Consider the following 288,358-nt stretch of genomic DNA (forward strand, 5'->3'; position numbering starts at 1 on the left):
TTGAATAATTTATCTGTTTAATGGAGGCTTGCTCTCATCACAGTTGTTCCTATGGAATTAATTATGACAGATTAAGCATGATCAATGAATTAATCCCTATCATTTGCTGTGTGTGTGTGTGCACATTTGTAATTCATTATTGCGATCAAAATATATCAATATATACAGCCTGCATCCATCATCATCTGCCCTTGACCTTTTTAATGGCCATTGATCTGTTTGCCAGGCATACATATTTATACTGAAATCCCCATCTCTCACAAGTTTTGACACGCACACACATTCACACGGACAGCATGAAATCTTACTGCTCGTTATCTGGTTGATTAAGCAGTGCTGCAAATGTTGTTGCACGACAGTACGCCGCTGTGTGCTGCCCAATCTTTTCATAATGTAGGTCAATCTTGACCAGCAGATGGCAGCATAAGCACAAGACACGACTGAGGAATCCAACACCTATTTGAGAAGCTATGCACATATTAAACTGAAAGAAAAGGAATCCTTTTTTTGGTAGATTAAATTACCTACAAAATCACATTTTTACTTTTACATGTTCTGTCTTGTTGCCTGCCAGACAAAGGATTTTTCAGTTCATCAAAATAATTAATGGGGAATTTTAAAAGGGAATTAATAAGGAGTCCCACAGGGATTATTAATGTGCCATCTTTAATTACTCAAATGAATTTGATGAATAAATTCAGTCTCAATGCTCGAGCCTATGCAGTCTAAACGTTGGAGAACCAGGACCATTAGGATGTAAATAGTTTTCTAGGGAAGGGTGCTACTAGTCAACATGGTTGAAGTCATGGAAACTTACCTTTTTAGCATTCTGAAAATAGCTGAAATCAGATAATTAATATCACAATATCAATTAATACACTCAAACATATGGTTTTAATTTCCCTTCAGACTTGAATCTACTTTGCTATTATAATAGACTGAATTTGTTCAATAATAAATACATTAAAACCTTGATTTATGTGCTTTGCAGGACTCAGCATCTTGCTCTGGTGATGAATATTACATTTCTTTTGTTTTAAGAGACAAAGAGAGCGGATCAGATTACCCTTCTCCTTCCTTTATACTGAAAGTGCTTGAGATGCCGTCCGTCCATTAGCGATACTCTTACACTGACCCACTTGCAGAAAACTGCTGTGCTAGTACGAGCTAATTAGCAGCCAACCTGCCTTCAACCAGTCAGTTTTTTTCTGGCCTTCGAACTTGATTGGTGGAGGCTTGGTTACTTGATAATTAACCAGGCCTAGTTAGTGCTCATTTAGCTCTCCCTGACCCATGTGAGCCAAGGTGTTTGTAGGAAGCTGGTCCCATCCCAGTCACGCCACTCCTCAACACTGCAGGCATCATTACAACTGTGTGTGTGTGTATATATATATATATATATTATATATTATATATATATATATATATGTGTGTGTGTGTGTGTGTTTTGTACATGTACACATGCATATTCCTGTCAGTGTGGAGCTGGTCTCTCTCCCCTGCTGCACCCCTCTCTCTCTGTGCCTCTCTGCCATGTTCACCATCATATAGCACACTATGAAATTAGACACAGCATACAATCAATATCTGAATGTGTTGAATGCAATCCTGGCAATGTATCAGGTTTGTTTGTCCCAAACCAAAGCAGGGGACTTTAACATTATATTTGGGCTATTCTCTCAACTGCACTCAGAAGCAAAATGATCAATTTTATTAACATTTGCCATTTTCATATAATTAAGGTAGTAAACAATAAATTATTGACCTCAAATGATTGCCTCCTAGACATGCATTTGTATTAGTGCTGGAGAAGGCCGCCTGGTCTGCCACAGTTTAAATCTAATGTTATTACTCTGTCATCACGTACCGGCCTTTTATGGTTTTCTATTACCATTGCTGGGTTATAGCAGCAATGGAGGACACCAAAGACCAGGTGGCAGAGTGTGTTTCAAATGACTGTGATTCAGAACTACAGTGAGCAGACTAAAAGAGAAAACTCTATATTTTAAGACAATAGAAATGAAAAGTCAGTAAAGAATAGAATGCTTGTAATATTATTTTGTGACAGAATGTGTGGTAAGAGTTAACAGAAGAAATGAAACACTGTCTAATAGTGATTTATAAATGGTATCAGTAGGCATGTGTGCATATTTTATTCATGGCAATTTACATATACGTGTACATCTTGTAATTTTATTTCAAAACATTTTAACAGAATAACTGTAAAGAGGCTAAATCCATACATCTTAGAATCAAGTTTTAAAAAGTGTATTATAAAAGAACACTGTGTAGCATTAAGGATATATTGGCAGAAATGCAGTAAGTATGTTTTCTTTAGTGTGTAATTACCTGTGGTTGTGTTTTCGTGTTTTAGAATAAGCCGTTTATATCAACATTTGGAGTGGGTGCTCTTCAAGGAGCTGGCCGCCACGTGTTTCTGACATGTGGCGGCCAGCTCCTTGAAGAGCACAGACAAACCAAATAAGGGCCTTTCACATTTTTGCATCGCCCACCGCTGTTCTACAAGCTCGGCACACAAAATAAGTTTCAGTTGGTTGCAATCTACAACCTCACCACTAGATGCCACCAAATCCAACACACTGCACCTCTAAGTCCAGTTGAACTAACTCTCCCATGATGAAACTTATCAGCCGAAAGGGCAATTCATGGCAAAGGACTATTTAAGTATTCTGAAGCTCTGCCTAAGTTCACAGTGAAGCACCAGCAGCACAAGTCTGCCTACAAATAGCACTGGCAGTGTACTTTTTGTCCTAATAGAAAAAACCTCTGCATGTAGCTTCAGTCAACCGACCCAGAAGTGGGGCCCTAGTCTTCCGAAATAAAAGCACATGAGAAGTGTAAAAGGAATCGGAGCATGACCATATCCTTTTAGATGCAACTAGGACAAATACGCAAGTGGTACTTCCTGAATATTTTAGCGTGTGTGTATGTGTGTGTGTGTACTGAACATGAGCTAATAGATGAAAGGAAGAGTGACTGTTAGGCTTTACACTTTTGCCAATCGCTCACAGAGTTCACTCTTTAGTGTCATTGTCATTAAAAGTAGAGATCTACTGTGACCTACCGAGAGTTCACATACAGACCTCAATCACATCCCATTCCCTAAAGTTATATCCACAGGCATGCCCATATATTGTACAAATGCTCTATATATTGTGATAGAGTCTAAGAAAATGGACTTCTATTCCCTGTGGCAAAATGTGATTTACTGTTCTATTTAAATGGCCACACTCTTTCAGAGAGGTTGGTGTTCCCATAGCCAAGCCTGGGGGTGTTTAGATACATCATGCTGCAAAGCATCCATTTAACATACAATGCAGAAGGCACACCGAGGAAAGCTTTGCAATTAGCAAAATCATACTCTGCATTTCAATCCAACATTTGGGTCCTGTTTTGATTTTTCTTTCTTTCATGAGAGCGTTTCACGTTTTCTTCTTACAGACAGAAACGTGAGCGCTTGTTGTTTAGCCAAACTGCAAACTTTTCACAGCTGTATTTTTTTGCCAGGCGGTCAGTGTGATCTATGAAGTCGGCCGGTTGATCTGTTTACCATTTTGGTCCAGACTGAAATGTTAATAAGCAAAAGATTTTTTAACATTGTCATTGTGAGCATGTTAGAATGCTGACAGTAGCATTTTGTTTATAGCACCGCAGCCTCACAGAGTTGCTTGCATGGCTGTAGAATACAGGTGGGAAGTATGCAGATATTTTACTCAAGCAATACTACAGTGTAAACAAGTACAAGTCCAGCATTCAAACACATACTTAAGTAAACGTACAAAAGTATTTGAATCAAAATATACTTAAATCCTCAAAAGTAAAAGTACTCAATATGCAAAATGCCCCATTTCAGAATCATATAACTGGATACAAATTATTGATGCATCAATGTATAAATCACAAAATCACAACTATGTTGCAGCTGATAAAGGGGCTGGGCGGTATTCTTTATTCCTTTATTTTCTGATGGGTTGCTTCATGTAAAGCAAGAAATGTAATTGAAATAATGTATTGGTTGATTTATGTATTGTATTGATAATCTAAATCTGCAAAGTGACTTGTAATTAATGCTGTCAGATAATGTGACAGAGCAATAAATGCATTAGAAGTTTAAAGTAGCTTAAAATGGAAATATTCAGGTAAAGTACAAGTACCCCCATTATTGTACTCAAGTACAATGCTTGAGTAAATGTACCACTGCTGTAGACTCTTGGTCTTTTTATCTCAAAAGATTTTTCAGTATCAGTCAAATAAAAAATCGTGAGGCTCAAACAAAAATCATTAATTTTCTCACCTCGACATCAATGTGGCCTTGTTATCTTTGCAGACATCATTCAGAGAGACACTTTGTTTAGTTACTGGACTACCTGTCCCTCTCTGCTTCAGCTGTAGTATTTACTGCAGTGAGTATATCAAGAGCTGATACAGGCGGGTTCTGCTTGTCCGCATCAATCATCAGAAGGGCTCGTCTGATAAACAAGTGATATGGCCCGGTGCAGTGCCACACAATGAGTGACAAAGCATCAGATCCTTGAAGCTTTTACACAATTAGGTAAATCCTAATTGCCAATTACTTTGATTTGTAATCCTAAAGGTATTTAATGAGCTCATTTAATGGTGCCATGGAGCATGGTAGAGAATGGTAATTGGTTTTCATAAGAAGTGTAAAAATCAAGGTGTGCTGGTGAGGTGGGTGGAGCCATTTTGAGCTATTACGAGAACATTTTCTATAAAAGAAGTTCAAGAAAGAATCTCAAAATCCCAGCTGAGGCTGTTTATAAAAAGGGGGAAGTGAGATGTTTTGGTGCTGGCAGCTCTCTTAATGATCATCCCCTGATGATGATGTTTTATCTACATCCATCTTCAAGGGTAAAACTAAAAAGGCGTTTCACTGCCCATGCAGCTTTTTACAGCTGTAAAAGTGGACATCTCACTCTGCAGTTCTAACAAGGTCAACGCTGTCAGGAAAGAGTGAGGCCAGGGAACTAATATACTCCAGGAGAAAGAGTTATCCCTCATACACACAGCAGACAGAGGACTAGAGGAGAGAGAGGAGAGAAAGGAGAGAAAGGAGGGAGGATCAGTCTGAGGCCGAGGAAAGAATGGAGATGAGTGAGCAGAAGGGGAAAAGGGAAAGATTAGGACCAATCGGATGGGGAAGATGGAGAGAGGAGGCAACTAGATAATGTAGAACTGGAACAGGGAGTGGGGGAGGAAGGGTGGAGAGGAAAAGATAGAAGCTGACTGCCCTACCCTAAAGCAGTGTTGATATGACAGTTGTCTGAGGCCAAATCGGAGGCCAACTCATTCCCCTGATGAATGCCTCTGGCTTTACCAACCTTCACAACTACTTTCTCGCTCTCTCTGTATCTAAGAGAACCACTTTTTTTTGTCACTCTTTCGTTTTAGATAAATCATATCTAAGCAATCATTATAAATTCCCAACAAAAGGACACTATTATTGGCTGATCTGAAACAAATGAATTGCCTATCAGCCTTCATCTCGGTAGCATTAGCGTGACTCGGCCATGCTGGCACCAGTCAGCTGCACTCATGTGCACTCACATGCCCTGATTATCATTTTTTGCATGTATTCGGCTAATGGCCAATAAATAAAACAAATTAAGCTTATGATAATGGTAGATAATTCAACATCAATTACCCCCCTGCTCAACTAGGACACTTTAGTATTTCACTGAGCCGGGAGCAGAGGGAGGGGAGGAGAGATACCTGAAACCAATGCTGCCAGTGGGCTAATACTCACATTATGTCTACATTATCTCACTGTGCAATGGAGCCATATCAAGGCAAGTAAAAATAACAAGGTAATCAATTAAGTTAACCATGCAATTAAGTTATTTAATTGCTTGTATGCCCAGGAGTTTCCTGGGGCTTGTGCTGTGGACGCCATTACTATACTGGCCAGTGATTAGATTACAAAGTTAGTAATGCCAATTCAGGCTCAAGTGTAAGAGTTGCAAAGTGGAGTCCCACTGGTTGCTGTAAGCCTCTATCCCAAAATGAACAGCACAATGCATACGACTGCATCAGCAACATACATAAAGAAGTTATTTGTAGTGACAAAGGCTCCAAAGGGTTGAGGCCAATGTTATGTAGCCTTACATCTCTTTTTGATAGAATCTTACGGAAAGATCATATTACGGCAGTGGAGGGTACTCTCGTCTTCTGAGGAGGATGTAAAGCAACGTCGCTTTGGGGTCTAACAGACGAATGCATTGGGTACTTTGCTTGCTGTGCACAAATAAACACAGAAAACAAAGTAGCACATTTTAATGGTAGAGAATATTGTTACATTTATACTTGTTATTGTTTGTTCTGTGTTTGCACTTTTGTTAAATCGTGAGGACACAAGCCAGCTCGGTAAGTTACTGAATATGCTAATCAGAACTTCATTGGTGTTTCATGATTACTAAAACCGAAGTAAACAATCACCTCAATTCCCTCATCTGTTTCTCAAGTCATCGCACTGCCATTTTATTTGACTACAAAGTCAAGGTGCGCAGTTCTTTAATCAGAAACCAACAACGAAAGACGCACGCAGTCCTAACTCTAAAACACGCTGATGAACGTTTCAACCATGACACACACTTTTACACAAAAATAGGTTGTGTCCTATTAGTGTCCTGTTATCACTCTGTTTGGTTGCACTTGCTCAAGAGAACAGAAAATGGCACCCTTTATGAAACATATTTTTTTGAGTGGATATTTTCCCTTCGGGCACCTAAAGTGTTTTAACTTCGGACGCGCACACACACACACACACACACACACACACACACACACACACACACACACACACATTTGTCTTCTGTCTGTCTGCCAGGAATCTTGTGTTGTTTCTCCATGCATTATTGTAGATAAGAGACCCTTTCATTACTGTAATGTGCTGTGTTGGAGCACCGTGCCTCCACACGAGACATCTTGGTTTGATTTTACCAGAACAAAAATAGTCCATGTCCTTCTGTCCCATTTTCGCTTGTATTATAATGAACATGCTGACAGTCAAATTAGCACGGTGTTACTGTCATAGCATGCTTCAGCGACATGGCTGCACAGCTGTCCCACTGTGATAGCACACCACACTGTTAGAGGATCACAGGACAGCCAATAAAACACATATGATTGTGTGTTGGGAATAAGCTAAATGAACCTTTATTTGGATTCCATTATTGATCTTTTCTAGTAATTTTATTCCATTTTAAGGTTGTTTTTTTGAGAGCCTCTTTTTAAAAAGAGTGTTTCATTGCCTTATTTTAGCCACTTAAAAAAAATAAAAAAAAGTACAGAACAATTACAGTTACATTTGTTTTAACAAAGATCTAAATGGTTGTTTTGATGTCAGGTGCCATGGTTGGTGGTGTTCAATTAACACACATCCAGGAATGTAAGTTGCGCTGACCAAGTTTAATCCTTTTGTGGATATATACATGCACCCACACACACACACACACACACACACACCATATTTGAGTCCTTGTATTGTAAGTGAGGGAAGTGGGAACAAAGCTATTTGAATAGAGACTCCCTGAGTAAGCTGGGGGAGTTCACCCATCACTCTAACACATGGCTCCTATTGTTTACACACATACACACATCACACAGGACATACCATACTCTTTAATAGGCTCCCATGGGTTTTAATGTTATGTTTGATTTCCATGCCGAAGACACAAAGATGTATACATACATACATACATAGACACACTCTGCATGAATGAATGAACACAACCACAATCAGATATTCCTTGCTCAGTTACTGCTTTTGTATCACACACTGTACAGTATCTAGCTTCAAAACAACATTCTGGCAAATAATGCCCATATACCTGGATATAATCCTAAAGTCTGTGATATGATGTGAATTTTATTGCAGTAGAGTCTATTCAGAGAGATCTTATAGTACGAGTATTTAAAGTGAGACTATATAACTATTTTCCTTTTGTTTAGTCTGAGATAAATCAGTTAATAGAGAGCTTGAATGCAAATGGTCCCAAATTGTCTCCTTTTTAAACACTTTATCTTGTCAAGTCAGCATGCACTTAGTGAGGCAATAAAAAGCAAGTTTGTTGTTAGCGTCTCCTTCATCCCCATCTGATTTATTACGAGAGATATTTTTATGGAGGAAAAATGCGCCGGTGTTGGTAAGTTAAACAAGGACACCCTTAAAGCATTGTTTTATGAGGTTGGAATGACGCAATTATATTGTTGGTATCTTAACCTTCAACTTTATTTTGTAACTATATTTTGGGGACATTGTACGCATTATGCTGTATACAACATATAAGCTACTTTTGTTTCCAATATCATTTTAGCCAAGTGCCACTGTGACCTTGTGTGTGACGTCATGTCAAATACATTAAGTCCAAAAGAAGGACTGAGACCATTTCTGACATGAACTCTAGCACAATGTGCACGTTTTGACTACATATGTATTTCATAATAAGTCATTAATGCTGATAATGTAAAAACAGTATAATGAAACACATATCTCTCTATCAGTTAATTATCACACCGTACAAAGTATTTTTCAACATGGCAAATGGTCGAGAGGGGACTGAGAGGAAAGTCTGAGAGGGGACTAACCGCTGGAAATAATTGAGGAGTGTTTTATGTTGAAGAACTTTCCTTTATTGGTGCATTTCACAAAGGTCACTTGTGGATGTTAAAGGTCAGTGCACAGAAAGATAATGAGTGTTAATTATAGTTTAATTCGTTTCATTATGATGTTTGAGTGTTAATATTTTCAGTTTTCCATTGAGGACATATATCACACACTTGTCCTCTTGCAAAAGGAAAGGTACTCCACTGGCGCTGTGCTGTTTATTACCAGGTATGTGTACCCACCATTAGGAAGTGTACCCATTTATATGCTCTTTCTTCAGTGCCCATGATGGTTTACTGTTTACATACAGTACATGTATATGTGCCACTAGGACTAAGTTTTAGTAACAGTTTAGAGAGTAAAACAGGTATCTGATATGACACGTGTTTAAAGAAAAAATAAATGAATAGCACAAGTACAGATATCAGTGATGAGAAATATCAAATATAAAACCCTCCAGTCTTCAATGTTGTCTCTTTCCAAGGTGCTGAAACATTCAAACCCATTTGGTCCCTCTTTATATAATATAAAATAATATATAAATACATTTAAAATCCTGTGACTACTATTATCAGTGCAACATAATTCCCTCACAGATATTTCCTGTGGATTGTAACATACATTGTAGAGCTCAGAGTTGTGTCTTTATGTACAGGCTTAAAGATGACATCATCTCTGTGTTGGCTGTGATCTTGTACCAGACTTCAAGCTTTACTCAAACAATTAGCTTCAGGTGTTTTTATAGAGTAGAAGAGGTCACAATTTCCTTCACCTCATTTTTGTACAATATTTTTGACCCTCCCTTGACCCACTCTAATTTACATGTTGCTCAGACAGATGGATAGATGAGGTAATCATGTTTCTGTTCAACTTCTTTTATAGGCATCAGGAGGGCTATAAAACACATCTAAGACTTGCCTGCAGTCTTGTCATTAGTATTCATCTGACTGAAAGAAGTTTGGACTGCACAATTAAATGACTTCTCAGACTTTTTTATTATTTTTTTTAACAGAAAGTGCCCTGGAGCCAGAGGTTAGCAACACCTGCTCTGGAGCATGATCCACCGGGGTGCCATGAACAGGGGAGCTCCTCCAAGAGCACTTCAGCATGTTTTCAGATCCCTTTTTACAAGAAAGGAAGCAGCACATTTTAACGTCTACATGGAGATTATTACAGAAAAAAGTTAATTTACAGCTAGATGCTGTAAGAGTGTAGAAAATTGAGATAGCATTTCACATAAACAACTAATTAATTTGATCTCTTAATTACTACTTAATTACTATAATTACTCACATGAGACCATGTTCAAGATTGTTGTGGTATTGTTATTGCCAGTGTTTCTTAATATCAAGATGGCATTTGCCGTAAACTTGTTCCTTTTTTAGTTTTTCCTTTGTTCCACCATCTGTGACTGTCGAGAACTGCTTGTTAATTTTTTCTTAAAAATAATTACCTTTGGTGTAGTTAGCCACTTCCTTAACAGTGTTGTGACTATTAAATATGAGTTGGTTATATCATCCTCTCTATAGTGTGGACAACTAGAAGTTCCAAATGTAATAAAGGGTCAGTGTTTTTCCAGAGGGGGAGCTTGTAACACAGAGATAAGAGACCTTTGACATCCTCACATTTTGTATTCAGCTGCCTTATGTCCTCTAGAGTTGATTCTATCTGTAATGTAGTATGAAGGCAACCTCATTGTTGCATTGTTTACTTAATTCCTTACTTAATTGTAACATATTTGTTGTAAAGAAACAAAGACTTATATATTGGTGTTGATTTACCACAACATGATGTATAAAGAAATACAACCTTCCTTTATATGTGTACAAATTGTGTTTACTACACAAATAAGATTAATTTACAATAAATGTAATGATGTCAATCCCCAAAACTGACAGAATGGAAGTAGCCAATGCGTTGACTGAGTAAATACTAAATTGGCCAGCTCACTTTAAATCATTTCACTTATTTGTTGATACAATGACAGCTTTCAAGAAGAAGAACATGGAGCCAAACTCTAATGCTAATTTGACTACAAGGCAGTTCAAAACTCGTTTCGCTCACACAGTTAAACAAGCACGAAGAAAATAGTGCATGTTGCAGGTCTACATATGCAGATTTCTATTTGCTTACTACAACTGAAATGTGTGATCTCTATTGATTTTAAGTAATGCTATATGCTTTTTGATTTACAAATGTGGTTGTACTGACACATTTGCATTTTGATACCTCCCCTGCTCTGTGCATTATGTGAGTTGATGTATGGACTACACGGAAATCATAAGCCTGCTACTTTGACATCCCATTTGCACTTTTGAACTTGACTTAAGAAATTGTCAAACTTGATGTCAGGGTCACTGCAGCTGCTGTAAATGTATCTTTTTGTACTTCACCTCACGTTCCCTCAGTATGGACATGAAAGTATAATTTACTAAAATAAATATAATTTATAACAGTCTCCATGAGCTAATTACAGCAAAGCTGAACATTGTAGCTGATAAGCACATACCGTGAGCACACACACACACACACACACACACACACACACACACTTAAGTCGCTGATCTAAACTGGGCCAGACGGGGCCTTGGAGGGAGAATGAAGCAGGACAGAAAGTACAGCAGCCAAATGGAGAGGTGGAGGGGCCAGAGGGATGGTGTGACTGGGGAAGAGGGAAGAAATAGGAATAAGGTGAAGAGTTATGGGAATGAGAGACGTGATAAGGAACAAATAGAGGACGTTTTTTAAGCCCTTCTTGCTTAAAAACACAAGATTCTTTCTCATCTCACTCTTTTCAAATGAATACATTTACAGTATCCTCCCATTAAATGTCTAGATACTCTGTCTTTGTCAATGACAATGCTGTTCCAAAGTCAAGGTAATTCTTCTCACGTAGTCAAATATTTCCCCTCAGCATGAAGTCATGAGGGTCGAATCCCTGTTAGGACGTTTCTTGTGTGCCCTGCTGAAAGTGTCCAAACACTGTTTGGCCTGTACGGGAACTAAAACGTATTCTAAAAATTTAAGAACAAGAAAATATTCTCGACATTATGTATCCTGTTCCCATTTCCAAACTCAGTATCTGGTATTCAAACGTCTGCACCAACTATTTGGATTTTTCTTACCTCTAAATCTTACATTACGTTGTCTTCTCACATGTGTCTCTGGGCTTTGAATTGCTAAATCAAAGTCATGACTAGGCTTATGGTCGTATAGGGCACAAAAGTCTGTCTGCCTTATGATGCTGGAACATGTCGGCTCTCTTATAACGTTTGCAGTTTGGCCTCTCAATTAGAAGTGAATTACAGAAGTCAAACAAAAGGTGTTTGCTTGCAGTCTAGCGCTGGGCCCTTTTTGGCCCATCTTAATGGCACATCTTTAATAAATATTTACAGGTGGCACAATGGGATATTAAAAAACATGACATGCTAAGATGGCTTTATGCCCATGGAGATATAGATCTATGGAGAGTTAGAAAATGGAGAGAGGCGAGACAGTGAAGGCGGGGCAGTCATTAGTTTGGTGATGGCAGGCCAACAGATGACTTTGGCAAGGACATAGATGTTCGTTACACAGTCTATGTAAGCAACAACCTTAAGGACAATACATGGCTGTATCGTATGGAAGAACATTGTTGATGAACATATCTAAGGATGCTTACTTGCAATAAAGACTTCTATATATGTATTAATGTGTATGATTATATAAGATTCAGTTGAAGGTTAGGGTTAGCTACAATACTTTATAAATAATCCACTTTATTTGTTTTGCTTTCCTCAAGTGGACTAGTAGTTGAGGCCCAAGGATGCAGATATGTTTGCTTTTGCATCCCATCCACTTCTTTTGGCATGCCATGTATGGAATAACTATAATGGTCTAGAGCCAGTTAGCAGGGAGGAGTTTATGGCAACAAATATTTTGGAAACCTCTCAAAAACAATCATTACAGATATAAGAGTCGACAATTCAGTCATGCATGCTAATGATATTGTAATATAAATAAGACATTATTCTCGGCTGAAAATACAATTAAAACAGAACGATATGGCAAGCATCACCTCTCCTGCAATGTATCTCAAAGGAATTGAAAAAGCTGACAAAGAGAAATACCTAATTTGCATATGGGATGGAGGTCTGAGGTCAATACCTAAATATATGTAAGAGCAGCTCTTCTCTTTTACTGTTGCCTACAAATATCTTTTAAATACAACTAGTGAAAGTCGTAAGATGAATAGTTCCAGTTTCTAAATACAAAGTGAGAATGAAAAAAATAGCAAATTCGATTGTTTTGTTGTATTTTAAATAAACCCAGACAGCAACAAAGATATTTAACCACCTTAGCATCATTGTAGATTACATTATATATTAACTTGTACTTGTTATTCTCTGATCTGATACAAAACTGAGAACAACAAATATTAATAAACACTACTTTCAATTACTTTTCAATGATGGTTTTGGTTGATAGGGTATCAATAAATACCCTTATTATAACATCATCGTAAGGGATACAGTTACAGCTCAGGAAGATGCTTTGAATTTGTGTACCATATCTCTATATAAAGTTGGGCCCTTTTCTTTTATTCTCTCAAACACAACATCAATAATTACTGCATTTACATGTACAACATTGATTGAAAAGGAACATAATTACAATTCTATCTGTTATCATGAGTGTCTGTGGTGTCTTTTCTCTATGCTGTTGTGGGGACAAAAGTCAGTTCACACAGTCACACGATGGGGAGTTAACTCCCATTAGGTCCCCGAGAGGTTAAACCTAATAGTTGTAGCATGATATGGTCATGATAATTAACTTAATGCAATGTCGTCTTAACTAACTAAACTGCTCCCTGTGTATGTGTGTGGGTGTGACTATACAGCTGAAGGGAAGTAAAATAGAACCAGTTTTCAGGAAATGATTTTGTCTTTTTATTCGACAGTAGCCGCAGTGTCTGCTGACTGTGGTATGGACTTCAGTGTCAGGCTCCAACAAACAAACACAGTTTGTTGATGCAGCAGCTTTTCCATATACACGATCACTACTGCAATAACACACCAAACCCGATGTCAAACCAGACCTTTAATGAGACACTAAATGTGCAGCGCTTGGCAGAGTGTAACGTTAATGGTATGCATGATTCAGAGTTTTCCCTGTATGCCTGTCTTCCATCAGCAGCCTTGAATCAGGACACTGCAGTTTTTAGGGGGAAAAAAGATACTGTACTCTTTACGTTGTACTCTTTGCACAAGTGTCGCCTCTGCACTGAATAGATTGGCATGCAGCTGTTATTAGTCGTTTTTTAAAGAATTGAAGTTCTCGTAAATTGTCAGAAGATATATATATTTTTTCTCCATCAAAGAAACAGAAAGTGATTGTAATGTTTGAGACAAGCTGCACAGACCTCATATTGGATATACTACTCTATATTTGTGGTAGATTTCTTTCCATCCTCTCGCCCGGAGATGGGGACTGGGACTCAGGATTTTAAACTATGGATTACTGAGCAGACTATAGGGTCGGTAAAGGTGGGACTTTGGTTGGCTGACTTATAAAGTAAATAAGGTATCTCTATACCACCCCTTAAAATACCCCCCTCACAGTGCTTAATAGCTTCTTGCGCTCGATATTGTCGCATAATCGGAACCAGCTATTGCCATGGTTTTTTAGGCCTTGTGGTGCCATGTGGTATTTAATGGCACGTATTATAACCCTGCAGGATTCATTAAAATTAAGATGCAGCTCTGATTATGTTTAACATCTGCTTCATATTATGTGATGTGCTCACAGGTCATAAAGCCCTGGGGATATTCTCTCCCTAGATGCTATGAAGACAGTTGACCATTAGAGATTGATTAATTAAGTCTTTGCTTCACAACATCCTGGAAAAAGAAAAGTAATTTTCATAATTGAGGATTTTAATATCCCATCTCTAGTTTTGTGCTGGAAGGTGATGCATGCTTGTTCAGGTTCAAAGTCCCTAGGTTCTCCCCTTAGAGTTGTCTGTAATCTCCTCTATCATGTCCCTTTCCTCTGGAGCCCTTAACCCAAGCAGTTTGAGTCTTTGGGCCACCAGCCATTCAGCATTTATGGTACTTATTTGGTCCCTATTTCTGCTAATGGCATCTTGATTTTCATCCTCAAAAACATACAGTGTAATTTCAATAAGACATATACTATATATAGTGTCAGCTTTCGGAAAATTGCACATAAATCTACTCAGTATTCTTTGAATTGGGTATGAAAGGGCTGCATGACAGAACCAGCAATTTAGTGTTTTATCTGGGATCCTCTAAGGAGAATTTCCCTCCCCAATAGGCTTCCTCTTGCAGTGGATGTCTCAGCTTGGCCATTAATCAAGTCATATCAGTGAATTGTCTCAAAAGTTTGCTGAAGCTAAATGCAACTCATCCATCACATTACTGAAAGGCTTCGTATGTAAGCAATGGAGACATTTTTCTTCTCTTTCCCTTGTCAGCTGTGGATATGATCTATATGCAAAGTCAGGTTCTCCCCTTCACTTGATTAGTTTGTGAGGTCCTCCAGAAAGGAAGCAGTGGATGAAAGACAGCGGGTAGAAAACAGTGAAAGATACAAGAGGAATGAAGGTGAGGGACTAGGCTGAAACAGAGAGAGAGAAGAGTGGAGAGGAGGGGAGAGAGACACAGAAGGAAAGACGGATGGAGGGGTAAGAGGGATATTGGGTTACTTGCAGATAACATCGCTGTGTGATAGATTCATGTGGAGACTAAATTGGGCTCGTGGGCTGAGAGGGAATCAGTCTAAGTCCTGAGTGACAGGCAAGGAGAGTGCTTATCAATGACTAGTGAAGGGAAATTGGACACCTCCTGAATGGCCTCATGATAAAGCTGCTCATTTGTGTGGGTTTCTCGAACGTACACAGGGCGGTAATCGATAATTCTTTGACATCAATTCAAAACACACCATTTCATTCTTTGTCTGATCTGTGGTTATGCTGACAGATATTAGTCTGACCATTATAGCTGCACCTAAAATGAACAGCAGCCTCGTACATGTCCATGGAGCCTCCGGGTAGAATGCTTTTACCTTGAGATTGAACTCATGATGTTTAGTCCAACATCTGTTCCAAAGACCTTCCAAAGCTTGGCAATCGTCAAAGGTAAAGATAGGTCAAGTTAAAGGAATATTTCAACATTTTAGCTTCTCCTTGAGACTCATGAGTAGATTGAAACCATTCTTGTGTTTCCAGTAGATATAAATATAGCACTATAGCAGCTGGTTGGATTGGCTTAGCGCCACATACAAAAAAGAGAGTAAAACTTTGCATTGTTTAATAGGGGAGTATATACTTGACTATATCTTGGCCGACCACAGTAACATCTTATCATCCCTGTGATGTTGCCAAGCAACCGGGCAGGGACTTCAGGAAGTTATTGTGCCCACAAAGAAAAATCGTCTGCCACATGTTGTTGTTTTACATTGCGCTTATTTGTGTGTGGATTAAACAAATGAGATATGTGTTAAATTGTGAGCTTTAGAGGTGCTCATAAGCAGAATACCTTTCATGCTAGTTGCTTCCCCTGTCTCCAGTATTTGTGCTAAGCTAAGCTAACAAACAGTTGGCTCTGGCTCTAACTGTATATTTATGAGAGGGTTCTTGATTTTCTCATCTCACTCTCAGCAGGGAAGTGAAAAGGTGTATTTCCTAAATGTTGAACTATCCCTTTAATAAGGTGGGCGGATATTTATGACAAGGTGACCCAACATTCACTATGGTTCTTCTTTGTCTCTCTTGAGTTAGAGCTCTTGTCCCCAATTTCACCTTGCTCCCCCTCTCTGTCTGTGCTCACTGGCCCACTAAACTGACTTTAAAAGCTCCGACCAGATGGCTAGAAAAAAACGAATGGCTGTGCCTGTGAAAGTGTGTGTGTGTGTGTGTGTGTGTGCGTGTGTGTGTGCACGCACAGTGACACATTCAGGGTTAAGAGGGACATTAGTGAAAAGTGATTTTGACACCCCATCAGGGAAAGAAATTCCTTAGTCCTTCACCTCGTTCATTCATCTCCATCTCTTTATCTCTCCTTCACTTATTCAATCTTGCCATTGCACTCTATATTTTGCATGAGCATCTATTTAGTTCTCCAACAGGGTTATTTTAAAGTGCCATGTCTTGGCGCTGTGAAGTAAAATCAGCACTGGGAAGAACATAAAGGACATGAGCACCTTCCTGTACAGACTGAAACGAAGAAAATGTGCCCCTTTCATTTTGAGTGAATGGATTTGTTATTTATTTTTACATCAAAAATGTTTTTACTGAAAAATAATAAATTAGCAAATGATTTACTTAGATCAAATGTGTGCTAATGCTGTGCATAATATATGCAAGAAGGTAAGTTTTAAAGAGTAAATTATGCTTTGACTCTTTCTGATGAGAAACACATTTAAAAAAGACAGCAATTGCGATATTGTGACAAGTCAAAGCCTTTCCTCAGCAAACTCTCCAAAGAAAGTTTTTGTTTTGACTGGAGGGGGAAATGCACATTTGTAAATAGAGTTGCAAATAGAGTTTCTTCCACAAATGTTGCTGAGCAGCAGAAACTCCCTTTACGTCTCACTTGTAAACCTCTTTGGTCGAGGAAGCGTGTATTGAAACCTTAATGGTTATATCTGTGTTGGTATGCCTGTTTGTGTTAATGTTGAAAGCCATGCATAGTATACAAAGTAGAGCTTGGTGTGACTAGCAGTATAATGGAAATTGATTCATCATACTAGACAAACATACAACATATAAATGATAGATAGATGAGAAGATTCATAGTGCATACTTTTCCCCAAGGGAATTCACTTCTCTTCTATGTCACAGACATATTAATCACTTCCCGGAAGGAGAGTGACAGCATGATAGTTTCATGAATTAATAAAGCTATTGCTATACAACAAAGCCTTCCGGTTAATCCAAATAAGGCCATAATTCATCTGCATTTATTTTAAAAAAGACACACATGTACTACACGACACACGCGCACCAGAAGCAGCTACCACTGCTCTATTGGAGCATTTTTCATTGAGGATATAGCACACTGTTAATACTTATTATTCAGAAACAGTGGGGAGGTGCCGAGCTCAGCAGTCTGCCCATTTTTTAATAAACAGCACACTGCTGGGCTAAATAATACCATTGTGAATGTGTGTGTGTTTATCAGTGCATGAAAGAAAGACAGAAAACACAGAAAAAGCCAAGTGAGAACAAAAGAATTTGGGTTTTTACTATTTAAAGGGAAACAATTGAATTGCATAATTGGATTCATGCTGAAAAATATTAACACATCTTTAATTTTGCAAGTACTACTGGGAAGAAAAAGCTAGAATGAAATGATGAAACACTTAATTTTCAATCGCTCCCGCAGACAGAACATTGCACACTGCAATGTAAGGAGGAGAAAGGGAAATACTGAGTTAAAAAAATATTGGGATTGACTCATACCATCATCATACATAATTTAATTCCAATTTCCAATTTCTTTTCATGTTTTAAAGATTATGAATGAAATAAAAGGCTCCCCAGTTTTTCTGGAAACAATCAGCACTATGGAAATAGTTGCTATTGGCACAATTTAACAAAGATTACAGGGATTCTATATTTTTAACATCCTGTGTAGAAATGCAATTAATTCCTTACTAATTTTTAATCATATAGATTTCTAAAGAGCACAAATAAGTTAATCAATCCCTCAATAATGTTTGTTTTTACACATAGAGCAAACATTTCTGCTTTTTTATACTTAATTTATTTGAGTTTATTTTAGTATTCTTTTCAGTAATCTCCCTTTCTTGCAATTCAATTTGGAAATCTAAGATTGGTAGAGAAGAATATTAACTAACCAGAGTTAATTTGACGGTGACTGAATGACACGACAGCAGAGAGTCAAGACGGTTCTTTTCAGGGTTCGACAGTGATTTCTCACAATATGTTAACATTAGCAATGTTTTTTACATCACATGTCATTTTTCAGCTGACGCTTTTATCCAAAGCGACTTACAATAAGCAACTTACAAATGTTTTCTTAGCAACGCCATGGCAACAGCATAAAAGCTGGACTTCCACTTTCTCACTCCCAAGCAGGGGGTCTCATGACAGAGAGGGCAACATTTAGTCAACTCAAAGAGGATGTGACATGATAATCCCTTCTTGTCTGCAGCATCTGCTTAATACTGACCCATGTCCTGATGCACTGGCATCAGTGCCTGCCATAACATCTGTTCAAAGGTGACCCTGACCCCCATGTAGTACCTTGGTGTAAAGTCATACTTTTCTCTCGACATAGATCATTACCTCTTGCCAAACCACAGGGGGCAGCGTGTGTGGATTGAGAAGCATGTGGATTCAAAGCTCAGTGAAAAACATCTGGTTCATCATGACCCATTCGCCCCCGACCTCTGATAGAACTACAACTTTTTCAACCCTTTTTTCATTATTACAGTTGGGTGGTGTGTGCCTGCTGGTTTCAAAGCATTATAGTATTTTGAGACCAGAACAGGGACTATAAAAGAGCTATATTTAACATTCTGAACATGTTTATAGCAGTTTTAGCGTTGTTTGTACTGTTAGCTTTGTTTGAACTGTTAGCGTTGTTTGAGTTGTTAGTGCTGTGTGACCTATTAGCTGTTAGCACTGTTTGAACTGCGTTAGCTGTGAGCCACCGGGGTGCTTTCGCAATACGTTGAGAAGCAATCAAATTTTTTATTTTATTTTGAACCTCCCAAAATGTTTTTGAAGGTTAGGTCAGAATTTTTTTTATCCTATCACATGAGTTCACAAATCTGTATTTACATGATACACAAAATGGTTTATCTATAGCTCCTGTGTTGATATTAGTTTTTCTTCATTTCTTTCTGGTTCAAGTCAGAATTTAAAGAAAGAACTAACACAGCCAGTGTTATATATGATAGCAAGGTAGGCACAGTTCATATCATATGTTTGATTTCATAGGAAAAGATAATGATGATATATGATGATATAATGATATGATGGCGTTCCGGCGCCCTTACTCGTGACACACACAGAGACTCACAAAGTTCAAAAACAATACATCGACACCACACCACACTGTCGAGGCTTGTAATAAAATAACACAGCTATTTAATGAGGTACCACCATTCAGCCACAAAACTCTCATTTAACACTGTGCTTTCTCCTCATTTGGAGCTGTGCCCTTTAAATGTACAGTCTGGAATGGACAAACCTGAGGCCTTTTATATCCTCCATTAGTTGTGCAAGCGAAATAAATTAGCAGTATCACTGCAACCACGGCAGCATCCAGCCAAAGGCCGACTAATGATTTGCAATCCTCAATAAAGCTCACATTCCACCATGATATAGTCCTACTACGGGTGTCTCACATAGAATGAGGTTCATAGGCATGGGGACAGACAGTGATTGAACAAAACACACAGTTTTGGCTCTGTGCTGTCATCAATTTAGATGTGAAGCAGAACAGCTGCTTTTAGTTTCATGTCCACACTGTCAGCTTTGATGAATATGTCCTCCCACATGAAATGAGCAGTTGGAAAACTTCTGCCACATTTGGCCAACTTTACAAATTGCCAGTGCTCCGAAAGCTGTGCAGATTATAATGATAACATGATCAGATGATAGAATAAAAACAAATTTATGATAAGCCTATTTCCAGATTTAAAAGCAATTTCTATGCTTTGATTTTTTACAATCCTGCTCAAATGTTTTTTAAAACTTTAATGGATGCTATGAACATATATATTGAGACAGGAAACAATTCATGTTGATGTGTCCTTGAGCCATCCTGGTGTGTGAATGTGTGTGAATGTTAGTTAGAGAGCTGGCACCTCGCATCAGGACACCAGTGTATGAATGGGTGTGAATGGGTGAAGCGCTGGTTAAAGTGCTTTGAGTGATCAGAAGACTAGAAAAGAGCTATATAAAAGTACAGTCCATTTACCAAAAAGCATCATTAAAAAGTCATAGTGTAGTTTGGCATGACAATAATCTAAAACATCATGTTATAGTGTACCAGAATAGTATAGTAAAACATGAAAAAAGTAATCATAAAGTATGCCAAAAATAGCCATTCAGGCAAAGCATTGTATGCCAAAATAAAGTCATTGTTTGTCATAAATAGGCTATATCATTGATGGTTGGCATGGTGACATTACACCTGCTTGCAGAGATGAGACACTTCACCTTTCAACAACTGCATCTTATTTTTCCTTTCACAGCATGTCACCCTGACATGGGGTGATTGTGCCTGTAACAAGTCTTAACTCGAGGTCACTCGCCTGATCACCTCTGGTCTTTGGCCTGAACTTCAGAAAAGTCAAAGAGCTGTTGTTTGAGGAACTCAGTGTGTTCATGGGCTCATGTGGGGAAGATTCCTTCAAAGTAAAGCTCGTAGATATCAAAGCTATTTGTGCTACAATTCTATCTGATGCCATCTTGCAGCACAGCAAACCGGCCATAGCATGTTTTGTGTGTGTGTGTGTGTGTGTGCGTGTGTGTGTGTAGTTGTGGTTGTGGTTGTGGCTCCACATGGTCAGCACAATTACAGAACGTCAAAGACTACTAACATTTCTGCTGTCCTTCCTGTTCGATCCCTGTAAAGTGAATCGCCCTGCAGAGTAAACGGAGATCTGGCAACACGGGATATTGCAGAGAAGGGATGAAGAGGGAAATGAAGATGAGTTATGTGGCCTGTGTGGAGGGCAGGTGATATAATGGAGGAAAGCGATTAAGGGAAAGATTGGGATTGATGGAGGGATGGAACGAAATGGCTCTGACTGGAGGCATGAAAGGAGGCAACCAGAGATGTGGGCAAGTGAATCCACATCATAAAGAAGAGGAAGGTATTTGCATATGGAGTGGCTGATATCTTCAAGACAGCTGCAGCTCTCACAGCTGGCAGACCGACAGCGCTGGGCAGGTGTGAAGCTCGGCACATTCAGAAAGTGACACTTAACGAGAGATGTGTGTGTGTGTGTGTGTATGTGTGTGGAGGGGGCACCATTCATCTTAAACAGCCCTTTGTGAAGCACTCTTTAAATATGGAGACACACTGTATCAGTTCTTTCTCTTTTCTCCAGCACATACATCTGCATCCTTCTTTCAATTGCTGTTCCATTTTTAAAAACGTTCTCTTCTTTCTCTCCCAAAGATAAACCAAAGAGCTTTATCGCCTGAACATATAACAGTGAAGTTATTTAAAAACCTGAGCTACGGAGCTTATTTTAGTTTCTTTTGCTTTATATCAAAATTGTGTACATGATCATGTGTAACTTGTCACTGTGTTGCTTGGCCAAGAGTTGGACTACTCCTCATTATAAAACCTAAATTAATGCATCAATCAATATTGCTCTGAAAACAGCACGATTAAGGGGTATATATTTTGTCATCTTCCTCTGGGACATTTTAATCGCTTATCAGCAAATCCATTTGTGACCACACAAATTTGATCGCACTGATTATATTTTTGAATGTTGACAAATCCAATATTTATACCAGAAAATAAATTAACCTAGAGCAAGAAAAGAAAAAAGGGCTGAAAGCTTGTGTTTAGAGAAAGTCTAATCTTTAGGTGGAGGTTTTCTCAGCAATTAGTTTGAAATATCTAGTTTATGCCGTTCTGAAGAGATACATCTGCTTTGGTTTTTTAAATGCTTGGGTAATATGATTATTTGATATTACTGTACCATTCACTTTAACATTACACTTGTACAGTGAGATTCTAACAGTAACCTACTCTCTTATGCTTACATACTATATATTGCTGTGAAAGCAATTCATTCTGGGAGTTGTAACGCTTGCTCCTATGATCCGGGTCAAGTGTTTTTTTCACAGTACATTTCTGCTTGTACTGCTGACAAATTACTTGACAACTTGATTGCAAAAGGTTGCTGTATTTCTCTGATAAAGTCGAGAAACTGTAACTTGTCCAGTATATTTTGATACAGTAGGGATGCTGTGAAATGTACAGTAGCTTATGAGCAAAGTTTCGTCTGGTAGTTTACTTTAATTTGACAGAAAAACATTTAAGGTGTGATTGGCCGAGAGGCATCATGTTGACCGTGTTGAATATAGCAAACACAAATACAGTGGTGGGTTTGTGGGAGCTCAGTGGACTGTGTTACATCCTATTCATTCACTGCATTGCTTAAAATCTAGTGTTGCCTGCCATCCCACCTGCCCCCTCCATCTGTCCTGTTAGTTTTAAAAAGCACTATATGGATTATTATTAACTCACTTTTCATCAGCTGAAGAATCACACCTCAGCTGCAGAAATGCAACCCTCTCCTGGCTGCAGTTATTCCTGACAGGTGGGCTGATTGCAGCTGCTTTCTTCAGTCTAACAAGACATCTTATTGCCATTATTTACCCCCCCCCCTTTCCCTTCTGTCTTTCAAGCCCCACACATTTCAGACTCTTTTTTTTTCTCCAGCAACACAGACTTTAATGTCATAAATCATAAGTTTTCCTTATTCTTTTTTCTTGCCCTGATTTACAAGGGCAGTTTTTTTTTTTTTTTACAGTACATCACAGGTTAAGTGTTACAGCCTTATAGACTAGTCGATGAACATAGGAAAGTACTGCTTAGACAACTGAAAGACTCCATTTGATAAACTGAATAATAACACCACCACTGACAGGGGACCTAAACATAACACAAATTATTCTCCATAAACATGTGTCTGTGCATGTGTTTGCTTGTTTGTGTTTGATTGTTTGAGAGTGCGCACTTCCAAAGCAGCAGTTTAGTGTATTATCGCCACTTATCTCTCAATTCAGAGATACCAATGTAAGAGGCTTCCAGAAGGAAAACAGTGATAAAAACAACAACAACAACAACAACAACAACAACAACAACAACAACATAGAATCAGGCTCATACAGACACGTTTTGGCAACTATTTATTCAACAATTTGTATTTCATACATGAGAACGAACCTCTAAATTAAATGTAATAAATCCCACAGAAAATGGGAGAAAAACACCTTCATTACTGTGCTATATATCAAATCAAGCCCTCCCAGTACAGCTTGATATGAAACCCCTTATTTCACCAAGGTACATCAGAAGCTAAATTAAAGTGTCTAGCAATAATCCTGATCTTCACTGTGGATATTTAGTATTTTGTGAGTGATAATGCGTTACAACTCCTTACATCTGAGGACTGATATACATAAGGTTGTGTGTTGCTACATGGAAAATATTTTGATAGAGGGCAAAAGCATTGAACTGCTTACCTACAATGAGCTAATATAAGATAATATTGTGTACAAACACAACTTCTATCATTCTTGAAACTTGTGAATATTTGCAGTATATTTATAAATGTCAGGATTTCAAGTCAGCGATCATATCAAAAATCTGTTTCCTAAGTCTAAAATCCCAATGACAGCAAGATGACAGAATTACTGAAGAATCACTGAATAACTTTATTAACATTGCGATAATTTTAAACTCAACAAACACATGGTGTCAGCATCCAGAGACTACAGTAGCAGAGTAAGAAGTGCTTACAAGTCCCCATTTTTAGACAGGAAAAAACAAAAAAAAATGATCTAAATGAAATAGATTCCTGAGATGCAAAACAAAAGAAAGATATAATCATAAAAAATAAAAATAACACATCTCTACATGGTATTGTGTCACTTGTTGTGATCGCTGTGACAATTTGGAGACTAGGCTGATTGATTCTAGTTTCAATATTGCAGAGAAACAATGAAATGCGCTGAAACTGTACAGACATATGACGGGTGAGAGGAGGAGAGATACGACTGGACCGGGCCATGTCATGCTATTATCACTGCTGTTGTGAACAAAACCTTTAGGTTAAAACTAAATTCAAACCGATACAGATTATGACTCAAAGTGGCCATTACTTTCATATTCGTCCCTTAAAAAAAAAAGGGATTTAGAGTTGTTATTTTTAGTTGATATGGGCATCTAATTTCCTGAAACAGAAGACAATTGCTGGCGCAAACTTGAGCAAAAATGCATGTGTGTGTCCCCGACTGACTGCAATATGTTGTGACCAGGGGTGTGCTCCTGGGGGAGTGCATTGTGGAGAAAAGCTGTAGCAGGATGAATACATAATGCAGAATCATCAGGTGGAGTTTGGACAAGCTTCAATGATCACCAATCACATGAGCTCGTCTCATCCCTCTTTAAAGAAAAGCAGACAGGCTGATGTCTCTTTTTAAAGCCGAATTTAAATTTCAGGATCCACTGAAATCTTGTGATATGATGTTATCATATAGAATAGTTATACGAGTGCACTTGATCAACATCGACGGTAACTTGTAGTAAATGTAACTACAGGCTTGTAGTAAATGTAACTTGTAATAAAATGTGTTTATATTATTACTTCCTGTTGCCTAAAACAGTGGAACACACACATAGGATTAAGTCACGCATACATGATTTTGTACGAGTCCATTTTGTGCAACCGCCAACATGAAAAATGCAATTTCAAGCCAAAGTTACTGCCTGATCTGCATCAATAAGTAATCTCAGCTGCAACACCGAAACAAAACAGAGGCAAGTCAATTAAATGGACTAGTGCCCAATGGAAATGGCCCTGCAGCTACGTGAGCGCTGGTACTGTCTTGCCACCAGGATGAAATTAGAGGCCCATGATGGAGGGGATATTTACCAAACTGGTATGTGGGAAGCAAGGAGGCAACAAGTTTAAAGCTTAGTTTCAACCGACAAAGAAAAAGAAATATGACTAATAACCGATCCAATGATGTTACTGACTATAATAGTTGAGTCCATCATTGTATAATAGTTTATGATGGTATGTGCCAGGCTGTTAGATTAACAAATTATGAAAAAATGAATCAGGTTTGGTCTAACCATCATAAAAAGCCATTTCCAACAAATTAACTCATTACTGCCATGTCAAAACACATTTTTACATATGGGTTTCAGAAAGAAAAACAACAACAAAAGTAAAACACATTTCACCTATTACTAAGAAATACCCATGAAATTGGTCAGAGTGCATAATTCAGTAAATGGCACCTGTTTAATTTCCAAACACCAACTTATCACTGCGGACCTGATTATTCATGAGTGTTCATTTAATACAAAACAATCTGCTTCTCTGACTTCAGAATCAACAGATCCATTCGTCCACTCTCTTATTTCTAAGATTGATACGCAGGCGCAAAAGCAACAAAATAATTGACTGACACCATCATTAATTAAGACACATTGAAAATAACTAGATAGAAAAAAAAAGAAGACTTTACATCACTGTGATAAAAGTACAGCATGTGATACAGAAGCTTCCCAAAGACCAGAGCCAGTCTCGAGTACTTTAGCCCGGAACGTGGTGAGGCTGAAGACAAACCTGGAGTGGTCTATTGATTGAAGTGCTCTAAAATGACAAAATATGAAAACTGTGGCAAAGCTTTTGCATTTTTAAAACATATTTAAATGTAATAGGCAGCCTAAATTCTACATCAGTGGTGATAGGTTTAATGATTCCCAACTTGTGATTCACGCCAGCAGTGCTGGAGACACATAGAGAAAGACCTTACTTGCTGACCTTATTTGCATAATGTTGTAAATTGGCCACTCAATTGGAGACAGCTGGGCCCACTATTTTATTGCCCTTGGTAATAATTTGCTCCCTCTTAGTAGATTAGTGCCTTGCCTTTTAAATTTTTAGTTTCAGAAGCCACATTGTTTATCGCTCTTTCACAGAGAGAGTAAATCAGCCAAATTCCTGCAATGAAAGACAAATGGCCAGAATATATGAAAAGAAACAGAAGTTGTTCACAAGGTTATGTTTGCCTAAGCGTGTGTGAAACTTTAAATGCCTCCAACATGAAGGCAATGTATCCTTGAATGCTTTTTAAAATTCCAATTTGTATTTCAAGGATTTGGAGAAGACAGAGACACATTATATTATATTCCTGTTTAGTTATTATTTCTTTTTTTGTTAATCACATCTATTACAACACCGAAACCTTCCGATCTGTAGCACCCAAGAGCACGACACGAACGCAAGAAGCCACTGCTCTCCGAAATTAAGTTACACACATACTTTCATTGTAGTTCTCTCTTAAATAACTTCAGTTCAAATAAATTAAAATATGAACCAAACAAAAACATGCTAATGTGGAATTACCAAAGTTTAGTTTTCACCCATTATATACAAGCCTTGTGCCAAAACAGAATACATTTGTTTAAAAGTTTTCCAATAAGGATTATGCAATGAAAAAGTAAAGCAAATAGATAACGTGGCTAATATACAAATTTGTAGGAATCCAGAATTTAACAGCAATTTTCACAATCAACCACATTTTAGCAGACACAATACACAGCAGGGAGATTTGAACCATTTAAACCAAAACTATTACAATATTTTTAAGAAAAACATGTTTAGCTTACATTTTTAAAAAGATGCACTGTATTTTTCCCCCTAGAATGTATTTAAAGACCACCGTGTAATCCTTCCACTACCCATTTGAATAGACAACCCATTCCCAAGGCAATCTTATTGTTGGCAAAGGAACACAGTTACTCATTCAGACATTTTTGTGCTTCTCTATTTATCTTCAGTTTTTAGTTTTGGAAAGGAGGCCCCTGCAGATCTATGACCTGGCACACTATTTTACATTTTTTCTTTTTTTGCTTGAAGACCCCATGAAATGGAAATTTAAAGTTCAGTTCATGGCAAGCAACTCTGACAAAATGAAAATAAGTCGAGTTTTTGACATTTTAACTAAATAGTTTAAAGCTTGGAAACACAGATTTGGAGGTGGAATTTTTAGTCAAATTGTTGTTTACTGTTGTTTATTGTTGTTGTATACTATTTGTATACAATATGAATAAGATTGGATGTTTATCTATGAGCCAGGGAAAGTCCATAATCCACTGTGAAAAGCTGCCAGAACCTCAAGCTTACAAGAGGTAACCAACATAAGACAATGCAAATGTAATTAGTGTAAGATTGAGAAAGAAATTAATTCAACAGTACATTTCTATATTCATACTGTAACTGTGTACTTATTTAAATAACTCTTAATGGTTAATTTTACATTTCACAGGGTCCTTTTTAAGCCTTAAAGAAATGTCAATCTAACAAACGTAAAACAAAAAAGTATTCTAAACTCATTTCAATACAATTTATACAGCTTTTAGAGCGAGGAGATTCATTCCTCCTGTACACCTGAACCCGTTGTGTGAATCACAAACTACTGTAAGCTGTCAAGAGGACACTGAAGGTGTTGGCGTTTCACTAAACTGCAGCCTCGGCAGTGCAATAATATACAGACAAAAGTACAGCAGATTTAGCAAATGGTTTTTATACACTTGATTGAGTTTATTTTACGTAATGCTTCATCTAGCATCTGTGTGTATTATCTGCTCTAAACAATACCACACTACCCTTTATTACCCCTACCCTAATAATGAAAATCATATTACACACTTATCTGACAAACCTTGCTACAGTGTTACACAAAACCTTCTTCTTATCTTACAAGGGTGAACTGCTTAATTACACGACTATTTAGAGGGGATAGGGTTGGGGGAGGTGGATCTAAAAGTACCATATTCAGTGTGATAGACATGTATAAGGCGTAAACAGCAAAGATCGTCATTAAAATAAAAAAGACGCAATGTATAATCAAAAGCTGTGAGCTAATCAATGAAATGATGGTCCAGTGAACCCATCTACAAAGCATTTACATTGCTACTGACAGACGATACATGAAGGCATTGACAGAAGTTCAATGGCGTCTGTATTTTTAGGCACCGTGTTGATGTGATATATGATATGTGTGAAAGTGTGTGAACAAAGGGGATTTAGTGTGTGTTTGGATGCCTGCTAGGAGGGAAACAGGAGAGAAGATGCAGAAGAGCTCATGTAAGAAGCAGTCATGGTAGTTATACAGACTTCTGGGCATTCATGTCAAAGACGAGGAAATATATGAGAAAGGGGACAACTTCGGCAGCAACAGCAAGCTGCCTGTGAAAACCGGCTGCCAAAAAAAAAGAAAGAAAGAAAGGACAATATGTAAAAGATAGAAAAAGGCAATAATAGGAAAACACTTAAGGAACTTCTCTGTCTGTGGACCGCCTGCGGGTTCTTTGTTGACACAGCGGGGGCAGTGGTCAGAAGTGGAGAAGAAAAGGGGGAGACAGAGAGAGAGAGAGAGAGAAAGAGATACAGAGATCGAAAGAGGGGAAAGGGGAAGGAGAGAGCTGCACAGCTCCCTCTGCAGTCTAAATGAAGTACTCTTTCTTTTCTTCTGCGTGTGCATGGTTGCCCTCAGCGTTGATAATAGCTGTATCGGCGTCAGGCGCGTCGTCCGCCCCTTTAGCCTCGTTTGTCAAGTACGTTCCTGAGGAAACAAAAACAAACCTATATTAAGACAAACTAATATGGAGCGGCCCCGCATGGTATTTACTGCCTCGGGTGAAAAACACATCTGATGACAACATCAGTAATGCTATATAATTCATATACATAATACATGATGAGAGGCTAGGAGAGTACAATATATGCAAATTCATCGGAGAGTAAGTTTGTTACAAACCTGCATCAACAAACAACTTTATTGTTCTCAATAATGGCAAATGAATGTAAAAATCCACAAGCATCAATGAGATCCACGCAAACTGAAAGCGCTTTCACATCCCTTTAAGAACACTTCAGAACTATTGTTCTTAGAAAATAGAACAGATGACAACCCAATGCGTCCCATCAAGGAAACATGTCCATCAATGCTACCAATGTTTGCAGGACTTAAAGGGGTCAGTAAAAGGTGATTACATGGTGGTTTTTAACCTCAACCCTTTATTCTCATGTTTTTGTATTCAAGTGAATAATGGGGACAAACCTCTTTAATTCTATTAAGAGAGAACACTTTAACTGGCAGCTGCGGAACAAGCTGCGAGGGAAATGGCGCAATGTACTGTTACGTTTCTTATTTGACACTGACAGAATAATATTGTTTTCATAAGTGTCTGACAACGTTATAAGGAAAACTATAGATAACTAAACCATTAATGTTCCTTTGTGGGCTAAACTTCACAGCACGCACAGGAACACCACCAGTCGCTTTAGCTTCACGGCACTTTATTCTTGTACTCTGGCTCAAATAAATACGGGAATCCACACAATCTAAATCATTTAAATATTCAGCAAGAACATTGAACATCTTTTAGATAACACTAAGCTACTCTTTCTGCACTCTCACGTTTCGCCTGGCAAGATTTCAGAATGAGACAATCTTTTTATAACGTCAGATACTTATGATAACAATCGGAGCCTGTCAGTGGCAGAAACAAGCCCTTTTAGTGGATGTAAATGACACCGTTAGCTTGCCCCAACCAGATTACATTGCAGTCTATGAGCGGCTGCCATCTACAGTGCTCTCGCTCAAGACTCGACCAATTTCAGAAATGGTTGTCCCTATCAGTCAGTTAAACACAAACACATGGGAAAATAGTGTCAAGGTTGAAAAATACCGAAGTTACCCTTCAAGCCTTTAGTCACTGCAGGTATGTCACAGACTTGTAACTTGGGAAAAGGGGAGGGTCTTTGATGTCTAATGGGAGAAGTAAGACATGCTCAACTAGTTCCATGAGCCTCGAGAGACTCAGGTCTGGTCCACTGCGGTTTTACCTTTATGCCTGGCCAGGTATCTTCCCAGAGCAATGATTAAACACAAGGTGACAAAGACCACCACAGCCACCACTCCTCCGATCAGGGCATGGTCAGTGCCGTGCTGCCCCAGAGCATTGGGATCTGAGGACAGACAGAGAGAGAAACAAAGAGAGCAGATGAAGGTACCGGTTGGTGAGGTGATGGAGCGAGGGCAGAGGAGCAGCGAGACAGACGATACAAAACAGAGCAAGGAGGAAAAAGAAGATTATTTCCACCCCGTTCCTGCTCTAATGAGCTGCTGTCATTCCTCTCTCCTTTCACATCATGCAGTCGGAACAGAGCTGTCTCGCTCTCTGAGAATAATAAAATGGAGCGAGAGAGCGCATGAGAGACGGACACCACATTGACACAAAGAGCTGCTACAGGCAGACACGCATTCGCCCTGAAAAATGAAGGAAAAAGAGAATGAAAGAGAAACTTAGAAAAAGAAGAAGTGAATAATTCAGGATCACCCCCACGGTGCTGCAGGAGTCCCCAACATGCAAACCAGGGCGGCAGTGGAAGAGTAGCACACACTAAATAAATCATCATACAGAAAATAAAAAGGATGGATCAACCTTTTTCTGTGTCTTGGCGAGGAAGGATTGTTGTTAGGAAAATGAATTGGGTGTCAGAGAGTTGCTACAGGTCCCTAGCCGTCGGAAAAACTGTGGAAATGAACGAATGAAGATGTGCCTATTCACGCCTCATGCAAAAACCCATCAAAGGTTTCCCTTGATTTAGAAAAATAGCTTATTTTCTTTATTCACTTGAACTCCCTTTTTCCACAAAGTCTGGCTTGTAGGTTATTTAAGTTTAGAGTGAGGACATGGCACTGATGGTGTCCACTGTAGGCAAATGAAAAAAGTTGACAGTGACAGCGGTGGGAGATATGGGTAATGGGTTCGCCTGTATTATTCATATCAGTCCATGACACCTGAGAAATTAGCACTCATCTCATTATCCTCCTCCGAGTGCCAGGGCACGCCATACACCACCCTGTCACTCTGTGTATGTATGTGGGCTCACGATAGCTCAAATATGGCTATGTCAGAGTAGGGTAAGCAGTGATAGAAAGGTGGTTTAGACATACAGCACACGTCTCATATTGACACGGTTTCTCTTCAGTATTCTCCTTTTCTTTCAGTGTCCGCCCATGTGACCAAATTGAACAACTGGCTTGCTCTCGCTCCATAACTCTCCGTGGTCTGAGTGACCAGGCCGTCACACTTCACCGCCTCCCAGTGGACAAACACACACACTCATACCAACACACACGCTGATACACACAGACGTGCAAGGCGTGGTTTCACTGTGCTGCGGTTCTGCTTGGCCAGTGGAGCAGAGAGTAGAGGAATGCTCCCCTGGCACTGCCCAGCAGGGCGAGGACTCTGCGTTTAGTTACACACACACATGGTTGTGTCTCTTCACCTCTATCTGTCACGACGGTGAGTGTTTTACCATCACACACACACACTCGCTGTCCTGCTGCTGCGCTTCAGTCCGGCTGTTACAACCCAGTGCAAGCACAAACAAGCTATGGCAGTCGTATGTCTGCCTATAGAGCATTATACAGTTTGGCCACACAATATGCTGGTGTCATGTCCAAGAGGTGGGGCTGTAAGTCAAACGCCTTGACACTTCCCGAGCATGTTGTCTGGTCCTGCTGCTACAGGATAGCCACTGAAGTCAGTTTCTATACACTCACAGATTGTCCACCACATTGCTGAATTTGAATACACTACTTATGACTCATGCTTTTGCTCCCCGTAGCTCCAAAACTCAGAAGTAGAACATTTAGTAATTTATTGGCAAAGTGGCCATTGTTTGCCACATACCGAGCATAAGAATCAATGGCTGGAAAGCTGATAAGGCTGCAGTAGTGGTTTGGGAAGTTTCTATGGATGTTTTAATGCTTTGTTATGCCATCCGAGTCCATTTACAGGTCTCAAGGAGGACTATTTGTGGAAAACATTGTAAAAAGCCTTTTGTAGCTCCAGATAGAGATGCACACAGTGATGTCACTTGCGTCAGCGTCGGTTGGGGCTGAAGACTTCAAGTTTGAAAATTAAATTTACAGAGGTGTCAAGTTAGAAATAAATGAGCGTACTCGACCTCTGCACTGTAGTTCTTCCTCATTTCTCCTAGAGACTAGCAGCTCAAGGCTACATCAGCTGTTGCTAGCATAGCACACCAGAATTTCCGACTGAACCGTCTGTGGTTAAGTTGAATTGTGGGTAATGTAGATGGGTAACATCAGGTATTAACAAGGAGGAAGAAGGTTGAATAAAATGTATAAGAATGACGGTATCTCTGTTTTTGCCGCAGTCATAGGAGTCCAATACTAAATCGATTAAGGCATCTTTCAAGCCAAGTGGAGGAGAGCATTTGATACTGAAGGTTACATTTCCCGAGTAGTATTCCATCAACTGGATACTCATGAAGCAACAGAAGCCGGTGGCATGAATTCATCACAACGTACACCGTGTAAATACAAAACATGGTGCATCGATTGCGATCTTTTGTATTCTGGTCTCATCCACATGGGAGAAAAATACAGCAAGGGCGTATGAAGACACATAAAAAATAGAAATGAAAGAAATGATGGACAGGAAAAGGAAAACATTTCAGTTCGAGCAAGAAGGACAAGGAAAGAAGACAAGGAGGAGAAAGATGGGGGGGGGGGGGTTCATACATTTAATGGGTCCAGAACACATTATCTTTTAATAAGGGCACATACATTCTTCCCTCTGTGATTTAATATGAGAGCGTGGAAGAGCAAACTCCTCTTTTAATATTTATAACACTCTCCTTGTCGCCTGGCCTTGCGAGTTGGGCTTGTTTAATAAATTAAAGAGGTTCATGGCTTCGGTGAGCCACTGCTCGGCCAGACCGAACCAAAAATGTTGCTCTTAAACTGCCCCACGAACTTCTCATCTGATCTGTTTCACTGATGCTGGCTCCATACAGGGTTACGGTGAAAGGATATGTGATTGTGATAGTGTGTGGGTGTTCAAGAGGAATGTGAAGGCTGGAAATGGAAATATGGTGACACATTATTGAGAAAAATATGTGTTTTAAGTCAAACTTAGAGAACAGTTTACTGTTCATGACAAAACTATATAAACTGTTTTCATCCTAGATTGATATGAAAAAGGTATGGTATATGGATTTGTAAATTATGTGCAAAGGCGTAGGCTTCCATATGGGCATCATGGACCAATATTTGAGAACATGTCAGCTCACTAGCAGAAGCATACATAGCACAGCTGGTTTGAATGCTTATGATCAAGTGGATTTAGCCCAAGCTGGTGGTGAAGCAAAAAGACACAGTAGTGGGATTTAAGTAGATGTGTTTTTGTGGTTATTTGTGGTTTTATAGGATTTTTTCTTGAAATATTATGACGTTAGTCTCGTATTTTTTACAATTTTCTTTCCTCAAAATATTAGACTATTCTCAACTTCCGAGAGAACACAGATATAATACATAGTATTAATGTATTACTACTATATTATTAATGTAGTATGTTTTAAATGTGAAGACAGTTTTAAACATGAGCAGAACTCTTTCATATGAGGTAATAAAGTCCAGAAGTCCAGAAATGAATTCAACTTAATTGAATTTATCATTGAGTTGAAAAGATGCCACATGCACATTTAAAGAGCAGAAAGAGTAAATCCGGTCTACAGGTGTTTTGACTTAGCACAGAAAACATTAAACGTGAAAAGTTGATCTCCATGAGAATACATATTTGAAAGCAATACAGAATGCTAGTGAGCCTTACTGCATTATGTCTCATTATATTTTGAATTTTCACCTGGTGCCTGAATTTAGTGGTTTCCTTTAAATAAAGACATTCGGGCCATAAATTGATGCAGAAGAAATTCACCAAAATGCAGACAAGTAAGTGTTGGGCGCTCAACATGTTGCCCAGACCCCCCCACACACACACTTAATATGTGTCCCACCACCACTACCATCCTCTGCTATGCCTTTCATCTAATATCATCTTTTAAATTAACAATCTCAATATATCAGATTCAGCATCCTGGAAACATATCCTTATGCAACTCAAACGGCCTTCGCTGCAGCTTAACATCTCTCTCTTGGTATTAAATATTTTTAATATTCAAATGCTTTTTTATGCCCTACAGGCATCTTTTTTCTTCTTCTTTTGGAAGACTTTTCCTCTCTATCTTAGATAGATATAGCTCTGTGAAAAAATGGTTTCAGTTGCTCGGATCAATAAAGCAGCAGCTAGTGTAAGCACAGGCTTTTAGAGCTGCGTGTGCGGTTGGGTTAGGGACTCTCTGTTTGTGTGTGTGTGAGCACATCTTTATTGTTTTGTAGCTTTGTGCAGTAGATTCATTCTTAATTTATTCATCAAATCATTATAATTACGTTAAAATACATAGCAATCTAAATGTTATTATATGATATTCATGCTATTTTATGTTATCGTGTCATGGTGTTTAATTTGTGTTCTTATCTTGCTCTTGACCAATTGTCAGATGTTTCTGTTACTTGAGAGAAGAGCAAAAATAAGAAAACATTGGTGAATCACAGAAATCAATTAGGTAGCCTACTAAGAAAATAAAAGGAAGTCGTGGCTTCAAAAAAAAATAAGAGGAAATTAAGTTTTTGTATTGCCTCCTGAATGAGGCCCAGTAACTGTTACATATGATACAGTCCGATTACCTGAAATACGTTGTGACCAAAAAATTAAAATAAAGAAAACCGCAACGCCTCGAATGGCTTTACACTGCATATTACATAATTTAGCGTGAAACATAAAGAGACACATATTACTCTGTATCAATTCTGCTGTAAATGTGGTAAGTTAAAGTTAGAGACAAAAGAAAGAGGTGCCTGCAATCAGAATGAAAGTTAAGGAGTGACTTGTGGGAAGTGCCTGCAGACTTCACTTGTTCGATGAGTCAATTATACCCAACGTTTTGACTGAGTTTGGAATTTCACCAATCTGCATCTAATGCTGGCTCTACTGCCAAGATGAAAGAGTCCCTGGAGGCTGTGGAGGGCTGAAAGACACATGTGCATCCACTTCTGAATGCACGCACCCATGCACGAGAGAGAGAGTCAGAAAGACAGAAAAGAGGAGACGTAACCGAGACAAGTGTGTCTGTGTGTGTGTGTGTGTCTGTGTGTGTGTGTGTCCTCCACGTTATTGCTTGCTGGGTCAGAGTGGATTAATTAGATTCTGAAAACAAATTACTTCTGCTAATCATTCAATAAAGCCCACACATGGACTTGGCCACTATCTTGAATATTCAACAACCCCCTTCTCTCTTCTCAGAATGAAAATAAATTGTGGTCAGCAGGGTAACAGCATGACGTTATAAGCAAAGCAAGATAATTAATCATACAAATTCATTAAGTTGCTTGCAATAATCAATTTATCAACGCAGCTCTATGTTCGATACAATCCATAACCTCTTCAAAACAGCAAGGCATGGAGATGACCAATGACACCAATGTTGCTAATTTGTGGTAACTTAATCGTAAATATATTGCTGCTTCTTTTTTCAGATACATAAACTGCATTATGCTGCATTACCCCCTGAGGGAGACAAGCAGAGAAAAATGAATAAAAGACTAAATACAACTTCATGTCAACAAATGAAAAGTAGACTACCTTAACTGTGCATGTATGTGTGTGTGTGTGTGTGTGTGTCTGTGCATGCATGTGTGTGCATGTGAGTGCCGTTTGAAGATTGCTGAATGTGTCCCCTGCCATTGAGATTTAATGAATAGAAGGGCTATTACAAGTAATTCATAACACCAGCCCCAGGATCTAATGATTGCTCTTTTTCCGTTCTACACTTTGTTCCAAATTGTTGCTATAATTCTTCCCCAAAGCGAGTTGAAGTGACAGGCCATCAATAATAATTGCCCAGCAATAAGTGGAAAGACCTTTGCATTATGTTTTAATTTCTCCTGCGCTCCTCAGCTTTATGGTGGAAAGGGTGGAGAGCGGAAGAGAAAATGAAGAGAAGATGGTCGGTAGTGCTCGATATTTAACCATTTCACCCCCTCAGGGATGCTGAAACCCGAACCCAGCGTTTCTGGTTTAAGCACATAAACCAACGAGCTGCCCTGGACACTTGCCCTCAAGAATATATGTATTTAGCTCATCAAATGGCCTAACCTGGTCCCCCTGTTAAAACAAAATCAATAGCAATAGAATAAAGCAGCTACGACTCCCTGCGTGCAATGAAAACTGTCCCCTCCCTAATTTAATTTTCACAAAAGGTTTGTCCTCCATCAGCAGCAGGGAATAGGTGAAAGTGGGGTTAAAGACATAACACATTACCTGTGGAGTTCAACCTTTCCCTTTAATACCGCAATAATTTTAAATTTCAACAGTCTGCCTAACATCTATGTTATTAAGCATGTTATTAAAGGAGTTATCTGTCTCATCATCTTCATGTTTTCTTTTGAACTTGTTTTAAATGTGAAAGATGTGCAATTTGGTAGCGGAAGATTTCAAATGGCCTAGCTTGTGTTAGATATGTAATGTTAGCATCAGAGTTTGGATTGTTGTTTTATTCTGTATACTTGTACTGTAAGGACGTACATTTGTACTGTAGCTTTTGTTTTGCAGCCTCTTCTGTTGAAAATGATTCAGAACAAATAAAAAGCTGAGCGAAGGCACACTTCTAATATTCATGATAATCTTCACAAAGTTTTTATGAAAATGTATTTAATGTGATTTTCATTCATAATGTTGATTCTTAAAAATAAGAGGGTGTATCAGGCATTTGGCAATAAACTATTTTTAATCAACATTATGAGAAAATAATGCATAACAATTTCCTCCTCTTATAGCTCATTTAGACAGCACCTCTGACTGAGACAAATGAACTGCTTCAAGCTATATTTTACTTTTCTAATTGATTTAGCTACGGTACTCTACGACATCACATGACACAAAGGATGTGTGCCTGTCACTACTTTCAACCCTCAAATATATGAAAATATCTTTAGTGGTAAATTAAAACATATTTTACATGTTGGAGCTTATGACACAAGTGTGATCTTCCGACCATTAGAAGGAAATCCTGAGCTGAAGTTTGAGCCGTCTCACCATAGATCCGCTGGCTCAAGTCCCAGTACGGCAAACAGGAAACGAGTGGTTCTGTTTTAATGTCTTACTATATTCATATGCGGCTTTATGGCCAGCGCTTACTTGAAGAGGGTGACATCTCAGACAAATCGTGACTTTTGAACCCTAACCAATCCCTTGCTCCACTTTTGAATTCTGCTATCAACATAAAAAGAGGAAAATCATTTTTATTTTAAAACATAAAAACCATGATAGTTATGGATTGCTGTGGTAACCTCCATTGGACCCCACTGTCAGTTAACGCCTCAGATAGCAACCATCCCTCTGGAATCACTTTAAGACAATTTAGCAATATATTCCATGTTATAGTGTGTGCTTTGATTAAGGTTGTTGGTACAATTGTTTACTTCTATCTTCTGTTCCTCTCAAGGAACAACAAATGGACCAAAGAAAAGAGAACTCTTACTCTGTAGGACGTGAATGGGTAATATTTTAGTTGTTCTGTCCTCTCCACAGGCAGAGACACTAGGCATTAATAATTGCTGACTTCTCTGCAGTGGGCCCTATTTCTGCACCAATATCAGGCTACGGGGGCTGGGGTTGGCCACACGAATGCTGATTATGAGAAGTGAATAGTAAATATTTGAAACACCAAAGAAACCCTTGTGCATGATTCAACCTTTCAGCTACACAAGGTCAAAGCTAATTTGCAAGCCATGAAAGAGCATTTGGCACATTTTAGAGAACTCAGTGGTGGTGGTGGTGGGGGGACGGATGCGTATGTATGTGTGTGTGTGTGTGCGTGTGTTTCTGGGGTGGGGGGGTCTGATGACATTGCATAGACCTCTGATACTTAGCGAAAGAGTTATTATAGCCATTAAGGCTGGCTGGGCCATTGAAGCAGTGTGTGTGTTGGGCATACCTGCCAGCACTTCATTAATAAAGTGAATCACAGACTGCAGTTATGCATCAGTCCTGGCATTATACAGTCTGGCTGAAAAAACAGAGGAATCTCTTGCTTACCTTTACACCACCACAAAGGTCAACAACAGTTAGTATTAAAGGTTTGGATTATTCAAATTTAAATTACCATTAGAACCACTGAGTATGTATGCCAGTATGCAATATGTATTCACTAATAGTCCTGCAGGCATGAATAATGCTTTCATTGGTGCATTATTGTATTGTTCACTAATACTACACTAATACTACACTAAGTCAGGAAGTAGATGGAACAAAATCATTGTAAAGTCATTTTTATGTAACAAATGCTGTTTCTTTCTCACTCTGAGATTGTTCAGACTCATATCTTGATGGTAAATCAACAGCTAATTTTGGCATACCTGAAAACATGTGTGAAGCACAAAAACAATGCTTATTGCATCTGGGCTTCAATCAGTCATTTCTTTCCTGACCCCAAATCCCCAAAACAGTTATAGAATAGTAATGAGGTAGAATCACATGTTACTAATTAATTACAATTATTATTCAAGTTATTTTAATCTGGATAAATATAAACATCCAGTTTGTTGAAAGCCAACTTTGCCCCATGGCCTAATGATAGTTCCTCATGATCAGGCCTAACATGTATATTGTAGTCCAGCATCCTCACCTTGCTTTCCGGTTGGCCTGTGGTTGCGGTTCTATCTAACAGAGCTTATTAATAATAATAATAATAATAATGCATTTAATTTATATAGCGCTTTTCATAATACTCAAAGACACTTTACATAATTAAAACATCCTAAAAGCTAAAAATAAATAAATAAGAATAGCTAAAATACAGGTAAAACAAATAAAACAAATAAATAGGGACTTTGAGTCGCTCGGACCCTGATAAGAAAACAAAAACAAAAAAACAAACAATCACACATTAAAAGCAGTTCTGAACAGGTGGGTTTTGATTTGCGATTTGAATGAGGAAAGATCAGTGCAGTCTCGGATGAGTTTGGGGAGAGAGTTCCAGACGGAGGGGGCAGATATGGAGAAGGCTCTGTCACCTCACGTCCGGTGCTTGGTCCTATGTGGGATGGACAGGAGATTGGCATCAGAGCAGCGGAGCTGACGGGATGGAGTGTGGTGGTGGAGCAGGTCGGTGAGGTAGGAGGGGGCCTGATTATGGAGGGCTTTGTGAGTGAGGAGAAGGATTTTGTATTGGATCCGTTGTGGGACGGGGAGCCAGTGAAGGCTCTGGAGAACAGGGATGATGTGATCACGGGAACGGGAGTGGGTGAGCAGGCGAGCAGCAGAGTTCTGGCTGTATTGGAGTTTGTTTAGGATTTTGGAAAATGTGCCATAAAGAATACTATTGCAATAGTCAATTCTGGAGGTGATGAAGGCGTGGATTAAAGTTTCAGCAGCAGATGAGGAAAGTGATGGGCGGAGATGGGCAATGTTTTTTAGGTGGAAGAAGGAGGTTCTGGTGATTTGTTTGATGTGATGTTCAAATGAGAGGTTGCTGTCAAACATGACTCCGAGGTTGCGGATGTGAGGGGAGGGAGACAGAGTGGAGTTGTCAATGGTGAGGCAGAAGTTGTGACTGGTTTTGGTGAGAGATTTGGGGATCATTAAGATCAAAGTAAAGATACTAATATAGATCCTGAACTTGGGAATATTTGCCCCATTCATAGAAAATGTCGTAGTAGTTAAAAAAAACATGATGTATTAACTGTGTACTACCATCATCTTTCCTAAAAATAAAATACCCCCCCCCCCCCCCCCCCCCAGAAACTGATTAGTTTCAAAAGAAAAATCTGCGCAGCCATAATTTCTTTTTGAAGCTACTTTGCAGCTAATATAAAATTAATATCTTCATAGCCTGACCATTTTAATGGGTACAATAATGATGTGGTCACCCTCTAATACAACTGAGGTCCTGACAGAAAGTCTGGGAGACGAAAGCTATTCAAAAGTTATATGTTCAGCGTTTGCAAATACACATGGGTCCGCCAGATACATTTTGTCATCAGAGGGTGTACAAGTAGGCTCTGTGCAAACATCCATGTACTGCCAATTTTTGTTGTGACTGTGCGGTATGTGTGGATGGCGTCTATGTTGTCTGCAGCTGTCAGTTTACAAGTAAGTTTTGGGAGTATAATCAAGGCCTTAGCACACACTGATTATTCATAGTCAAATATTTTTATTTTTTATCTTACCACTCTGGCAAATAATTGACTCCCGAAGCCACAATTGCACACATGCTTTATTATATTCCCAACTGATTGAGTGTAATGATGGCTTAGAAATATTGGCATTCATTGTCATTTCTTCCCCATTTAAATATCTCAAGTGAATTCAGCTGGAGATTTGAGTAACAGCATGCTTATTAAGCTGTAGATTTAAGGTGATGGAGAAAATAAATCAGGTGGCTGCATCCACACAGAAATGGACTGGCCTAATGTAAATTAATTCCGCCATTAAAATCATTAATTTGACTCTGTTTCTACATTGACATAAGGTCCTACCATAATCTAAAATTGCCAATTCCAATGGCCGGTGTAGTTACAGGGATATTTTAGGCCTCACACTACAATAGGATTACTATGAACACACAAAGCAACATGTTATGACTTTTGCTGAATGTTACAGATCCTGTATGTACAAGCCTATCAGATTTTTCAAAAACCATGATTACTTAACAACGTTGCCGAAAAGGTGGTCAACCATTCAATGAAAAATAAATAAACTGTACATCTACAGTCTCTCCATTGACAAAAATCCTGATTCTCTATATTTGTTCATTTTCAACGCCAACTATCTGCTCTTCACTCAAACTGTGCTGATGAAGATCAAGAGAGGAAAGATGCAAGACTAGTATAAGAAAGACGGCAGAACAGAGAGAGGTGCACCTAAAAGAGCTCATCAGATATATAATATGCTAATATTCTGCATACAATGTTGTGGTGCTGAACATACACTGTGTATTACATCTGCACAGGAAGACAACTTTATTAAAAAGACAAAACGTCATAGGGCTGGTACAGCTCCACAGTTGTTTGCTTTCATCCAGAGCCTGTGGAAAAACCTCGTAATAAATCAAGTGGGCACATGAAAGCAGATAGTGTAGTATCCTGTGACTGGGGACACACTGAAGCAGTCTGATATTTAGATTCCCTGAAGATACACTAAGAGGCTCCGCTTCTCTTGTGTCTCTGCACTACACAAACAGACATCAGAGAAGAATAGAGATATGCTGATGAGGAATATCCAACAAGATGTGGGGAGATGCGAGTGAAGAAGAGAAGAAGTGGTTGAGAGACAAGTGAACCAGAAGCTTCGATAGAAAGCAAAGCAGCCAAGGGAAAGGTAGAAAGGGATCCGAGACTCTTGAAGGACTTTAAAGATGGCAATTTAAAGAAAGCAGCAGTGAAAAGAGGAACGTATTCTGAGTGAATATGACTGTGAAGCACTAGAGGGAGCAAACAAATATCCAGAGAAGGTGAACTACATCTATCGAAAACAGACTGAAAATGAATGAAGCTGCTTGAGAGAACTGCAGAAGACAGAGAAGAAATCAGTTTCTTGAGTCTTATGTATTAATACTATTTAGTTTGAATTCTATTTGGGGTGGAATTCTTATGTTTCGCAAGAACAAATAAAGTGTTAATTATGTGTTAAATATGTACTATCATCTCGTAACAACTTAAAGAATCCAAGACACTACTTTACTGTCGCAGACATGGCGCTATGTCAGCATTATTTTTGTAATGTCGTAGTACGAAACAAGATAGAACCACTACACACACTGCAATTCAACGAATTGTAATTTTAACTTTTTATGTTTGTCCAATGGTAAATGTGTTGCCTTTGGATTATCAAGGTATATCATAAAATAAATAATGTAAAATCACATAATCTGTATCAAGAATTACATGTCTGTATCATACATATATCATTTGGAGAAATAGATTCATAGTTCAGAGCAAATATATCTTCCCAGAGGTTTGTGACATCCATTCCATCTGTCGATCTGTGATGTCAAAACCTCCCTTTCCCCAGCGACATTCTCCAGCTCCTCCTAAAGGATTCTGGGGCTCTCAATATATGTATATTATGTAAATTCCCAAAGTCTCCTCCCTGTTGGTTGTACTAAAGCCCAAACCAACCAACTGGCTCCTTCAAATGCAGAGCTAGTTCAGTTGGACATGCTGGGATTCAAACATTGACCTTGAACTCTGACCACCAAAATCTAACCAGGTCATCCTTGAGTACGAATGGACATTTCTGCCAAATTTGAAGAAATTCCCTCCAGGCTTTCCGGAGATTTTGCGTTCACGAGAATGGACCCGGCAAACGGACAACCCATATGCCAGCATGGAGGCATAACAAATGAGAACACCACCATCCATCTGTTATTCCATAGATGCTGTCCCCAACCTCCAAGCAGGCATGTCGACCATGACAGCAGAATATTCAGAAATGTCACCACCTCAGAGTAAATTCCATCAATCTGTCACTTTATCACTGCAGGGCTTTTTGACCACCTCAGTGATCTACACCATAAGGAAGGGCAAGGCTTCCCCGAAGCCTTTCCACGGTGCCCCCACTGTATTGGCAGCATTCTCAAGTGCCTCAATTTGTTCCTTTTATCACCAACGTCCGCATTATTGCTATCTCTGTTGAGAAAATCTTTCTGGAGACCACCAGCGGGTTCATGGGTTGCTGCCATAGCAGGCACAAGTGGCCTTCTGGCGAAGACTTGGAGGGATCTTATACACGATGGGCCACTCAAATACCAGGTCTCTAGCCTTTTCCACGATGCAGCAAATATTCCTCTAGAGGTAAAGTGTATGTAGCTGGTATCCCTCATTATTCTACAATAGTTGTAGCTTTTTGTAGCACAGGGTCAACACATCAGACCAACACACCAAACCTTGTGGGTCCAATTGACAGAAATGTAACAGATAAATTGATACATTCTTTATGATAATGCTTTAAGGTTTGTATCACACAAATATAGATTCTCTAAGAACACCAACAAGCAGTAAGATACCCACGTACTGGCTACGATGTTATCTCTCTGAAAAAGAGCTTTTCAACTCAGAATTCTCAAAGTTTGAACACAGCATTAGGAGTCATGATGAGACATCTCCAGTGGCCAGACATTTTCAATTGGACATGACATTTGCTTTTTTGAGGTTTCAGGGCACAGCAGTACTGAAGTCTTTGAAAGGCCAAGGGGAGAGTAGATTGCGTATTTAAACAGCGAGACTCTTTGTGAATACAATGATTTAGAGCGTCTAATGTCCGTGATGTAAAACACAAAACAGCTACATTTCAATGGACATGCATGTCATTGTCTATCAAAAAGACCCACAGTTTATGTTTACTATGCTAAAGGGAGAAGAACAATTCAAAAAGGGAGACAGGAAAGAAATGAGTCCCAGGAAGCACGTTTAGCAGCAGATATTTTCCAGCTTTCAGTGTCTCCATGTCTCAGTGTGTCCATATGAGCCATGAACACTGACGCTTGAGGCAGAGAAATAGCTGAGAGAGAAGTAATAGGACAGAGGAGACATGAAAGTAAGAGGGAAGCAGGAATATACAGTGGCATGCTGAGGGGGCTGTGGATATGCGTGGGGTGGTACTGTACCTCTGTTGCCAGTGACTGTGGGGTCTGAGGCGTGGGTGCCTAATAGAGCGGTAGGATCTGGAGGGATGGAATGTAGGGGGGGAGAGGTGGATTGAGGCGGGGTTGTGGGGACGTCTGGTGGGGGGGATAGACAGACACATATACACAAAACAATACAACAACAAAATGAATTCACATGGGGGCAGATATATACATAAAAAAAGCAACACAAACTGGTCAAAACATTTGATGATAATGGGAAGCAAAAAATGCATGATTATGAAACAATTCAAAGCATACAACAAATAGTTGAAAACACTTTTCGAAATGCAATAATGCGATACTGTTGATGCTAAGTGATGTACTACACGACATACATTAATTCAATTGCTTATCCTTTTTGTATGGCTTCTCATCCAATTGACTTTTAATTACTTCCTTTGCGTTCATTTCCCCATGAGTCATATTTAAGACATGGAGCTGAACGTCTCATATGTATCTTTTGCGTTAAGCATTAACTGTATTTATTCAATTGCCCCCCCTAAGATATTGCTTTTACAAGAATGGGATGGATGTAAGGTCATAGTGACCTTGGCCTTTGACAACATCAAATCAGTTTAACTTTGAGTCCAAGTGGATTTGTGCCAATTTGTAGAAATTCCCTGCAGGGTTTTCTGAGATATTGCATTCACAAGAATGGACCGAACGCATGGAAGGACATCCCAGAAACATACTGCCTCAAGCCACGGTGGTCGCTGGCGCAGAGGCATAATTGCCATACGAGTGATGGAAGAAACATTAAGCAAGTTGCCATTTTCTAGTTTTGTTCAGTTTAACTCAACTCTATATTTTCACCATCATTGTAGTTTCATATGTCCTGTCTTTGAATATGAGGGTAATTTCGGTAGCATGAGAACAGGATTAACTTTAAGTCTGCCAATGTTGGCACAAGTCTGTGAGGAAAGATCCGACAGTGGGAACCTTTCTACATCAAATGAAAGAAGTCATTTAGCAAATGATCAATGCTAATGATCCAGGTATGCAAGGTTGATTTTAGGAGAAGGTGGCCAGCATAATGGTAACAGTGCTTCACCCAAGGCAGTGTTTCTCACTGTCACACATTAAAGCAACAGGAAAAATGGGACTGAAACATTTTGTGACAAAGTTAATGAGGTTACACTACCACGCTGGCTTTTATGTTTGTGTCACTCTGCTTTTTATGATGAGCTTGAGGCTTTTAATTGGCGACGGTACTCTTTCTCAGGGCCAACTGTCCTGCGTGTCTCGGTGACATTTCAGCCTCAGCGTGAATCACTAAGCAGCTAAGTGCATGTCTCTGGGAAAGAGGGTAGAGAGAAAACGTCTCCTTGTTGAAGCGGAACCATTAAAAAGGTATTTTCAAAGAATTATGGCAGCAATTGTGAAAGGCTAAAAGGTGTGGTAATCACTAATGAAGGGTAGGAACAGACTGTGTGCCATTTTAAAAGAACAGGTAATGAATAGGCCTCTTTGACCATCTCACTGCCTTTTTTGCAGCATAGCATTTGTCAGTTTAATAACATCACTGCCATTAAGTTCATTGGTTATTCTTGTTGTTACATTTGGCTGACATATGAAGGAATTGTACACAGACAGTGTGTTTAAGTAATAAAGGCTCTGATATATCTATTTGAGTAGACCAATAAAGTATCAACAGAGATAATAACATTATTTTTGTATTTTACCTTGGCTGATCCAAAATAGTCCTCTTATCTGTATGTACATTCTGTTTGTGAACTTCACAACTCTCTTTGTTTTAATATAGCCTTCACAAAAGATTTGAATGTGAAGGAAAAAATATCATATATATCAGATGGTATTAATCGGTCCTGCAGTGCTGACCTGTTTTGTGGCTTTGAATACAAATGTGGCACATGAAGTATTTAACTACATATCTCAGTAGCAAACATTGTTATTACTGCATGTCGGATGGTTTAAAAAGAAGTCTTTACACAGTAAATACAAAAGTTGAATTTCTATCATTACATTTGTCTTGTCACGGTAACATCTGAATGAGTATGAAAACCAACAAATAATGTGAGTCAAGTTTGAGTTGTATTACATTTGGATGTACCTTTTCCTTACCTTGAATTTACCCATTTTAATTTAACTCTGCAGAGACCAGAGTGTTGCTATCTGAAGATCAAGTTGTAAGCTATTACAAAACCCTTCATCTAGAAGATGTCATTATATTTCTCTGACATTTACATCCCTACTTTCATAAATGGATCTAATAAAGCACTTGACTGTCCATGTATTTAATTTGTGTAATGACATGGCTAAAGTCAAGTTCTCAGTTCTAAGAGTTTCTTGTTGGAGAAATAATGAGCACACATGTGTTATTTCTGTTTCGGACGGCCAGCAGGGGGCAACTTTACTGGTTACAGAAAGAAGTCAGTTTGTTTAGAAGATTTTAGACTATAATTTTAGATTAGAAGACTACCCTACTTCTCACTTGATATATCATCTCAGTAAACATTTTCCCAACGAGTTTATGACCTCAATCGCTGGTTTCAAGTCTTCTTCAATATAGCATGATGCTAATTTTGTAAATTACGTTCCCATTTAGTAGACGATCAAGCAGCTTATGCTTTAGGGCATGGCTACCTTGTGATAGACAAAACGCAACCATGGCGACCTATCAATCAGGCATAGCAATATGTATCCATCCCTGGCTCAACCCTCTTGTCCAAATATGATCTGGCAAAAAAAAACATAGATGGCAATGGTCAAAATGCTAGACTTGCAGCTTCAAAATGGTCGTCCACAAACAAATCGGCAAAGTCACGGTGGCTACGTCCAGTTCCTAAATACAGAGATGCAAGAACATGCCATAGAAGGGAATTATTTCTTCCTAAAATGGATGTCCGCAGGATGCCAGCAATTCAAATTGAAAAACCAAGAAAAGGAAAAGAATATGTAGGAGAGAGTGGTTGGGGAGATGCGGGAAGCAAGGATTGTCTGTTCTGCAGAGTTGGCGGTAATACATGTTTCCCTTGCCTCGTATCTTGCAGTCCAACTGGCCAGATAAACATTTTTTTACACTACAGGATATTTTAAACATAGTGATCATTGCTCAAAGCAATAAGCACCGATTTGCCTTTGATCTAAAAAATGTGTCAGCGAGTGCTGAATCAGGGCTAACATCTTGTAGTGTAAACTCGGCATTAGTCACATCCTCAATCAGCTCCACATGTGGTTAGTTACAACTGTACAAGGACAGTCATAAACTTAGAAAGCTTTCCCTCATGTTCATCAGATTAGATCTGCTTTTAAATAAGAGAGCAAATTAAACACCCATATAAGTGCATGTACTGATAAAAAATACAATACTTTGTTGAACCACTTCAGGAAAATATATTTTGCTTTCAATTGTATGATCTTTCTGGCCCAAAACTATCAGTCTTTTTGTGCCTCGTCACACACAGCCGAAGTTGTTAAAACCGAGGGTAAAAGAGACTGTGTCACTGCTCTGCCCATTTTTAAGCATTATTCCTTAATGCCGGGAGACAAATGGCAGTGGAGAAACGGAAGTGAGGAAGAGCTACCTGTTTTCCCTCACACTGAGTACCTTTATCCCCCACCTCCTCTGGCGTTACTCGGAATTACTTATCCTTCCTGGTGATATTCCTGACAACACAGCACTAAATTCTGCCACCCTCACACATTGCCCTCCTGTGTGTGTGTGTGTGTAGGATGTGGGACAGAAGTTTATTTAAGGAAAGGCGTTGGTGGCATTTGTGTCACCTGAGGCCCTCATTCTCCCTGTGAGAGACGGCACTACTAATCACTCCTAGCACTGATACAGTAAGCAAATTAAGATGTATTATAATCCTGGATTTGGAGCGAATGCCTGTGAGGTTCATACGTTCCCCTATTTTATGGAGCATTATTGGAGTCCAAGGCATCCTGCATTGCAGCTTTCTTCCTCATCTGTTTCATGTTTCAAATGAGTAACGGATGAAGATTTCTCTCTGTTACTATCCCTTTGGAGTTGATCACATCAAACACAATTACCCACATCAGCCTTTCCTTTAAACTCACCATAGACGTAGAGCACATATTCAGCACTGCTGGTCCCTAGGTGGTTGCCGGCTTCGCAGCGGTAGGTGCCATTGTCTGTCTTGTTGAGTGAAGTAAAGGTGAGCTCCCTCCCCTCTACAATCATCCTGTCCAGGTCAGGAAGTTCACCCCCGTCCTTTGTCCACATCACAGGATCAGGCCTGGGAGGTTAGAGGATGTGAAAGAGAAACAAGGTATGATTCTTTTTCCTGTCTGAAGTGTTATATACAAGGCTAACATAAACTAATACAGAATTTGAGTGACTTACGAAGGGTTTCCTTTGGACACACACTCCAGCTTTAAGTACTGACCCTCCTGGGGGACTGCAAGGGAATGGATAATATGCACACGAGGAGGATCTAGAACAGACAGAGAGGCTTGAAGTGAGGGCTGGTGATCAGGATTACATACTGTATATATTAAGCTTAACATCCCATGATTAAATGATTAAACAAAATGTTCAAAATCAAATGGTTAAAATCATTAGCCAAAAAAGGGTTCATTCCCTATGTAATACAATCCTATAATATTTCAATCATATTTGGAATATTATAGGATTTATATTAGACGTACTGTAAAACATAACTCTTATCATATGTCATTATAAGAACATTGTTGAGATGTTGAACAGTTTTTCATAAACAGTTTTCCATAAATGATGAAGTATTAAATCCTCTTTGCCAGCCAACAGGATTCTACAGCCGTAAAAGCATTCTTCGTAACTTCCTCTTTAATGTATTTTCTTATTCATACAGTCCATTTTTATGTTTGAGTAGCATTTTTCAGTATGTACACTCACAGTGGACCTCCAGTACTTCAGTGGCTTGCTGTGGTGTCTGTGTGAGTGCCACATGGTCCACTTTGCAGGTGTAGGCCACTCCATCATCATTTCTGTCCACTTGTAGCTGCAGAGAGCTCCGTACTGTAAATGTCTTCCCACTTGCATTCACCTCTTTGGCACCTTTGGAGAAAGTAGCATACTGTCACACATGCAGCACAATTATCTTGCAAGGTGTGAGGGCATCAATGTGATGCCCCTGTGTACAACAGGCCCCACTTTACCATCACAGCCAGACTCTGCCATGGTCTTCTTGCCACATAGTTAGGGGCCTATCATGCGATACAACAAGCACCTAAATGGCATTTTCACAGAATCTTCATATTGATATCTTCATCATAGTTCTAGGGCATTTTGGAGGAATTATGCATACCACTATTCCTGTAAGAATTATTCACTAGAAAAGGCTTTACACAAAAGACAGAATGAAAAACAAACACATGATCAGATAAGAAAATAAACTCCAGCTCACATCACACATTTACCTGGATATGCTTTGGCATCTCTACAGCACATGACCCCTTCTAGACTATACCAAAACCCACTCACTTCTAGGTCAGAGGCTCTTTGAATGTAATGTGTATATTTACACCGTAGGCCTTTTTAAACACCTCTGGCCCCAAAGTACTATCTTTGCCTGGGGCTTTATGAGCTTTACTGCTCACACACAATGACGCAATCTCACTAAACACTTTCCCTTTCCTCTCCCTCCAACCCATCTACCTGACAACCATTTCCAGCCTCATTGGGACAAAAATATTACCAGGGCGAATCAGATATTTGACAATAACTTCCATCAGCCTTGTTACAAAGTCTTTTCAATCCGTTCAACCTGATTCCAAAGCAGCTGAGTTACCTCTCTAAGTCCATTAACACCCCAATCATTGCCAAGGCATTGGAGAACTCCTCCAACCCAGCTTCCTAAAATGATCTACATAATGTCCGGAAATGTGGCCGGATCCTTGAGCACATTATTCCACTTATTGCTTCATTTGCCTTCCCCAATGATATGGGCCTTAGATAAGCCAAATTTGTTTGATTAAAGTATCACGACCAACCCTCATGAAAGCAATCTTTGACCAACACATTCATTTTCTTGTAATTGTATTGGCTCACAATAATTCATCATCCCTGAAAGCAGTGATGTCTAGTAAGTAGAGAGGTCCTTTTAACAAGAAGATCAGAGTTGACTCCCACACTGCTGACTTCTTCCGTGTCCATGAAACTGTCCTTGAGCTCAACACTCTGCACCTGGACCTGGGCGCCCTGTGACCAGCGTTTCAACGCCAACCAGAATGACAGTCCAGTACTAGACTGATAATCTCTCTACGTACCCCAGAACACCTCATTAATTCTTGCTGTTTAACACCTTCCTAGTTGTTAAAAAAATAATAACCCTCTAGATTTGGGAAATGTCAAAGTCCAACAGTGATCCTGCACAAATGATAGCAAATAACTTTAAGAACTGTAGCTGCGTTCAGGTACCAGACGACATTTGAGGATGCCAATTTTTTGACGAAGCCTCAGCCTACGCATATGACATGAATGTTCTCCTAAATTCGGAAACTGTTAAGTACGTGTTATGTAATACAAATGACCATCCTCATCCAGACTACACACATGCCAACATTCAAAACTCACCACGGCTAGATCTGCTTTTACCGACTCGCTGTAACTGACTTGGTAATACATAACCACCCCAAGCAGGTGTGTGTAACACATTCTTCTCAATCACATCTGCTCAACCAGTCTTTTGGGTCTGGTTGGTCTGCTCACATCATGCCAGAAGCCAGTATTTTAAACCATTTCAAGCCCGTTCATTCACACTCCTACATGGTTTTTTTTATAAGAGAAAAAAGAAAATACTGTAATACTGAATCCAGCTGTCCAGGCTTATCTCTTCATTCAGGTGTTGCCCTGCTTTGTAAACATGCCCCTTTTTCTTGACTCATAACAAATTCCAGAATGCTTCAGTGTATGCTCTCTCTCTCATATATATGCTGGCCACCTTTGTTTGTATGTCCTGAAGACTGTTTATGCTCCATATGCTTCTCTCCTCTGCGCTCATCTGCTCCACTTTCTAAGCATTCCAGCCCATTGTCTCCTCTCCCTCTTGATTCTGCCAATCAGCCATTCTCCTCAGTCACTTCCCCCCAACTGAGGCGCTGAGCCCACCTCCCCTAGAGATGAATGACTGACAGGTCTGCAGTGTTAGCAACATCCGCCCAGACAACAGGAGAGAGGGGGAATGGCGGAAATTCTTTCACACAAAGAAGAAATAGAATGAGGCAAGAGAGTGAGGAAAGAGTGGAGGCCTAGAGAGATAGGACATCACATTTCTAATCTCTTGGCATGCTTTAGCAGTTGCAAACATTCTCTTACCATTTGTATTAGTTATTCCACGTCCTAGACTGCTTCTCCCTGTCTCTTTGTCTCTCCAACAGTTCAACTTGTCTTTCTCCCTCTGTCTGCAGAAGGTTCCTCTCACAGATCTGTTTTGAAAGTAAGCTTATTCTTCTTTTTGTTTGTTTCCTGTATTCTTCTGTTAATATGTGTATGCTATTGTTGAGGTTAACAAGCTGGTTAGGGTTTAACTGACTTAAACATTAGGTATACTTTTTTGTGACCTAATAGCTGACTCAAAATTCCTCTATATTGTTGTTTGTTTGAAGTTTGAAAAGTGTATAAGTACTTTTTTTAAAGAATGTCAATTCATAATACTCTGAATTGTGCAACTAAGTGAATGGTCTGTCTGTACTTAAACTCCCCAATTTATTATTGTTAAAAAAAAGTTAGCTTATAATATTTATATTGAATAGAGAAGCTCCCTTTCTGTATACTTTTACTGTGTGATTGTAGTGTCTAGACCCATTTACACTCTGAAGAGCCTTACGGCGTTTTGAATAGATTCTGATTGCACTTGTGAGATTCAGGATAAGAGTACTACAAAACGTGCTTGCACGAAGTTCATTAATATCATCAATTGAGAACTTAATAACAGTTGTCTAACAGCAAGTACTACTTCAATGTTAAAATGTGTCAATCTGCACGCACTCATGGCTTCTGCACTGTTGTGTGTTTACAGGAGTATAACGTGTGTGTGTTGATGAGAGAAGGTACTGTATAATTGGTCTATAAATATCTTAGTGCAGCTGAAGGGAGCAGCTGACATTGAGCTGCCATTACAGGTCATGGTTGTCAATCAAAAAAGTAATCTGGCCAGTCTCATACCACTGTAAAAATAAAATATATATTTGGGGGGGGGGGGGGGGGGGGGCAGGGTGTTATTGGTGTAATTTATATAGTAGAGCTACTGAGTTACTTTAAGCTGCTCATGGCAACATTTACAACTCTTCTCTTATCTGTAGAATTATTTGATACATGCTGCATTGTTTCTTTCACTAAAAATATCAAATATCATGGCAGTATTTCATTATTTAGAACAATTCATACATTAGTTTCATGAAATCTATTTTGAGTATTCACTTACTTTAGGATAGAGGACACATCATATGTCGTCATTTGATTAGAGTTTCTACAGGATATAAAAGATACACAATTCAGCTTGAATTATATTTATATATTAATTTGAACTTGTAAGCAAATATATCTCATTATATATATGATCCTATCATTATAATTATGTATATGCATGTATGCAACCAGCAGCCACCCCATGTGTATTGTCTAACACTGCCTCCTACACATTATACTGTATTTACATCTCTTGGTTATGTTGCAGCTTTCTCTGTCTCTTTAAACTGTTTATATATGTTGTCAAATATGAAAAATGCCCACCCTCCTACGATATTCACCTGTGGAACCTCGCGTCAATAAAAAAGCCTGGCAGTATTTGGCTGTGAGGTGGGAGCTGCTCAGAGCTCTGCATCGTTGGCTCGAGCCAAGACGTAGCCTTGGAGGATTAGAAATGGAAATGACAGGCGTAAAAGTGTGAGAATCTGACCCTTTTATGCCATTTCACAGGAGAGAGGCACGACCCAAGAAAATAGGATTGGGGGGGGGGGGGGGGGGGGGGGCAGAAAAGAGAGACAGAAGAGGACTGTTGGGTTCACGGAAGAATCATCAACAACAGCATCAGAGCTGAGTAATCCTGGCAGCAGGGGTCCGAGGGCTGACTCAACATTCCCTGAACTGCATCCCATCAGAGATTTAAAACAATTTGCCTGTGAAATTGCCTGTGGGTGAGGATAAGCAAAATATCTAACAGTACAAAACGCTCATTTAGAGACAATATAATTCACAATGCAAACAGAAAATAAAATGTTGCCAGATAACTACCTAGTCTTTCATTTGTCTTGTCAGATGAGCTGTGCAGCAATAGCTATGGCTTAACTTTGATACACAGCTCCAGTGAGGTGTGGAGATGATATATTGTACCAGTCACCGTCTTTTCACATATTCTGGCGACCATTCAGCGTTAGGGAGCCGGGTCTGCTGGCGGAGCTGTCTTACCAGTTCAACTCTGCACTTAACTGACGGGTGACTATGACCAGGGAGCACTTTTGAGTTTCTATGGTATCAGTGCCTGGCAGACCCGTCATAATGTCTTTTCTGACATGAAACTCTCTGAGCATTTACAGCTAAGAAATGTCGACGGTGGAGACTGAAGACAGGTTTTCTACAGCCCTCAAAAGGAGAGGTCCGATAGGTCTTGGTGCCTTGGCATTTAAAACTGGACAGGTGCTCCACCTCCATGATGTTGCTCTTAATGGACATAGACAGCGGGGGTAGCAAGTTGATCTTATCTTCTTTCTCCACAGTGCTCCAGTCTAACGCTGTTAACCCGATCACACATTCTTATGATGCCAGAGAAAGAAGATAAGTTAGGGACACCTCAACCTCGGCATAATACATCAAGGTGAAACAAGTTTAAAGGGAAAGAAAGACAGTAGAGGTGGTGCATGATATTAATGCTCAAGATAGTTCTGCTCTCCATTTTACCTATCTTGTGGTTAAAAAGTTTGACAAAAACTATATAAATTAAGCTTTACTATATCTGAACCGAGGGCTTTAATGTTAATCAACATAATAATAGCTTTCAACAGAACTCATGGCAGGATGTAGAGGGTGAATATGCATTTTTGTGTGTGTGACTTAAACATATTTTATTCATGCCACTGTGACTTGCAGGAGCCATCTTGAAATTACATCTTTAATGGTCATTGATCCACAGCACCCCAGGGAGCTGGATAGTATAAATGCAGTCCCAACACAGACTTTTTAAGTAGTGTGCATCGTTGTCGAACACTTGAAATGAAAACTTTAAATCCCTTTACTTAATTCTTATTTTAGTGTCCACAATGTTACTAGCAGTGTCATCAACTTCAACATCATCCACTTTGAAATAAGCTCCAGGAGCTATTACCTATTCACTCTCCTCGATAGTTCTTTCCGCAGCAAACCTTAGAATAATAATGGCCACCTTATTCTGTTCTCACTCAAAGTAGTCAAGGACAATTACCCATAAATGAAGAAAGAGCCAGCACAATTTGAAAAGGTTCTTCAGTCACTATTCAACTCTTCAGTGTTTCGGTCAGACTTGAGTGATAGCGTACTGAAAAGTCAGCAGACAACGACCTAAAATAGTGCAAGTTATGTCTGCAGGGATAGTTCCTTGTCCTTGACCAACAACTTTGACAACAGAATTGGGACGTGACCGCAAGCGAATTTGAATCAGATCTTTGTGTTGTCTTCCTTAAGCCCCGTTGGAATAGAGTTATCGCGTAACATGATGAAGCAATAACCTCTACAGTTTAGGTCAGGGAGTATGATAATACTAGTCCGATAGCGAACAACCCCACCCTTATTTGAAATAAATATTCATTTCATCTCGGCCTTGCTTGGTCTCCACACAGCTCCCTCTGGTTTAGTGGTGTGTAAACAAGTGCTACATGTGGTGATATTGGCAGAGGTCTCTCTGGGTTACGGTGTGTAACTGAGATAGAAATATATCATTACTGGGTGGGGACTGAGGGGATCTGAGGGACAAAGAGACTGAGAAATAAGAATATTGGATTCCGTTCCTCACACACAAGCTTATGTCCTTACATGCAGGCTGTCTGCTCCATCTGTCTGTTTTGCTCACACAAATACATATATACACACACACACACTTAGCATAGGGTGTCCGTTAACTTGCATGCGAATGGGTGATGGACCGCTCCAGTGGCCCTGCCGGTAATATAATCTTCTCTATTCCCCCAGATCCCACACCAATATGTCACAATTGTCATTTATTCCCAGCATGGTTGCCCGCAATCAGATGGCTTTTCACATTGAACACACCCTGATCCTGTCAGGATAATGAACACTTCAGTTGCACTCGTATACACCTACACGTGCATACATGCATTTTGTATTAACCTGCGTTTCTCTTTGTGTTTGCTTTCTTTCATATTTATTTATATTGTTCGTTTTAAGTGTAAAAAACAACAAAAAACGCTGGAGATATGATTTCTATTGGTGAGATATATAACAAGACAAAAAACTTGAACGAGAAATGGCGGAAAAGCATTTACGGTATGACAAAAAAGAACAACGTGTGTAAATGTGTCAATCACAATCTCAAGAACTTGATTTGTTATTGAAACTAAATACATCCTGAATATGTGGGGTGACTATGGGTCAGTGGTTAGCATGCCCGTCTGTCAATCAAGGGGTTGGCAGTTCAATTCCCGCCCTAGTCGATGTGTCCTTGAGCAAGACAATTAACCCTGCATTGCTCCCCGTAGATGTGTCTACGGTGTATAATGTAAAGTGTCTTTGAGTATCTAGAAAAGCACTATATAAATTAAATGGATTATTATTATTATTATTATTATGTCTGACGAAGACATCACACTGATTGACAAACTGCTAATTAAAAACAGACACCTACTTGTCAGGTGAGGCAGGGTATTAATCAAGAGATCAATGTGTCCTTCACCTTTGAAACCAATAATGTTTATGATGTAATAAAAAAAGATAATGGTGACATGGTTAGCCACCAAGGTTTGATGAGAGATTTGATCAGAGGTGATCAATTGTGGAGTTAAAAACTAGATTGGGATTATGTCTTTACTCTGTCAAGAGTCAAAGTGTGAGATTTATTCTCTTTTAAGCTCAGAGGATGTTCCGAGGAAGTCTGAATAGACGTGATGAGAGAAATTCAATATTATCTCTCAACTACAGTTAATCAAATGGAAAGACACCATGATATCCGCTTGAAACTGTGTGCAAAACCAGCATTGATTTCGGCTTATCTGCTTGCTTATCTTGAACCTGGTAAACCCTAATGTGAGATAGCAGGCTGAGCTGTCTGGGCTTATGCCGGAGTAGAAAGGGTGTCGTGGCACACACCCACAGAGCTTTTCAGTGAATTCAGCGAGGACCGAAAAATCACTTTCGATTGAAATTCGTGACTAGTCTAATAGCAGATCTGACAAGCATCTTCTAATGTGACATTTAAATGAAGTATCAAGGTTCTGCTTTGGGACAATGTTACAACAAATTATTTTACAAAAAGGAAAAATTACTACACAATGTAGATGTTCTTTTCGTAACATATATAAAAACTGCCACCTTTAAAACTAGTTTCAACTATGTTAACTGTTATAAAGTATATATGAATTATATATCAAATATGCAGAACATAATACATTTACACAGAAGGGAAACACCTGAACACATTATTCATGTCCTTTCTGGGCAAAGAACTACAACCTTGTCCCAGTGAATAATATACTGATATGAAATTGTACAAGACCCATATTAAAGGGAGTAGTGTGCCAATTTGAGGAGAATATTATAGCATCTGACCTTAATGAGAAGGCATATCCTCTTGAGACTACCTTCATTCTAAACCACTAAGGATATCTCTGACTACCTGTTAACTTTCTGTGGCAAATTGAAAGAACATTATGTCCTGGCTAGTTTTCCATTTGCCTTACAGGGAGCTCTTCTTTCCGTAGTTGGCCAATGGGAAACAACCACCCACAGAGACACAATAAGCCCATAAGGAAAAATACACTTTGCTAATTAGTGTATATATTCTTCTATAAGCTTCATGTTCATCAGAAGAGCAACAAGACACAAGAATAACTGTACAGTGGAGTGACAAAGTACTATAATACATTACAAAAACACGGTGATTAGTTGAATTTAAAAAAATGTAAAATAACCAATATGCAACTTGAGGAACTACTCGTAAACTATTCAATGAGCGAAATAATAATATGAGTATTGTTTATAGAATATACAAGTGAGAGGATTGTTATATAGATTCAACAATTCCATTTCATAATAATAATACATAATAATACTTTTTTAAATGATTAAATGCAATTTTACTCTATATTGCTCTTCATCTAATTGGGCATTTAGAATGTGCACCTGGCTGCTTGTTATTCTCACTACTGAGTTTCAGTGATCTATTGGGTTACTCAAAGACTTTGACTGCCTTTCCAAACCAGTATTGTTTATGGCAGTTCTAATACAAAAAAAATTAAATCTGTGATTGTCAATCCTATCTCTTGCAGTCATTTAAATTAGAAAAGGCTGATTTGCATTTTATCATCTGACTTCAATCTACTTTGTGAAACAGCATAAAGACGTTGGTAAAAAAGAGTTCTGCAACTGTGCTGATGATCTGTGACAGTCTCCCCCCCCTGGGTTTACATTTTATTTGATAAGGAACCACATCTGTTGCTCTGTTCCTCAAAGAGCTCATCTTGTCATTTCATGTCCCTATCTCTCATTTCTACAATATTTTTTTTTCTCCTTCTCCCATTCAAACGATTACAAAGCCGATGGTTTATCAAGTAGAACAGAGCAGGGACGGGTAGAAATGAGGTGTGTATTCCAGTCAGTGTGATTTAGAACTGCCCTCTGATAACAAGGGAGGTTAATGTATCGGTCTCAGGCCAAAGGACTCTTGCTGAATCCGCTCTATTAGAAACAACTTGTTCGGAACAATAACACCATTTTGAGAATTCGCTGCAGCAGTTTCATGGTACCAGTTTTATGAAAAAGACTTTCGATGGGTTTTCAAACACAAATTCATATTTTCTGGTACATTTGCTCCCTGTCGGTCTGAGCAATGCTGAAATGTGATAATCAATAGTTTTTAGTCTCTGACAACACAGTGGAGATTGTGGGCCTAATGGAATGTTTTAACCCAAAAAGGGAATCTATAGCATTGTAGTGGAAATATCATTGAGTCCATAAATGATCTCTATCACATAATTATATATATATATATATATATATATATATATATAAAAAAAAAAAATTAAATACAGTAAGAAACTTAACTGCTTCATCGATAAAATGCTCACAATTACAAATATGTAGTCCAATTATTAAGGAACATCTTTGATTTTATTTCTAAATATAAAAGTCCTGTTTTAGAATAATTATGGTAAAAACATTTAGGGCTGTCCTCAACCAAAGACATTCTTAGCCAGATACGAATTTGACGACTAAATGATCCGATAATTTAATTGCGTTAAGTTTCTTGGAAATAAATCATTCGGCATGAAAACAGCAAAAAAAAGAATCGACTTATCAACTAAAGTAATCGACTAAGAGGGGGCAGCCCTAATGACATTACACATGTGCTCGTGTACCCAAAGCAGGGATGCAGATGTAAACGCAGGGGCAGATGTTACATACCTTTGACCTCCTTTTCATTCCTGAACCAGCGCAGGTCGGCAGCGGGCTTGCTGCCCTGAGTCATGCAGGTAAGAGTGATGTGGTCCCCCTCCAATGCAGGCTTCGTCAGGCCATCGATCTCTGGCTTCTCTGGCACACCTGAATGATGGAACGGGAACTTACAGTGATGGAACTAATTCACACACAGCGGTATGTCATTATGCAACAATATTATTGTTATGCCTTATTGGAAATGATCCTTTAGCTCGCGCTCCTGCAGGCAGATTAGAGAGTGGACTACACAGCAGCATCCTTGAGCAGTGTCTTGCCCGATAACGCTTCAGGTAGGATTCTTTCAGTTACAGAGGAGGATGGCCTTTCTAAGCACTAGACCTGCTTCAACAATTGCATTCATGTATAATTCAGGACATTATTTACAAGAGCGCAAAGTTCTTCTTAGATTTAGCCTCAAAGTTTACCAGATTGCATTCAACTTTAAAATGTACAACATTTTGAGCAAAACTCAATTTCTCACCGCTGGTATCAAGTTGTGTAGATTTTCTTTGGCCAGGTTGTGAAATATCTGTTTCTGTTTGGGGAGAACACTTTTCACTGCTATCTTCTACCATATAAATGGTACCTATTAAATAGTTAAACATCCAGCTCAATAGCACAAGGTGTAAGTTGACAAATATGTTTTTGTTTGTGTGTATGTGTGTGTGTGTGTGTGTGTGTGTGTGTGTGTTTGTGTTTGTGTTTGTTTGAATGTGAGTAAGCAAAGGCTTGTTGTCACAAAGGAGGCCACGAGGTTGTAAAGAAAATGTTAATTACTGGCCTTTCCTATAATGAGTGTTTTAAGTGTGTAGAGGCTGCCCTTCTAATGTTAATGAGCAATAAGTCTGCCTCAGGCGGAGAGTCTGAAAGGTCTGTCAGTCAATGCTATTGACTGACTTTGTCCTTGTCTGTCTCACCACCTCCAGTAAGGTTTATTACCAGACTCCTGTTTTCTGTCCATCCCTTTGAAGGAACTGACTGCATCCACCATCCTAACAATTGGTAAATACAGTATACAGTGACATATTTCCCTCCTCAACTAACTAAATCATTGAAGTTTCTCTATGTACGTTTGTTGAATGCATAGGTTTCAAGTGTGTGAAGTGTCTCTATATCTAAGTACTGCATTTATAAGTATGTCAATGATTAAGTGTAGCTTGACTCAGAAAAGTGTTTGATGGTTTTTCCCCAAGACCGAACGAGAACAGATCAAATACAACCTTAATGTTATACAGTCACGTTCCACTTGGGTGGTTCGAGGCTGCTAATCCTTCTTTCTGTTTGTATGTGTGGGCATGCGTGTGTCTAAATGTAAAGGATTGTGGCTGTGTTTGTCTCTATGCTCATTTGCTCATTTAATACAAAGTACAGAGAGGTTAATTTCTTTAAGAAAAGAAAAAAGTCAGACTAAGAAAAATAACTGAGGGCTATCGGCATGGCAATCCACGACTTTGGTCCAGAAATACCAATTGGATGGATTGCCATGACATTTTGTGGAGAAATTCATGACTCCCCAATGGATGAATTCTAATGACTTTGCCGATTCCCTGACTTTTACTAGCGCCACCATAAGATGTGAAATGTCTCTGTCACAGCACATATTTATATGCCCCACAGGAGGAAAAAGTAATAATTGTGGTGATCCCTTAAAGGGGCAATATATGACATTCTGAACATTAATATAGCGGCGAACAACTATTTGCTGTGTAACAATATCGAGAAGCAAATTCTATTTGGACAGAGATGGACGTTTCTCTCCCTCTGTGTGTGTTGTAATCAGAGCTTCTCCTTGCTTTGTTTACATATCCAGGCTGTCTGCGCATGCTTTTAGTGCATGTTCGTGCATGTGAGTGTACCCCACTGATTAGCTCATGGCCGCCGCTCTGCACTGCTCTCATATTGCGATTACAACTGATAAAGCACGAGAGGAAGGTTGCCCCTCAGGTCTTAGCTCTGAATGCACTTTTACTGTTGTATGCGCTGTTGGCACGTCTAGCGCTGTTAGCACCGCTCTTAGCACCGCTGTTAGCACCGCTGTTAGCACCGCTGTTAGCACTGCTGTTAGGATGTTGAGATCCGTTAAGAGGCAATAGAAATGCACCCAATCTTGTATTATGCATTTATTTCCTTTACATCTTTCTCCAAAATCAGGTCAAAGTGTTTCAGTATTATAATAATATTTATTACAGTAATTTGTTTTATAACCAAATACCTGCACAACTAATGTCATTCCTATTAGCCTCAGCTGTTCTTCATGTTTAGTTAAATTATGAAATGCTGGAATGCAAAGATGATTAACTAAAATGGTAAACATGATGAACTCCAATTATACCTGCAGAACTGCCTCATCAGTCGTGTTATACTAATATTATTTTTTTTTATACACAAGAGTATTTCATACTTAAATTCTATGTAATTTATTTCTAATCTTATTCATATTGTTTTAAACATTGTGTGTCCGTGCTAATAACAGAACACATTTATATTTATTCATAAATGTATGTTGAGAAGATCTGAATTTGAGGCTCATTTCAGTCAAAATCATTAAAAATGTTTTCTTGTTTTCATTCCCAGCACACTGTCCTGAAGCAGTGCCAGATAATTCAGGCCATTCACAGACCATTTTGTATGTTTAATACATCTCCCTGTTTCTGGCTTGCACCATTAACTATTGTTCAGTATTGCAAAAATAATTTTCTCCATATCCTTATTGAGCAGTAGCCTTAATGTCTCTAATTCGCTGAATGCTTGTTAACACAGAGAGCCTGGTAATGGTCCTGGAGTGCACTAGGACATCTATTAACATTAGCAAAAACTAATTGGCAAGATAATAATGAAATGAGATAATGTTTCTGAGGGGCGATGATCACAACAGAAACATTACTAGAGGGCCCACCAGTATGTTTTTATTTGTCTGCAGATGCTGGCATAAGCAACAGACTATTTGTAACCATTATCAATTTATTAATTTGTATTTGTCTTAAAGGGAAAAAACAAAAGACAGAACCATTGAAATATTTACCAAAAAACACAACCAGAAAGTATTCAAAGCTTAACCTCTAACAAGGTTGCAGAATTGTCTTGAGGTGTTATTTTAGTAATAATACAGTTATTGCCTGTGTAGTTAACACAGGCACAAAATGTAATGCGGATACTAAAATAACCCTGTGCCAGAGTTGCCTTTTTGTTTAAAAATCACTCACCTTGCTATGTTATTACAGACTGATAACAGTGAATTTACAAATGAACATTTCCATGAAGCAGGATTTAAATACTATACCTAATATGACATTGGTACTTACCGAGAACCGTCAAGTAGGCTTTGGCTGTTCTGACAGGCATGGTGAAGAGAGAACAGGTGTACATGCCTTCATCCGTCAGCGTGACATCACTGATGCTAATGGTTAACTCTGACCATGACGCATGCACCAGCTCAATCCGGTTGTCCCTTAAAGCTGACAGACAGAGAGACAGACAGAGACAGAGAGGGAGTTAGTAAATACTCACAAATAGAAACTGTGAGGAACTCAGAGGTATGCTATTTTGCTTTTCTATTGTATAATAATGTGCATAGTGTAAAAAAAAAGAAGAAAAACGTGCCATGTTAACCACACACATTAAACGTATTCAAACGTAATACTACAAACATGCATCTGACAATTCAGATTTTGGCATTTTTACACACTCGGATATGACATTTTGCACAATAATTTTGTAATAGTAAACCTGGTGGTATAGTATGGTTATTGCTAGTGCCAACATTAGTAAGGCTCATTCACATTTTATACTTTGACATACAGAATAGCACTTAAGGTAGCCAAACCAAGCTGCGGTGTGTAAGTGATATATGTATGAATAGATTTAAATGCTTAAACAATCTGAATGAAATGTGACCTCAGACCTGTACTTCCTGTTGAATCAAAAAATGTACAGCTCGATACACCTCTATATTCAAACATACTCATACCATTTTGTGTGGTAAAAATCCTTGTAGATATTTTACTTATATGAAAATGTAATCTTCCAAAAGACATAACAGAAATGGAAATCAATATTGCAATAACGGGCTGGGAAAAAGGCCAAATGAGAATTTGGCAAGATGTGAGAGTTGAAATGGATTTGCTGAAATTGGATGGCTTGTGGAAAGACACTCCATGGTCTTCAAAGTAGACTTTGTACTTCATGTCTGAGATACAGATGCACGAAGTTTTCAGAAATTGGTAATACCTTGAACATGACATGATTCATGCACATTGTATCCAAAGGGGTGTATTGTGATATACAAAACAAAACCACCCAAAAGGCTGATTTCTACTTTAAAAAGACAATATATGGATCGTTGAGGGCGATAAAAAGTGAATCTATTTTGTGTGTGTGACTGTTTGGTTTCAGCAGAAAAGATTATTGATGATAATTTTTGCACATTTGTTTATATTTTCTTCAATATGAGGCTACATGAAAGAATATTCTTATCTTATGGTAATTTGGGCAAAATCACATAAAAATTAGCACCCTGGTTTTGTTACTACAAAGATTTGAAGAGCAACGTCCATTAGACAGTCTGTTTGTAGAGTACTTTAAAGAGTGGCTGGCTGAATGGTGAGGAATGATACAAGAAGTATCTAAAGAACTGAAACTGTGTTTCAAAACCCTAAGGCTTTCAGTCAGTATTACAAAAACCCTTTCCCAAAAAGTTTCTAAAACTACAACACAAACCTTAGTTAGTTGACTCTATATCAAACACTTGATCAAATATAAATCTATAACGATTCTATAAAACTACCTACAAAGTCAACTACATTAACAGTCAATTAACTTTGAAAAGAGCTTTAAGTAACTTGCAAAAATTAAATGTATTACCACAGGTCTCAGTTTTGCCTTTGATTAATTCGATCAATGCGACTGCTACAGTAGATGTGTTTTTACACACGACGGCTGTAATTTGTCCGTCACTGGTAAGTGTCTATAACCCTTGAGGTGACTGAAGGAGGTGTTTGGCACGTTCGCTGCGTAAGCATTGCTGCGTATGCGTATGCATTGCTGCGTATGCGTATGCATTGCTGCGTATGCATTGCTGCGTATGCATGGCTGCGTATGCGTATGCATTGCTGCAATGATCATGGAACTGACAAATGTAGAAAAATGTCAGCGAGCATACTATCTCGTGTCATTTGGTCTGCCAAAGGATGGATAGCTTTGCTCTGCCGGTTCCACGCTAAACACCTACAGTAAATGGCAGTGAAGTCGTAATCAGTTTGGCTAAACAACAGCTGTTCTCTCTCATTTATTATTGCCTTTGTTCTGTTCCTTCCTGTCCCTCACAACACCGGTTATCTCGACAGGCTGTGTGCTGAGCCTGAGCAGGCATGACACGTTGATATGAGCACATGACGTATCTTTAGGTTTGGCACCGGTGACAGCACATTCCTGTTTCTGTGTTTGTACAAGTACACATGGGCATCCATGCAAGGCGGACGAATTAGATGTAGTTTAACGCACTGCCAGTTGAGTTAATGGTGAGACCCATACTAAGAAGGTAGTTCTTTAATTCAGTATGTATGCACGCAAATAAAAATAAGACAAAGAAGATATTTTTTATCTTCTAGACAAAGAATAGATTCTCTTTTCCTTTGAATTTCTTTATGTCATTTTATCTCCTTCCTCCTATCCCCCACAGATCTCATTATGTCGACTAAGGCAGCTCAACTAACCTGTGAATGTGCACAAGTTAAACAGTGCTTCTTTTCAACTGTTGTCTTATTTGCTTTGGGCAAGGAAGCATGAGCATAAAATACATCTACTGTGGCCGGCTGTCGCCATAAAGCTCTACTTCACCAGCCCATTCTGGGAAGTTGTTTGTGTGAGACTGAGGGTAATGGATGGATAGACAGTTCTCTGACTTGTTGGTTAAACTTGTTTGTCATTAAGTAGGGTAATGAGAACTCAATGACCTCAAAAACTGTGATGACATTGCATCCGCATTCATAATGAGAGCGCAAAATTGAAACATGACTCGGCTGAAGCAACTGGATGGACAAACTGGTAAGATCAAAACTTCTTTTTATCACCTGCATGTTGATGAACACAGATTATAAAAAGATACAAGTCTGAATATTCTGATCATTCAAGTTAGAATCTGGATTTAGTATGTCTGGATTTACTGGATTTATTTCTGGATTTACTTCAAATTTCAGGGGTTACAGGCGGAGATCAGGATAATTTAGATGCCAAAAAAGCAGGATCATACTGATCCCCCTGGAAGGATGGATTTAAAAAACAACCCAAAAAAACATGAAAGGTGTTTTGCATAACCGTGAAATAGTAATATAACTGGTAACAATGTTATAATACGGAGATATGCAAATTTAAATGTAATCAAATGTATAAAACAAAGTCTCACATCAATGGCTTTGTCTTTAAATTGTTAAAGTTCTGATAGTTTTATAGCCTATTTGTACTTGGACATATACATTTGATTTATTTAAAACATCAAAACCAATATTTGGTCATTTGTATAGAGCACTATTTGTCTCCCGAGCACTGTAACCTCCCTCTTCTCATTCTACGCCAGTGAAAGGTGGGATATCGACGGAGCGAGCAGAGGAATGTGTCCTTTGCTATTTGTCTGCGAAGGCACTGCACCTGCCATCCATTAGACACCATTATGTCCGTCAGTCCTGAATGTCTTCATGGAGGATGTCATTGTCGACAACAACAAAGGGTGGCGGATTTGTATTACACATTTTCTACTAACTCAATGTTCGACCATATTTTTTGCTCATTTAGCCTTTATCTGCATTTCTCCCTGTTCTAAAAAGAGACTGAAAGCACAGCAGCATTTGTCAGCATCACCGTTTGATTTGTTTCTGTCTGCAACAACTGGTCAATACACCTCCATCTATTTTTCTGCTGAAGTACACAGAGCATACAGTGTGTGTGTGTGTGTGTGTGTGAGAGAGAGAGAAAGACAGCGAGAGAGAGTTGTCTTTCATACATTTGATTTCCTTAATCTTGGCAGAACAAATACACAGTACCTTGAGACGCTGGCAATTTTATGAGTTTGCCGATGCTGATGCAGTTTCATATTCAGAAAGCCAGTGTAGGCAGAACGATTGCTCATCTTATTATGAGGGCTGATCACCCTCGGCTCAGAGGCCGTGTTGAGGTTCCCCTGAATGAAGCCATGACCGATCAGATAACAGAGAGTAAACGGCTAGAGCACCCAAAGTCACAAGGCTCTCTATTCCCAAACAGCATATTCAGAAAGGCACGGAACAGAGAGGGGAAAAGTAGTCTTTAAAACACCCTGTAAAGGATGAGAAGAAAGACGTATCTTTAAAAAGAAGAAGTGAGAGAGAGAAGCCGCATGAAGAGAAGGTCAAACTTCAAAACAAAATGTTCCTTTTAAATTAAAAGGTATGTTTTTATTCCGGGGAAAGATGTTACTTCAGCCGGTAAAACAGTCTTATTGAAAGTATGGTGTTACATTCAATCAGAATCTTTGAACCATTAATGAGTAAGATGTTAATTAAATGACAAATAATTGTCAGGATATTTCCGCCAAACCATTTCTTCTCATCTTAGGCTGAGCATGTCAGCAAGATGTTTCCTACTTCACATTATATTTCTCAAAACATCCTGCTTTGCTTTTTGGTTTCCAACTTTGCACAGCAAAACTGGACTGTAACTTGTAGCTATTTGACATCCAACGAATGCACCACGAGCACAGTCACAAAACACAAGAACACAAGAACAGACATAGTGGTGCATTCAGGGAGTGCCTGGGATTAATTTTTTATCACTATTACTCTATGGTGCAAGATGGCTTTGGGGCCCCAAACATTTTGAGTCCCACAACACTTTAAAGAGCAAGCAAATCAAACTACAGATGTGGAAGTGCCTTTAGAGTCATGTTCCAGCTCAACATGGGGAAACATATTACTATTATTATCAAAATACCTGATGGTTTTGTGACTCATCAGTCTGTTGCCAGAGCCTCACTGAAATTGCAACACGTCACTGTGTCGATATACGGAGCGGTAGTATGGCGTTGGCACACAGCACATACCCAAATTGGCTGCATACCTTGCAGTTTTCCACGGCTACTCTCCATCATTAAAAGCAGCGGGTGAGTAAACAAAGCGCTTGAGGGCATGTGTATGTGTGGCAGGTAATTACATTTGAACATTAAGCATGCGATTATAATATAGGCAAACAGAGTGCATGCATAAGCAAATAGTCATGACTCTAAACTCACTCACTTTAGACCTATCATGTTTGCACATTTCACTTCGTCCTTTTATTTCCTTTACCTTTTCTCCCTCCTGCCCTTTCCTCTCCCAGGCTATCCACTGGCCTCCCCTCCCCCCTCCCTTTCCCTTTGGATCCAGGGACAGTATGTATCAGTAGAGAACCTCGGCAGGTGTTTGCTCATTCAAGTGACACACATTTATAATGAGAAAAGGGCACATTTCAGAATATACTCAGCTGCCTGTGTCTGGATGTGACTGTTCTCTTTTCCTTGTCAACACCCCATCTGGAGACTTGAGCTTGTCTGCTTATATGTGTGCGTGTGTCAGAGAAAGAGATATAATCAAGAGAGAGAGAGAGAGAGTGAAAGAGAGAGAGATAGAGGAGCAAAGGAATGTAATGTTTATTGAATAGCTTAATGTATATTCTGTATCTCTGCCGCTCTTCATCCTCCATTACCTGTTATGCTTTTCCAAAGCCACACCAGCTTTTTAAAATGTAAAATGTGATATACTCCATACACAGTAATTGGCTTGTGGATATGTGGAAATTCCTGTGACAGAAATGTTTTCCTTTCATCAGTTTCTACCTGCCATGCCAAGTTCAGCGGGACACCTCCACCAGCCCGGCTTCATTAAGTCCTTGTGAGAAGCGGGTCAGTGAGGAGACAGCTCTTGCCTATGAACCCTCTTGTGTTTTGCATAGGTATACATGTCCCCCTCTAGCTAGTACATTGGTCTTTTCTAGGATACTCAATACAGCTATCCTTCAAAAATGACTTTGAAATATGGTTGAAAGAAAGTCAACATTGTTTGCAAAGCCACAGTTTTGTTTCTAAAACAAATAATCCTGAATTCAATTATAAAACATGTGTTTTTTTTCTTGGTGCTCCAGAATTTTCCCGCGGAAGAGAAAACCACTGAGCCTACGTGTACCACTAAGTGTGAGCTAATTATTCCCATTTGCCTCGGGTATTTTTCTCCACCTCACAGATAAGTTGCTCTAATAATAAAAGCAGTAATAACTGGATGTATCGCTTCATTTGACAATGTAGTTCCTTTCTCACCCCAACCTGCTTTATACAGTTGTACAGCATAAGAAACAAAGCTGACGTTTATCTGACACCAGTTTCTTTGTTCCACAGGCGGCACACACAGACAATGACGACGATATAGATGACTGCTTTTTAATTAGCATACCTGACTGCAACCTCTAAATATAATGCAAAGTAAGTAGAAAAAGGTTGCTTTTTTTTATCGAAAGCTGAATGTTATACTCAAAACAGACATATGCAAAGAGGGGGGGCGCAAAGATAGACGGTGCAGTAGACTCAAGGTCAAAGAAAAGTTTCCCTGTGTCTTTCAGAGGTGATAACTGCGTCTGAAAGCTGTTGTAAAATGCCTCCTTAATTCCTCCCCTTTATCCCACCAAGGCCTATATTCCGTCTCTTTTTCCTTCTCTTCTTCCTCTCATGTTTTGTGGTGCTTGTCTTGGGGAGAGGGGACTTGTTAGGGATCTTTGGAGATTTACAGTCAAGTTTTTTTCTATCAGAGAGAACACCGTATCAATCTTCCGGCCGATATGAAAAGATGTTTCATAGAGGCACTCTTCCAGGAAATAAATAATAAAAAAGACAGCTGTCTCAAAAGTTTAAATGTCCTGCCAAGATTAAGTTTTGAGAGAAAGTTCTGCTCTCTGTTTAATAAAAAGTCTGTCAAGCATTTCTTATTTTGTTATTTACTTTGGAAAACTTTTAAAAGCCTATCCCCTAAATTGCTCAGGCACAGATATTCTGAATGCATCAAAGCTTTCATGGGTGCATATTGGAGAGGTGGAATGCTTGACATTTCCCATGCACACACTATATGTGCACCTACATACACACTTAAACTCGCACTCCCACAACCACAAACAGCCAGCAAATTGATTTAGACAGCTGAATATTTGACATCAGAGGACGCAAATAGCTTTATATTTAGCAGTTTGGGGGCCTAACATCGAGCAGTTGGCCGTTAACTGTTCACCCAGAACGCTAATCTTAATGTTTAAACAAATTCAATAAATCTGCAGATGACACCGTGTAGAGATATCCACCACAGGTACACCAGGCACTTTGGAAACATCTACATAGCACGACTCGTACACCCTAAAGCTGCAGATACTGTATTGTACTATGAACAACAATGCACGTGAGTGGTGACTCTGATTTCCTGATGTTAGTTAGTCAACACGGAATCAAAATGCAATCAAACTAAAAATACATCCATGACTCACTGTCTTGCGTATCACTCCTTTATCCTGCGGAGCACCAGATTCTCTTTGCTATGACAAAATGACCAGCACGTAATAAAGTAACCCTTGACAGCCCACTTGAGAAATACCTACAGCATCTTTTGTTTCAGTAGCTTCCAATAGATACTTCTGCCACATTTTGGACATTTCGGATCTACCAAATGTGTGCTGAATAGGCAAATACTTTATGACACTTTTAAGGACAGGTAAACCACGACAATCCAAGGGAATAAAAAGGGATCAAGAGCCACCCATTGTCACCCCCGAGGCGCAAAGTATCGCGGCTTGTTCAGTGCTCCACATTTAGTGTGTCTGCGGCGCGCCCACCTGAAGCATTACGTACTGCGGACAGTACTGTGGGTTGAAAATGAAAATACTGATATGGGGGTTGGAAAAGAATTGGGATAAAAAAGGGGTTAGTAAATTACAGTAACCATGCTGAATACATTATTTAAATGTCATACCTTAGCCACTGCTCACACATTATGAGTCCACTAATTAGGACAGCAAATTTAGCCTGGAAAGTAATTACACAATGTTTTTTTTTTTCCTATGGGAATAACGAATACATTGTAATTATGCCTCATTGCAAAAATGTGTCCATCCAGGAAATAAAGCTATCATCAGTTCTTGAATTACAATGAAACCAAAAGAGCAATTTGTAAAGCGATATTAGCCTCTTTTGAATCTTATAAGGGAGCGAATCCCTCTTGCCCAGTGCTCATCTCTCTCTCACTGTTGAAGCTTAAGTCCCTCAGTGGTACGTGATGGAAAGGACTAAATTGGATACTTTCGGGACAATTACTTATTTGAAATTCAAACAACTCTTCACAGCCATCGAAGCACCTTCGAGAGGACGGAAGACAAGAAGAGTCTCTTTCATCTGACTAAACGTCTTAGAGGTGAGCCTCAGCTCTGACATTAAACAACAACAGCAGCAACACCGGCACCACTCAAAGGACTGTAATGGAGTCAGTTGCTGCATTTGTCTTTGAAAAAACAAAATGTTTATGCTAATGCTCTGTGGCTGACTTTAATAGAGGATGTAACTGACACTCTTTGATATGCAACACATGCACATGCAGGCGTACGTGCGCAGACAACACTCTGTTGAATTAGATAACAAACATTATAGATTCAGCAATTTTTTTTATATGAATCTATTCTGTATGATATAAGTTAGCTATGTATATTTTTGTCAATAGACTGCAATAAATAAGTTATAGACCTATCACTTTGTACTAACATATTTCAGCATGGACTTCCAAAGAAAACGTATACAGGAAAAAAAAACGTTTACATTTTAATCTCTTGAATTTGTATTGTGTTTATGTATGTGGAGTCAACCATTGACTTTAAAGAAGATAGATGTTGAACTGTGTAAAACGTGTTAATAATCACGAACAAAAAGAGATATATTTCAATGGATTGTAACAGAGCAAATTATTCAAAAAGTTGGTGAGTTGAGGTTCTATTTGTGTCTGTATTTGTTTCTTTAATCTTCTTCTTCTTCTTCCTCCTCCTCGTAACAGGCAGCAAGGACAATTAATCTGAAACCTACTGTGCTCAAAGGCGCTTGCAGCTGAGACGTGTTTCCTTTCTCACACTGCCATTGGCACTTTGGAAACGCTCACCATTTCAATGCTCCCATCAGCATGTGCATCTGAATGTGCCACATTCAGCGAGACAACTCCCAAAGCACGCACACACATTCACAACGATCCAAACACAATTCTGGGGCCTCAGTAGTATCCTTTTGCTTTTCTCATAATAACAGAGTTTTTGGCTTCTTTTTCATTTCCAATCTCAGAGCTCTGCACTGGAAATGCCATGAAATAGACCCCCCCCAAGACCGAACACTGGTGTGATATGGAATGACGTGCAGGGAACATCAACTGTTGAATTTGATGTTCAATGCAGCTTTTTACTGTTGCTCTTTCCGGTAAGGAAAAATGTGAATGGCTGGAAATTGAAATGCTTTGCATGCGTGCACTGTATGCAAAATACATAGAAATATAGACACACACGAACACGAACAAACGCACATGCACACACACACACACACGCACACACACACACACACACAAACACACACACACACACACATACTTACAGTGTGTGGACAAACACACAAGACAGCCCAGTGGGCAGACAGATAATGGAAGAAGACTGTGTAAATCCCATATGTGCTTAATCCAGACACTTACAAGAGAGTGTGATTCATACTCTATTACACTCAACTAATAAGGCTGAGAGACGCACAGGGCACAATCATTTCAGCAGGCATGAACAAAATAACACCCATGAATCCTCTTTATGGGGACTTTACAGAAGAGGGTGTGGAAGGTCAGGAATAAAGCCTTTGTACTTATTAGACATTCAAACAGTGGTGGCTTTGCCCCACAATGTGTGCGCATGCATTTTTTTGTGTCTGAGTGTGTAATGTGTGGAAAGATAACAAGGGTTTGCATCCATTTAATGGAAGACATTTCCAGTATATAAAGTGCTTTTCTGTAGATAATGGCAGGCCATTTTCTCTCAGTGGGGTAGTGTGAGGTTAATGAGGCGGTTACACGTCTACACTACAAAACTTTCTTTAGTATATATAATATACTTTATATCAGTAAAAACAATATTAAGTCACAGTAATTTTTGCTTAATTTATGCTGTATTGTAAAATATTGCATCTAAATTCTCACGTTTGGACTACTTGTTTGTGTACACACATTTTAACAAGTGAGTCAGTAATGCAGGGTCCACTAAAATGGCTAAATCTAACCTTTATCGTTGATATCTATGCGCTACCGAGTTCAACTTTTTGGTAATCTGGAAATGTTTGCAAGTGTGCTACTATATTATGATGTCTTCATTTTGGTCCATAACCCATCACAATACCTTCATTTAATACACAACGAAATAGCTGAATTGGTATAAAGACTGTGTGACTGTTTGCACGTTCTCCTCGTGGCAGCGTGGGTTCCCTCCGGGTTCTCCGGCTTCCTCCCACAGTTCAAAGACATGCAGCTTTGGGTTAATTGGAGGCTCTAAATTGCCCGTAGGTGTGAATGTGATGAGTGACTGGTTGTCTGTCTATAAGGGCCCTGTGATAAACTGGCAACCTGTCCAGGGTGAACCCCGCCTTCGCCCAATGTCCGCTGGGATCGGCTCCATAAATAGAATAAGAGGTTTGGATAATGGAACGGAATGGAAGTCTGCTGCCTGTCACTGTCACAAAAAGTGAGATTATATGCAATCAATTTAACGGACTCACACCATCAATTACACACAAGGCCACAATGCTCAGGTGATTTGGTTTGTTGTATTTCATGCAGGCTTTGCCCTCTGAGAGGTGTTGCTATTGGGTTTATTCCTGCGCACATGCAAAGTTCTAAAGCCTTTTGGGGCCGTCACGGGCCTCCCACACTTTTGCATTACGACTGGTGAGCTTTTCCCTCGATTTATTGGCAATACTCCGCTGACGAATTATATTGCAAATGTGATTTTTAAAAAGCATATTGTAGTGCTTTCAGTCTACTTCCCTCTAATATTGGAAAGCTATTATTCCAATAATCTGCTCTTATCTCCTTTCAAATATCTCTCACTGATATTGTTGAAAACGCCACATTGACATGCCAGTTGTGAAAGCTTAACAGGCCTAGCAACAGTAACCAAGGGGGGAGGGGCTTAGTGAAGGTCAATTGACGACCCCACTCTTCTGCAACGGCAGTGCTGCGTGAAGACTGCGATACATTTGTCTGTTAACCGTGTCGCAGTCAGTGCCTTCCTTGCCCTTTTTATGCGAGGCATCGTCAGTTTGTGAAGTGGTGCGTGTTGTCTTCTCGTGGACCTCGACGTCACAGGCTACATCAGCTTTGAATAACCTGATAGCGACACCTCTCAAAATAGAATGTTAGATGCGTAACGTAACTCCAGATCCTTGGTGAGTATAGGTGTAGCCCTCTAAGCCGTGGGCCTATACTCCTGAATAAATGCTGGTTTAAATTGGGAACAGAACTATGGTCACACATCGCAATTGTGGACGTGCGAGAGGCCACAAAAAAAATTCTCGACTACGCAGGGATAAACCCAGAATCTGGCATTATGATAGTTAACTCACAAATGTTCGCTGAATATTTATTCATACTGCATTGTGTGTGCTAGAGGCAGTATGAGTTGAGTACTCCAGGGTTGCAGTGAAGGGCACTTGCACAGCGGGGTGAATGATTGACTTTGAGAGTGTGTGGGCTGTTTCTGATGTTATAATTTGATTTGAACAACAACCTATTGAGTATGCAACTTTGGATTCAGATTCCAAACAAATTACACCAGGTTTATCCATTTTGACTTTCTCAAATTACACAATAAAAAACACTAAACAGTAAAATTGACTGCACAAAAGAAATCAGAAACATTCAAGACCCAAATTGTTCATGGCAGGTGTTGTCAAATAGAGAGCTGGCCACATTTGCTTTCCTTAACAGAGGGGTGTCTGTAAGGTTGACGGATGAAGTGAAAAAGAATTATAGTCACACCCCAAGAGGAAATGTGTGTATCTTTTTCTATGTACTGTGAATGCACTTTCTGTGACAATAGAGCATCAACAGAAAACACAGACATGAAATGTGGGACAGATGGTGTGACAGAACCAAAACAGCAGCTTATTCAACTGACAAACACAAAGGAACACAAGGGGTTGTTCAGGTTGCTCTCCAACCCAAAAGAAACCCCCACCGTTTTGTGTGTTTTGTGCAATTCTCAACTTCCATAAACCTAACACAGGGAATACTCTGTAAGACTGCATCTGTTATGCAGCAGCTGCTGTCTGTCAATATTCAAAACTCACCTTTCTTGTCCCCAAAAAAGAGGGTCTGTTGTGCTGGGTTTGACCACTGGAGGGAGGTGTTGTCATTATACTCCACACGGCAGGTCATGTTCGTGGTCCCACCCTCTGTCACCGTCATATTCTGAACCAGTGGGTACTGACCGCTGCTGCCTGTAACATAAACCACAAGAGAAATGTGTAAAAAGAGATGAGGCTGCATCAGCAAAGGGGGGAGATAGAACAATACAAAGATAGACAGAGTTAAACAGATGGTACGTGTTTGATTGCTTGATTTGTAAGGTTGCTTTGTTAATTAAAATATTCCATTTCAAATGATCATATCAAATTAAAGCCAGAAAGTAATGTGATTTTAATCCAGTTGGTTCATAAGTAGATAAAATAAAGAAAAGACTTGTCTGTCTCTGGAAGTCAACTCCTCACACTACAAGACAAAGAGAGAAAATCTGGTTTATGTCTTTGAAAAAGGCTTAACACCCTAATTAAAAAGCAAATGTTCAGCCAGGATGGCCAGTCACGACTGTGTGCTAAATTGGACCCTAACATAAAACACAAAGGGGGCATTTAGCCTGTGGTACCAACCCTAAAAACCTCAGCTACACAGGGAAGACCAATTAAAAAATTTTTTTAGTAGACTTGTGTGTGCATGTGTGGATGTTGGTGTATAAGCAATGCCTGCATCCAATGAGCGAAACAGAGTTATAACATTGCATGTGAGTTGTCCAAGTACGGATAGATTTCAGCACCATGGACAGTGGTTTGTCAATAGCTGCCAGTTTTCAGGACTCTGGACAGCTCACTGTTGTGCGCGTGTGCGTATGCTTTAGTGTGTGTGTGTGTGTGTGTGTGTGTACGTGTGTGTGTGTGTGTGTGTGTGTGTGTGTGTGTGTGTGCGTGTGTGAGGGATGGAGGCCATGAGCAAGTACATAATAATAACCATATATCTATCCTTGTTCCTATTCCCAGAGGACAGGTTTTAAAGACTGTGTGACTAAAGGCTTAGGTAAGAAAGATTATTCATCCCCAGCTAACTCTCCCATCTTAAACCACCATTCCCCCTGGGAAAGGATCATGAAGCTGAAAAAAAACAAATATAAGGAAATAGAAAAGTAAGAAATATTTTGAGTTTTTAAAATTCTATTGCTGTGTGATTCTGTTTGATACCGTCCCATTCAAAAGGCTGGTAATGCATTAGAATTATCATTAATCATTAAGATGGCAATTCTGTGTTTTCTTACAGTTAATGACTACAGGTAAGATAAACAAACCATCAAACAGTGCTTGTCTGCAGGGTTAGCAGGTGAGGCAAACCCCATCACTGATAGACCTGTGGTGAAGCACATGTTGAGAGGAAAGAGGGTGAGGTGAAGGAGGGGAGGAGAGGTAGAGAGAGGTAAGTCAAGGAGCACGGGTCATTTCCATTGTTGATTAAGGCCTCCCGAGGTTAATCATGCGTGTGAAAGATAGAGAGGGAAGAGCGGGGAAACGGGGGACAAATGGATCTGAGCTATGGGAGGCTAGGAATATGTTTTATTCATGAAAGTTTTGCATGACGCATGATCTGCCAACGATTTACTGTTCTCCTGTGCCAGCCCTCGCCCTCTTTATTACTTCCTCTATTTAAATCACTTCATTTGTTCTCATTTTTTCTCACTCATGCAGTTAGGCAACATACAGCCCAGTGTGAAACAATTTATTTATGTTGTGGCTGCAAAGGGAAATTAATGGTTAACTGCGATGTATGACGTAGTGTAACATTGAACTGAATATACAATCTGCTAATTTGTAATTAATTTCTCCAAATGATCTGCTTTTGACAAACAAGAAAACGTGAGATTTGGGTGATTTAATGTTACAGCAAAGTGCTTTGAACGTGCCCCTTGGGAATATATGACAGAAGCTACATTTTATAGCATATATTAAAGTTTCCTTTTCCATTTCTTTCCCTTTTCTCCTCTCCACTTATACTAGTGCCGTTACAAAGTTACAATAGTCCGGGGATCCCTCTGCCTAAACCCTTCGTCGGTGTCTGGTGAAACACATCCAGCGGGACTGAAAGGGCCAAAGGGGCCACAATGATGGTTATATTAGAACAGTGCAGTGTTCTGTGTGCCTAATTGGCCAAAGGAGTAGGTTCTTCCATTCTCCCCCCTGGCCACCCAGACCTGATTTAAATATATCTCCTGAGGGAAAGAGGCAGCTGTTCTCTCCTGATTTCCATGTCTAAATTTAGGTCCTTCTCTCACTTCACCTCCAAGCTTTCTCCTACTTTCAGTTTCTTGCTCTCTTTTCCAGTTCACATCCATTCCACTCAATTCCCTTCTCTCAATTCCTCTCTGTGAGTCACGTTTCCTCCTCTGGTTGATCCCTGAAGGGTGGCATTTCCACTTTCTTTGTCTCTCATTTTCTTATTTCTTGTTTCCCGGTGCTCCCCAGTCTTTTAAATTCATCTTGATGCTACCTCCTTTCTTGTGCTCAATTGGGCTATATCTCTCATGGAGAGTAGGGTCAGTTTAATTGCCCTCCACTTTGACTGACATACCAAGGCTAAGCCAGGTCAACAACATCTTCAAGTGCATGACATTATGAAGTAATGACATCATGAAATTAGCTTTGCTTTATTTAGCTTGAGTTGGATATCATATGTGTGTCACCCTAACTGTCTTATACTATAGAGCAAGATAAGCCTTGATATATTCATGGTGAAGATTGCAACGCGGGTTGCAGCTGCCTCTAAACAAGTAGAACATCATTATTTCCTCTAGATTCTCACACTTTACCCTTCACACAGCTGTCTCCCTAGATGAGCTGAATCTTAAGATGTAATGGGACCATTCAGTACCCTCCAGTACCCACTGTATGCTATGGCTAATAATCAAGGCTGGCAGGAAAAAAGCTTCCTTTGGACGTGTGCCTCCCACCACACAAAGTAGTGTCTCCAATATTTCTCAAAAGACTAAACTAATCCTAATATGCCAAAAGTAAATGCCTCTGCAGCCAGTAGATATCCCCATGACACGAAGACACATTCAGACAGACATACCTGTTGCCAAAGCAAACTACTGGACAAATAATACTGATAAGAGTATCCCGGATGCTTCCTGTCGGCTTTCCGACATGACCTTTTAAGCAAGAGCAGCTGAGTCTACTAACCTTTCTTATTTAGGCATTCAAGAAGCAGAGAAAATGCAGGGAGACAGACGGACAGCCTGGAGCTACTGACCTTTATACCAGGACTGGAGCTCAACTGAGCTGTAGAGCTATGATGTATGGGCTGGGAATACAGGATTCCAAAACGGACAGAGGCAGTCCACAGTTTTGATTAGCCAATTCACCTTTTAAGCCAGTCGAACATAAATACCCCATGAATGCAGACTCTGGATTTCATCACTGTATATTTTAATTCAAAAGATCAGTCTTGTTTTCACAGTGCCATCATTTCTATCGGATATGAAAATACCAAAGAAATCTCTGAGATCTGGAAACACTGTGATGTTGCGACAATGAAGCAAGAAACAATGTGGTAAAACAATAAGGCAGGTGGAAAACAAGTCGAAAATAGGTCATCCTGAAAATTAGCGTACTTGTAGTGTTGGTAATAAAACTTCATTGCCACACAGGAACTGTGTGCATGCACTACTGTAAGCAGAAGGTAAAGTAAATACCAACAAGCTGGTTTAGTATGTGCAAACAGGGACAGATATTCACAAAGGAAAGTTTGAGTCATAATCATAAGTCATAGTTTTTCCTTCGGGACAACTTTGGCTAACCACAGGCTTGGTTTAAAAACCAACTTAAAATGCTCAAGCTTGGTTAAAATTATATTTGACCTGTAACTACATGGCCTCATATGATATCTAATTATGAATGTTGTTTTGTGAATTCTTTACTTGCAGGTAAAAAAAAGTGACAATCAAGTGATAAAAATGAACTCCAGTTGTTCACTGTTCAAAGTGCATCCCACTCAGAAGATCATGAATGAGATGCAGAGGATTACAAAGGATACGGCAGCGTTGCCATGAGCAGAGTGAGTCTTTAAGGTTATGCAGGTGGCTACACAGCTGGAGATACAAGCTTCTCAGGCTGAGTGAGTCTCAGAGTGTCAGGCAGCCGGGTGGCCCAGTGATTGGAGAGTTTGATCAGCTAAAGAGCTGGTGTGAGTGAATCAACCAGCCGTGTATCCTCACAATGTCCTTGAGCAAGAACACGTAACTACCAACCTCCTCACTGGTTTACAGCATCATCAACATTTTGAAAATGCAGATGAACCGGAAATTTCAGGCAGGTTTTTTTATTTTCTCTTGGCGAAAACCAATTTTAGCCGATAATATGGAACACAAAATGCTACTGGTAACTTCCTGGAAGAGAAGCTGACATATCAGACGAGTGCATCATCAGTCCCCGCTCTCGCTCTGGGGCTCTCCCTCCCACTGTGACCATTTTCACACAAACTCCTTCCTTTTTCTCAGGAACATGTCATGCAAACAGACAGTTATGTTGCTTTCTCTGTCACTATGACCTTTTTCACGCCTTCTATCAACATTCATTCCAAATCCACGTTGCATCTCAAATGTAATTTATCAACATTTTATAACACTATTACACCTTAAAAATAAGCCTCCAGTATTCAAATTAAAATTAAACTGTTCATATAAAAAGAAAAAAAATAAGAAAGGTGGAGGGTGCATGTCATTTATCTTTTAAATCTCTGGAAAAAAGAGATGGTGAAGACACATGGTGTACAAGGCAGAATATTTTGTACTGAAGGAATACAAACTAAATTAGAAGGATTAAGAGGTTTTGTTTGACAATAAAGTTACATTTACTTCATTTCTAAGTTAAAATACTCTCAATTTATTCTCTGTATATCTACGGAAAAATGCATTTTCCATGACAAAATTAAACACATTTTATGGAAATATTATCTGAATAACCATTAATGTAAAGGTCATGCTACAACTAACCGGTTCTTATAACTGAAGTGAAGGAACGATCTATTTCTCTGCCTTGTTTTGTTTGTGTTTCTGAGGGAACATGATCATTTCTGTGTATGTTTGTGTATGTGTGCGACACACACACACACACACACACACACACACACACACACACACACACACACACACACACACACAGAATCTCAACTTGCTCTTTTGACAGTGATAAGACTCCTGCTGTGAGCAAATTGAATGCAACCCCTGCAGAGGGTGGAGCTACCTTTGTATTCAACACTGGGGTACAACCACCTCAGGACAGTCATTTCTGATCTGCAGATATGAAATTAATTATCCTGCACCAGGGAGGCTGGCTATGGCAGTGCTGGTGCTATTTACATACAGTAATTAGACTGGGCAGCTGTTGGGCTGCCATCACAAAGTTGACGTCCAGCTCAACAACTGAAGTCAGATCAAAAAAATATCACATACTTCTCCACGGAGATAATAGGTACTGTTTAAGCGTGGCATGGGGTGAACGAGAGAAGACGGCTTGGCAGGAATCGAGAGCTGTCAGAGAGGAGAGTGACATCTTTTTGGTTTGTTTATTAGATTGGGGGAGGATGTTTCCAGTCACATCTATGGTGTGAAAGGTGTTAATTAACAGACAGTGATATCTTGATAACAAAACATGCAGGAATAAATTCTCCCATGTTATCACTTTATTGTATGTACAACGCACTACAGGAAACAAACATGCCAAAGCACAGAGCAGTTTCTCTCTTTTCGCTGCCGAGGAAAAACTGTGAATTTTATTTCTTAGGGTCTAATGTTACAAAAAAAATCATGCTTTGATTTATAACTGATTTAGGAGTCACATATATATATAAGGGTGGGCATGTATATATATATATATATATATATATATATATATATATATATATATATGTATACGTATATATAATTATTTTAAAAAGCCCACACACTCATTTCAAATTGGTGACCAGACATGCTTCCAGACACTGATATTATTTGCAAAGTAGCCTCCTCTTGCCCTTGATTCAGCCACATCAATGTAAAGGTAAGAAATATAAACCTCTGCCCATTCTCTGCATGCAAGCTGCCTGAGTTCAAGCATGCTCTGTCCGGTATGGTTACGGATCTCACTATCCTTTCTGAGCCAAGGGCAGACATGGTTTAATGAAAGAGGTAAACCTGGCCTTCATAAATACTTCATACGCTGCTTTCTTCCAGATGGCAAAAGAGAGCAGAAGAAGCTGAGAGCTAAGCCGAGCAAGGGTAAGGACCAAAGTAGTTTTTTTGACAGATAAGTGAAAAATGGAAGGAAGGACAACAGTAAACAACTAAGGCAAGAACAAATACATATTATCCTGAATGCCTCTTTCAAGCCAGAGGGACCTGTTTCTCACACTCTCTGTGATGTTAAGCAGACATGTGGGAAACGTGCTGCTGCCCCGATTCAAGCATTTCTTTGTGCCCATGTATTTGTCTTTTTGTACATAACCATAATTGTGAATGTTTGTGTAGATAGTGTGTGGGTGTTGTGTCTTACTAATGTCACCAGTGCTGGTTGAAAGTGTGCAGTGCAATATACACTAATATTTTATTTTCAGTTCATCCTAAAAAAATCCCAATCTCAGCTGGTCTATTTTCTACACAGGACACAGTAGGCAAAGCTTTGGCTACGTAGAGTATAGGTGCAGCTATTTCACTCTATTCCCTCTTTAAATAGGGCAAAGCAATATTAGCATACATATGCTTGCTGGCTTATTTCAATTTCATAAAAGCACAAGGTCAGGCAAAGCGACGTCACGAGAAGGCACATGAATAGCGTGGCACTTTTAACAAGATTGCGTGTCATGTATATTTTTTTTAGGCTTTCATTTAACACCTTGTAATCATTCCCAACTCCTCACATACGTATGCACCGTCACACAAACACATGGGTAACATTGTGAATTAAAACAAAACTACTTGGTTTAGAAAGCTCACGGTTTGGGTTAAAACAAGATAAGCATAAGATATGTATGTAAATGAAATAATGCACGTAAATAAGTCAACGGTTGACAGTGGTCTCCTGGGTTAAAGTCATGTGTTTGTTTGACCCCATCAATCCGCCCCAACCTCCTCCATACTTGCTTCGAGCGTATAATATTGCTTCCTCCAAGTGTGTGTGAAATGTGAAATGACATGCGAAAAAAACAAAACAATACATAGTGATAATATAAAGCAGATTGTGGCTACAGACATTTTCAAATGTCCTCAAACTGATGTGCTTAACTTCATTTTATTCTTTATTCTGTTTTGATGCTTTCGTACGGGACGAGGGCAGAATGATCGCAGACTAGTGGCATTCATGAGGGAAATCAGACTAATCATTGCTGCCACCAAAAACTCCCCAATTCCCCAAATCAACATGCCACAGTGTGATTTTCTAATGTCTGGTGATGTGTCGACAGATACTGTTCAACTAAGAGGGATCTTGGGAAATGCTTCTAGCCCCATGGGAGATCTGCAAGATTCAGTGAACAGAATGTGCTGGTTTAAAAAACAGCTCTTATCATTTAGTTTGTGTGTCAAGCTGTAATGCTCTTTTAGCACAACTTTCAGTCAGGGTGGGGTTGACACTGAAGATCTGGTCTCAAAGTGAAGCTCAGACTGGTCTCACCCAGCATGAGGACGGTTAATTGTATCATTTGAGTTTGTTTTTTTCCATGACTATCTATATATCTTCGATGTCTATAACTAGACTAGAACTAGCCTGAGAATCATCCCCCAAAGCATTGTGTCAGTGTTCCAAAACGTAATGCAAAAACATACATCTTAAAAAAAACTTAAAAGCAATGTATTTTTCCAGAAATCCAAGACATTGTCTAAATGTTGTCTGAGGGGGGACTCATCCCTGATTTGAAGTATTATTTTCACTATACAACCTTCAGTTTGTATCAGGGACTGTACATATGACACACTTTGAACAACACAACACAAGTTACAATGAGTAACAATGAGTATTATATATAAATGAATATATATATGTGTATATACACACACACACACACACACACACACACAGACACACACACACATATATACACATTATATATACACACATGCACACACACACACACCCTTTACCAGTCCCTCAGTCTTTCAGTCACACACAGATCTCTCTCTCATGGCCACATGCTGATGAACAGTTGCTTTGAGGGGAACTGAACCTTTATCTGCCACTTATCAGCATAATTCTTACCTAGCTTGTTTTCCTACCAAAAGCCATATGTGCTCGACTCTGAACTACACATTCTCTGTTCCCCTATTAAGAGAGCAATGGATTTCCTATACTGTCACAGATAGAAAAGAATGGTACCCAGGTAGGGAAGACAAAGATATTTCAGCCAAACACCGCACATGCAGCTGAATGCTGGCCTGGAGGGATGCTTTAAATTAATTACGCATTCAGACGCAGCAGAAAAACAAGGAAACCCAGCATAGTGAACCGTGACTGGAAACATGTGATGTGGATGCTTTTGCTGGCATTACCACGAGTGAGGATGATGACAAGGAGGGGGGAGGAGGAAAAAGGGAGACAGGCAAAAGGCTTTTTCAAGCGAGCAATATACCAGATCTATCACTCCACAATGGGCAATCTTTTGAAAATGACAAAACTTACTTCAAGCACTTGAAATGCAGTATGATGGATTTACTGTTTATTTGCACAGAAGCACCAGTTTTATCAAAGAAGACCACTGCGGTTTTTAAACAGCAGGCCACCTCTCGACTATGATTTAGAATCTCCGTAGTAAACGCCACTTTGATAACAAACAACCGAAGAGTGTGGTGCGTCTTGCCAGGGAAACACGTTTAACTCGGCTGGATGAGCATGTGCAGAAAGAGTATAGATTTGTCTGAAAACAGAAAGTAACTTGAAAGAGCATTTACACAACACAATTGGTTTTCTCTTGATTCAGATTAAGGTGTTTCAAAAGCGTTTCTTTCTTTTAATCTTAATTGCCTATTATTTTACCGACAAACACTTTTACATTTGGGCACATATTTTTTCATATTTGTCAAACTTTATTCTCACGTTTGGCTCAGATTCTATAACATAAAACGTATCTATATTAAAAATGCTGCATTCCACCAATCTTTTGATAACACAAGTTGATGTGCACATCTCGCCAAGTTTGGAATCACTCTTTGAGGAGATGTCAATCCTTGAATCTAACTCGACATCATATCTCTGCTCAGGAATGTGTGTTCAAGACCTGTGCTTCAGTAATCATTAGCCAAAGATGGTATCAAAGCAGAATGAGATCATAGTCATGTTTGACTACACTCTTAGTTTTGAGAGGCATATTTACTGAAGCATACGGCTGAATGAATCAGATTATCTCCTCTCACATAAACACTCTGCCTCTCCTCTCTCTGATCTATAATCCTCTCTCATTGCCATCTTTCAGACACAGGGAATGATGGAGAATATTTTGATAATGATAATTTACTGCCACCTCTACAGTGCCTGGAAATGGTTAAGGGCAATAATACACAATGAAATACCTGATAATTAATCTTATGACCTCGGACAGTACTCTTCATCTTGTATACATAGAACATATCTATGTATACATGATGAGCTTGTATGCTGTAGTAGTGCGACCATTTCTAAAGACATTCTGACCCAAAGCAAAATATTTGTCATGATTTCCACTGTTTGAAAGTGACAAGCAAACAATGCGAATTGTTGATTAGTGTGTTTACTAAACACAGTAAAAAAAGATATGGAAACCCAACAGCATTTTCGAAAGCTGAAATGGAAGTTGAAATGACTCATTTAAAAATGGATCCACGGCCCATTAAAAACTGCCATCATCAAAAAATATGACTGTTGTGAAAATAAACACACAGCACGATAACAAGGGCGTAAAAGCAAAGGAACAGACATTTCTTTTCAAAAATGAAAAGAAAGTCAATTCTGTTTAACTTGATGGTAAGGCTGAGTATGAGGCAAAGCAGGGAAATGCAGCCACAACTCACCTCGGGCTTTGCCTTTGGAAGCCATCACTGAAGTACCCAAGTAGACAAGAGGAATTGGGTGGACAGCAAGAGAGGCAGACGCCAGAAAACAGCGAGGAAAAAGAACAGACAGAAGACAAAGCAACTGATTAGATAACTGGTGGGGCGAACAGCATGCCTGTATCTGTCGCGTATGCAGAAACAGAATTGTCTTTATCTTCAATGTCAATCACGAGTGCTGAAACCTGCCGATTTCTCAACCCTGAAAGAGAGCGACCCGATTTAGCTCTTCAGCAAATTGAGATCTTACAGCGCGTCACCTTTTAATTAGTCGCATCACATCATCTGGATCATACAAGGAAGCTTGTTGCTTTCTAATGAGCGTGCAAGGCCCATAAGGACATGGGCATACTGTAGATATCATGTTGTTGATTAGAGAATGATGTGCTTCATTTGATTTTCTTTTTTTCTTTGGGGTGGAAATTACAGACTTCATGAACATTTTACAGTTGATTATCTCGTTCTCAGCTGATGCCTGTATGGCTCCAATCTTATGTGGACAAACAGAGAGTAATGATTTGTGTGTGTGTGTGTGTGTGTGTGCGCTCATGCACACCCTGGTGCACAGTCATAATAGGTTGTGATTGACAGCACTGTAATCAGAGAGGGATAGACAGACAGGGCCGTTGTCTAGAAGAGAATATGATGGTATGGGAAGGTTCAACGAACAGCTTGTTGAAAACCATATGGGCCGACATATAGCCATGTACCAAAACAAAGGGAACCGCAACGCAGACAACACAACCAACAACTAGAGTGTCACCTCAGAGACTTCCTGTCAGTAAAAACACAGAAGAGAGACAAATACACAACACGGGTTGTCTATTAGCATGTGTGTGTATTTGCGTGTGTATCCCAAGGGAATAACTCTTATGCTTCACACACACTGCTTTGCCAAATTGATGGATCTATTGGAATGCCTCCAGTGAGCCTGATAAACCTGTACAGCTCTAGGAGACTGTGCCTGAAAGAGAATGAGAGGGGAAGAACAAAGAGAATAGAACCGCAGGTGCAGAGTCTGCAGGTTATCAAAATATTGTGCTTTCTTTTTCGATTACAGATGAATAAATCACTCTCCCTGTACATAATATATATATAATGTTCTATTTTGGCTGAAAAACATACTGTAGATAGGTTGAAATTAATTGTCAGAGAAGGAGCTAAAAGCTGGACAGTCGTTTGACTCTCACATACATATTGTTTTGTTTATATCTGAGAGCCATCAAATCTTGGTAGCCAATTTTCAGTGGCTGATGGAGATGATTATGCTTCTATTTCACAGATCGCTAAGGAGCAAGAGAGATAGAGTGAGGAAGTGAAAGAGAGAGACCGAATACACTTGTGAGATTTAAAAGGAAAGTATTCAAAACCGCTCTTAAGCATGACACACATGCACAAGGCGATCAACGCTTTGTACAAACTTGAGAGAATGAGAGACAAGCTGTGTTTAAAAATTAAAAAATAGTACTACAAAGTAGTTGCATCTATCTTTCTATCTTTCCTCGCTTACGAAACAAATGCATGCAGTAGTGTGATCAAGGTCTACGTCACCTCATGGGGCAAATTGGAGAGGAACACAATCAGAAAAATATATATAAAAAGCTCCACTAATCCTGTTAGAAAGTCATGCATACACACACACAAACACACACACACACACACACACACACACACACACACACACACACACACAAACACACAATGTCCCACTTTGCTGCTGTTTCACTGGTCAAGAGGGAGAGGGTCCGACACTCTACCAACACTGCCTTCTACATGAGACTGATATACAGTATATATATATATATATATATATATATATATATATATATATATACACACAAAGCAAGAACACAAGCAGCAAAGAGGGTGGGAGTCTTTTTCTGTGCACTTCCCGAGTATTACAGTTACCAGGCAACCAACACAACAGTTTGGTAAGTCCTGGCAAGCTGAAATTGAACAAAACACTTTTCATTCCACTCTCTCATTCCCCCATTTTACCGTGCCACGAGCAGAGTATTCCAAATTGATTACACAATGGCCACCTCTCACATGCTCTCCATTCTCCTGTGTGGACAGAATGCACTGAGGAAACCTAAGAAGCTGCACCTGAATGGATCAAATTCAGCTATTTTTCCAGAATGCGTTAGTTCAACCTAATTCTCTTTAGATTCCCCCTTTTCGATTGTCTCATGTTCAGTAAAGTGCTATTTCAAGATACCTAACAGACAGTCCAAGAGGAAAAAAAGTACTTAGTATTAAAACGAGTATTACAGAATTATGTCCACCATTTTTCTATGATGAGCAAGCAATGTTTTTTTTAATTTTTTTTCATCAACATTCAAAACAATTAAATAATTTATGTTTTTTTTAAATTGATTTAAAGCTCTATCAAGCAATATTTTCGATGAAAAAAACTACTTTCTATTATGTCAAAGTGAAGCAGCTGACCATACAAAGAATCAACACACCAGTGTATTTTTTTAATCTATTGGTTCAATGGACCGCTGTTCCAATAACTGTGGCTGGTGGACCAAACTGGGACCACATCAAGAGTACAACAGCAGCAGTATTGGATTTACTGTACAATCAGGTGGTGAAAGTTACTCTGTTGGCTGTGCAATCAAGTAGTTGATTTCCAACATTGTCTAAGTCTTATTTGCTGTTAAGTTGGAATATCTCTGCCCCCTAGTGGTAGGTTTTAATAACCTGTTACCTGAAGGTGAGGTTTGATTTGCAAATCGGTTGCAAATCTACTCTACATCATAGAAACTTCCCACCTAAGGCCACTTCTTGTATACATTTTATATAATCAATTATATCATCATAAATACCTGGTGAATAATATCCTATATTTTAAATACAGATTCATACAGTTTTATTCTCTATTTCATTTTGAGGAATAATTGTGGTATGAACATGAAGGTGCATGCAAACCATGTTTTCTAAGTAATAACCTCACTTGGAGTATTGTGTGTGTACAGTATGTACACACACAATACTTATCCAAGACAGTGAAAAGTGACTGCACGGTGGTGGAATACAGTAAAACTCAGGTTGTTCTCCGTCTCTGTCACCGTCAGTGGGGTGCCGTCATAAATACACTGTGTGATAGTTCATACAGACACCACCTACTGTGACACACACACACACACACACACACACACACACACACACACACACACACACACACATAGCAGTGATCATAGTATTCCCTCAGGGTATAAGTCTCCAGGGAAGACATGTGTTCAATTCCAACATCCTCCCTGTTTCCCTCTTCTTTTCCTTCTATGTTCTTCTCCCTTAAACTTATGCTTATTCAGGGGTTTGTCTCACCTGCCTTTTCAAATTCACTCCCCGTTTTAACCCTTTCCTTTTCCGTATATTTCTCTCCCCCTTGTGTATTCCCCCTCCCCCCGGGCTAGCTTTTTTTCACAATGGCAGATATATTCAGAGTGTGACATGCAGTGAAAAGCCTACGGAGATCGATGTGTGCAGCATGGCTCTCTGAGCTGTCACATGACATGATGGAGAGTTTAGCTTATCTTTCGTACAGAAGCAGCTGTTTTGCAATATGTTTGATGTACTCCAGGCCCTTGGTATACAACCAATATTCCACCAGTGAGCAGATTGCTGTAAAACCGTAACACCCTCTTTGTCACCTTATGACGTGGCTGTACATGGACCCATCGACCCACTCGTACACAAGAGCAACACAACAGTGTGGAAAATATACATTGTGACACGTATTCACACATTGATTTCAAGAGAATCATTGACAAAAAATGTAGCTCAGAATGAATAGAAGCAAATGTATTTACATTATATTTGATTAAGCAAAGCTTTTGCTATGGGCCGCAATTCATCTCAGGGTAATAAAGGAGATGGTAAACAGTGCTAATAGATGGAATCAAGCTTACTTAACTCAGCTTATTGCCACCATACTGCCTGCTTTATTAGATCTGTCTACCACTTCCTTGTTTTCTCGCATTACAGGGAGGCACACATCTGTTTGTTTTGTCATTTAATCCAGCATATTTGATTTCCACTCCTTAACACAATTACACATACACACCCTGTCCATGGTGCAATCATCTTCTCATAAGCCGAGTACCCATAAAACACACACGCATGCACAGCGGCACACCTGTTGATAACGCACACACACGTTGACAACATTTGTTTCATCAATACTAAAGATGGTCTACGGCAGTGTTTAGAGTATCAGAGTGAACAGCTTCCATTTTTTTTGTTGTCATGTGGAAAATCTGGTGAATCACCATCACCCATTCGCCGTTGTCCCCAGACCTGATAGATAATTGCTAATTATTACATTTTGATGAGGCGCTTATATTTTAAGCGGGACTTGTTCCGCGGTCCAGAAAACACACCGACCAATTGCATACGTTGTAAAATATATGACGTAATGCTACTCAAACCAATCAAATGTGTACTTCGATAAGCATCGCGGCTTCAATGAGATCAAACACACGCAGGAGAGACAGGGTGAGAAACCAAATAGTTGGAGAAATACGTGATTGGAAGAAGTTATTTCCCATGGCATATTCTCAAAAAAGAGAAATGTGGACAACCAAAACCAGAGCCTTTAACCAATAATGGACAGACTCTTGTTTGTTCATTGTTCCCACGGGTAGTTCAAAAACCCTCTCATATGTTCAGAGACCGTGGCGATTATTAAAAGCGGCAAAGTGAAGCGCCACTACGAGACAAAGCACAAGTCTTTTGAGCAAACGTACCCACTCACATCCAAAATGAAGGCACAGAAAACAAACAACCTAAGAATCCTAACACATTCATTCACTTCCCAATAAAGATGTTAACAGAGAGAGGAATAGAGATGCGTTCAATAACTACCGATAAAGTCCCTGCACACAATTGTCTATTTTTCGAAGATGAGAATAATATAATAGTGTGATTTTTGTAGGTGACAACACTTTACACCTGAATTTAATTATATTTAAAGCTGCAGGACAATTCAGTTCATAATCTGTTTTTTTAAATGCAGCCATGATTTTACTTGAAACGAGAGAAGATAATTTATGTATTATTCAAGTATATATTATTCATAATTTATCCAGTTCAATTTAAAGAGCTGATAATAAATATTATTCAATTGAACTTTCTTTATTTTATTTGACAGCCAGTTGTTGACTAAATACATACATTCATACAGCTGATCATTCAATAAATGTGGGACTAAATCAGTAAATAGAGACTCTGAATGGTTTCTTTACTTTGAAAGAGGTAAAATATTGAGGATTTTTAATGGATTCATGAGCATGTGTGATGAAGATCATGGGATGTTTGAGAATATTGAATGAAACTCAAGACTGTCAATATAATTTGGTTCACCTTTTTTTACACCTGTGTTGTGGTGCATTATTGACATGGTCCTGAGGCAATACGCACATATAATGACTCGAGGGATTCACAGTTCATTGTTGATTATCAATGAACTCTAAAAACACAGTGAACAAACACATGGGGGCACTGACATAACTTTGAGCCTTGTTCTTTATGTTGCTGTAGATCAGGTCCAGAGAAGCGCACCCAGTTTATGGTCAATACTTGTGCTTTTCCTGTCTCTGCCTTTGGTAATTCAGCGGTCCATGACATAACTTGCATCACAATGGGCTAAATGTGGCTGTAAGTTGAGTGGAGCATCATAATGTTGGTGTCCCATACTAAACTAATGCGTTCACGTCGTTTTCCTGGCTTAAGTTGGTGAATGTGCAATAGTAAAAAGACTAATTGAAATACATAAATCAATAAACTAAACTGGAGAAAGATAGATTGACAGAAAAAAAAAAATCTGTTGTTAAGTAGTCTAAAGCTTTTCTACTACATCTGATCTGTGCCCTCCGGCATTCAAGGACTCCCCGTGACTTCAAGAGGTTTATATCAAAGTCTGTGCAACACCATACTTCACGTTATTCAGGAAAAAAGTTGCTTAGCATGGGGGAAGTTATACATTCAGCACCTAATAATTGTCTCCTTTATTTGTGCTATTTTCTTCTTTACTTTGATCAGTTTCCTTTCAGATCACAATGTATGTATGCAGTGCAATGATAATCTTAATGTTATGTGACTTTGAAGAAAGATTGGTTCTGTGGTACGGTACCATAGAAACACATATGTTCTTATTCATTTGTAAACCAATACTAATTTACAGCGAGTTTTAGCGAAAAAACACTTTAATGCTTACATTAGTCTTGGCTGTTTCATAAGTTGAGAGGAAAAATGTAATTTCAGAACTGTCTAGTGTTCTAAAAAAGAGCATGTAGTCCAGTCTTAATACAATCCACACCTATTGCATTAGGAAGAGGGCTCCGTGACAGTAGCCTGGTGCTTTTAATGTCAGGACATATTGCTTGACAGCTCCTCTGTTACTTGACTTTACAGCTGTTCTATAAGAAAGGTCAAAGCACAGCCGCACAAAAACACACACGCCATGTGTGCACTGCTCACTACAACTACACGTATTCTTGGGCATGCACATTCACACAGCAGACACAGTGTATATATCAAAACATGCAATTCTACCATGCATACCTCACAGGTTTTACACAGAAAAACCCACGCTGCAAATACAGTATGACTTGGACTCTATCAAGTTGGTCTTGACAACAGCTTTTGACGGAGCTCAGCTTTGAGTAAACATCAAAGATTTGGCATCCCAGATGTCAATGGCTTCGTAAATTGAACTTGTTTCCACAGAAGCAGCCACCCTAATTAATTAATCCTGACAAAAAATAAAAATAAAAAGGAGAGTCAACATAAATTATGACATTTGGGGATATTAAACATTCTACATTTTTGAAGAAGAGTCTTAATTTATCAGCGAATACTTTTTCCATTTGGCATTATGAATTCTTGAGTACGTTCTTAAAAACTGACATGACAGGAACACCAAACTTATCTCATTAATCCGTCTCAGACACCCTCTGGACTGTAGCTATGGCAGCACCCTATCGCACAAATCTTCAATCTTCAATCCACTCTTCATCATGTTACTGTTGGTAATATAGTATGCATCGTTTTTATCTTTCATAGTGCAGTGAATGATATATAAAAGAGAGAGAGGCGAAGATGAATAAGGATCAGACAAGAGGAAAGAAGATCAAATAGTTGTGGGTTTGACTATGGTCATCTCATGAAAACTGCCCTTTGACCGCAAACACACACACACACACACACACACACACACACACACACACACACACACACACACAGCCCATACAATGTTGCCATTTAAAGCATTAAAGAAATTCCCCGTGGGCTCCAGAAGCACATTTCAATTCCCACAAAACACCCGGGGGATATCGGAATCATGAATCTCCCCAACAAGAAAAGTCAGACCGGGAATTGCCATAGGATGATGGACACACAGAAATGCATAGACGTGCACACGCGTTCACGTACGCACACATTGTCAAACAGGTACTGCCGTGCGATGACGGACAGTCCGGGTACAGCCTATAACTCAGCAGATGCTTTTTGTTTCCACTGCTTCTTCAAATGAATAGTTTAGAAGGTGAAGCTATATTGTGATAGATGCCTTAAGGGTAACAAATGGCTTCCTCTAGACAAAGCCTTGAAGTGGATGTGTATACCTGGTCACCAACCTGTAATCTGCAGCCATGCGTCACAGGGTGAAGGGACAGGAGATTTCCAAGGAAAATTTGCAGATAATACGTTCACCCTGTGCAGAGGTTGAATCCCTACAGGGCAAGGGAATATGGGCAGTAATACTTACCCGTACCAGTAACATTATGGTCTCTTTTTTTTCAACATATGAAATGTCATATATTTATGAGTGATTTTCTATTATGTGGCTTTATCCTCACTGTTAGTCTGAGATCGTGTTGAGAAGGGAAGCTTTTATCATCGGAGGAGAGGAATACGGCGCCTGGAAAATGCCTCCTCCCCTTGATAGTGAGACTTTGATCAAAAATGTGTCATAGCATTTTGCTCAAGCTGAATTATTCAAAGGTCAGTGAACAAAGGCATGTTTGTGCTGTGTTGCATTACAAAGGCTGGAATGATGGTAAATTGCCAAAGTGTTCACTGTGTCTCTATAGGGAGCTGACCGGTGAGCTTCCCCCTCGGGGGACCGTTTGGCATCAAACAGCGCAAGCTCCCTGTGATTGTTACTGCCTCAGTCATCGGCGGGCTGTTACCGCCTATTTCCAAACCATCACCTTTATATCCCATTCTATTTAGGGCTTTGGGTTTCTGTGGCTTTCCAGAGGGTCAAGAGGAAAATAGACTTCTGACAGAGCTGAAAGCTTGGGACCTGTGGGGCTTTGCACCCCTAATGAATGTTGCATTTATGTGCATGTGTGTGGTAAGATTTGTATGAGTTTGTTCAGAGGCAAAAAACTGTGGGGCCTCTCGCACATTGACATGTGTGTGTGTGGACTGCTGCAGTGCAAGTGGTCTTTTTGTAATGATGGCAATAGGCATTCTCGAGGGCATCGGGGCCCCAGCCTGTCTCAGTGGGCAGCAGCTCAGTGGAGAACGCAGCTATGAAGGAGAAAGGGAAGAAGAAAGGGCTCAAAGACACATGCTGATTTATCTTTCTTTCAAGTCCATGACTATAGCTTTCTCTCCTTTGTCTTGCATTCTCTTCATTTTCATCGCAACACCCGCAGCTTTATTCTTCAATTGCGTTTATAGTGAGTGTTTTTTTTTTTTTTAAAACAACACTCAACAATTAACAGTACACCATGTGCTGTTCTATTCATGGGTGGGCCAGTGGAGCAGATGAGAGCAAGTAGAAGAGCGGAAGAAAAAAAAGACAACAGCGGTAGCGTAAAATGCCTAACCATGCATGCTCGTCTGTGGCCTGTGTGTGCGTTAAAGCATTAATTCTACTTTGAAAACTTGCATTATTCATCCAGTCTTTAAGAAAAACCCAAGCAAGTGTGTGTTGGTGATTCACATAAACACACAAAATATATCAATACACATAAGAGAGACCGGGGAGTGCAGTAGAGTTTTTAATGCAACGGCTGTGGTGAGAGGAGGTTTCCCTTGGGAATCAAACCAACTCCAGCCAACTCCTTCTGCGCATATTTTTTCAGCCATGTTGTTTATAGGCTTCCCTTCTACTCATCAGAAAAACTATCAACAGATATTATTTTTTTAACCACCCATCGATCTGTCATTGGTGTGTATGGTGCAAGTTACATATATCAGTGCAGGATATTTTCATGTCACGCTCTATTAAAAGTGTTATTCTGCAGGGAAAGCTGTCACTAGAAGACATTGTGTTCACCATGGGATTTGACTAATTTAGAGCAGCTGTGAGCCAGTCCTCTGGAGTAGGTGGAGTATCGATGTAAACCTGATTATAAGCAAGTTCAGCGTTAAGTGTAATATTTCATAATTGATTCACTCAAACTTAAAGTGGCAAATGCGTCTCCCTCAAAACAGAAATGTATATCGTTGCAGTGATTCTATTAGTTTTCTTTTACCTGTCCACTAATTTACATTACTGATGTAAGTCGGTGCTTTGTAAGGTTTCTTTTCCTTTCCTCCCACTCCATCTGTTGGGTCCTGTTTTGTGTGATCGTGTGGGCGGGCTCGCCTCCTGCCGGGCTATCCTGGCAGGAGGCGAGCTTGAACTTGTTCTTGTAATGGTAGTTAGTTTGTAAGTAACCTGCCTGGTTAAATGTTCTGTTTTTACACCACCCAACCAATCAGACATAATGAATGCTTAAAAAAACTGAGTCATTCCCTAGACATGTTAATTTTAGAATGGAAAAAGTTGGTTTTATTTCATAAAAGCGGTTTGGTAAAATTGTAGATGTTGGAAAATGTCATATTGATTAAGCTCAGTTAGAATAAAAATTAATATACACAATTAAAGACATACATACATATATTCTGTGACAGGTCTTCATCAAAGATATGATAAATGTAGACCACTTGTGATATGAACTTAAGTTACATGTTGGCAGAATAAATACCAATATCCTTGTGCTTTCAAAACAGATCAAATAAAAAAATATATATATATCAAGGCACTGACACACCTCGCCTCGCCCCTGTTACCTTTCAAAGGCTGGAAAACATGAATAAATTCCACTTCATATTTACAGAAGAACAAAAAAAAAATCCATGTCCAATTACCAAAGACAAATTTTAACTCATCTGGGTCATTTTGAACACATTGAACAGGAACTAATTCCTTCGGAGTGTTACAATTTAACTAAATAAATAAATTAATTGGTGACTTGTTTGCTTTCCCCCCCCATCAAATTAAAGTTGACCTCAACATGCTCCTTTTAAAGCTATCCACAGGCACAAGCCCATGGGAGCTGTGTAAGGACGGAAGGGGGGTGGGGACACACAGCTGTGCTAAACTGTGATGCAGCCTCGGCAAGAGAATGCACATAACATAGCTTATTATTACAAAAATAACTTAATATTCATGTCATTGTTACACCCCCTACCATGTTTCCTGTCTATGCCAGCTTTCATTTAAATCAACTCTCTCTCCCTTTCCTCTCTCCTTGTCTTTCTCACCCCTCACAAAAGGTGTAAATTGGACACAGATAATTGAGCATTACTATCTTGGGAGATAGCTGGCGCCATCTGTTAAATGTCCACCCCCAACATCCCATTGCATCACACAATGCGCCCAAACTTCCCAAAGCACCGTTCTGCACATTTGTGTGGGCATGCATGCATTGCTGTATGTTCGGCTAGAAGCTAGAAGCTTTCCTTTTCCTTCAATTCATTAACGCTTGAAAAAGCTGAGTACAGGCACTGCATTCGGTGTCACAAATGGGTTCTGGCTACTCTTACGGATGTGTAGGAGGCACTTGATTTGTAAACCGGATGAGCTAGTTACATTAGATGGAGACAATTTGTAGTTGCATGTATTTGAACAATATGACTGTAGATTATTTTATTATACAATAAAGTATCAGATAGGTGGAAACCTCCTACACAAACAGATGCTAAGTAGTACACCACAAGGAGCGAGTATTGTATGAAAGTCATAATGCCATTTTTAGGGCTGTGCCTAATATTATGATTCTGATAATAGAAATGTCTTTAGATTCAAAAGATCTAAATGTAAATGCAAATTAAATGTTGCTTTGGTAAGGTTGAACGCCAACAAATATTGATTTAAGAAGACTATTTAAAAAAATAAAAGAATGTAAGTGAATTTTTGAAATTATTCCATGTATCTTTTTATAAAATTTACTTTTGGACTTTGAAATGCTCTAGAGTAATTAGAAATGTTTGTATGACACGAGTCTACAAAGAGTGTTACTGTTTGTAACCGGTACAGACAACGCTATCTTCAGCCTCTCTCCTCTGTTCAGCTCAGTGAGTGTGGAGAGACTGGGCCCAGCACTCGGTGAAATGAAGCTCTAGCATAAGTTCAGACAGGAAGACCACCCCCTCACACCAGGCTCATAGGCCCACCTGTATGGCCCCCTCACCTGCAGCTCACATTCCGGCTATCACCATCAGAGGAGCCATGTCACTACCAGCTGATCAACAGCCGGGCGCGAGCCAATAGCACAGAGCCACGCCCTCTGAGCTAGCCTATCAGCTGCCGCCGTCTCCTCTAAATATGCCGCATTCCTGCTTCTAGCGCCCGCTGCTGTTTCCATGCGACCCTCCGTCTCCCCAGCTCCATCCACCTCTTCAAATTCGGCAGCCCATCGCATCTCCAGCCAACGCCAGCAGAACCTCAGCCACCACCACCAGTGTCTGGACTCCTCGGGGGGATTCATTTATTGCTGCCGCTCAGGGCAAATACAGCGCAATCTCAAATCTCCCCGCCGAGTTCAAGTGCCAAATGGTTGAGCGTAACCCATGGTCACATCATCTGGCAGTACATAAACGCTGACTACTATTCACCCACTTGTCTCTCCTGATTGAAATACAAGAGCAGAGGATGTCATGTGTGAGACATTTTAGGCATGCCACATACAAAAAAAATCTGAATCAACATTATGAATAAAGCTTTGAACTTTTCGGTATAGCCCTATACCTTTACTATAAATGAAGCTCTTAATGTAGCTTCAGGGGATGAAATAAGATAATGTAAAGATATAAAAACCTTTCCCAGTTTGGCATCAAATTATTAAAGTAATAAAAGTCTACCAACAGGGCTAGAAAAGAAAAATATGTTGCTATGGGTTTGGGTAATGGTCAAAAACTTACATACAAAACCAACTTTCTTTGTAGTTGCATCTTTGACTGGAACTTGCTGTCACAAGCTACCCAATAATTGTGCTCCAATTATTGTCTAATGGCTTGTATTGTTCATTGCTCGGAGAAGGTTTACATACTTATAAATACTGAGCATCCACTGCATTCCATAAGATTCCCAACACAAACCCCATTATTGGCTCGGGCTGGATTATGATTGGTTATCCACACAGATAATGAGGAAGATTGGCTATGTGAATTTTTTGAAAAGCCTTAATGGTCCCCTCTCTCCCTCTCCCTTTCTTTCTCTCTCGAACACACATGGCTGATTAGCAGTTGGCATTTTGTGTTGGCTATGTGCTAAATGAGAGCAGCAACATTACCATCTCAAAGATGCTCTCCTTGCCCAGTTAATGGTCAGGACACAATGGCTGCTCAAACACTTGATGGATCAATGAAGGACTATGCCATTTGGCTTCATGCTCACTCTGTGCACGCGCATGCATGTGCATGTGTGGGTGAAACAGACAGACAGAGACATCCTGTATCCTGTAGGTGTGGAGTCCTACGGACCTCTCAATGGGAGCAATAATGTCAAGGAGCTGCAATGTCATATCCATCAGAGCTGACTGTCAGGGCCAGACAAAGGTGTTGACACCTCAACACCACACAGTGAGTGAGGAGGCCATTCAAATGTCAGTTACCTGACACATGGCTATGCTCTCATAGATGAGTGGTAACCGGTGATTGTCAGTTGGTAACTCAGGAAAAAGGCCACTGCATACATAATACTCAAGAGGAACAATCCATTGAGATTTAATGAATGGAATATGTTTTAATCCTCCGAGGCAAGTATTCAGTTGGTACAATCACACCTGTCAACTCTGGCGAATCAGCAGTTATTGAAATAAAGGCCTGGCGGCTATCACTAAAGCAGCCTGGTCATCAGGAGACACATTTAGATTGCTCAGACAGGTGTGATACTGTCAGACCTCACCACTGTTTGCAACATCTAGTAAAAGTTAGCTATATTGTTAAGAGAATTTAAGTAAAACATTTCACACCTTACCTGCAGATTTTCACATTCATTTAACACAAATCATGGGACTATAAAAAAACAAAAACAAAACAATATCTGTATTTCATAACCAAATGCTGCAGAGGGACTGTATTACATCTACACTTATTTAATTTACAATTTGTGGAGAATCAAGATAATATCATCCCAATAGGTGGTCACAGTAAAATAGAAGAAAAAGCACAACCTTATGCTCAGTGCAGGACCATCAGACTCTCACTTTCAGTAGAGCTGTATGTATTGTCAGTTAAATCACTATTTAATGTAGTCAAATTAAACTAACAACAAACACATGTGAATGGCTATATGCACATACTTCTTTGATGACAAATTTAATCAAACGATTGGTTGATTGGTCAAAGAAAGAGGAATGAAATTAATAGGGGTTTTGTATCTTGGGATATCTCTGGAGCCTTTCAATTACCTAAAGACAAATAAACTGAGTTGGTCTGGACCAACTGGCAGGAGCACAAGGGACCTCGAACAAGATGACCTCTGATAAGAACTTATCTTTGGACAAAATGGGACACCTCATACAGTAGTGCTCTCTGTTCAAAGAACTCACATTATTTTCTCAATAGGTTCAATTTAGAGTCATAAGTGTTTCTTTATTTGGCTGGTTTCCTTCTCTAGCAAATGCTAAAACCTTCTCATCAGACATCAATGCAGCTCTGACTTTGATTCATTCCTTATCCTGGTTACAACTGATAACTTGTTTCTGACATCTTCTTATGTACACAAAACAATATATTGCAGTATTGACAAACCAATGTTTTTAGGGAACCACAAAGTTTCCTTTCTACCTCCATTATTAATTCAGTACCAGCCAGAGACTGTCCAAAATGGGCATTCAAAATCACAACTGCAGTGATGTCATGAAAACTTCTTTGTCCCACCTTCATTGTTCATAGTTCAGAGGATGTTGTGAAGTAAATCATTGAACCGAATGCCGAAACAATTTACTTCTGTCTGAAAGAATGATATCTCACTTTAAAGGATGTCTCTGAAATACATCAGCTCTCATATAAAACTGACCCAAGGCCTCCCTAATGTCAAGCAATAGAGTTTGGTGTCTCATCCTTCCAAAACCATTGAAGTGACATCCCATAAAGCTTTTAGTTAGCTCTAACGGTTGTGTATTAAAGGTATAAGAGACTCAAAATCATACATTTGTAGGTTAAGAAGTACAGAAATGTCTTGAAACCTGATTCTCAATACACTTTCCTGAAACTTTGAATCCCAAGTCCTCAGGCCGTCATAAGATTAGAATCATTGCTGTCACGACCACACTTCTCTTCTCAGGAGTGGCCCATCCTGCTAAACCCGTCTACTGCCTTTGAAACAGTCACCCACTAGTGGTCTTTATTGGCCTGGAGATCCATGACTATTCTACATGCACAGAGGGAGGACAGAATATCTAAAAATAAGTGTTTGTGGAATGCGAGCCTCACTTCCCTGTATTCCCTGTGAGGTTCATCAGGGCTATGTCTGAGGCCCCATCTAATGTTGTCTCCACATGAAATTAATTGACTGTGTCAAGCAACTTTTGGTGTGCTCTCCATGACTTCCAATGACACACTTAGGGACATTGAGTGCCCAGGTCTTGTTATTGGTCTTCCTTCAAACAGTATATCTCCCTTCATTCTAGGCTCTCACAGTAATTTCTTCAGCTCCACCAGTGCCTCCAAGGCAATTGCATTCTTCCATCGTAAAATATGAAATATGTTATCCTGCCCCCACTTGAATCATGTTCTCTAATATATTATTTCTCTGGTTCCTCATATTCTATGATTTACTTCAACCTGCAATGTTTCTTAATGTTTTCATATCTTCCTTATTGGATCTTTGCATACAGCATATTATAGATTGGAAATTGGCAAAAATGCCCTTTTTAGCCATTATGTCCTGGTAACCGTAACTGTAATTTTACAGTTATTTTCTCAGGAAGGGAGACTGAATTCAGAATGCTTATACAGATCACTGATTAATAGACCGCATATTAACTCAATAGCGACAAACTTAAAAAAACCTGAATACAGATATATTAAAATATTTAAGAAGGATGTAGTAATTATTCTATATATTATAATATTATTTGATATCTGTAGCATGTAACCACAAGCACAACAACACTTCTGTATCATCCATTAAATACAATTCAAGGCCATCTCATGTCTTTATCCTTTAACAGTCTTGGTACGTGTCTCTCATGACTCTCATGCTAACACACAAACACAATCTTTGTACACAAAACATAAAGTACACAAACACAATCTTGATCATTTGTTCTCCACTTTGTTCATCTTTTTAGCTCACTACTTTTAGTTCCCATCTTTCCAGGTCAAAAAACATGATTAAACCTTGCAGGCATTTCTCGTAACCTTCTAGAAATGTAGTTTATCCTAATTTTAGATAGACAATATAAAGCAGTTGGATTGCTTAATCGAGATATAAAGGAGAAGAGTAGTATATTTGTTTTGTAATGTCATGCAGAGCATGTCTTACAAATAACTACTTCTTTATATTTCCATACATTATCAATTCAAGACACACAGAGCGCTCTAAGTAAAGAAAAGTAAATCAGTGTTTGATGTGTTAGGACAGGTATTAATATGACACGGCATTAGGGAAGTGTTTGTGCAAAGCATATTTGTGAATACACAAGTGTGTGTGAATTAAACAAACCTTGTGCCAACATGATGATCATGCAGATACATTTTGATAGCTTGTAATCCATGTGGTATCAAATAAAATAAAAAGTAATTGTGTGCAGAAGGGAGGAAAATTCTAATTTCAGCTATAAATAATGGAAGTCGGTTTCAATTATAAGTGATGTAGATCTGACAAAAAACAACAAATACTGTGAACTATTGAGCTCACATATGATTTTTATTTTTTATGCCTTCAAATATTAATGAATGCACACAAAAACACTCAAAAATGTATTTTGTGATTTATATATCAATGAAATCCACAGATATATGAATTTAAAAGCATTTGAAACAACAAAATAGGTTATTATGACATTTTGAACAAATTAATGTTTGTGAATTTCCATACATTTATTCAAAATAATACATATTTGTGAAATAAATATTTCAAATCATATTTTTATGTGGATTTTGTTTAACTTTATATATAATCATAACAATGTTTGTTTGCATTAAAAGATCAATGCAGAGTTTTTTTTTATCCTTCCGTGTGCATTAATTAATGGTCTTAACCCATAGGTTTCTTCCTCACACATGCACACAAACACACACACATATAAATGCTGTGAATATTACTTCACACAATCTTAATATTCCAGGGTTTGTGTGATAATATGGGGGCAGACTTTTGTTTTGAGAAAAAAATCACAAGCAGAGATGATTATTATTATTTACACCAGTAGCTGTTACAACAGTTCCAAACTGTTGAGATTAAAAGCCCTTTAATATCTGCCATCTTTGCCTAAATTTATGTTTGCCTAAAAAAGTCAGTCCAAATAGAAGAAAATAGGCAAAAGATCATGTGTTAAATGTCTGTGGCACTGGTTAAATATGGTTACATGTCTGACTTTTGTTGACATTTCCCTGCACTTTGCTAAATTGCCTTAGAATTTACTTTATAGAACCAAGGAAACAAATGGCAGAGTAAATTGCATGACCAAATGAGCTGTGAAACACAAAGAGCAGGGTACAAACAGAACATCCAGCATGCTCTTGTTCTTGTTATATTTTAAAAGACAACGACTCACTAATAACCAGCTGTGCAAAAAAAAAGTACCTTTGCAGTAATCTAACATATTTAACATTTAATGTGATACACTAATATTAATCTGATGTGAGGTAAATTAAGATACATTCAAGGATCCCTAAGTGTTGGCATTAGTGACAGTGTGTGAAAGTGAAAGTACAACTTAAGACAGTTAAGAATGTTTAAAACATGAAACCCCAAATTTCATTGCTGGCTTCTGCTCTAGTTTTATCTTTTAAACTTACATCAAATGAAAATGAAATATAGATATGCTTACGATAAGAAGTACCTCCATGCCGGTAACAATCAGTTACATTTTGTCTGACAATTTGATTTCACCATTAATTGACAGGGTAATATTTCCTCTCGGAATATTGACCTGAAGAAAAGTCAACTACAGAGAAATCAATTACACACCGTTAATGTCTTTTGTTTGCCCTTCTTCTTTCCCAGTCTTCTTCACTTAGCCTACACCATGTGGTATATATCCATTGTATTCCAATTGAAATATCCAGTAACTGCTCACATGACTGAAGGTCTATACAAAGGTGAACATTAAACTTTATTAAAGAAATAATGTATAGATTTATAGAAAGTGATCACCACATGCTGCCTTGCTCATTTCTTCACTCCCAGTTTGAATTATACTCAATTATATTCGTTCTTCCAGCCTAGCGTCATAGAGTTTTCGACGATCGGATGGTTTACAGTACCACATCCGTCTATGAAAATAGACGTTTCTATTCATTATTATTTTGTCTCTTGATGTAGATGGCTTTGTTATGAGAAACTACAAAAGTAGCGAAGCACACCAGTACATCTGCTGGTCAGATTCGGCACACGGAAGTAAATGTCGACTGTGTCTCTGCAATTATTCTCACTGGCAATGGGTAGAGAATGATCCGCATGGAGAATGTGAAGGTATAAATGACGGAAGAGCCCTACTTCAGACAAAGAATAAGTTGGAAACATACTCTGTGTTGTTTAATATGGCCTTCACATCGTTCAGGGAGAACACGAGTCATTGTACTGAACAGCACTGAACAGACGAACAGGGTAACTGTGGAGAGACAGACGTTCACCGTCTGCAAGATATTTATAGTGCTGTCTTGAAAGAAGGACAACCGGAGGCCATGATCAAATATCTTTCCTTCTTTAATAGGATGTAGTAACTTCCTACATCAGCACACTTCCACTTAGACCCATCAGCACACTTCCACTTAGACCCGCCTGTTAGTCTCACTTGGCTGCTCTTTCCTCCCTGAAGAGAAACTCCATGAGAGACAACACGTTTACTTTGTGGAATACACATGTGCATGTGCACCCATGCAGGCCAAAGGCACACGCATGCGCTCACATGTGGACATTCTCTATCTAAGGAGAGGCAGATTCATGATCCCTCAACCAATTTCTGTCCATCACTGACATTGATTGGTGTGTAATGCCAGATTGTAGTGAAATAAAATTGGATTACACACGTGTTTGATGTGCAGTGGCGCATACAAGTTAGAGTGGGTAAACATATCAGGGAAGCACTAAACTGTGCCAGCCAGGTGGTTAGAATGTGTCAGAATGGCAACATTTTGCCAAAACATTCAATACATCTCAGTCAGGAAAATGCCAAACAGCTTTCAGTGTTTAGCTTGTGTTTTCTGGTTAGCTGCAAAGTTACTGGCCAGAGATAAAGGAGACCTCATGAGAAAACACAACAAGGAAGAACCAACAACAAACAACCTCAAACATTTTAGTCATTGTTTTATCCGTTGCACAACATGTTCAATGCACGATTGTCTGGAGCATGCATTGTAAATGCAGAGAAAAAAAACCCACCTCTGAGTTGTATTGATTCCAGCGCTCTGTGTGTATGCAAATCCACCGGTGGGTGTGAGTGTGTGGAAATGTGATTGTTTATATTTATACAAATGTGTGTTTATGTGTGTGCCCTCTGCATCGATCCCCCACTTTGTTCCAATTATCAGGGGTATGGGGCCTAATACTGCTATTCACACAAACGTTAGAGCAACAGAAGCAGCCACATCTGAGAATGGAGGCTTACTGTCGGAGAGAGGGAGGGGCATAACCGACGTAGAGGATGGAAAAGAACACGATATGATACAATAAATCCATTTATATTTCAGGTTATTTTCATGCATCTTTCTTTAAAAGATTGGACGACAGATTCTTCTATGCTGTGTATTCTGGGTTATGATTGCATGATAATGGCATTTGTATTCGCAGTTAGAGATAGTTGCAGTCACAGTTATATTTCAAAACCCTGTGTTTTTAGTGCTCTTGTAGATTTTAGCTGAGAGAGCATTTAAGGGGACACACTCTCCCTGTACTTTCCAAAGAGAAACACCGATTATTAATATCGTGACACAACTGAGATTTTCTCTCCAGTCACTTATAAATTCACAAAACAATATATTAGTTATTCATGCTTCTGTGCATGTATGCATGCTGCCTTGCATTTTCTCTGGATTGCAACTCCACAGTGCAGATTCATATATTTATTTCTGCTACAGATTGATTTTCTTATTCTCACTCGACACACACTCCTGTCTGTATATCTGTCAGTGTACACAGAGTCCAGCTTCTCAGTCATCTATTGCAGCCCATACACCCTGGGTTGGAGATCATCATCGAGGACATCAAAGACAGCTATTGATTGCCTTTACAGTTATCTTAACAGAACCACATGCAGGGCTATGGAGACTGAAATTCATTATCACTTAGTGGCCAATACAGTATTAAGTATTGTGCAACAATTGAAGGAAGGGATATGGTAAAATACAAAGGGAGGAAATAGGGGGAAACCTAATGCTAAGGAAAAGTAAAATGGGATGTATGTCACTTTGTCCGAGTATGTTTGCTAGTGTGGATGAAAACCTCTCCTGCGGTTTGAGGTGCATTGTTTGATTCCACTGATTCCACAGTAAGAGTCGCCAGGGGCTTGTTGCCAAGGTTCAGCCAATTGAATTAGGGATTTGTTGTTCCCTCCTCAGTCCAACCCTCCTGACCATTTCCTGTTTCTAGGGATCCCAGAGGACCCTTCCTCTCCATTCAGCTGCAGACTGTAATTGTATTTAGGATGCCTGTGCCCAATGGAATACAATACAAGGGGGGAGGGAGCGAGAGAAAGAAAGAGACAGTGTCGAACGGATGACTAAACATGACGGTGGGAATAAAAAAAAGAAGGAAAAGAATGACGGAATTAGGAAATTCTTAAAGATAGATGTCTGTAGAGGATAGGAGTGCTGGGGGTGCAGAGATATACAGACTATCCAGCCATCACAAGGTCATTGTTCTCATTAGGTCTCCAAGCCTGAATAACCTAGGATGGTTGGAGACAGTTTGGTGTAAGTACTGCAGTACCCATGCTATAAAGCAGGAACCTAATAGACTATTAGCTCCAATCACATTAGAGTGGTAGCAAAATTATTTCCTTCACCCTCCACCCAATTTAGAAGCAACCGTGGTATTATATCTCCTATTCACTATTACATTTCAAGTCTACTATGGCATTATAGCAAAATAGCCCAGAGTATGCCATTAGGGCACATGCTTCTTTCTGTATCGCCTTACGATCAAACCACCCATTTTAACATCAATAGACTGATTAAGAGTAATTCATACACAACCTGCTCCTGCCTGTCTCAAAGTTTGCGTAATATTGTTGTCTTAATAAATGCAAGCATGAAATAATTTACAACGTGGGCACAATTATCCATGTGAATTTAATGAGAAGGAACTCTTAATATCATTATTAATATATTAACATAACAGCAGGGGTCATACTTTCTGGGCCCTGTGGCATAAAAGGGTTCCTTTTTTTTATTATCCTGTTTGATGATATATCACCTAACATGCCCAAAGGCCTTTGGCCTGGGACCACCCTGAACGACTTGAACATCTGTGCAATTTAATGAAGACATTTTTATATAATTTGAAGTACCTTTGTCACTTGCATGATATTACAAGGTGTTCAATGTGTTGCACTAATGCCTTTACACACACAACACCACATCGATCTTACAGCTGATGCATAAATAATAAGGTGACCGAAAGATGGTTACTGTGATTACTGGGGAATAAGAGGATGAATAGAGCAATCAAATTTAATAAGATGGATAGACGATACACAATTGGAGAATTACTTTGGTCCAATAATATATTCATGTGTACATTCTCATTATAATTTAGCCAATAGCCTGCAAATGCGTTTTGCTAGATGTGGCAATTCTTTTGCTTGAGACGCACATAATCTAAAATTGACTGACTCCTCTTAAGAGAAGATGAATGTTTGTTTCAGATCTACATCACTTAAATGTCTTTGACCTACATCAGATCAGGCCCATTCTACCAAATTATAACCCTAGACGATATTCAGCTAATATTGAGAGAGCAAAATAAATAAATGTATACATACGTACGTAGACTGTTCGGGCAAAGATGTCACTCACAAAATGTATTTTCAAAGTAAAAAAAGATAAGAAAGCAACTGACACTTTTGAGCATAGATAATTATGTTCACTATGTTGTTGTACATCAGATAATTCTGAACGCTTACCAACTTAATGCTGTTGTTTGAGTAACATATCTGCCAGACAATGAGACTGAGTTCCTTTATTCAGTTCTCACTCAGACTGTCACCTTCCAGCTACATCTGGAGAGGAGATACAGCTTGACAGGCAAAAAGACAGAAGTTCACACTTGCAGAAATGATTTATTTAAAAGCGTGCATGTAGCTTTCAACACAATCATGTATTGTATCGCTATCACACATTTTCTCATACACGTTGGTCGACACCATATACTTTGTAACTCTTCAAATTCAACAATTGCAGCTGTGTTGCTGTCCATGGTCCCATTTTTATAAATATGCGTGTGTCCGATTCCCTCTGGTTTCTCACCCTGGCCTACATCCAATGGGACCATAAAGCTATCTTTGGGGGTGCCCAACAGTTTTGTCTGACATGTGTTGGTCAGGCGATGTCCTTCTGTTGCACCACTTGGATCAAAGGGGGAAGCTACTCCACCCATCTGTGTCACATTTAATTTATCGCAGGCACGACGGGCCTCGCTTGCCTTGATGGCGAGGGCGTGACACAGATACACACGCCTGCCCAAAAGCACACATACACACACAGACACACACACACACACACACACACACACACACACACACACACACACACACACACACACACACACACACACACACACACACACACACACACACACACACACACACACACACACAGACAGCAGAAATAAAGACAGAGATGCAATATGGCAGGAGATTATAGAAAGATGATTCAGGTTAACTGATGATTAGCAAAGAGAAGAATCAGGCATCAACACAAAGGTGAAAGCATATGGCATGAGGTGCCCTTCCACTCCGTCCTCCTTTGCTCTAATCCTTTCTCTCTCTGCTAAAGATGAGAGCCCTCCTTGGTCTAGCTTTGATGACCAGGTGCTGGGCAGGTGGTTTGGGTTGGCAGGAGGTAGCTCTGCATGTGTGTGCATGTTTGTTTGTGTGATTGTATGTGTATGTGGGTGCGAGAAAGGAAAATCCATCCCCACAGTAATGAGGTGCCAACTGCTCTTCCATCTGGCATTGAAAAAAAAAACGTTCTCTTTCTCTCTTTTCACCCCCTACACTTCTTATCATCTGTTCATTCGCTTCTACTTCAGTGTCATTCGTTTTGACATTTTCAGATGATGTAAACACTTGACTGCCCACACACACTTTATCCTAGCCCAACACATTAAACCTGAGAAATTCAAGCTACACCTCCCACTGAATTTTAAATTGGTACACCGGCTACTTACAAATGGAGCCAATTGGCAAAAACATCTGGTTGCGAAATATCCGCGGCCTAAATGTACTGTACTGTACTGTTCTCGGGAATCTGCTTTGCATGCCTCACAATTCAAGAAAAAGATATTTGTATCTGATACGTTTTTATAGGAGCAACCTGCACATAAAGTCAAAACTTTCTTTGGCCAGGCAAACTCACTCAACTGATGACTCGATGCAGAGGCAAGTCCAAATGCAATGGCAGGAATGATGATGGTAATGTAATATTAAGGATATTGAAGGTTAATGGATTATACTATAGCTGAACTAAGACTGCTTCTCGGTAGTATGCAGGCTTTCCCTTTCAGAACATTGAAGTTCATCTGCAGCAACTCATTTGACAAAAGCACTGCAGCAGAGCATTACCATGCATGCTGATGCGCTGGGATTACAGTACCCATTTGTTAAAAAACAAAGCTATGCTGCTACAAACAAAATGCCTTGATGCCTATTATTATTTTCACTAAGGAATGTTGCCCTTTTGGGGGCTTTATCATATCCCGAAAGTTGTTAAATTTGACATGCATATCAGGAATTCCACCTAGGTAAATCATCGGACAGACTTCCAATTCAGTACAATCTAAATAACTTATTAATTAAAAGTTTCGTGAAAGGCTGTTACCGTGGCAACGCACTCTCTGTAGTTGTATGATCTGATTTTCATCCATAAAGATGGCAATTCGGCTCGATAGTGTCCCCTACAAAAGTCAACACATTTCGACAAAGCAGCCATCGCAGTAGGTTTGACATAGAAATACAACATTTGGGAGGCTTATGTGTTAACTTAAAAGAAAGTCTCTTGGGACCATGCTCTAAACGGTACCGGAAGTCAGCCATTTTGATTTGTGTGTGATTTTTCCGTTAATTCTTGTGTATTTCTTGCCACCATACGTTACTGAACTCCTGATGAAGGGAATTTATCAGATCCACTTCAAATGTATTATGTTGATGCATGTTGTCTCGTGCCATACAGTGGATACAGCAAGTGATGGACTATTTGCAAAGTATAATTTCCAGCATCGCTCCATGCAACAATTATATTGACGACCAACACAAAGGCTAAAGAAGACATTGGATTATAAACACGTTGTGTGCCACGGGTACAGTATACAAAAGGAAGTAGAAAGTGTGCTTGAATACGTTGATTTTGTGCAAATAACTCAGCACTCTGCATTGGTCAAACATCTTCAGAAAATGTCTGAAAGGTCAGGAATCCGTAACCTTCAGTACTGAACACATAATGTTTAACGGGACAATATTTACTCAAAACACACACTTGCCCTCTTGCTGCATATTTCTCACTCTCTCACACACACACACACACATACAGGGAGAAAGACATGTTTGCATACAACACACATTAATTGACTTTCCAGCTTCTTCCCAGGCATTTTGAGTGACAGGGGCCGCCAGGGGAGATGGGTAATGATGAGGCAGCTGGCAAATGGGCTGATGGGTAATGAGGGACCCGGGGCTGGCAGCCGATGGTTAGATGCTGAATTAAACAGCGTCTACTGTTTGCTAACCATACATTCAATATGCTATCCTCTAAATGTCAATACAGTGAAACCTGGAACATCAAACTTTCTTTCTCGGTCACTTGTCATATCGTTTATTATATGAATGGTTAATCAGCATCACGCTAGTCAAGCAGACATTTGTATTTTATTTTATTTTTACACTGCTTGTTTCCTCGTAGCACATTCTGCTAGAGTTATGCCAATCACTTCATATTCAAAACTGGATCCGCACAATAAGCTCCAATACTTGTAACTCAGAAAACCAACAGCTGCGGCAGTGCTGCAGCTGAGCGATGCTAATTGTACTCGCAGCACTTGTAACGGACACTTGGTTTGCCTGATCGGTTTGCCTCTACCCATTTTTTTGTTTTTCACACGATAATCAGAGTTTTTAAATCCACTTTCTATGAGTGGTGTACAGGGCCATTTTTGTTTATTCAACATTATGTAGACTATGTTAACTCAAGCAGGATAGCAGGACAGCCCTGAACAACGCCTTTAAGGTCTTAACATTTCTCTTGAGTACGGGGCATTATCTTTTAGCTGACTGCTACGGTGAATGTTCAGTATCCTCCATGGCTCACTGCAATACAGAGAAGTCAAGTACAAGCTTTACCATTTTGCAGTGTGTGCACCAGGATCGCAATGCATATCATATATGAGAAGACAGTGGATGTTAAGATTATTGACTTTGGGCCTATCATCTACACGGCACAGATGTCTCTCTGTGACTTATGCTATGTGAGCCTGTCTGTGCATGCATGCATGAATTTGCACTCAAATGAACCCAATCTTTCAGAAGCAAAGACTGTTGTGCTGATCTAGGGTCAGAACAACTACTATAATATGTTTAATGTTTGTGTACTATTGATATTGTTATCAGAGTATATTTCATTTTTAAGACAATTGTTAGTTATTCTTATGAATCTATGTGAGCGTGACATAAAGACTCCCTTACATAATATATAATGATTTTGAATCCATGCCTACATTGGTGGAATAAGTGCTGGTGGGTAACAGTTCCAGAGAGCAGAACGGTAATTTACTGCTTAGCTCTTCACATGCTGGTCCCTTCCAACATTAAAGTAAGCCAGTTAAACTGGCAGCACAGGACTAATATTAGACCTTTTCATTGGACTGAATTATATTGTGGGGGATGGGAAGATCTTATGAGGTACCACAAGGTGTATTTCTCCAGGCCTTGGGTAGTTAAAACAGAAAAAGGGGTGGTGGCTGTTTTTGGCTTGGTTGCTTAGAGACAGTGGCAGACATTGTCCATTGGGGATGCCATTAGAATGATGTAGTATCAAGCTTTCTGCTGACAATAGCAGGGACCTTATATGTTCTCTGTTTAGTATTGGCCATTACAGATATTTACTGCAGCCACCATCAGTGGCCTGACCCCTGAAAGCTTCCCACTAACCTCTAACTCCTCACTAACCATGGCCCCGTCTCCACAGAACTCCTCTTTTCAAGATACCGCTGTTAAACAGATGCTCAAGTTGCTGCTGCTTCTCCTTTTAGTCTATTCACACAGTACTGATGACACCATTTTGCTTAAAAGGTCTGCATTTTTAATTGCTAGTGCTTGACACTCACAGCTTAGTTTTCAGCACTATCAAACATTGAGAAATGATTGGTTTCATTGCTCATTTTCTTGCCTGTAGGTGCAACCTATTGGCACTCGCACACAGCTTAAATAGCTTAAATAGGCTAGATATAATGAACAAACAGATTTGTGTGTATTTATATGTAGAGCTATTTGGTTACTTAGTACAAGAAGAAAAGGTCAATTTTGATGTACTTAATCAAAATGCTGTCATGTTTGTTACACTTGAACCACATTAAGTTCATCATTACCAAAGGAACATCAGCTTAATCTCTCTCATCTCAAATTCAGACGTTACATTTCCTGAATTTATCTTTTCAAATGTATCAGTGACCCATTGTTGTCGTTATCTAAATTCTTACAGAGGACGGAATTAAAGAAAACACTCTCTGCTAATGGCTCAATTCAGGAAAGCTTAACTCAACTGACAAGCTGCTCAGCATACACAATTAGGAATGTTGATAAAGAATAATTTACTGGTTAAACAACAAGTATTTGACTGGTTAATGCTAACAGTTAAACAGTTAAAGGAACCATAGAAGAACATGTAAATAAAGTTGAGCACTTAAAGGAGAATAGCGCCGTTTGACCTCGAAGGTCAGACCATCTTCAGTGAGCCTGGGCCGAAATGGTTGCACCGTATCTTCTAGTATTTTTAAACCGACAAATAACGTGTCCATATATTGCACTGCTACGTTCGCAGCTATAAGTACACTTCATACTCATCGTCACACAAATACTTTCTCTCTCTCTCAACCGAACACTCACTAACGTTATACCACATTTGCAATACCCTGGCAAAAAGCCTGACAGAGTATGCAAAGTAGACACACAGCTGACACCCTTGCAGCAAAAGTAATGCAGCGATGCATTGATGCATTGATACAGTGATGCATTGGAGACTTACTGGAAAGTTGCTGCATGTCAGTTGCCTGTTTAGCAAGTATCCAATACCCTGTGGCGTTTTAATTACTATTTTGCATTACAACCTGAAATCAAAATGTATTTTATTTGGCTTTTATGTAATGGACCTACACTATGGATGGACCAAGTAGTAAACAATATGTCGAAAAAAAGAACCCCAAAAAACAGCAACAAACAACTGAAAGTGGTGCGTGCACATGTATTCACCCCTTTTGCTCTGAAGCCCCTGAATAAGATCTGGTGTTACCATTACATTCAGAAGTCACGTATTCAGTGAAATAAAGTCCACTTGTGTGCATTCTAAGTGTCACATGATCTATCACATCATAATGTCTTTGTGGCTACTCTTCAATAAAGCCCATCTCTGTGGAGTGCATGGCTTAAAGGGGTCCCATGAACACATACTCCAATCTCCTCTGTGGAGCTTTCCAGCCCCTTCAGGGTTATCTTCGGTCTCTTTGTTGCCTCTCTGGTCCGTATTGGTGCTTGCATTGCCAGTTTGTTGCGATGCCATATTCTTTCCATTTTGTTATAATGTTGCTCCGTTAGATCATGTGACACATCACGTGACATATTGCACACAGGTGGACTTTATTTTACCCATCATTTGACTTCTGAAGGTAATCGGTAGCACCAGATCGTGTTTAGGGGCTTCATCTTGACTGCATGGAAATCCAGTAAAAGGGAAATGAGGGATTATTGAGAAAATAAATGTATCTTTAAGAGCGGATTAGTAAAATAGGTGCAGCATTTCGGTTATGAGGTACCCATGACATCCCATTTAAATTCTGTTGATGATTCTTACTAATGTGAATGTGGTATTAAAACACGAAGGCAGGGTTTCAAAGATCGATTGGCCTTCATTTTTATCTCAGTACAATAGAAATATGATAGGAAAATACATTCAGTTACTGAATATAATGAGAGTGATAGTGAAGGTATCTACATAGAAATGTCACATTAGATGCCAAACACTTTGGATTGAAAGTGAATTATTACAAATGCAACTTCTTTGATATTCCGTGAGAATAATATTTTTTTTTATTTCACTTCTGAGGACTGAATGTAATATTGGAAGCATCTCTAATGTTCAGCGTATTTGCCTGCCAGGCAAATATTATTTGATCAAATGGGGGCAAACAGATGTGTTCAAGGGGAGTGGAAGCAAGTCAGATAGCAGACTTTTGTCAGAGGACAGGAAATTGTGTGCTTACCTGTTGATGAAACAACAGCAGTCAGGTTATAGTCAGGCCAGCAGGGAGAGGAAATTAAGGATGAAAAAGAGAATAAATGAGGATTATTGTTCACAAAACAGGCCAAGAGTAATGAAATTGTTTGTTTTGCAAAATTAAAAGACCATTGAAATAGGACAACAATGTCTACGATAATTCATTTATATTTGTGATGATGCTATTGTTACAGATGAAAATGCTATCTCTACAAGGTTAAGACGTGTGTGTGTGTGTGTTTCTTGTCCCTGCAACCGATTAGTGATGAAGGTAACCTATGCCTGCGCCCAGCAAGGGACCTTGCTCTTGAGAGGCGAGCCTTGTGTGTGTATATGTGTGTGCGTACGAAAGAAGTGTAAACATATAAACTAAAGTGAAATCCCTCCTGCTTCTCATTAGAGAAACATTCCGTGGAGCGCAGGATTGGAGCCCGGTGAGAAGAAAGAAAGAGGAGGAGAAAAGCACACATCGTTCTTCCCAGATCGGACAAGCTTAAATGCTGGGACACCGAACTGCAGTGACACCCCAGACTTGATTGGTTGCTTACACTGGAGTGTGTCATAAGCCATGCAACAGCTGTTATGTTAAAGTCCATTAGATCTGTGGGACTATTACATTTTAAATGAATTATGATGTGTAAATGACTCGCTGATCTCCCAAGGATTCAAGAGGAGAGGGAATATAATCCACTCCATCTCTCCCTTTCTTCTCGCTCTCTCCCTTTGTTTACACTAAGCTTCACCCCTGAAGGAAGGATAAGAGGGTTTAGCGAGAGGTTGCTGTGTGTGATGTCACATACACACACACGGGCCTGGAAACACACACACACACATTCATTGAAGAGAATAATTTATTATGTTAGTATACATCAATTTTTAAGAAAATCTGAAAATATAGCTTTGCAGGCATTTTTCCGACAGGTGAAGCCAATTAACAAACACATCGTTATTTATATCTTGTTGACAACAGACAACCACATCCTTCTATCTGTGCTGATTACTCTTCCGGTAAGCCAACCATCAACAACCATCAGTGCACCTCAACTTCATTTCCTCTGGTAAGAAATAGTCCCACTTCTCTGGTAATGCCATTCTGGCTGTGTGTGGCGTCAGGTGGTGTGTTTGAGTCTGTCAGAGTGCAGCTTTTTGCACACGACAGACACAGAGTCAATGCACCAGTTGTCATTATCAGCTGAGAGGAAAGAAGACCGAGTGACTATCGACAAGGCTGGACAAATGAAATGAAGCCGGACATTACTTCCAAAACAACAGAAGCTCACAGGACCAGTGGACACAGAATTTTAGATTGGAACCTTTATAGTGCTGGACGGTCTCAATGTGTGCGGAGGAAGAAGAGCTGTAAGCTGACACACAGACGCCCAAAGGAGAAGCCCCCCACCCCACCCCACCCCCTCCTCACCCAAGGGGCTGGGACGTGGCTGAAGCACCCTTGGCTGAAACTTTGAACCTGAGCTGTCAAAACTTGTAAATCAACATTCAACATCAAAAGCAGTCTCTTGCATCAGATCTTACAGCAGGCCATAGTCTCGTATTAAAAGCTAGATACAAATAACATTTAAAATGTAAACCCAACAAAAGTAGAACATTAGTATGGCTGGAATAGGCAAATGTTTTTCGTTTTTACATTACATGTATTAAATAATATTCATTGAATATGAAAATTGATGCTTATATATTTTCAGGTGATTGACTCATTGATTAATTGAGACCGACTACAACATCAGCTGGTGATTCTACCCATACTGGATTATATGGAACATGTTGTGCAGACAGTGCAACATCAAGCAATTTAAAAAAGATGACAAATTCTCTATTTTGTGGCTAAAAGAAAAACCTAAACCTAAAAAATATTTTTAAAACAGCAATATTGGTTTTAAATTGTGGTGGCACCTGCAACTCATTAATATTAGAAAGTGTCTGTGCTTATGTTTTGAAATAAAGTACTAAAACTAAGTGAATATATGGCATTCATTAAATAATGACTCCCATATTGATGTTTTCAAACATCTGTTGTGTTTGCTCATCAGGACTAAATTGGAAGTTTGGTATTGAGAGTAATCAATAGCTTTCTAATTAGAAATCAACCATGGGACAGCTGTTAGTCACTTAAAAGGCAAATACAATATAACCACCAGATGCTTTAATGTGTGTGTGTGAGCATCTGTGTGTGCATTGTGTGGAAAGCAATGATTCTGTTTTGTTTGCTTATGTGTTGTTTTGCTTTTCCACAATTTTTCCAATGTCCTATCGGCAGGTAGAACTTATCACCGGTAATAAATAGGCATTACAGAGGCAAACGCTGTTGCAGGTTAATTGTTTTGTTGCTGTTGTTGTTTAGCAGATGAATAGAAAAATATAATGGTTGAACTAAAGTAAATATATTGCCTCAAATTGTTTTTCTGCTCACTCGTGCGGCAGGTTCAGTGCAGTCAGTTGTACAGGGACCACATGCTTACTGAGCAGGAAATACATTCTTTACACTGATCTGAGTCACTGGGTCACTTCCAAGTGATGAATTACAATCAGAGCACTTTGGTACATGTTGTCACCCAAGACTGAAGGGTTACGAGTCTAATTCACTTAGGGGTAACATTCACGTTTTCAAAGTTAGCATGTCAGAATCTTATTAGATCCCTATGCACACACTTGGTAAACAATATGTTGGTCAACAACTTAGAATTTGGCTGATTATTTGTCTATTGTCTACCAACAACCAAAACAGAACAATTTTTTACAGATTGCAACAGAAGTGGAACACCGAGGCAATGACAGCTTATGGAAATAAAGTCAAATTAAAATTCATCAAGTCCAGATGCTTCTGCTCAACTAAACAAGTTATTTTATATACATGTGTTTGCTTTAGCAGCAAAACAGATGCACCGGAATATTAATAAACACACCAGCATGCACACAGATTCACCCGCACTCAAGAGTATAAACATTTACACAAGCATGCAGAGTGATAAACCTTCTCTCCTCACTATGTTGATGTCTTTTTTTAAAATTCAAAACGGCCCAAAAACATGAACTATATTGTGCAAGAAATATCTAGAGAAGGGATAAAATACTGAATGGAAATGTAACTATTTGTTGATAATTGATTATGACATGTTCATAAAAGACTAAAGCCGTATGCAAGAATATTTATATTGCATTTACTTATTTTCAATAATAATCCCAACTGTAATGATGAATAATACAGAGGTTGGGCAGCATGCGTATGAAACCATCACGAGTTGAACAGTACATTACATTATCTCCACAAATCAATATTCTCTCTTTACATAACGAGAGCACGGAAAGCCATGAAGGCAATCTCTTACTATGATGAAGACTGATTTCTTATATCTGACGTCAATGTGTGGGACGCTGCATCATGAGCACTTTTATATTCTTGGACTTGCGTTTGGTAAACAGATGGCCTGCCTGTTGGAATCCTCATTCATATTTGCAGTGATTTTCAAAAGAGTAATCTGCCAATATCTAAGCTGGACTAAAGAGAAGTCAATTGAATTGAAGATGTGTTGTTCCACATTTAGAATGAGGAGATCATATTCCAGTTTTCTCAAAAACAAGTTTGTGTGGATAACCAGGTTTTACAACACTCAAACTGACAATTACATACATCATTTGATTTTGAGATATTAAAGATGATGAAATCCGTTTCAATTTGGACAGCACTTTCCCTTTGTTGAGCCTGCGGCTGTGTCCGTTGATTCTCCTCAGTTACTCCTAATGGTTAATGGCTTGGATGAGTCCATTAATCCTCTGATTCATGTCCTTCTGTCTGGCAGCATTACATCCAGCATCATTACCTCCCATTACAGCCATTGCTGACATTAGTAGCTGGTATAGAGCAGCTACCTAATCACATTAAGAGTTCACGTAATTATAATCATAAGACTTGATGTAATGGAGGGGTGGGGAAACATGAGTTGCAGTGATGAAGAACAACAATTGGAATTTGTAAATATAAAAATGTTGGACTTTCCATCTTGCGAGCCTGCTTTCCCACAAAAATCCTTTCGACACAATAAATTAATCCAAGTTTGAGGAGAATAGAACAATTTAGAAAATTACTCTACAGGCTATAATGTAAGTGAGCCTTGACCACTAGTCACTAGCTTGTTGCTAGTTTGTGTGAGATAAACTGTGAACATTTTAACAAATTAACGTACTGTATATAACAGTGTTTCACTTTTTTTCCCTAAGATTCATAAATACTGAATATTACATCTGTGAAATCTATTTTACTGTTGCTCTATGACACGTTGTTCTCTTTTCTTTTTGATTTAAAAAAAACATTGAGTAAACCTTTGTTTTGCCATTTCCTTTTTTACCGCTTCTGCACTTTAATGTGAGTGAGGGAGGATTTGTGAGGACATCGCATGCAGGTGAGCACACACAGACCTGCCTGGAAGTACCTGTACGGTAGTGTCGATTATTTTCAGTGTATGACCTTTATTTATCTCTGCAGGTACAAAGCATTCAAGGGCACTTTCCTCTGAAGATAGAAGTGAACTGAAATGTGCCTTCATCCAGGAACATATGCTCAGACACACAAGCTCCTTTTCTTCCTCTCACACCTGTTGCGTCTGCACAAAATCCAAACTGACAACCTAAAAATACCAGAGATGCAGAGTGAGGAAATGTTTTACCATATCCATTTGCACCATACAAATGCCAATCAAAAAAATCGAGGCATTGAATTTGAAGTTTGTTATAGGTACTATTTCCTTTGTGATTCCAAACTGAAAAGTAGCAATTAGTGTCTGCGGTGCTGTCGCGGTACACAGGAACGGGGTTGGTAAAAGTACAACATCAAAGACACAGCAGGGACCCCACCACATTACATGTTCTCTTTGACTTGAACACTCTTTGACTCTGTGTCAGAAGAGAAGTGTTTCTGGTTTTGAAAAGTTCTCAAACTGAAGCAAAAAGTACCGTGAGAAGAAATGGTTAGCAGTTAAAGTGCATACTTCAAAACACATAATGTAAAGATGCAAACACATGCATACAGAGCATAGAACTATGCAAGATTCACTGTAAATGTTCAATTCAACATTTCCTGGGGAGGGACGGATTGGTTTTGAACACACACTGTTAACTGATGCAGAAGCATTGGAAATGGTGCTGGTGAAAAAGACACACTTCCTTGACATCTTTCATCATTTACTGCATATTTTCTAGTTGTCATTCACTCCCTTATTCTTCACCCTCCCAAAAGTGACCAGAAAGACTGTTACAAGCTACCAGAAGTGCCCTGTGTTTCCAGCATGAATAACTGCCGCACCCATTTTTTTTGTATGTGTGAAAGAAAGAAAGAGAGCTGTGTTGCTTCTTGCTGCTAATTTAGCCTTCCAGGCATGTGGCACCGCTGACGTGACAATGGGTTTGAGATAGTGTGAGGCTGTGTGCGGCTTCGGGAGAGTGACGCAGTAAGACCTTAATGAATGAACAAGGAAGAGACCAGTACACGTCTCAAGTGGAAAAGAAACCAAGACATGCATTCACCTCTGTTCTTGTGCACAGTTTGGGTATAAATTGTTGAGCGTGAGAGACAAAAGGGAAACAGGCTTTGCCTGCAGTCCATTATCAGTTTCTATTTCCTGCCCCATCTTTCTTCTCTTCTTCTCTACCTTTTCTTCCAACTGGAGTTCTCTGTGGGGATGTGCTTCACCCATATCGTCACTCTGTTTCACCCCAACATACTGCTGTTTTCCTCTCCATTTCTGCATCCACAACCCCTCTGACTCCCTACCCCCCCCTACGTCAGACAAGGACAAGCATCTTAGTGCCTTGTCTGTTCAATATTTCATCACTGGTGAGAGGATGTTTTATTTACCATGCCCGGGACACCGGCAGTGGACTCACTCACAACAGAGAGGCACCAAACAATACAGTAGCCGGGGAAGAGAGGTCAAGAGGTTACAGCTGGGAAATCCAAAGGAAGGAAAGGTAACCACTGCGATGCCAGACGCGTTGTGCGTACAGTATGTGTGTGTGTGTGTGTGTGTGTGTGTGTCACAGTAGGTGGTGTCTGTATGAACTATCACACGTTTATTTATGACGGCACCCCGCTGACGGTGACAGAGACCTGAAGTTTACTGTATTCCACCACCGTATACAGTCACTTTCACTGTCTTGGATAAGTGCATGTGTGTTGGTGTGTGTGTGTGTGCATGAGTCACAGTGGTCATACAGAGAGATCGAAGCAAAACAAAATTGTAATTATCTGAAGAGGAAAGTATCTGAAGAGGAAAGGCTTTTAGAATCACATAAAGTATTCGATAGGAAAGACGGATTATTGATGAGAGTGAGATTAGAAATACAACCCCACTCCCAACCAAAACAGAAAGATCTGGAGCTTCCAATAGTATTAATTTCCACCTTGCAAATCTCCCATCTCCTATCCATAACATAGGTATCCAGTGTGGAGGAATATAAGTTCATTATGAGAACACAAATTGTGGAGCTGCAGTGTCTGCTGGTTGGGAATTATCAGTTGAAGCGTTTAGTGTCAGACAACACCGACATTTTCAGGTAATCGGCAACATTTAAAGTAAATGGCACCTTTCTGACAAAGGAAGAGTGACTTTATTTTATTCTGTGAAATCAACACGTCTGTCACTATAGTTACAACAGCACAATTAATGCTTAGCCAGAGGCTGTGAAAAGTGGCTGATTTACACTGAACATAGACTTACACAGATAAAGTTTATCGATACAGGAAGCAGTCCATCAAATATGATTGACCTTTATAGACAGACAGATTACTCTGAAAAAGTAAAAAGAGGACAAAGAGCGGGTAGACAGAGCAGCAGTGACAGATAGAGAAGGGATGACTTCATTTTCTTAAGGATAAGCTACTGTGAAAGTGGCTTTTCCATTCCATTAAAATGTAAACAAAAAAGTAAACCGCCCATAAATATTACACGACTGGAACCTGCTTTCACTCAAATTGGTTGTCAGGTTTTTATTAAAGCTTCTGTTATATTATGAACATTAAGAAAGCAACATCTAAGCTTGTAATGTCTAACCTTAACCCATGTTAACATAAACAGGGATTAAAAAAAGTCTGTACTGAAACTAATACTGTATGTTTTTATTTCAATCATATCAGTTTCCAAAAAAGGCAAATTGTGCATTATTCTCCCAAAAATAATTTACATTGGTTTGATGGATGAGTGTTACGTTTGTATACATGCGATTATTTGCCGCACATTTTGCATTTTTTACAATCAAGTTCTCTTACTGTTTCTCTATCTCAAGCTGAAAGGACATGCCGTGACTTTCAGAAACCACATGAAAAGCATTGCGGTTTATGATGATCTTTTCATAATTTTTGGCATGACCCTCTTATCTCCCCTTCAGATACAAGAGGTACTGGGGAATTATGGAAACGTCAAAGCTGTATCACGGGTCAATCACAAGGCCTCGTGGCCCACGTAGGGAGAAGACACCAGTCAGTGTTTAGAGCCCAACAAGAAAATACTTCTCTTGGTCACATCTGGGTATCAAGGCCTCTGTGCTCTTTCCCTGCCCAGACACACTCAAGCTAATTACAGAGCCTATTGAGCTGAACATGATGGAAGAACAAAACCTGCCAAAACATTTATAAGCCACCAATGCTCAAAACACCAACCATAATATGTGGGACAAAATAAAGCAGCAAGCATGTAGTTTATCAAGAACAGTTTTCAAAGTGCTGAACACTTCAGAGAGACCCACAATGTCTAGTACATTTGTTGGAGTCACTAAAGTGATGTATTAATAAGGAAATCAACTCGTGTCATTCGAATGAAGTATGTTTGCACTGTGAGGTATAAATGGGGTGAGTGAACCCATAAAAAAGTCCATCTTTTGATACCGACATGCTGTCGTGGGGTGAAGCTATTTCCTTTCTGTAATTCACACGTTGACATAAAATATGATAACACACACTCGTGATCCTGGGAACATTACAAATAAAGGCATGTCTCTCATAATAACCTGTTTCAAGTTAAGGTCTCCTCAGTTTGGCTTAGCATCCTCTCCTCTTCATGACCTCTTTAAATAGCTGGTACACAGTGAGTCCAGCTCCAATGTGCAACTAGAAGCAAAGTGGAGCAAAAGCTGCTAATGAGATCAAAGTGGAGCGCTGTTTCCTCCCAGCTTGATTCATTCATGTCACCCAACAGCCTATGTGTGATATCATTTCAAAGAGCTACCCACATGTCACAAATTAGCTAGTGACATGCCTCAAATAAGCCTTTGTTCTGCATTGAACCACACTGACTCTCAGTAATTGGGAGACTATGATGCAGGACTAGGGAGTGATGAGTGTTAGGCTAATACTCTACTTGAGACAGAGAGAGAGAGAGGGAGGAAATTCACATTATTGGTAATCACCATGTACAAAATCATCATCACAGAGACAAGTCCAGTGTAAAAGCACACATTAAAAACGAATTAAGATGGTAATCAAAGAAAAATAAAACACAAAGAAGATTTTGAGTAATTCATCCTTAAGAAATGCAATTCGTTCTTCCTTCACCTTAAAGTGCAATAAAGGAGCGAATAGGGTCATCATCAAGCATTGTGCTCACTCAGATGAATAGACAAATGCAATTGTTACAATAAAACACAGACATACAGTATCGGAAAATGTATGTTCTAAATATGGGGATGTGAGATAAGTGTAAAAGAAGAGAGGATCTACATGTATGGACGTCAAGTCAAACACTGAAGGTGTAAATTATTGACATGATATGAATGAAAGTTATGAGTTATGGGAACTACAGTAAAAGTGTTTCTTGGCATGCCATCAACATATTCGCAGAGTTAACGTTAATTAGCAGTGAAAGCGACAGTCAGCACCGGCTGGAATGAGAAGCTGCTTTGCTGAATGTTTGCTAATACCAGAGTACAGATAACAGCTTTGTTACGATTAGAGTTTTGCGGATCTGTGTATTTTAGCAACCCTTATTCTCAGAGCGAGAGTCACATTCACACACTATCTTTTTCAAAATGCTCACACAGTGGAACCCACTGTTAAAGGAGAGCAGCGCACTGCAGCACCAAACTGTAGAGTTCAGTAGAGAAAATGATCTGATTCGGATCCATCGAAAAATGCAAGCATTGGCCCCGATTCCTATCCTGAGGAATGATTTGGGGCAACCGTCGCTAAATGTCAAGAGAAAAATACATCCATGCTTCAGTATTACAGCCTTTGCTGGCACTCTTTTAGTGTATGTATTTATTCCAATAATAAAAGTGGCATCTTTGATCTTTTCTGTTGTCTGTTGTCAGTCGTTTTGCATTCTCTTCAGTTTTATTCCGACTGCAAAGACAGCATTGTAAAGCAAAGCACACATCTTGAAGGAGACTACTTGAGAAGGAGTTTGTGCACCACCACGTACAGTAGAAACACAGCACAGGTCAACTCTGCATCAGCTACTCTCAGAAAAACAGAGATAACAAATTCCAACAGCACACACAAAGAACATTTACTTTCAGATATGCCAGCAAAAAGCCACGGATGCATAAAGAATATATATAACAATGTTCTACAAGCACAACAAAGAAGACAGTTGACCACACTACCAGGGGCATGTTAGATAGAATCCGTTTTAAACCTCATTCACTGGCTCCCGTTTAGAGTTAAACATGTTGCACCACACAGTTGACAGGCATCAGCTGAATTGAGCGGTGAGGAATTTCAAAGTCTCGAACTCTTTGTGTGCCAGAACGTCATGTCTTCAAAGTTTTGAAATGGACCAAGCTGTCTGAGAACTGTCAAGATAAAGAGAGTGGATGTGGAAGTTCCCCCTCTCTGCTCAGTAAGAGTTGCTCCAGTTTGATGCATGTGCTCTCCTCAATGCTTCTTTCAAACTATTATGTGAACATAATGATGCCCAAGGCTGTGTTTGTATTCCTGCAGGTGTGTAAACGATTGAGTCCACTTCTATGCTGCAGCATGCATTTATGGGGCGGTTTACTGACATTGATGTACAATTTGATGCACTCCTAACTATTTTTTAACAAAATAGACTATCTTACTGCCTTCATGCTTTGGTCTGGGGTCATTTGAGGCAACAGGTGTTGCCTCAGCATGCCCCTATATCTCATCAAAAAGAGAGAAGATGTGGAACAACAAACTGACCTTTCTGAACTCTGCAGTCGCTCTAAAAGAACAAGATAAACCAGACATCAAGCTGTACAGGAAACAAGTGCAAACTAGTGCAACCTTTTTGCTTGCAGTATCCACTGGAACAAAAGCCGAGAGTAATCCAGACCTTACACCACCAGGTGGACAAAGTGTCTACAAAGAGCGCATCACAACAGGGAATACAGTCACATCAAACAGGCTTTGGAATCCTGCTGTTACCCCGACTGGGCTTTTATCAAAACAACAACAATACCCAAAACGAACAGTGGACCAACAGGGAAAATGGATCACAACATGAGACAGGGCTATTTTATCATCCTTTATAGAGGGCAAGGTACGGTTGACAGTTGCAATCCACGGTTTCTCACTGTAGAAAACATGAACAAACACATGTGTTGTGCCTTCTGCAGTAATGTGAATACGAATCAATTCATAGCTATGCGTTTTAAGATATGCAATTTCTTCTATACCTTAGCAATTAAGAAGATTTCTGTTGTTTCATCAGTGACTCCTAACAGCCCCTTAAATACATGTTCAGCATGAAATACTCAATGACTCAGCATCATCATCTGCAGAACAAAAAACTAAGTACAATGCACATGTTAGACCGAAATGACGGACGTACCAAAGAAAGAGAGGAATCCAACAATATGCATGTCTACAACATACTAATATTTTATTTTACGTTAGTAACTTTTTTTTTTGTGATGTGAGCTAAGCCCTCAGATTCCCACTTTGTTCTGATTCAACATTTATGCAGGAAAGAAATTGTTATAGAGTTTGCAGATATATATTTCTGATGATATATCTTCACTGAAATAAGATAATGTGGTCTCCTGCTATTACCGCACAATTACCTTGATTGTTGCTCTGTCCATTCACAGTGAATGTAATAAAGTCAAAGAGAAACCAGCTCAAGAACTGAAGAAATGTAGGTCATTCTAAATCTGTTGAAATGATACAGGGTCAAAGATTCAACTTAAATGTCAGTTCAATATGATCAATATGTTATAGCACGGTATGACCAACAGCTTATGCTGACTCATATCAGCTGTATAAACAGTATTATTGAGTCTGTTTTTGACTTTTTGCTCTTTTTTCTGGCTTTCACACTACATTATGAGCATTTATTATTCAGAGAATTACAGTCACTTTAAGCAAAGCAGACCATTCCCCATTCAGTACTTGCCCGACAAATGTGTTTATCAGTTGACAATATCCATACAAATGAACCATGGATATTGATTTGATTTAAGTTGATTGACTTTTGTGATTGCTATTGTTCAGTTCAGTACCCAAAGTTATATCAAGAAAAACAAGATTGTCCGCCAATTCCTCTGCTCACTGTCGGCAACATATTGGCTCACTTGTGCTGCAATTGCTTACTTGTACTGAGCTATTGAGAGGAAATTTCCAACTAAATGCACACTCATTCAGTCGTGACTGCATTCCATTGCTGCGACAGAGGCGGAGGGAGCTGGGGTCGCTGGTTTGGAGTGGGATTTCAGCAGGGCTGCAGGCAGGAGAGGGATGCTGTGAGAGGACTCATGGGGGCATAGAACCCCTAATGCACTTCCTTTTAAATATGAAGCTGCACATTAAGCTTTCATAGGCCTCCCACTGCTCCTCTTATCTGACAAACTGGCGAGCCAAGCTGCAAGCACACACTTGAGTAAAGACAAACACCCTTACACACCCAAATGGACCCTCACCCATACACAATAGACATTGGCTGATGTAATAAATGATCAAAGTGAACGGTCTAGACAGAACAGAGTCCAGTATTAACCAATGTAAATACACTTATAGATCCTGCAAATGTAAGCCTTATTTGTTTTCTTCAAAATCCAAAACGACAACCTATAAATCTCTGCGGATACCGGAGTAATGAAATAAAACATCACTCATATATCTTTGCTTTCAGAATTGCATGATCTAACCCCCAATTCCCCAAAACATTGTAAGGCCAAGATGATTGTAAAATCCATCTTCCAAATCTTCTAAAGCTTAAGAGATAATTTCCTCCTTAAGCATTGTCACCTAAGACACTAAGACAATTATTATTAAATCAAAGTGTGTAGGAGGGATTTTACAAACAGCCTTACGATGCTAAAAGGATTCAGTCAGAAGAATCCACCCGTGAAAGTTTTCCTCAGCAAAGGACTTAAAAAAAATCCTCTAAAAAGGCGACCGGTTTATTTTTCACCTTTTGCCATCAGTCATACTTTCAGAAAGGGTGCTACTTATCGTTCCAAATAGTGGATATCTCATTTTGGAATGAGGCTCTTTTTTCAGACCTTCAGAGAATTGAGGAACTGAGAGGCATTGCATTTGTTTTCACATTCCACATCCTATTTGTTTACAGACTGAAATAACATATTGGCAGCATTCATTTCTTTTCAGTGGGCGATTTTCAGGGTCAGAGGTTCAGTCAGCTGAGTCTTCAGAATTCATAACGGCTTCGCTAGCACGGCAAAGAAACCCTGAGGATTTTGAGGTATTGATTCAAATACCAGCTAAGAGAGCAAGTAGATAGACACACACACACACACACACACACACACACACACGCGCACACACACACACACACACACACACACTGTTTCAGTATATTGAAGTCAATATTATAAAGGAGGAAAGGCACGGAATTTAATTTCTGATCTTTCTAGAGATAATGTGTTGCTATTTACAGAAAGGTAGACTCTGTCTCAAATGTGTTATTATATATATTTAACCGAGAAGATTAAGAAACTAAAATTAAAATGTCTCATTGTCTTTTTATTAAGGAAAAATAAGAAATCCTATACCGCACACTATATCAATTGTCATCTGTAGCGTAAAAATACTTTTTTTGCAGTTTGGAAGTGTATTGTGTGGCAGCGACAGTGTGTCGTGTGTGCACATGGTTGTCAAAAGATGTGTGCATATTTGTACTGACAGGTTAGCAAAAGAGTATGTATCCTCAGAGCTGACAGCGTCCAAGCTAATCCTGTAATTCCTGACACGGAGATTGTGGCACGGACACACTGCTGCAGAAAGAACTGCGGGTACACCCCGTGTCTCTCACTAAGTCTCTGCACTCCTGTTTTATTCATGCTCCTTCTGGAGAGGAGAAGCACAAGATCAGTCGTCTGCGTGTCCACATGTGTGTATATTTGTGAGCCTACCGCATGTGTGACATGGTGTGTTCACGTTCATGTGACATCCTGCTTTTGGAAATGTACTGAATAATCAATGGTTTGATGGGGATTCTGCAAAAGACAAAGCTTTCTGTAAACCCAACCGACATCTCCACCCCTGCCGCAGAAACACTTTCCCCACAGCGAAACCAAGTTGTATGCGACAAATTACATTGCTGTAAGTAACACTTGTTTTAAGCAACCCAGCGGAAAAACATGAGGAAAACAGAAAGACAGACGACCGAATGGCACAAAATCAGAGAGACAGAACGGCAGGGAAAGAAAGAGAAATATAAAAAGGAGAGACGAAGATGCAGAAAAAGAGTAGAGGAGTCAGAGGGAGGTAGAGTGAGAGGCGTGGAGAGAGAATGAGCAAGTGAGCGTGGAAAGGGTAGAGAGGTCCCTACTGAGCAATGGCTGTTGAGTGAATTTATTTGAGCTGTGGCCTCTCAAGTGAATCCCCTGAATGGGAGTAAATAGACAGCAGGCACTACAAGGCGGCCTTGCTTCACATCAGCTGGTGAATGTAAGAGAGGAGGAGGATGGCAACAATACAAGCGAGCTAACAGGTTTCCAAACAGTGGAGACTTAACAACACGACACAAAAACAATAAGGCAGCACACGGGATGGAGAAGACAAGTTATGTTGTCCTGTGGCAGTACAAACACATGGAGGACCATGCAAGGTCATTGTGAAACAGCACATTTACAGAATGGACCATTTGATCTTTTCTTTTTTCAGTGGTGGTCTGTATCTGTATATAACCTGTCTTGTTTGCTTCCATGTGAAAACAGGTAAGACCGGTAAGCGTACTGAGCTCACGGGCTCGGGGTTAGTTAGTTAACCATTGGGGCACAGTCTGTGCTTTACAAGCCCCAACCATAACTCCTTTTTTGTTTCATTTGCAACTGGAAATTCTTAATGTATTTGTTATACACCAGTATGTCAGCTTTGAACCATTTTTGTGTTACCTTTCATAACGACACAAGTTTTTATTTATGTCATTCAAAAATATAATATACAATATTTTCTCCAGACACTTTTTCCTTGTTCTGTATAGTTTAGACATCAGTTATATGACACAGCAACACATTGAAACACATATGCGTTTTGATATGGCTTCGCAGATTAAGGTTATCTGGTGAGAAGTTCCAGACACATTGGACGAGCAGCTTAAATATGGAGTTCCAAAGCAATAACAATGTGCAATGGTTATTATATCTCTCAATCAAGGAAGAGCAACTGACCTTGTCATATACAATGCAGTGGTGAGCATTGTTATTATCTACAGTAATGAACCTGAGAGCTGTATGGTAAACACAATCTAAGGCCCTAATAAGCAGCATGTTTATAAAAGTATATAGCTCGTCATATAACTCAGTGGGAAGTTGACTCTGTCTAAAAGAGAAGTCACGGTTTAACAACAAGGTTTTCTATGTGATATATTAATAATTTGACAGATGACAATATATGTATGTTCTGTGACTACCTAGCAGCCACCAATCAGAACATCTAAGCCACCGGTTACTTTGTGTTGATTTCCAATGGCATGGAAATCAACAACTGGCTGCTTCAAAGGTGGGTCACAAATCAAAAGATCATATATGCTTTGGGAAATGGTTTGTGGAATTCAAAATTGTACACAATTAGTTAATGGAATTAAATGTGGAAATCCCACAGGAGACTTAGAGGTGTTAATCAATAAATCTCTTCTAAAAACTAAGCATTGGCGAGATTGCTGCAACTGATTGTGATGCTAGACCACTAGTGCACAATACAGTAAGTACTGACAAATAAAAAAGTAAATAGAGCAACAACATCGAGAGATGTGCATTATTTTTTTGAAGGCCATCGCAGATTGCTAATGGTGTTTCGTCTGAGAGCAGTCAAAAGTGGCCATGTCTGTTTCTGTACATTTTGTTCTGGAGGTATTTTTCTAACTGCTGCCATGTTTTGCTCTCTAACCCATTGTCTCTCTGCACCTGCCGCCCTGCCCTCGTCTCTCTGTCCTTGTCCTCCCTCTGTATATAAACGCACTCTGTACAAGGTGGCTGTCCACGTCACTGTGACTAAGTGACTGGCAGTGACAGGCGACAGCTCCCCACTTTTTGTGTGTGTGTGTGTGTGTGTGTGTGTGTGTGTGTGTGTGTGTGTGTGTGTGTGTGCGTGTGACTGAGGAAGACTATGTGTGCGAGTACCCCTGGCCTTAGTCTCACTTTTGCTCTCTCTGTCTCTATTTCTGCCTCCTTTCATCTGTCTACCTGTCAAGCAGTATTCCAACATCCCTTCCCACAAAAATAAAATAAACTAAATAAAACAAAAAAACCCTGAAGCTGAAATGGTGGAGACAAATATGTCACGCCCACAAGTCCTCATTCTTTCACTCTTCATAACTGCATGTTTTGAAAAAGAATAAGAAAAAAAAGAAAGAATAAGAAATGGTGTGATATTAGCTTGTATCCCATTGGTAAATCTGTGTTTTCTGGGTCTTTACGTGTGTGTGCAACTTGTAACTAACTGCTTGAGTGATGACCGCTGGGTGACACCGTAGTAGACAAAGAAAACAAGAGAAATCCAATGAATATGTTATCTATCAGGAAATACAGTGTGTACTAAAAGGCTAGCTCAGCGCGTATATATGCCTGTGTTTGTGTAAACACACTGTTTATGTCAGCGAGAGTCTGGTCCTGTGTCAGCTGGCAGAGACAAGCATGGCATTAGGATTTTCAGATTTAGCTAATCTCAGAGCAGCCATTCATTCTGTACTTGCCAGTTCAGCAATACAGTGACACAGAGGAGCTTCGTAACTACCTTCTGAGATTCTGCATTTGTGGCGAATGTAAAACAGTTACACTGTATGCAAGAGAGTAAAAGAGAGAGCCGTAATGAGAGCGTTTGTGTGTTTGTATTTCCCTGCTTTAGGGCAGTGTGTACCCTCGCTAGTGGACAGGGCCTTGTGGAGCCGTCCCATCCATCTTCGTCAGAGTCATCGTCTCAGACAGCTGCTTCACAGCCCAACACTCACAGAAGACTCTGCTCACCCACCTGCTCTCGCAACACACTCACACACACATACACACACACACACACACACACACACACACACACACACACACACACACACACATACCGGCATAGAACAGCTTTTTGTTCGACGGCACCGATGCAACAGACCCGCTGAGCCAACCTCTTCACCTCATTCGCACTCTTCCAATGTGCGAGCATCAGCGTGCAGCAGCATGTTGATCCAGAAGCCCTCTTGCTTATCGCTGCCATCGCATTAGAACTAAGTTGATGAATTATTTACACTCACTCACATTTCCTAACCTCATCTTAAAAACATAGACATGGGAGAAAGGAAGTGTATTTATTATTTCTTTAAAAAGTTTTCCTCCACTCCCACACCAACATATGATATTTACTAAACAAATACAGTCATACAGAGACAACATGGAGCCTCTGTCTTTAATGCACGGTTATCTTGTACAGACTATATGACTAGTGTTGCGCTAATGCTACAAAAAAACAGGGGAATCTTGATTTAGATGTGCCTTAATTAGGCAATATGCACAAATTACTTATTACAAAAATTTGAAAAGCAAAAAGAGGTAAATGTGTGCACATCGCCCTGTGTATTTTGGAGAGCACGCGAACTGGCGCAAGATAGTGGATACGGTATGTAACATATGTTGGATAAAGATTAGCGTGGGTCTCTAAGTATTGAATAAAGAGATTGAATAAAGAATAAAGAGAGTCAGTGGATTAAGACCCAGCAGCAAGACGGGCAAACTGAGATTAGCCCACACTTAAAGGTCGCGGAGCTTTACAGGAAAGGGACAATTCATAGGAGGGAAAAATAACTTGAAGCTGGGAACATAATCCATGAAATGTTTTTTCTCTTTGGTAGTAATTGGTAGTTCAGCATGTGAATGTCCTTTTAAAAACATATTGTAAAAAACATTACATAATCGGAATGTAATCCCAGAGAGGCGGATCTGTTATGACTCTTGTTGGTGGCTGAACATATAAAGAAGTGAGTTAAAGCTCTCATTTTCTTTCTTTTTCTGCCCATGCCATATACTCAAATCAGACAGTGCTTTCTTTCTCTGGAAGGTGAGATTATACCATTTTGTGATTGCAGAAATCAAGGCACACAAAAGTGCTTTTCAATCATGGAAGACAAAAAAATCTGCCAGATTACCTTTTCTGCTCACAGAGGTAGATCTGGCTTGCTGAAACAGCTAATGGCTGCTCCACCAGATAGACTACTTTGGGTGGTAATACGGACAGCTTAGTCTGTCATTTTTTAATGCTGGACATTTATTTTTTAAATTAATCTCTACGGTAAGGGAATTCAGTTTGCTAAATATCTAGGATTTTCCTCCATGTGCTGTTTTCTTAATAACTGCATCTTTAACCATCCCTGACATCTGCCGACACATTTCTTCACATGCCTGGCTGCTCAGATTTCAACTTTTTCCATCATTCCCATTTGTAATGCTTTTGGTTTTTTTTTTTTTCAATCAACACTCAATGCTCAAGTCATGCCAGGGCATTTAGATAATGTACGGGCATATATAGTTTACTCGAGGCAGCAAAATATTTTTCAAGAATTAGTTACACGGTTTCATTTGGGCAATCACGCCTTAATTGAAGTGAGAATATCATGTGTTGAATGTTTACAGACAGAAAAAAAAGTATTTTGGTTTAATCGGTATCACCCTTATCCATCAGCGTTTTCACCTTGCTCGATACTTTCTTTAAATATGTTGAATCCAAACAAAGTCATTCTTCCTTGATATCGTCAGACATTTGCAGCTCTACAATCCCTCACTAGCATTACCCTTTAGACATTAGAGGATAAAAGAAAAACTCAAGCATTATTAAAGAAGCATGCTCTTTTGCTTATTGGAAATGTTCTATATTTAGTAAAGAAAACATTGCGTTCACTCACAATTTAACATAAAATAACCGGTTGAAGATCACTTATAAATCTAAGTGACTTGAGAATATATCACAAATTAATCCCCACAATCAAAGACAGCTATATGGGATGCCCAGGAGAAAACCTAATCATTGCTTAACGTTACATCTGCTGCAGTAAACTTGGGTTTATGGTTTCATCCGCTTGTTTCAAGTCTTCTTCAATACAGCATGATGTCCAATTAGTAAATGATGGTCCCGTCTGGAGTAAAATAGACCATAAGGCAGGCTATGCTTTAGGGTGGGTGATTGACAAATTGCTACCTCTGGAGAGCATAAAGTTAAGATGGCGACGGCCAAAATGCAAAACTCAAGGTTTCAAATTGCCAGTACAAACTACTGGTACCAGTCTATGGTTGTACCAGTACACTTATTATCATGAGCACTGTTAACCATCATGGCTCATTGAGATACAGTATCATAGTACAGTGTTGCTCGATATGATGTACACCTTTAAGTGAAATAATAATTTTAATAAGGCCAACAATGAACAATTAAATGCAAACACTGTAAAAATTAAAAACATTCAGAAAAAAAGGGGTTTTCAAATGAATTGTTCACCCCACCTCTGTTAGGCCAATCACTGAAATTATAACAATAGTGTTAAGGATATCTGTATGTGTATAACAAGCATCAATCATACCAAGGATTTAATTAGGGCCTTTTAGATTTAGAAAAGTTGACCTCTTTCTGGTCAATTACGGTTCATCTTCATACGTCACCGTGCTTGAATCCATCTTCCTCTCAAGTCTTATTAAAATCAGTCAAGTGACATCGTATCATGTTTGAGAGACAGACTGACACAGTGTCCCTTCCGTTCTAGTCAAAGATGATATTGGGCCACAGCAACAGACTATTGCTACCGTTTGTTATCTCCTTTGCAATCCGCAGGCAATCATGAGACACGATTGATTCGAAATATTGTTAATTTACAATAATGTAATTATTCTTCAAACAACATTGTAAAACATTTGCGTTGTTGCTTTCTCAGATAGCATGTGCAGGGACGTGTCATGCTGATGTTTACCTGGATCATAATCATATGTGTACGATTACGATATATACAAGTAATGTCCTTTGCTCATTGCAGGATCGGAAGTGTATTCGCGTTTATGTTCAACAGTTTAGGTATTATACTGCAAAAATAATACAGTGATTAGGAATTATTTGCTTAAATCACATCACAGTGCTAGGTGTTGCAAGGGGTGCTGGTCAGAGACAGTGGGAGATTGATAGAGAGAGTAAAAAAGAGAGAATTATGCCTCACAAGAGATGAGAGGAACACATTGTGTGCCCCGAGGACAGATGGGAAAGAGGATAGAGGAGAATAAGACTGGAAATCGGTTGAAGTGAAGCACAGAAGTGCTGAGTGTAGATAATTATACATTATGTATGCTAACGTAAAGAGTATTGAGTATGCACTTAGATGGCTATTGAAGAGTGTGAGAAAAGGACAGGAAAGAGCTTACGTGTTGGCGAGAGGGAGAGACATTCGTGTACATTTTCCACAGACCATAATGTGAGGGCATTGTGCTGTGTAATGCATTGCAATTAGTGGATGATGCATTTTGCTTTGACAGACAAACTATGCCTGTGACAAAATTGGCCATTGTGTGAGAACAGATTGTCACACACATACAACGCCCCATAAACAACTCCACACATGCATACACACACACACACACACACATGCGCGCACACACGCGCACACACACACACACACACCAAAGCATGCAAGTAATACACACAGACACTCAAACAGTGGGAAGCCCCCTGGTGGATCTAATTGGAGAGATTAGATGTTATCCTGTTATATCCCAGCCAATTTCAGCCCATAGCCAAACGTAATGCCTGAGAATTCAGGGGTTACAGCAACCTCCACACATGGAGGATAACTGTTCCCTTGGAAACAACAGCAAGACAGTCTATAACAACTTGTCTAATAAACTATCTTTCTCTCTCTCTTCTTCTAATGCTCTCTCTTTTTCCTTTTCTCTGTCAATTTCTTCTGTCCATCTAATAGTTTTCCATTAAATAATTTCATGCTATTATTACATTATATTTCTGCTTTCAAAAGAAAGTTCCTCTCCTTGCTCAATACTTTGCTTTTGAAAATGCTTAAAAGGCTGTAAAGTGCCCAGAGAGCAACGTGGGGTTCATTGTCTCAAACACATGAGTACAATAGGATCTTAACCCCCACTCACCTTGGGGTTGGGGGTTAGGATCCTGCTTACCCAATGAGCAACCAAGATGCCATACACAGAAAAGCTAGAATGTTAACATAAAAGAATACACAGCTTATTACACATACATATTACATTGGGATTCGATTTCCAGGGGACTAACTCAGACAAAACATACATTTTCAGACACTTTGGAAATTCCGGAATAAAAATAAATAAATACACAAAACCAACAACAGTTGGTTAAACTACATGTATTTGAAGCAGACCATGCATCCTACTTCTGATAGGACACATGTCCTATACATTATTAAGAAAAATGAGTACCTTATTCAGTTTATTTTATTTGCTTATGTGTTTACAGAAGTATAAGCTCCAGATGTGTGGGTGCATGAACTCTCACTCAGTAAGAGATGAGCTAAGCATGGTCCCATGTGCTCTAGAGCAGGTTATAATGTAATCTGTGCAGCTAACCTGGGGAAAAAGGAACCAAATGACCAGTTAGGATAATGTTTGCACCCTAATGCTCTTATTTGTGTGGTGCAATAACAAAGGTTACAATACCCTTGATACCACACACACACACACACACACACACACACACTGTCCTGCATTGTTGTTGTTTGTTTACCCAACAGTTTAGATTAACCTTCAGATACATGCTCCACTCTTCCGTGACCTGGTATAGGTGTCGATGCACCGACTCTCCTCCCTTCCCTCCACATTCTCCCCTGCAGATCTCACTTCATGTTACCACTAATTATTGTAATAATCTTAGGATGAAGAACCGATTAAGGGTTCAGCCATTTCACCATTTAAACTAAATAGCTTATTTTGGTGCAATGGTAGGTAGGAGCCCCTCAGCATTTATCTTCTACCACTCGAGCTCCACAGATGAATTTGTTCATTGTGTGTATCAAACGGAACTTTTATTGTGAAACGTAAATCGTTAAGAGAACAGTTGCACCTTCCTGTAACCAGAACCTGATATTCCCTGAACTCCGCCCATGGACTCATTTACTGACAAGCCACAGTTTCTTTTCTCACTTTTTGTTTTTCGATGCTCTCACTTGATGGCTTGCAAAAGCCTGCCTGAAAGATTCCCAATTGGCCGAGAACACAGTGCTAACCGAGAGTAAACAAAGGCTGCCAATGAAGCTCGTTAGCGCCAAGCTGCTCTCTCTGCAAGGTGCTCAAAGAAGCGACCAGTATCTCCAACCTGCATCATTGGAAAACAGCACAGCACAGCAACCTCCTCCCAGCCTGTCTCACAATAATAGACTGGATTGCCAGCTAAGCTAACAAAGCTGCATGCCCCGTCTCCCTTCATGGACTGGTAACTTTAACTGAGCATAACGAAACGGTAGTGAGTGGCTTTTTGTCAATTAACACGCATTGACTTGGTTTAACATTATTAACTGAGCTTTATTGTTGTGATCTCTTTGTAAATAGGTTATTGGGTAGATGGCTTCTCCTCACAGTCCTACAGCGATGACGTACATACTTTGAATTGGCCTGAAACAGAAATACATACACATAGAAGAAACTCAAAGCTCTTTGTCTACAGTGTTTTGCTCTGACCACGTGTGTCCATGCTGGTACCCGCGTCTGTTTAATGTTGACCAAGAGAGAATGCTATTGAGAACTCCAACATGCCTAAATCTTGAGCTACCGATATGATCTTTTTTTGGTTGTAGTTATCAGAGTTACAATCTGATAATTAAGTGTGTTTTATGAGACTAGATTAATTGTTTAGATTATACTTTACATTACATTGTACATGTGTCAAAAAGGGTGTTATCCCCATGTGCATTAATGTTAAACTTTGTTATTTAATAGCTGCTGCACCTATAAAGGGATGCTAGTTTTAATGTATGCCATATAAACAGCAAATTATGCTGCTTCTAAAAAATATGGCAAGTTTTACTTCAGACAAGCTGCATGTACTATAATTCCAGTCCAACACTAACACTGTAGGAGTGTTGGAATTACATATTTCTTGCTAATAGAGCTTCAAAGAAAACTTGGATGAAAGGAAGGGCCTGTTGACAGTGAAACAGCCTACTCAGTTCAGATTAATTGCAGTATTTATTTGGAGCTGAGAGGAAATTGTCTGTAAATTGCAATGCATCACAGACGTTTTTCAGTCATTCACAACCACGGTGGCTAAACTTTAATGGAATAATAATTTCCATTATTCCTTACATACACTGGGCTAGTTATAGAAGTATACAAACAGCTGCTATGTCATTAAGTAGGACAACAAGATACAAATAAAAAACAATAACATTGAATAAAAATAAAATCGGAAAAATTACAATTGAAAGGAATTTCAAATAATTATACTTATATTAAAAATAATCACCCATAAATATACTGATGTTAATGTTTAAGAGTTTAGCTAAGTAATTATGAGTTTAGCTAAGCTATCAGACTGACCTATAATGAGGGCAAAAAGGCATAAAAATTCATCACCGTCGTGGCAAATTCTATGATTACTATTGATGCTGCTCATCAGGGATCTCATTGCTTGGCGAGAATGATTGGTTCTGTCTGGAAGAGAGTTCCCTGTATGTGGCTGAAGCCTTCTGTTAGATAGTGTGTGTGTGTGTGTGCGTGTGTGTGTGTGTGTGTGTGTGTGTGTGTGCGTGCGTGCGTGTGTGTGTAGGAGGTGAGGGGGGTGGGGACTGTTGGTGAGGTTGTCTTGTGATTAATACTATCTCTTACTGCCTCTCCCTCCTCATCACTTTCTCAGTCCAAGGTTAGTTGGAAATATCTTGTTCAATTTCCGTAAGAATATTAGAACCATAATACACCATGGCACAATACTTAAAAATACAACCATAAGCTCATGGGTTTTAAGTGGACACATAGTAGAATTTACAGCAACTTACAAGGTTAAGTGATGGCAGTCAATTTAAAGAGAAGCCTAAAAATGCTTATCTTGATACAGGACTTTGCTTTAATTTGAATGTCACCCAGACCATTAAAGTACATTATTGTAATGCATCATTGTCATTTGACCATAACATAACATGCTCGATTTTCAAATAGGATCATTTAAGCAATTGGACTAGATTTATTTCAATATTTTATTTAAACATAACATTCCTTCTTTCTTTTTTCACAAAATAAGTAGGTGCACAGTGTTGCGGTTGAGAGGGAAGCCTGGGTCGGCCTGCTGAACCTGCTGCCACCGTGACCCGACCCCGGATAACCGGGTGATAATGGATGGATGGATGGAAGTAGGTGCACATACACATAAGCAGACGCACCACAAATAACCTCACACACACTATCCACCATTCACTGGCTATATTTAACCCATTTGACCTTTGCTGTTGTGCACAAAAGGTTAATTGACATAGCATGTGTCAGTTCCAGACCAATAAGCTGTGGCTAATAAACACTTTGAAAGCAGAGATAATATCCGATAACTGAATATGGACCAGGTGTTTGACAAAAGTGAAGATTTGGTTTGACATTGTTTTAGACAGATTTCATTATACTTGGAGCTTGTTGCTACGTCCTGTTTTATTGCACCAGACTTAGGCTTCTGACATGTTCTTAAGGATCTGTAAACGTTGCTATTTTACAAAGTACACATTCATATTTGATAATACAGCAAGGGTCATAACGATAAGTGAGAAGCTATTGATGACAGACATCGTAAAAGCACCGGATCCCTGTGCCCACTTATGCAAAGCTGTCACTATTGTTCATATCAAGAGTTCAGAGCCTGAACAAACACTTACACATCACAATACGAGCTATAACACAAATTGTCATCCGAAAACATAATCAAAAATGTAATCTTGGGGAAGAAGTACAAATCTAAATGTAATATCCTACAATATGCTTCTGCTCACATTAATTACCCGGCAATTAAGTTGCCCATCATCATCCATCATCTGTCACACGGGGTAGTATTTTTTTTCCCCCGCCACATTATGATGTAAATTAATGACACTTTAATCAATTAGCCCACTGATCCTTCTCAGTTGGTGCTTTAGATCATCAGAGATAATACGAATTATTAAAAAGCACAATACACAACGGTCGTCTTTGGCAGCAGGGACATTTTTAATGTTTTCTCCAAGCTGGATTTTGAGCTTTTCTTAATAGTATCAAATGTCTACACAAACTCTCCTTCTGACTATCTGCCTGTAATCCCTATGTACACACATCTTTACAAAATATTGTTAGCCAGTCTTAATGACTTCTTCACCCTGCACAAATACTTCTTAAACTCTTGACAGACTCCATGCAATGTCGCGCTCAGTCACTGTGCAGAGAAAATTGAAGAGAAATATATTTTCCCTGAGGTTTCAACTCTGTTTATCCCTCTTTTTCACTTCCCCTTTCTACCCTTCTACTCCACATCCTCCCAATCTCTATATGTCTGCATGGTGACAGCTTGATTATGCAAACACTGTAGGAATAACAAAGAGGTTGGGAATAAATTGATATTAATAACTGTGATTTGGCTGGAAGCATCTTGCCCAGCTATTTTCACATTTTGTTGTATATTTGTGACATTATTCAGAAAAACGAACACTTGCTGAGTTGAGGAGAAAAGGGGATTCAAAGCTAAAATTGCAGTTGCGCATGATAATCAGGGCTAATTTTTGCAGCAATTCACATCTGAACAATTATTTTAATGAATACCTACCACTAGGTGATTGACTTAGAATGGATTCACACACATGCCACACATTCAGACAGGCGTACAAAGGTAGCAAATTGAAGAAGGCCCGACTCTTGATCCCTATTAAAATGAACAATTACACGGTAGGGTAGTGTCCCTTAACTGGGTTGTAGTTTACTGGCATTTGAACCAGACGAGTGATCTGGCTGGGGGGTCATGATGTGTGCATCAAAGGGGCAGAGAGTAAGAAAGTCCTAACATAAATATTAAATAAAGTCAGACAAACCCTCCTGACCTTCCACTTGATGGTTTCTAAACCTTGTGTCTATACAGGGTTGGGCTGCTACACTGTGACTAAGTTAATATGAAACATCATTATTTGTAGCCGAGGTTAAGCACCAATAATTCACTGTGTAAAATATTCTCAATGAAACAAGAACACAAAAGCAGCTTCAAACTGGCCCACATTGTAACACAATACAGTAGGCGACTACGGGCATTGACAGAGAGACAGATTTCACACATAAACACACACGACAAGCTGTGTGAAATAAAAAGACTAATGATGATGAAACATGAACTCATACTAACAAAAGCCAAAACAAAGCCTCGCCAGGCAGGGCCTCGACATTGAGGCAAACAGGAGCTTTGTGCACAACAAGTAATTAAGAAACCCGATGAGTTTAACAGCATGCTACATTTTCAAGGTATTTCACTTCATATTAAGTGTGAATCACGGATAGAAATTAAATAACACAGAGGATAAGCATACCACTGTGGCTGCGGCACACATTTCAAACACTGGCACACACACACACACACATAAAGTATATGCACAGCAGAATGTAAATGAGCAGATAAGATGATAAATACTGGGAGAACAGAGGCGTCATTAATCTTTGCGGAGATGAGGTGTAGTAATTAAGGTTGCTGACACATGGCAGACTCCCATAGGGAGGCCGTGGCAGAGTTAGACAGGGGAACAGCAAGCCTCTCTACCCGTGCCCAACACCCTCTTAGTGGGGTGCTGAGGTGAACCTTGGCTGTCAAGCGGCACAGCCTCTCACCCTCTCATCCTTGTAATGAGAATGTGAATTTCTCCAACCCTTTTCCATAACCTATTATGCCATTTCCACAGCACTCTTGTGAATTTTCCAATTCAACAACAACAGCTTAGCACAAAGGTGGAACATCTTAAAATATGTAGCACAAATCTATTTCTATTCTACGAGACAATAAAAAGCAACCAATCGTTAAGTTGCCATGATAAAGATAAGCTGGTCCCACAGATAAAGACCAAAGTAATATATATTCTATGTGTCCTGGCTAAAAGAATTGACATTCTTTGGCATTATCTTTACTGTAACTGTCCACCTTCTCGCCTCTTGGGTATTCATTTGAGAAGAATTACCTATTGCATAACAGAATAGTAGACAAAGCTTCAACACTTGTATTTGTCGCTCTGTAGCTTTTCAACTACACATGCATACATTTGCTCAGACATAGATAATGTTATATGTTGACGCTTAGTTTGGGTTTTATTAATCTCTTTGGATTTTGAAACATATGTCTTGCACTCACACAGACAAGACTCCAGAGTACTCGCTTGTGCTAAGTGCTACAAATGTGGGTTACCTTCAGTTCTATTAGGCCAAAATAACAGAACCAGTATGAAGAAATATTTACGGCTCTCATGTTCACGATAATAATAACAAACCTGAACGCTGGATTATGGCAAATCCATAGGCTTTCCTTAGATGCCTTTTAGATGCTTTCTCCTAAGCCCCAGGTAATTGTACCTCATTATGATTCATACAATATGTGAATAATGTAATTACTTTGTGCTATTGGCTGCACGGTGGTGTAGTGGCTAGCACTGTCGCCTCACAGCAAGAGGGCTGTGGGTTCAATTCCCGGTCGGAGCGGTCCTTCTGTGTGGAGTTTGCATGTTCTCCCCGTGGCAGCGTGGGTTCTCTCCGGGCTCTCCGGCTTCCTCCCACAGTCCAAAGACATGCTGCAGGTTAATTGATCTCTAAATGTCCCATAGGTGTGAATGTGAGAGTGAATGGTTGTATGTCCCTACATGTGCCCTCGATGGACTGGCGGCCTGTCCAGGGTGTCCCCTGCCTTCGCCCTATGTCAGCTGGGATAGGCTCCAGCGCCCCCGTGACCCTAATGAGGATAAGTGGTATTGAAAATGGATGGATATTCAATTTTTTATTATTAATACATCTGTGAATTGTTATGCTGGCATTCACTGTAGAGGCTCCCATTAATGCATTATAACATTACCTCTACTTGTAAACGTACATACTACTACTACTACTACTAATAATAATAATAATAATAACATGCATTACATATCATTTAGCTGACGCTTTTATCCAAAGCAACTTACAATGAGTGCATTCAACCATGAGTACAAACTCAGAACATCAAAAAATCAAGAAAGTACAATTTCTTCAAGAAAGCCAAAAAAACAAATGCTATAAGTAAATCCCATTTAAATGACACTAAAGTGCTTTTCTTATTCTTGCACAATCCTATTTTTGCCCTAAGTATGGTATAGTATAATACATATTATATATATAGTACAAGCACACTGGTTAAATTGCAGTTCAAATTGACAAATTTTTTGTCTGAATGGAACAATCTAAGAAAAAGTTAAGTTATATAAATATTCTTATCATAATAACAAAAACACCTCTGGGCCCAACTTGGGTCAGAAAGTCTCAAGTGAGTTTTGGACTACCGCCTAATAGCTAAACTAAAACCTAAAACTGATTTGTGGATTGAACATCGCTTTTACTGGGCCCTTGTGACTGACACATGCAATCAGTTTTGCACTACTTTTAAAGTAAACAAGTGTGACTTGTTTGTTATTCACTGGATAAATGCACACTGTGCCAACACAGCATCAGAAGGGCCTGCTGGAGTCCACTCAAACAGAGGAAATAATCTGCATGTTTTTACTGGCGCTACTTCGTGTTGATTGGCAAACGCTTTGCTTGAGTTATTCACTGATGTTTGCTTGTCAGCATAGGGAATGTTGCATTTTTTTGTTGTATCATCAAACTCGACACAACAAAAACAGTCTGGCCTTGTGGGGGTGCACTGCTGCAGAACATTTAAAATTCACCACAGCTCGGGCTACGCTTCCACTTCGTATCACACAAGTGGGTGAATTAATCGCAATGGTACAGTTACGTCCTAAATATGATCAAGCATTCACTCCGGTTATATTTAACCTGGGCCATATTTGTGTTGTTTTTTTTGCACACAAATATTGATTGTATCGATTATTGCCTCATGATCTGGAGAAAGTTATTATCACAAATATTTCCTCTCACCGAGCCTTCTGTAACTCCTTTTATGTTGCTATTAGTCACTCTGGTGCATCACGACTGCTGCTGGCTCAAAATGCTGCAGTTAGACTTCTCACCGGTGGACTAGTGCTGACCTCTCGACCCTGAATCCTAATGGAGAGCAGAATCTATGTCAACGTCTTACTGTTTGTTCCTATGCCATTTAGTGAGATTGCATCATGCATCTCATATATTTGATCTCCCCTTATATCTCTCCCAGATCTCTAGGGGTCGTCTGACCTGAAGCTTGTGGCCGTCGTCAAAAACCGATACACAAGGAGGGAAATGCCTTTGCTGTTGTGTCGCCTATAGACTCTAGAAAAAAAATCCCTCTAAAAGATGGAGGGACACTGCAAATTGAAACTTTCAAGACAATCTCAAAACTCTTAGCTGCACGGTCACCATTTCTGTAAGCTTGTACGTTGCAGCTTCAGTTCCCTGTTAGTGCTATACGCTCCGAAATAAACAGCAAATGAACATTCACAACTGGTTTTCTATTGTCTGCAGCAAGACCCGATATAATGTTAACTACCATTTCAACTGTTTGGGTTCTTTAACTTTTATACCTAAATACTTCAGATTTATTTATTGGTGCAAATGGTCCCAATCTGTAGATATGCACTTTTTAATAGTACCACAAAATGTCATAATTTATAACAAAAACGTTTTGTGGACCCGTTGGCAGAGTGCCACAAACCCCTGGGGGTCCCTGTACTCCACTTTGTGAATCGCTGATCAACCGTTTCTACAGCGTGTGTATAACTGATGTCAAACACCGGAGTTATCTGATATCTCCATGCTGTTGATGTCACATATATCGACACAATGTAATAATATTCTGTAATAAAGTCGGTTTGGGTAAATCTCTTCACTGTTTGTATATTTCCTGACATACCTTTGTCCCAAGGCAAAAATACCTCGCCGCCCACTCCACCCTGAGGAAACCACTAGCGAAACCACAAGTGCACGCCACAGATCCAATTGTTGGAAAATGTTCTACCTCCATCCCGAGGTAAAACATGAATAGTAACTAAAAGCAGAGGCTGCTGAATGTTATTGAATGAATACAAAAAAATAACTCACAGCTTTCTACATTTTAAAACCACAATGGATGCTGTGCTTCTGTTTGATGGCCTCACGCCCGACTCAAAACTGTGCAAGTTGACCTGACATTTGGTAATTAATCAGAAAGGTAATTAAGGATCTTGTTAACCTTGTTTTCTTGTCTTTATCTCTAATATGGGTTGTTGTTGGCATAACATTACAGACAAGCCCTGATTGCAGCCGAGCTCGTACATGTTCAGGAACCAAATACATACTTTAAGTACAACTTCCATCTATCTGTTGTCTGACATGAATATCTATTTAATGTTTGTCTAAACTCATAGGTATATGCTCATGTACTACAGTTTTTAAATGTAATACTTGACAATTTCTCTCCTTTTCATCTAATTGTAAATAATTTATTAACAAAGAAGTATCTGTTGCAACCAGAGTTAACTATGGTGCAGTATTCTTCTGGTCTCTATCTGCATCCATCAATCCCTCAACACATGACAGGAATAACGCACGTCTTTTCTAGAAATTGCAGCGTATATTTAATTCCATAAAGGATGTTTTTCTGCACAGGAATAAGCCATGAGAATGCATGGAAAAGCCTGGGATGTGTGAGATGTGACAGACATAGGGAATGACAAAGTCAACAGAAGACCCAGTGAATGCTGATTACCTTGATACCTTGACTGCAGCCGCGCTTTGTTCTCCAGGCTGACAAAAAGAGGGTTATTTCCAAAGGTATGGAATGAGTGCTCACACACTCAATCTTTTACAGCATATTGAAAGACACTAGTAATGGCTTTTAAAGTAGATGCAAGAACAGTGCAAATAGACGAGAAGATGATTGACCTGCATGAATGATCTGAACTTCCGATGCAGACATCTTCTGGAAGCAAGAAGGGTCGAAATGCTGTCTAATGAGAACAGTCCTAATGTCCTGCTGAACATGTCACAATCCCGCTGCCCCACGTCACAAGTTTCATGCTCAGAGAAATCCAATCCATCATAATTACATGGATGTCTGCCCATATTGATCACGTGTTAGTCAGGCAAGACTGACAGTGAGCAGCAAAATTAAAATAGATGTGTGAGTACCAGGCCTGAGCTGAGGGACTTCTACTCCACTTTGGCTGAGCAGCAAGTCCAGGAGCCCAGAAGCGTCATTTTGATAGATCTCTTTCCTCAGCTCACTCTCTCTCCTTCACACACACACACAGTACAAATGTAATAGTACTGTATATGTAACCTGACATACAGTACAGATGTAGTACACGCTAGATATTTTATAAATTCGATTTATTTTTATAATCATGTAACTCCAGTGCAGTTCAACCGCATTACTACTATAAAAACATAAAAGCAGAGCTGCCAGAGACAAATAAAACGGTTGAGCAACCAAGTGTTTGAAAGTCATGAATGATATGTTATAAAATACCCACTGAAATACAAAGGGAGCGATGGCTACCCACACACACACACACACACACACACACACACACACACACACACAGGCAAAAAACACACATTAATTGACTTTCCAGCTTCTTCCCAGGCCTTTAGAGTGACAGAGGCCGCCAGGGGAGACAACCCAAAGTGTCTCTCACTCTTATGTTGCAATGTTCTACTAAGATTAACAATTAAAAAAAGCATGTGCATCATCATAACTCCTCATCCTTTTCTTAATCACCCAATTCATCATCATAATCATCATCATCATCATCATCAATCTGAAATCAGATCTGTACTTTTGCCACACTCTCATGCATCACACTTTTTGAAACATCTTTCCCATCTTTCCAGTTGGTCTTGGCATTATCCAGAATAGATTTTTATAAGTTTTTCATATTGCATTTCATTAGTTTTCTTCATTTTCATCTCATATTTGCTCATACCTTCCACCTGATTTCTCAACTGAAGGTGTCAGAGTGAATCCATCCCTTTTCTGTGGAACAGCTGAAACCCTTAATGGTCCCGAATGATTCTCTGCAATTCAGCCACTGTGCTCGTTCGAAAATATAGAATATTCATTACACTGTAAAATAGTATGGCAAAAAATATTATTGTGCAAGTTCAAGACAATATGTTTATATGTACTAGTATGCAAGTTTACAAGAAACGACAATGCTAGGATGCATTGATGTAAGCTCAACAGGAGCGAGGAGAAGGTTGCACAGTGAGTAGGAACGCTGATAAATGGGGTCGTGAGGAAGAGGTGAGAAATCACATTGGAAGAAAAGAACGTCTGGAAATAATGTGTTGATGGGAATAAAGTGAATGTGAAGGAGGAGTAGAGATGGAGGTAACAGAGGGCAGAGTGGGGATGGGTAGAGGTATACGTTCGGGAAAAAGGACCTGTAATTGGTGTAGCAAAGACAAATAAGAACAGTGAGATTGAGAGAGGGGGATAAAAATATACTGTACATGAACCAAAGGTAGCAGGAGTTGAGATTTTTACAGGTCGATTGCAGCGACACTGTGCTCATTCAATAGCAGGCAGGAAGGAGGGACCTGGGATGTCTACGTTGTTCCCCAAATGATAATGTGTTACCATCCAAACAAGCAGAAAGGCAAGAGCCAGCTGGCCAGCCATGACAGGATCATCACACGCAGCTCACACCTCAGCAGCATATTGATGGCTGAGAGAGACAGACAAAGTGTAAATGCACCAGGTGTATGCGTGATCACACATCGCATGGTGGCCAAAGGACACACACGCCGGTGCATCCCATTTGTGCGCACACAAACAAACACACACACACACACACACGCACAAACAGATGAGGAGAAACAGTCAAAATTAATAAATTTGTCTTTTCAATATCTGTCAGATTCCAGCTCAGCGGGGAAGACAGCATGAGCAGAAACAGAAAGGGACAGAAAGGGAGACAAGAGAAGGAGGGAGGGATTAAGCAAGAGGGGTACGATCTGTCTCGGCCCATTTTTCATCTCCCGAGCAGTGGACGCTGGCTCATTTCGTATGGGTGTCACACAGACAACGTCAGGGAGAAAGAATAAGGGCCTATTTTTTTCAATTGCTACTTGGTAGGGGTAAGTGTTCTGCAGCTGGGTAGTAAAACCACATACGAATTTGGAACTAGATATCATGAAAAAAAAAACAGAAGTGGTGTGAAAATGAGAAAAATAAAGAGAACAGGCGCCGGGACTTGACAACTTTAAAGAACGAAGAGTGGATAAGAAAAGAAAAGGCTGGGTTTTCTCCGGATAAAGCTGACATGATCTGGGTCGATACAAGGTCATTTGAATAAAGAATGGTTTGTGCAATAGGTCCACACACATATATACCCACACACTTTGACGGCAGGAGAATAACACTAATGTGTTCCGATGGTGTAAAAACTAGCCGGCTACTAGCCAGCTTAGTCACACACCCTTAGACACATACACAGTGAAAACGGTGAGGGAGTAAATAAAAATAGTGACAAAAAAAAGAAAAAAAGGCTTTTGACAAATTCAATTTACAAGGACTGGAGCCAGTGGACGCAGACGGGCCTATATTAGTATTAATAATGAGGTAGCCCATCAATCACATGTAGAGGAGAAGATGGTAGACAAGAATAGCGGTGAGAACATTGCATTTAAATAGCACCTTCCAATAACTGTAACTTTATGTGTGTTATTTTCCTTTAATCTGTTGCCTGATCAAACTGTCTTTGCATCGCTGCAAATGCGTTAATTTGTGTGATGCAGGGTGTTGTTACCACTGACCTCAGGGGTAGAGCAAGATTATTAAAGCTATTGTTTTGTGAAGGACAAAACTGAAGGTTGCAATCCAGTCTCACAACATCTTCTGCCTTCTGGGAAAGACAGTTATGTAACAATATGGGATGGATACAGTCTGAAATGCATTTTAGTGTATATTGAAATGTAGGTCACTATTCCCTAAACAAGCTTCCTTTTCATTGTCTCCTTCTCTCCTTACAGTGCATGCTTTACTCATAACTTTAGTTACAAAACACCTGATATACCAGTCATGCAAAGGATTTACTGCAAACATGGAGAAATTCATGAATACAAAAAAATGAGGATTAGTTTATCTGGAAAAAACAACAACAACGACGATTGCATGACAGTGGATACAATCGCACACCCATGTGAATACTAAAACATATTGTTTGATGTACGAAACCAGCACATTCAAACATGAGCAGATCATACATTAAATAAAGAAATGTGTCTATAATAAACTTGTCTTTTTAATGTTCCTTATTCTTGTTAAAGCCCAGATGTTCTCTGCAGTTGAGTAAAATATCCTTTGTTCACTCACTCCCACGATGATGCATGCCATCGTCATGGCTACCTACGCTCTAGTTCACAGTGAGCACAGAGCAGAAAGCTTGTCATGGACCGCCCCCAGGGTGTGCATGCATGCATTTGCGTGTGCATTCATGTGTGTATGAGCGTGTGTGAGTGAATGTTTTCTTGACCCCTATCCTACTTTTTGATCTAGTCCTCCGTCTCGTGTCCTTAAACTCCCCCCATCATTCACTTCTCCTCAGACTGCACTTTTATAATCCCGTTTGCCCCAGATCATAGTTGAAAAGAGAGAGAGAGAGAGAGAGAGAGAGAGAGACAAGAGGCACGAAAAAACTTTTACTGTGGGTTGTTTTTCACTTTTAAGACACACACACACACACACACACACACACACACACATCCCAGTGGGTAAGATTGCTTGGAAACCTAAATGTCAAGGTCACCCTCAGAGTTCAAAAACCATCTCTTTGTTTCTGAACCATTCTTCAAATGAATTCTGATAGAAGTCACTAATGCAATCAACCTTTTCGCCTCAATCCTAAACCTCCATTCTCATGTGGGCCGATGTGGACTCTGATGGGGCAGAGGACGGTAACATCCCCCCTTAAAGATTCATGAGACTGCACTCAGATAAAAAATCAATTGAAAAAACAATCCACCCCTGTGCTGTTATGGTTGAGGACAATTGTTCAACCGTACGAGTTCCCTTAACCTCAACCATTATTTTTACACCAAAGCCTGCTAAATGCTGCTCACAAGTGCCATTTTTTTTGCTTCTGTGATCTTGAAGTGTCACAGGATACTTTGGACCCAAAGAGAAGGAGCACATGCAGCAGAGGGGGCTGAACACACAGACATCCGCCTGTTCCGTGTCATCGCTCTGTTTGAATGGAGTGTTTATTGGCTCTCACTTGGTCCACAGTAAATCTTCCCAAGAGAGTCCCTGCCCCATTCAGGTCAAATTCATATCAGTGCTGTGTTTGATCTTAGGTCGGCACCAAAGAAACTGGGAGACAGCACTTGCTTGTGTTATTGATGTCAGGACACTTTGCAGGTATGTTTGTTATTTTTAAAACTACAAATCTCAAGAGCCAAGGAGTAGATATGCAATTTAAACCAAACTCGGATGGAGTTTTATATCACATCAGAACATAAGGGAGTCATAGAATAGACACACTAGTAAGACGCCACCCTGAATTTATACCGTGACACAAACACCACATGAAAACATCACGTGAAGCCATGTGATATCATACTCTAGATCTACGCCTGCAAAGAAACAAAACCCAGACAATTATTGTGTCCTATGTATTGCAAGATCTTATCCAATCTTCCAAGAGTTCTGAAGCATCTACTTAATGTATGTGTGGGTTAGACAGAAGTAATAGTGTGTGCATGTGTGTGGTGTTTCTCATTGATGCATGTTTGTGCCGGTGGGCCTCAGAATGATCTAATATAGAGGCTAGGCCCTCAATTTGTGGTGTTTCTCAAGCCTATATTTAACAGCAACAAAGCCAAGACCCCAGACCACGGTTCCCTCCCACTCAATCTAACTCCATTTTACATCCACCGAAAGGCTACTTTTATCTCCAGCAATTCATCTGGGACACATATGAGAGCTTTTCTGGGAAATAAACGAGTGGAGAATATAAAATCACAATGATTTTATATACAGAGAAATGAGGCAACCAAGCTCATTTTCACGACAACCTGTATAATAAAAAGAAGCCGAACCAACCTCACAGCTCTGTGTTTCAAGTTAAGCAATACTGAAATTCACTGTGAAATTGAGAACATCTGACCTATTATTTAACACAGATCTTCCGTTGGATTCAACTCTTTATCAAAAGGGGCTTGTATAATAATCTAATCCCTTTCCTATTTTATTTGTGGCAAATACATGTTGTAGAAATGTTATAGAAATAGAAAGATAGATAGATAGATATATACTTTATTAATCCCCAAGGGGAAATTTGTTTGCAAATAGCATTCTACCTGACCATTTTTTCTTATACTTTTATATGTTTATCATTCAAAACAAAAGCTATGCATAAACGCTGTGCTACTGGAATGTGATGATAACAATAAAGCTTTGATGAACTGAATTAAACCGAAAGGCAGGTGCAGGGCTGGTGACACGGCAGGGCGCCGCAGTGTGTGTGTGACTGACTGCTGAGGGGTTTCCGATCTGTGACCTTTCAGAAACAGGTCGGTCAGTCACTCTGACAGTTAGGCCATCCTGCCACGTGTCATGACTCAAACAGGCGCCCCATCGTGCTCCCAGACACCAGTAATGCCCACATTTGTGTTGGCTATTAGAGCAGCGCACATTGTACCAGCGCACATTGCTGGCTCCTTCCTGCAGCTTGAGGTTAACCTCAGAGAAACAACAGCAGACACACTGCTACATCCATACACACTGCACACACACTTCTCCCTCCCTTCTCTGTCTGCCTTTCAGTCTCCTGACAGACACACACACACACACAACGCCCTGCAGAGAAAATGGTAACTTCAGCTGCATACATATCTAGTCCAAAAGAAACTGGGATTCAATAACAGTGTATAGATGCTAAGTGAAAAAGACTGCACAGTGTGTGTTCATCAAATCGGTGGAAGTATCACAATCTCTCTTGATTTGCATACTGATCTTAGCCCACAACAGTTAATGAGCTGATTTTAATTTGCACATTGACATATGAGCTTACTCAACTATTTAACAAAATTTACATTTCATTAAAACGGAGAGGTTCTGTCACTTTTGAGTTTGTTTTACATACAAGTTCAATTTATTGCTCTTTCCAGCAGCTCTGAAACAGTAAAGGCCAAATTACGAGGGTTATTCAAAACTGTTTATTTTATTTATTTATTTATTTTTAATGCAACTGCTGCCGCCTTGGTGCTTGTCAACCCAGTCACAGATTTGGTTTTATTTGATGTGTTTCTTGGTGCTTTGGTGGAGCATAGACGAGCCAACTGCTCCATGGGTTTAGGTCTTTCCAATAACCTGAGGGTTGTGTGGGTTTGTGAAGTGTTTGCCTATGTGTGTGTGTGCGTGCGCGTGCACGTGCGTGTGCGTGTGTGTGTGTGTGTGTGCATGTGCGTTCCCAAGCAAGTGGCATCGAAAGGGATGCGGCCGCTCCTGGTGTCTGGAAAGGGACTCTAGGCCAGTCCCGAGCCAGTTTGGAGGTTGTTTATACCCCAAAATGTGGTAGATCAAACAAAAAAGGAGGAAAGGAAGAGCGCAGAGGGTAATGAGATTTGACAGCTTTCAAGTGTGTTCATTGTTTGTGTGATTATATGCAACTCTTTTAAGCACAGTATTTGATCCCTTGCCAGTGTTAATCAGGACAGCGTAGGTTATCCATAAATGCAAAGAGCCGAGCTAAATCAATATAGAAGTTGCTCTCTCATCTGTCAGAAACAATGAGATGAGGAGTATTCCCAACATACACATATGAATGCTACACACATCTATTCAAGCATTTACTTTAAGTCACGTGACGATCAAACAAGAACACTGGGCTATAGCACATCATAAAAGCTCTACCACAAAGCCAGTTCCCTGATCCCACAAGGAAACACACACAATCTAGAAAATATAAATGGAGCTTTACGACCAATTTGGACATGCTCTGGTAATGCATAGCAGATAGTCATTCTTTCTTTTTCCCTATTTTATTGTTTATTTTATTTTATGATGAGCCAAACCAGTAGTTCATGACTCCAGTAACCACTTAAGAGAAAACAGAAGGGTGGTCTCAATTGCAGCAGCATGTATCCCAGATGAGTAATGCCGTGCTAATGCAGACCAGATGTGTTTTGCTTCAGCATGGTTTTACTGCAGTACAGCCTGTCTGTTTCTGGGGGTGGGTTTGCGTGCGGTACGCTCCAATCAAAGCACACAGAGATGGGACAACAGTTTCACTTTTGCTGAGGGTTCATTTGTTACTATTTCTGTAGTCGGCCTTACTCTGCATGATCAAACGTCTGAGTGCTTAATGTTTTACCAGAGACAGCTGGTCGGGTGTCTGCCCGACTGTGTGTACGTACGTGTGTGTGTGTGTGTGTGTGTGCAAGCACAATGTTCCCCGTTTGTGGGAGTGCTTGTGTGCCTATGTGTCTGTATAAAAAGAAGACAGAGGACATTGGGAGGGGCTGCGCTGGTCATGTCCTGCTGGAGGACTGAAGGGTGGAACGAGGTAACAGGCGGCTTGTTAACCACTAAACTGGTTTTAGAAGAGAGAAAAAGGGAGGATGGTGAGAAGAAGAGCAAATACAAAGTAGAAAAAGCACAAAAGAGGACAAATGTACAAGAAAATCCTCCACAAATATGTGCATGCGTTTATTTGTACGCATAAATGTACATGGCAGAGTCAGTAGTGGGTTAGTAATAATACAGCGAGTGAAGGGTTTGATTCATTATCTTGATCTCATTCCCATAACCTCCGTCTAACAGAGAAGACATTGGGAAAAGTTTGTTGAGCTTCTCCTTTTTTAATATTTTCCCTCATGTTGATACTTCTGTTGTTTATGTTAAAGTTATTCACTCTGCAAGTTTCTGTGTTTTAGAATACTTTTGGAACAAATGTATAAGCTAGATGTACGACTAGCTAACAAGCAGAATGTGACTATGAACAATATAATTCAGTTAATGTTAAAACAAGGTGTAATCTGACCGTTACATAGAAGCTTTCAGGGTGTCTGAAAGTTATTTATGTAACGTTGCTCCAAATATCTACAGAAAAAAAAGGTTTCTGTTTTTTCTTACATGATAATTCCATACTTTTAATGACGCATGGGAATATCTCTCGTATCATTTGAACTCGTTGACACTTCCAGCACCTTAGTTAACGCAGGTTTGAGCGGTATCCTGCAATTAGTTTAATTTAAAAATCCGCCTCTATTTTTCACTACTCAACCATGATTGTGACCTGGACATCTTTTAGGTAATCCGTGTGCCCTATTACAAAAATATAATTAAGTGTAACACACATGCAACTGAAACAAATGGTGCCTTGTTTGCTCAAATTAGCAGATTAGCAGTCATGAGTTTGTGTCTCTGATTACATCTTGTCCTGATTCAAAGTTTAATGAGTTTTTACATGACGCCTCAAGCTAAAACAGGGCTGATATCAGAAAATAGAAGGCATGACCTGTAAGGAATAAATGGCCTTTAAAAAAAGTGTGTACCTCGTGCAACACTCGAGTGCCACCAAATGTGTGTGACCACATGCTGCTTTTGAACTGATATCAGGAGTCCACTTTGTGTTTTAACCAATGGACCCCATGGACACCGGAGAGAAAAGGTTGTGGCATATGTCAAGAAATGTCTTTTGGCAGAAGTTGTTAACGTATTTTTATTTGTTCCAAGAGCTTATTACTATGGTATGCCTGCTAACCATGTATTATCAAAATAAAAATGAAAACGTAGCTTTGGGTTGGTGTAACAACAAACCCTCGGACAACATTTAATGTGCATTTTGAACAGAATAACTTTGATTTGCACCAAATCACCAATGGCGAATGGATGTTTAGCTCCAGGAGCAGGCAAATGGATTCTTTGAAACACAACAAGAAAGAAAGGAATAGTGTAGTCAGTGTACTACTTATTCCTTGCCCTCGGCCAAATAGCATGCGAAGTAACAGAAATACAAGAAGGGTCTTTGAGGGTATACAAGGGTTTATTTGCTGCTGAGATGTCAAACTGTGTGAAAAATATTGCTTGGTGATCTCCCCTGGTTAACCCATGTTCAAAGAACTGAAATGGACTCTCCCATTTCTAGTGAAAATGTATCTGAGATGGCTCTCGGCTGGAAAACCTGTCAGAACCGGTTAAAAAAAAAAAAAAGAAGCTTCCTTGCAATAACTGGAAAGAGCTGGTTTGAAATTCTTCATGGGAGTGAAGAGAAATATGAACTACAGCTTGGCCTGCCTGAAAAACATTGAGGTTCTTGAAAAAGTTGAAATTTAATGATGTACTCAAAAAACTTCTAAAACCGACTTAAAGAAATGTCCACCTGTCATCACTGCACAAAGAAACATGTGTTTTCCGTCACTCACAAATCCAGCACTTCAAAGAGGGTTTCAGCACAAATGATTGACTCACCTGGAGGGACAGAGATAGAAAAGCAGAGAGAATGAGAAAAAAGAAAAGAAAAAACAATAGTTATTACATTTATGCATCACATTCCATCTAATTGAATACACTGCTTTTCCCCTATGGAATCACTATTACTGTTTTAGAAAAACATATACGATAACAATGTAATCCGTAACATTACAAATCACTGTTTGAGCATTTCCATTCACACGAAGCAGTAAGGTCATCGGCGCTTCACGATAGCAAGGAAAAAAAAGTAAAGTGAACGAGGATCAGAGACTATCCGTCTTTTCCAGCTGAGTGATAGACATCACAGAGGCAGGCGGTGGAGTGTGTTTTTATTAGAAAAGGAAGGATCCATGTATCTACATTTCCGCATATGCATTTCAAAGGAGAAGTGGGCGGATGAGATCCTGGCATTTTGTGAAATGTTTGAGACGCCGTTCACGTGTCAGTCATCATTGGCAGCTCACGAACTATGAAAGAGGCTCCGTTTTGTGCTTTTCTCCAATTTAATTGCATTTGCAGCTATGATAACAGCAATGTGAACATGTACAAATGACAAGTCTAATAAACCCATTAATGACATTCCTTGAAAGCGTGGTTACCACTTGCTACTGCATTCAAATGGCTTATGTGTGTATGTGTGTGAGGGAAAAAGAGACGGGAAAAAAGGTAAGCATGGACAGAGAGTGAGAGTGGAGGGGTAATGAGCCCTGGTCTGAAGCCAAAAGCAAAGTACAGGCTCATCTGCTCAATCCAATCAGACGACAGCTAATGAGGCACAAAGAGGGAGCCTTAAGATACCTCACTATAGCTTTTGTGCCAATCGAGAGCCTGCACATTAGCTCGGGTCATCGACATAAAACCTAACATTAGGCAGTCAAACTCACCCTCAGTGAACAAAGAGATCTTTAGCAGGTGGAAAGTAGTAACTTTTCTTCAGTAAACACATTAATGCCTCAGTGGATTGACTTTACGTCATCGTGAGCAAACAGAGTGTATGAAGGAGCACATCCCGAGGTGTCCAGCTGCCCCCAACATGGTTAAGACGCCACTAATGTGCTAATAGTTGCTTCACCCATCGAGACCCATCTGGAACATGTGCTGACATGGTGAAAGTGTGTGTGTGTGTGTGTGTGGTGTGTGTGTGTGTGTGTGTGGTCTGAGTGTGTGTGTGTGGGGGGGGGGGGGGGGGGGGGGGGGGGGGGGGGGATGTGTGTGACCCACACATGGTAAGTGAACATCTCTGCTCGTGGAGCAGCATGAAATGAGCAGATACGGTTAAGGATCCAAAAATCTAAAATATTAAAAAGGTAGGACCAATATCATATTAGCTTTATGGTCCTCATTCATTCAGCCAAAGTAAATGACACACAGACACAAGCACAACTCAGATTGTCCAGGTTTGCCCTGCCGCACTAAACCCCTGGTTGTGTGCATTATACAACCTCAGAGTATAGCCTGTTCCTGTTTTGTGAAAACTTGACAATGAATATTTAGACAGGGCATGGAACACAAACATTAAAGTACATCACTGCTGTCAAACACACTTACAGCCTCATCTGCTCAAGTAAGACCAAATATCTAAAGACATGTTTTTGTCTGAGCTTAACCTCGGAGGGAGCCTTAAGACTGCTTGTGAATCCCCTCAATGACAATGCTACACAGCTTCGAGACAGGGAGAAAAAAAGTGTGTGTGTGTGCGTGTGAAGTGCGCGCGTGTGAGTGTGATAAATGAGAAGAGATTTATTTATTTTTGTTATTGTTATCATAACAGCTCGTATTTTATCACCGGAACTACTCGAGCTTGGGAGTTTGCACTTGTTTTCTTTTTGAGAATCGTCTTTGAGAATCTTTTATAGCGACTCAAACTTTAATACCGGTGTGAGACCAGGTAGGACGCTGTGCATTACAGTCCTGGTTTACTAAATATGAGTCTGGTTTGTCCTGGCCTCATAAACCCACAAGAAAAGAAGTAAAGACCAATGACTGTTTGTCTGTTGTGTATCAGTTCATAATGAAGTTGATACTTTGATATCCAAACAGTACTTTGCAACTATTTATTTCCGTATTATTATTATTGTATCCTGAATTATATTGTAATGGATATCCGCAATGCATTTGCTTTTTTACCTAAGGACTCCATTAGCTTATGTTGTAGAAGAGACTCCTGGTTTGCTCCTGGTATTCATCTGCTATTCTATTCAGCAATATAAACTGAAGGTCTCCAGCGGGGGCTTCAGGTATCCTTTCTATTACATTTATTCATTCAGCATTTTTTTTTATTTCATTATGCTACTTTGCAGCGAAAGGCTTGCGTGTTAAGATAGTTCATACCTCAAATAGGCATGTGTTTCTACACTCGGAGGAAAAAGATTTGATGATAAACGCATTCCTGGTTTAGAAAATAACATCAATAAATGAAGATTATTCCAACTATTCATTAGAATGACAACACCAGGTTGAAAAGCAGTGTGTCACTTTCCTACCTGGTTGAAAGTTGCAAATATCGACTACATCCAGCAACAGTGATGAATGAAGTGAGAAGTGTGACCTGTTGTACCTGTGATCACACCCAACATTGATGTCACTAGAGTACACCTGTCCATGATAAACAGGTGCACAGTGAATAGCAATAAAGCAGCACATAGGCCATGCCAAATGCACTGATTTAAAATGCTTTGTGATGCCAGTAAACGTCAGGCAAAAGAAACTGTTGTGCCATTGCTATCAACCCTTATATGCTACATATTAATGGTGATCTTATTTATTGCCAATTTAAGGTGAATGGAAGCGCTCTATAATATCTTGTTTACAAATGGATGTTAAATGTTCTTGGCTGTGTTAGTATTAATTATATAAATATTAGAGTGACACATTCACATTGACAACATCTAATTACAAGATGTTCTGACCATTCGGGATTGTTCAAATGATCAATATTGGAAAAAGTCTGCATATTTCTAATCTCATAACACTTCAGTTGTCCCTACAGACATCCAGCATCCTAATATGTTAAATGTCATATTTTCTCATTGTTTAGAGCAAACTGAAAGTGTACACAGTCACAAAATCAACATTCAGTGTCAAATGTGAGTAATTTACTACCCAAGTGAAACGTGCAGGCCTACTTTGCCTTTTGACATTTTGACATGACATTGTGTCAATACTGACTCTCATGGACATTGTCCTGGTGCTTTTTTCTCCATCAGTGTGTGTGCTTCTGTGTGAAGTGAACACATGCATACTGTATGTGTAGCCATGTACACACGCACTGGTTAAAGAACCCAGCAATATGTTGCACTTGGTTCATTTAGATCTGTCATGTGGAAGCAGCCTGAAAACCTCGGCTCTGCATCAATTAACTCTGTCAGCAGCCGATGACTAAACTCTGTCAATTTCCACACTTGTGTAGTGTTTCTCTGCTCCTCACCACAAAAGCCTCATTTATTTTGCCCTGACACACAAGCACTGCAAAATAAATGAAAGCTGGTTTGAAGTCAAGAGAAGAATTGAGCAGCAAACCACGGTTTTGGTTTATTTTTAGGTCATTTTTCTTGTTAAATGATCTGCATGGAGACCTACAGCATGTAGTATTACAACATAAAGAAAAGCCACAGGTTGAGCAACGGAAAGGCATTTTGGAGCCTTGACATACACTCCAAAAATGTTCTCCCTCACTTTCCTTTCCTGTCTTTTGTGTTTATTCACATCAATTTGAGAGGATATATCAAATCAAGGTGAAAGGGACGAACAATAAAAAATGGTTAACATATTCATACAGAAATACATTTCCTTTTCCCCATGGAGGCCTCATTCATTTATTGTCCTCTGGTATTGATATGTTTTAAACAGTATTTTCCAATGCCTTCAGGATCTTATTTTAATCTGAGTGCTGTGCAAAGAAAATCAGGAAGTTACACACTGATAAATCACGGGAATTCAAAAGTCACAAATGCATTGGGTCAGATTAAAGTTAAACCCCTACAAAGAATGCGCAACAGCACTTACTCTCCTGTGCATCTTCAAACCGCCCTTTCTAAATCCTTATTAAGGCAATTGCTGTTTGCTTTGTTTAGTGTATTTAACAGGACAGGCGCCAACAAAAAGACGTTGTCAGAATCCAAACTAAGCAGGGGATTAAACAGCACTCGCAGCTTTAAGGAAAAACAAAACATATTCTGTGGTGACTTTGAAACTGTTGAGCAACAAAGAATATTCAACAAAGCACACTTGTGACTGACTTAGCCAGTTCATTTTAAACAAAAAGGGCTGAGTGGGAGCCTGCATAGGCACAGGTTTGGGTACTGTGGAAGAGGCATACGTCTAATGCAGGGTTCTAAAAAGCGTGGCCAGTGCCACCTCTACAATCTCATTCAGATGTCACCCTAAAGTTTACACGGTTGTTTGGCCAGCAAGTTTAGTTGTGCCTCTATGCTTTATGCCATGCACATTTTCATTTGAGGGGACACAACTTCAAGAACTCCCTGCAAATACACACTTGCATGCAGTGGAACGCAGCCTGGTCTCATTCCTGGCCGTCAAATACGTTTGTTTTGTCACAGCCCTCACCGGGCTTTAAAGTAAAACTTGAAATCTGAAAGTTGTTGACAAAAGGTTAACAATTTGCTGTCAAACTAGACATTTTTTTAAAAATGTGGAGTTATTATTACACATTAGAAATATTATCAGGACACGAGTAGAATCCTCACTTCATACACACACAGCAGCCTGTGAGGCACTTCATACTAAAAAATGAGTCTGCAGAAAATCAACGTGTTCAGTTTCACTGCTGCACTGAATTGACTCAGATCCAATTAAACCACACACACACACACACACACACACACACACACACATCTATAGAAATTTAAACAGGGTGTATGGGTTACTGACAACTGCACTAATATATTTCTAATGAGGCACCTGCCAAGCTATAAAGCTGCTAATTCACTAGTAGAACAGCTCGACTCTCTTCAGCTCAGTGGGAGACCCGGACACATACTGAGAAAAAGAGAACATTTATGGATCTTTTTTTTTACTTGTCACATAGTAACACAGATAATAAAAGGATAATTAGGTCAAATAAAAAAACAGAAAATGTGATTCGTACTAAAGGGTACTACAGCAACATGACCAGCATTACCTAACAGAGAGCTACAAGATGCAAACACAGTGCCCCTTCAACCTCAGTGTACACCAGCATAAAACACTTCTAAACCACATTCAAATATGATCTGAATGCATATATATATATATATATATATATATATATATATATATATATATATATATATATATATATTTTTTTTTTTTTTTTTGTAATGCTTCGCAATCTTTATGAAGCCATGTCATTTTTCATGTATTTCATATGCAAAGCAGCGGAGCAGGTGGAGAGGTAGCAGAGTCAATAAAACCATATGGCAGGTGCAGTCTGTGTTTACTTTCTAGCCGAAATGAGAGAAAAAACATTATCTTTATTGGCTGATTCTGAGGAAGCATCAGATACCACAACAGGTTGGTTTTACAGCTGTAGAGAGACATCTTCATTATGAATGAGCAGTGGCAGGTGGAGGAGCTCACATGGCACTTTTTTTTTTAGTAAAGCTGTGCGGAAGGTTACGTGTGTGTGCGTGTGTCATAATGTTTCAACCTTGTGAGAACTACTTTTCACAACTGTGAACACACTGTGCAGACTGCGTTTGCACCTGGATGACTCTGGCCGGCATCCAATCACAATTTAAGGCAGACTGCAACCAGAGGTGATCCTGCAAACATGACCACATAAGTATTTCTGATATTCCTCCAAAGACCTTTTTTTCTCCCTTTTAATAATAATAAAAATGGAGAACTAAAGACTCAATCTTGTGATGAGACCACACCAGCTGCAACATTGTAAAGTGTGTGTGTGTGTGTGTGTGTGTGTGTGTGTGTCTACAGACAGACAGACATAAATATATACACCTATCAAAGTACTGAAAACCACTTTTGTGATAGTTATTGCTACAGTCGGTGTCTCTGACACGGCTGGTAATATTACAATTAAAAACACATTAGATTTTTTACTCCAAAAGTGGATGGCGAAAAGACCTTGTCTTCTGGTTCCTTTTGTCTCATTGAAACTTGGATGATTATATACAGCCTCTTTGATAACATCACCAGAGGCATAATTATAAATGAAACCATTAATGACTCCCTACAAGAGAGAGAAAGAGGGAGAGAGAGAGAGAGAGAGAGAGAGAGAGAGAGAGAGAGAGGAACAATTCAGCGTTAATGTTGCTGCACCCAGAAGAGTGAGGTGACAGCAGGTTGCTAAAGAATTGATGAGTAGAGAGGAGACATGTTTCACCGAAGACATTTCCTGCTGTGTTACATGTCCTCCATGATGGCTTCCTGTCATCAATATCATTACATCCTGCTGAGGTGAGTTGACAAAGGTATCGGGTCTGCGTACTGCCCTATACTGTGACTCAGTGTGGATGGATCTGAAAGAGGGACATGAGTGTTTGTGAAGGGCATGGGAGGATGTTATGAGGATGGTGCCGTGAATTATTCCTTTCAAAATGTGCTTCTCCTGGTTTATAAGCCAATTGCAAATGCCTTGCTCCTATCTCAAGTTTACGGAGAGTCGGTAAATCCATTTGATATTTTAAAATGCTGCCTATGAACAAGATTTACTTGAACTGACCTGATAAGTACCTTTACTATCCACTTGAAAATTGGAACTCTCAACATCATAAATAATATTTAACACTGAAAAGACAAAGTAAATTGCAGGTGGCATGCTTTTTGACCACTTCTCGTGAAAAAAGCAACAATCTGTCAAAACATCATATTAGCAGGTGCTCTGTGATGGAGCAAATCGTATTTCAATGGTGGGGTAAAGGAGGGTTATTCAATACCACACCGATGTCCTGTCAAATGGCAGCATATTCGCCAATAACAAGAACCTTCTGGCTGGAAACCGATGAATCAAATTATGATCTAATAGGTGAGACACAAACTTAATCACAGCTAAAGAAAAGAGCCTATTGAAGAACCTCAGTGGCGATAGTGTGTGTGTAAAGAATTGATATTTGTGCCAGAGAATCAGACATTTTATAATAGCGACAGCTGTGGGGGAAGTGATAGAAAAGGTGGAGGAAGAGGGTTCGACATCACACCAGAGTGAAAAGGGGGTGTTACGGGAATAATAAAGTCCCTCAAGAGTAAAAATAATATAGCTAGATGCTATGTGGATATAAGTACAACAATGAAATGCAGTGTAAATTAACTTTATTCCACTGTGAGAAAAGTTTTAATTTTAATATAGTGACTTAAAATTAGAACTGTTCCACTGCAACAATTCTGAACTGGGTCAGGTACCGTATGCACTTTTCTCACAGCGGAATAAATTGAATATAATAAAAAGACAAACCTCAGAGACTATGATCTAGCTGCACATCCATGCAAATCGTGTCTATTTTTTTTTTTGCCGTAGTTGTTGCGCGAGCTTGTTACTGCCCTGTAAACAAAAAGAGGCCACACTATTCTGATATATTGCTGCAGCACTTGAACAAGAAACCGTTTTTTTATGACGTGTAAAACAGCCAAGCTGAACAATAAGCGAGGTAAAGAGTAGGGTTTCTGGAAACTCTCATTTGCACTGTGTTCCTGTAGTGACAATGAAAGTGCATTAGAAAGAGCACCCAGCGTCCTCTCCTACCTATCATCTTTTATATGGAGGACAATTCAGTTCAGGATTTTAAGCCTGGTGAGTCCAAATATTAGAGAGACTCAAAGTGTATATCCTACTTCTACCTTTCTCTTAGAGTCACCATGGAAACAGAGAGATTTGAAAGAAGAAAGAGGACGACTGAACTCTAAGTTGATCCACCTGTGTGTCTGTCCATCTGCACTGGACAGACACACAGGTGGATCAACTTATTATATTATGCATTTAATAACACTAACACTCTCTTACTATCCAAGTCATCACTTAGGAAATGTTCTTGAGTAGAATTTGGATCAACTAAAGGATGGTGCAGCTACAGTGGGAACTCTAAAATGTCAACTAATGATTCGCCTCCGACACAGATAAAATGCAATCTCTCAAATAATTGAACGTTTCCCATTAATAGTCCAGAAATAGTTACCATTTATTTGATGTGTCAAATTTGAAGAAGCAGGTGCCATGTACAATATACAGTATTAGTCTTACAGGATGTCGTCAGTTGTGTCAGGGTATTAGTTACATTAGCAAGCATTTGTACTCTTTAACTTTAACAGTCCAACAGCAAAGTATATATATATATATATATATATATATATATATATATATATATATATATATATATATATATATATATATATATGTGTGGACAGATGAGCAAAAATTATGCTGTATATATTATCTCTATCATCTAAATGCTGCCTTTGATGTGCTGTTATTGTGTTGGTATCAATGTCCTGGTAGGTTACAATAGCTTTATTTAAGTTTATTCTAATCATATACAATAACTCACCCTGTCAACTTTCCTCATAAATGTTGTTTTTGTTCATCAAAGCAAGAATGGCTTAATTTGCATTTTAGTTATTGTGCTTGTGTTCTCATCCAAAGCAATTAAAATGAGTGCAGTGAAATTTATCAGTAAACAGGATGTAATGCAACAATCTTTTGTGCCATAACCTGTGGCGAGCTTCCAATCACAAACCTCATTTGGATGTTGAAAACAATGATGTACCATCTTACAAATGATTACAGACGGAAACATGAGGCTACCCATCGTCAGGTCATCAGCAAACAGCTACCTGAACTCCATGTTAAAGTGCCCGCGTGGGTTATTACAATAAGAAAGAATGGGCTTTGGTGTCTCGTTCATGGAGACTTTTTATGAATATCTGATCTCCCAGACGCAGAAAACAATTTCAATCTGCCGGCCCGAGATATCACCAAATCTAGCATTATATATTATATTTTGAAGTGTGAATTACATTTCTAACCACAATATTAGAAAATATTTTTCCGCCACACTTTGTTAGGGTGATGACATCGTAACATATGATGACATTAAAAGCTTAATTCCTCAATAAAATCCTTGAATCTTAAAATGTTTAAAAATGTATTCGAGGTACAACCATAAAACATGTGTGATGATTCAATATGATAATTTATCGTCATTCATTATTATTATAATTTAGCGATATTTTGACAGACAGTTAAGTCTTATTATCATCTAAATTGATAATAAGCACATAGATTTGTTCCAGAAAATCTGATGTGAAATCATTTGAAGGAATGTAATTAGAAGATTGAGGTTTAGTTTTTACATTACACTTTACATTACCCCTCAGTTCCATACAATTACGGAACTGGACTACAATTGGCAACCTTCTAGTCACAAGCTTGCAGTCGAGCATGCAGCTCAGGACGGTGTTATCTAAATAGTGGTGGAGAAAGACGTATAAAGGTCCACCTGGAGCCCAAAATAAATAGTGAGGAGAGTTTCCAACAGAATTGCAGGATTTGCTTCATTTATTCATTCATTCATTACATCTAGTGTGTGATTATTGCGTGCCTACACCCACACATTCTGCTTATTGGAATACCCCAAGCAGTTAAAACAAAATCAAGTTTTAGGGGTTTTGTTTCGTATTTGTTTGTTTTGTTCATGCTTAGACAGCAGTAGAAGACAATTGTTGTCGTTTAATTTTACCATATTTGTTGGTCTCATGATATGATCTGTTTTGTTGTTAGAAAAAGAGGAAAGTGGGAAAATAAACGTATTGCCTTACTCTAATTACGCTGTATTTGTATGTAAACATAATCAGTGTATTTGTGTCTAATTAATTGCAATTGAAACTGTTCATTCTGCACATTTAATTAACATTCTTAATTAAATGAGAAAAAAGTCAGTGCTTTTCATTTATCAAGTACTTAATTCACACAGCTGTATAGAAAAATAGGCTTTGCCATCCAGTTATTTCATTCAGACTATTTGTTCATTGAATTACCAGAAAACAAACTATATTCTGATAGAAATTGTTGTAGAAATTATTAAATAACAAATGGGTGATACAGCCCTACACTGTGTCAAATGGTCTGGCGCAATGATGGTCAATCGTTTTCAATCTGTGAACATGATAATGCAACTCATCAAGCACGCATAAAGGAAAGCTGAGCAATCTGACTGAGGAAGAAGCCAAAAACATGTTTAACGACCAGCCACATCTCTGTAACGCCTGCATCACATGTTATTAACCCCGCTGAATAGCTAAAGCTGGTATTGATACAGGTATTGATTGATTATCCTTCTCTGCAGTTTGTTTACAGACAGCATCAGTTATCTTCCCTCAGTTATTTGTGGTATGTCCACTGCTAATGAAAGGCTAGTACTTGTAAATGTTCACACCTCAAGGTTAGCTGGGCAGTGTTCGTTTCTGTGAGTCATCCATTACTGTTTAGATTATCGGAAGGGGAGCAGTCGATTTGTAAATGGTGTTTACTTTCCCACACAATCATGCATCTAAGTGACACTTACTGCAAAATCCCTAATGTCTCATCATGATTTAAATACATATAATGAAACAAACAGCTATGTTGGCCATACTTCGATTTAGGTATTAATTAAAAGTGTGCTTATAAAAACAGGAACACTCTATTAAATGCAATTTAAAGAGTTAAGAGTGTAAACTGAGATAGAAAGGACAACAATGTATTACAACTGTAGGTCCTCTTGGAGATGATACATGCTTACAAACTGGCACCTGACATGATCCTCCAGTCACAGTGTGATGACAACCGTCTCACATGCACCGTGTCACTATTCTCATGCCGTCCACACCGGCAACTACCAATGTCTTTCGTTGGGAAAAGAAATATAAGAAGCACACTGCAGCGTCAGAGAAGGTCAGTGAAGGTCAGTGGTTTGGAGACGGTGAGGTGAAGGCTTGAATCCTCAAAGGGACTAATGTATTTCATCACCACTGAGAGTTTCAAAAGCTTCTTCTATTCTGTATTCTTCTTTTTGTGTGCACAAATAATGCAAGAGTGCTTCAGCTGGTAACATGATGTGATCGGCTTAGAATTCAACACAATATAAAATGTACAATTCTCATGAATAATTTGCTTACTAAAATTGCTATCAAATTAAATTAAATTTAAAAAAGGAGCACGGAGGAGTACACTGAAATTAGTTTCGAAGTGGGGTATGTTATGTAGCACAAAACTGCTCTTGAATCAGAAACTGACAGACAATTGACCCGGAAAACAGATAGAAATACATCAGCTTGCTACTTCAACGCTCCAACCTACTTTGTGATAGGACTATACTGTGAGCATGTGTGTGTGTGTGTGTGTGTGTGTGTGTGTGTGTGTGTGTGTGTGTGTGTGTGAGTGAAGAGGCCAAATTCCATTTGTGCCTTCCAAATGGTTTGCTGATTAAGGCATTTAAAGCAAATTAACCCCACAGCCACCATAGATCTGGCTGCTTTTCTTTAATGAATGCTGCAAATCTCACAGTTTATTTTCTAATTTGCATCTGAAGAGCATCACCTTCACATTCACTGTCTCTCTATGTTGCACAAACCAAATTGCGATTCGGTAAAAAAGGGAGAGAAAACATTTTAGTTGTGATCGGTGGCACAGTTTGTGTCAACATCCGCATATCAATTTGTACCCAAAACTTGACTCGGGAGTCTGAAGTGGGCCAGCTCATTCAGACCTTGGTGAACCTTCCTTCTTAATACAAAGTTATGATGCATCGGCAGGAGACAGATAGTCATGGCGCTCTATCATCTTGAATGATCCCTATGAACTTAGCACCATCATTCATCTCCTCAGCGGCTAACACAATATGATGCTAAATGAGAATAGGAAAGCATTATCAACTGAAGACAACATAGCTGGTGTTTCGGTTTGATGAATATTTGGCTTTTTGGGAGTAAACAATCATGCCTCACATGCCTGCTGAGGCAGAAGGGAGGAAAAGAGCAACTTCTGTATGGCACTCACAAAGGCCCCAACTTAATGGAAGTTTGAATTACCATTTAAATGGGATTTCTTTTGGGGGAAGGGAAGGCGTCATAGAGAAAGATAAATTACATTGTAAACAATGTCAAAACAGTTTAATGACACATATGAAATGAAAGTACACACACTGTGCTTTCTGAGCTACTTAGTGATATAAATAGTGGATTGAATACATAACGAGGCTGCCCGAGGAAATAGGAGACTATGCAGACTTGTTTGGTGTCTAGCTGGGCCTGCACTTTTAATTGACTTGAATAAAAAAAGTAAATTAAAGCATTCTGGCCACCGGAAGGAGAGAGAGCAAGCGGACGAGAGCGCGAGAGGAGAATAAGAGGAAGGGAAGGAAGTAGAAAGAGGAGTGAATGAAGCATGAATGGAAGTTATTGGGTCAGAATGGCACCTCAGGGTGGAATCAGGACAGCAGACAAGCCTATACAGGCCACTCTGTCTATAGGAATTACACCTCGCTGAGAGGTGGAAGAAAAGAGACTATAAAAAGAAAGGGGAAGATGGTAAAGCGCTTTGTCAGTACCTTCTAAGGCGTTTTATGCATTTATTGTCAACTATCCTGTGTTATTCCACTGAGGCCGACTTAGATACTGATTGAAGGTGAGGGGCATTGAATCAAGTGAAATCAGTAAGCAGTCCCACTCAGCTGAGGCGCTGATTTAGCTTCCACAGAAGTCGACAGGCCTCGTACTAGGAGAGTATTAAAGTGAAGAACATGAATAGATAAGAAGGCAACAGAACAAATGGTGAGCGTGATGCGAGGAGAAAGAAACTGGAGATTCTTTGTAAAAAAAAGAAAACATCCTCAGCACCACACAGTGATACTGTCAGGCTGATAAACCATGACTGATTGTGGGACTATTGGCAGAGTGTGTGTGTGTGTGTGTGTGTGTGTGTACACATGCATATATATATGTGTATATATATATATATATATATATATATATATATATATATATATATATATATAGCCATAGTGTGGCAGTAGTGGGGGTGTTGTGGAAGTGTGAGTCTTCCAGATATCCTGAAATCAGAAAACAACAGATTCTTTGTCAGCCTACAGCAGTCAATGCATTGTTTGCGGACAGTGAGCCAATATTTCCACCTGTGTGTGTGTGTGTGTGTGTGTGTGTGTGTGTGTGTGCATGTGTATGTGAACGGCAAGCTGTTGTTCCCATGGTTGTGTGTTATTGATTAGTCATCTCTGTGGGCAATAGGAGCTGTTATCAGGCCTGACATGGAGACAGACGGGGGTGGATGATGCATGGGACGGGAAAACAGTTCAGACGCAGAGATAATGGAGCTACACACACACACACACACAGCAAAGATGGACATGGACACACTGGCACATGCTCCCACATATTCTTGCACACACAATAGACCTGTTACACAACGGAGCACAAATGTATTGACGGCGATAGATTTGTTTTCAGCACCATGGACAGCACTCTAAATCTTGAGCAATGCCCGTACATAGTGCATATGCCTAATGATTATCTAGTGTAGCGCCCACAACTATAAACAGCCAGTTCTCATGGAAGTTAAGTGTAGATGCAGTAAATTTACTCAGTGTATCAAAACATTTGATTCAAAATGAGTGCCTACTGTGACGACCAACCCAGTGCTTCTCACAACCTTGACACATGCACCCAGGGTCCTGGAACTCACCTATGAGAGGGAGAGAAAAAGATAAGGAGGGGTTGGTGCAATGGTTGGTGTGTGTGTGTGTGTGTGTGAGAGTATTTTCAGCACTTGTGTGAAGTGTTGTGTGAATACAGTGTTGTTGCCTGTGAAGACGATGCAATTCTACAATACTTGTAAACAGACACTGGCAAAACTATACACACACACACACACACATCCACGTACAATCAATTATCTACAAATAGAAAATTAAATATCAACTGCTTAAAACTTTGGTAAATTAACCTGAAAAAAGAACAGGAACCCATGGATGCCGATGGAAACTTCATGTCTGAACTAAAATGGATTATTCAGTATGTTTTGAAGAGCATTTGCAAAGGAAAAGTATTATTTTCAAACATGGAGCTGAGTCTTAAGTATCCCTTGTAATTATGTCACAACAGTAGAGCATCGCACAGTCATACCGACAAGCAGACTTTTTAATAGAAAACTTTGTGCATGGCCAACATACTGAATATCGTTCCGATTGCCGATGTCAACGGCTCTCAAGATGTCAACGCCGGTTTACAGTTAACAGTGTTTATCTGAGGGTGAACTGTAGGGTGGGTGCTACACTTTCACGCTATCAGTTGTAGCCATCATCAGAGAGCAGTGCGGAGCTGCAACCACTAACTAGTGGGGCGATCTCACAAATATGCCCTATAAGCATGTGTGGCCAGTCGGCTTTGCCAACAAAGCAAGGACAAGCTTGTATAACAACACAAAGAGGGAGAGCAACTCAATCCGTTGCTCATTACGCCACTACATCTTTACATAGCAAATAGTAGGTTGCTGCTCTAATATTGTTCAGAATGTTAAATACAGCTCTTTTAAGATGTAAGCTGATGCAAGTCTTACATTGTTGTCAGTCCTTCCTCTTTCTGAGAGCTGAGTAAGTTGTGCGTAAATGTCAGCTGTGGAACTGGCTGTCCACGAGAGGCCAACCGTGAGCACACAGGGAATAGATTTTCATGGCCTGCACTCTACACTCCTGTCCTACTCCACAGGGAGAGGTAGACTCAGGTTTTTTCTAGTCAACCATGAAAATACAAAGAGGTCAAGCTTCCCACCATGTCCTCCACTCTCTGATGAGATGGACAGGGTTGTGTAAGGCCACAGACAAGATGCAGAGAAAGTGATCCATAGAAAGGGATTCATAGCAACTTTAGGTACAAAGTGGTGGAAGCATGCTATGGATTGGGTGTTGACATTTTGTCAAGGGTCAGCAATTCATTGGTGTTACTGTATGTGGTGAAGAGTACAATCATATCCCATGAATTCAAAGCATGGTTATGCAATATATTTTGCAAAAACATGAGGTGGTCGATGGTAATAAATTACAGATTACCTATTTATGTTGCACCAAAACCCCTGCTTTTAAAAATCCTAAACACAATATATCTTAAAACATTAAGTCTAGGCCAGACGTTGTGCTAATATAAAATATATTAATCATCAGGAGAGAATTATCAGCAACATTACTTAGCTTTCTACACTTGTTATTCACAATAATTTGTACAGTAACAACTCGGGATAACAGGAAAAAAACTGCTCTATCCATTAAAGACCAAAAATGTTAGATATGTTATCTAATTTAAAAGGGTACTTGTGAATGACTTGTGAATTCAGTGTAAGCCCCATTAAAATAAACAGGACAGCTGATCACATTATTCTGGCTGGCAAAGCGTTCCACATCTCTTGATGAAGGAACTTCTTAATTGATCGATGCATCCTGATAGAAAAGCTATATATATATATATATATATATATATATATATATATATATATATATATATATATATATATGAGTTATTTTTGCTTACAGAATGTCTTTGAAGACAAAATCATTATTTAAATACTAAAAAATAATGTTCAGGTGGCGGCAGCTGAACATACCTGAGGGGATAAGACTAGCAGAATCAGTAGCTTCTTTTAAATCACTTCTTAAAACCCATTTTTATAGAACTGCTTTTAAGTGATGTCGTCCTTTTATGCACTTTCCCCTTGTTTCCCCTATTTTAATTTGTCTGTTCTGCTTTATTTTGTATTTGTAATTTTCTATTCCTCTATTGTGTTCATTGCCTCATGTATTTTCTGAAATGTTTACTTGTATTGATGTTATGTTCTTACCTCGCTTCTATGTAGAGCACTTTGTAAACCCTGTTTTTAAAGGTGCTATATAAATAAATGTATTATTATTATATTATTATTATCTTAAAATCACATAAAAACTGAATTATATATTGTTATCTAATATTTGTGTAGCGTTAAGAACAGATCTCTTTGAATATTACATGATAAAGAAAACAATGTAATTTAGGAAGCTATGTCAAGTTACAGGTCAAGTTGTCAGCCTGTTAGTCGGTGCCTGTGACATCTACAGCGCACCAGTGGAGCTCCTCATTGTTCTCTAACTGGCCTAATACACAGATGGCTGGCTTTCTGAACAGATATTAAAGTGAGCCGTGTCCTCGACGACAGCTAAATGAATATAGACATCAATTGAAACTCTCCTTACTGGACTGTAGGTGTGGTACCTGTACATTGAACCAGGATAAAATGCAAAAACACTGTTTGTCTTCACTCCATATATGATTCTCCATTTTGTCTCGGTACTATTGCGATAATGTGAGATTGTTTCTCTGCCTTAATCCGATACCTCAGTATGCTGTCACTGGCATCTAGCCTGCAGTCAAAACAGTACGTCTCCCACGTCTGGAGAAAAATATATATTACTTTTTAAAGGATTCACATCTCCCTGATTTTGGGCCGACTAAATGCATGACGCATCATCAGCACACAGAAGACATCTTTCAACATTTTCAGTGAATTTGCATCACATTTTCTTCCAGACAATACAGTAGAAATGAAACCAGTATGTCACCATGAATGGCATGAGACAAAAAGATTGTTAAGAATATAAGACATACAACAAAAAATACACAAATAAATGACCAAATGTAACTGCATTAGTTCAGGTACAATAGCTGCCACAGCTGCCATTTTAGTCAAATACCTTGTCTGACCATCAGCTTGTTACTAAACATGTATGTTATACCATCAGTATCATTGAATATCATTTCTGTTCATCCAATATGTAATCGATAGAACAACAGAGCACCTGATGTGATCTGCTGGCTATTGAACTCTCAATTTGCTTATTTGTGTACATGTATCTCTCTACAAATACCAATTAAAAAAGAAAGCTGGATAGTGGCAGTGCTGTAACCTTTCTCTTTTTGGCAGGCTAGACAATCCTGCGAGGGGACACACAAACAGATCGCACACACACACACAAAAAGAGACAGACACACACACGCAAAGAGAGACAGACACACACAAACACACGTGCGCGCAAACACACACACACTCACACACACACACACACACAAAGAGAGACAGACATAGCAGAAAATAACGGTAAACAAAGAAGAAAGAGAGCTGTTCATGTTTGGGCATAAATATATACTTAAATGATGACTGCTTGAGAATTCATCATGGACTGACACTGACCTGGCCCCACTGTATCCCCCTTTGTATAGAAAAGAACAAACAAAGGCACCAGACCAAAAAAAGGGGAACAAAATGAGGACAACAGCAAAAAGCATTGTCATAATACAATGAAACAGAGAATTATGTAAGCACCTCATTTTATTTTTTGCTGAAAGGAGACATTATTGAAATAGATAACTGTCCAAATCTCCATCTCTCTAAAAATAAATATATCTGGCAGTGCATGAATTAATCTGATTACATAAGCACGTCCATGTGCACACACAGATGCAACATTTTCTCGATTGGCTAAATTAAGAGAATAATTAGTTATAATGACGAGGAAGATGGAGAAAGATGTTGCATAACCCGGTTTTGAATCAAGCCGACAAATCAATAGGAAGTCTGTTCATGCTGCTTAGTTTGCGCCAACCTCCCCAGATATGAATTACTTAGGAAAAGGTGCTGCTCTCTGGGAGCTGCTCACAACAGAGGTGTGTGTGTGTGTCTGTCCACGATGACATGAGGCAAACTGATGATATGACTTGACAGGGAAAACCGTGACCACTGTATTCCTCTGTGACATGTCTCTTGTTTTGTCATCTTTCATCCTATGTTTATTCTCACTTCTCATCCCTAACAAGGCATGAAGCACACCGATGAAAGGTGATTTGACTGACAGCTGAGGTCGGAAGCACCAAGCGACAAAGAGCCATTCCACCGGGAGGACCCAGGTGCAGCGGGGCGTCGGATCGTGGACTGAGTCACCTCCGTGGACAGTGAACACTATGCTGATGCCGTCTGCGTAACAATAACCCTGAACCCGGACCATTACACCATGCGGTGGGTGACCCTGTGGCCTTCAACAGCATGAATGCTAATGGGACAGACTGTGTTAGTCAAAACACATTAGCAGGGGCCTCAAGGTCAAGAAGTCGCTGGGTGAAAGAAGTTGTTTTGTGTCTCTTCTTTTCTTTCATGGGTAGTGACACCGAAGTGTTTAGAGACCTCAGAGTGAAGTGCTGCTATTATTGAAGGCATAAATGGCTGTAAGTAGGGCATATCCATATGACATACACCATATTTTCTGTATGTGTGTGTTTGTGTGTTTGCACCTGCGTGAATGTTAGTGTATTGATTTTCTCATCTTTACTTCACAAGCATCCCTGTATTTTTCTATTTGTTGGTGGACATCTTCTCATAGTTCACTCTGATGGAAAATGCGATCTTGTCCCATCCCCTCACTTTCTTGCATTTTCCATTCTTTTTTTCTAATAGAAATTCTGTTAGTATGTTTGTATGGGATGAGAGATGAAAATGACTCTGTGGATAGGGAGAGAGATGGCAATGGAAGGGAGGGGAGTGGGCGTTAAGAAAAAAAAAATGGCAGAGGATAGAAAATCGATGAGATGAAATATATCAGAACACCTGGAGCAAGGTCAAGAGGATATGATCTCTCACGACACACAGTTGTGCCTCACTGAGCCAGAGGGAGCCAGCAAGATGGAGAGAGGAGAGAGACAAAGACGGGGAGGATGAGGGAAAGACGGAGTCACTAAGAAAGACAAACGAGGGAGCGGTCCAAGACAGACATACAACTTTTCTTGAGGAGCCTTTGTCCATTTATCAAAAAAAACAGCATCCTTCTCAAAGCCTGTTTGTCCATAAGGGCAAGAGTAGTGTTACCACAAGCAGTGGACACACTGTGTGCTTATGATGGCACAATTGGGTTCGGTACAAAATGTGGAAATTAATCTTTCTTCCCACACTGACTAATTCAGCATTAAGTAGCTAAAGGGGCCCGATCAGCAGACTGTGTCTCCACCCCAGCTCCAACTCCTGGTTCCATATGCACCGACTATTAGAGCCCCGCTCTCACCTCCTACAGAGAGCAGGGCCAGATAACATCTGTCTCCAGCTACCTCCCTGCACACACTCAACCAATTAAAGAGCCATTAGCACTCAGGCTTGGCGGGTGGTGTTTGGGTCACTATTCCCATTTGTGTTTTTGCTTATTCTCTAGGTCAATGCAATCTTTCTATGCCACATGAACTGCTGTGTGTTATTTACATATGTATAAACATAAGCACAGCAGACAGACAACAACAAATAATACACATTTCTTTCCATATAACCTTTGTTTTCCCTTTCCACCCACTGGGCCCCACCCCCACCATGTATCATTCATCAGTCGCCCCAGTCTTCATCATACAATTTTAATTCATAATAGGGACAGAAGTAGGTCATTTGACAAACATGTCACATCTGCTCCAATCAAGGCTGCACCTCTTTTTAGCATCAATGTTTCATCTCTGCTTAACGCAAGAACATCGGGATGAGGTTGGCATCTCACAGGTTCAACCCTGCTGAGGATGCACTTATTACAGACACAACTGCTTTGTCCTCAGGCCTCGTATTAGTGGAACATGTACACTCTTTTGTTAAGATGCAAGCGCAATTATCACAGGATGTGCACAAAGAATGCCACACGTCATAGCAACTTACAGCAGAATCATCATGACCAACTAAAGAGATTTTGTCAAAGACCATGTCGGAGATTAGACTCATTTGCAAGCGTACCTGAGCTGCAAATATGGTGCAGTGTTTGTTTCACACCACTTGAATACTTGTTTTTTCTTCAAGAGCTCAGTTCCCCTTTGACACGTACTTCCTTGAGTTTGACGAAACATCATTTACTACATGTCTAGAGAGGGCATGAGGTGTTAGAAAGTGAAACAAAGAGGCCAGATGAGAAGCAGACTCTCTCAGAGAGACCCAGGTGTCAGCTGGCCCCCCGTGGTGTCCTCTGTCCCTCATCACTGACCCAGGGGGGGCAAAGTGTCTGCTGTCCCCAGAGTGCCTTGCAGGCCGGTCTGCTGCCCTGTACTCCAGCCTGTCTGTCCACCAACTGGCAGAGCAACTGCTCAACACAATGGCGATGTAACCATCATCCTGCACAATATTTCACAGATACATCAGACGTGGTCATTATGTGTGGCTTATATATATTTGTGAACATATGTGTATGGCCTGTTATACGTTAGAGATATGCATGTGGAAAATCTAAATGCTTCTTTAAAATATTTTACGCATAATGGTAATGCAGTAGATTTACATAACCAATGAAGCATGAAGAAAAAAACACCCTCCAGGTCTGTCTTTATGGATGTCTGGATATCGTCCTGAACATGGCCCCATTAAATTGTTATAATTCAGTATACATGTAGTAGTGAATTGTGTGTAGAATGCTGTGTAATACATTTGTATTCAATGGTATTTAGTAGTGCATTTCTGTGTGTTTCTCTCCTTAAAGTTCCCTGTGGAGAGATGATGCCTGTAGCCACTGAGCTTCGAACGCATCCAGCGCTGGAGACAACACGCTGACTTTCAAATCCCCATGTCCAACAAGAGACCTGCTCTGCTTCCACACTGCTCACAGCCATTAATGTGTAGCCTAACACACTACAGTGACTTCGGCATGGCTATATGAACTGAGTTTTAAATTGTCAAAGGAATTATCAATGCCTCCACAACCAGGAACTTGTAGAATCTGCAATGAAACTGCCACCAACCGTGTACTGGCTGGGGCAGCTGACAGCCAGCTGACAGCCAGCAGAGCAGCGACTGCTTCGATTGAATTCACAAAGAACAGATGGCACAAAAAATTGCGACTCTTTTGCAACCTCCATCAGCCCTGTCTTAAGGGCTGATACACACAAAATATTGCCCTTATGATGTTACAGCGCAATGTTTTTGCAGATGGAAAGGTAAAATGTAATTTTTGTTTATCTTACAGGTTTTTTGAAAATATTTTTTTTTAATGCATTTTCAAAATTACATGTAATATTGCTCTTATGATGTTACAGCGCAAACATGCCCGTAACGTTTTGAGTGCAGTTTGCAATGTTTTTGCAGGTGGAGAGGTCAAATGTAATTTGTTTATTTGTTTTTATAATAACCTTAGTTTTCATGAATTCTTATAGTTTAAAAATATATGTTTTAATGCATTTTCAAAATGACATGTAGGGAGCGTTATTCATTCATTTTTTTATGACACAACTGTCATTGCATCCCGTCACTGCATCCCAAAAAAATAAATGGGTTTGAGGAGAGCATGACCATGCTTTCTCCTGACGACAATCACTGCTGCCATGATCACTGGAAGGTCCGGGCGTGGCACCTCTTATGCTTCAGTTACCACCAACTCTCTGAAGAAGCTAATAATTTCACTGAAACTGCATTCAGCAATTAGCACTGATCTTTATCAATTGGACATTTTTTGGCGTAGAATGGGTCCAATTTTGCACCAAATCTCTGAATTCTACCTCATTCAAATACGAGAAAATAGCACCAAAGCACCATTAGCAAGTTAGTGCAGTTCACACTTTGTGGGTGCTTTGAGTATTACATGGTTTCTTATAGTCGTATTTGTGGCTACAATAAAGCTGCTCAATCCTTTTTTAAATGTCCTCCTGGGGGGGGGGGGGGGGGGGGGGGGGGGGGGGGGGGGGGGGGGGAGAGGCTAGTTCAGCATCAGAGTTCAGAGCTAAGATGTTTACAGATGGACACTAGGCTAAATAATGACCATATCCCCTAATATAAGTAGACACTGCAAGAGGACATTGTTGTATAGGGAAGCAAGTGCCGACTGCATTAAATGTTGACTGCAAATTAGAAATATCGGAATATCCAGTCCAATTGTATTTCTGATATGCATTGTCATTTGTTGCTGCTAGTTTGTGAACTGACAGCTATGGCAGAAACAAAAGAAAACAGCTCTTTCCCTGCAGACTCTCAACATCTCTTCTGCAAACTACAGTGGAGAGGAATGCTCAGACAACCTCTGTCTCTTCCACTTATTGTAACTAGTAGAATATTTATCCACGCCTCAGTGACCAACAGGAAAACATTGGAAGTCCATCCCTCTCTCCCTCTCTCCCTCTCTCCCTCACTCCCCCTCTCACTCTCTTTGATGCTTGCAGTAAACAAGATACGGCCCCTGCGTGCCAGAGCATTTCACAGGTTCCTCTTAGAGGGTAAATGCATGCCTGGATTAATTAAGTATAAGCAATTTTGAAAGTGGCCATATTGTGTTTTCTGTCTTGTAAAATCTTTCTTATTGGTAGCCAAAAAAAAAGAGAAGAAAACTATCGTGGGTTTACTGGATGACAGAAACCAGGATTATGAATGCTAATGAGCATAATCAACACTTGAAGCGTCTGAATGTGGCCGCTTTTGTGGGTGTGTTTGCTTTTCCTTTCCGTTTCTGCACCAACAGTTTGCAGTGCATTGTAAAATGGTTGATAAATTACTCTAACAGTTATGACATTCTTGATTAATTTTCTGCCAATCAACAATTACTCAACTAATCGTTCATCATTAGCACGTATTTCTTATACTATTCACACCATTGGGCCCTGCCGTATTTGAGAATGGGTTTTGTCAATATTTACTGCATTCTTTTGCTATTGTGTTTTTGCATTTGTGAGCAGTCCATCCCACGACATCACGGTCCTGTCGGCTGCACTCGCACTGCGTTGTCAAGCAGCATCACAGACGTCAGATTCCTTTGAGATACGCAACGTGTTGATGCAGTTGCGTCCTGCCGGTCTGCTTGAGACGACAAAGAGGAAGCATGTGTTGCACTCACATTAGCCTCTGAGAATATTCAGGAGTAGATTATCTGGTTTGAAGGAAAAGTTGAACAAGTGCATGTTTTGATGAGCCGGCCAACTTCCTGCACACCTTGAGCATCAACCCATGTACAGGATGTTACAGAACAACCCGTTAAAAATCCTAGCAACATACTAACAACGCATTCCTCCTCAAAACAAGACCAATTTAATCCCTTAGCTGCTCTCCTCTTTGTTCCCCTTTTAGTAGTGACAAGCCCAGACGGCGGAGGGAGCTGGATAGAGGAAGGGGAGCTGCCTGCCTGTGTCCTATTTGTAGCGGTTGCCAGACTCTAAAATCCCCCTCTAGTTGTGTAGAATATGTCGCCCACCCACCGACAGCCTCTTCAGCTTGACACACTCTGCCTTGCCAGTGGGAGATAGTGGGATGAGATATGCAACCAAGCTGGATTAATCCTGTTACACAATTATGCATAGACCACAATCTCACTTACAGAACATATATATATATATATATATACATAAATCAAACAGCAAAACCGCAGATAGTGAACAGGTTTCGTGTTTTTAAATTGTAGAACTGGTACGACAATAGTTTTCTACAGATAATGTTTCTAGAAGGACCGTTTAGATTGATCTACACAAAGATTAGTTACCATGTAGTTATCTAAGGCATAAAAAGAGGATGTTGTGTGTGGGCCCACCTTACCAAATCCACATTTATCACTGAAAAGGGCTAAAATATCTTTGAAATTATGCCTACTTGATAATTAATGAAGCCAATTAAATTCCAGGAACCATCTTTTCGAGACCTGCAATGTATTCAACCTCTTAAAATGGTCTGCAAGTTAGACATTAATATTCTTCAAGCACATGTTTTTATATTGAAAAAGAATTAGGTCTATTTAGAAAACCAAGTGAGTTGGAAACAAAAATTAATGGGGAGAAAGTGACCATACACAAACAATGAATTTCAATTACCTCCCTTTGCTCACACATTGACGAACACCGCATGTGGAATCCAAAAAAATAACAATTTGACTGCAAGATGATATTTACATAGGAAGCGCAGAAAAATGCAAGTAGGAGTGTGATGAAAGATCAATTGCTCTCATTATACGCCCACAACGCTGATTATCAGAGTAGAGCCTAAACTCAGAAATATTAAGTATAGTTAGGCGCATGATAAACTGATTTAAAATGTGGCGAAAAGCACCTAATTCATTTACAAACCGATGTTTGCTACTTTTCTGAAATGTTCATCTTACAATGCATCATGTACGTGTCAGTCATCAAGGCCAGCTCATCACCATCAGTATTATAATATACTTGATACTTCCCACGTCTCTTTCACAGTGCGAAATGCACAGCGTGCACAGAGCTACAGCTTTTACCCCCTATGTACGTCATGTTCTTGTTGCTGTGTGACCCGATACAAAGAGCTTCTCCTCGCTGTTTACAACATACACAACACACTGCTGCTGCACATTCCCGACAGCACCGAGAGCTCAGAATGTGATTAGGGCTCACGGTGCAAGCAGTAGAAAGACAGTAAAACTTTTCGCCATCAAAAGGGAAGTGCACTTCTAACGCGTTTCCTTTTAGTCACATAGCAACAGCAGCCGCCGTAGCCAGTGCCGGCTGAAAGCATTTGTTAAAAAGGGGGTTACTGTCGAGGGGAGAAGAAAAAAGACCAAACCTCTCCGCCAAGGACAGTTGCTATGTTCTGCTTTCACTTGACATTTCCGCACCATTCTGCAAACGCTTTGGCCTCAACCCTTGAAGATCATATATATTCAAAGGATTCAGTGGTTGACTCTTTTCAAGTCCAACTTGTGTCCAATAGCTCAATTGTTATATCCGTTAGGGCAGCTGAACACGCGCAACGCTACAAGTGAAACAACTTATATAGAGAGCTTCCTTGATAGCTTATCTTAGCCCTTTAAACAGCAGTAGAGGTGCACAGTGTCAGCTCATTGTCACTCTGTTAGCTACACTAGTGTCCCACTCCATGTTAACATGCAAGTCCCTATCCAGTAGGCATTAACATGCAGGGCCAGCAGCCGTTAGGTGGGCCTGAGCAGAGCCCAAGGCAGGTGGCAGATAGTCAATGTGCATGCTCCTAAATCATTCATGTAGCTGGGTGGAGGGGGGTATGTGTGTGTGTGTGTGTGTGTGTATGCGTGTGCGTGTGTATGCGTGTGTATGCATGTGTATGCATGTGTGTGTGTGTATACTTGTGCACGAGAAGAGAAAGTAAAGGCCTCTATTGATGTTACAATATAAGAATTGAACAAGTAAGAGCCCTGGATGAAATAGTATTTCATAGCCTTTGTGGGCTTCTAAAAGTGGATATAATTCATGTGTATATTCCTTATTACCATATGGGTCCCTTGGATGGAGCAAGAAAAAACATAATGTGGGAACAGAAAAAGAGGACAGGAAGCCGGGTGTGGCGGGAAGGGATTGGGGGTAAATGGGATTGGAAAGATGAGAAGGAGGAGGGAAGGTGAAACTGACATTCTTGAGAAGGGGCAAGCCATGTGGGCGAGGTTTTGTTAATGAATTAGTATGCATGGCTGGTACCGCACAATGACCTCGAGCAAGGCGCTGAAACGCCATAGACACAAGACTGAAACTAACTCCAACACCACAAATTATTACCTTTTCATTATGGAAATTAGCCCTTCCTTCTCATTCCTCCCACTCTGTCTCTGTCTCGCGTCTCTCACCAGCTCTTTTTCTATTCCTCACATCTCCCTGGTATATTGGAGGAAGAATGGTGTTGACTCTGAAAAGCAATTACCTGTCATTTACCTGTCTCTCTCTCTCCCTCTGATAATGAATTTCAAGTGAAAGGTGAAATAATTATCTTTTCTCACACAAAATCAAAGCTGTGGGAGGGGACAGCCCCTGTCACAATATGTGGCATGCCATATGGGATTAAAGTATTCTCAGTGCACACATACGCCCACGTACGAACACACACACACATACAGTAAAAAGTTGTTCTTTGAACTGCTTTTGTGTCAAAAATACCTTTGACAGCAATTTAACTTTGAGCAAGCCGATGGCCTGTGTGATCGGAAAGTTCAGTTTAAGATCTGGTAGCGAAACTCTTCTGGATGTGCATTTACTGAAGCTGTGATCAACTGATGGCCCGTGACTTCGAACAATGTGAGACAGCAAGATGACCATGTTACTGGTTCTCAAGACTACTGTAACATGCTGGGATTTTCCAGAGGGCTTTAAAATGAAGTGAGTGCCTATCGGGACGACGGATGAAAAATAGCCTCTTGGCTAACGCTGGCACATTTACAGAAATGTTTTTATTAATGCCCACAACCTTATCAAATAAACCAAAGTAAAAAAGATGGACGTACTGTAACTAACAAAATACATAATGCCTCCAAAGCTTTACAACTTATGGTTGACACAATTGATGCTGTTTTGTGTTGGATACTATATTTAGATCAGGAGAATGTTCTCTTAAACCACTAAGCCACTACTAAATAATTTAAATATGGATTCATTTGGGAAAAAGAAAAAACCTTAACAGTAAAACAAAGGAGAGGAGAAGCATGAAACACCATGTAGTTTAAACAACAAGCATCCAATTGTGTTGGTGCAAACAGGGGTTTTAAGGGGAATCGATGTGGGCGCTTTAAGTTTCCAAACCATCACTAAAGAAATGTGATTTCATGACATTATCTAATGCATCTTTACCCAGCCCTTCAAGACTTTCATTGCCCAATTTTGTTTTAACTAACTAAATAAAATAAACTAAATAAAATGTCAGGGACCCCATAAAAACTCCAATTTGCACCCCAAACAAGACACAGTCTATCCAGAGTAGACGCGCCAGTTTGAAGCTAGTGGCCAACATTTATAGACTTTACTGTGAGCTTTTTTTATTAAAAGAGGTCAGACAGTCAAGAGGGAACATTAAAACAAACAAACTGTATCTTGAGAAAATCTACCCAACAACGTGATGGTTTGTTTCCAGCTCATCAGATTTATGGTTTGGTCTCAAGTTGAGCCACAGAGCAATGACACATATGTAAACATTAGACCGCCGGATAGATCACAACTGCTCAGTCAACTTTGTTTCATTGCTTTGATGATGGTTCAAAACACAATTCTGGTTTGCGTGAGTCAAAGAAAACGACTCTCGTCCCTTCTTCTCCTTCTACTTCTCGTCTTTACCCCTTTTTTCCGTCTGTCAGCTTGGTCATGTGACTGTGTGTGTGTGTGCAGTCTGTGTGCATGTGTGTGTCTGTGTGTAGAACGGGATGTTGCAGAAACGTACACAGCACGCGGTTGTTCAACGTGAAAATAAAATGGGGAGATAGGGAGAGGAACGGAAAAAGAAGAGGAGGGCACAGATGAAGAGCAGCAGAAGAAGCAGCAGGAAGACTAAATAAGAAATGGGAGGTGAGAAGTGGGTGAGTGTAGGGAAAAGATGTTCCTGCTTGTTAAAGGTTCCTCACTGTTGCACCTTTGGGGGGGGGGGAACAGCTTATAGCCACGGGCAACAAAAGGGCTTTAAAATAAAACGACAAGTGGACAATCACCCACAGCCTCCGAGAATGAGTGACGAAAGAAGATAGAGAAGGAGATGAAAGAACGGATGAAAGACAGTGTGAATCTCTTTTGCAAACTCTAATCCTATCCATCCATTTCGACACAGATGATCTTTGAATATCCTCACATCCATATATTATATATTTTCTGTGTGTGTGTGTGTGTGTGTGTGTGTGAGTTTGAATGTGTGTATGGTTTACTTATGGACCAGAGCATGATGCCTCTGTCGATATCTAATAACCGTGAAAAACTACACTAAAAGCGAACCCCAGGGAGGGTCAGACATTTATCTGTTCCCCACTTTTGGCTGGCCCGCGCACACACACAAACACAAACACACACACACACACACACACACACACACACACACAGCAGAAAATATAGTTCTAATCCCAAAAAATTAATTAACAAATGAATACATTTCAAATGGATAGCATATGTAGACTGTTATGGAACACAAATTAGGGTTGAATAGATTTTTTAAGCACGGGTACAGTGCTCCTTTGGGGATTGGCCGTTTGGAACATGTGCTGAGGTGGCGTGGGCCAATTGCTTGCTTTCCGGTATTGCTGCTTGCAGCATTGTTTGGAGGCGTGCCCGTACGGAGCGGGCTGTGGCTCAGTGGGTAAAGTGGATTGTTCTTGGGCAACTTTGGTTCAGTAAATCAGGGTCGTCCTTCAAATCAGAGCAATGCCTGTTCGATCCCCGGCTCTGCGAGTCCATGTCGATTTGTCCTCGGGCAAGACACTTAACACCAAATTGCTGCGGCCTGCGGCCTATGAATGGCTATGAATGTTAGTTAGAGTCTTGATGGGCAGGTGGCACCTTGCATGATAGCCCGTGCCATCAATGTATGAATGAGCAAAGAGCTTTGACTGCTCGTAATACTAGAAACGGCGCGATACAAGTACGGTTCATTTTTAACCACGGGGCTGGCGGCTCGATCCTTGGCTCCTGCTGTCCACATGTCGGAGATGCCTGAGCTGGACTCTGCACCCCTCGGTGACATTTGTAGCAGTTCTGCTTGCAGTGTGATGGAGAACTGGTCACTGGAGTGAAGAAGAGTACGGTTGTAAGCATCCTGCAGCAACAGCGACCCACTGCAGAGAACATGTTGGACTCCGTCTGCAGTCCCCCACTGCCTCTCGGAGCACCGTTCGCTTGTTTATTAGTATTCTCGCATGTCCAAATTGCACCAATTTCATCACGGCACTCCCTTGGGTCCCCAGCAATACACCCGCCAAGTAGAACGGATGAGCGGTTCTCTCGATATGCAAAGGACATGCCCACATACATAACCAGACGGGCTTTATTGAGGAGAAATGCTGAAAATTCACATCCGTCCCTCTCTCCGTCCTTCCTTCATTCATTCTTCTGCCATTAGTTTGTGTACATTATGCTGTACACAGCAGTATTGAATTATATTCGCTAGGTGTCTTTTAGTAGTCCAAACACCTGGCGCTATAGAGCAACACATTTCATTGACAGACTACTAGTTTTATGTTTATTTCTACTTACAATCAGCAAACTCATAAAAGGCACATATGAAGAGGAACTAATGAGCAACAGCGGAACATTTGATTTGTTTATCTGACATTATATTTTGCTTTTCAGTCTATTTGGCCCCAAACAGTAGCAGTGACAAAGACAGACTGCAATAGTGCAACATAGACAGAGAATAATTGATAGAGCAACAGAGACCGAGAGTGCAATCCACAGATAAAGGGGGAGGTGCATGCTGGAACCTCAACACCTGATCCACAAGCAAGCTCGTGAAAGGTCGGCTCTTTGATCTCTGGAGAACAGCTCGGTTTATAGAAAGCTGATCGGAGACAAATCCGTATTGTAAACACCCTCGAGCACACACACAGTAACATGCACACATACTGTATGATATCATTTCTCTTTTTAACAACAATGTACCGTGATGCTGAAAATATGAAATGTACATCATGTCAATCATGACATAGTTGGCGTGGCTAAACCTCATAACCACAGAGAGACAGACTCTTATACTCACCCACGTGGTCTCCAGCATGGCTGGAGACCACGTGGGTGAAAAGAGGCACGGCTTCCTGTTACTCCAGTTTAGGAGTGCCACGAGATACGGGTAATGATGAAATATTGCTTTTATGTAAACAATCTACATTTGATCATTTTGTGTCAATCAAGCTTTCGTACAATTATAGGGACAGCCTCGCTCTCCGCTTCCCTACACTCATAATAATTAATTTGCCAAAAGAGACAAAACGCACAATAAACCAAGTTATAGAAGTATTTGATGAGGTTTTTTGCTATAGAGATTGTGAGAATAGCATTATCATGAAATATTTTCACCACGATAATCATATAGTGAAAATCAGTTTTCACTGGAGCATAAGGTAACATTTACATTTACATTTTTATTTTTAAACATACATAATTTATTTCTCAACATCCTCTCTCTCATGCCCTACTTCTCCACTGGAAAAAGTTGATATTATGCAAATACTCACTAACGCTAATGTATGAAGGCTGGCACCGGCCTCATTTGCATATGGCAGCACACTCAGCTAGTGAAACAGTGTGACATGCTGACCCTGGTCAGGTTGCCAGGGGAACAACCCCAGCCCCCCCCACCCCCACTCTACACGCCCCACACACAAAGGCACACAAACGGAGAACCACAACAGCACACACTATTACTACTCCAACAATGACTCCAACGATGTTGGCCGGTTCTGATGAGCTGAATTCATTCCCGAATAAAGGTTCACAACTATATTTTGAGAACCATGCAAAGTTTGCCCCTTGACGACAGAGACATCCCATGGCGAACATGGTCCTGTGATCCTACAGGCACACAAAGACGTGGTAATGGGCTGCTTTTGTGTCCATCACAGCCACTTAGCTCTGCTTTTGAAATGGAAATAGTTGGATGAACGACAACAATGGAAGCAGTCCTCTTTTGGTTAACTTTACAATAGAATGACGACGCTTCTCTTCCTCTTGCTGCCATCTAAATAAAGACATATTTTCATGTTTCGAATCACCGCTGTTTTTTTCCTCGTGACACATATGCACAAGCACACATTCGCAGCTCAGTGTGAGACAAACAAAGATACATGAAAGCGTGGACGGGCAGGCAGCACCGTTTATATGTATGGGGCATGCTTTCAGGCAAACACTCACACACTATCAACAATGGCTGACAGGGATGGATGTTCTGGATTTTAGCTTCTTAAGGATTATGTGAATGGGTCTTCTCAGCACACGATAAGCCAATAAGACTTTTTCTTGGACAGCACATTTGGGCTGCCGAGATGCGACTTTCAGGAATCCTCTTCCTGTCAGAGCATCCATGCATATATCAAACATGAAACTTGAAAAGAAAATTGCTGAGAAAACAAAGTGTGGTAAACTAGAATGAGAAAGGGAGAAAACCAGTCAGTCCGGCTGGTTGCACGGGTAGAACTGCTCAGATTCAGAGGCCATGAAGCCCGGTGCCACAGCTTGTATCTATTTATCTGTTTATGAAAGCCACCTCAAACACTTTTCATGACAGCCTGACGTTTCTCGACAGTGTGATATTTTCTCCCCTGCGTTATCTGAACCCTTGTCAGACATTCATACAATCCTTTCACTCTCACATCCTTTATGTTTCTCTTCCATTACCTGGTGCAATCTTCTCCTCCATTATGCTTTGCTCATGGCATAGATTCAATTTAATGATCCCGTCTACATTGAGAATGATTTGACCGGACTTTACACTAGCAGGCTTGAGATTGATCTGATGACAGATTTTTTTTCATATCTCCTTTATGAAAGAATCATTATGAGCATAAAGTCTTTTCGATGACATTTTGGCATTAAAAAAATAAATATGTTAATTACATATTCGACGCAGAAGTGGGAATTTCAAGAAATAGCTATTTGGAGCTGTTGAGAGGGCACTGCCTTTGTAAACATGGTATGTTGCAACATCATGAAAGAGTTATTACTCGTTCATTCATTATTTTCTTTAAAACAGGGACTGTGTACAATTAATTTACAGCACCATATATATCGCAATGTTAATTTTAATCTGTTATCCCATGGAATGGAATGAAATGTTAGAGTCATAGTAATATGAGAAAAACCGTAAGCTTACATAATGCATCTCTATCCCTAAGATATTAGCTTGTCACATTAAAAAGTTTAGAGTAGCTGCATTGAGCTTTGTATTCAAATATAATAATTTGGAGTCCAACAATATTTCCAAAGAGTTCCGGCACAACGTAATCCAGAGCAATTTAAAATAAGAAAAGCAGCAGGATGAGCTTTAATTATTGCGTTACTCCAAGCAACCACTAAATAAAAGTCCTAATTGAGATACACAGTGACACAATGTTCCTGAGCAAGAATGGAGAAGGAATCGCCTCATTGGCAGAGACGATAATGAGAGAGACAGGAGGAAAACATCTGAAACTCAACACAAAACAGGGAAACATCTAAACTCAATTTGATTTGCATTACTATGTGTTTATATTACATTGTTGTATTGATTGGGGCATGCTTCATCGCCATTAGATTATTTCCCCACATCATTCAGCCCTATTCTCGATGAATACTTCGTGAGCTTGCACCGTTTACAGAAGACCACGTACTGTGCGCTAGAAAAGCTTAATTTAAAATAAAAAACTGAATCACTTTTTTCTTTATATTTACTGGATATAAAAAATAATGTCTGTAAATGTGGTATGCCACAAGATGTTTGCCATGTAAAAGCTCACATCGACTTTTAATGGTATATCTGATCATAATGTATGCATCACCTGTTATTAAACCAGATTGATATTCAGTCTCTTTGATCCTGTTTGGGAATTTGAATTAAGTCAAGCTTTATTTCCAAACTCCAAAACACGTTTTCCGTTGAAGGGCAAATACGCGTGGGATGGATGTGTCTGCTTTAAGCGTTGTGTTATAAGCAGGTAAACTCAACCAGCTATCTTTGTATTAAACACACATACACACACACCACACACACACACACACACACACACACACACACACCTTTGAGAGTGAGCGACTGGCGTTCACCCCGAGGAAGTCCGCTCTGTTGTTATATGTAATTATATACATTTGGATATGCATAAAAGATGTATTAATATTGTAAAATTGATGGTTTATTTTGTTCTTATGTGTTGAAAATTGAGGTGAAGGGCCTTGATTTAAGATGTGCAGTGGCCAAGTGCAGTCCAAAGGCCTTTCTTGCCCTTCATCAGTGTGGATGCCCGCCAGTCCTCCTCCTACGCCCCATGTAAATGAATTTCATAGATTCATTAGACCTGGTGACCAAGGTTAATCAGCTCATCATTTGGTAAAGAAAAATCATCCCAATTATGATGGGCTTCAGCTTCACTTCCTCCGTAGACGCTTGAGAAAGCACAGACAATATTGCATAGTTTCAAACTTTCAAACAGACATTAAAAACATTTGGAAACTGTTTCCTGAGTGCCCAAATCTAGACTGAAAGATGTTGATGGCAGCTTTAATTTAGTTATCTGATTAGGCTCTAGGGAACACACTAATTTACAGTATAATGGGTATGGCTGGAGGCATTGGGTATGACTTATGGTTTTTTGTTTCTGTGCTGAATAGAGCATCCATTTATTTGTTGTATGTCTAATTCAAGAATGCAGCATACACACTTTTTCCATTATTTCACCCCTATTTCTTGTTTATGAGTTTTCTTTCATTAGAGTGGCTTTTTAATTACTGTTCGCTCTCTTTTTATAGTCTTATTTTTTCTTTTTTTTATCAAAGTAGTTCTTTGATAGTTTTATAAGTTGCACCAGTGGCTGTGTGGTAAGCAGATTAATAGCAGAGTAATGTCATTAAAATGGTAATGGTTAGACTTGGGCGAGAAGCTGAAAACAATAATACTCCACTTGATTAATGACACTCTAAAGCATGAGCATGTACAATTAATGTGCACACACACACACAAACAAACACACACACACACACACACACACACACTCACATAGTCATTTTACTTTTATAAAACAGCTTTAAGTAATTCTGTGCACTTATTTGTTGGTGAATACACAAAGACAATAACATTTCCACTGGTATGATATGTCATGTTCTTTCGCAATAAATTAAATGGTAAATAGACTGCTGTAACCCTTTTATCAAAAGCACTTTACATTTATATACATACTGATGGCAGCAAACTACCATACAGAGAGCTGGCCCATCTGGAGTAATGTGGGGGTCAGTGTCTTGTCAATGGACACTTTGGAAATGACATTACACAGTGTTATTTAAATGAAATCCGGAGCTGTATCTCTGCAACTCAGGATTTCCAACCACAAAAAAAAACAAAGACAGAGAGAATAAAGAGTTGGGAGAGGTTTTGAAAATGACTGACATCTTGCCTCTTTTGGTTTTCTGCATAAATTCACTGGTAGAAACTCTTTAGAAACATTGACAACTAGGCAGGGGGATGAATTGAATGTGTTTTCACGAAACCTCTTGCAGAGATCCTAAACTATAACATTCCCCTTCTGTGATGTTTCCATTTGTGCATGCTTGATCAATCGTGATCCACAACACGCCTGGTAACACCTCAAAGTTCCTGGAAATGGAAAGGTCCAGTATCTCCTCCTGAGCACAGCCAACCAGGGTTGCACCAATTGTGTTCAGAACATGCATCACCCTTGGAAACACCTGCACCTGTGAACTCTGCACCGTAGGACTTGTTTAAGTTTGGTCAATAACAATAAGAATAAGAAGAATAGTCAAGAAGGAGCTGTATGAAAGCAACAGCTAACACACAATACTACTTATGCCAGGGCTAGCCAGCATATGTGGAGCGTCCTCATGATTCGCTGTGACCGTGTATCTTTGCCTTCATAGTGGCTGGTGGGGAGCAGTTGGCGAACGGTCAAATAATGACCAGCGGTGTCACAAACAGAGTATTTGAGGGTTTGAATTCAATGTTTGTTTCAGCTTCCCAGCATGCAAACAAATCCACACAACCAGGCCGAACGTCTAAATCTAGCTGCTGGTTCTACTGCACTAGATACAGTGCAGTAGTGCACACACTCTCATGCACACACCCTGTGGGCCAAGCCCGCACACACGTTGATGTGCCCGTTCTATACCACGACCCTCTAACGCACATAGGATGAGTATGCATGGGTGGGGCTTTGTATCATTTAATTTACTGACATATCATAATGTATAGGGGGAATTTACAAAATATAAGTATTTAAAAAAGAAAACTGAAAATGAAGTCAACTACGCTCAAACATACATTTCTCCTGCATGCACAAACACACACCTCTGGGCCAGCCTCCAGGAGGTAGTTGAGGCCTTTCAGCCAGAGCGCCGTCAGGGGAACCTCGTCTCTGATCATCTAATAGGCCTGGCCCCTTATAGACAGCGCTCGCTTCGTCAGCCTGTCAGGGGGCCGACGCTGAACCTGCTGAGCCATTTTGGCTCTCGCTGGCTGCATGCTGAGAGGCTGAGAAAAACAGCAAATCCAGATCCTCAAAACGTCCGTCTCTGTCACTGCTGGTCGTTATTTAACCATTCACCACCAGTTGCCACATCACCAAGACACATAAGCAACACCCGCAGCCACACAAATCAGAGACAGAATAAGAGGGGAGCAAAGTTAAATCCATTCGATTTCTGCTTCTACTGCAACATTTATTTACACATTTTGCGTAACAGTGGGTTTTCGTTGATTGGAGACATAGACACATAAACAAACATAAACAAAGACATAACACAAATCCTGTGAGCTGGCATTCTGTTACTTTGCACTATACTGTGCCGTGGGCTAGCAGTCACGCTGCATTTGAGGCAAAACTAAAATAGAATGTGACTAAAAGAAAGCCACACAATGCCAGCCTCCAAACCACAACTGTGCCTGTAGCAAGGGGAGAATGACAGCATGTCTGAGCGCTTACACTCATGCACACACACGCACACACACATGCACACACTCTCATGCACACACACGAGAGAACAATTATGAGAACAGACAGAAAAGGGGCGTAAGGAGTGCGACGCATCAGCAAACAGCCCTCAGCATGCAATACAAGTTACACATGACCTTGACTAAAGGTGTGTGTGCGTGTGTGTGTGTGCGTGCGTGCGTGTGCGTGCGTGCATGTGTGTGTGTGTCCCACACTGATTACATCTTACCTGCATGTGACTGAGACACTGACACGGGGTGAGATCAGAGAGACACCAGTTGCAGATGGTGCAAGTAGAACTAGGTTTGGTTGGTTGTATGAGAAGCATCACTGATGAGAGGCAGGATGCTTGGCGACTGATTTCTCTCCATCAGTCAGCGAAGGTAATATCCATCTAGCTTCAGACTCAAATGATTCTAAATCAACTGTAATGATCTGCTTCCTTGTAAGCACCTGTAATGTGACAGGCTGCCGTCAGCACCAGTAAGCAACATGCACGAGGTCTACAAGCCAGGTCATCTCAGAGTCAAATCTAACATGTGTCTTCTTGTTGTGCAGCTTTAATGTCTGCCTAAGTAATCGCCAACGACGGTTTTGCATGTCTGAATCACATCATGTTAGTGAGCACAAGCGGGAGTGGGAAAGAAGACATAATGTATAGGTAGTGAGCGCAGTGCCGGAAAAGAAAACCAGCTTCCTGTCTTTTAAATAGAAAATGATGGAATTTTGAGAGTGGATGGGGATATTTTTATTCTTATTATTGAATTATTAGGACTAAATCATAAGTAAAGCCTTCTTGACCATCTTGCTGCTTCTATACTTTCTCAGAACTGATGTGTAACTGTAAAAGACAAGTCCTTTTTTGGAAATATAATAATATATAATGTGTATTTATAAAAAAATATGTATTTGTATGTACTTAATGATATATTAATACAATCTAATTTTTTTTTTCACGCAAAAAATATGCAGGGTACGTTACTATTTCCAGCTCCTTCATTATGCACATGCATACGTCATTAAATGTCCAATCATTTAGAGTTACAACACAGATCTAAACGGCTGAATCAGGAATAGGCAGTGCGTGCTTCTGCTGATGGCAGTTGCCTGCACTGACACAAACAATGTATGGAAAAGCAAACACGGTGCAGCTTGCAAAAGCTTTGCCAAGACACACTGGACCAAAGCAGACATGATAAAAACCCAAACCCATCCAAATGACAATCGGACATACGGGCTGTTCATCTCCTGCTTTGCTAGATCAACACAGATTGGACTAATGTATTACAATAATCCTCACAACACTGAATACAAACTGCTGCCTCATCCAACAGCAAAATGATCCCCTTGCGGCATGTGGGAAATTGTCACACTTTGATTTTCACTAACTGAGTCAGGTTTGTCTTGGCGTGGTTTGTCAACAGTAAAGAAGCTCACAGCAACCTGTTCTGAATATGAAATCATACACTGTGAGTTTTACTGTTAATGCCTCACTGCTACAGATGGTTTATGCAGGGTAATACAAAGGGGGGGATATTTGAGGGAAAGGGTGCTGAAGGATGGCGTGGGTGTATTCATTACAGTGAACTGCAGAAGCAAGTTTCTAATGAATGCTGATGTGCCTTTTTTGTGCCTATGCTGATGTGTAGGTGTGAGTGTGCATGTGCGATAACTGAGGAGCAGGGGGGACAGTTAGGGCCACTGCATAATAACTAGGTTTCTATAGGGCAGCAAACTCAAACACACACACACACACACTTTCAAAGGGGCCCTTGTTACTCATGCATGACCAGGCCATAATGCACTTTTGCGCTTTCACTCACCGTTGGCAGGACAACAGAATTACAGAGAAAAGCGTTTGGGAAAGCAGGATTTGCCAAGACTGTGGGAACAGCCAGATTCCTTCTTATACCACAAAAGATGGTAAAAGAGCCACTCAACACTCCCCCCCCCTCCCTAATACACACATTTGGAGCAGTACAAGTATTATCCTTTATTGTATCACCTTCTGTCTCAGAGCTTTATGCAGAAGTGAAAGTATTTCTTCACTTGGATCGCATGCTAAACAAAGGGTTGGTTGGTTGAAATGAAAACACTAGGGAAAGATGAAGCCGCATTTTCAGTAAGGAACGAAAGAAATTATGCAAATTTGTTGCATCTCTGAGTCATAAAACTTTGAGCAGTTAATAAATGCTTGTGTGTGTGTCAGGCTGTGCGTGTATGGACGCCAGTATCCAACTCTGGCTGAGCATTGATCGATCTGGCTCCCTACAAAGAAGATGTGAGCAGACGACTAACGGAGGAGCTAGCCTCAATTAGCCCACTGACTGAAGGGAAATGTGATTTCACTGAGTTGTCGCTACAGACGCTGTAAACAAGTCATGTTTCCCCTCCGGGAGACTGAGCAAACAGAAAACACACACACACACACACATGAGATTCCTTGCATCTGTTCGGCAGCTTACAATATGTGATCATTGTCCGTTGTGAAACATTTATGCAGTCTCATGTTGTTCATTGTGGCGGCCAATGAGCCAATAGTGCCACTGTTAATTTAATAGCATCATTTTCATCCTGATACAATCGAAAGTGGAAAGAATAGTGACCCTCTCTTCTTTTTTGGTTTACCTCAAACTCTGGTTCTTGCTAACACATCGTCCCGATTTCATTAACACAAGTAGGAAAAACAACTCTACAGAACCTGTGACCAGGATACACAGAAATAGTGACATCCTGTTAGATCCGATCGGTAGGCTCGTTCGGATTCATTCACCATATGTGTTTGGAAATATGTATTTATGTGGAAATGTGCAAGTATGTCTGTGAAACCCTTTGCTGCTCGTTTTGAGAGGTGTTCTATAAATACGCCTTATTATTATCAATCCCACAAGCTATATTTTTAGATTAAACCTTAATTGCACAACATGAGACTAATAGCCAACAGTAATTACAATTAGGCAGGAAATTAGGATGTTATACAAAAGGTGGTATTTGTTGTCAAATCTACGAGCCAATCAGCTCTTTGATCTGGTGACAGCCTGGCGTTATGCCCCTGTGGTGCCTGGCTCTAAAAGCTCTTGAGCCAGGCACCACACTTGCCAGGTATCGATAGTAGTCGCGGAAATATTGATACACTTTTGTTAAAGAAAATGATCGCGATCGTAAGCTATTTGATATTTTCTAACAGCTCTACGGTCAGCTGCCTTTCGTTGTTCTAATTATTCAGTCTCAACCAATTAGATGTGTCCACACCTGCTCTTAACCACTCATCTTACTCCTGCCTAGATGTCTGCACCGTGTTGCTCCCGACCTCCTGCATTCATCAATAGGCAGATACAACTCCAGGTCAGTTCAACACGCTCCTCAGGAAATCCTACACCAAGTCAAACCCATTAACCCTTCAACTACAGGAAGAGGTTGCATCCCATAGACACATAGACATTTCTTTCACCACTCTTGAAACCCTTAAGGGAATTCATACGCTATACACAAAACATTATACAGGGCAAGACACAGACAGACGTGCTGAGGTCAGAAATGATCTCTGAGAGACGCTGCATATTACCGGTCTTTTGATGCACATAACCTTTATGTAGCTGCATTGCCCCGGCTTTGATAGAAAGCTGAAAGTCTCACTTCATCCAGAGATAGAAAGTGAGAGAGGGAGAGAGAAAGAAAGTGCAAAGGACAGAGTGAAACGAAAAGAACGTAGCTTGCTGGTGTAACAGATTCATCAGTACAGCCTGGGTGCATTCTGATGGAAACAGAGCACTGTGCGCATCATTCTGAAAAGAGGAAATTATATGTCATGGTCTATAAAGCACCCACTTACTATATTTTCAGAGACAGTGTCCTTGTGGCCTAGATCATTGTACGGCGGATGTAGTACCCTCTGTTATGATGACAAAGCTCCTTTTAAGACATTTAGTCTCTCTGCTGAAGCTGCCTGCAGAAGATCAAGCTACTTTCGGGATAGTTTCCCAAATTCCATTCACACTCATTTGACCAGCACAAAGAGCAACAATTGAACTGGAGCAACATAATGACATGGCAGACCTTCACAACGATCTACTGCCATTTTTGACTCAATCCTGCCTATTTCATGTTTTGAAAACTTGCTGAGAACATGACTACCTCATAGGAAGGGAGGGGAGGAGGTGCAATAAGTGCGAGACAGTTATGATCAATTCATGTTGATATGAGGGCTTGCTGGGACGAGAATTGTCACCATGCACCATGACACTGATGGTGAAAGATTGTTTTGCTCAACGTATATTTCAAAACATTAGTTGCACAGTAGATCTACAATATAGGCCTTTGTTACAGATCACTCGAAGATGAGTCTAGAGTCTAGAGCTGCAGGTTCTTTGGCCCGCACGTTTGTGACCGTACATGTGAGAAATACGTGGAATTAGGAACAAAAGCGGCATTATCAGGAGTTGTAAAAACAAAATGAAAACAATCAGGAGCAATATAAGTCAATTTGAATGGGAGAGCTGGGAGAAAAATCCACTTTTTGCATCTGTACTTTTTTTTCTTTTTTTTAAACTTTTTTTTGGCGACTTATTCATCCCCCTCATTATATTTGAGTGTATTTCTCCCAGACATCCCTTTCGAAACTTTCTCATTCAAACCCCAACAAGCAGAAAACCATCTATAACTTCTGCAGGGACCATGTATCTATCAAAGAAGCCTTGACCTTCTTTAAGCAACCTCACAGCAGACAGTTCATGTGGATACATCGTCAATTCTAACTGGTTGTTTCTGTGCAGATATTGCATCTAACAGCTATTCATCTTATTGATAAATAACTACTGTGCCTCACCCTCTCGCTACGAATATACCGTAGCTATTAACACACCTAATTATACAGCATGCGCTTTAGTATCTGAAGTAGCTGAGTAGTGACAGCCAAGATGAAGTGGAGATATATTTGACCAAATAAGAGAATAAAATTCAGAAAATATGCTACCGTATCGGGCTCAGTTAAAACTTCACTGCTGCATTTTATAAATCCAAATTCTCCACGGATATCAGCAAAGCAAAGCAAACTTAACTTACTCACTACCTTGGGGCAGCTGGAGTGAAACTTTTTTATGTATGACAAGGACATAACTGTCTCCAAACTTCATTTGCCTCTTTAATTTGGTCACAGGACCTGCATTCCCATTGGTATGCAGTGCTGTACCACAAAACTCAGTGTTGCTTGTTAAAGCATTTTTCATATCTATGCAAGTGCAATGAATGGTGTCTGACAAGGGGAGCTTGTCTCCCAATTGGAGTATTCGCATAAAGGAAGCACCCCGCCAGGATGAAAGCCCCGGGTGACGCTGGGGAGTGAGGTGTCGGGGGTAAGAGAGAAATTAAACATCAAGATAGGAAAGAGAGAGTGTGGAGGAGGGCATGGAGATACAAACAGATACAAGGAGAAAGAAACGACATATGAACCATGTTATTACATTCATAGAGATGCTCAAAGAGCGAAATTAAATGGACATGCCTCTTCGTTGTGACTGTTTGTCTCTGTGATTGTGCCTGCATACATAATGAATGGTTAAAAAACATGATTGTGCATACTAGACATATTTGTGAGATGTGTGTGTGGGTTTGTGTGTTTTGAGCACCATATTGTCAAGGCTCATTTCCTGAATATCTCACGCATGCCTGCTATTCGTTTTTCTTGGCTCTGCTTCCCCCCCCCCCCCACCACTCTTTAATCTATTTCAATTTTTTGGAATTCTCCGGGTTAATCTGTCTCTGCTCCAGTTCCTGTCAGTATGGGGGGGACGCTGATGTGCTATAGGAATTCCTCCATTCTCCCTCATTGATCCTGTTAGCATCACAACCTTCTAATTTTCTTATCCCCCTCAACCTCAACCTATTTATGACCTACACATACACACCCAATGTTTTGCGGTTAACCTCATCCCTGCCTCATCTCATCTCATCCCAGTGAGGCTTTACATTGGCACAGCAGTGGCCTGTTCCACGTTACTCAGGATGCCAGCCGAGCCACAGGCTCAAGATATACTCGCATAACGTCTCAAAAGAACCTATCCCCGTTCCCTGTTGCCTTTCCTGCTTTCTCTTTCCTGTTATCTCTTCTATCAACGGTGGTCTCCTTTGAATGTCAAGTACCCATTGGATATCAGGAGCACTGCTGGGACTTCAGGGATTATGCTATTAGTTTTTCTAATCAAGCTGGAAAGGGATGAAAGCCCTGCAAGCAGTTCAAGTCGCATTTCTGTTTGGTATAGCGGCATACTTAAAAAGCCCTAATTTGATACAAATTAGCAAATAAATATTTACTTAGTTGCATCACAAGTGCATGCAGTCTGGTATTTCTTGATTTATTCTTAATGTATAGACGTAATGCACCATAATGTCAGCGATTTAATTTGAAGTGGGAAAGAGTCATTGAATTAAATATCATATATCTATGGGAGGGACAGACCTACATATGCAGTGATATCTCTTTGTGGACTTAATGAACCCAAAAGTGTGAGAAACAAGTTTTTTAATCAACATTTTCCATCACTCCAACAGTACGGCAGAAACATGTATTTATGAGAGAGTAGAGTAAGACTGCAATTCATCAATTTCATGATTATCCTTTACTGATCAATTGTATTCAAGCAGAGCTGCACTACATGGGGCAGGGAAGCACATCAAGACTAGTGCAGGCCTTGATGTCATAAAAATATGTCAGAAATATAGATTTTAGATAAGAAAACCCATGTCATCACTATATATTTGCCACTTGGATATGAGCATGAAATGGTGTAAATTTACTGCTAAAAAGAAGATTTCTTTTTACTTCATATTATGGTCTAATTATCTCTTGCTGCCATGTGCAATACGATACGTAAAGCAAAGTATTGCATTGCACTACCATAGTGTGTGAACATGGAAATGGTCCATATCAAACCTGTCTGAAGTTTTCAGATGAGAGGCAACTATATATGCACTGTTTACACACTGCACTTTTCTTAGAAACCAATTTCGCCTATTCTTAATAAGTGCTATCAGATTCATCAGAAACTCAAAATGTGACTCTGACGTTGCCTCGGCTCCGTGGCCATAATGCCCATGGGGGTGAAAGGTGGCTCCAGGATTATGTCACGTGAAGGTCACCTCCTCTCACACAGGCAGAGCTAGGACCAGCTGTATTGAAGAACTACTACAGCCTAAAGATATGACTCCTTTATGGCTCACTTTTAATAAGGTCAGGATTAGGGTGACTAGTGCATTACGACAAGGGCTTAGGATCAGCGCTGAGTCCTGGAGAGTAGTCTACCATTTACCAGCTCAGTGAAACTGTAGTTAACACTGTCTGATTATTGCTGCACTGCCGGGAGATTTTGGGCCGATATTTTCAGTAATAGCTTGTGTCTGTAGCACTGTGTGTGCATGTGTATGCCTTTTTTAGTGTGTGTGTGTGTGTGTGTGGATGCGAGCGTTGGTAGGTGACCACTGGTGTGAGGATTTCAGTGTCAGCCGTTATAATTTAATATTTGGTATGCTGATATCTCCATTCACCATTTTGCTGTGTCCTCTCTTCCACTACAGAGTAGCATGATAATGTTGCACTGAGGGTGCTGCTCACAGGATTAGCAGAGATTAGCATTAGCTGGTCCATTTGATCTGGATACACATATTGCAACATTAGAATGTCGGCAAACGGGTCTGAGATTGTAGCCATTGCATGAATTTGCAAAGGGAGAGAAGGAAATATGCAGTTGCAGCTTTAAAAAGACAATGTAGAAAACACCACCAGTGTCTCTCAGATCAAGATAATCTAAAAAAAAAAAATTCTCCAAAGGAAGTCACTTAATTCAGCTGCATTAATGGGTTTAATAGCGATTGTTCCTTAAGTCTTTTACTTGTGATTTATAAATGTAATTGTTTGACCTTTGTATTCTACATTTCCTGCAGTTCACTTTATGAAAAGACCGTGTTTTACTCCTTTTACCTCGATATGAAACAGCCAGGCGATACACAAAAATGCTACCAGGAACAGTGACACATTTCTAAAGAAAATGTATGTTGAAAAATTCTCCAGTGAAAAAAGCTGCTATTACTGAAACGTCAAACAATCTAAAAATAAATGACTGCTGCCAAATGCTGAAACATGGAGCAAGGTTACAGCTGAAATCCAATCCATCACAACTAATCCAGCTGTGCTAAATGCACTTCCCAGGTGAGCAATAGATTTACATTTAAAATTGTAAATTGCCATTGCTTTGACTGGCAGTGTCAAAGTTATGAAGCACAGAAATGAAGCATCAAGCATGAGAACTGACGAGGCTACACACATTTTTTATTTTATTTTCAAACAAACAAGCACTGCACACATCACCTATTTAAAATGTTTACGTTAAGTATATGAATGCACAATGTTGGCATCGCTCACTATGAGTCTAACTGGAGTTGGACTTACTTCAGCCGGTGGAAGCTTTTGACATGTGGGTAAAGGAGAGTGATGGACTGAGTAATCGAGTGCACTGTGAAACACACACTAATGAGGAAGATAAAGGAGGATTAGAGCAAACTGTGATTCCCATTTCTAATGAGAAGAGATGAGAAGAAGAAGAGAGGGAGTGCAGGAAAGGCCGACCAGACGTTTTTTCCAAAGAATGCATCTGCTGTATGTCTAACTTGTCTAGTCTGTTTTTACTAAGCACAATGCTTGCTCTACCCAAGCGGAGCAAAGTGAGAGAACAGCAAATAGCTTTAAGATAGGCGGTGAAATTACCCGTAATTGGGGGCCATTTAAAAACATAATAACTTCTTTGTTTCCTCAGCAGGAGGTTCAGAGCTGGGGACGCTTTTTGATTAGAAGTGGAGATGAGTTAGCTATAAAACTACTGAGCCAAACCTTAGCCAGATTCATGCAGTGTGCGTGTGTGTCTGTGTGTGTGTGTGTGTATATTATGTCTGCCAAAATGAAAATTCATAATTCTGGAGGTGGCATGATTATTCAAGTCCAGTGACAGTCCAACAGGGACCACTAGAACATATCACACACACGAACAAAAGAAGCAGCGGGAACAAGCAAACAAGCTTGTAAAATCTCAAACCATCAATGCTAAACACCAACTTCCAAAAATGCAAATGGAGCATGAAAATATGTATTAAAATCCAGCTGGAAACATGCCACGGCATCTTCAACAAAGATGTGTATGCGGTGGCAAATTGTCACCGTTCCACTGAGTAGGATAGTGGAAGTGAGCTCAGGGGTGTGTGCCACTTAGGGTGGGGGGAATAATGTTGTGTGGCAAATAATGGATTTGCAAGTGGCAAACAGAGACAGATGGTGGAGGCTATGTGTTTGCTAGGTTGGGCACACACACACGCACACACACACACGCACACACACACACAGTGTGAAGAAGAAATCCCTAAGGCACATTATGTATGCTGCCGCTCGCTCACCCAAGCCAAGGGTCTCAGTTCATTTGGTTTTTAACTGTTATAAATTGTCTCACTTGACTCCATCTTCCCTCCCCTCTACCACAGGCCTGGAGCAATCTCTACACAGAAAGCGGCCAGACTCCAAACTTAAAACTAATATAGGATTTAGAAAATGTCCTTAGAAGCTGGATCCATACGCAATGAAAAACATAGACATAAAGTCGTCATGCAGCAAGGAATGAAGACATTTGGAGGAATACAATGGCAAGGACACATCAATAATGAAGTACTTCTTTGTATATGTAAGGATGTACAAATAAATGTACTTGAATGCCTGTCTTTACGCAGAACAAAAAGGGACTATGACCACGGCACCAAAGAAACCTCTTCTGAAAGCCCACTTCACATGTCAGTCAGTGTGCAACTCTGAGGTGATGGTCAAAGCTTTCACTGTATTATGCTCGGTGTGCGTTCATGTGTGTGTGTTAACAGGGGAACAAGTGTGAAGCCTTTTCAATTGGATGATATTTCACACCTGCAGCTTTAATTCCAGGCTTGACACATAATATGTGTTCTCTCTATACTTCGCACGGAAACACACACAGAAACCTGTGCACACACACACACAGAAACCTGTGCGCGCACACACACACACACACACACAGTCTTCCAGAAATCCTCCATTTGCTCCCATCTAAAGCCCTATTGTTCTCTACATTACCACTTGCCTGAGATATAAGAACTGAAACAACACGGCATTAAAAACTGCTTGAGTTCACGGTGTGCACCGACCACAAGACAACATCAGTGGATTTTAACTGCATAATTTCAAGACATTAAACGTGTTTAGAAATGACTCATCCAAAAGAGTGTCTAATAGCTTTCAAAAAATGAATTAAGATGTGGGAGGACCTTCAGGCTGATGATTAGACAAGGGACAAGAAAGTGACTTCTGGCGATAATATGAATACAAAAACACACATACACACTCGAGTGTGCACGCACACACACACAAACACAGGCACACACAGAAAGTCAATTAACATGAACATGTGTCTTTGGGGAATTATATTTCAATTAGCTTTAGCTACTTCTAGGCTTCCTCTGAGACCACAATGCTAAAACAAGTGCACAGATCTGCATTTGTGGATGCAGTAAATCCTGCTTTTCAATTAGTATTATGACATAATTCCATATCTATTGTTTAAGTACAAGTTAAGCGATTAAGCACTAAATTAATACTTGTGACGTTAAAAAGAGCTATCGCAGTTGCATTTTTTAAAATCTTGGCAATGACAAATTAACAAGTATGAGTATCCATTAGAAATGTGTAACAGCCTCCAGGAGGAAATGAGCACTGTCATTTTCCGTATTACTTTATGGAATAGCAGTGGTGACTTGGGTAAATATGAAGAGGGACTCAGGGAGCACCCATGGGATTTTCTGTGGATAATTTCCTGTCCATGAACTGACTGGACATTCTCTTTAATGAACCTTTGGCTATATATAAATATGTAAATACGAAATGTTGCAGTGTCAGAAGAGAAGAGATGTGTTCCCATCTCGTCCCCAAATCGAAGGGCCTGGAGATAGCGGTATCTTTCTCGTCCTTCTCCTTTCTGCCTTCACTAAATCTCCCACCTTTTACAACATACTCCCTGAATTTACCCTTCCTGTAAATCTTGATTTGACTTAAAAAAGATGTCTCTGTGTGTGTGTGTGTGTGTGTGTGTGTGTGTGTGTGTGTGTGTGTGTGTGTGGGTGTGGGTGTGGGGACACAGAGAAAGTTATCTCTGAATCTGGATCATAAAAATGGCAGAAGTTTTTTAAAAAGCATGTTTGATCCAGCAAATTCAGTCCCTGAAAACAAATCACGTTGGTTGTTTCCTCGCTGTTGTCTTGATGCTGTGCATGTATATTTGGGCCAGTGTGTGTTTTTGGTGTACACATCTGGCGTGAGAATGATATTGTACACAATGCGAGCTGCCTTTGCTTTGGCTGAATACATTTGTGTCAAGAATAGAAACAGAGTCCCCAAACAGTATCAGAGTTGGGGCAGAAGAGCTGAGGGACGAGGCAGAGTCACGGCCGGCCGTATCTTTATCTCCGTTTGAAGAAAATGATTACTGTAACATGTACTAGCAAGTCTCCAGACTCGGGCCCACAGGGAATCTTATGAAAAGAAGCTGTCAGATGAAAGGGCACACAAAATAAAAAGAACATTATCTCGGATAAGAGTTGTTAAGAGGACCCGTAGTGCACTGAAAGTGCATGTTAAATGTCCTCCCTTCATTTGTTTGCCTACTTGCAAGTGTGCATGCAGTATGTATGAGAGAAAGAGAGGTCGTAAATATTGTAATTGCCTTGGGTTTTTCTAATTTCATTTCTTGTTCATCTTGAACCTTCCTTTAGCTTTTCCTGGTCGCAGGGAAAGATTATAAACACCCTCTGTTTGGGGAGTTTTAATCCAAAAGGTGATTGTGTTTGTGTGTCTTAATTCCAGAGTGTTTGAGATTAGTGACACATGGCTTGTCAAAGACTGGAGACTTCAGATTAGCCACTCGCTAATCCTTCGGAATTCAATGCTAATACAGACATCACATATGCATGCGCGCGTACACACACAGACTGATGCACTCGCACTCAATAACACAGTCTATGGCTTTCCCACTGTGTGTGTGTGTATGGCTAGATTATATCTGACCGCTGAAGTCTGACTCAAACAAGAGAAGCCAAACATCTGCCCGTCAATCAAGGCGTACCAGAGAAGTTGACCAACATAAGAACCCTTAAGTTTCTCTATGAATGCGATGCGTCACATCAGATCCGTGCGATAGTCCACCGCATAGAGTCGGCTCACCATGTACTGGGTAAAAGTGAACACATACGCAACCTCCAGCATTCTGTTCCAACTGTAATGCTATTTTATTGTATCATCACAAAAGTCCCACATCGACAAATGCACATTAGTTCATATTCCATCTAGAATACATAAATAGCTTTGGGTTAACCTTGAAGAAAAGCCCCGTCAGCTGATATGGTAGCTGAGCTGGCATACTTCTTACACCTACTGGGAGGTCTATTTGGGGTGCGAGCTCTCTATCTGCTGCCGTTGCAGCCAACTCCACCTGTGGGCTCGTATACTCCTCGTTCTCCATGGGAGGCTGTATTTCATCTCTCCCTTCTCTTGCTTAGGGCCGGCTTTAAAATTCCACTCTGCTTAATCAACATGAAACGCAAGCCTTGATGCCAAATTAAAAATCTAAATTTACTCTACATTGATTCTCTGCAAAAATGGTAATTTTGCCGATTAGAAACCTGTTAGTGACATCTTCTGCATCTGTAACCAGGAAGCTATCTCACTGCCTCGCCATAGTAGGATTAAAAAAGATAAAACCTTTCACAGTGGCTAAAATAATATACTATTGAATAGAATTACTATCTTATGAATGTGACATTAATGGATATCATTGTATATATTTTTAGCAACCACTCGTCATGCATCATTGCCATCACACAGCCAATGAACGTGCCAGGTTCAGAAAAGCCCGTTACTGCAGGATTTAGTAAACCGAGTAACCGCTTTGAAATAATGCACGGTAATGGTAACACATGTGCCGGTCGACACAATGGGGGAGACCTGCAAGTCATGAATGACTTGAAAGTCTTCATCGGCGTATTCACACGTAAAGGTAAATTTAATCTTTCCTCAGTTCATATGCTGCTGTTCATTACCTTTTGAGGGGAATGTTTTCTTGACAAAATCTTTCTCACCTATCCATATCTAACACTACTGGACTAGTATCGTGGAAAAAAAGACGCCTGATCTGTCTGGCAGCTGCATCACTCAGTTTGGGCGCATCCTATTTTGCAGGCTTATAAAACCCTCAGAGATTTCCACAGGCTGCTTTGGGAGCTGAGCTGTGCACATCAGAGAACATTTGCATGAAGCTTAAAACTTTTCACTCCTCCGTGGTGTCTTGCTAGGTTCCCTTTTTTTGCCACTTGGGAATCTCTACCATCTGCGACTACATGTGTATTAAAGCTTAACAATACTGGCCTCCTGCCTCATTGCATCCCTATGTCTAAACACGCTGTACGAGTGTCTGTATTTAACTTCGCTGTACAATCCAAAGCAAAACCTGCACCAAATATGTGCACCAATATGAGAAAGCGTTGGAACAGGTGGCCGGTTCACTGGAAGTGTTTCTGGAGCCGTTCTGGAGAGGCACATTTCTGCTCTGCCACGGCGAACCTGTGAGCTCTCAATCCAACCACGTTCCCCTCCAGCCTCCTCCTTTCTGTTTTAACTTTTTAACACCTGGAATAACAAAAGACTGTCTTTGATCATGGGAAATCCCTTGGCAGAGCAGCAAAGTGTGTGTGTGTGTGTGTGTGTGTGTGTGTGTGTGTGTATATATGTGTGTGCGTGTGTGTGTGTGATGCACATTGAGCCAGGGCTGCTCTACTGAGGATTCTCAGCATTGAAGCTTCATGGCACCTCACATGTTCTACCTGGCAAAGCGTGTCCATGAAAATGAACACACTCGCAAACACACAGAGGTGGGAGGGTGAGTGCAACTGACTAAAGAAAGAGAGAACATCTTGTTTCTCCCGTGTAATCAGTGGCTCTGCAAACACACACACAAGGCCGCTTGTTATCAGAAGCTTTCCCACGCTGCTGTGGCACAAAGCTCCACACCAGGACAGGGAGGATGAAGCGAGGGAGGAATGGACGGAAGTACAGAGGGATGGAGGGTCAGCCTTCAGCAGCTTAGACTCACTGCGGGGATAAACACATCCCTCAGCGGGGGTTTGTATTTAGGCTAGCAAGATCAGAGTTCAAAACAGACAGACTACCAGGAAACAGGCAGAGCAGCGGAGATAAACGGCCATCCGAACAGCAAACAACCAGTGCACATATCACAGACTTTAGCTGGGGAGATTGAACATTCCTCCTCCACACCTCTCCTCCCACATCACTCTTACATCAACTCCTCTATTCTAGAACATCTCCCTCTTTCTCTCTCGCTCTCTTGCCTCCATCTCCCCTCGCCTGCTGCTCAGCCCCGAGCTCTTACGTAAGAGGGACATTTGCATAACAGGCGGTTTTCTCTGGCTACGGCATGGGCACATGAGACACACTGGATAATATGTTAACAACTCGGGCTGTTGGTAAACAACAACCTCCATCACAACACTTTACGTTCACACTATATACCGCGCAGGTCTTGTCTGTGACAGAGATTCAGTGTGTCTGGATCTCTTGGTGCCAGCTGGCACCGGGCCAGAGGGGCGGAAACAGCTGGCATTTACAGAGCGCACGGATACGGCTTCGGCTAGATAGACTTCATTCAGAAGGGGGCTGACCTGCCTGCTGTGTGGAACCTATACAATAATAGGTCTTGCAGCGCGAGATGACTGTTCAAATCAAGCAGCCTAGCATTATCCTCTTCAGGGTTAGGGAGAGAGGGATAGAGGGATGTGAGGGTGTGCGGTGGGGAGCCACACATGAAGTGAGCCTGACATGTACTCTGCTGTAACTGCCACCGTTATGTCTTTACTTAGGCCTCTTCAGACAGAAGCTAAACAAACATGGCACACATTTGCAGGAATATTATGCAAACACACACGCACAATATGAAAATAAAGAGGAAAATAAAGGCCCTGTTCCATCAATGAATGCGGTAGTGCGAGCTGTAGATATACCAGATACCTCATTAAATATCAATTAATTAAAGTCAAGAATGGCCTTAATCATGTCGGGCTATCGAGGAAGGACTGCTCTCACTCACTCTCATTCATGTGTGCACACACGCACGCACGCACAGAAATATGGACACACTTCAAAGAGACAACAACAAATGATCAAGGGAATCAAGCACAACATATCTCTCATTTGGGATTTCTCATTTACGTATTTGTAGCAAACAGCGAAATGAGTTAAAGTCAAGACTTTCATGTTGATAAATCTGTTCTGATATATTAAATGCCTTAAATGCTTGATATGATTTGAGTGGGATAAAGTGGTCTTTGAATGACACAACTGAAGCTCAGTGTGGCATATGTGGCCCTGCTGTTGGACTGACAGTTGTTTTGGAGTAAATCCATCACCCTCCTGCCACTGTTGAACACAGCCTGAATTCACCCGTCCAGAAATTCAAGTTGTGTTCCCTTTTTATCTGACTTCCATCCAAGTACCTGACACGATTGACAACATATAATACCACTCATGCAACTTTGCATCATTCTGAAAGAAACCATGTTCCACAGAGCATCTGCACAGCACCTTCAAAATAGGAGTCAGATATGAATACATGTTCTAATCATTTCTAGTTATAATATAATAAATCATAATCATGATAACCAACATATTTCATAACCATCAAATGACTGTAGCCCCAGAATTCACTTCCCATGGAGTGCATTGGCCCAAACCTACTTAGTTGTTACTCACACGTCTGTTTAAGAAACTCAGAGAACACAATTATAAGCATAAAGTAACCTAAAGTTGTATATAGTGGAAGTGTTTGAGTAAATATTTTTTATTATTTCGTTACAGTAATTTATCTTTTCAATATCCACTTCAATACATAGAAAATAGATTAAAATGCCTTACAAACAGGTGTGCGCAACTCACTGTGACCTTGACCCCCAATGTCACCTTATTCTGGTGTTTACAGTAGGTTGGGCCCCCCATCGTGTAAACACGTGAGCTTTTTCTCGTAAATAAGAAATCGAGATAAATAAAAAATATATATTAAGATTGATTGATCTAAATTGAATTAAACTGTCGCCAAATTGATTCTCATCGCGTGAGCACATATCCCTGGTACAGTGTTGTGAATATTGGCAATATGAGGGCTTATGAGAAGAAAATACATCTTAACATCACCAAATATCATATCGGAAAATCAAGATTTTAATGGAGAACATTCCAATCCGGCCCGTACACCTGTTCCTACAACTCATGTAAAGTTTATTGGCAAAAGCACACGACCGACACACTAGAGGACTGTGCGCACTAGCAACAGACACCACACCTGCACCGGGGGAAAAAACAGAAGTCAAATTCCTAAACGAAAACAACAGAAATCTGTAATCAGAAAGCTCTGCATTGCATCAGCTCCATCAAACTGTTCGGTGCGTAAAACGTTGCCAGTGTGTGTGTGTGTGTGTGTGTGTGTGTGTGTGTGTGTGACTCATCCAAGTCAAAAACAACCGCGGGGTTGGTTACTTCATGTTGAGGTGTGTCTTCCTAGCGGGCTCTTTTTCTGTTTTCTTCTTTTCACTGCCCCTCAGGCACAGGACACAAGAAGCATCAGCCTATGGCTGCACAGTCTGTCGTGTACAATCATGAAAATATGATTCCCCGCATTCCTGAACATTAACGTCCAAGTGATCCCGAATGTTACTGGACTGTCTCTCTCTCTCTCTCTCTCTCTCTCTCTCTCTCTCTCTCTCTCTCTCTCTCTCTCTCTCTCTCTCTCTCTCTCTCTCTCTATCTCTCTCTCTCCCTCTCTCTCCTCTAGCTGTTTCACATCACGCGCGTTTCGCTTGCATACATTCAATGCACGTACGCGCGTGCAGGCGCACAGACACACATGTACTTGAAAATGAGAAACCCCTGGGAAAGAGAGAGAGGGGGGGGGGGGGCGAGAGAAAGAAAGAAAAAAAGAAAGAAAGAAAGAAAGAGAGAGAGAAAAAAAGAGAGCTCCCCATCTTTCTGCCGGGACCCGCGTGTGCCCGCGCGTCCTCCTGCCCCTCTATCCTGCACCCTGCCCTGTTGTTGGCCTGTAACATGCGCGCGCGTGGCCTCCACAAACATACACGCACCACTCGCTCCGGACTCACCTTTCAAAAGAATCCCATAAATAGTGTAGAGGGTGAAAATCAAATGACTCTTGAGATTCATCCTGCCTGCGCCGTGTCTCCGCTCTCGCCTTTGCGCAGTAACTTCTCCCCGCTGGACCTCGTCGCGGACCGGACGGCTTTGTCAGCTATCCAGGTGACTCGGGAGTGCGTCTTTTGTGCGTCTCTGAGGAAACGGGGTTGACACAAGCGACTTCACGACCCCGCAGCCCGCAGTGGAAACGGTGCTCACTCTTCAAAAGCGGTGTTGCGGGATGTCAAGTCGAGGCTCAGTGTGCGGGCGGTGCGAACCCCGAGAGAGCTGTCGTCCTCCGGTCACAGAGTGGATGCTGCCGCTGCTGTACGACTGTCTGCCCCGCTGTCGGTCTGCTGTGGCGCACAATCCACAGCGCAGGGAGCACGAGTGGATTGTTTGAGTCCCGCCCACACAGCTTTTGACGGACATGGAGGGTGAACCAATCGCGGAGACCTGAGAGTTTACCGGAGTGGGGGCGGGGGCTCCAGCGCCCGAGACGCGCTGCAAGAAATATCAATTTCAACTCGTTTGTAGACTCGCTTAGTGTTCAAAAGTCTTCACCAAATGGGATGAGTTTACACCTTTTACACAGTCTATGGTGCACACCCCTTTTCCCTGAAAAAAGTCAAAAGCTTGTCCCATTTATTGTCATACACGTGTGTGATATTCCTAAAGTGAACTGTTTGGGGGAAACGTGGGATTCATGGTATTTGTATTTTATATTTGTACCTTTTATTTTTGATATTTTTTCTACTTTTTACTGCAGCTGCCGCACAGCAGTTTCCTTCTGGATAGTTAAACTTGTTTCATTTATTCGAGTTATCTTATTTGTTTGCACAATAAAGAAAATAAATATAGCCATAAAAAACATAGAGATGCATCTTCATACACAGCCACTAAACACACTTATACACAGCCATGTATACAAACACAAATAAAACGTGTGGAGAGATGAGAAGCGGAAAGGGAATTGTGCAAATGCCTCTGCCACTAAATCAAAGCGAAAGGAATTAATGTAATTCACTACTAATAACAGAGTTTGCATATTAAAGCTGGAAATATCTGCGGCATCAAGAGATACGGCACATACGAGTGAGTTGTGGAAGGTTACGTGGAAGCCTCGGGTCACTTATCTGCATCAGCAACGGCTAAACTTGAACATGCTTCAGCTATTCGCCTCGTTCACAGGCTCACGAGGTAAAACCCGAGAGACGAGTGGAATCATCTTTTGCAGCGTACAAGTCGAACGGGCTCACAATTCAAAACAGAGAAAGCGCATGCAAACGTGCTTCCGGGTGTGAGCTGTCCCTCCACATGAACCGGGTAACTTACATGTGGAATTGCTTGCTGCTCTGTTGATAGTGATGATCCGGGCTACAGGGCGGTGACGTATTAAGGTTGACAACTGCCTGAGCTTTGGAAATTGTCCTTCGGAGGACAATCAGAGAGGTGGATAGGTGAGGTGGGAAGTGATGGGACTAGACGGTGTAAAGGTGGAGTGTGGGGGGGGGGGCAGTCTAGAGCCCTTTGCAAAAAGCTGTTAGGACTGAAATGAAAGAAGGTTCACAGTACAGGGGGTTGATGAGTCAGCGGTGTAGCAGAGAGGTGTACAGTTCATGGCTGAGGTATGTGATGCTTGCCCCTGTTATTTAAATGTCTACTCTGTACGTTCAGAAACTGAGAACAGGAGGGGTAGAATAGCATTTGGATATTCTTTTTTATAGATAACAGTACCTTGGGAACAAATATAGAAATAAATGTATCACACAATTATATATATATGTTTCGCAAACAGTGTTAAGTGCAGTGCAGAGTGGCGAACATGAGCTCGCTCTTATTATAATCTAATATGCAGGTAAAAAGTTCGCTCCAAGAAGAGCGCTGCATGGGCTTTGAAGCAAATGTTAAATAGTGGCCAAACTGTGGAACTACAACTTGATGCTATTGGACTACATCGGGAAAGAGATATCGTTTACATCCATGGCACGACCATGTAAACAAACCACAGAGATGCTCGGATTACAACACACAGAGAGGAAGACCGACGTCGTTCTCTGCTCAGGTTGCCATGACTCCACTATATATTTACATCTTTATCTTTGCATGAACGCTTTCAATATTGTACAGAGAACCTTTCAGCACTTGGAGACATCCTGGTTGTTAGATCAGAGAGAAGGGGCTCCAGAACAAACTGCTTTGTGATGCCACATGAACTTAAGAGGAAGAGGATTGTAATGAGCATATGTGAAGGTCTAATTGAATAACATAGAGCCCACAAAACTGCTTTGAACTATGTCATTATTGTACGTATAGAATGTAAGACATCATAAGACAAATCTCTGAGGGGCATCAAAAGTTCTGCAATCAGAGGCTTTATGAATTATTAAGGTGTTGTTTGTAAAAATGTTGGACAAGAATTTTTAGTGATTGAAACCCAGAATCTGTTGTTAATCTATCAAAATTGTTTATGTAATAACCGGTATGTGGCAATCACATGTATCACAGTATGCCTAATCTTTCATGTCACATTTCTGGGGCAGAGGCACGGGGTCTCTCTCTTAGATTGCATCTTTAGCTTGATTGTAAGATGGCTTCTAAAAACAGCCTATGCATTATTTATAAAATTAACTTAGCTCATTAGAAGTTGTCTACCTATGCTAATAACCACCCAACTTCAATTCAGTCGCACAACTGGGAGCTGCTGAGCAGGAAAAGTTCCCCAACATTAAAAAGAAAATGCATACCGCAAGTAACTTTTTCCGTTCAAAAAATTTGAATTGATTTAATTTGAAAATGATGACATGGAGTCAAGTTATTTTATTAATCATAACTCACAACCTCATGTTCTTCCTCTGCAGGATGGTACTTTAACCCTGTTGTGTGCCCTCTCACATAAACACACCGGCCTATACATGTGCACACACACGCACACCTGTTAACTTGTCCCTAGTTTTCCGTAAATGATCCGATTGTGAACAGCGTGCTATAAATACACTTGACCTGACTCGGCCTGCTGATCTCATTTTGGGTCAATTCACTTTAAGAGGGGGTGCTGCACACCTTGTAATGGCTCATTTCACACTCCCAAAATTGGTGTGTGCCATCACTAGAGGCATAGCAAGGCACCACTGGGTCCTCTCTAAAATAAAGTGCATGAGGCCAGTCAGCGAACTGATAGAAACAGCACATTTGAGTTTCCACCTCAGCGGGGATTGTCCAGATGGCAGATAGACCAGTCTCTCTTTTCCTCTCGCTGTCACACGCACACACATACTGTACACAAACACACACACACACACACTAGTCACTAATGCACACCCGCCTCTTAGAGTTTCAAGTAACCACCACCTGCTCCTGGCTGAGACCATTGTTCACTGGTCCACCTAATGTAGGCTGACACACGTTGCCAAGCTGAGGGCCGAGCACTCTGGCTTGGATGGGACAAGGCGGGGCATGACATAAATGCCCTCAGCTTTTATATTGAAATTTGATTTCATCCACGTATGTGTGTGTGTGTGGGCGCGTGTTTGTCAATTCTGTGCAAAGCCATCCACAATAACAAAGGTGAACTCGATAAATAAATAATAATGAAATATAAGATTAAATATTTTTTGAAAGGAAAAAAATCAAAGAATCATACAGGCATGTCATGAATGTGTTGGAAAAAAATAAGTATTTCCTATTTGCATCAGAAAGAGAGACAATTATGTTATTTATCTGTATTTAAGTATCCATCCGGTGTGTCCGTTTGTAAAACATCCTCAAATTCAGTTTCAATATGGAGATGCAACTGAACGGCAAGACTGGTAAGAAAAAAACGATTTAAATGTTACACATTATGACTCCTTCACACCTTTCTTGGACTCATGACATCTCTGAATAACATACAGTTTAGAAGTTTGTGGTGTGACATCTGGAAGCGTGTGGGTGTTGTTGCCAGGATTTGGGGGGTTTGGAGTGCTCTATTTTCATCTATTTGCATCCTCCTGCCATCCATTTTTCATTTACTATCTACTTCAAGCGAAAAAAGAATCACCTGCAAGATGAGTTGGTGATCTGGAACAGCTTATGAGCATGAAATGACCAACTGATATCAAATCAGAGCTATTTAAGAACTGCTGGAGCTCATTTCATTATGTGTGGTAACATTGATTTTAGCAAAGATTATTCGTGCAGTTTGGCATTAAATGCCTTTGAAGACACATGCCATGTAATTTAGTATGCATGCCAACGAAGGAAAATTACATTCAGTCAGGACAGAGCAGGGGGAAAAAAACACATTGATAAGCTGTGCTCCTGCACAGGTGGCAGAGGAAGGAAATGAGATGTGGCCAATACAACGCACCAGTAACTGAAAAGGCTTCACAGACCAGGAGCTGCTATCCAGAGTCGATGTATAACTCCAGTATGACACCGTCTCTTGCGGACACCTGGGTTTCTCTCTCCCACTGTGTCTGCAGTGTAAATGACCTTTCCTTCATATTTTGGCAGCCATGAAGTGCCACAGGGACCAGAGCCATTGCAGGCTTCCACACCACAGCGGACAGTCTCCCCTGACTGTCCGCCTAACACAGCCACATCCAAAGCTCAGTAGCAGTGCTGAGATTAGAGTGGCACACCAATTGTTTCAGTTCCACTCACTCGGAAAGGGTTCCTCGACTAAACTCTGAATACAAAGACGGTATGAACTGCCCTCTTGTTAATGGCAATTGCAGCATAGAGATGTAAAAGACCACGTCGACGCACTTTCTGGGTAATGTTCATTCATACACTCGGAGTCTTACAAAAACATATACACTAGATGCACAGCCACATACATTTTTTTTAAGTGTCACTGTTTAATTTGTAGTTGATAGCAGGAACTGAGGCAGACAATAAAGCATGTGTTGGTTGTGTTGCTTGGTAACGAAGGGCAAGTTCATATCCGGGCATATTCACAAACAGGGCATTTACTGTTAGGGGCTCCAAAGCTGTGTGCTATTTGGCAGTGGACTTTCAAAGACCATACCGGCGGTTTTGAATTTGAAAGCTCATTAACTAGGAATTGTGACTACTTTATCTTTTCTTGTCTTCGGTACTAACTCAGTGTGTGCTCCTTTCTGACTGCAACGGAAAAAAGAGGGGAAAAAAACCATGTAGTTGTTGGTGGAAAGCAGCTGTGTGTGTTGGTTGTGATGATGTATGTTTTTAAAGTACCTAGAATAACTACACCAGTATGACAGGCCATTTAGGCCATACACCTCATTTGCTAATGCTCATAATCATACATATATACACTATACTCCCCCATCCAGTAAAACATTACCAATATATAGTCATACTTATATAATACTCTCCAGTGAAACCAAGAGGGAATGACAGTGTTATGTGACTGAGAGCAGAAGTGAGTCAGACGGAGTAATAGCTTCTGAAAAAGATGAACATATTTTTACAATTTGTTTGCATCATTGACTGACAGCCTCAAACATTATTCTATTGGACAGTCTTCCAAAGAAAGCTGCTCACGAAGAAGCAATACGTTGAGAATTGTCTTCAGCCTTTCATCTACATGGAAATGTTTGGACAATAACACATGCACATTATGGTTCTGACTAAACTAGCTGCCTCCCTGTACTCATAAACCATTGATGCAACTCCACATGACTATTTGTTCTAACTAATGACTCTGATTTGACAATGCAGAGAATAATTGTACTAAGTTTTTGTGACTTTTTTCTTTATTGTGTGTGTGTTTTGTAATGGTTGTGTGGGGTAAAGAGACTTCCTGGGTCAAAGTCATGTGACCTGCAATTTTCAATTGTGGCCCCTTCACGAAAATCACCACACAGACGACATATGACATATATGGACTTTGATTGGAACATTTCTGTCGGACAATCTGCAGGTGAACATTCAAACTGCTTGTGTTCTTCAATTAAACATTAATTATAATATACACAACTATTATTGTTATCTGCACTTGCATTGTTTCTCATGCACATCCTAACACAGTACTGTTTTGTAGTTTTTTTGTTAACCACGTCTTTGAAATGTTTCAAACGTGCTATTGTTAGGTTTGAAAGAAAAATTTCCTCCAAAAATAATAGTTGTATGAGAATGAAATTTTTAGGAGACCGGGTTACAAACATTTCACTCATATATTTTGTCACTCTCTCTCTTACTCACGCTTGACTTAAGTTTGCATTACAAGGGAAAACCCTGCTGAAGCTAATTGAAAATATTATATAATATATTGTGTATTTTGATGCTCATCTTCTTTTAGGATCAAAACAATGAGCATGTTACTTGCAGACCACACTGTGTGTGAGTGTGTTTGTCTTTGTGGGTATCAATTGTATTCATGAGTTTAGAATTTAAAAGGTCAGAGTCCTCTTCCTGTATGTTTTGTTGCCTGTGAAATGCCACATTATGTCTTGCTGGTAGTTCAACTCGACTTGTGTGCCACAGTAATTTCAGAGACAACACCTGAACCAGCAACATTTGCATATTAAAACTGGATTGCAGAGAGGCGTGAAAGTATTTAGAATTGTGCCGGCCAAGTTTTGACAAATCCAAACGGAACATAACTGAGTTGGCTAGCGCAGGAGGATTGATCTTCATTTGTTTACACAAAATAAAAAATGAAGGGCAAAGTCTGACTTGTCCATAAGAAAACACTGGCGTCTAGTCTGGCCTGTATTCTTGTGTTTGTTTCTGCCTCCGTCAGTCTTTTTATGTGTTCTTTGTCTGCTCACTGCATGTCTCTGACAATGTGCTTGCACAGAATACATCACCTTCAGTCCGATCCAGCACCGGCCTGGATTGGATAGAAGAATCCAGAGCTGAATACACCAACTGTTTCCTGGCAGCCGGGGATACATTATTAGTCCATGTAAGTTACATTTGGGTGTTTGATTGCCATATCCAGCTAAGCAGGACCAATGATGCCAAATCAGTGGGAGTAAAGCTAAGATAAAGTGCTAAAAAGAAGCTCCCGAAGCTTACATTTCCCAACCGCACTCTGTGGTGATGATGAAAAAACAGATTACGGTGGCTGAAAGATGAAATTCTGAACATGACACTGTATGATAAATAGTGGTGGTGTTTGTATTAAATAAATGAAGGGAAATAGCAATTTGGTGCTTTATCTATGGAGAAAGAAGACAAGTAGACAAATGCAGGATATGTTGAGCAATGTAGGAGTCTCTTTTCAAAATATGTAAAGTGTATATTATATCAAAAGAATATGATATAACACTTCAAAAGTGAGTGCTGTCATTCATGAATTGCTTAAGACTTTGCTTACATTTGAATTATAGAACAATTTAAACATTGTTGCTCTATGAGCAACATCAGAGACCAACACACACACACAGAGTTATATGCTCCATCATTTGTCATTTACTTGTAATATGAGTGTGACTGTCCACAGCTGAGGTATCTAGTTGGGCCAGAAACCTCTCGCTCATGCAGAACCACACAAATGCCACGTGCACGCAAACATGCACACAAGTAGACTACTACACACACATGAACATACACCGAGCCCAAGTGTAGACTGGGATTTTGGGATGATTCAGTGGAGAAGTGGGCCTTCTGAACACACATGAACAAGCACACACACATGCACACTCTCTCTCACTCCCTAGCTCCAGCCTCTAGGTAAGGGAAGGCTCACAAAATTGAGTTCACGGTGGTCGCTTAGCAATGTTGAGCAGAGGGTGTGCTATCAGGCCAAATTGTTCCAGTTCCTCTTGACTCCCCTCAATTCCGTTTGAGTGTTCAGAGGTGGAACGACGGCACGGTGATCTGGCGTCACTGACATTTAGAAAGGAAGAAGGGGAAAATAAAAGGCCAAAAGTGAGAATTTATCAGCTCCTCACATAAAAGAAGCTGCAACATGGGCAAAGGAAAATATAGCAGATCTTTGCTCTTAAAAGACAATTCATTGGAATGTGTGTATTTGTGTATTTGTTCCACACATATTATTAGACAACTTTCATAAACATAAAATATAATTTAAAAATAAAAATAACCTTTCTTGAGAAAGTTATAAAATGCTTCACTAGTTGCTTAAAAAACAGTTCTAAAAGAAACAATTTTCCTGATGCATAATGCAAAAAAGTAAACTCCAGATGCACCAAACGTTCCAAATCTGCTCTAGCAAATATAAGAAAACATTGTCTAATCCAAGAAATCAATATTAACAAAATAAAAACAAATCGTGGATACAAACAAAAATAAGAGTAAAAGTGTTCTCATATTTCCTTCTGCGTGAGGCCCGCTGTAAAGTATGTGTCTTCAGTCTAAAACTTTAAAGTGGAACCTGGAAACCAAATGTATGGTTGCAGTCTGCATACAAATGATCACACAGTTAAAAAGCCCAAGGGTCTATGTGACTAATTAGCAGATACCATCTTCCAAACCTCACTCTCAGCACTTTTCCCCTATTTGCTTGTTTTAATTCATTTGATCTTACGGCTACAGAGGTAAGTGTCGGAACATGGGTAATTTGGCAGCTCATCCATTCTTACTTCATCTCATAGTAAAGGACAAATATAAGAGGCAGAGTTAGAATTTTTCCGCCTCTGGGGGCAAAGCTGAGTGCACAATCTGCTAATTCCTGGCTAAATGTACAATCTTGTCTCATTCCCAAATGTCACCTTCAAATACCCTGCCAAAAGGAAGTTCGATGTGAAGAGCAATTCAATGTGTAGCTGATACAGATACACAGATGTGTGTGTGTGTACGTGTGCATGTTTTTTATGACGGCTAGAGGCTGCTAGAAAGCCTGGCTATTACGGATCCAGATGTTTCGACTGCATCCCTGGACAGAGATGCAGCTACGTAGAAAACAGAAAATACTGGACGTCTAGCATGAAGTGTGTAGTCACAACTTAAAATGCCATTGCAACAGTTTGTGTGCATCAATAATTGGTTATTGATTCTTATCAAAAACATTATGCTATGTTTTGCTGTTTTGCTGTTTTGCTTCTTGGAAATGGATGAGCAATCATTCCAACTGTGATTGCTGAGAATCCAACTGTTTGTTTATCCCCTCCAAAAAATCCTTCCTCAGAAACTGACTTTATCTGCTATAACCAACTGTTTCTGCAGCCTTCGACCAGTAAGTGTTGATAAGACAATGCCCACACTTATGGATGCTTTTCTCTCTGTATTGGCCTTCGATCAAAACTAAGATGTTTTTCGATATTGTTCTCCCAGATGGATACATTTGGAAACATGCACTTTGGCAATGCATTGCCGATGGAGACAATGAAAGCTTTTGAAAGATGCTGATGCAGATGTAAACCTCTCACAAAGATGGCCAAGACACTTGACGCTCATAAGACACTCTTATCAACAATTTAACTTCCCGTCACTCCAACTTCCTTAGTGATCATTAACCTGGCATCACCAGAGACAGTTGAGAACAGAGACATCCCACTGAGCCGGTTTCCTGGATCTGTGCCATGTGCGTTTCGCCACTTTAGGAGACTTTAACGGCAGGTTCTGAGTCTATTAACTCCAATGGAGGAAGTGTACATGAAAGGAGATGTTCCTCCAAGTAAATATAGGACCATTTTTCACAAGCCACAGATCTCCTAAACATTCTGACACTGAAATGGTAAATACATTCTACAAGTATAGCCCAATCTGCTTTCATCAATTCACATGACACTCACAACACTTCCAAACGAGGTTGGGAGGATGGGGGAGAGGCGAACACGCTATGGCCACGCCCAATTAGAAGACAGGAAATATATACCATTTCCAACCTTTGGCGTAGCTTGTACATCAGCATCTTTGTTATAGAGTATCTTTGGCGTCAGTCTTTGGGCCACTGGATAGTGATTAGCACTGCTTGTCAACAAGCATATTTTAAACTGAAAAACATATTGGTGAAGGCAGGTTGAGCGTGTTTTTAGCTTGCAATGCATTACACCGCAGAAATCCCCTTTTTATAGATATGATGTCAACTTAAGGAAGCTCTACAGTACTATCGTGGACATCCACTGAGGAGCTAGCTGTTTTGTAACTTCAGATATAATGTAACAATGATAAAAAGACAGCAAATGAAATTATTAAGTCACCTAATCTTTAGCTGTTGACACATACTCTCATCTCTCAGTTTTAAGATATCTATGACAGCTTCATGTAACAGGGTTATTAATAAGACATCTAAGTATTGTTTTAAAAGAACATACTTTGTAATAATGTGAGCTCCTTGATACAGTCAATATATGTCAACAGTAACAATGAATGCCAGCAAGTCAGCGGGAAAAGTATTTTTTCATGTTTGCGAAAGTAAGTTAGCATTTGTCCCTGAGGAGAGAAAAAAAGTGACAAATTGTAGACTCCAATTTAATGTCAGCTTCATAAACAGAGAGAAACATATTGTAGTAGAGTTCGGGTATGGTTTGGTCCTGGGAAGCTGACAGTTAGTTGGCATCCAGATGTGGATAACCTCAGGCGGACGGGGGAGTTGAGTGCTGGAGCCATGAGATAAAGCACAAATGTTGGTATGGACATGAACACATTCACACTTGGAGCAAAATGCTAATTAATCAAAGACTGCAATTAGACACAAAGCAGGATTACATCCTGTTGGTATCACTACAAATGAGCATGATTATAAAACTGTAGCTGAGAAAGCAGTTTAAGGTTACCAGAAAAACAAATCAAAAGGCAAAAAATTAGACAATAGTAAAATTATGTGTTCATGTCTTCTTATATAGGGCCTTTCAAAACATTTTAATTTGGCTTTAAAACATGCTGTCTTCAGTTGGAGAGCGATCATTTGCTGCTACAGAATTATGGTTCATTCATCTTTAGATCAATCAGGATTTGGACTTCTAAAGGCTGACATATTTACTCACAGCACTCCTACCTCTGTATTGTGTCTTCTACAAACCAGAACTGGTAACGCCTACATATTCCTGCCTTTGCAAGCCACTATTTATAATTCATCCTTCCTTCTGCTTGCTAATTCATCAAAACTGCTCTGTTACTATTGATTAGGATTTTAGCACTACCAATCTCAGTTCATATGTGTAAACTACAGCCAGCTGGTCCGCACCAATCTGGCTGCCTACACAGACTGTTGATTGAAGGAGCCACGTCCATCCAAATCCGATCCAGCAACCTTTCTTCAGACCGGCGAGCGCTAAAACAGACAGCATGAGCTGTCACTTAAAGATGCTGGTGAGTTTCTGTGTGGGCGCTATCACTCCATTAGAGTGAATACACTGTTGAACTATGCCCTGCTTCGCTCTAGAACTCATCTTCTTCAACAAAAGCAGCATTAATAATATTGTTTCATAACGGGAAAGTGTTGCAGAGTAAAAAAATCAGCCTTTCAGTCGTTCCTTCCGACAAGGCTGCATTTGCATGTTTCACTGTTCCCGGGGCAGTTTGTGTGGCTGGATAATTAATAAACACATGTACTATTTTATCACTGCTTGTTTAGTGATCAAAAACTCTCATCATTACAGCTTTTGTAAAATGTAATGATGTATGTATATTACAGTCCATTAACTGTATAATTAATTGCTCGATTAATTACATTACAAAACGTAATCCAATATAATCCCTCTGTCTGCGGCATTTACTTCAGGAGGTTCCTTCTGTCTATTCAACAATAAGGACAACTATCTTTTTAGTCGGTCCCTTCAAATGTTACCAGATAAATGATTGTCTTTCTTCTCCGTCTATTTCTTTTACAAACTGTGACATAGAGTATCTACTTCCTCTATTTCAAGAGAAACTCACTCTGACTTTGAAACTATTTCTGTAAAAAAAAAAAGTGACTTCTTCAAACTACAGCAGATGGAGAAATGAACTGATGTAAACCTAAAGGCTATCCGAGCTAAGCGGGTTAGCCTCACTGGCTGTGAGTGTCGGCGCCATCAATTCTCATGTGAGGAAGCTAAAGTCAACACTTTAGTGTGATTCCAGTACTTAAGGCAGTTCTGCAATCAATCCAACTCAGGATGCTGGAGCTAGACAAGAGGAACTGTGTGTTCAATGATCTCCTCCCCCCAGTGATGGCAGCACAATGTAATGTAATGTAAAGTAAGGACAATAAGGGGCTAATAACATTATTGTTGAATCAAGTCTTTCTTCAATGGGCTCTCATATTGTTTAGCTTGTATTCACATTTGTCTGATAATACAGTCTATCCAATAATTGGTTGGTAAGGAGCCAGCGCTGAGACGTAAGAGCTTGAACTCATCAGGGGGTTGAGGCTGCTGGGAAAAAGGAAGCAGAGAGATAATGGGATAATATCGAGCGAGGGACAGTTCTGGTTGATTTGGTATGGGGACAGGTGAGCTAGCAAGTAAAGGCCTACAGTCCTGAAATAGGAAGAAAAAAAATGCCTCGTCAGGTTAACTCACAGGAGCTCCCTTGCCTAAGCTTGCCTGCCGAGACCCAACATACTGTCAGCACCTTTTTTAGTCACCGTGCCGTCAGCTCACCAATATTGAATTGGGAATTTGAGCCACAACGAATGAGGAAGAGGGAAAAAAACTCATACAGGACAAAAAAAACCAGTCAATCTTTGCAGTTACATGCCTTGTAATAACTTGGTCATCCACACATTTACCGATGCATGGGGACTTTCAATTCCCCTGTGTGAGATGAAACAGATTGAATAGTTTGTTAAAAATAACTTTTTGGAGTTGTTCACTTTATATTTGTATAGTTGGGTCAAAGAGGTCTTGCACTGCATACAACCTGAAAGAGATTAGATTCTCTCTCAGAATCTCCCTAAATTATTTTTGGTAATGCTTCAAAATCCCTCTGTGACTAAATCTCATCTATATAACTTTAAAACAATGATGTCTCTTTTGTACCTTTCCCTTGTGGGCCTATTTATTCAAACCTCTTTTTATATTGCTGGTTCATTTAATGTTTAAACACATTAAACAGTAAAAACATAAACATGCCTTGCCTTATGGGTGAGGAGTTGTTATGTTGGGTGTGGGTGGATAAGTGGCTTCATGGGGGCTGTGGGCAAAACAGAGCACACCATAGTGCTGGCTTTATCTAATATATGCCAGTAGATGTAATTAAAATGATATGTGATGTTTAATTTAGTATTGTGCATATGAATTCATTATAATTGAACTATAGGTTAAAAGTCATTTCAGATGAGTTTTCCATCACTCTTATTTTGTATCTACATTTCCTGTATTCTCTTTAAGCTCTGGATTCCTGTGTTGACATGTACTGTGTGTGTGTATAACTGAGATGACATGAATGAGAGTATGTGTCTTAACTTGAATGAGAAGGTGAAAGGAAAGGGAACGCAGTGTTAAACCTCGCCCTCTTCTCTCTGGTCTCTGGTGGGAGGAAAAAATGAAATTACTTCTTCCTGCAATATCACCAATCTGACTCAGCACCAACTTATTGTTCTTTTCTCTAGATTCCTATTGCTCTCTAGTCGCCTTTTAGTATCATCCTTTACTTTCCCTTGTGACCTAGTACAGTGCATGGCCAAGGAAATCTAACATAAGGTCCTGCGTTTAACTGATATTTTCTACTCCCCTAGTAGCTCCCTCCACACGCCATCTCTTATGTTTTCTCCCCACGTGTTGTGTGCTGTTGATGGGCCACAGAGAAGTCATTAATTCCCAACACAGTGTGAGAGAGAGCACACACCAGAGGAAAACAGGACTGAAGCATTCACAGCTCTGCATCCTTCTGATCCCTCAGCCAAAAGAAAAATATCCCCATGGGCCACAGCTCTCGAATGTGCGTGTGCGTGTGTGTGTGTGTGTGTGTGTGTGTGTGTGTGATGTGTGTGTGTGTGTGTGTGTGTGTGTGTGTGTGTGTGTGTGAAGTGTGTCTATGTGAAGAGAGAGATAGAGGCTGTGCAGGAGACAGAAAGAGAGAAGGAGAGAGAGAGAATGCTGGCTCAGTTAATTCACAGGTATTGTTCCCAGGTTAGCTCCTATGGGGGAAACTGACATCTAGCTAAGAGTGACACCTGGGATCTTTCGATGTCTGAAGGTGCCACAGACCCTGACAATCCTCTGAAAGCACGTCTTCAACAGTGAGCAACTGTGTTATTGTCTGTGTGGTCAGGCAGTAGGCAGCGCTTAACCTAAACTTAATAAGCCGAGTGGTTCTACTGAGCTACTGGACACACTTTGTCCTTAGGATGCTGGTACCACAGTATCACACCTTAAGTATCATTTTTTTTAAGAATAAGAAAATCATAATAAAAACAATATATAGTATTGTAAAAAAAGACATACGACAAAAAGCATATACACATCTGCATGCACACTGTATGCATACAAATCTATGTTCTATTTAGTTTCAATAACACATCAAACAACGGTGTTCAAAAATACCACCCAATTTGGTCATATAATGATCAGCCATGTATCTCATTCTGAATGAGATCTTTCAAAATGAGGCAACCTTGACGAGCTGAATAATCCATTCATGAAAAGGTGTTTTTTGTGGAGTCTTAATACACCCTGCCTACCATTATGCTGATCTGAATCATATCTGAAGCTCTACTGCCCACTAACTACTGCTAGTAGGTCAATGAACATATACATGAAAATATCACAAAAACATTTATGACATGCCACCAATAAATCTGAACTAAAGGGCATACCCATAGCATATGCAAACATGTTTTTTTCACATTTCCAACAATCTACATTATCTACATTATTTTGGATGTGGTCCAATAAAAACAATTTAGTATCATAAGTATCTTTAAAGAACAACAAATAAATCCTTCAAGAGAGATTCAACATATTAGTTCATCAAGTAAATTGTCACAGGTTGTGGTGGCGGACACAGTCACAGACCAGAGAGTATGAACTTAAGGTTTTTTATTTCCGGGGGGGGGGGGGGACACGAAGGGAAACCTGTCATGGAACAGCGGGGTATCCGAGGATGAGCAAATTACCACTGAGGCAAGACAAGCAAGAAAGAACAGGCCGTGACCAAAATTGTGAAAAAGAATATATACATAATTTATCTTCATCTACTAGTTGTATCCACATAACCCAGTCCCGTGTTTTGTTTTGAGTATTTTATAAAAGCAAAACATTTTAATAGTCATTGCATGTTATCCAAACACTGGAAACAACCTGCAACGCTGGCTCTGACATCTGTTAGAGGAAAGTGTCTATGTTGCATTAGAGGAGAGAACTAGAGGTAATCCAGTGTCAGCAGGTAGTGAAGTCCCCACAAAAACAGCAACAAAGAAAAATAACACCACCATACCATCCCGGACTGTACGCTGCTTTCCTAACAACAAGCCATGGATCACCAGTGACCTGAAAGCACTTCTTAATAAGAAGAAAGCAGCTTTCAGGTCTGGGGACAGGAACGAGCTCAGGAGAGCCCAATGTGACCTGAAGGTGAAGCTCAGGGAGTGCAAGGCCTCCTACAGGAGGAAGCTGGAGGCCAAACTCCGGCAGAACAATGTGAGGGAGGTGTGGACCAGAATGAACCAAATAACTGGCTTCAAGGTTGGAGGGAGACGACCAGGGGGCTCCCTGGAGAGGGCCAACGAGCTAAACTGTTTCTTAAATAGGTTTAGTTCACAGCCCCCCACACAACACACCTCCCAAACACCTCCCCCTCTGTCCCCCCTGGTGAGCTGCACAAAGGCTCCCCCCCCCCCCCCCCTTCTCTGTGATGACTGACCAGGTGAGAAGACAGCTGGAGAGATTCCACCAAGGCAAAGCTGCAGGACCTGATGGCATCAGCCCCAACCTGCACTATCCAGCTGTCGGATGTCCTGCAGGACCTCTACAACCTGAGCCTGAGACAGAAGGAAGTCCCGGTCGTGTCTGGTCCCTGTTCCAAAGAAGTCAAGTGCATCTGACCTCAAGGACTTCCGACCAGTTGCCCTCACATCCCATGTGATGAAGGTGCTGTAGAGGCTGGTGTTGGCTCACCTTCGACCGCAGGTGAAATCATCACTGGACCCTCTGCAATTTGCTTACCAGCCTCGTGTGGGAGTGGACGACGCCATCATCTACCTGCTGCAACGAGCTCAGTCATACCTGGATGGAACCGGTGGCTCTGTGAGAATCACTTTCTTTGACTTCTCCAGTGCATTCAACACCATCCAACCACTGCTGCTGAGTGAGAAGCTGTGGGTGGTGGGGGTCTCCTGGATCACTAACTACCTCACAGGCAGACCACAGTATGTCCGACTGGGCCGTGTGCTGTCTGGGACGGTGCTCAGTGATGTTGGAGCCCCACAGGGAACTATTCTGTCTCCCTTCCTGTTCACCCTGTACACCACTGACTTGGGGTCATGTCATCTGCAGATGTTCTCTGATGACTCTGCAGTGGTCGGGTGTATCAAGGATGGACAGGAGGAGGAGTACAGGGCAGTAGTGGATGACTTTGTGGTGTGGGCCAGTAGAAATCACCTGCTTCTGAATGTGGCCAAGACCAGAGAGATGGTGGTGGACTTCAAGAGGAAGACGACGGCTCCACAACCGCTGAGAGTTCTGGGAGAGGATGTGGACATGGTGGAGGAGTACAGGTTCCTGGGTGTCTCCATCGACAACAGACTGAACTGGAAGGCCAACATCAACGCTGTGTACAAGAAGGGGATGAGTCAACTCTTTTTCTTGAGGAAACTTGGATCCTTCGATGTGTGCAGCAAGATGTTGGAGATGTTCTACCAGTCTGTTGCACCAGTGCTCTGGACTTCTCCATAGTCTGCTGGGGGAGCAGCATTGGAGCCGGAGACACCAACAGACTCACTAAACGGGTGAGGAAGGCCCGCTCCACCATTGGCTGCAAACAGGACTATCTGGAACAGGTGGTGGAGAGGAGGACACGGAAGAAATGATTGTCCATATTGGATAACTTGGACCACCCTCTCCACCACCTACTGCAGGGACAGCGGAGCACGTTCTCCAACAGACTGCTTCAGCTCTGCTGTCACAAGGAGATATGGGAGAGCAATAAGACAACAATGTACAATAAATCAGATCCAGAGCCAGATCCTCCTCAAATTGAACATCAATAAACCTTGTACCGCTGTCACTTTATACGTTAGATACACTGTATACACTTTTTTTCATTTCCTTTATTATTTAAATTCTTAAATGTAATATGCCCTACTATTTTATTTTTTATTTTATTGTATAATTGTAAACATGTTTGCTGTTGCTTCAAGAAATTTCCCCTTTGGGATGAATAAAGTAATATCTAATCTAATCTAACAAACCCAATCACACTTTTATGCATCTCTGATACTGACGATGGTTGTCGGATAGTTGAAACATATCACTTAATAATTATGAGAAACTAAGACCAAGTCTTGACACATTTTGTCCCACTCAAGTGTTAATTTATGCGAGTCTGTGATTGACTGACTGCCCAGCCTTTGACACCCTGGTACTCTGCTATGGTTTGCCTCATACAATATATATATATATATATATAAAAAATTAAGTAAGCTGAAGCACAACCCAACTGGCAAGAATGGCTGTTTATAGGCAGCCCGGCTTTTTCATCGTAAAAGTCTTATTCTGCATTCACTCAGTTGTGCCATATCACATTGCAACAATGGTTGGATCTGAGGTCATTATTTGTGAAATGCCCTGGTCCACTGGATCCCCAGTGGCAATGTTTTTAAGAACGTAAACACAAAGAAAAGACAAATTCCTGAGCTGCATTTATGACAAAGTATGAGGCAACGGCTTTGAACTTTTGGGGGTGCTGCAGGGGTGTTATGACAGTTCTTGCCAATGTTTAAACATGGCAAGCACTTGCCTGGGGCTGACCTTGGATCATTTATAGATCTGATGATAATAAAATACATGACTTCATTTTCAGAAACTTTCAGCTCACTGTAGGCGACTTAACATACTTATTCTGAAATGTCCATGCCATTTTAATCTGCTCTTGTGTCCTTATCTTTCTATAATCTGTGAAGCTAATAAACTGTAAACAGCATTTCTTTGCTGCAGTTTCTTTGCAGGCTACATAGTTGACTTTGTGTGAGTACCAACATCATTATAATTGCCATCATATGGCCAACACATTTCTTATTTACTCAATAATCTCCCAGTCGCTGCTCTTGCTCTCTTGATATAGTTTATATATGTCAAAGATTGTTTCATTGCCAATTTTAAATGTATGGTAAGCAGTTTTGATAAAACTAGCGCAGTGCCCATTGACACCATACCTGATCCGAATGGGCTGAACACCTGGCCGGTGGTGTCGCTGCTTGCAGCTTTCTAAAGAATCGCTCATTCAAACAATGTCACACTCAACACTGCGCTTCCTTGGACCCTGAGCAATACACCTGTCATGACATCGTTGTGTCACACACCCAACTTGCAGCTTCTTACGGTCAGAAGTACCAGGTGAATGCACTCTGGTGCACCGGGAAAAGAACCTAGGGACAAACTTAGCTGTTAGACAAGGTTGGCGACCTGTGCCCCCAACTAAAAGAGCCCCAAACAGCTATAGATTAATTATGATGTGCAGATAAGAAAGATATTAAATTATTTTAGCAGCAAGGCACTTACAAAAATATTTAATATGCTACTTACTGTGTACTTATACTTCACAAAATATAAAAATATGAAAGAATTTTCGACACAAAGATGTGAAAATGCTCGCTTGCCCTATGCCTCGGGCTTTGATTGTGAAAAGTGAGAAGAGAAGGAGTGTGTCTGGTCTGTGCTGCCTTTGCCAAGTTTGAAAAAAGTAATACATTTGTCGTCTTGGTGTTTTATAGATATAGGTTCAACTCACACGGTTCCGCACAAAATGATTGATTGACACCTTCATTCCATGTGCGAAAGCTCATAAAAATTGACTGTGTCCTGGAATTTTTTTGTGAATGTATTCATGACGAAATAATTTTTGGTGTAAAGGGTCTTTGCTCACAGGGGAAACACACACCCAGGTTGCGGTTTGCTCACGGTCACGCCGGTGAAACACATGCTGGTTCTATTCCGCTTCCAGTTGGCCCCTTGTGTGACTCCGCGGAAGTGAAGGGGCCACTTGTAGAGGGAACTGCAGCCAATGAGGGACGGTCTGCCCACAGTGGACAACATGCTGGTCTCAGTCTGCTGAGCCCTGAGGCCCCGCCCCTGCTACTCGCAGTTCACTTGTTTATTCAAAGTATATTAATATTGAACGTGGCGCTTGTCTAAATGACACAGAATTTGACAAAAGCACTCCCTTGGGTCCCTAGCAATACGTAGATCAGCTGTTGTGTCTCACACTTTAGATGCAAGTTAATATCTAACGAACATGCTCAGTATAAACCTTTGGGGCTTGTCAGATACGTTAATTAAATGCAAAATCACCAACATGTATTTTCTCAGGAAAATGTGTTGTTTATAAATGTAATTTCAAGGTGACAGGTTTGTCCTCTATCAATAATTGATGCATTTATGTGATAGAAGGTCCAAATCCTATGAAGACATTTATACAACAGACTGCTGTTTCAGATTACCTTGATATGGTCTAATAAACCATTATGAAAACACATAAAGTCTAAATACTTTTACAGATACCAATAAAGCCAGCGTGATATGAAAATAAATAGAAATGCTGTTCACTGTGACAACATTAAATGAACACATCTAAGCAACCCAGGTTGATCCTATATTGTATCTGTGGGCCGTAACACACATAGGAGCCTGCATCCAAGGCTGAAAGTAATGTGTGTAACCTTAGATCTGATGTGGTAGACGTGGGTTTTTGTGCACGATTGTTGTCCAAATACAACATACAATTATATGTGATTCGAGACGCACTTTACATTTTACACAGAGTTCATGAGAAGACACAACTATGGTGCTTACATGCAGCAGCTCATCCTCAACTGCTTTACTGCCTCCCGCCAGCGCTGCTAAGTGCTTTACAGCAGGGTGAATTAACTGTTGTTTTTTTCTGTTGCATATTTTATAGAAGTATTCATGTGACATTTTATGGCAAAGAAATACACCAACAATAACTGTTGGCCACAAACAACAAAGCTTGGATTGTTTTTCAGTTCTGACCACAAACATGACTACGTCTCGCCGTCTGATTCAGATGCAAACTCAACTCTGTGAAGCCCATTCAATTCTCATTGGATACAATAGCAACATGCATATGGTTCAGCTTAGTTGCTAGAAAATGTGCACTTTTTTCATACTTTGAGGGTTTCATTCAAACAAGAGTAGTTTTAGAAACCTTAGGGAGGGTTTGAGGTGGTTGTTGCAAAACATAGTTAGAGCCAGAGCCTCCATTAACGCTGTCTAACTTCTGCGGTATTGCACACTATGACGGCTGAACCGCTACTACACACTTTTAAGGCTGCAACCTTTGATGTACAAGTAATCTCCTTACTGGATCCTTCATCTTTACTGGCTCATCAAATTGCTTCTATTATTTTTCTTTAAGACTGAGGTGTCGGTGAGCATGTCTAGAGCCAAATATACAATAAACCTTGGGTTTATGATGGGTGTCCAGATGATGATGGGCTTGAAGGGTTTCTGGGTGCTGACAAACTTTCTGGTCATCAGGCTCACTGAGTTTACAGGCCCTCCCTGTACTATTAACTCACACACACCAAAAATGTGTTTAGTGAGGACCAGCTGCTGCTTTAACACAGCACAAGAAGGAAATATAGTTTTCTAGTATAGCTTTACCGCAGTGCACACACACACGCTTTGGAATAGATTAGGTGCCCTCCAAACCTTACCACAAAAACACAATCAGAGATTAGGTGAAAAGGACATCATTATATGTCAACAAGACGCTGGAAGATCATTGATATGCACACATAAGCTGTAATTAAGTGTTATGCATGTATTGTACCCCCACAAAGAGTTGACAAAGTCATGCATTACCAATCTATACTTAAGCGCTTTATCTAAAAACCATTGCCTTGATTATTATTGCTCATTCATTAGCCTTCCTTTGGAGTATAGTTATTTGTGAGCTTTGCAATGTTTGACCCAGCCGGCAAAGGCAAATCAAGCCATGGGTCATTACGAATCAGCGTGAAATTAGAGGTTGCTGTACCTTCACTCCTTTTCGGGGAAGTGTTTCATAGCTGGAATGTCTCACAAAACGGATGTCTTGTTATGCTCATTTAACTCACTTAAGCTCATTTATTGCAAATACATATCTGCCCTATTAATATCATAGCATACTGCAAGCAGGTGGAATTCCATCTATTTTTTAAATGTTATTTTGCTCACCCAAATCTGAGGTTTTGAACACTGTGTATGCAAATGTCCAACACAGCAGCGCTGCAGTGAAGCTGTGTTATTAGCTTTGTGTGTGTGTGTGTGTGTGTGTGTGGGGGGGGGGGATTTTAGAAGATGCAGCGTGGACTCCTGTTTATCTGCCAAATGACTGTCAAGGGATCAAGGAAAACCAATCTGAATTCTCCTTTTCTTTCACGGCTGGAACTCTTCTCAGTCACTGTGACCCTATAACGGGAATGTTAGGGAACGTTGTTAGGCAGCGAAGCCTATGAGTCATTTTAGCTATACTGATTCCAGTGTGTGTTTGCCCTCAAGTACCTCGGGTTGAAAGATATGTATATATATATATATATATATATATATATATATATATTATAAATTATTGGTTAGAGAGATACATTGTATAGAAGAGTCTAGGGAAGAGGCAATAAGTGCACACTTATTTTTCTCATAACACTGTAAACTCAAATGATTTTCTTTTACAGTATCCAACAACACGCCCACATGTCTTATCTGCTCACTGATGACATTTAGAATCTCAGCTTTGATCGGAAGTTTCATAACATCACCAGTGAGCTAAGAGGAATAAGAGGAAAAGGATTACAAAATCAGAGTATATGCATCTTCGAGTAGAGATATCATCATTTCCCACTACCACAGCAGCATTTATCCATAAATGAATTATGTTTTTGGTATAAATTGATTTTCAGGATGCAAAAGCAAAAGGTGTAGTTTAGTCTTCATCAAATTATTTAGAAAGAAAGGGATGGCTTCACTGGAATGATGGTTTGATGTGATGGTTTGATGTGTGGAGGAATCAAATTTGAAGCCAGTTATTGTTCTACAATATCTGTGACTGGCAACTTTGGCATGGACAAGGTTTGGGGAAGATTGTGGTTATTGCAAATAAATCATGGTTAAGATCTGGTTAGGCGAACAAAAACACTTGCTTAATATGATCTACAGAGTCGGTATTTCTAGCACAACTTCAAAGGTCCATAAAGAACCATGACATCTGCAGCAAGAAAAACTAAATGATTGTGAGAACAATGCATTTCTGCTTGTGGGGGTTCATCACGTTATGGTTTGTGTTAGGCAACTAAAACACTTAGTGTTTAGGGTTAAGCAGAAAAAGCTGTTACAATTTCCCTCACTGGCCAAATGGTGGCATAAATTGGACATAAATCGTGAAGTATGGAAGTTCTCCAATATAGATACAGTTCATATGGATACAGGGCTGGGAGGAACCTATTACAAAAGACGTGTGTCACTTGGTATAAGCACTAGAAAACCATTGCATTTGTAGACCAATGCATAACATTAAGTTGCAAATGGTAGGCTCCCAAAATATGTTCCAGTTAAAAATGTAAAGACCCTTGAGTTGCCATTTTACATTATTACTTAACTTTATTAATGTGTAGAACAAAATATGACCCTCCTTATTATATCCTTTGTCTTGATCACCACTATGTGTCCTAGAGGGCTGTATTGCTCGAGGCAGGCTGCAGGGAAATATGTCTTCCCTTTGCTAGAAAAGGGGCTCATTACTTTTCTACAGCTGTGACTTCTCACAAAGAGCTGTAGGCGTTGACCTGGTGTGATGCCTTACCTTTATAGCCTTCCTTAATAGAAGCAAACTTTAGAAATGAAAAATGTAAGCACTTATTAACAATTCTATATGAAATGTACACTTCTGCTACCAGTACTGCACTTTAAACTGTTACTGCTACTAAGCCGATGGCCACCAACACACCAACTGTTTCTAGATCCGTACAGCCACTACTCTTGATTAGTGCGTATAATATGACTAAAATTAACAAATACTGCATACACAGATAATGCGACTACCGTTGCGCCAACAGTTTATATTTTGGTTTTAATGTACATTGAGACATAACAAATTTGACATTGATACAAAATTGAAAAGACTAAACCAAAGAGAGAAAAGCTGTCAGAACATGTATGTGGAAACAAATTACACAGGAAAAGCTCTCTGCAGTCTTAATTCTGTTTTTATTAATGCAAGACTTTAAAGAAAAAGCTGCAGCTATGGTATGAAAACAAAAAAACTGGGCAACAATTTATATTAATGTAGTCACCATTAACTAGTTGCTTGCACATTACTAGCTTATTGTATCCTTATGAATCATTATAAAGCACTCAGCCTTGCTCTCAATATTCTACAACTATTCAGTTCTCCCCCAATAACCTCCTAATTATTGCTTATTGATAGTAAGTAAGGACATTGTTGTAAATGTATTAGGATCTTGATTGCCTTTGCTCAATATACGCCTTATTAGGTGGTAGTACCACAATAATTGTCATTCTCCCATAACAAATAATAATAATATTGGTATTTTCTTAAGTAACAAAACACAAAACTACAAATGTAGTGTCCAAATAACTTAATCTTAAGTGATGGGTTACACCTTGAAAAAAAGGCGCGTTATTGACATGCACAGGTTCACCAGTCAGCCCAAGTACACATACAGTATATCCTTTATTAATATACCAGTTCAGTGATTTTCAAACATATCACACTTTTTTATTTATTTCATGTATGTTCAAGGCTTCTACTTTTGCCGACTTAGTCGTAAATCGGAATAGAAATTGTGCTCAATAGTAATCCATCACTTAAGAATATTAAGTGTAATTATGTGTAATAATGGATGTAGAGGAGACAACGTTAGAATAGGCAACATGTAAGAAATGTAAAACTACAAGTGAATTAGCAATTACCAAGACCTCATTTTATATTGGGGATCATAAAGTGAGAAAAACTTCATTTTTAGGTATTTTGTGACTATTAACACTTGTAGTTTTGAGTCTTGTTACATAAGAATAGGTCATATTTAAACCAAAAAAGAGCAGGTATTGGAAGAATGTGTTGCATAAAGTAATGTCAGCATCAGTGCTTAATGGCACAGTGAACAGACATGTAATTGATTACTGTTATCAGTGGACAGGCAGTTGTGTGTATCTGTAACACAGATAATGGATCTGCAACATACCGTTAGCCTGATGGAAACAGACTGATAGAAAATGTGTGAGTAAAGGAAAAGAAAAGAGACACACGAATGAGAGGTAATAGTCTAAAATGAGTACTGAGACAAAGGACAAGAGACAGAGAGATAGGAGAGCGATTAAGTGGTTCTAATAATATAATGGTGTATTCATATATCAGCGTTGTCCTTTGGGTTTGATCTTTTACCACATGCTTTCAGCCCATAGTTTCCTCACAAGCTCACTTTCACTGTTAGCAGTTTATTATCGGTATTCACCTATTCCACCCTTATGACGCCCATTCATCTCTCCTCACCTATTCTTACCCTCTTCGCCCCATTTCACTCGTTGGCTCTCACCTGTCCCCACCCCTCCTAAATCAAGCATCCCTCATCTATCACCCCTCTCTTCACCCCTTTTCCCCGTTCTCATCCATTCTCCACCATGCTGCTAAGCTCGTCCGTCTTGAACGACACTGTAGCTGCTGTGGTCACCGGCTGAGAGCAGGCCAGAAACCCCTTGAGGGTAGAGGACGAAAGAGAGGATAATGTCCCTATTAAGAGATATGCATGGACGTAAATAGATATTGTGTGCATGTATACAAACAGAACAAAGTATACATGCACAAAGTCCGACAAACCCTGATAGAGGCACGCGCATAGAAGGGATACTTTAATACTTTACAATATTTAATGTCCTTGTGTGACTCATGTCTCCTCAAAGCCAATGCCTCGGCTGTAAATCTTTAGCAGCTCTGTTTTGTTTAGCGGTCATCTGGGAGCAAACACACACACACACACACACACACACACACACACACACACAAACACAGCCTCATAAACCTTTACAGTTAATATGATGGAAATCACACAGGCAGGTGGAGTGAAGGCAGTGGCTGCATTAGAATCGGTATTGTTCATACTTTAACCTGCATTTCCTAGTGTCCGAACTGCTGAAAATGATTACTGTATTTTGACAATGAATATTGGGTACATGGATACATGACGTTAAGAAAATAAATTACAAACATGATACAACGCAGATATCTAAGCGGGCACAACTCAACAGCACTTTCTACCATTAGATTTAAGTGTTTCTATAATAACTCTATTGTAAAAGCAAACCTATAGTTACCACAAATAAATGGTCGTCACGAGTTGTTAAACCTGGTGGAAAAATGGTCACATGTTTGGATGACCCGTACTGACCATCTCCTTCATCAACTGCACATTACATACATAAACCTTAATACTAGCATAGTATATAGCTGAGGTATTATAGAACCTGGAAAGCAATTTTCAGGTGATGTTGTTACCCATTAATCGAATCTCCCACATGCCATGAATAAAGCAATAAACAGATTCTTCCAGCCCACTTGCGGTGAGCCACCCACAGATCAAGCAGTCAGTCAGCAAAAAAGTCTGTAAAATGCAGACATTGTGGGGTAGTAGTTTACTTTTAATTTAGGGGAAAGAAATGATGATACCATTTGTAAAAATGATGCCTAGTACTGCTATTTTTTGTTGACACATGTTGCAAAACAAAGGTGAATGGAGGCAAAAGTAACCAGTTTAGTGGAGAGTAACATATCTGAACCGTTTTTAGAGCAATAAGTATGATGAAGGGATGTAAAACCAGGATACTTGAATAACCAAACAAAGAACGTGGTACACAAATGGAAGGCGGTGTCACCAGAGCCTGAGCTGGCAGCTCATCCCTTCGCACACCTGGCTGCCGTCCCAGCCTGTCAGAGGCACGACCAAAGACCCACCGCAATCAAATAACTACGAACACACCGCAACGTAACACAATCAGTCCCTCAGTGACTTCTACTTCCTGTGTTCTGGAGATTCTACCTGAGGCACATCTCCTCCCTCCCCCAGCCTGTGACAGAAGCTGAGCAGAACTCCTCCGTACACATTTGGACCCTCCAACTGATGGACTTCATTAAGTTCAATGCTGAATAGGATAATAATCAACATTGGAGTAGCAGCGCTCTTTTTAGTGATAGCACACAAGACCATAAAGCTCAGAATCTTTGATTTAGCACTCGCCAGTGGAAAATGAGTTACTCCTCTTCCAGTCACAACCCCCACCACCTCCAGCTTTCATTGCCCACACGGCAGCGTTAGAATAATAATTGTACTCATTAAATAAAACACTCTTCTTTTTCCAAAGGATCTGTAAATAAATGACAACTCATTTTAATTAAGAACATAACCATCTATACTCCAGAGCATATCTAGGTGTACAAATTGCATGTGTGTCATTCACACACATACAACTTGCACATAAAGACTCTGTTTAAATGGACCTAAATTAGATGAAAAAACAGGACAACGTGAAAAGTAATCACTTGTACAGATTGTTTTCCAGACATCTTAAGGATAGTGGTACACATTTTAATTAGATTCACTATCATGATAAGGTGGGGATTAAGGTTCAGGATCTAACGGTGAGGCACAATAATTAGCAATGTATCTATAAAATTAATGGATGTCCGTACAGTACCTAGACAAGATGTACAAATCGTGCGTTTATACATTGTATGTGTGCGTGTGCGACGACTGAATTGCAGTTTGTAATTTACAGCACCAGCCCAGCCTCACAATAAGTGCTGAGCTTGTGTGTGTGTGTGTGTGTGTGTGTGTGTGTGTGCAGTTCCCACCTGTCTTTTTGTGCAGGATCGACTCCATTGTGTGGCACTTTCCTGGCCATGCTTGAGATAGTCTGAGCTAAGCTGGCTTGGAATAAAATGATAGGAGAGCGGAAGAGAGGTTTACTAAATTTGTACAAGTAAACACTGCAATAATTTTCATGTATCACTTCAAACCAAAATGAACTGGGACTGCCGAAGATCATTAGGCTCTGCTCATTCGTGGCTTGTGGATTCTGAGCACATTCAACAAAACAAGCAGCGCAGTGATTGGTAAATACACAACCCGATGCCCTTGAGGACAGGATATCAAACCTATTTGACTCAGAGTTTGAGGTTTTTTATATCGGCTTTCAGAACTTTGCTACCCTACCTCCTCTTGGCTGAAAGCTCTTCCCCCAAATTGTTTTTTTGGTTATGCCAGTGGATGCTTGTTGACGTGCAAAATCTTTGAATTTGATGAAAGTGAAAGAGGACTGGAAATGTCACAGAATTTGGAGCATGATTGGGTATGGTTTAGGGGAGCTTTTCTTTCTCTTTAGTAGTTAAATTGATGTTAATGCTCCAGATTTATCCCGCAAGTGCACTGTCAACATGAAGTATCACACTCAAATCTTTAGAAATGTAGTTTGTTTTGTAAGAATGTAGAGGACCTTAAGATATAGCTATTTATTGGAGAATGTTCAGGTAACCAAATGGAATTGTTTTAAATTAATTTGAATCAAATTCCATTAATTTGTGATACAACTTCCCCTCCTTTGAGTTAAGACTCAAAAAGGTGCACGATATTCAAATGTAGTTCACTACCATTCAACACTTTACAGTTAATTAGATTACACACCAATGTAATATAGACTCAAAAGAAACACACAATATATACACGTCAAATACAATTTTATATCATTGCATGTTTTATGATTTAGACAGCAGACTCCAGCCTCTATACATGTAAAACAACCAGCCAGTAACATCCATAGATGTCAACAGAGATACAGCAGCAGACCAGCTTAGAGAGAGCCTCAGGATGTATTTGATCTGACCGGAGCAATTACGGCTCATCATCCAGTCTTGACTCCTCTGATCAACCTAAGAGTGAACTAGACACTATCTGGCAGCACAGTCTATCACAGTGATACAGTGGGAGGAGTGATCAGGTTTTAATTACAGAAAGTGTGGATGCCACGTCTGTGATTACAATAATTCAGTAAAGACTGGACATGAAAACTGAACACAAGTAATGCATTCCCTTGTTGCTGGCCTTGGTCTCTATGGATTAAACATTGAAGGATTTACAGAACACATTCTTTCTTAGGAGATATATATATATTTTATGCTATTCTGAGCTCTGTTGTGTTGCTTTAAATAGAGCGTAGCCTATGTGGATTCAGAGTAATGTCACAGTGGTTGGAAGGCATTTGCAATTTCCTAGAAATTAAATGTCCTTAACAAAGCATCCAACTTTTTAAGGATGGACACACTTTTTTGACCCGTTATCGTACCTGCGAGTTCTTGTTTCATAATTAATGTTAACATGGAAATGTTCTCTTAGGATGAGTATGGATAGTCTGAGGCTCGTCCTGAATTAGCATTGGCGTCATTATTCAGTGTGAAACGTCTGTAATGATGCCAAAGCAGAGGGCATTGTGTTCAAATTGAATTCAGCCCAGACCGGATTGTCCCGACCCAATTACAGATTCGTAGCCACTAGTAAGTCTTGAATAGCTCTGGTTGCACCTACAAGGAAAATCAGAAAACAGGCAACTGATGCTCAGAGCAGGTCGTCCTTTAATCCGAAGATCAGCGGCTCGATCACCAGCTCCTCCAGTCCGCATATCGAAGTGTCCTTGGGCAAAGTACTGAAGCCCACATTTCTCCTAAAGGTTGTGCCATCGATCTGCGTGAATGAGCATTAGTTCAGATTCTGATGAGCAGGTTGCATGGCAGCCTGTGCCATCTGTGTATGAGTGTGAATGGGGTAAATGTCGGCATGTAGTGGAAAGCCCTTTGAGTGCTAAGAGGACTAGAAAGGTGCGATGTAAATGCTTCGTACATTTAACAAACCATCCAGACGTGCTACTTTGTCAACAGTCAGGTGTGAAAACTAGACGAGAAGTAAGCAGCCCAACCGTTCGCCATCAAGATAAATAAATGCACAGACACTTCAGCAGCCGATTTTGGCAAAGACAAAACATGAAGAGAGAAATTTTAATTACCTCCTGAAAAGAAAGGCCATACATTTTTTTCATATGCAAATTGTAGACAATAATCAGCAAACACTAACCTTGTGGTTTTATCATAATCCATTTGCCCACATCATTACGTTCTGTAGCCTTGCATCCTAAGTGAAACGCATGACTGTGTGTGTGTGTGTGTGTGTGCGTGTGTGTGTGTGTGTGTGTGTGTGTGCGTGCGTGTGCGTGTGTGTGTGGCATCACTCTAGCTAAAGTATATTAGTTTAATTATTCTGGATGTCATTTTGTCTGGGTTTAAAACATATTTACCTTGTTTCTTTCAATTTAAATACAAAGGCAATAATTCTGGAGAAACACACCCCTCCGTATTGAGGTTAATACAGCACATTTTGGGGTTTGTGGATTATGCCTCCTTTTTGGGCTTTGTAGGACAAGATTCTTGCTTTGGAATTAATTGAGGATACAATAGGGGACTCCCCGTGGGCTACTGAACACAGACTAGTGCTAAGGTGCATGAATATTAACACATGCTTCTGCCTGATATGAAATAATGTCTCCGTGAAGCTGACACTGTTTAGATGATGTGTTTTGTAGTGAATTGATGTTAAACTCAAATAACATGAAGCTCCTATGAAGACACTCAGTTAACAACAAAAGTCCCAGGTTCTTTCATTTCCGTCCCTTCTTTTCTTTACACAGTGTGAATGCGAGTCATGCTTCACAAAAGTAGAACAAAGAAAAGGGTATGATGGATCCAGATACATTTGAATGCTTCCTCTTTATTAGTTTTATCACAAGTGTAATAATGCATTCAGGGCCAAGTGGAGGCTGGCAGAGATGCATACAAAAACAGAAGCTGGAATAAATGCACACTTAGACACACACTGGAAGTCCACATCAAGATCCACGCTGAGGCTTTAATAATTCACAATAACTGATGAATGATGAAATGGTGTAAATATGATTTGAGAGAATTTAGTAAGTTTACTGTACAAAAAGCTAAAAAAAGGGTTTAAAAGAAGTTGTATCTCTATTGTAGTTCAATTATGGAACTAATATAAATGTATGAATGGTTTTGGTTTCAAAAAGAATAGTTTATAATAGAAGAAGTTTATAATACTATTTTTGAGGGTTTAAAGTGTGAATTAAATATATATATATATAATTTTGTATTTATATCTAATTAATTATCTGATTTAATTGATGAGAATTTAGGATAGAAATATATAAGCATCTATATGCTTCTGCCTATACAGTTTCAGTCATTTTTTCTTTTTTTGTATATTAGATTGTGGCTTTACTTATTGTATGGAATGATTGACTGAATAAAAACACACACATACTCATACAAAAGGAAACCTCACATAAAGTAAAGTACCATTGTGCCAACTAGGTGAAAGACCCTCTTTTCTAGAGGCAGAGAACATGCTGACAGGCAATAAGCCCCATGCAAATGATTCATAATAAGATATGAACAATAGGCAAATATGTAGACATATTTATGTCTTTGTCTCTCTCTCCAAAACACATTTATATGCCATTTTGCACACACACAAACTCACACTAAGACACACACACTCACACTAAGACACACACACTCAGGCCGAGTCAGACAGGGACGGTGCTATAAATTACAAAATGTAACTCCTGCTTGTCTCAACATTGATTAAAAAAAAGAAAACTGGCCCTGAATACCATCTAGAACCCAAAATGGTTAGAAATGAATAAATCATAGCTCTTATCCCAAACAGCAGAAGGAGAAAATGAGCAATATCCTTGAAAGCGTTCATTTTTTTTCCCAGCGTAAATATGAAGGGTTGTTTAGTGAATTCTAAGCAGATGTTTACCTGATTGGAATTTGATGCACAACAGCAAAAGGTGGAGTTATGGCCAATCCAGCGAGAGGAGCACTTATCAAAATTCATCCTTTTTATTTAACCATGAAGAGTAATTTGAAAATACTGTAGACAGTAGCTCTAAAAGTAATTGGCCAGATATTGGAAGATCAAAGTCTGTATGAGGACAAATTAGAACAGTTTGCATGCTTGTATATTTCCTGATTAACAATGAGTGTCCAGGTAGACTACTTACAATTTTTCCAAGGACTTTTTCATGAATGAATACGATAAATGTATTACAGTACATTTGTAATAGTAGGCTGCTTATTTTGAAGTAGGCTAGTTTAAATAGTTAATCAGCCCAGAATATAGATTGGTTTATTTTTATCTTGAAGGCATGAATTGGACAATGTCTCTTTCTGTTTCTCTAAGTGATGGAATTAACCGCCCTATTTAAAATGTAGGTTATAACCATTGCTCTGATTAATAAGTGCAAGAGAAGAAATGTAAAAGCACTCATCGCAGACCCAGCTGAGTATTCTTCCTCCTCATTGGCCTCTGAAAAAGAAGAGCATTACCTTCTGAAATCCAAAGAGCTTGAATAAACACACACATTATACAGCATCACACTGGCTTACTAAACATTCACAGTTGTATCAGTTGTGCAAGATATACAATCTTTTGCACTGCTGCCCTTTTATTTCTCGTGTCTGTACAAAGAGCGTGACCAACACAGAGGAGCGATAGAATAAAGTGGGTCAAGAGGTACAAGGGGCAGGAGCTCTTCTACGATACAAATACACTCTGTTTAATGATCAATTATTTTGACAGTGTTTCTTTTTCATAAAAATAATGTTTCAAATCTATCAGGAGCTATTTCCTTCCTTCACCAGGATTTGATCCGGCCCGACTCTTCCTACTATGGTGTGAAGCTGCTGCGGTTTTGCAATCCATTCTCTAGAGCAACCGATTCATTTCCCAATCGGGTTAAAACTCTTCTTCTTTTGCAAAGTGGGAATGATATTTCATTTAAGTCAGGATTGCAATCCTCCAAATCTTTTAGTACTTTGAGTAAAAGACAGTTTTAGACCTTGACAGTGCAGTGTTCATCTTTAATGGGACCCTGAAGGAGTAATCCACTGATTCTGTTATGATATTTAAGTGTCTCCAACTGTCACAAAAGCAATACAAATCATAAATGCTTTTAAAAAACAAAGTAACAACAGTGCATAGACAGTCCATATGACGCAAAACCAACATTTGTCAACAAAGTGCTTGTGTTGCTAATTCTAAACTTTCTAACAAGATTAAATTGTTTCTTTACTTCAGTGGTTTACACCGTGATTAACTTCAAAAAGGGGAATGCAATTGTGAATGAAAAGTGGATTTAGATTTTCTAAAAAGTACACAGTATTGAAGGCATTTCAGAAATAACGACATACAGCCATTTGCAGCAGCCAGGAGCCTGGCTGGGAATGGCCCATTTGAATCACAGCTGTCTTCACACTGCATGCCCTGAAGCTATTAACATGAAAGTTGTCCTGGTAAAAATCCAAGTAAGGAGAGTAATTTGTAACGTTCAGTTGGTTCATTGGGCTTCATTCAATTTTAACAACTCACATTCATGTTAACTGATGAACTATTGGGTTGGTTTTCTCTTCCAGTGATTTCTTCATTCAATCTGAGACCACATCCTCTAGCATGGGCATTGCCACAGAGGCCAAAGAGTGTGCAGGTTTCCATTCCAATGTACACTGTGTGCTTTTCTGATCAACATTTATTCAACCAGAGAGCTACAGCTAAGTCTCTGGATGATTAGAAAATCAGAGAATAATAATTTATTTTAAGAGATCCAGAGTTGGTAGGTTTGGGCTGTACATCGAATACCACATACATGCTGTGGTTAGCTAGCTTTCAGACAGTTGGACTATAATGTCCACTTCCTGTGCCTAATAAATAGGGACTGCAAATAAAATGGTGGTCACATGTGTGTGGACAAAGTGCTTATATTTCTTTAGTGGCTACCTTTACCACTTCTATTTGTTTGATTGTTCCATTGCAGCCTGGAGATACGAGAGCACCCTTCAATAAAAAAAAATAAGCACCAAAGTATTTCCCATGACATTAGCTCATGATGTCACAGAGGTCATACCATAACAGTTCAGAAGTTTGGAGGACGAGGACATAAGGGATGTCCACGCCTTCTTGTCTGTCTTAACTACATTATGAGTGGATGGCTTTGAAGGTGTTTTTGTGGAGCTACTGTATGTGTGTGTGTGTTTACAGATGTGAAGGCTTAGCAGGATACTGACCACCTGGTGCTTGACTGACATGTTTGTTGCGCAGCAGGTAGCGTGGGCACGTCTTCAGAGTGATCATTACGCAACCTTGTTTTTTTTCAGTTTACTCGCTACCCTCTGCCGCTATATTTGTTTGATGGTTAAGGACAGAATTAAAAAGCCTGTAACAGCTTGATTTTGTTTTTATATTAATTAGGTGTTTAAATGAGCCAAAAATAATGAATGCATGAAATCCTATGTTTGCTTTTTCATCGAGACAGATCATTGTTAATGTGGTCATTCTCGTTCAGGGCCTAAACGTTGGTGTACACAATGTATGAATGTGAAGGCAATGGTGTCCGTGTGTGTATGTGTGTGTGTGCATGTGTGTGTGCTATAAACCCTTGAGCCATGCGAGCTTATGGCTTTGAGGGCCCAGCCCCTCCAATTATAACACGTTAAAGGGAGAATTCTCTTTACTTCTCTCCGCAGGGAACCGGCACAGAAGGCTTGTCTAGTTTCTCACTCTACCCAGAGTAATAATTACCTGAGATAATTACTTTCCTCTCTCAAGCAATTAATGCCAATTCCGGGGGCAATGGTTTGGGACTCAGGCGGGGACTGAGGTTATGCATACGCTTAGACATTTTTTTCCCCCTGTCTTTATTAAACACTTTGAGACATGTGAGCCATAAGCTTTAGTGAAGAGGAAGTCATAGCAGAGAGAGGTAAACCCAAACAAAAGACTAGTGTACTAATACACCTCTCCATGAATATGAAAAAAAAAGAAAAGAAAAGATATATCTCTGAATAGTGCTTTCTGTGAATGACAAAAAAAACAAAACTTCAAACAGTGCCACATGGAGCAGCATTCAAATGTGGGTGCTCAGGATCACAACTATACAGGGCTGTGTCTGATCCTGCTGTGTGTGAGTGTGTGGGTGTTTTCCTTTCCTTCCACACGTGTGAATAAGTGAGGCTGATAGCCGTCACATGCACCTGCCACCCTGGGCTGAGTGCTCATACGATGGTGCCAGTGTCTCATCATGGGGTATGCAAAACATTGTCAGAGAGTGACCCACTCACAGCCATTCTTTTTCTTCCTCTTGCAATCATGCAGCTCCAGAGATAGAAAGACACACAGCGGGGAAAGATGAACAATCATCTCATTGTACGGCAACAGATCCCATCAACTCATTTGTTAAGCTTTTTTTTTTTTTTATTACCTTATGGAATAGTGTGTTAAGGATATGTGTTGTTAACAATGTAGCAGGTTTATGGGCAAAGAGCCATGATGCATTAGCTCCGTATAATCAGTGCTATGTTTTATTTTTAAAGTTTATCCACCTGAGAAGAACTATGGGCATTGACAAGTCCTTTACAAGTATCATGCAATGTTATAATGCATCACAAATAAGTAAAGATATATCTTGAAATGGTGATTCACTCAAGGATAACAAAATGGGTATTTTTATTTTGAAATATTTTACATACAGCAACTTAATTGTAGTACTGTACTATAGTAGTAGAGTGTGCTTACCATGAAAATAGTGACTAATTATAAGCTACTTTAGGTCCATACATTTGGAAATTGCATTAGTCGGAAAAACAAATGACACCCAGTCTCTCGGATCAAATACATAACCATAATAAACTCATTAAGTCTTTGATGGCATTGTTCACAGTAATAACAATCAAAGAGGGCAAAAAGTAGGCAGTTTGATTGCAATAAGCCCTTTACATTTCCTGTGTTGCAACTAAACATTTCACTTGGGGATTGGATATGTTAAGATGTAATGGGAAAATAACTGAAGCCTGTTATGCTTCCCAGAGGATCTTTGTCCATTTTAGTCAGTATGTAACATTTCCCTCCGCTATCAGACATCGCACAATGTATTAAGATACGTAGCATGACATTTACTGAGCACAGTGATGCTCCAGAAAGGAAGAAACATTCTTTCACCCTGAGGTCAAACTTCACACTCCTTCTGCCAGTAGCTTCCTTTTGGGTTACTCATGAAAGGGATATTTAAGTGATGTTTGATACCACTGCATGCAGTTTTCATATTTGTCAACAGCACTTCATAACACAGAATACATGAGCAAGCTGGGGAGCTTTTAGGAGCTGCTCATTGCTTGTTGCTTATGTGTTGAAGGACAACACATTAAGGTGAGCTTTACCGAACTCATGAGGCGATATTTGACTATTTAACTTGAGAAAAAAGTTGAACTATGTTTGCATTCAACTTCACTTCTCTTTGAGGGGTGATTTATCATTTGGGTGAAAAATACAATTTGATTTTTTTAATTTGTTGCAAATTGCTTAAACACCAACAGACTGCATTTCTGAGCTGTAAACAATAAGCAGATGGCAAGAATGGTCTAAATAATGTTTATCATTTTTGTATTAACTGGACTTACTATTAGTGTATAAGTGAATCAATAACTAATTTTACATATACAATATGGAATCTTGAGTCCACACATATTACATACTGTAATTAGTGTACATTGGGAATTTTGTTCAAAATAATGATTTTCACCGGTGTGTACAAAAAAAGAGTTAAGTGTCTGATTTTACATATTAGCAAATCATTATTTGTATCTTTGGAATGATTTATGTTGATACCTGTGATTTATGTGCAGTACTGTACTATATACTATGTCCCGCTATGATCATCTAAATAAATCTCATTTACAAAAATATTAGACATATTTTTCACTGTGAAGCAGTAGATTTCAACAACACCACAAACAATAACAATAACTTTGTTCCCGAACAATCAGCCTCATAAATGTCAAATGTATTAAATCCCTGTTGTAACCCTATCGAACTTTAATGACATTAGCTAAGTGCCCTTCATAAACTGGACAGCCAATGTGAAGTGTAAAAACATGAAATACCTATTTCTTTCTCTCATACACCGGAAATGAAAGTACATGTGTTGTAATACTGGAATTAGAATAAAAAGGAAAACGCTGCATTAACAAGTCACCAAACTATCAGGAGACCTAAACCAGCCCGTCTTTCATTTTGATTGAACGTAAGACACACTAACACTTTCTTTGAGGAGTCTAGGAAGGATGAAGAGAGAATAATTACATTCAAGTATGACAGAGAAAGAATGAAAGATGTGGGAAGAAGTGGAGGAAGACAGCATCACAGAGGGAGTTGACATTTAAAATGTAAAGCTGTTGTTGTGGTTTGTATCGCTTTACCATGGGAAGCAAAAACACCACATTGTGTCATCAATAGTGAGTAAATGACAGTTTGTCACCTTTAGAGTGAGCAATAAACAATACCTATAATGGCTCATTGTGTCCATGAGAAACACAATTAGCTCATCTTTGCAGGCTGTTTTTGGCTGCCAGGAACAGATAATGGAGCTTGCTAAATATTCATCTAATTACTATAGATGAAGAGCCTTTCTTGCGCTAGGAGATGACATTTCAAATGCCATTCAATAAATCAATTACTTAACTGAGTTCCTATTTCAGGTTCAAATAGATCATATGGAAGTTGAATGACCCCACGCTAAAGCAGGGCCACTGCGACAAGCAGTTAAGGGAAATGCACAGAACCGAAAGTAATTCTTTAAACTTCTTTTACAGCTTTTTGGAGGCTGTCGTGGTCTCAGTTTAAAAGCTGTGGTATCATATGAAAGCAGAAAACTATGACAGATGTGTCAAAGGGGGCCACAACTACATACTGCATTGTTTATGTTATCATATTTACTTGTTTATTGAAACTACATTATTCCTTTAGTTTTCTCTTGCTTTCTAGTCAACATCCACTGAAATGTAGAACTCTTGTTTCAGCTTTCTCAGTACTCCGTCTTGCCAGAAGTGACCATAAGAATAACTAATATATGAAAAATATATATGGATCTGCTACAGTACACCTGTGAGCAAGTGATACATCCCTGCCAAATCGTGTTTTGTTCAATAGCATGAACGAGAACTTTAATGAGATAAAGTGACAAAAGATGAAAGAAGAAAGGATGAAAACTGCAAGTGAGAGTGACCAGTGATGCTTCTGCTGAATGGAACAAATGCTGTTTTCATCATTTCAGCGCTGGCTCTGTTAGATCATTTTTTGCGTTAGGTCACTTATATAGCAGCTAATGGGTTGTTATCAGCACTGCACCACCCAGTGGCTCAGAGTGGCCTCAGGCTTGCAGCATAAAGCAGTCTCGTTATCCATTTTTGCTCTGTGATCATTGCGTTTTATCTAGTAAACAACAGTCATACTGTGGAGAGGAGAGGGATTCACTTTAACAAAAACTAGATTATTATGTCAATCCAGTCATTTATATTCAGCTCAGTTTTTGAGCCACTGCAGTTTCTTTTAGACCCTGACATTTCTCTCAATGAATCACTGGGACTTTGGGTCCCGTGGTGTTGTTTCCATTAGCTGGGTTCATCTGCATACGCTTAATACATTGCCTCCCTGGCTGCACCCTGACTTTTTGAAGAAAATTGGCATTTAAGAGGGTTTTTTTCTCTTAAAGAACACAGAGGGTCGTTGGATTTGTTCTTCATCTATTCGGTTTTTGCCAGTTAGCATACATAAACCAGTTTAAATGTCTTCCTGAGCATATTCAGTCAGATGTAACAACACGTACTGTATGAGTGTGTATTACACACACACAAAAACGCATGCACCAATATGAGTATTTGTATTTTGTTCAGTGGCTTTAACATTTGGATAAGTCATCTCTTTCTTCAAAGCCCCATCCCTTTTCTTCTCTTTCTTTTCATTGACAGAAAGTTATCTGGCACAGTAAAGTCATCTGTAAAGGAGATTGATGGCTAACAATTGATGTGCCAATCCCGTCTAGACAGCAGCACTTGATCCAATTATATTAGAAATACAAACATGATTGCAACTACAATGGCAGGATTACCAACACGACAAAAAGGAGAGGAAGAAGAGGAAGTGGAGGAAGACAAGTGATGAGGATGAAATTGACAAAGGAAGATAGATTGCGACATGCCTGGACTGTGAAAGACATGATGGTATCAATAGTAGGAGATAGACGGAGGAACAGAATACAAATAATTGTAGCCTCTTGTCCATTGAGTGGGCTTCAGTGAGATGAAGGCTGGGATTAAGTTAATGTGTGTTGCAAAGCAAAATTTCAATACGAAGACCACACAAAGATCCTCACACAGACACACACACACACATTCTATTAAGGCATCGGCCGCCATCGGAATATTGTTTACTCAGAACTTCTAAAAGTAATCTTTGGTCATCTTGTGACTTATATCTTAGATTTACTTGGCTATACCAGAGACTTGTGTCATGATTGCGGTGTCTATCAAACTACAAGACGTTTTTACAGTGTTCTATGAAATGTGATAAGAAAAGGCTTGCTAAACTGTAGCCTTCTTAAGGTTTATACTGTTTGTGATCAAAAAGAGCACTTGAATACAATATTGTTTTGCGAATTGAATGCAAGTTTAACATGTCAGAGCTCTCCACCAGCACACAAATGCATCATAACAGTCAAAGTGACAAAACAAAAGAAAAAACTGGAAAAGCCAATAAGATGCGGATCATCATGTCTAGTCCAAACTTGTTGAAAACGAAAATTGAAAGATATGTTAATACCAATCAGACATACAATGATGAAAACGCAATTCCCCTCAGCTAAAAATATATAACACTGTACACACAACTGATTACATATGTATTTGTATTTTGACTAAATTAAGTTATGTTTCTTTGCATCAATTTAATCCATGCCCTTTAGAATTTGTGATAGAAATAATAAAATATTGATTTTTCACTTGACATTCAGTGATGCAATTAAAGCCGCCTCTAGACTACAATGTAAGAATGCAGCCTGTGATGTCTGGTGGTTGGGTGGAGGTTTAATTTGGTGATGGGGGGGTGGAGCTAAATAATTCTGACATAATGTCTGATGACCAGCTTCACAAAGGCCTCCTGCCTGACAGTGAAAGATGATATGTTGAGAGATCAACCACCTCGAAAAGGTGTTCACTGGCTCACAACAGTCTGCAACTCTATTGCTCAGATGTGTGAATGTCAGGAGGACCGAGAGTGTGTGCACTTGCACTTTCGCATGCGTGTTGTTCTTATGATTTTCAATTATTCCATCCACTGGCTTATTTACTTACCCCTTCTAATGGGCAGGGTGTTGATTTGGAGCTTGTGAAAGACATCTGTCTTCTGTTTCTCTCTCCATTTGGCTCAAAGTGGAAACCCCTTTGCTAGTGTGTCCCTCAGGGCTTTGTTGCCAGGTGGTGGCCACTTATTTTCCTTACGAGTCCAGTATTTCAGTAGTCTGTTGGTTTTAGTTTGTGATCTATGGTAATGGCAAAAGAAATGTAATTACTGTTGTACGCCTCCGCCAACCAGTGAAGTTTAGCTAAATGTCATCGCTTCAACATTTTATCTTAGTAGACATTTGTGTGAAATGGTCATAATAAGCATATTCATTACTTCGTGGCAAAAGAAAAAACAAGTTTCACAGTGACCTTTGAAAAACAAAAGTCTAACCAGGTCATCCTTGATTTCAAGTGGATGTTTCTGCCAATTTGAAGAAAAACTCTCCATGTGTTCCTGAGGTGTCGCATTCACAAGAATGGGATGGGACGGACGACCCTAAAATATAATGCTTCCGTCCACGCAGAGGTATACAATTTAATTTTGATATACTGTAAATACACTTAGAAATCAAGCCAAATACTGCAGTGAGTTCATACAACCTCCTCCACACACTTGTTTTTGCTGTCTGAGGCAGTCTTTAGATCCATTTGTTGGTAAAGGTCAGTGTGTTCGTTGTTGTGGTGACTGCTCTGTTTGCTGAATCTGAAAATACAAAGCAGCTATTCACTATGAACTAGATAAATAGTACTTTTACATAAGCATCATCTTTTCTGTCTCTGTGGCTACCTGCTTTTCAGTGGGTAAGGTCTAATTTCTAAGCTTAGTGGGTCTGTGTTTGCAACGTCTTGTATACTTTAATTGCAATCATGCTGATGCTAAAGCCTTGAGTGGTACTAGTTGCTATGGCTGTGAAATTAACAATATCTGAAGGTTGTCTAATTAAAATGCTTGAGAGAAGTGACTACTATAGTTTAGATGTCTGATGTGAAAATAAATGGATGACTTGTTTCATTGCATAATTTGACCTCCTGCTTGACCCTAAGTTGTTTTGTTCAACCTTAGGTCAAAGTCTGGGTGGGCGGAGCCATGTCATTGTTAAAGTAACACTAAGAGGTAGGTGGGATTGTTCTGAGAGGAGGAATAGCAAAAAGACTATATTAAAGATCATATAACATTAAGGATTGCATCATAGCCTTTTTAAAGTGAGTAAGAGCCTAATTGAATGACCATCTTTCAAAAGTTCACTTCAAGAGTAGTATAAATGTAGTTTAAACATCATCATGGATCAGATTTTAGGAATATGATCTGATTTTGACATACCACTTGTAATCAACTGACTCCTACATCTTTTGTACTCAAAACTGGAAGGGCTGCTTCATAAGGGTAAAGGCATTATACTTTTGGAGAGATCAGCATGCCAATGAGGCCCTTCTGCATTTCAATTAGGGCCGGCTCATTAATGAGTCATCTGAAACGGCACACTCTGAATGAACAACTCCTTTTTAAAATGTGGCATTGGCTGCCTCTGAGGCCAGTGTGCTAATAGAAAAGTTAATTACATCAGAGGCATTCATGTTAATGTATGTACTTTGACAGAGGCGATATAATAAAAGGTTAGAGGAGTGTGTTCCAGTCCCCTGATACTAGACACATTTAATTGCTTTCTCTTGGGTTCTACAGTCAGTCAAAGGTTTTTTACAGTCAATGTTGTCAAATACAGTTGGATATTAATAGTAAATGGCTTGCTAAGCTTAGTTAAAAACAGAAGGTGTAGATTATGATATGGACATGGATTTGAATGCCATATGTATAGTTGGTACTATTAGGATTGTGACCTACAAACATGAAACATCATGCTTAGCACAAAGAGAAAGCACACAAGACAAGGACACTCTTTGGAAGGACTGAAGGTGTTGTGAAGACAGCATTAGACTTTATTAAATGCTACACATATTGTTATGTCTTGGAAGATTCTAATGTTTCATTGAATACTGTTGTATTGGCTGGATTCAAATGGGGGACATTGCACCTTAGATGTCTGGGCCGACATGACAAAAACACACACTCAAATGAGTGTTTAAGATTGTCAAATTCACATCATTTGAGGCGCAAAAATATCACAGTAGTGGAATGGTAAGTGTGAATTATTAGGTGTTAAAGCAGTGTTAATTTGTTAGAACATTTATTCTTATTTTCAGTTTTAATTTGAACTTTGATTTATGAAATTATACCCATGAAAAAGAAATAGCCATGTGTTTTATGCAGTATTATTTGGTCCAAGTATGTTTTTAATAATCCGGTGTGAATATCTTGTTCTAAAGACAGAACAATGGTAATGGTAAGAACATTTATTTAACCTGTATCAGGGTTAATGGCAATTTCAATGAGACACTTTGATTTCCACAACTGTATTCATCTCATATAGATACCAATTTATTTCATGCATCTTAAAACGATTGTTGGACTCAACTTTATTATTTGACTTGCTTTTTAAGACTCAAGAAAGACGTTGGTTAAAGTTTACTGGATTTATGTATCCATATTTTGAATATAAATCAAGATTTTCATGAGGTTACAGACAATGGGACAAATTAAGACAAATTAAGTTTAAAAGTTAGGTTCTCACGGAAACTAGATTACAAGGTTTTTAATTTTGTGTGCAATGCTAAGTTTAGTGTTTAGATTTTGAAAGAAATATGTCGATCTGAAATGTCTGTAAACAATGTTCAAAATCAAAGATGAAAGAACACCAGCTGGAAGACGAGGGCTTGCGCGGCTGCAGGCGGAGCAGGGAGAGGTCCCCGACCGCTGCCTTATCACCTGGAGATGTAAGCAGTAATCACTCTTTTATATCAAATACAGATTTATTAAAAAACAAAACGTATTCCATGTCTTCTTGTGCAAAGCAATTCAATAAATGGACATTTGGGATGGAGCCATGCACTGGGAATAAAGAGGAAATGGTGTTCATACTTAAGTATATCTATTTACTTTTACTTTAAACTTCTACTCCACTACATCTCAGAGGTTAATATTGTACTCTTTACTTCACCATAATTATTCGACAGCTTTGGTTCCTAGTTACTTTAAAAACTAGCTCCACTTTTACCAGTGACAAAATGATGTGATTTACACATGTGTATCATTAACACAGTAATATTATATCTTTATCATTCTGAAATGGGCCATTCTTCAAGTATATTTTCATCCTAATACTTTTCCTTGTAACCGAGTATTTTACCCGGTAGTATTGCTACTTTTATTAAAATAAAATATCCAAGTACTTCTGCGATGGAGAAGAAATAAAGGATTCACTTTTGACCGTCTCTGACTAATGGCAAGAAATAATTCAATCGGCATTGCCATCTGAAGTTAAAACAATTAAACTCTGAATTTCTTTTGGGAATTAGAAACCTGTATTTTACATGCATTACTGGAATCATTACATAAATTGGGAGGCACAAATTGATATAATCTATTCCATCGCAAAGCAACATATCGTCATGTGTGTTTAGTTTTCCCGTCCAGCCTTTCCGGCGGACTGTTTGTTTGTTTTTCCCGTGTCGCCCAGAAGGTGTTATTCGTCTGCTATCTACCACCTGCCTGATTATATGTGAATGCAGCAGTACGGACAGATTTACCCTCCATCTGTTTAATCTTTGTTTTGTAGCTGGACCAGGCGACCACTTCCGGGTCTGAAAAGTGAAGGCAATGTGAAAGTGCCTGAAGCTTGTTTTCTCTCTCTCGCTTGATTTATTACCTCAGTAAACATTGTAAACATGCGTTTAGGGCATCAATTGCTAGTTTCAAGTCTCCTTAAATATAGCATGATGTTCATTTAGTCCATAATGGTTAAATTCAGAGTAAAATATACAATAAAGGATGGTATGCTTAAGGGTGACAGGTCACTACCACACGTTGTGTTTTTCATCTTCGAACTCAAACCTTTCATGGTGGGTTTTCAGTTCATGGAAGTTAATTGTAACCCTTCTGGTCACTTAAAAATGTCTTGTTGAGCATTCGGTTGTACACCCACTCGTGTTACTTCTGGTTTTAATAAAAACAAGATGGCTCCCACCAAAAACCAGGAATGGCTTACTGTTGATCACCGCCATATTGGGTTGAAGGTTCAAGCCCACTCTCAAACTGGAACATGACTTCTATATGCTGGGCAGTGGGAACCGACAACAAAAAAGGGGACTTGAATGTTTTTTTCATAGACTACCGAAGAAAGGAATTAGATTGCAGCAATTAAGTGGGCAGAGTGGACACAGGCTGAAAGTAGTCATGTGTGCAGTGCACATTTTGTCAAGACGATGGTAGCAAAATCCCAAATGCGATGCTGGCTGAACACCAGTGTCCCACTGTCAAGATACTAACAGCTTACTGTAATGACAACAGGCTGCACTGCACTGTAAGAGATATACCAGCTTAGGGGGACAATGTTGAACTCTATTTTCTTCTTTATGTTGCTAACAGTATATAGCGGAAGCACAGCCCAGTCAATGATATTAGACCGGGCTGTGCTCCCAGGCCGGTCTAATATCATTGACTGCTGAGCAGAGAGAGAGGCCAGATGGACGGGTACAGTGGACAGAGAGAGGGACATAAACCAGATTAATCAGCTCATCATGTGTGATTAACTTGGAACTGAGTTCCATTGGCAGGGTAACACAATGAACCAGACACCCCATTGACAGGTCAATATGTTTACACTGATAGATTTTCTCTCGCAAACACACACACACACGCACACACACACACGCACGCGCACGCACACACGCACGCATGCCTTTTAAGTCAATATTGTCAATCAAAACTCAAATAAACCATCCAGAATAAACAAAGTCTGCACCTTCTCATTGTTTAATGCCAAACAGCTGGCTAAACAATAACAACAGAGTGGTTATTTGCTGAACCTTTTGAATAAATCAAAAATACAAAATCTGTAATTTCATATCCTACATTTTTTCCGCAGGAGTTGGTTATTTCTGGGCAATGAGGCCCAGCTGGTTGATTACCATCTACCCTGACACAATCTGCACAACACTTCAGGAGAGCTGGAAAATGGTTTCCTGAATCCCTCGGCTGAAGGATGAACTGATTTGCTTCTGGAAGTTATCCAAGGTGTATACTGTATGGCTATCTTCTTTAAAGTTTCATTTTGATGTATCAAGCTGCTCATACAAGATTACCTTTCACAGTTGAGATAGCACTTGATTTTGAATTGCATTATATTTATTTTTTACTTTTTATTAGTTGAATGTCACTTTGAGAATGAAATTGTGAAAGTATGCCCCCTCATGTCATCACTTTTACATAGTCCAAGGGCAACTATCATTTGGCTGTGATGTGTGGATATCACAGGGGGTTTTGAACAATGGTTGTTGATATGTCCATGTATTCCACGGACACCACAATGCATACATATTTCACAAAAGTTGACTTGTATGAAGGACAGCACATCAATAGAATGCCTTTCACAGAAGAGTGATGTCCAGCCCAGTGGCTAACGGCCTCTCTCATATAGTACTTCAATAGGCCCATCCTTTCTCTGGCAGGAATCAAAATTCACAGGGGAGAAATATGGCGGGGAACAATGGAGTGTCACCTCATGGCTGCAGAATAAAAAAGAGAGATGCTTTGTGTTGCTCTCTTTTTCAAACGCACAGGTGTTCTGGCAAACAACTCAAAGTGGGTGTATGTGTGTTTGCTTATCCGCTCACCTTTACTGTCCTCTTCTGAACTGCCCTTGATCACAGAAACATACTGCGTCATCAAAAAACCAACACATCAAAACGGAGAGTGTTTGCAAAGTTGTGAGAAATGCTCTCTGGGGATCCGATGACTTTTGTGTTGTTCAGGGTCCTGTGGAAAAAACACAAAGAGATGGCAGGAGTGTTCCCCTGTCAGTCACAAGGAGATAAAGGGAAGGGTTTATCGTTGGAATGCACTTCGCACAGCAGCTTGCACTAAAGTCATCTTTTGTAAATTCAGGATGCAGTATATATTCTATATTTATATATGATTTGATTGTCTAGTGCAAGTCCTAACTTAAGAGGAGGTTGCCAAGTCAACACCTACTTAAAAACGTTTTCTGGATTTGCTCCCATCTTAAAATACGTCTAGAGCTAAATATCAATTTTCCCACTCACATTTTCTCGATCGGCAGTGACAGATAAACTGTTTAATAATATGCCATGTAGAATGTTATTTTAACCTGGTTCAACTGTATGTCAGTTGCACGGGCTTATTTTTAACCTATCAAATGTGGCCAATGTGAATACACAATTAATTAGCTGGCGAGAATAGTTTTTTCTGTCGCTTTTCGACCCTTTCTGTGTCATAGAAATGTACAAGCAATGTACGTGTAGTGTGTTCGCGTCAAACATTCATAGACATTTAATTATTATCAGCATTATCTGCCCTTTGCATGTTTTCCTACACATAGATTTTTTTATTTAGCTGTTAACCGCCGTATACAGAGATAACAAAACGTTAAAAATCTCATTTCTGTGTACCGCAGTCTGTTAAGGTGAAGAAGAAGGTGAAGAGAAACGTAATGCTGGGTAATGACAACGGAGCCTGCATTGCATATATGTCTGTAGTGGGGATCTGCATGTGCACTGCATATATGCCTACTTGTTTTGGTCGAGCAGAGACTGAGATGTTGTGCCCTCTCGAAGCAAAACAGCTATTTCCTTCGGCTGGGCTCCACTCGGGCTCCCATGTGCAAGGAATGTAAAGCATCGCCCATGACGTAAATATTGTAAATGTTGGCTTGCTATCTTTTTGATGTGATAAAAACGATATTGAAAAAATACAGTCTTTAATTTTATATCGTGCAGCCCTCGTAGGAAATTGCAAGCAAGTGCCTTTGATTTGACAGGAGAGAACTACCTCTGATCTACATCAATGCTTCTCTTTTATAAACTTTTAATATAAATATATTTTTTTCTACTAACAATCAAGTTTTGTGAGGACTCTATCTGAGCCTTTATGGCAACAACATTGAAAAGCACAGTGTGTTAAATTGAGTTACTAACTTTGACAAACACCAAAGTAACAGAATGCTTTCTTGTACGCTATATTAACCTCCAGTGAGCCACTGGGATCAGTGCAGGCTACACTTCTGGGCTCCACGGCAGACATGGGACAATATGTCTTGTGTGTGACAAAATTGGTTGACAGTGGCGAGTAGTTAAAATAATATGGTAATAACAGTGGCCTGCTGAATTTAGATGACACACAGATTGCTATTGTTCAGGATTAACAAATGTGAGCAAATGTAGGGTTATTAGAGATCTTAAAAGAGTTCATTTATCAGCAGGAATCCCAATTCCTCAAAAGAAACATCACCAACGTAGTTGATGAAAACTGTGTGTGTCCAATTTACATCACTCTCTGAATGCCATTGTGTTCAGTTCCATTAGAAGATTGCAGATTTGTTTGGGAATCCATCCATTCAATCATCCACTGGTATGCATGTTGATTAATCTTAGCTGATTTCAGGGCGTTATGAGATACAAGAACCAGACCAGAAACACCACTAAATTAAATACACTTTACATTTAAACTTAACTCTATTAGATATATGTTACTGGAATTACACTTGGGAAATAGTGATGTTAAATCACTGAATCTGAAAAAAATCCCATTCCTTCGATCTGATGTTAAGCTAAAATACAGAAGCCTTATTTACTTGTTCATTGCTTTTTGCGTCTGTTTAATTAGATAATAGTTGATGCTTATTTATTAGTGTTATGTTTGCATGCAAGGGACTTTAAAATGACTACTTTTCATCACAATATAAAGACGTTGGTATTATCTGTTAGTCTTCTGACCAGTTGGTGGAGCTTTGAAGTGCAACAACAATATCATGAGACTATTTTAGTGAGGCTAAACCTCTTTTGTCAGTGCTCTGTAATTTCCATGTCAATAGCGTGCCTCTTAGCAAGGTGAGCCATCACAAAATAAAGGGGTCTAGAAGGCCTCAAGGTTGACAGTGAATTGGAACATCATTTGCAGTATTTTTAATGATGTTACATCACTTACATAAATGTCCAATCTCTAATTGTGACGACCATGTCTGCCACTGGCTCGTGTCCCTGCAGGTGGGCGTGGCCAAGGGTCATCAGGAGAGTGGAAACACCTGAGGTAATCAGCAGCACTGACAACACCTGGGCCTTGTGTGCCATTGCTGCTGTTAAAAGGCCTGCTGGTCTCAGGACCCGACACTACAACATATCCACGCATGCACTCACCGCCACCACTGAAACTATTGACTCCACACGTCACTGTTTATGCTTCCTAAGTTATGTTATGCTAAGTTAAATAATACCCTTTCTGTTGACTACTTGATTGTGTGTATCCCCCTTTGTTGTCATGGCCTTGCGGCCCGGTTCGTTACACTGATGCTCTGAAACAGTAAGAGTTCAGGTTCTTTAAAGTTACTGAGAACTTTTAACTGGTTATGAAACAGACTCAATTTAATACCGGTGCCTCTATATGACTGACACAAGTAAATAAGAACATCTGCGAGAAGATTGTCAATTACTATACAGTTATTCTTAAGGAGTGTCATTGATGCCACAAGTCGGATTTAAAGCAAAATCAGATGAAATGCAGGTTCACTAGAACCTCCTTCAGCTCAGACTCCGGGGCAACGACCAGCACACCGTTGACAGACGCAGATCTGGCTTCAATCCAACCTTCAACCACTCGGAAGCTCTGGCCGGAGGAGCTGCGTGTCTGGTCGCAGCGTCTCCTCTTCCGGAGGATGAGGAACCACACTATGTTATAGAGGCATATTTGCTGACCACGTATTGTTAGGAACTTTGTTGCAACTTGAAGCCTACCAGCTCTAAGTACAATGTTGTGTTCATTAGTGGGACATCCATTTCTATAAGCCAGGTTATTATGAAAAGATTTAGTTATTTGCAAATTGGAAGTAATTGATATATGAACATGATACGCATGATCAATGCTGGAAAACAATGTATTACTAATTTACAAAGGTGGACACATTGGCCTCCGGAGAGCAGTAAACTGGTGCAATTGGCTGATACCAGGCCAATTAACACTATGCTTAACTGCCATGTTGGGTGTGCCATCTATGATGAGCGGTGTGTTATGAATATTCCAGTATGTGTCCAGTTTGGATTCATTCATTAGCAGCTGTGACAGCCAACTGTCAAATAAATCTCTATACATTATTTTTAAAACCTTGATAGGAACAACTGACTTGACAAATCTCTTGTTTTAAACATTTTACAGAGAAAGTTGGCAAAATGAATTGCAATAACAGCCAGGATTAGAGACAACTGTATACAAATCTATCACAAATAGTTAGCTGTTTCTTGTACTTTGAATGTGTTGGAAGGTCATAGTAAATATGGCAGGACACATATTTGGCATACTTGCCTGCAGTATGAAATAAATAAGCCGGTAGCTCAAGTGATGCTAAACTGGCCTTTCTGAATATAATCTGATCCCAGAGATATTTCTTTCCGGGTGGCTATATCGTATGTGTGTGCGTGTGAAACCCATGTGTATGGGCTTAATGTGTTTATGTGTATATATGTGTGACTGATCTGATGATTTGGAGGCACCCCAAACAGACAGGGATGGCATTTGTTGCATGAGAGGGGGGTTTGTACTGCTTCTGTCAGCTACTCTGTTGTGGCACACACAAATGTTAGGATACCACACACACAAACACATGCACACACACGGCATGCAAACGCCATTGCCTGTGGCTTTTCAGATGCCCCCCCGGGCTTTTCCTGTCCATCTGTGATGACAGAATGACCATTCTGCCCCTGCAAACTTGAGCAGAGCTGCGTAGCCCCCACACACATACAGGAACACCACACCAGAAGCTCCACAGAAACCCGCCGCCTCGCTGCAGAAAAACAGCATGCATCTTGTTTGTCTAATTGACAACATTCCAGACAACCTCACAAACAAGCCTCGTTGCAGTGAACCCAGTGACACATTTAGCTTGCAACACCTATGCCCTTCTGTGTAATTGATGTGGAAACACACAAGGTGAACTTTTTGTGAAGGCTAGTGCTGACAGCAAGTTTTGATAATCATGTTTTCACTTCACATCAGAGCCACCTGCAGCACATGGACTGATGCAAATGTGGTTTTGTTGGAGACAAAAAAGTCCAATAGAATTGGTATTACGTCGTAAAAGACGGATGCAAAATGTTGTGCAAATGTTTAATTTAATACTATTTTTATTAATTAACATTTAATACAATTTCTCAATGTGGATGTGCTTACTAAAATTGAATGAAGTTTAAATCAGATATCATTCAGTGACTTAAATCAAGTTCAAATATAGTTAAAAAAGCGGCCTCTTCTTTTACTTTTTTAAAATATACGTTTTATGATAATGCTAATTTTTTATGTCAACAAAATCAAAGGTTTGGATGTCACATCGCTTCACTAAAGCAGAATAAAGGACAATTATCGTTGCAGTCTAAGTATAAGTACACAGTGTTGAACAAACTGCTATATTTCAACTTTGAACAAGACAAACACAAAAAGAAACTGGTGTGAACTTTGTTGAATGCTTTGATGAACACGTAACTCTTGCCTCGGTGCAAAGACGTTGAACTTCCCTCATGTTTTCCACCAATTATCCTTGGCACGCCATTACTGACAAGCTTTAATTGGTTAATTGCCATTTTGTTTGTGTGAGTGAATAACTTAGAATGTCACCTTGTGTAAGCGTTCTGCTTTAAAAGCAATTACACTGGGACTTTGAAGGCCTCAAACAGCAAGTTGAATGGGCATCGGCGAGTGAGAAAGGCAGTCTTAGCCGTTACTTCGTGGCGCTAAAAGGCTTTTGTGTGAACATCAAGGAAAAGACTGCAGGCTTTGTGCAAGCGATTAAAAATGTGAAGACATCAAATACAAAACATGACTTGTATCTTATAAACATTTCGGGACAACAGCAAATACAAAAATATACAGAGTACTGTAACACAGGGATGAACATACGGACATGCCATGCAACAAGGATATCTACACCATTTCCTTTTATTCGTTTGTACGCTCACACAGCGGTTTGCTAGCTGATCTTTGGACGCAGACAGAATCACCTTTCTCACACGGGGATCAATCTGAAATAGATTTACATTTAGGACAGACTGCTTGGCAAAGGTGTACATGTGTTCTGAATTGACTGATCAAACTGATCTCTGAAAACATGGTTTCCAAACTTTGCAATATACATGAGAATTAATTATTTATGCTGCTGTACAGCTTCAATCAAGGAAATGAGATGAGCAGAGCCCTGATCATTACGGGGATGGCTTACATCAAAGCCTCATAAATGTGTGTGTGTGTGTGTGTGTGTGTATATGTGGGTGCTTTTGCAAATTCACACCCAGTCTTTGTGCGTGATTGACCGAGAGATTACTGCAAAGAAAATGATATGGTAGAATTGCATGAAGTTAATGATAATAGAGGGGAAAGTATGTGCCATTTGCGCATCTGTCAAGCCAAAGTGTCTGTAAAAATAACCCCTGTGTTATTAGGGCCTGTGTGCCACATGAACATTTGGTGATGACAGTTAATGTTACACTGTAGCAGAAAAGTGTAACTATATTAATAGCATTTTGATGGCAGACCTGCTGAAAATTAATCTGATAATGCCCAGCGCACAATTTAAATACAGTACACAATGTATACAATACAGTCTGTCAAAGTCTCCAACAAGTTGTACACATTAACCAACAAAATGTAATTTGTAATTGCCATTAGATATGAAAAAATAACAGCATTTTCAGACCTGACACCGCCATGGTAAGGGTTTTGTTAAAAAAAGAAACCGTAGTTGACGATCAGTTGGAAACAGGAAACAAGCGGCAGTCTACTAAAGTGTCAGTTTGCCATTTTGTTGTTGATTTGTACTCTAATGCTTTTTTTCAAATAATGAAGTAGTTTCTGTCCCTCATCTTTTATAGTGTAGTAGTTCCAGGAAATTGATGACTTCACAGGATGGCATGTGAGTACTAGCCTATATTAAGATAGACTTGAAAAATCAATACCTATTCTTTAATTTTGTTTGTAAGTTTTGGGCGCATAGATCTAAACTTGAGTTTGGATCTTTTTTAATCCCCCATCACACACCCACTGTCACCACCTTCATAAACAATAACCTCTCCTCTGACCAAAGCCTCTCACTCTCCTCTTGCTCCCCAGAAATGATGGCGGCACGATGTGAGATGCTGTAGGGCTTCACTTGAGGCCTGTACCGGATCCACTGGTGAACACACAGAGGATATATATGCTGAGCAAGAGTGACAGAGACTCACTAGAAAAAAGAGCCATTGGCTCGACTCTTCACAAGCATCAGCAGCATTTTCCGAAGCATTCGGAGCTGTTGGCAGATGAGGAGAATAGACCTGTTATTGGGCACCAGAGTCGGCTGTTTCTACTTGAGCTACTAAACCCATCCTTTCTGCCTCCCACTGCCTCTTTCACTGGAAATAAGGTCATGCTCCCTTTGAGTCTCTTCCAGAGTTGGCGTCTACTGTTTGCACAGTACCTGATCTAATTGGAGGCGTGTGAGTACTTCAAAAACATTACACCTCTGTTGCAATCACTGGTGTTGTGGGATATTAAACAGTATGTGTTGCATCTCGGTGCATTGTCTGTCATGTATGAAGAAGCATGTGCATTGTTGTGAAACAGCTGTGAAACAAAAACTAAAAAGGGAATGAGGACCAATCAAGCAAGAGCTGTTTATCAGTACTTAGCTATTACTGTATTTACGGGTCTGATCCACTATAATGAAGTGTGTAGGCAAACTAAATGAGGATTTTCTCATTCTCCTCTTTTTTTCTCATCCGCTTAACTGCTTTATATTCTCCTCTCTCTCCTATTATCTCCGTATCCCTCCCCTCAACTGTGTGAAGAGTCACATTAAATATAAATAGAGCGAAAAGATGGGCAGGGATATCTAATTGTTTATTCAGCATATTGAATTTTAGAGGTCTCTATTGAATTAATAGGATATGATTACGTCGTTAAAGATTCATGATGAGATTGTGAGGATGTTGGTTTTAATTCTGTGTGAACCGACAGTCTGGGCTGGCGGAGACACAGGATGAATTACAGTCACATAAAAAAAGATAAAGAATTTCTGACCTTATTTAACTCCTGAACAAGTGCTCTCACGGGACAATTGAAATAAAAACCAGTGCAGCGCAGATGGGTAATCAAAACCATTCCAGTCAATCAAAATAGAAGTCCACTCTAAAGTGTTACTCTGTGCAAATACAAGCACTTTAAGATGCATAAAAGATCAGCTTTTCTCATCTCATAGATGGATATGCACAGCATTTCTGTATGAACACACACACACACACACCTCTACACACACACACACACACACACACACACACACATACCGACTCAGATGTAAGAGAGACTTGTACCCTTTCTTCCATCCCTTTAGGAAAGGATTGCAGGCAGCAGTTCCTATTTATCAGACTGCCAGCCATCTGAAATCAAATTTCCCCTGAAGACACCATGAAATTACAGATATTTTCTCTCCCAGTCCAGCTCCCTGCCAAAGCCCACAGGATAAATATCACAACTCTAAGCCTTTCAAGCTGCTATAAGCTGGCACGCTGATGACATTTTGACCAGGCCTGTGTTTCTCCCCAAAGCCTCGCTCTAAGTCACACAGGCACACACACTCACATACACATCAACGCACACGTACACTGTGTCCGGAGGTGCTCCCCTCTCGGCCCCCCTCTAGCCCCTCTCCTAGTGACAGGCTTAGCAATGCAGTGATCCATGGTACTAGCCGCCTGTTTATCCAGGCTAAGTGCTCTTTGCTGTGCCACTCCACTTTTCTGTTGTCTCAGACCTGTTTGATTGATAAATATTGCAGCCGACAGACAGAGCCAGCCTCTGACCTTAAGATAATGGAAATAGTTTGGGAAGTATAGGACAAAAGGCCGACCACTAAAATCTCCACAGCACTATGTTCAATATGTTTGCGGGATGACATGGCAGGTAAGATGGATAGAATTAGGGTAATTTACTGTTTAGCCTGGCCATGGTTGAATAATGGTGATTTACTGATGGACCAAGGACAACTTCTGTGAATGCGTTTATGTATTTGTTTCCTTTAGAAGCACCAGGTCGGGCCTGATTACGTGATTGTGAATGCATGTTCGATTTATTTACAACCTAACAAGGAGCAATTTATGAAAACTAGTTGTAAGATCAACACAAATATGCATACATATGATCAGAACCCAGAGGCCATTTCCATTTACTGCACTTCTATGACTTTGTAATGATTGATTTTTGATAAGCCATGAGAGGAACATTGCATTTTGATGACAGACAGAAAATGGTCTCCAGCTGGTTTTGTCCGAGATTTTTCTTGTGGAATATCAGACGCATCCAAAGTACACCCTGCCATTCTGAAATAAAGAGACACCTGAGATTCATCAGGGTGTAAAAGGGAAAATGTCCTTTCTGCAGGGTTAATCGTCCATGCAAATGATGACATACCTTTAGAGTTCTTCAAAATATACAGACTACTATCACTCAAATATGGCAGAAAGACAAAACCTTGATGATTTTACAGTCCTAACTCCCAGCTGTAGATCAAGGAGCTATGAGAAAATGGCAACGATACAACATTTGCTGTCAGACACACAACAAGCCCCTGGGTGCACTCTATGCGCTTTGAGTGTGAGACAACCTGCAAGAAAAAAGAAGGATACTCCAAGTTGAGGGAGCCTAGAGTGCCACAGCAGGAACCTGCAGTTACACACTGAGAGATGGAAAGCCGACTGTCTCGGCTGCCGGAGACCTTCACCCTGCCAGCTGCAGAACAGAGGCGTTCGCAGGTATTGCAACTGACAATGCAAAAGATGGAAAGCGCTGCTCTGCTTACTGGCTCTGTTCCAATGAAATGAATTGTAATGTGGCTAACATTGCGTTTTGCAATGCAATTTGTATTGCAATTATTTTGAAGTTAAACAATTTTCCTCCCAACATGTGAAAACAAAAGACACAGATCAAGACATGGTGCCCTTTTATTTTTTCCCAATACCGTCCCCATTTCCAAAAAATACATATTGTGTAGCTGTATTGCATTATTGTCTATTGAAGCTGCTGTCACTGCAGATATTACATTTATATTAATTTATACTCTACGACCTTTAAGGAATTATTGGATGAGAATTAAGGTCTGACACCCAATCACTACACCTGTAACTATTTGAGATTGCTGAAAGTTTTTAGTTTGTTTTTATCTTAATGAAACTGCATGGATACATGGGCAATTATCCATGTAAAGGTTATGATCAAATATCGCAAATATTCATGTTAATCAGGAACAAAATATGTATATTATTCTAATAATATTCAGCCACTGGTTTTCTATGGATAGAATTTCATAACTTTAAATCAAAGCCACATTTTTGCTTTAGCAAACTATTTCAGCACACAATATCAAAAGTGCATCAATGTCCGTCTGCGTGTGATCATCTTCCTGAGTCATCAAAATGACCACTGAAATAAGTTCTGAAAATGAAGGTGGAGAGGTGAACCTGTCCTACCACATTTCCCCACAGGAGAGATGGGTCTGACTTCCAGTTATATAGGACACATTTGATCTGCAATCTCATCCCATATTCTGTTGTATAATAACGCTGAGACACACACCTAGCTTCATCTCAGTAACTGGTTCTCCTGCTCTGCAGTCTCTTGTCCATTTATTTCACTGTCTCCTTTCTTCCAGCTGAGCCCATGGGGGCAGTGACCTCATCTAAACCCAAACTCTGTGACCGCTCGGCTTCCTGTGTGTCTGAGAGGAGATGAGAGTGCCAGACACCTCTCTTATTAAACCTCTGTTTAGCTATCAAGCCAGGGGGAAACAAGCCAGCGACTGGTGGCCTGGACCAATCTGAGTCTCTTTTGTCATCTCCAACATTACACTCTAATTGGCTCCCATAGGTCTTGAGTCTGCTGATAAAAAGAATGTGCACACACACCAACAGACACAAATATTTAGAGTAATGGTATTATTAAAAGATGCTCAAATCTAACTAAATATTTTATTTGAGTACTTAAAGTTTCTACTTTTTCCTTCAGTCAACATAAATATTTCAAAAAACGTGATCATTAAGTAGAGTAGAACACAAGCAACAATTGCTTTGCCTCTTTGTTGACTACATGCACACTGATAGTGTTTGTGAAATTTCCAATTGCGGTTATGTATCCTTAAAAGTTTGTGGGAGCTATTTTGAGGAGGACAAAACCACAGTCCATCATTAAAGGTACCCTGTTGAGCTTTTGACTACTACTGGGGCGATGCAACAATATAAATAATGTAATACAATATATATAAATATAATGCTCTACAGGAGCACACACATATGCACAAGTATGTAGGCAATATCGTACATTCTCTTTTTTTTTAATATTCCTTTTATGCTTTTATAAAATAGCGTGGAAATTACATTTTCACGCTTTTCCACTGACCAACAGTCGGTGGCCTAAAAACAGTAGAAGAAGATCTCTACCTAATAGACTTAAAATTCCCTTGGAAGAGAATTCACTGTCCTTTATTAGATTCTAGCAGAAATAAAACCTCGTGCAAAACACATTGTTGGTCTCTGAGGCTAAGAAGTCTTTGCTCCAATTTGTTTTTCCTGTGAGTGAAATTCGATAATTCGTTCATAAGTTAGCACCAAGGTAACACCGTCTGCACTCACTGGGTATGACAAACTCCACACAGTAAGGAATGAGGCCCGGCCTCAAACCCAGGAGACAACATTGCTAATCACTCCCACCAAGGTTGTACCAGTGTTACATTTAATCGTTATCATGAGTTGTGACAGGAAATTACTTCTAGCAACAAGTGTCTTAAATAACATGACCCCACAGATTCACATGTCAGAACATAAATGCAGAGACTCTGAAACGTCTGCAGTCATGACCATGTGTCTTTGTTTTCTTCATGTTCTTTGTGACTTTCTTCGTTTCATGTTCTTTGTGACTTTCCATGTTGCATCAAAATGGCACTCATCCCCTGAAAAATTAATAAAGTGGCATCATTTAGGAACCTCGGAAATTATTCTCCATTTCTGCTCACCGTTGACTGAGTCGCTCAGGTTTTATATGACCAGCCTCGTCAGCTAAATCATCCTCTCTCTAATATAGCCTGCCATCAACCATATCCCGATGGCACATTCACAGACTATAGATTAATTCACTTTCTCATACAACAATGTTTAATTACACAGCCTTCAGAGCAGCACCATCACAGGCGCAGATTTATGTGTATTTGTCTGCAGATATGAAGTCTATATAACAGTGCGCTGTCATATTCATCATCCCAAGAGATGAAACTGGGTTTAATTCCTCCCTCTGTTGGGATGTAATTACAGAGGTTTACTGAGATGGAGAAGAATTCTGACATAAATACACATACAAACACACACACACTTGCATCAGACATTCATTCACACTGATGAGAATTTTACTTTCTGTTGTGGTTGTTCATGCACCTTTTTCTGCCAAAAATGTGTGCCCAAAATAAGTCCCTACCTCTCCTGCGCACTCCCACAGGAATTCATTATTGCAATTGTGATTCAGGAAGCAGAGATTTGTCTCTAGCTAATCCTATTTACATCAATGCAAGTCTTTCTCTTGAACAATTTTTGGCAGACTAAGTATCAGATTAGAGCAAATACACAGCTAACATAGATGTAAATGGTTCTAAACGTCTCACAAGCACTCTTAGAGGTAATGATCGTTCCAGTTATTAATTATCTTGTTGATGCCAATCCTAAATGGCCATCTGAACCCTTAGTGGTGTTTGAGCACACTCTCATGCAGCTCCAGCTTTCCTTAGGCTTGGCTAATTGGTGTAAGTGTTGCCATTGAGAGGCCGCTGTTTAAATGCAGACACAAAGCAGAAGCCAGTCCACTGTAATTGGTGAGACCGACGAGGGTAGAGAGCAGCAACCGAGTGCTGGTGGAGTGAGAAGGGGATGCTTTTTTTTTTTTATTCGTTATTGTATGTCGGAAAATGTTGGAGAATGTCCGTGTGTGTGTGAGAGATGTTGTGTGAATGGGTCAGCAGGGAAATGAAAAGACAGTCATGCTTTATTTTTGACTTATTGTCAAGTGACTAGCTACAACCCCCATACACATTCCTCCACCACCAAACCACCAAGCTGTCATAGCTATCAGTTACATTTTTTATGCCTATCAATCACTGGTTCTCTCCATGCCAATCACTCCACATCCGTCTCCAGATGCCTGTCAATCTGTCACAGTTTTTTTCCCCTCATATTTTCTAATGCTCTTTTCCCCCTGTAAATCCCATGGCGGGTTATTGTCTGTCCCTATAATGTCTCACTTCCATAAACACAGAAATGAGCAAACAAATGCTTGGGTTACTATTTAGTAGTCTGCGACTGGTTCAGGGAGCGTCCGTCATCACATTGTTAAAATTGCACGAGCTGAAGGGCTTCACCTGAAAAATGTGTGAAAACATTGTGGTAGTTATTTAAGCAATAAGGTTCGAGAGGCAGGACTGTATCGTACAATGATGTCCGGTTCAAGGGTGTTGTTTGGCAAACCCTTGAACAGGACATTATTGACAATACAGTCCTGCCTCGAGGACCTTATTGCTTTTATAATACGGTTGCCAGCAAGATTATAAATAGTAAGTAGTAAGCTTGCTTTCAGCATAAAATAGTTGTAGCCACCAAACGTTGTGTATCGCATTTCAGTAGCCTAGAGAAAATAGTCCCTGGGTGCGGGGTTGTTGCTATGCAACAGACAAACAGCATTGGGAACATCACGTTTGTTAGCCTAGCTAACGTTAGATCTCGCACCATCTCATTCATTCACATTGCTCATTTTATAACAGTTTCCATTAAAATAACAAAGATGACAATGCAATACACTTGCAATACAATAATATTTAATTTAAACATTAACGTTTGTTCATGTTGATTTGGATATTTACATTACTCATGTCCCCTTCGTCTCTGATGATATCGCTTCTGACCACTCTTGCTCTCTTTTCTGGTGCTTCTCCAGTGAGGATATTACTCAAACGCTGTCTGTCATTTAGATAAAGTACACCCCGTGACTCACTCTCAACCAATCAGAATCCTTGATTTCATCTACCCGTATTATAATCAATATTACATTGTGTAAAATGATATTACATAGAGTCCCCCCCCCCCACCCCCATCATAGACCCTGTTCCCACCTTGCACTAGAATGCATCTCGGGTGACCAATTGTGATGGGATCTCACTTTGCAGCTCTATATGCAAATAAACACGTAAATCATTTCTGCTGGCAAAGACATGTAGTGCATTGTTGTTTTAAACAGCGGGACGCAGCAATGCACGTCCCGTTCCTAGTCTGTTGGAAATAAAAACAATATTCCTTGGGGTATTCAATGCAAATCACCCATCACCCAAGAGGCATTTTAAAACCAAATGTAAACAGGGTCATTTACTGACGGTATATCTAATCCATCATGTAAGATACGTCATAGGCCAAACTTCTGTTCTGTTTACAGATAATGGGAAAAAGTCGGTGGTCAACATGGTGTTATGGTGCCATGGCATACAAATCTTGTCTTTGAGTACAGGACCATGGGGATGTGACCATGCTGCCTCAGTGAACTGTGACATCATGTTGAGCCCGAGAGGATGGATGCTAACTTCTTAATGTGTGGGTTCCATCGACGAGATGCTTTGTCGACGAGTGAACAGCCACGAGTCTACAGGTGGATGCTGATGTATTTGGTGTACACAGCATCTCCCCACTGGAGACAAAAGAGCTCTTCATCTATGCTGAGCAGTACGGAGTCAGTGTTTAATTTTTGGAGAGTTGAGCATCAAGGGCTTGAGGGTCAGCACTCTGGAGAGTCATTACATCCATGGGTGCTTACGAAGATCCATGTGAGGGGGAGTGTGAAAATTGTTCGGCCATTGTTGAGGCTGAGCAAATGTTGGAGGCCAGCGGGCTCTAGACACTTGATTCCGCATAATCAGCAGCAACCAAACTGAGCGGTAGAACACATTTTTAAAAATGTTTTCACCCAAAAGTAGTGGATGAGAAACAATGTGACAGCTGAGCTTTAATATGGGCAGGCCCCATATGGTTGAACAGGCTCACCTCGATTGTCTAAGCATGTATATGCAAAGGTTCATGCACTTATTTTCAAAGATAAGCAGCTATGCCTGTGGAGCCCTGTCAGAGGGCAAAGTCTGTGTGAAAGGAACTTCATCTGCTAATTATTTGTGATTAATGCCAAAAGTGATTGGCTTACGTACATGTGTCATAATGAGCGCAGACACACACATAAACACAGGGAGCTGGAAAGAGAGAATGTTGGCTGATGGATGTGAGAAAGAGACAGGTTTTCATTTATTTCCTGTTTTCTGGGTTTGGAGGGATAATGTGTGTGTGTGTGAGAGAAAAAACGAGTGTGTGTGGGCATTTGAGGTATGAGGAGAGGGGGGGGCTTATTGGTGAGTGGTAGAGAACTGGAAAGCTGAAAGTATTCATTAGCTTCCCAGTGAGTCAGAGCCAGCATAACACAAGGTTGAAGAGTCTAAGAAAGGATATTGTATATAGCATAAAACTGATTTTTTTTTTTTTTTTTTTTACGACAAAGTTTCAGACAATGAACTTGTTGTTAGATTTTTCCAAGAGCATCTCACTTTCAACATACTTCAGAGTATTTTTTTTGGCAACACCCAGGTGGAGAGACTATAATAACTATGAATTATGTTAGCAGCAACTAGTATGAACATTAGAGGCATTTAAGGACCACTCTTTACAATACAGATTGGCCTAAAACTACATTGTTGCGTTTGAACTATACGCCTTAAAAGCACTTTAATTACAGTTCAGTATACCCAGCTTCAGGCATTTTAAACTGTCCTCCATTATCCGCAGTTAGCGGAAAACTGTCCAGTTCTTCTCCAAGTTCCAACATCATCCCAGAACAGCCGGTGCACTATACGTGAGCAAGACGTTGGCCCAAAGCAAAGTCAGTACAGTGCAGTACGTCACAGGAAGAGGGGAGGTAAGAAGACATTTTTTACATTTTTTTATTTAGCGCATTTGAACAATAGTAAAACAGCATTCAATGATTTAAATGTCAACCATCGCCTTATTTAGGTTTTGACTTCATTTCAAAGGCACCATTCTCTTCGCATAACTTTTAGTGAGGGCTCAGAAAGACTCCCTTCACACAGAAATGGAAACTTGGCAGAGCTGACAGGCTGCGTTGTCTTTGCTTCTCTCTGGCTGGTGGAGAGAGCCACTAACTGCAAATGTTGCAGCTCTCTCAAGAGAGCTATTCAATTGATTTGTAATGGAAGGCCCCTTTGTAGTGTCTGTCTAAAAGGGCAAGAAGAAGTGTGCTATAAGTGTGTGTCCGTGTGTGAAAACCAAAGCACTTGCAGGAAAGAAATGTATTAATTATTGTTACGACACTTTCTCGTTATTAAATAGCAGGTGCTATTTTAACAAGCATTGCTTACCAACTGGGTGTGTTTGTTTTGATGCACATATTCTGTGCTGATGTCGATATGTGGTGTGTACTGTTAGCTTGTTTTTGCTTTAAAAGGGTATACTCTCTATGATCAATATTTGTTTGTTTGCCTGGTGAATTATTAATTACTTGCTAGGCAAGTGGGGTATTCTTCTTTGAAGCCGAGCTATCCAACCTAGCAGATTCGCTCTAATGATAGAAACAGAGCCTCAAACCTTCAAAGACCCTCAAGAGTCTCTGTACTTTCCATAGGGTTGTAACCCAACCACGCTTGAACTGTTTGCAGTGTTGTATTATAATGTTATAGATTTTAAAATCACGGAATCTGTGATTTGAGTCTTTCAGACAGCACTTCCAGCTAACCCTTCTATCTGTGCAATTCACTTTTTGAGCCATTCGTTAAATAATAGATGAGCAGTCCTTGGATGAGGTCAGCTAAATACATAATCTCTCTTTAGGAGACGATCTCCTTTAAAGTAAAGATAAATATCACACAGAAAATGAGTTGTCTCTCAAGGATATTTAACATTTGTGCACCAGCATTTAGAGGCTGAAAATGGGAATATAATGGCAACCTGTGTGACTTAATCAATAATGGAATACTGGATCCAAACCAAGAGGAGAGAGAAAGGTTGAGCTGACTGCAATTATATAAAGAGACACCAAAACAACCATGTCTATGTTCTTAGCTATTTGACTGCTTTCAAAGTCTTCAGGTCTGGCTCGATTGTGGCATGTGAATGAAGCACAAGAGGTATCTGACTAGATTGAGAAGTAGATTACACTATCTAAACTCACACCTAGGATGGAGAAAAGTCCCACTGTGCAGACCTGTGCTAGACGAGAGACAACAGAAGGTGGATAGGTTGAAATGGGGACAAAACGAGGTCCTAACATCGCAGGCAGTAGGGCAGGAAATCAAGAGGACAGCAAGCTCAGGGGAGGTGTGTGTGTGTGTGTGTGTGTGTGTGTGTGTGTGTGTGTGTGTGTGTGTGTGTGTGTGTGTGTGTGTGTGTGTGTGTGTGTGTGTGTGTGTGTGTGTGTGTGTGTGTGTGTGTGTGTGTGTGTGTGTGTGTGTGTGTGTGTGTGTGTGTGTGTGTGTGTGTGTGTGTGTGTGTGTGTGTGTGTGTGTGTGTGTGTGTGTGAGAGGATGGACACATATGAGAGGCGATAGCACACTCCATCTGGGGCGCCGAGCAGCTCCAAGCCAGGGCACCAAAGGAAGGGGGAGTGGAGAGGGGCGGGGTGTAGGTCCTCTCCCCAGACAGAGGGCTTGTAGGCTGGGGAGCCATCTGTAAGAGATGACCTGGGAATTGTGGTTCAGACATTCACAGTGTGATGGCAGAGAACAGACGGAAACTCTCTAGTTTCTTCTTCTACCAACTTGGAGGTGTACAAAGACCTCATTATCTGTATCTGGTCGACCAACACAATTACCTTTCTCTGTATCTGGATAGAAGACCGAATGTGGGTGTGGTTTTGCACCGGAAGTCACATTTAATTTGGGCAATGTTGTATTTTCTAAGCCAATATTTATTTGCAATGCAATATTTGTGCATTAAAAGTATTACATTGATTTACTATTGGAATACAATTAGTCATGAAATAGATTTTCACAGCCTCGTACTGTACTTTTCATCGATCTTATTTTTATTTTTTAAATAAAATAAGCTTTAACTGAGGGAGATTGAACAATCAGAAACTGCAATTTCCATGAACCCTATGGATCTTACACAGATGAATATTGAATCTACAACATAAGAACATTTTCAATATTTTGACTGGACTTGAAAGGAGGAAACGGCTAAAAACGACAAGCTTCATTTTGATATATAGGTTGTGAAGGTTTCTCACTTGCTTCCCCACATGACGCGGCCTCTTGCTCCATGCGAGAGAAATAATTGTTACGATTAACACTTGAAATGATGAAGGCCCCTGCAAATCACAAGGTATTACAACATGTAAACCATACGTTGGTGTTTAATTTTTACCTCCATTTGATTAAACTTACTTTGAAATGTTTACAAAAATGAACCAAAACGCTGACAACAAGGATGGGTAGTTAATACTAAATAATACCCAACTATAAAAAATTATATAAATAATAATTAAATATGAAACAAAATTGAACTCATTCCCTCTCAACAACAAATAAATCTGGTTTGAGAGATAGCCTTCAACGATGAGCTCTTTCCAGCCGCCTGCTGGGAGCTGACTTGTTGTGGGTGACTACAGAATATAGCGATGTATTATATTAAACTTGAACGTTTTTTTAATGGAGAAATTAACACATACCAAAACCCCCGTTTCTAAGCTGTATTTTGAATGCAGGGGTTTGAAAGAAATCCAGCGCGGTTAGCCTGCTGTCTGCTGACTAATAATAGAATGTAGTGATACTATATAGATAAATCAAATCATTTGTTTCAAACAGAATGGGCATTTTTATATTGTGGGTGGCCATCCACAATGGTATGAATTGATTTTTAAGAAGCATAACTCACGCACAGATATATCAAATATGGGTACGGTTTCCATTACATTATTTGTGCTTTGCCACATAATGTATTAAAATAATTTCTACATAGTTGCCTTACTTTTCCTGTGGCTCCAGAATGTGGAATGTTTTTTTTTTTGTTCCTCAAAATTATGATGCAGAATTTACCAACCTAAAATCCATGACAAGGGAATAACATGGATACAATCATATTTGAGTCATTCTTTTGCTTTGATTTATGATGTACATTGTTGCTTGGTAGTGCAAATGTTTTCCGTCCTTCAAACATCTGCACACGTCCTGCATTAATGATATCATATTTTCTAAAAAGCACGTTAAAGTGGAGCTAGGCTGCAGGAAGCATGTAACAATTACTATGACGGCTGCACAAGTGTGTCATTAAGCCTGTTTGAATATGCAAGTCCTGATTTTATATTGGGCAAAACGCCAACAAAATTATCAATTGCAGACAGGAAGTGAGAAAGAGCCTTGATAGCTTAAATACAATCATTTATGAGCCTATTCACTCAGATGATATGATTATTTGTGTTGCAATAATGAGAGTAATTATCATTGTCAATGAAAAGGATTTTATCTTGAATTTATGCAAATTAATCATTTGGTTATGAAAGAAGCTAAATGGCCTTATCAATGAAATACTACCCTCTCTGACACAAAATGATTGTTTACCAGCTATAATGTTCATAGCTGAATACAGTCCTCGATCAGCACATGACAGCCTAAGATACAGAATTGTAAGATTAGAGGGAACACGGAGAGGCTGAGGCCTGAAGAGTCTTTCTGGCCATTTTTAATTTGTTCGTATGAGAGAGTGAGAGATTAAGTGTGAGAGTAAGAGTGAGACAAAGGGAGGCGATGCCTTTCCATTTCGCAAGATTAATTCTCCATTGACAATGACTCATGTCTTGCTTTTAAATAATTATTTAAAAGACTGATTTACATACAAAACTACGTGGGCGCAACACTAACTTTTATAAGTGGTTTCCTATCTGGCAACCAGGAATCAGAATTTAGTTGACATTTTTAGTTACCTTAAAGTTTGAGCAATTAAGATACTATGCAAATCTACTTCTGCTTAATAAATACAAATGTCACTTGTATTTATAGCTTATGCATGTCGTATATGCACCGGCAGAGTCATTCTCCTTCCAGCTCAAATATCCTAGTGTACTTCGCCTGCCAAGACTTCACACAGTTCCGACCGTAAAAGCAAGCATTAAATATTACTGATGCAACAAATATTTTAATTTCAATTTTATTTAAGGCTGCAGGTTTTGCTTGAAGCTGTCCCTATGTTTTATGTTTTATGTTTAAAAAAATGTTTGATGGGAAACGAAGGCCAAGAATCTCTTACTGTCGAGCCCTGGCTCCCTTGCTATCTCCCACTCTTTTGAGGAAACATAACACACAAAAGGCAAAGACATACATAGAGTCAGACCTATAGTTCAGGTAGATTATTAACCGTTAGAAATACATACATCTTGGGCCCATTGTGTGCATGTGAAAGACCTTTGGTTAGTGTTTCAGTATGAAAATATGCTTCTTGGATTATATAAATAAATCTGAGAAAACATAAGAAATCTTCTCAAAGAAAGTGCTGGAGTTACATGGAAGTTGTAGCAATCTTAGTAGTGTTGTGCATGTCTTTACTCCAGAAACAGCCTCAGGTGACCTCAGCGCCATATCAACAGAGGTGTTTCTACTATAAAACAATTCAAATGATGCCATAGTATATACAACATGGATCAACTTTTATTTATGCCTTGGGTCAGGTTACTTTGCTGTTGATTTTTTTTTACTGTAAAACAGTCTCATTTAAAATGGGTGAACATACCACTGGGTGTGAGGCACTTTTACGCTGCAACAACCTTTTCAACATTCAATAAGATAACACCTGGGAACTATGTGATATGTGCAGTCTTCAGCATGTGGGCTCTTCAGCTGGAGGTGGTGTTCTCAAGGCCATCTTAATGGTACAGTGGCTGTTAAAGTCTTAGTCATTCAGACAAGGTAACTACTCTCAAACCTAGCCGGAACACAGAGGCGGCAACAGGAACAGGCGAGGGCTGCAGCACGGAGGCGACTGCAGGAACCGGAGTGGTCTGCGGCACGGAGGCGGCAGCTGGAACCCTCCACCGGCGCGGTCCGGAGGTTTGCGCCCCCCACTCCGGGGCTGGGCCTGCGTGACCTCTGCCCCTGGGGCTACGAGGCCCCCCATAAGCCCAACGGGTCCCGTTGAAGGGGTCTAGTGCCGAGACCCTATGAGGGTTGTAGTTCCCCTTCTGGAGGCTACGAGGGCCCCCATAGGCCAAGCGGGTCCCATTGAAGGGGTCTGGTGCCGAGACCCTATGGGGGTTGTAGTTCCCCTTCTGGAGGCTACGAGGCCCCCCATAGGCCAAGCGGGTCCCTTCGAAGGGGTTGTAGGCTGGGTCCATCCTTGGTTGGTTCGTTCTGTTATGTGCAGCTGCAGGTAACTAGACCCAAACGCCATCAACGAGGGAAAGGCAACTTTATTGCACAACAGGCTTCAACGCAGACAAAAACAAGCTCACACACAAGATCTTCAGCGATCAACACAAGACGAACCGACAAAGGGGAATGACACGAACAGGACTTAAATACAGAGGGCTGGTGCAGGTGATTGGACACAGGAGGAAACAATCAGGGACAGGGCAGACAATCACAGGGACAGGAAGTGCAGAGAAACAGAGGACACGAGAGACAAGGACTTCAAAATAAAACAGGAAACGCGACACAACACTACAGATCCACTACAGATCCTGACAATATAGCACTGGTCCAATGCTAATGTATCCAATTCTTGCCTGACTTATTTATGAATTAGTTTTCTGACTGTTGAGAGCTCATTGATTTGATCTGAGCTAATTTACTTTAGTCTTATCTCTCAAAAATTCCACTGAAACCTTTTAAACCACTTTTCCAGTTCTCTACAGATCGGCATGCACGGTGTTTGAAACAAACCGATTGTGCCGATTGGAAACTAGATTTTGAGTGATGGGCCAGTAAAATAAACTATTGTGAAAAGTAAAAGGTTAAAAAAATTAATGTAAAGTTTGTGGATCTTTAAATGACACAGGATTCTGAGGAACACAAAACACCTTTTTTCTTCCAACCGTATACTTTTCACAAATACAATATAAAAACATATTCCGTTTACATAGGTCTGCATCTAAATTAAAATGCCCCATGCACACACACACACACACACACACACACACACCATCACTAGTCCTGCCCACTAGCCTAGATGCCACAATTGAGCACATATGTAATTATAAGGGTAATTCGGAATAACAGTGTAAAGCGCTCCTGCAGAGACAACATTACATTTAGGGACTTGGCTGGATAAGGGGATCAAACCATGACCAGAACTATTCTCATTATGCACTCATTTCAAGGTTAAGGAGCACAAAATTAGCCAAATGCACCAGCAATATTACTTTATTTGGTCTCCATTTCCTAATGAAAGTCCTAAAGCTTGACCAACCTTGTGTTTCATTGTCTTTGTCGGTCTATTAAATCACAACGTGGCCATATTGGTTGCTAAATTAATTGAGTTTTTTGTCAAAAACTATATAGTAAAAAAACGGAAGAGAAAGGAGAGGAAAGTATCATCTTCCTTAAAGTGTGAATGAATGCTGGAAAGACAAAAAGGGTTTACAAAATATTTAACAGGGCATCAAGGCTTTTTAACCAGAGGGGCAGCTGAGTGTCTTTGTGCACCACACTCCTCTCAGCAATGCTCTTTGTGTGTGAAAATAGGATGAGGTCATGGAGACATGGGGCAAGAGTGATTACAGGTGTGTGTGTGTGTGTATAACTGGAGTACTAATCATATGAAAATGCTGCTCTTCACGTTAAAGCATAAGATGTCTCTGGGATCTTGGATCCCTCCACTCAGTGCTGAAAAACACTTCAGAGGCCAAGATTGTATGATAACATCTATTTTAACACTCACTGTTATTCAAGATTTTGTCCTTCCCATTTAAAGCCCCTGTATTATATCATAGGAATATTATCATCATGTCTCTCCTTCCCCTCTGCCATTTCAACAGCCCCTTCACTCTGTGTGTGTGTGTGTGTGTGTGTGTGTGTGTGTGTGTCTTCAAGCATTGGTAAAACAGTCCTGAATGAAGGCTATGAGTGCAGGGGTTTAACCGAGACACATTATCATTCCAGTCCTCTTCCAGGACAAAATAAGGTAGAAACATAAAAGCAGACACATAAAGGAGGTTTAAATATCTAGTTATCAATCCACCTATTCATCTGTTCATCTATCTATACCTCATTGACTATCTGTACAAGCCCTGCTTAGTAATTACTTAATATTTCTCCTGCTGTGCCACATGGCAAGCAAACTACCCACCCTACTCCCAACCCAACAACACCTCCACACACGCACACACACACACACACACACAAAAAAGATCAAAATGTCAAATCATTTTTCAATTGATAACTAGATAGATAAATAAACTTCATAAAATGTAATTTGTGCAGACTTACAGCACAGTAATAATAGACTGCGAATTCATCAGGCCTATCAGCAATAACATGTATCATATTTGCAGATCCTCCACATAAACCTTTTGTACTGAAGTTGGACTTTCTTAAAACTTGTATGACAATTAATACAAGGGGGCAGGAGGAAATTGCGTGTGTTGTTGCATCAGCAGCTGTGTTTTTGTCACCACATTTTAACTGCAGCAAATGTGCAAAGGATATTCCACTGGCATAGAAGCAGTCCCTAATTTGGTCAGAACGTTGGCATGCATCTCAAAATTGTAAATAAAGTGACAGGACAGAAGATTGGATTTTACTGACAGTTTTCACTGTTATTACTTGTTATTTTAGGTGACGATTACATTAAATACCACAATGGTTAGAGGCTGGGGCCCAATGTACCTGCACAGTCTTGAGCTCATTGTACTGTATTTATAGAGATGTGGACAGACAAAAGGTCACATCATCTGACCTCAAATTACACTCACACTGAAACCATTTTAATAACAGAACTGAGGAAATGGTTCTTAAGCAACATATTGTTCATCCTGCTGCTGAAATACTTCTGCTATCAAACTTTTAGTACAAGACATGTCTAAAACAACTATGACGATGATGTTAAAGCATTTACTCACGTTGAAGTATAAAACTGTCAAGATAACCAGTAGAACGTCAAGCTGCATTTCTGCAGTCTTGAAGTTATTGTGGGACCGTTTTTGTAAAAATGACATTCACACATTTGGCCTGTTAAGATTTTACTAAATCACACTGTCTTGGTGTGAACAAAGTGATAATAATTGCTAACTTTGTCATTTTAACAGGAATAAGAAGATATTTGCCAGTTATCTGTGCGATGTAAGTAAGTACCTCCACAAGTGGAAAACTAATATTATCTTTGCTTTTCACATCAAATTGTGGTTAATAAGTACCATTTCAATGCATCCCAAACCTCATGCAAGCTCCTACTTTTAATTTGAAATATAATTGTTTATCCATGATTATATTCATATAATTGCTTGATCCCTTATCTAGAGCTTCATGTCTGCTCCTCTCTCTTTCCCCCTGGGCTGCTTGTTTTGCCTTTGCTACGCTAGAGAAGGTGCCAAGATTTATGCTTCGTTTTGTTTAATTTCCTACTCAGTAAAAGTAAAAAATATATGGCGAAAGCACACATTTTTTAGCTCTTTTACACAGTGATTTAAAATATCCTTTGATTTTTCATTTCATTTTCAAGAGAGGATTACAAAAAAAGCCCATTGGGTAACTGCTGTGTGGCAGTAGATTCATGTGTAGCCTTTCATGATAAAAATGTAAAGGATTTTAGTGAATCAACAGGGCGCTGCTGCTTTTATCGGTGTGCAGTTTATTGGGGCTAACATCACCATCACCGCACTGCTGCCACACACCGACTTCCCCTTAGACCTGATTCACAAAGTAAACAGGGGGATCACCTCGTTGTGTGCAGCACTGAACAAAGTTAACATCACTCATCCTTCCAAGGAACAGCCTTCTAGGGAACAGCCTACCAGGGAACAGCCTACCAGAGAACAGCCTACCAGAGAACAGCCTACCATGGATCAGTCTACCAGAGAACATTCTACCATGGATCAGTCTACCAGGGAACAGCCTACCAGAGAACAGCCTACCAGAGAACAGCCTACCAGAGAACAGCCTACCATGGATCAGTCTACCAGAGAACATTCTACCATGGATCAGTCTACCAGAGAACATTCTACCATGGATCACTCTACCAGGGAACAGCCTACCAGAGAACAGCCTACCAGAGAACAACCTACCATGGAACAGCCTACCAGAGAACAGCCTACCAGGGAACAGCTTACCAGGGAACAGCATACCACGGAACAGCCTACCAAAGAACAGCCTACCAGGGAACAGCCTACCAGGGAACAGCCTACCAGGGAACAGCTTACCAGGGAACAGCCTACCACGGAACAGCCTACCAAAGAACAGACTACCAGAGAACAGCCTACCATGGATCAGCCACCAGAGAACAGCCTACCAGAGAATAGCCTACCAGAGAACAGTCTACCAGGGATCATTCTACCATGGATCATTATACAAGGGATCAGCCGACTAGAGCCCAGACAGTAATGTCAGGCAAGGGCGTAGGTTTGCATATGGTCCATAGGGACTAGTCACAACTAAAGTTTTGGGAAAGACACAATTGTCCCCACCAATATTTTGTTAATTTAAATTGCCTGTTAGAAAAAATAATTGTGCACAATATATTTGCAAACTCATTCGTATTATTATACTATGTTCGTCGCCCAGAAGAAAAATACATGTCCATGTTTTCCAATGCATCCTCGAGACAAGATGCTGTCATTTAATTGTCAGAAACACTCTGTGAATCGTAGCTACTAAACACGCCAGGAAATAATAAAGCCTAATATTAATAGTGTTTAGTCTCAGCATTGATATTGTTGACCGTGTTGTGCTTTGTAGATAGGAAAATGCAACCAAAAAAGAAAAGAGACATCCAAAGTTTGTTCACCACCCAGGGGGTCATTGTTAGTTAGCTAGTAGCAGGCTAACTCAGATTCAACAGATTCAACTTTATTGTCATTGCACAGAGTACAGGTACCGAGGCAACGAAATGTCAGTTAGCATCCGACCATATGATATGTAAATATATATAAACAGTATGTATATACAGTAAAGTGAAGGTGCAAGTGTGGTGGGGGAGAGGTTGGGGATGATGGAGGGGGATGGTGGATGTCAACGTGGTGCAGAGTTGAGGGTGTTGACCGCTGAGGGGAAGAAACAGTTCCTGAGCCTGCTGGTCCTGGAACAGAGGTTCCTGTAGCGCCTCCCAGAGGGAAGGAGGGCAAACAGTCTGTGGCTGGGGTGTGTGGGGTCCCTGACGATGCTGCATGCCCTCCGCAGGCAGCGCTTGAGGTGGATGGACTCAATGTCAGGGAGTGAAGTTCCGGTGATGCGTTGGGCAGTTTTAACCACCCTCTGCAGGAGATGGAGGTCTGAAGCAGAGCAGTTCCCATACCAAACTGTGATGCAGTTAGTAAGGATGCTCTAGATGGTGCAGCGGGAGAAGTTCACCAGGATCTGAGGAGACATGTGGATCTTCTTCAGTCTCCTCAGGAAAAAGAAACGCTGGTGTGCCTTCTTGACCAGGAGTTGAGGTGTTGAGGGTCCAAGAGAGGTCCTCGTAGATGTGGACACCCAGAAACCTAAAGCTGGAGACAAGCTCAACCTCCGTTCCATTGATGTGGATGGGGGCGTGTGTGCAGCGTTTGGTCTTTCTGAAGTCCACAATGATATATAACTACCCACACAGTGCAAACCTGCATCCTTTGGAAATGCATTCAGGAAACTCAGTGCAGATGTAGTGCAGGTTGAGGAAGCAGCAGCTGGACCATCAGGGCTTCAGGTGAGGTCTTACATTGATTCTGTGTTGAGGTGTATTATCATGGCTGACAGTGTAAACATTGTCTACCTGTTTTATGTGAATTATTATTATGTTAAAACATGCATGTGCAGACTAGGCTAAGTTTTCTTTGCTCTTTATGAAACAGTCAGTTTGAGTGACAGTGACCGTCATGAAGTGAGTGTAGCAGTGTCCTGGACATGAGGAGTGAGCCATACCATCCTGACCTTAAACTCATCAGTCCAGCAACTTTAGAAGTTATGGTTTCAGGCAAAGTTGTACAGTCAGTATCTGTGGCTGCATTATAGCCCTACATTGGAAAAGGTACTTTGTGTGTTAAAGCATAACCATCAAAAACACTACTCTGGAAAAAAAAGATGACACAGCCTTCTGCTTAAATGGTTTTAGTAATTGGAAAAAATGCCTTTTAAAGCTTTAATGGACATCAAGCGAGTACAGCACACCATCATGGCAAGGCACTGTTTTCTAATTTATTTTGTCTTTTTTCACTACACAACTGGTGTAGAGGCCATTTGTAACCATCCAATAAATCAAAAACAAACATAAATCAAATTGCCACTGACGCACCATGGGTTTGTGGTTTACGCAGTCAAAAGAAAGCATTGACCATTCAGGAATCCGTTTTTCTGATAATTTATTTAACTAAACAAAACAAGCAAACAAAAGAACAAAGGAACTCCTAACACTGCCTCTCCTGCGCTGGTAAAAAAACATATAGGCCTACCCAGGTGCATGCTGGTCCTGTACCTGCCTACTCCTACATATAACCACAGGTGCCCACAGTGTTACCCAATTAACGAACAAATGAACAACCAAAAGACTAAATATATCTAGACGACAAAAACAAAGAATTAAAATGAACTAAAAACTATCAAAAGAAAAAGCTATTCTAATATATCAAAACATCTAACCTAAATAAGCATACAACCTGAATGATTAAACAATACTACTTGTCACTAAAATAACTAAATACTAATATCAAATAAATAGCTCCAACTACTGGTAAAAGGTTTTTATATATATTTTGGATATAGAATATAGTGTTACTCTATATTGGCATTTTAGCAGAACTTTTTTTATACATTTATTATTATTATTTATTTGGTGCAGAATACTGTTTTGTATTTAAACTAAGGTTTTATTACTGTAATTATGTTTAAATCAGTTCCAAGTTACACACATGTTAATCTATTTTAATAAAGTTTCCCTGTTCAACATCATATCAATTACAAAAATTGTATATGGCGGGGGGCTGGCAGTGTCCCTATGCTGAGACCAAACCTATGCCCTTGATGCCAGTCAATTATTAGAAACATGGTGTTGAGACTCCAAAGACACCCACTGTCCCTAAAACTGTAGAGAGGCACTACTCCTACTTTCCCCAAACAGAAACACAGGCGTGATGGCAGAGACTCAGGTGGGGTTATTGTGTGCTATAGAGAGAACTTATCATCTCATCTAAAAATAATTTAAAAAGAAGAAATATAAATACTGCCAAATATGATAATGGTCTGCATAACCGGCCTACATTGCCAGACCTATAGGGTAATGTCCTGATAGAAGCTTAGAAGAGGTAGAAGGCAAAATATTTAAATAATATAATTATACAATCCTCTCTTTACAGTTTCAACCACACAAATTAAGCATGGCTGGTTACAAAAATCAAAAGTAGTACGACAAGGAATGAAAAATGGGTTCATTCTTGGTCACGTGCGCCATCGCGGTGATTTCTTTTCTTCGCGCCCTTGCTCCCTGCTCGGGCCTCCCTTACATCCACAATCGTGACATAAAACAGCCGTGCGACCATATTTCTACTCCCATTCTTCTTGCGACGACGTTCAGAGACACGGGGAACATGTGTCTTATTCCAGCTGAGAAACAGAAACACAAAGGCCCTTTTCATGGCCACACTTTTCTCTCCAGAGCCGTTTCCTCTCAGCCAGTCTGCTTCTACTCCCACTGAGCATTTTCAGCTTCTTCTATCCGACGCACGCTCCTCACACAAAACAGAGGCTCGCTGCTCCAATGTTACAATGCAGCAAACACAGCACAGTCACTTTGTCACCTTTTCACCAGTAACAATTCCTCTTTGCATTACTGACCTAATAAAGAATTGTCAACTACAAGTTAGTAGTGATATCCCAGCATGCCGTGTGTCATGATGTTATCATATGTTTTCAGCACCAAGGCCAGCACTGGCCCTTTTAGAGGCAGCCTTCCCTTGGGCTGCAGGGAACGGACACTGGTTTCACACAGCGGCAGAGAAGGCTAAGCTGGCTGCAATCTAACGCATGCTGCACAGATGTGCGTCCGCCCGCTTACGTAGCACAGCTTAGCGTCGCTAGTTTCAAGGGGATACACCCTCCAGTTCCCCAAAACAACCTTGATTACCTAATTACAATGAAATAATTAGAAAACAGATAGAGCAGCTGAACCCTAAAGCCAAAAGGGAGATCTGACAGATGACAATACTAACAATAGAAGAAGAGGGAAATTAGTTTCTGGCCCATGCAGGTTAAGCACCATTTCATATAGCACCTTACTTAGTCTCCTTATACCATCACTACACGGGCCACCAGACCAGTCACCTTTTCGTTTCGCTTTCACCTTACTTCCCTACATGCATAAGCACACACCTGTCATGGAGCAAACCAGATCATAGTCGGTCCCTTACAAACCGAAAAATTAATTAATTGGAAATACATTTGCATTTTTCATTCTAACAACATGGCAAAAATATTTTAAAAAGCAGAATATTTTGCCATGTTTGCCATGAAAACTGCAAATGTGGATTAACTGTAATAGCAGATTGTATATTGACACAGATCGTCAACAGTGATGTTATGAAAACCAAGAACTAATCAGAGTCAAATATTTCCGAGCCATGCGTGTGTTCAATTACAATTTTAATCCAAAATTGATCTAAATTCATTGGGCTCCATCATAATAAAATTTGATGGGTGTCCCAAAAGCTAAATCAAAAATAAAACGAGTTGAAAGCAAGAATGACGGTGGTGGTGGCAACATGATTCAGATAACGGCACTAATAAAAAAACACAACAGGGCAAAACACAAAAAGTAAGATGAGTTGTATAAGGAATAACAAAGCAGATGGTTATTTTCAAATGATATCGTTGTCTACATACAGACTGTTTTATCCTCTTTTTGATAAAATGTTATACTTCCAGTGTGTTAGGATTGTTTTGCCATTCCAATGTTTCCTATATACATCTTCTTAAAATGATTATACTGTGGCATTTGGAATATTTATCCATCCATGATCAATACAACCTTCCCTTTTAAAACAGTGCTCTTTGTTATGGCATGATGGACAGACTAATCCTCCAGACACTTCCCAAGAGGTAATAGATGTCCTTCTGGTGTAGACTGTGTAAGTCAGGACCCCAAATTACCTTGGAAAATGATACAATAATACATTATCTTACATTACCACGCACTGTGAGAAAAAAATTAATAACTGAAGCAGAATTGTATCAGGTATCGGTTTGCTGCTTTTCCCTTCTTCCAAAGCAGATCAAAACCTTCTTTTGGATTGTTAAAGATGCACGTTTTAGCCAAAGCCCACTCAAATGTATTTAAATATTGCTTTTTGGTTGGATTCATCTAGCTAAATCAATGTGTATATGTAGATGAAAAGGAACATAGGATGGACACCAACCTTGTTCTCTATTGATTAAATGTGTAACAAGTACATGTGTGGCATCATTTGTGATAATTGCAAGTATTTAGTTCTGTGGAAGCTAAATGTATCAAGTCCGGCATTATAGAAGCGATGCATTTCAGTACTCTCGAAACATAATTCAACTCAACTGACATTCTGTTCTGCCTGTGATGTTTGTTATTTCAAACAATGGACAGCAAAGAAGTAGTAGGCTTAAGGGGCCAGGAGGCCCAAAGCCAGTAGGATACATTGTCTATATGAATGTTTTCTTTATTTTTATTTTTCTTCTTCTTGTCCTAATTTCCTTATGTTTTGCCGTTTTGTGATTTTGCAGTGATTTGAGCATTTGGGGCGAAATTCACCTTGATTATGTAAGCTTAATCATAGCGACAGTGCAGGGCATGTGTCAATCAAAAAAGACAATTAAAATATTATAAATAAAACTAGCTTTCAGGAGCATCTTGCTTATGGTTTGAATGCTATGTAATCGTAGAATCTAGATACTGTGTGTCAACTGTGCCATTTTCTGGGCACTTCTGGCCTTTCAATTCCACCTGCGGCTGCATAGTCCGACACTGAATTAGTGCATCATTTCTTGAGAGCTGCTGAGATTAAAAATAAAATAAAAAAACCCTTGGGACCGCCATCCCATATCCCAGTTCAGACAGAAAATGACAGACCAAAGGTCACCAAGATGAACATCGGTTTCATTGCACATTCAAAGCTTGTGCAGCTTGACTGCACGGAGCAGAGGCGTTGTGTTTTTCTACCACGAGGGTATGCAGAGGCCTGGCTGCTAAAGCTATGGCGTATTGTTGACTATGGGGTGTAAAAGACTTCCAGTTGAAATGAATGTGATAACACACATGCTGAATAAACCCAAAGATGATGAGATCAGTGCGCTTGACTGAAACTTAGAAAAACACAAAATGTGAATGTGTTCTCATATTTCTCATTTTCTTCTTTTTCTAATTTCTATTTCAAACAGATCATCGTTTTTCCCCGCAGGGACATTCAAAGCCTTGTGATTTTTATTGCCTGTCTTGCTGCATGAATAATATCCCATTAAATCTGCAGTGACAGTTGAACTAAATCATGACCTCGGCTATAAGGAAGCCATTGATAAAGGAGAAATCTAAGTCCTTACAATTTTTTGGGGCCAGATGGAGTGTGAAGCACTTAAAAAGCTAAACATGGTGCCCTTTTACCTTTTACAGTAATTCAAAGTGTTTTTTGAGGGTCTTTCATAGATCTTCTGTCAGTATTTTGGAGGTTGCAGGATATCTATGAAAAAGAGATTAGATGCAAAAATGTTAAGTGTTACCTCCATCAGTCATATCAAAGCCCAGATTCACTGATTTGTATATATGCTGTCCTTTATTTAATTCCTTTTGTACAGCAGCCTTGGTTGGCAGTTTACAAATGACGTATGTGACTCACAAAGCACCACAGTGTTTGAATCTTAGATATTCAGACTCTTTAGAGGCCAGACGATAGCTTAGTTTCAGCACCCTAACTTCAGGACTTTAATTATGATCAGAAATTGAACATGACCAACAACAACTGCTTTAAATCTGGCTGGTGGCTTCAGGAAGGGCAAGGTAATCGCCCACGAGTTGTCCCCACTGTTATTTTTATCTGACATCTGAACAACAACAGAACAGATGCACAGCCTCTGAAAACCTTAAGGTAGCTGAGAGCTAGACAGGAGTCCTGGGACATGCCAGAGATTACTATTATTGTTTCAGCGCCCCAAGTTAGTTTGTGTCAGGGGATCCAGAAATTCTAGCAGTACGCCAGCCTCTGAGTTGAAGTGACAGCTCCCTACTCACTACCTTGTGTCTTTTCTGTCATCCCTACAGTATCATAGCGATCAGAGGGTATCACATAAAGAGCCTACTTGATTCTCTTACTTTGTGAGCAAGCTCCCAGTGCTCCCTGTGGAGTGTGCCTCTCAGCAATCCAGCAAGGAAGGAAATGGTCAAGAGTGATTACTCACTCATCCACAAATACATATATAAATATATAAAATATATATATATATATATGCTTTATTTGCTGCATGTTACACTTGAGATATTACATGCACCATTTGTGTTTTGAGTTTGTGAGATTATGGATTATGTCAAACGTTTGTATAGCTAAATGTCTAAATGTAGGCAATCTTTACATACAATTAGATTGTATGTAAAGTAAACTCCACCTTAATATGGAGGACAGCTTACTCTCTATGCACGACTCAAAGGCCAGTGGAGTGTTCAAGTTGTGAGAGCGATATGAATATGTCTACTTATATGTCTACTAAGACAAAAGCTTTTACATTGAGAGTGTTTTTTTGCACTAAATGATGGAGCTAGTAAAAGTAATTAGCTCTATGGACAATAGCAGATGTAAGCTATAAGACACTTGTTAAAAGCTACAGATATAGTACAGTTTACAGTTCAGCCTTGTTAAGATCTGGCAAGCCTCAAGCACTACACCTGGAAACAATAGGATCCCATAATTTCTAGAAAACTAACAAAACACCTATGACACCATCAACCACCTTTTACTTGTCAGTAAGGACTGAACAATTATCATGATTATTAGCTTGTATTCTTAATAGCAGATTTTTATAAAAATGTATAAAAAAGGCCCTACTTGATGGACTTTATATTAAGGTTATATCAACTTTAATATAAAATGTGATAACATCAAATTACAAAAATGTATCAGCATTATGCCTTTATATTTATTGTGATTTCATTTTTTAAATCAACAACAGTACACAATAAAGCACCAACACAGCAGGTACAGTATCCACTTAAAGAGTAGATTAGGTTTTGGAGTACCGAGCTGCATAAATTTGCATGTTCATGAGGAGAAATTGTATGACATTTGGCAGCTGAAGTACCTCTTGTTTGGAGTAGCTGTGATTTTCTGTCGGTGTTATCTGAGATTTTGCACTACATTACACTCTGTTTTGATGCTATTGCAAGTTGCAGAGCTGACATTTTATGAGTAATAGATTCTGAAAGAAAAACACTAAAACATGTATTGGTAATGGGCAATACAACTCTGTATTAAAAGTCACAGAGGGGCATAAAGATGATGTGAAGACCAGCGTGGTCTCATGTAGTTGTTGCAGTAGCTCGCGTGGCTATCTGAGATGTCCAGTTTAATTATGCTGTATGGCTGGTCCCAAGGCTTCTGGCCTAAAGAAGGCAAACGCTTCTTCTCACGTAGAAATCATCTTCATCAATTAGGACTTAAATGAATTACACATTACTACACCTATGACGTCAAACCAAATCAAAAGAATACAAATGTCTTAAAAAGATTAAAAGTGATGATTTCTAATTCATGTTGGAGCTGGAAGACTTTTATATGATGTGGTCCAGTCACAAAAACAACAAACTCTCTCCTTTTATATTTTTATTTTTCTTTGAGCATGAAAAATATTGTTTACGTAAGAGACCAAATATTGAACCCTGGAGGATATGAATTAATCTTCATGACTAGAATCCAAAGCAAGGAGGCGGTATTTCAGTAATTTATGTAGAAAATGTGTTTAGAGGGAACATGGTACACAAGCCCATATCATGTCAAAAAAAAAGTGTGAAGATTTTGAAAACATGGTTCTTTATCTGAAAAGAAATACTTTTGTTCGAAGTAGATGAAGCATAATGTGCCTTGTAATTGGGGTTAAACAAAGGATTTGACATAAATGGTCTTGTCACAGCCCTAATATCTTCATGTCATGGCTGATTATTAATAGGTGGTGGTAATTTAAACCAGGCCACATATCACCACATTTTTTGTTACTGCTTTGATACAGATTATATCATAATTTGCCTCTCTGCTCTTGTGGCCAGTACATTAGGTTTTGTGCTGCGCTCATACACTGTTGTGCATATTGGGATTGGGATGTTTTATTAAATCTGTATTTATTCTTTAAAATTTAGGATTGTACGTACATAGTTAGTTTTTTTCCTCCTGTATTTTCCAGCATGTTTCTGGAGTTCCAGAAGTTTTCTGTTTTTTGTATCTAATTGAGTTTTCTGTATTTGGCTGTTTTTTGCTGTGTTTTTCAGTATTTGTTTGTGTTCTCTATTTTTGTGTTTTCTGTTTTTGCATTGTGTTTCTGCATTTGGTTGTCTTTTTTATGCTTGTATTTGTTTTGTTTTCTTATTAGTGTGAATGTGCAAAACTGATGTCTTCTGTTTTTAAAACACGTCTCTATTTTGTTTTTTTTCTTGATTTTGTTTCTATTTTTTGATCTTTTTATGAATGTTGTGCATGTGTTGTCAAATTGGAGAAGACGTTTTCTTCATTTGCTTGTATTTTGTCTCTTTGCGCATGTTTTCTTAAGCTGCATTTGTATGTGTTGAACTTTCAGCGAAACTATAAATAAGTGTCACGAATTCCCCGTCATGTTAGTCGTTTTCATTCTGTTTGCTGCTTTAATGAACTCTGCTGTCATTTCACACCTGATCATCCTTCATTCCCTTCACCTGGTTCTCACGCCCATCTCACCTGCAGCCCATCACTTCATTAGTCTGTCAGTATTTAGGTCCCCTCACTTGCACTTGTCCTCTGCCAGATTGTCTTGTGTTTTTTGTGCCAAGTGCTCCAGCTTTACTTTAGTCTCTATTCCTGACCTGCCTGTTCTGACCCTGACCTTCGATTCTCTGCCTGCCCCTTCATGGACTTGTTTGCCTCACGGACTGATCTCCAGGTTTTGACCCTGCCTGTACCCAGTAAAGACGATCTTCTTTGTCTTTCCCTGTCTCAGAGTTGTGCTTTTGGGTTCCAGTTTGTTACACCATTACAATAAGAGTGTAAAACATGTCCCAAACATCAACAAATTATATGGCATATCATTCTTGTATCTCTCATGATTGTACAAATGACGATGGACTGTAGCTCATGACTTGGTTGGATGTGTCTGTTTTACAAAGAGAGCGAGCGAGAGAGAGAGTTTTAGTCATGCATTGTCAGCACTACCCTCCTTGCCAACAGGGAGCTGATGCTCTGCTTTTCTTCAACTTTACCTCGACGTGGTCCCTCATGAATGTGAAATTTATGTATTTTTAACTTTTGCAGAAAGTTCTCCACAGTCAAAGAAGTCGCATACAGCATCTCATAAGTCACAAACAATTAAAAAATAAAAGGGGAGTCAAATATTTATGGCTTTAAGATGGCTTTGATTGCGCTGTCTCCCATTTCTTCTCCATCCTTTTATTTCCTTTCTTTCACATTAGCACACACACACACACAATAAAACTGGTCGTCTCTTTCTTGAATTAACTGAATTCTCTGCATCAGCATCACCTTCCACTGAATCTTGATTTGTTGACAGATGTGACAAAAATAACCACCAATTATTAGCAGATGATAACACGTGGAGAGGATAAGTGTCTGATCCTTTTCCTTGGCTTATCAAAACACAGCTGTATTAACACCTTCTGATTTATTGTTATTGATGGAGACATTACTGAGAGCATGACATTTCTATTTCTACTACGATACAATCTTACTCCATGCATCTCATTTGTGGCAGGAATCATGTCTGCTCAGTGTTCTCCTGTCCCTCGTCTTCACAATCCTGTCAAGGTATCTTAGCAACATGTCAATCTTTTTTCAAAACCGCAGGTAGTTTGTCGGCTGATTGTTGGGTTTTCTAAACGCCTTTTAGCTGGGGCTGTTGTTAACATGTGGAAAATATGTGCAATTAAATATGCTTTCTGTTTTTTGAAAGGGGTGAATTTATTTTAAGTGTGCATTGAAGGCTCTCCTCATCCAAGATGTGTCCGACAAGCAGATCTGTGCAGACTGCCGAGCAGAAAGCCATATGCTGCTAAATGGAAGAACTGAGTTGGACCAGTTTCTCTGCTTGCAGACACACTGCCACAATGTGGGATGGTGTTGGACGAATGCAGAAGCAGTCACTGTCCAACACTGTGATCACTCTTCTTCCACCTCTACCCCACAGCAGTCTTACATTAAATTCAGCCTCCGCCTATTTCCTGAATCCATTATCACTTTTATTCTATTCATCTTCTGCACACTGTATGAAGCAGTTCCTGATACGAACTCTGGTGGGTGCTCTGAAACCTTGGATCTTCAGCTTAAAAAGCTAGGCCTCATGGAGCCATGCCAATCTACACATCTTTAATCACGTTGGGCACCTGATGTGAGCTAGTGCACACATATGTGTGTGTGTGTGTGTGTGTGTTTTAGTTTCATTATATAATTGGGTAGGTTTAGTTTTTTTGTTGCTGTTGTTATTACTGTGTGTTACTTATATTTGTCTGTTTTGTTGTGTTACAGCCATCTGTGGCCACTGTCACATTTCACATATTGCCAGTAAATAAAGAAGACTGGCTCTGAAGCGCACATGTTGCTGCAATAGGTTACTTTCTCAGGATTTACAATTTGTCTTTTCAGCGTGAAAGCTGGCAGCAAAGCATACATCACACCTCAACCAGCACTGCTCAAGCCCAGTTTGATAAACACAATGTGAGTTTATGAGCTATTTCTTGTGGTTATTTAAAAAAAAGTTGATTATCTTGTGTTTTCAGCATGTTAAAAACTGCTTAAAGTCTATATAGATTCACATGTTTATAAGGTGTTGATGAAGATTAAAGAAAGGAAACAAATCTGTACATTATACAATATTGTTATACAGTAAGCATGACTTAAGGTGCCTTTAACAGAGGAATTGCTTCATCTCACAGGCCCTCTTTAATATTCCCCTCCTCAGCCTGTGTTTTTGATAAGGTATTGGGGTCCTGTCTCAGGCGCTTGTTTCAACACACAACTTTAATGGGTTGGAGCAAAAAAAACAACCTAATGATATTTAGAAAATGAATTTGAATAAGATGGAACAAGCCAATTAAATACGTGGTGTGTCTCAGTAGGCATACATAAGTGGCTCAGACGGAATGGAAAAGAAAGAAAAAAATTGCAAGTTTCTCTTGTTCAATATTAATTTAAAGCTTAGGATACACGGCCATGCGTTGCCTGTCAGTCAGCTGTGCGGCTACAGTTACATAGCAGATTAGGAGGTAACGGTCTGTTGTATTCATGGGTTTTCCTGTAAGTATGGATCAGAGGATTCATAAATTAGCTCCTCCAGTCGTTGCTTTTATATTGATAATAATGAATTGCAAGTATTGAATAACTTAGGTGCATTTAAATGTGTGTTTAGTGGCTTTAGCTGAAAGCATGATGCCAGTTTGTAATATTTGAGGTTATATTTAAATCCCACCTTCAAGGAACTACATTGGCCATTTGTTTTGCTATTAACAAATGTACATGTTACTAATAAGCACGTCTTGCCTCATGCTTCAAGTCACAGCAGACTTTTTACTGTAACCTTTCCTTAACCTGTGAGTGACTAAATGTAACAATATATAGTGCATGTACTGTATTATAATAGTGTGGAAGAAACAAATACAATATTTCATCAGTCAATATGTTACTGCTACATTTTGCATCAACATGTTGCTATTTGCCAGATTTCTTGGCAACATTACCTATTATGCTAATAAAACATGTAATTGGAGCGGTGTTATGTTTCCTCACCAATTCCTATATCAATATGAATTCCAGGAGACAGAGTTGTTTATTTTCATTGTTTTGGCCATCATCTCTAGTGGTGATAACTCACTGAGAACATGGCAACATGTAACACAACTGAATTATCCTTTAAAGGACTGCATGCAACTGTCGTGAATGTTGATCATTATAGTTTATACTGCACAGCTGATATAAGGTGCCTGTCATGATATCTATTTACTAAATGTGTATGCATATATGTGATAGTGAGTGTCAATGGATGCCTGTGAGAGTGGGAGACTTATTTCGTCCAAGATAAGAAGAGAAGATGAGATAGGGCTCGCCAAAGAAAAACCAGGTGAGAGATCGAGGTGTGGGTGGATTTTATTTCAATGTTTAGCCGTTACATATTCAGCAGGGAGAGTATGGCAGGCCAGGAGTGGTGCACTCTGCTGGTGTTTTTACTGAAACAAAATGAGGGTATTGGTGATGAGACTTAACGTAGTAAAAATTGAGTGAAAGAAGGGGAATGAACTCTTTGAAAATTAATTCATCATTACATTTAATACATCTTCAATGTAAAAAAGAAAAAAAAGAAAAAAGGAGCCAGTTCAGTAAGAATCGTAAATGGCACATGCCTGTAAAAGAGAGAGGTGGTTGGTGGTTAAGGAGAGAAATTGAGAGCACAGGGATAAACAGGAAGGTTTGCCTGGATAGAGAAAGAGAGGGAAGAGAGAGAAAGAGAGGTAGGACCCTCATACCTGCTATTCCTCTTTTTCCTGCCCCTTCTGCTAAACCTCAGGTGCATTAAATTCACTTTAACGTTTGCTACATCTGTAATGTGGCATCTCAGCACCCCTTCCACCCTCCTCTGAGACACCAGGATAATCTCAGCTAAGCCTTCGGGAGAGAGGGGTTTTATCCCTCCACTGACAGATAGAGAGAGACAGAAGG

At 39.9% G+C, this 288,358-nt stretch overlaps 1 protein-coding gene across 1 annotated transcript; it reads right to left on the reverse strand.

Moving 5' to 3' along the window:
- Window positions 1-26,604: 26,604 nt before the first annotated feature.
- On the reverse strand, window positions 26,605-205,179 carry cadm2a (cell adhesion molecule 2a). Its single transcript, XM_034551063.1, has 10 exons — window positions 204,786-205,179; window positions 74,005-74,154; window positions 61,922-62,074; window positions 58,587-58,724; window positions 48,876-49,037; window positions 48,345-48,435; window positions 48,059-48,237; window positions 43,997-44,110; window positions 30,299-30,421; window positions 26,605-29,012 (listed from the first exon to the last, which is right to left on the reverse strand). The coding sequence occupies exons 1-10, from the start codon at window positions 204,844-204,846 to the stop codon at window positions 28,894-28,896; spliced, it is 1,290 nt and encodes a 429-aa protein (XP_034406954.1). The 5' UTR covers window positions 204,847-205,179; the 3' UTR covers window positions 26,605-28,893.
- Between the last annotated feature and the right edge of the window lie 83,179 nt (window positions 205,180-288,358).

This window comes from Cyclopterus lumpus, chromosome 14 (assembly GCF_009769545.1).
Source record: "Cyclopterus lumpus isolate fCycLum1 chromosome 14, fCycLum1.pri, whole genome shotgun sequence".
NCBI lineage: Eukaryota > Metazoa > Chordata > Actinopteri > Perciformes > Cyclopteridae > Cyclopterus > Cyclopterus lumpus.

Excerpts from the sequence above, each read along its gene's own strand:
- cadm2a (XM_034551063.1), bottom strand. The coding sequence starts at position 204,846 with ATGAATCTCAAGAGTCATTTGATTTTCACCCTCTACACTATTTATGGG. Across the intron at positions 62,075-74,004 it reads CTTTTTTGGGGACAAGAAAG|CTTTAAGGGACAACCGGATT; the intron begins GTGAGTTTTGAA and ends TCTGTCTGTCAG. Across the intron at positions 30,422-43,996 it reads CACAGTCACTGGCAACAGAG|ATCCCAATGCTCTGGGGCAG; the intron begins GTACAGTACCAC and ends GTCTGTCCTCAG.